Source organism: Salarias fasciatus, unplaced genomic scaffold (genome assembly GCF_902148845.1).
Source record: "Salarias fasciatus unplaced genomic scaffold, fSalaFa1.1, whole genome shotgun sequence".
NCBI classification, from domain to species: domain Eukaryota; kingdom Metazoa; phylum Chordata; class Actinopteri; order Blenniiformes; family Blenniidae; genus Salarias; species Salarias fasciatus.
The window spans coordinates 824283-1041782 of record NW_021941376.1 but is presented as its reverse complement, the minus strand read 5'-3'; the positions used below and the strand labels follow the sequence as shown (position 1 = coordinate 1041782).

The window sequence follows — 217500 nt, the reverse complement described above, 5'->3', positions numbered from 1 at the left end:
ACCCCAAACACACAACTGTTGGGGTGGTGACTGTCTGTTTTGGGTGTTTTTGGGCTGATCCAAACACTTTGAGCTTCAAAGATGCAATCTGGAAGGGGATTCCAGATTCCAGATTCCAGATTCCAGATTGGGATTCCAGATTCCAGATTCCAGATTCCAGATTCCAGATTGGGATTCCAGATTCCAGATTCCAGATTCCAGATTGGGATTCCAGATTCGGTCAAGCAATGATAACTCCTCTCAGGAAGGAGCTAGATGGCTGGGATTAGCATCAAATGAAAGCTTAGGACCTCAGCAGTGTAATGGTTGCAGTGTCAAGTCTCAAGTCACTTCTTAAAAATCGATGTCATTTTCTGGAAGGGGATTCCAGATTTAGACATCAAATGACCGATTCTGGAATCTGCTATAACTCCTCTCAGGAAGGAGCTAGATGCGTGGGACTGGCTTCAAATGAAAGCTGAGGGTCCTCCGAGTGTAATGGTGGTAATTTCAAGTGTGTAACTTCAATGTTAAGGGTTTTATGGTCAACCCTATGTGTAACCCTAACTCAGTAACCCTACTCCCTAACGGTAACCCTAACAATCCCAAACAATGAGGGCTAGGGTTATGAAAGTTGGATATGTGTCTCACTGGGGGGTGCCTGACAGGTGGGTTGTGGTGTCGTCTCTGTAACCCTAGCAGAAAAATTTGACCTCATGAATCACCCCATAATGTATATGGTTGGACCCGTGGGGATGAGCCTTGGGTGTCCTGAGGGTCGGTTCGGTCAATTTCCACCATGAAATTTGGAACCCTTCGGGGACTGGCAACGACCCCGCACACGTGTCTCTTGGGGCAGTGACTGTCTGTTTTGGGTGTTTTTGGGCTGATCCAAACACCCTGAGCTTCAGAAACGCAATCTGGAAGGGGATTCCAGATTTCGTCATTCAATGACCAATTCTGGAATCCTCTGTAACTCCTCTCAGGAAGGAGGTAGAAGTGTGGGCTTGGCTTCAAATGAAAGCTGAGGGCCTTGCGAGTGTAACGGTGGTACTTTCAAGTGTCTAACTCCACGTTTAAGTTTCAATGACACTTTCTGGAAGGGGATTCCAGAATGTGTCATCCAATGACCGATTCTGGAATCCTCTGCTATAACTCCTCTCAGGAAGGAGCTAGAGGGCTGGGATTAGAATCAAGTGAAAGCTTAGGACCTCAGCAGTGCAATGGTTGCAGTGTCAAGTCTCAAGTCACTTCTTAAAAATCAATGTCATTTTCTGGAAGGGGATTCCAGATTTAGACATCAAATGAACGATTCTGGAATCTGCTATAACTCCTCTCAGGAAGGAGCTAGAGGGCTGGGATTAGCATCAAATGAAAGCTTAGGACCTCAGCAGTGTAATGGTTGCAGTGTCAAGTCTCAAGTCACTTTTTAAAAATCGATGTCATTTTCTGGAAGGGGATTCCAGATTTAGACATCAAATGACACATTCTGGAATCTGCCTTAACTCCTCTCAGGAAGGAGCTAGAGGCGTGGGACTGGCTTCAAATGAAAGCTTAGGACCTCAGCAGTGTAATGGTGGTAGTTTCAAGTGTCTAACTTGAATGTTAAGGGTTTTATGGTCAACCCTATGTGTAACCCTAACACGGTAACCCTACTCCCTAACTGTAACCCTAACAATCCAAAACAATGAGGGCTAGGGTTATGAAAGTTTGATATGTGTCTCCCTCGGGGGTCCCTGACAGGTCTGTTGTGGTCTCGGTAAGATTCGGTCAAGCAATGATAACTCCTGTCAGGAAGGAGCTTGAAGGCTGAGATTGGCATCAAATGAAAGCTTAGGGCCTCAGCAATGCAATGGTTACAGTTTCAAGTGTCTACCTGCACTTTTTAAAAATCGATGTCATTTTCTGGAAGGGGATTCCAGATTTAGACATCAAATGACCGATTCTGGAATTATCAACCCTAACTCCTCTCAGGAAGGAGCTAGAGGGCTGGGATTAGCATCAAATGAAAGCTTAGGATCTCAGCAGTGTAATGGTTGCAGTGTCAAGTCTCAAGTCACTTTTTAAAAATCGATGTCATTTTCTGGAACGGGATTCCAGATTTAGACATCAAATGACCGATTCTGGAATCTGCTATAACTCCTCTCAGGAAGGAGCTAGATGGCTGGGATTAGCATCAAATGAAAGCTTAGGACCTCAGCAGTGCAATGGTTGCAGTGTCAAGTCTCAAGTCACTTTTTAAAAATCGATGTCATTTTCTGGAAGGGGATTCCAGATTTAGACATCAAATGACACATTCTGGAATCTGCCTTAACTCCTCTCAGGAAGGAGCTAGAGGCGTGGGACTGGCTTCAAATGAAAGCTGAGGGCCCTCCGAGTGTAATGGTGGTAGTTTCAAGTGTCTAACTTCAATGTTAAGGGTTTTATGGTCAACCCTATGTGTAACCCTAACTCGGTAACCCTACTCCCTAACTGTAACCCTAACAATCCCAAACAATGAGGGCTAGGGTTATGAAAGTTTGATATGTGTCTCCCTCGGGGGTCCCTGACAGGTGGGTTGTGGTGTCGTCTCTGTAACCCTAGCAGAAAAATTTGACCTCATGAATCACCCCATAATGTATATGGTTGGACCCGTGGGGATGAGCCTTTGGTGTCCTGAGGGTCGGTTCGGTCAATTTCCACCATGAAATTTGGAACCCTTCGGGGACTGGCAACGACCCCGCACACGTGTCTCTTGGGGCAGTGACTGTCTGTTTTGGGTGTTTTTGGGCTGATCCAAACACCCTGAGCTTCAGAAACGCAATCTGGAAGGGGATTCCAGATTTCGTCATTCAATGACCAATTCTGGAATCCTCTGTAACTCCTCTCAGGAAGGAGGTAGAAGTGTGGGCTTGGCTTCAAATGAAAGCTGAGGGCCTTGCGAGTGTAACGGTGGTACTTTCAAGTGTCTAACTCCACGTTTAAGTTTCAATGACACTTTCTGGAAGGGGATTCCAGAATGTGTCATCCAATGACCGATTCTGGAATTCTCAACCCTAACTCCTCTCAGGAAGGAGCTAGAGGGCTGGGATTAGCATCAAATGAAAGCTTAGGACCTCAGCAGTGTAATGGTTGCAGTGTCAAGTCTCAAGTCACTTTTTAAAAATCGATGTCATTTTCTGGAAGGGGATTCCAGATTTAGACATCAAATGACCGATTCTGGAATCTGCTATAACTCCTCTCAGGAAGGAGCTAGATGGCTGGGATTGGCATCAAATGAAAGCTTAGGACCTCAGCAGTGCAATGGTTGCAGTGTCAAGTCTCAAGTCACTTTTTAAAAATCGATGTCATTTTCTGGAAGGGGATTCCAGATTTAGACATCAAATGACACATTCTGGAATCTGCCTTAACTCCTCTCAGGAAGGAGCTAGAGGCGTGGGACTGGCTTCAAATGAAAGCTGAGGGCCCTCCGAGTGTAATGGTGGTAATTTCAAGTGTGTAACTTCAATGTTAAGGGTTTTATGGTCAACCCTATGTGTAACCCTAACTCGGTAACCCTACTCCCTAACTGTAACCCTAGCAATCTCAAACAATGAGGGCTAGGGTTATGAAAGTTTGATATGTGTCTCCCTCGGGGGTCCCTGACAGGTCTGTTGTGGTCTCGGTAAGATTCGGTCAAGCAATGATAACTCCTGTCAGGAAGGAGCTAGAAGGCTGAGATTGGCATCAAATGAAAGCTTAGGACCTCAGCAATGCAATGGTTATAGTTTCAAGTGTCTACCTGCACTTTTTAAAAATCGATGTCATTTTCTGGAAGGGGATTCCAGAATGTGTCATCCAATGACCGATTCTGGAATTCTCAACCCTAACTCCTCTCAGGAAGGAGCTAGAGGGCTGGGATTAGCATCAAATGAAAGCTTAGGACCTCAGCAGTGCAATGGTTGCAGTGTCAAGTCTCAAGTCACTTTTTAAAAATCGATGTCATTTTCTGGAAGGGGATTCCAGATTTAGACATCAAATGACACATTCTGGAATCTGCCTTAACTCCTCTCAGGAAGGAGCTAGATGGCTGGGATTGGCATCAAATGAAAGCTGAGGACCTCAGCAGTGCAATGGTTGCAGTGTCAAGTCTCAAGTCACTTTTTAAAAATCGATGTCATTTTCTGGAAGGGGATTCCAGATTTAGACATCAAATGACACATTCTGGAATCTGCCTTAACTCCTCTCAGGAAGGAGCTAGAGGCGTGGGACTGGCTTCAAATGAAAGCTGAGGGCCCTCCGAGTGTAATGGTGGTAATTTCAAGTGTCTAACTTGAATGTTAAGGGTTTTATGGTAAACCCTATGTGTAACCCTAACTCGGTAACCCTACTCCCTAACTAACCCTAACAATCTCAAACAATGAGGGCTAGGGTTATGAAAGTTTGATATGTGTCTCCCTCGGGGGTCCCTGACAGGTCTGTTGTGGTCTCGGTAAGATTCGGTCAAGCAATGATAACTCCTGTCAGGAAGGAGCTAGAAGGCTGAGATTGGCATCAAATGAAAGCTTAGGACCTCAGCAATGCAATGGTTATAGTTTCAAGTGTCTACCTGCACTTTTTAAAAATCGATGTCATTTTCTGGAAGGGGATTCCAGAATGTGTCATCCAATGACCGATTCTGGAATTCTCAACCCTAACTCCTCTCAGGAAGGAGCTAGAGGGCTGGGATTAGCATCAAATGAAAGCTTAGGGCCTCAGCAATGCAATGGTTGTAGTTTCAAGTGTCTACCTGCACTTTTTAAAAATCGATGTCATTTTCTGGAAGGGGATTCCAGATTTAGACATCAAATGACCGATTCTGGAATCTGCTATAACTCCTCTCAGGAAGGAGCTAGATGGCTGGGATTAGCATCAAATGAAAGCTGAGGGCCCTACGAGTGTAATGGTGGTAGTTTCAAGTGTCTTACTTCAATGTTAAGGGTTTTATGGTCAACCCTATGTGTAACCCTAACTCAGTAACCCTACTCCCTAACTGTAACCCTAACAATCCCAAACAATTAGGGCTAGGCTTATGAAAGTTTGATATGTGTCTCCCTCGGGGGTCCCTGACAGGTCTGTTGTGGTCTCGGTAAGATTCGGTCAAGCAATGATAACTCCTGTCAGGAAGGAGCTAGAAGGCTGAGATTGGCATCAAATGAAAGCTTAGGGCCTCAGCAATGCAATGGTTGTAGTTTCAAGTGTCTACCTGCACTTTTTAAAAATCGATGTCATTTTCTGGAAGGGGATTCCAGATTTAGACATCAAATGACACATTCTGGAATCTGCTATAACTCCTCTCAGGAAGGAGCAAGAGGCGTGGGACTGGCTTCAAATGAAAGCTGAGGGTCCTGTGAGTGTAATGGTGGTAGTTTCAAGTGTCTAACTTGAATGTTAAGGGTTTTATGGTCAACCCTATGTGTAACCCTAACTCGGTAACCCTACACCCTAACTGTAACCCTATACCCCAAAAAGCAGGTATGTTGTGATGACATCTCTCTGACCCCTAAAGAAAAACTTTGACGTTCACCACAATAAGCATGTTCCCTGTGGGATTTGATCCCACAAAAGTTGGGTTGAAAGCCATAGCGTAAGACCACTCAGCCACTCAGTGCCATGAATTTTTCGCGTTTGGAACTTGTACTTATTTTTTAAGCTTTGTGTGGAGGGGGGTTGGAATAATGACCCTCCTAACCCTAGGGGTCAGAGGTCATTTAACCCTAGTTTCCTGACACTTAGGGCTAGGGTTATGAAAGGTGGCTGTCGGTTTTGGGTGTTTTTGGGTGTTTTTGGGCTGATCCAAACACTTTGGGTTTCAATGTCTCTTTCTGGAATGCAATGCCAGCTTGCTTCATTCTGGTAACAATCTCTAACTTTGTCCAGGAAGGCCCTAGAAGTGTGGGATTTGCATCAAATGAAAGCTTAGGGCCTTGGCAGTACAATGGTAGTGGTTTCAAGTGTCTAACTTAAATGGTAAGGGGTCTTTGGTCAACCCTATTTGCAACCCTAAGCCCTAAGCCTTGACCCTAACTCCAGTCAGGGTTTTTATTGGCTTCCAATGACAGCTTAGGGCCTTAAGAGTGTAATGGTGTTCCTTTCAGGTGTCCACCTGCACTTTTTAAAAAACGATGTCACATTCTGGAAGGGGATTCCAGATTTAGTCATCCAATGACAGATTCTGGAATCTGAAAGGTTAGGCTAAGTTAGTTTAATAAAACACTTTGCCTCAGTAACACTAAGTCTCCACTGCTCAAGATGCACCACAATAAGCATGTCCCCCGTGGGGTTTGATCCCACAACTTACTGGTTGCAAGTCATAGCATTAGACCACTCGGCCACTCAGTGCTATGAATTTTTCGCGTTTGGAACTTGTACTTATTTTTTAAGCTTTGTGTGGAGGGGGGCTGGGATAATGACCCTGCAAACCCGAGGGGTTAGAGGTAATCTAACCCTAGTTCGCCTACGATTAGGGTTATGGTGATGAAAAATTGATATGTGTCTCCCTGGGGGGTGCCTGACAGGTGTGTTGTGGTGTCATTTCTCTAACCCTAGCAGAAAAATTTGACCTCGTGAATCAGCGTATAATCTATATGGTTGGATTGGGAGGCTGATGCCCCACTGAGTCTGGGGGATTTGCAAGCTCTCCCAGGGGTCAAAATTAAACGTTGACCGATCGACACGAGGCTCACGTATGTTCATCGGGGGTGCCAGGACATCCACTGTGAGAAGTTTCAGCCCTGTGCGACCCTCCTAACCCTAGGGGTCAAAGGTCAACGGGTGACCTTTCCCATAAGGCCTTGAGCCAGGGACCTGAGATTCGGTGTCATGCATCGGGGCTGGCAGCACATCCACGGTGTGCGATCTCAGCCCTCTAGGCCACCCGGAAGTCTTTCGGGAGAGCTGAAGGCACTCGTTTTCAAAAACGCCTTAACCGAACATATTTTGTGCGCCATTTTTGAAATACTGGAGCAAACGAGCTCAAAGTGGCATCAAAATGACCGTCTCTACACCCCGCTGATGTGTGCCGACAGTGGTGGTTGTAGCTGAAACGGAAATACCCGAAAAAAGCACGTTTCTGTATTTCGCCGTTTCACGTTTTTATTTTTTAAAAATCAACGGTGATAGCCAGGGGGCTGAGACTTTCAGGGTGTCCTCGGGGTCCCATCCCACACCTGTGATAAAATTTTCAGCCCTCCGGGACATGTAGAAGTATGTGAAATAGGCAAATGCTAACGTTTTGTGGCTAAAATAGGAGCTAATTTCGCTATTTACATTAATAGCTCCCAAACGATGACAGCTAGCCGGCTCAAACTCGCACACAAGGTGTGTGGTGACCTTAGGCACCCATCGATATGGGGCAGCCCCGCCCACCGCGTGGAATTACTGCACAAAGTGGGCGGGAGCTGAAATTAGCCGTTAGCTGCTAACTCTAACTTCCAGCTTGAATAACTCCTAAACGATTAGGGTTAGGAGGATGGGGGTTGGAGGCATGACTCCCGGGGGGGTCCCTGACAGTTGTGTGGAAGGGGATCCCTCCAGCGCATAAGGAAGCCGCGCGGTTGTTGCATTTAGCATTAGCCACCGCTAATGACTTCGGAGTTGAATAACTCTGGAAGGGGAGGGGCTAGGAGGGTGTGGCTTTAACAGCTGACTCCCTGGGGGGTCCCTGACCTGTCTGTGGGACCTCATCCCTCTGCTGCCCTCCTAGCCCCGCCCAATGACCTTTAACCACAGGAGCGCGTTTAATTGAATAACTCAGGAAGGGGAGGGGCTAGGAGGGTGTGGCTTGAACAGTTGACTTCCAGTGGGGTCTCCGACAGTTGTGTGCGATGGCATCCCGATCGGACCTTTGGATCTCCTTCAAATCATGTTTTTTCACTTTTTTCAGCGAAATCTCATTTCAGAGAGGATTGGGAGGCTGATGGCATAGTAACCCTAGAGGATCTGTAGTCTGTCATAGGGGGTGAAAATTAACGCTTTGCCCGATTGGCACGAAACTCGGGGAGGTTCATCGGGGGTGCTGGGAGAGCCGCTGTGTTGATTTTCAGCCCTCTGAGACCCTCCTAACCCTAGGGGTCAAAGGTCACCCAACCCTAGTTCGCCGACGATTAGGGTTACGGTTATGAAAATTTGATATGTGTCTCCCTGGGGGGTGCCTGACAGGTGTGTTGTGGTGTCATTTCTGTAACCCTAGCAGAAAAATTTGACCTCATGAATCAGCACATAATCTATATGGTTGCATCCGTGGGGATGAGCCCTGGGTGTCCTGAGGGTCGGTTGGGTCAATTTCCACCATGAAATTTGGGACCCTCGGGGACCGGCAGGACCCCCGCACACATACCTCATGTGAGGTCAGGGATCCCCTCATCACTCTAAGGGTGAAACTCAGAGGGTGAAAACAACGCATTTAGCTAGAGACAAAAAAACGCTAGATCCTGCATCGGGGCTTCCAGGGCATCCACCCTGTGAAGTTTCAGCTCTCTAGAATACTTTTTTCAAAAAAAATCCATCCGTTTTCACTTGCCCTGCAGAAGGCCCGAAATGAAGCCTGAATCATAGCAAAATCCCTCAACGCTTTGACCGATCGGCACGAAACTCGGGAACCTGCATCGGGGGAGCCAGGGTATCCATTGTGAGAAGTTTCAGCCCTGTGCGACCCTCCTGACCCTATCGGTCAAAGGTCAACGGGGTGACCTTTCCCATAATGCCTTGAGCCAGGGAGCTCAAATTCGGTGTCATGCATCGGGGCTGGCAGCACATCCAATCTGTGCGATTTCAGCCCTCTAGGCCACCCGGAAGTCTTTCGGGAGAGCTGAAGGCACTCGTTTTCAAAAACGCCTTAACCGAACATATTTTGTGCGCCATTTTTGAAATACTGGAGCAAACGAGGTCAAAGTGGCATCAAAATGACCGTCTCTACACCCCGCTGATGTGTGCCGACAGTGGTGGTTGTAGCTGAAACGGAAATACCCGAAAAAAGCTACTTTCTGCATTTCGTGTTTTCACGTTTTTATTTTTTAAAAATCAACGGTAATAGCTGGAGGGCTGAGACTTTCAGGGTCGCCTCAGGGTCCCCTTCTGCACCTGTGGTAAAATTTTCAGCCTCCCGGGACATGTAGAAGTATGTGAAATAGGCAAATGCTAACGTTTTGCGGCTAAAAAATGAGCTAATTTAGCTATTTTCGTTAATAGCTCCCAAACGGTGATAGCTAGCCGGCTCAAACTCGCACACAGGGTGCGTGGTGACCTTAGGCACCCTTTGATATGGGGCAGCCCCGCCCACCGCGTAGAATTACTGCGCAAATTGAGAAGGAGCTTAAATTAGCCGTTAGCTGCTAACCCTAACTTTGAGCTTTAATAACTCCTAAACGATTAGGGTTAGGAGGATGGGATTTGGATGCATGACTCCCGGGAGGGTCCCTGATGGGTGTGTAAAAGGATATCCCTCCAGCGCGTGCACAAGCCGCGTGGTTAACGCGTTTAGCATTAGCCGCCGCTAACGACTTCGGAGTTGAATAACTCTGGAAGGGGAGGGGCTAGGAGGGTGTGGCTTTGTCAGGTGACCCCCAGGGGGGTCCCTGACCTGTTTGTGGAAGGTCATCCCTCTGCTGCCCTCCTAGCCCCGCCCAGTGACCTTTAACCTCCAGAGCGCGTTTAATTGAATAACTCTGGAAGGGGAGGGGCTAGGAGGGTGTGGCTTTGACAGGTGAGGCCCAGGCGGGTCCCCGACACCTGTGTGGAATGGCATCCCGATCGGACCTTTGGATCTCCTTCAAATCGTGTTTTTTCACTTTTTTCAGCGAAATCTCATTTCAGAGAGGATTGGGAGGCTGATGGCATAGTAACTCTAGAGGATCTGTAGTCTGTCATAGGGGGTGAAAATTAACGAATTGACCGATTGGTACCAAACTCGGGGAGGTTGATCGGGGGGGCCAGGCCTTCCGCTGTGTGAAGTTTCAGCCCTCTGGGACCAACTTGACCCTAGGGGTCAAAGGTCATCGAGCCCTAGTTCGCAAACGATTAGGGTTAGGGTTATGCAAATTTGATATGCGTCTCCCCGGGGGGTCCCTGACAGGTCTGTTGAGGTTTCATATCTCTAACCCTAGCGGAAAAATTTGACCTCACGAATCAGCGCATAGTCTATATGGATGGATTGGGGGGCTGATGAGGAGCATTTTCAGCCCTCTGGGAACCTCGTAACCCTAGCGGTCAACGATAATCTAACCCTAATTCCATCAACATTAGGGTTAGGGTTATGGGAGTTGAATATGTGTTGATACGCGATGAGCCTTGGGTGTCCTGAGGGTCGGTTCGGTCAATTTCCACCGTGAAATTTCGGACCTCTCGGGGACCGGCAACAACCCCATACACGTATTTCTTGGGCTGCTGACTGTCTGTTTTGGGTGTTTTTGGGCTCATCCTAGCATGTGGAGCTAACATGGCTAAGGATTCCAGATTCGGTCAACCAATGACCGCTTCTGGAATCAGCTATAACTCAGCTCAGGAAGGAGCTACAGTGGTAAGATTGGTGTCAAATTAAAGCTTAGGACCTCAGCAATGCAATGGTGGTGGTTTCAAGTGTCTAAATGCAACTTTTTAAAATACGATGTCACATTCTGGAAGGCAATTCCAGATTTCGTCAACCAATGACCAAATCTGGAATCAGCTATAACTTTGCCCGGGAAGGAGCTAGAGGGCTGGGATTGACTTCAGATGATAGCTGAGAGCCTCAGCAGTGCAATGGTGGTTGTTTCAAGTGTTTAACTCCACATTTAAGGGTCAAGGACTTATTCTGGAAGGGGATTCCAGATTTGGTCAACCAATGACCGAATCTGGAATCTGCTCTAACTCTGCCCAGGAAGTAGCTAGAGGACTGGGATTGACTTCTACTGACAGCTGGGGAGGTCCCTGACAGGTGTGGTGGGGTGTCATCTCTCTACCCCCTGGATAAAAATTTGACCTCATGAATCAGCCCATAGTCTATGTGGTTGGATCGGTGGGGATGAGCCTTGGGTGTCCTGAGGGTCAGTTGGGTCAATTTCCACCATGAAATTTGGGACCCCTCGGGGACTGGCAACGACCCCGCACACGTGTCTCTCGGGGCGGTGACTGTCTGTATTGGGTGTTTTTGGGCTGATCCAAACACTTTGAGCTTCAAAGACCCAATCTGGAAGTGGATTCCAGATTCCAGATTGGGATTCCAGATTCCAGATTCCAGATTCCAGATTCGGTCAAGCAATGATAACTCCGCCCAGGAAGGAGCTAGAGGACTGGGCTGGGCTTCAGATGACAGCTGAGGGCCTCAGCAGTGCAATGGTGGTGGTTTCACGTGTCTACCTGCAATCCTAAGGGTCAAAAACGCAATCTGGAAGGGGATTCCAGATTCGGTCAAGCAATGATAACTCCTCTCAGGAAGGAGCTAGAGGGCTGAGATTGGCATCAAATGAAAGCTTAGGGCCTCAGCAGTGCAATGGTTGTAGTTTCAAGTGTCTACCTGCACTTTTTAAAAATCGATGTCACATTCTGGAAGGGGATTCCAGATTAGGTCAACCAATGACCAAATCTGGAATCTGCTCTAACTCTGCCCAGGAAGTAGCTAGAGGACTGGGATTGGCTTCTACTGACAGCTGGGGAGGTCCCTGACAGGTGTGGTGGGGTGTCATCTCTCTACCCCCTGGATAAAAATTTGACCTCATGAATCAGCCCATAGTCTATGTGGTTGGATCGGTGGGGATGAGCCTTGGGTGTCCTGAGGGTCAGTCGGGTCAATTTCCACCATGAAATTTGGGACCCCTCGGGGACTGGCAACGACCCCGCACACGTGTCTCTCGGGGCGGTGACTGTCTGTTTTGGGTGTTTTTGGGCTGATCCAAACACTTTGAGCTTCAAAGACGCAATCTGGAAGGGGATTCCAGATTCCAGATTGGGATTCCAGATTCCAGATTCCAGATTCCAGATTCCAGGTTGGGATTCCAGATTCCAGATTCCAGATTCCAGATTCCAGGTTGGGATTCCAGATTCCAGATTCCAGATTCCAGATTCCAGGTTGGGATTCCAGATTCCAGATTCCAGATTCCAGATTGGAATGGGATTCCAGATGCGGTCAAGCAATGATAACTCCGCCCAGGAAGTAGCTAGAGGACTGGGATTGGCTTCCACTGACAGCTGGGGAGGTCCCTGACAGGTGTGGTGGGGTGTCATCTCTCCAGGACCTCTAGAAATGTTTGACTTCACCAATCGGCCCCCGCTCTCTAGCGTTGATCCGGGCTGATGAGCTTTCTTTGTCCTCAGGGTCGGTCGGGTCAATTTCCAACGTGAAATTTTTGACCCCTCGGGGACCGGCGGGACCCCCACCCACGCGTTTGTGGGGGTGTGACTGTCTGTTTTGTGTGTTTTGGGGCTCGTCCCAACATTTTTGGCATTTCGGGTGAAAATCCCACATGGCCGGGTTCTCTGATTTATTTAGAGTCATTTTGGTGAAAAACATGGGTTAGCCACTTGAAAACTGAATTTTAAAATGGTTTTCTAACTTTTGATGGCTCTCTAGCGCTCAAAACATAGTGGTCAAAATCCGGAATTGAGATTCCGGAATTGAAAAAACCGGAAACGGAATTTTCAGTTCTGGATTCCAGATTCCAGATTCCAGATTCCAGAATTGCAAATTCCGGATCCGGATTCTTCCGTTCTGGAATTCCAGATTCCTATCAAATCGACGGTGTCCCCTAACCCTAAAACCTAACCCTATAACCTAACCTAACCTAACCATAACCCTAACCTAACCCTAACCCTAAACTAACCCTAACCCTACCTCCCGGACCGGCTCGTCACCCTCTACGCATGGCTCAAGTCTCAAGTCTCTCACACTTAGGGTTACAAAGTTATTAAAAGACTCATTTCAAAGTGCCTTTTTTTTGAATAACTCCTCCCCCTTACATCACACCAACATGGTTCATATATGTATGGATAGATCTCGTCCAGACCTATCCATAGATGTCTCAACCATTCATGTCAGTTGTTCCTATAAAAAGTTATTCAATCTCAAAACCAAAAAAAGGCACTTTGAGTGGTTTTTATCCCTATACCCTAGTTCAAGTTTTCTTTTTCCAATTATTTTATTGTGGACAAATCTTTGGGTCTGATTTTATTTTGTTTTTAGCTAAACCTTCAGCTGGTTTGTAGTTCCTTTAGGCTTCTTTTAGGCTTCTCATTAGGTGAAAAACCTTAAGGAAAACACAAAACATACCGATTACTCCTGGGAGTAGTATTCAGATCCTTACTTATCAGTTTAAGGTAGCAAATAAATGCAGAAATAAATCAGATGCTTTTCCTCCCAACACATTAACTTAGTTACTTTCCAGTGAATTTAACTTAAACTTTATCATGTCAAATATTAATGAAAAGGAAACATTAAACTTAAAGTCTCATTTGCAACTGTAGTCCCAGACGCTTCTGCATGCAAACATTTCTTCTTGACACAGTCACCGTTCTGCAGCTCTTACCGGCTGTCCATCCAGGTTGAAGAGTTGTTTTTGCACAAGGTGAAATCCAAGGAAGAACAACTTCTCTGATCATTCCCAGAGAGCTGTGTCCTCCCCTGGTCTGTGTCCTGCTCCATGCAGGAAGGCTGTGAAGCATGTCTTCTCTCCACCCAGCTGGCCAGGGGTATCAATCAGGTGATAGGAATCACCTGCTCCCTCTCCTTCCTGATGGGGGATGGGAGGCAGAGCCAGCTCGCAGCCAGTTTTGACAGAACATTGTATATTTGAGTCTACGCTTTCATAGTTCATTTAAAAGTGGTGAATTTTATTGTGTATTACAATTTTTAGTAGCCTTCCTGAGTTGTGTGTTTTCTTCAGGATACACAGAGGTATCCTTGTAGTACTGAGCTCTAAATTGTAGTAGCATGTGGCACAATTAAATTCAATCCAGCTTTATTTATATAGCATCAAGTACAACATAGTCATCTCTAGACACTTTTACAGAGGTTAGCCCATTAAACCCCATTAAAATCAATGATGTGGTTCACACCAGCCGCGGTCTGGCTCCGGTCCAGCTCCGGAGCCCTTGCGGAGGTCTTTCCACAAGGTTTCAATTTTTCCGCATGCCGGACCCCTACCGCGTCAATCCAGACAGAAGCAAGTCGCAGTGCCGGAAGGAAACACATTACTTGTTACAAAATAAGTGATTTCAAATTAAAACCTGTTTCATGTTTTTGCCTTAATATTCTATTTTTTTACTTCTTCTGGTAGAATACAGAACAAGCAACATGATGTAGTCATACACAGTAGAAAAATGAACGGTTTTGAACTTTGTCACTGCAGGAAAGTCAAATGACACCAAAAATGGCTCAAAACAGCTCTGTGACTGGAGCAGCTCTGTGTTGCCAGATTGGGTGGATTTCTGCCATATCAAGCATCTTTTTTGAACACATCGGACAGGTTAATGAAATGGTTGTGTTTATGACGTGTTTTTATTACTATTTTTATTAAGACAAACTTTTTGACATCTAACAGTACATTTTGCACGCTTGGTAAAGACATTGCAATTACTGTGTATGAACAGTATGATATGGCGGTCTCCTTTAGTCAGAATAATAATTGTGATAATGACAATCTCTTTCACCCTCAGTGGAAAAAAAAGACCAGGAAGGAGAGACAAAAGTGTGACATTGAGTAGAGCAACATGCTGTGGCCAATTGGTAAATCTAAAATCATTGAAATAAACATTTGTTCATCAAAATATAAAATTTTATATAAAAAATTCCATAAAAATAAACAATTTTAAGTGGCAATAATGGACATGTTCACTTAAGAATCCCTGAAATGATACAGAAACAAGCAGAACAGAAAGAAGAAATAAACAACAGTAAACATTGCAGAATAACTTTCAATAACCTGAAAGGTAAATTATCGTGAGTCTCTAAAAAACAGAGAACATGGTGGTCCAGACAATGAATAACTTATTTTAAAAGGCGTGGCAGAGTACAACATCTCATTTTAGTTTTCTGTAAAGTTTTCATATTCAGTTTGCAATGTTGAAAACTGTCTAACTGAACTCTAATCAACACCTTTAACTGATAACATTCAGCTACTTTTTTATTTTTTTTACTGCATTATTTTTTCTGTACAACCTGCTGAGGGATGCGAGTACTTTTGGTAAATGCAACTAAGTTGAAAGTTTATGTTTTCAAAACTGTCATATTTGCAAGCCTTTTTCCATCTTACCCCACAAACATACTTTCAGTCAGCCCATTGTCTTTGTCTTTAGCCAAGCTAACCGAGCTTGTCATTCCTCTGTGAGTGCATAGTACAACTGGCGCAGCAGAAGCTGGAGTAGTACGGGTTGGAGCAGAGTCGAGCATAAACGATCAGCTTGCAGTTGGCAAGTTCAGATTGGTCCACACATTCTGGAGGCATATAAACACCTGCAGACACAGAGAGGGAAGTTGTTATCTCATGAAAACAAGACTAGCAGAGAATCTTCAAATGGAAAATCTAAGCAAGGAAACACATATTGCAGGTCTGTACACTTATCAATGTGTTGCATACTTTTAGTATAAGTTGTTTTTATTTAATTTTTTCATTCAATTTTTGCTTTTTCACTTTAAAAAATCTGGAAATCACAAGAATATTTACAGTTCAGCTATAGCGATTCATACAAATATAATTAGCAATAGCATACAATTTTTATTCTAATGTAAGAAACCTCATTTTGACCTAATTATGTAAATAGGGACTTCCAGTCTCCCCCAAACTGTCACTTTATCATGTGGGGGAGTCTGAGTGCCGCATGATCCCAGGAGCTATGTTGTTGAGGGCTTGATGCCCCTGGTATGGTCTTCCATGGCAAACAGGTCCTGAGTGATGGGCCAGACAAACAGTAGTTCAGAAGGCCCTTATGATGAAAAATAAATTAAGGACTGTGATGTCACCTGGTATGGCGCTGTTATGGTGTGGGTGAGAGGCTCAGGTACAAAAAGCAAGTCAAAGCAGTGATGCAAGTTCTAATAATATTTTAAGGAAAATAGTCCTTCAACAAACAAATCACTAACGTACTGTGAGAAGAGTTGCTCCTCAAGAATGTACTGTATCTTCTGAACCAAAGATACCCTCCCTGGGCATAGATTTCAGATATGGAGCTGACTTCTGAGTCAGAAAGTGGACAGGTGGGCAAGCACAACTGGGAAGCAGAAGGAAGTCAAGAATGCTTTCTCTACATGTTGTCAGAAGTTGTCATGTTTACGGTATGCTGGGAACGTCTGGTGGAACCCTCTGCCAGCAAGGTTTTCAACTCCCACCCTCAGGACAACTTCTCCCAGACACCAAGGGAGGCTGGGGACATTGAATCTCAGTTGACTATGTTCTCCACCTCCATTGTTGAAGTAGCTGCTCAGATGTGGTTGTAAGGTCTCCGTTGCTGCCATGGCTGCAACCTCCGAACCCAGAGGTGGAGACTGGGAGTAAGGGCTGCTGTCAAGCTGAATAAGGAGTCCTATTGGGTCCTGTTGGATCGTGGAACTTCTGAAGCAGCTGACAGGTACCAGCAGGCCAAGAGAACTGTAGCCCAAGTGGCTGTGGAGGCATAAACTGGGTCTGGGATGAGTTCAGGAGGCCATGGAGGAGGACTATCAGTTGACCTCAAAGAAATTCTTAAAAAAAAAGTCCGGCACTTCAGGGGAGGAAAGCAGGTCTCCAACAACACTGTTTACAGTGGACGAGGGAAGCTGCTGACCTCCACTTGGGATATTAGCAGATGGTGGAAGTAATACTTCAAAGACCTCCTCAATCCCATCACAACATATTCCTGGAGAAAGCAGACACTGAAGTCTCAGAGGTGGACTGAGGTCTGAGGTGTCAGAGGAGGATTGAGGTCTGATGTCTCAGTGTTTGACTCATCCAGCAGCAAACCAAAGTCACCAAGGTGGTTGGCCAGCTCGTCAGTGGCAAGGCACCTGGTGTGGATTAGATTCACCCCGAGTCCCTTCAGTCTCTGGATAGGCTGGGACTTTATTGGTTGACATGTCTCTAACATCACGTGACGGTCGCGGACAGAACCTCTGGACTGGTAAACCGGGGTTGTGGTTCCCCTGGACTGGCAGACCAGGGTGATGGTTCACCTTTTTAAAAATGGGGACCGGAGAATGTGCTTCAACTATAGGGGATCACATTCCTCAGCCTTTCCGCAAAAGTATCTTGGGGTTTTGTTCACAAGAGGAGGAAGCATTGATGTGATGGCAGGCAGATCGGTGCAGTGCCTGCAGTGACGCAGTTGTGGTGAAGGGGGAGCTGAACTGAAAGGAGAAGCTCTCGATTTACCAGTCAGTCTTCACTCCTACCCTCACTTCTGGTCCTGAGCTTTGGCTCATGACTGAAACGACAACATCCTGGACACAAGCGGCTGAAATGTGCATCCTCCCTCGGTTGGCTGGGTGCTGCCTTAGACATGGGGGAGGAGCTCAATCACCAGGGAGGAGCTTGGAGTAGAGCTGCTACCCCTCCACATCCAGAGGAGGCAGCTGAGCAGGCTTGGGAACCTTTTTAAGATGTTTCCTGGATGCCTCCCTGGGGAAGAGTTCTGAGTAGGTCCCACCGGGAGGGAACCCCAGAGAAGACCAGGACACTCTCCCTCATCGGGATCTCTGGCAGGAGCATGTAAAAGGGTGAGGGTCTAAGGCGGTGGTTGCTTCGTTTTGTCTCGTTGCTGTGAATTTGACATTAACATTATGCTCACTTCACTGTTTTTATTTTTACCAACCAATGTAACATCTTGAAGCCCTCTGAGGCAACTGTTGTTGTGATACTGGGCTAAACAAAAATAAATTGATTGATTGAAAAGCTCCAGTATGTGCAGAACAGCGCTGCCAGAGTCCTGATGAAGGGTGGAAACATGAGCACATCACTCCCATCCTTTACACTTGCACTGGCTTCCCATTCAGGCCCGTATAGAGAACTAGATCCTCCTTCACCCCCATCACTGTCTGCATGGCACAGCCCCTACATACCTCACTGAACTGCTCACATCACACACCTCTGCCCGGACCTGGTCAGGCCAACAGCACCATCTGGTCCAGCCCAGGACACGGCTCAAGACCATGAGTGACAGGACCTTTGAAGCTGAAGCTCCCTGTCTGTGGAACACTCTCCCAGACCACCTTAGGGCCCCTCAGATGGTGGAAGCTTTTAAAAATGACTGAAGACTTTCCTTTTTAGAAAGACATACCAGTGCTAATGTTGCTTTTAAAGTATGCTTTGCAATTTATATCTTTATTGATTTTTCAACAATTATATAATCTCTTAAGGACATCAAGTTACTATATACTCATTTTGTCAAGAGACCGTATGTCTTTTAAAGGTGCATTAAGGAGTTTGTATGTTTTATGTGAAACAGTGCCCCCTGCAGGCCTTGGGCGTAATGCAGCTTCGTGAAACACTTGTGCCTGTGAAAGTCCTTATTTTGCAACTTATATGTATCCTTCATTTCCTGAAAACTCAAAACAGTTTTGGTCTTTGTAACTTCCCAAAGCATTTTTGGACCCATTTCCCACAATTTGAACATATTATCCATCTTATTAGGCGTAAAATCTTAATCATGAGCAATCCATCTCAAGAATCTACAGTAATTTTTCAAATTATACTTCCTAATGATCCCGTTTCAAATTTCCACAGATATCCTCAACCACGGATTGATATGTTTCAATAAAAAAACTTAAATTCCTATCAAATATAATTGCCTGTATTGGGGGCCCCTCCATAAGCCCTTCTTATATATCTTTCCATTTGCAGAGTTCTCTGGATTACACAGATTCAGCAAGACTCTCAATTCTGCTGCCTGAAAATAACTTTTTAAACATAGCAACGTGAGACCACCCTTCAGTTTTGACAATTGCAATGTTCTAAACTTTATTCTTGGTCTAGCACCTTGCCATATAAATCTAGATATCCTTTTATTCCACTCTCTGAACTCCTTTTCAGATATTAATATTGGAAGATTCTGAAAAAGGTACAGCAGTCGGGGAAGAACATTCATCTTGATCATTTCCACTCTTGTTGCCAAACTCAAATATGGCATTAAGTTCCATTTTTCCAGGTCTGTTTTTATTTTTTGTATTATTGAATCGTAATTTGGAGACTTTAATTGCCCCAAATCTCTTGTTAGAATATTACCCAAATATTTCATAGATGTCATATTCCAGTTAATAATGTAACTCTGTCTTATATTTTGATTTGGTTCGTAATTAAATGTCATGACTTGGATTTTTTGGACATTAATATTATACCCCGACAGCTTGCCATAATCTGTAAAGGAGTCCATTAGTGTGGGCAAAGATGGGTCAGGATTTTCCAAATAAATCAAAACGTCGTCTGCAAACATTGCTATTTTCTGTTACATGCCTCCCATCTTAATCCCTTTGATATTGTCATTTTGTTTGATCCACTGACTTAAAGCTCGTGTCCGGAGTTTCCGTTCGTTTCCAACGTATGTATCATTTTTTAACAGAGCTTAAATGTGTCAGTCTGGTTTGATACTACAATATAATATTAGCATAAAGCAATATAAAAATGTATTTATGAGCCCCGCCTTCGTCTCATAGACCCCCATGTTATCTGAAAAAGCACCGGTCAGCGTCAGCCAATAGATTTCGAGCTTCCTCATTCTCCTGCTGTCAATCAAAGTGTGCACGCAGCCAGAGAGCACGCGCACTCGCCCAGGCAGAGGTGAGTTAGCTACACAGCAGCCGCCCCGTTTACCTCAGATATATCCACTGTCTGCTGAACATCCACCGTAAACAGCTAAACATGTAGGATGCTGTAGGATTCGGAGGCTCTCGTTTTCACCCGACAGATAATTCGGATGCACAATTAAAGGGGCGTGGCTTGGTCGCTCATGAAAGTAGAGGGAGGGCAGAACCTGAGAGGTTGGATTAAAAAAAACCCCTCTCTCTTTCGAAACTCCGGACACGAGCTTTAAGGGCTCTACAAAAATTGCAAAAAACAAAGGGCTTACTGAACATCCTTGTCTGCAACCACTCGCTAGTTTGATGACACTGGATAGGCTACCATTAACTTCAATTCTTGTTATACGATTGGTATATAAGGTCTGAATGATCTTTATACATCTTTCATGAAAGTTAAACCTCTTCATTATTTTAAATAGGAACTCCCACTTTACAGAATCAAATGCTTTTTCTGCATCAATTACCATTACCGTATTTTCGGCACTATAAGGTTCACTGGATTAATAGGCGCACAGTCAATGAATGGCTTTCACTAAAAAAAAATTTTGTACATGGGGCGCACCACATTTTAAGGCGCATAGGATGTAGAATGGTATGAGCGAAATACATATTGGCAGTCTAGGTGGTTACATTCTCAGTTGAAATGTGAGAGTAAAGCGACATATCAGAGCGAGTTTGACTGAGGATCGCTCCTCTTCACAGATATGCAGCTCAGAGTGGCCACGACTGGTCTAACTCGCTTGGTCACCAGGGTTCAGCCAGCTGCAGTCTCCTGAGTGAAGTCCTCCACCGACAGCTCAGCCGCAGCCGGCCAGCCGCTCCCGCTTCCGTCTGCTGTCTCACGTCTGAACTCTCGTATTTCCTGCAGGATAGCTTTCATATCGGACATTTTTCCGTATACTTGCGAAGTTTCAGGTGTTAGCTCCATTAGCTCCTCTGTGTCCTCCGGCTCAGAGTATGCTAGCTCAGCTGTTAGCTTAGCTCTCTCTCCGTCCGTCTTTCTGCATTTTTTAGTATTTCCAGCAAGCCTCCTGGTTCTACTTCTTAACATGGTCCGTGCCCCTGTTGCTATCTTCAGTCTCTGCATTTTATTTACCTTCCGCTTGAAGTTTCTGGGGCATATTCTCAAATTTTATTGGGGAAGCCGCGCTGTTACACTGTTGCCATGTCTGACCCGGAACCGGAAATCAGAACCGCTTTTAAAGTATGCTGTATTGTAATGTTTTTAACCCTGTGCTTGTTTTCAACCCTGTGCCCATTGTGGCACTTTGAGATTTGGTTTTAAATGTAAAGTGTGTTATAAATGAAACCTATTATTATTATTATCCCTGGAGAGACTATGTCTCTCGGCTGACCTGGGAACGCCTTGGGATCCTCCCGGAAGAGCTGAAGGAAGAGTCTGGGGACAGGAAGTCTGGGGAGAGGAAGTCTAGGGACAGGAAGTCTGGGCATCTCTGCTTTGATTGCTCCCCTCACGACCCGGTCCCGCATGAGCAGTGGAAGATTGATGGATGGATGGACAAGGGTTAATATGTGCACATTCTTCTCGGAAATGCACAGTGTCTGATTTTTTTTCTTTTTTTGGGGGGGTCAGCATTGAGAGTTTTGCTTTGTTGTCGCAATCTTCACTTCATCGACAACTTCAACCTCTTCTGGAACAGCCCTGCTCTCTACTGTCATGATGGATTACATCCCAGCAGGCTGGGAAACTCCGTCCTGTCAGGTAACATCCAGCAGTCCAGACATCTGCAGCTGTCAGTCCAGCTGACTGACTAATGGTAAGCCCCGCCCACTCTTCACACACCCCTCTCTCTGTTATTATCTCCAGCAGACAGCACGTTCACCAGAGGAGAGGAGTTAATCTTAAAAACCTAATCAAAATTAAAACTAAACCTGCAGTAGAACAAAAACCCACAATATTCAAATGTGGACTGTTAAATATCCGATCCCTCTCCTCCAAATCTTGCTTATTGGCGACTTAATAACTGATCATAATTTAGATATATTAAACCTCACTGAAACCTGGCTAAGGAAGGATGGATATCTCAGTTTAAATGAAGCAACATGTCAACTATCATATTCCCTGAGAATCTGGCCGAGGCGGTGGAGTAGCGTCCATCTATAATTCTAAAATTCTAATCAGTCCTGGAACTGAAACTAAGCATAAAACCTTTGAAAGTCTTACTCTGAATCTCACTAACTCCAGCTGGAAAACACAGAAGCCAGTCCTGCTGGCTGGAGTGTACCCCCCCCCTGCTCCACACTCTGAATGTTCAGACTTTCTCTCCAGTTTAGTCTGAAGCTCAGATCAAATCATTGTAGTTTAGACTTTAATATTCATGTAGATGTTGACACTGACAGCCTTAACACTGCTTTCAGTTCATTACTTGTTACAACTGGTTTTTCTCAGAAGGTGAATAAACCTACTCATCACTTTAATCTCACCCTCCCCCTTGTTCTCACCGACAGTATTGACATTGACCAATTACAACCCTGTACTGTCTGATCACTTCCTGTTATCATTTGAGTTTACATTAGCTGGTTTTAAAGTACCTGGGAAAAAAACTTAAACTTAGAAGATGTCTATCAGATAATGTGGCCAAATTCAAGGAAATGATCCCATCAATATTAACTTCACTCCCATCTGTTGGCCCAGTGGACAGCAGTATTAGCATTAGCATTACCAGCACTATCAGCCCCACTCAGGTTGATTTAGTTGTAGATAAAGTGGCAGCCTCACTCTGCTCCACACTGGATTCAGTTGCTCCCCTGAAGTTAATCACATGAACCCTCAGGAGACAAGCTCCATGGTACAACCAACAGCTGCAAACATTAAAAAGATCAGCTGGAAAACTAGAGAGGGAATGGCATCTAACCCAACTAGAAGTATTTCGTACTGCCTGGCAAGATAGTCTGTTAACTTATAAAAAAAAACTTTACGTAAAACTGGAACTGCCTACTATTCATCCTGAATAGAAGAAAACCAGAATAGGTTCCTCTTTAATACCAGAGCCAAGCTGACAGGAAGTCCCAGCTCTGCTGAGCCTCAGATCCCCTCAGCCTGAAGCAGCAATGATTTATGAACTTCTTTAATGACAAAATCAGAACTATTAGAGATAAAATTGAAAGCACTCTCCCCAAAGTGGTCACAGGTCAACCAACCACATCCTCAGACCTGTCAGTAGAACCTGACTCACAACTACTGAGCTTCCATCCTAATGAGCTCTCATCATGAGTTCCTCATCTAAACCTACAACTTGTACATTAGATCCAATCCCAACCAGACTGTTTAAAGACATTTTCCCCCTGATCAGTACATCAATATTAGATCAGATCAACTTATCTTTAGCGACAGGCTATGTTCCACAGGCCTTTAAGGTTCTGTTATTAAACCTCTCCTCAAAAAGCCCACCCTTGATCCAGGTGTTCTAATGAGTTACAGACCAATATCCAACCTTCCCTTTATTTCTAAAATCCTAGAGACAGCTGTTGAAGTCAGCTCTGTGACCATTTATATAACAATGACCTATTTGAGTCTTTTCAATCAGGTTTCAGAGCTCATCACAGTACAGAGACAGCTCTGGTAAAAGTCACTAATGATCTTCTCACAGCCCCAGATAGAGGACTGGTCTCTGTTGTGGTCTCTGTTCTGGTCCTGTTAGATCTCAGTGCTGCATTCCACACTGTTGATCATGATATTCTACTACAGAGACTAGAATGTACTGTTGGGATTAAAGGTTCAGCATTAAACTGGTTCCAATCATATTTAACAGACAGGTTCCACTTTGTTAATGTTAATGATGACTCTTCAGCCTGGATCAAAGTTAAATATGGAGTCCACCAGGGTTCTGTTTTAGGACCTATACTCTTCACATTATACATGCTTCCTGTAGGAACATCATCAGGAAACACTCCATTAACTTCCACTGTTATGCAGATGATACACAGATCTACCTATCCCTGAAACCAGACGACACCGATCAGCTGGTCAAACTAGAAGCTTGTCTTAATGACATAAAAACCTGGATGAGTCATAATTTTCTCCTCCTAAATTCAGATAAAACAGAATTTATTTTATTTGGCCCAAAACACCTGAGACGAAAAATATCTAATCAAATACTGACTCTAAATGGTGTTGCTTTAACTCCCACTAACAGGAACCTGGAGTGACCTTTGACCTTTAACTCCCACATTAAACAGGTCTGCAGGGCCTCCTCCTTTCACCTGCGTAATATTTCTAAACTCAGGAACATGCTGACTCAAAGCGATGCTAAGAAATTAATCCATTTGTTCCTCCAGAGTAGACTACTGTAACTCCTTGTTATCAGGAACCAATACTTGCCTAAAAAGTCTCCAACTTGTTCAAAACGCTGCAGCAAGAGTTCTCACAAGAACCAGTAGGAGAGATCATATCACCCCAAAATTAGCTTCCCCTCACTGCTTCCTGTTAAATCTACAATATAATTCAAAATCCTCCTCTTAACCTATAAAGCCCTGAACAACCAGGAACCATCATATCTTAAACAGCTATTAGTCCCATACTGTCCCAGGAGAACGCTTCATTCTCAGAGTGCTGGTCTGCTGGAGGTTCCTGGTTCTCTAACAGTAGAACAGGAGGTAGAGCCTTTAGCTATCAGGCTCCTGTTCTGTGGAACCAGCTCCCAGAGTCTGTAAGGGAGGCTGACTCAGTCTCTGCTGTAAGACCAGGATGAATACCTTTCTATTCAATAAAGCTTACAGCTAGGGGTCGCGTCCTCTCTCTCTCTCTCTCTCTCTCTCTCTCTTACTCAACTATTATGTAACCGTTCTGTAAGGTGATGTTGGTAAAATGAGTTGTGGATTTATTGTATAAATCTGTGAACCTGTGTCCACTTCAATGGGAAATAAAATGATCTCTCCCCCTCTCTCTCTCTTTCCACTTTGGGAGACCAATAGTCAGAACACCAGAACCCTGGACCAAGAGGCTGTCTCTGAGGTGGATTAGAGCCGTGCTTGAGGGATCGCAGACAGAACATCAATCAGTTGATCCATTGAGACAGCCTGGATCCAGTGGGTGAATTCTAATTGGGCATCAAACAAAACAGCTGCTCCACTGATTAATGGAGGAACCCGGACCCAGTGGGTGTAAGGTTTACTGAACCCCGGGTTCTACCATGTGGAACCGGCTCCCAGTTCGGCTCCTTCTCTTGTTTCAATGTAATTTCATTGTACTACTGTAATTTAATTGTATTGCTACATGTCACTGATGATTGTTCCTCTTGTAGCCTCTGTACCCTGTGTTTATATATTACTTGTATGCTAGGGGTGTAACGATACACAAAAATCTCGGTTCAATACGTACCTCGGTTCTGAGGTCACGGTTTGGTTTGGTTTCGATACAGTAGGGAACAAAATGCAAAACCTAAATGTTCTTGTTGTTGTCCATGCTTCCCATGTCCGCCTGTCTGTGTCCGCTGTGCGGCACATCACAGACGCCAACGCTCTTCTCTCCTGCTGCATTTGGGCTCAGCTGTGGACGTTCCATGCAGGCGCACTGATCCACGCATCCTCCAGAAGCTTTTCCGGCTCTCTAGACTGTTTTTCTGCTCCTTTATTTCAGATTATTTATAGGAAATGAGACACATACATTGTCAGTATGTTATCATTTCGTATCAGACTTTATTTAGCCTTTTTTTTCTGTTTCTGAATCTCGGGGCGGCGCCCGAGAGATTAGATACTTTCACTCAGGGTGCGAACTATGGGCGGGCCCCTTGATGAGACATGAGCCCCCCTGAAAACATGATTTCTGAAATTTTGGGGGGGGCCCTAAATATTGAAAAATGCTGTTTCCCCCATGTATTTCCTTTAATTTATTATTATTGATTTTGTATGATCATAATCATGGATTATATGCAGAATTTGGCCAATTTTAATGAAAGATATGCGCATCACTATTTAACTTTAATAAAGATGCCGACCTGCATGCAGTACTTGTCCTCACCATTGAAGCGTGGGGGCGCTATGCCTTAAGCGTCACTTAAAGCAGACATATTCCCTCTGAGGCACGCGCATCCCCCCCAATAAGTGAGCCCCCCGACAGCCGCGGTATAGTTCCACACTGCTTCACTTCTGTGACAGACCTTCTCCTCCTCCTGACAGAGTCTGCTCTCTCCATCCTCCAGCTTTTCTCTAAGTTTCTTCAGACAGAGTTGCAGCCTGTTCACTTCACTTTCTCACTTTTCAAAGTTTGCGTCTGTCATGGTTTGTTTGCTGTGGCACTCTGGCGCATGCGTGTACCAGCGCGAGGTGCGCATACGCACAACGTGGTCACAAAATCTGTCCTGCGCGCGGACGTCCGTGGACAGAAATTCATGACATTACGTCCCAGGGGCCAATGCGCCACACGGACATGTGAAGCATGGACAAAGCTGCTAGCAGTAGCAATCATGGCTGCAGGTGTAGCTGCACATGCTAGCGGCAGGACGTAAACACACACACCATCCAGCCGTGAGCGGGAAATAAAAAAATAAAACTCTGGCCCATGAACTCACCCGTGCACAGTCCTGTACCGAACCAAACGGCCCGTACTGAAACGGTTCAATACAAATACATGTATTGTTACACCCCTACTGTATGTAGATACAAGAACCTGTCTGTCCTATCTCCTTCTCTTTCTGTCCCCTCACCCCAACCGGAACAGCAGAAAGTCGCTTCCTCTGACCCTGGTTCTGCAGGGTTCTCCTCTGAGCCTGGTTCTGCAAAGGTTTCTTCCTGTTAAAAGGGAGTTTTTCCTTTCCACAGTGGCTTATGCTGCTCATGTGGATCTGTTGGGTTTCTCTGTAAAAGTGTGTAGAAACGACCATGTTGTAATTGGCACTTCATAAATGACCATGTTGTAATTGGCACTTCATAAACAAAGCTGAATTTGAATTTTTAATTTGAATAGTTGTAGGTTAAAAATTTTCTTTTTGGGAAGACCAGAGAGCAAGGCATTACAGTAATCTAATCTACAGGAGATAAAAGCTGCATTAGCACCTCTGTACTGGCCTGAGAGAAACGGGTGACTCTGGCTATATTCTTAAGGTGGTAAAATCCAATCTTAGTTATGTTTTTAATGTGTGGAATAAAATTTAGCTCAGAGTCGAAAATCACACCCAGATTCTTAACCGATAGTGCTGGTTTAAAATCCCGTAATTTAGGTAAAATTTTCTCTCTCTGACCTTCGGGACCAATAACCAAAACCTCAGTCTTGTCCTGGTTGAGCTGTAGGAAATTCACTGCCATCCATGGCTTAATGTCTGAAATACAGTTAAAAAGGGTTTCTATTGGCCCTGAGTCATTAGGAGACACAGCGATGTACAGCTGAGTATTGTCAGCGTAGCTATGAAAACTGATGCCGTGTCTCCTGATGACGTCCCCAAGTGGAAGCATGTAGAGATTAAAAAGTATGAGACCTAAAATTGAATCTTGGGGAACCCCACACCTAATTTCATGGGTTCCTGAGGAACAAGTATCCAAACTTACATAAAAACATCAATATGTGAGATAAGAACTGAACCAGTTAAGAACAGTACCAGAGAGGCCAACCAGGTGACTCAGTCTGTTTATTAAAATGTGGTGGTCTACTGTGTCGAAGGTGGCACTTAGGTCCAGCAGAACCAACACTGTGAGTTTTTTCTTATCTAAATTCCACCTGATATTATTTAAAATATTTAAAAGGGCCGTCTCGGTACTGTGGTTCACTCTAAAACCAGACTGATGTCTTTCTAAAATGTTATTAACCATTAAAAAGTCATTGACTTGGTTAAAAACCAGTCTTTCTAAAACTTTATTTAAAAATTGTCAGTTGGATCCTGGTCTGTAGTTATCAAGAACATTGGGTCTAACTTGCTCTTCTTCAGAAGGGGCTTCACCACCACCGTTTTAAAGACAGCGGGGAAGACACCCGTCTGAAGAGACCAATTCAATGAAAGGCAAAAATTGTACATTTTCTTTTGATCCTATAGATCAGGATGAGGTGGAAATACTGTTGAAAACTGTCAAAAATAGCAAACAATTTGGGCTGGATTATTTAGATGGAAAAATGATTTCAATAATGGCAGAATATATTGCCAAGCCGGTTTGTCATATATTTAATCTGAGTTTAAAAGAATGTCTCTTCCCTAACACTTGGAAACTGGCTAAAGTCATCCCTCTACGAAAAGATAATAAGCTTGCTCTCAATGGCACTAACAGCAGACCCATTAGTATATTGCCTGTTCTGAGTAAGATTATGGAAAAGCTTATATTTGCACAGATTTCACAATATTTTATGAATTTTAATCTTGCCTCTGATTCTCAGCATGCTTTTAAAGACTGTCACTCTACTTCCACTGCACTTGTTCATATGACTGATGACTGGCTGTGTAAACTTGATGCAAGAAATTATGTTGGGGCGGTCTTCTTAGATTTTAGCGCAGCCTTTGATATGATCGATCACAACTTGTTGTTGGACAAACTATCCGCATATGGTTTTTCTGGTTGCTCTCTTAAGTGGTTTAAGAGTTATTTATCAAATCGATCTCAGTCAGTATACTTCAATGGTAGCTTTTCTTCTGTACTGGGGCTAGACTGTGGAGTTCCACAGGGTAGCTGCCTTGGTCCTCTGTGTTTCTCGATATTTACAAATGATCTTCCTTTTATCTTAAAGAAATCCTCTGTTGCCATGTATGCTGATGATTCTACTATATATTACGGGTCGGAGAACATGCGGATCCTAAATAATACGCTTCAAAGTGAGCTAGACCAGGTATCTGAATGGGTGGTATCTAACAAGTTAGCATTAAATATAAGTAAAACAAAGTGCATGACTCTAAATTATAGAAGGCAATCAATGAATAGTAATCTTTTGTCCCTCACCTTAAATAATATACACCTGGAGCAGGTGCATAAGGTTGATCTCTTGGGCTTAACCATAGATGAAAATTTGAGCTGGACTAGTCATGTTAATAAAATTGCGACAAAAATGGGAAGAGCTCTTTCGGCTATCAGACGATGCGCCTACTTCATGACAGACTCATCTGTCAAATATGTCACCCAGTCATTAGTTTTATCTCATTTAGATTACTGCTCAGTCTTATGGTCGGGAACCACTAAAAAAGATATTGAAAAGCTACAAGTACTACAGAATAAAGCTGCACGGCTGGTTCTTCGTTGCCCACTCCGAACACACATTGGATATATGCATCGCTGTCTCTCATGGCTACCTGTAGAGCGGAGGTTACAGAAGAATCTCGTCATTTTCCTTCAGAATATACAGATAAAAATGAAACCTAGGCCTCTTTTTGAGAGAATCATGTTCATTCATCAACGCCATAACCATTTCACCAGGTGTCATGCAGAGGATTACATTTCTCTCCCTAAGGCTCGGACAGGTGCTATGCAGAGTACAGTGATGTACAGGGCAGCTAATCGGTGGAATAATTTACCTGCAGCAGTAAGGAAAGAGAACAACATAAAAAGGTTTAAATCTGTGATCGCGGAAATTTTTAAATCTTGATTTAATTGTTGGTGCATTTTTAATGTTGGTTATGTTTTAATTGTATTAGGGTCTTGTTTCACTCTATATCATTTGTGAATATACATTCTTTTCACCTTTTTCTATATTATAACGGGTTTCTGCACTGCTTCTTATGATTATTTTATCTTGTGTATTCTGTTCACTATTTCTCTGTTTTAATCTTGTGTACTTTGATATGTGATGTTTGCTTTTGTTATGGACCCCAGGAAGACGAGTTGTCACCTAGGTGACAACTAATGGGGATCTAATCTCTAAATAAATAAATAAATAAATAAATTCATGATATTTAAAATCTGTTCCTCCAGGAATCCATGAAATGATTTAAAAAGTGGTGGGGATGGGATCTAAAAGGCAGATTGTTGATTTTACTTGGGGGAAAACTCAACCAAGAGTCCTTGCGTCAACCAGGTCAAAACTGTCCAGTGTTTCCTCAGGCATGGACAAAGGTTCATCTGTGTTCACTGATAAAACCTGTTGAGGTAAAAGACTAGACCTGATGTCCATGATTTTAGTTCTGAAGTGGTCTGCAAAGTCTTCACAGAGAGCGTCTGTTGGCTCCTTAAAAGCTTTATTAAAATTAGAGCCAGTTAAAATGTAGAAGGTGGAGAAGAGGAAGCGGGGGTTGTCTTTATTGTCTGAAATAAGTTGAGAGAAGTGGGAAGTTCAGCCTGTTTAACTGCATTATTGTAGATTTTGAGTTGTTGACGTAGAATCTGGTGATGAACAGTCAACTTGGATTTCCTCCACCTTCTTTCAGCTCTCCTGCAGTTTCTTTTCAGTTTGATGACTGTATCGTTTTCCATCCACGGGGGTTTGGGATGGCCCTTGATTGTTTTGGTTAAAAGTGGAGCTACTGAGTCCAGACTGGACTTCAGTTTACTGTTAAAATTGTCAACAATAAAATCACAGGGTACAGGTAAAATCACAGCAGGAGTGCTCTGTAAGATCTCTATAGAATCTGCAGCCACTTCAGAAGTAAGGTAGGTCTCCTCACTGTTCTCACCAGGGCTTCCTGCTGGTTAAAACTGGTGATGTTAAAAAACACACAGTAGTGGTCTGACACAACCAGGTCAACAACAGAGGACACACTGATGGACAGACCGTGGGTTAGAACCAGGTCCAGGGTGTGTCCTTTGTTGTGAGTTGGCTGTGTGACATTCTGTTTAAAATCTAAACAGTTTAAGGTTTAAAAATTCTCTGGACATAGAGTCCGAGATGTTGTCAACATGTACGTTAAAATCACCAGTTATTACAGTTCTGCTATATTTAGAATAAATTATTGATAAAAGTTCTGAAAATTCACTAATAAAATGACTAGAGTACTGAGGGGGTCTGTACACTGTTAAACACAGGATCAGGGGATTGCTAAAAACAAAGGTGTGGTGCTCAAAGGAGGTAAAACTATTAAAAGCCACTGCACACACGCTAAATGAGTTCTTTAAAATGGAAGCAGTCCCTCCACCCCTCTTACCCTGTCTGGTTGAAGATAAAAAGTTAAAACTCGGTGGGGAAGCCTCAGTGAGGATAACAGGTGCGTCAGTGTCAAGCCATGTCTCAGCTAAAAGCAGACTGTCTAAATTATTGTCTAAAATAAAATCATTAATAATAAAAGATTTGCTTAACAGAGAGCGCACATTCAGCAGGGCCATATTGATGGTGGTGGGTGGGCTGGATGTGTGCTCTCGGTTAAGTTTCATTGATAAGAGTCCTTTAGCGTTTAAGAACACTCCGGGGGATGTGGTGTCTGCACGAGGTGATAACTTGGATGTCGTCTACAGTGTGTGGTGTGTCCGCAGGCAGTGAGGGTGTGTGAGGGGTGTGTGCGACGTGTGGTGGATGGTGGGGGCTTCCAGGTAGTCAGTCAGCAGGGGATGTGTGGACTGTGTGCTGATTACCTGCTAAAATGGAGCTGCCCAGCGTGCTCGGGTGAAGTCCGTCTGGGTGATAAAAAGCTGTGCAGTTCCAGAAAATGTTAAAATTGTCAATGAAATAAAAAAGATTAGAGTAACAAGGGATGAGATAAAATAAAAACTATTTAGTGAGGGCAATTTCTTGTCTTTTAGAAATTAGTTAAAAAATATGATCTATCCACAAAGCATTTTTTCAAATACTTGCAAATATGAGATTTTGCAGATGCACCTATGAAGTCCACATTTGAGCCTTTTCCACAATTAAAACATTACAACAAACCATTTTCATAATAAAGGCCTTCCTCCCAAATTTTATGAAGCTCTGCTGGAAGCTTATAAGGAAAACAAAAGTTATGAATGTAACTGTGGTTCTATGAATCCCAGAAGGTGGTGCTGAAAGCACTGAATGTTCCCTTCACACATGCACACTTCAACTATACATACCAACAATGTCACCTGTGACCAATGGGTGACCCTACAAAGGTGTCTGGTGTCAGCTCAGGTTTGGTTCCTACAGAATCTTCTCGCATGGTCACGAGGATTCTGACTAACAGAGCTCACTGGTGGTCATCTGGAATTCATAAAACCATAGTAAATTCCTAACTCTCATCCTATTTCATCCCTCCTGACTTCCAGAAGGCGGTGCTGAGAGCACTGGATGACTAATACCAGCATAGTCAGGAGGAATCCCAGAGACCAACTTCACTGAGCATGGTTCACTGCGGGAGAGTCTGTGCAGCATAGGAACCATGCTCAAGTTGAACAGAAGGGGGCCACCAGCATCAGCATGTGATCCTCCTGAAGAACTCTCTGGGGTGTCTGTCAAATCAGAGGAAGTGGCAAAAAGGCAAAACCGAGACCCACTGGTCAAGGGTGCACCAGCATGTCTTGGCCCAGAGGCTGGTGTGTCCTCTCAGGGAAACCCAAGTGGACAGTAGGTCAGTTCGTCTGAGATGACCCCTACCCTGCCAAAAACAATCCAAATCATATACACCACCCCTGAGTAGAAGCACCACTCTCCCAGTGGAGGAGTCCAACGGGAGAGGGAGTCTGCTAGTGGGTTCAGGTCTCCCTGCAGATGCATGGCCCACAGGCTGGCTGGACAGAAATGCAGCCCTCCTGAGAAGTTGCTGAGAGACCTGCAACAACTGGGCAGACCTGTCGCCCCCCTGGTGGTTGATGTGGAAGATGACTGAGGTGTTGTCTGACCGTACTAATATGTGCCTTCCCCTCAGGTATGGCAAGAAATATTTCAGGGCAATGATAGATAGATAGATAGACAGATAGATAGATAGATAGATAGATAGATAGATAGATAGATAGATAGATAGATAAAAACTTTATTAATCTCCCAAGGGAGAAATTCCGGTGTCCAGCAGCACACAGATCATTCACATGCATCATTCAATAAATCATTCAATAAATAACAACAGTACAATAAATACAAGTGCTCGGATTGTACTTAGTTTGGCTCAGGCACATCTGTTATACAGCCTGATTATACAATGGGGTCTTTCTACACCCCTGTTTCCTGTTCCTTCTGGTATGGGGGGGGGGCAGATGTTGGTTGCTTCCCCACAAACCTGGGGTCCAGGCCAGCTGTGGGTTGGGGAACAGCTTTCTCCAGGAGGTGCACATCAGTTCACATCTGCATGATGTAGGGGTGGGGCTTTGGTAGTAGAAGAAGAGAGAGGGGAGGTAGCATGTGGGAGGTTGGGGGGGCGCCATCCCAAGCTGGGTAGCTCACCCATAGGTTGCCGGTTCTTCTGGGTGTGGTCATGGCCCACTACCTAAGCGGATGGGATGTGTGGCTGCCGGGGGTCACTATCAGACCCTTCCTCTGCCCCCTTCTGAACCGGTGCATGGACATATTTTCTGGGGGGTGGTTGTTGATCGCCTGGGTCCTGATGCCCTGCTTCCGATCATTTCAGAGGTCATGATCACATTCATCTTTAATCACTTTACACTCTTCAAATTCCACATGTGGTCTGAGTCACCGTGGTGTCTTATGGGGCATAATGGACATTTGTGTAAGGTCTGTGTTAAGTCTCCCGTGATGCTCTGGTTTGTAATTTGACACCTGAATCCTCAGCTTGCACGTCCCAGATAACAACCAGAAAGGTTCTTTGTCTGCAGGATGTTCTCTGTTCTATCTCTGTTCAGGTGTAGTAGCCAGTCATCTGGAGTGTTGGTTCCAATTGAAGCATTGTCTTATCTTTGCACTCTCTTCCTTGTTTGTACTCTTTTTGTTTGCTTGTTTGCTCACTTGTTTGTTTTCATAACACTGTCTCTCTCTTCTTGTCTTTCTGTCCCTGTCAGGTCCAGCAATATCATGTACCAGCATTCAATGTAAATAAAATAATGTAAAAAAATCATATTATCAAGAGGAGCTTTATTCCATTAAGCTCCTTTTGGAACATCCAGATCTCCATTCTGCTGCTTTGATGCTGGACAGGACATGACAGGTAAAAAAAAAATGCTTGAGGGCTGGGTGTACTGCTCACAACTCCGGCACTGATGTGATCAGAGGTGCCCTATGCAGACCACTCTCCCTGAACTGCCCTGTGCTGCCAGATGACACTCCACCTTGAGACTGGCATCCATAGTGACAGGTTTGAGGCAGAACGGGCCACTCCCAATAGGACGGGCCATGACAGGGAGTCCTGTCCCTCCATGGGGCCTGGGCCAAGAGGCACTACTATGAAATTAGTAGGAATAGCTGGGGGGAGATAGCACTTTGTTAAGGTCACTTTGCACCCCGACACGTTAATTTATGAAGAAAGAAAAGATTTAGTAACCTTACCATCTACCAGGGGAGATTAAGAACGAATCCTTAGACCTTGCTGGTCCCAAACTAAGGAAACTTAACATTGGCTGTCACCAACCTTAGAACCAAGGTGAAGGAAATAACTGCCTTTGCAGCCTTTGGAGGGTGAAACTTTGCTGCTCTGAACAACATGGTCACAAGACTACCAGCTACTGCTCATGAGATGAGGAGTAGAACCTGTGGTGACACTGGAACTTAATACCTTTCTAGGGTCACCCAGGGGTCACAGGTGTCATTGTTGATATGCATATTGAAACTGCACGTGTGAAGGTAACATTCCATGATGTAATCACTGCCTTCTTGAGGTCAGTAGGGATGAAATAGAACTCTCTTTCTTATTTGACTACATAGAAAAATTACCTGTCTGAGGAATGGAGGAATATCTGTCGTGTAGCCAAAAACTCAAACCATTAATACAAGGTTTAGGCTACTGCAGTACAAATGGCTGTTTAAGACATATCACACCTGTAAAATTACATATTTTTAATCCAAACACCCTTGATATCTATATTAACTGTAACAAAAAGAAGGGAACTCTATTTCATTGCATGTGGGAATGTGAGACACGCCAATCTTTTTGCAAAGAAAATCTTAAATGAAAGCCATCGCCATTAGTGCTTCATTCCCTGCTATTGCCGTCAACGTCTCACGCTCGCTAAATTGACATTAACACCACACACTGCGGCCTCCAGTCTTTGCACCCCTGATGGAAATGAATTGGAATTGGTCAAAGATATTATAGACATTTTTGGTCAGTGTCCTCTGCCAGGATTTCATACAGAGTTTGAAGTGTGTATGTCAAAGTCAGGAGATTGAGGATGGGTGTAAGAGGAGGGGGGTAAGAAGAGGGGTGGTGCAGTTCAAGCAGCCCAGAGTGGACTAGTGTGGCAGGAAAAGAAGGCATTTTTGAGGGCAACAGATCAAAAAAAGCTGGCTGATTATTGAAGGTCAATGTGTCTTAGATGCAGCATGCTGAGTTTGGGCTCATTTGGTCAAAACACCTAGGAGTTCAGTTCATTTGAATAATTGGAAGCCAAATGACATTTCCACACAGACAATGAATGGGTTTTAGAGAAGCCTCTAGAGTCAAAACCATGGAAGCTACAGGAAAGAGCTGATTCACTTTTCTGATCAGTAGGCCACAAGGGAATCTTCTGTCAAGTATGAAAAAGAGTGGTAAAAGTATTTTTTTAAATTGCATTGTAATATTTGCATACTCCCATAGGTGGCGCTGTAGGATCTATCACAGTCATTCATACATCAATATAATCAGCATCATGCTGTGTATAATTGATCAAAATTTCAAGACAGTAGGACAAAGTGTGTGCATGTAAGAAATTTTTATGTATTTTTTGGGGGGGTCTTTGCACCCCCGCTGGCCAACGGTTATAAATGCATCAAAATGGTAATATAGTTTTTTGCTTGTCTTCAGGAATAGAATTTTACTGCACAGTTTGGTTGCTGTGGAAGAATGTTAATGTTTTAGGTCTATGGTAGGGGGCACTATAGAGTTGAGTTGTATTAGACTTTATAATGCATTACATGAGGACCGTTATGGCACATAACTGACTGTAATCTGAGTGTTCTGGGACAATGCCTGAGCTCGTGAGGGGCTGTCAAAATAACAGGAAATGAAGGCGTTTTTCGATGGCGTGCTGTGAGGAGACCGAGCGATGTATCAAAAAAAGCTGGCTGATTATTGAAAGTCAATGAGTCTAGATGCAGTGTGCTCAGTTTGGGCTCATTTGGAAGAAAGGAACTAAGAGTTCAGTTCATTAGAAAAATGAAAAGCGAAATGATGGCGAATTTTGTATCCAAGATGGCCGCCTTCCTGTTGGTCCAACAGATTTGAGCCAAGAGAGTTTTCTGTTTGTCCCCTCATGCTCTGTCACTGGTGTGAATTTCGTGTTCTTTCATCAAAATATGCCCACTCTGTGGGCTATAGGGGTCTGATTGTAGGTGGCGCTGTTGAGCCAGTGTTGATCTGTCTCTGTGGAGGTATAAATTGTATCAAATTTTTCACCGGGCCGGTCACGTAGATACCAAAAAATGCCACATTCAGCTATGTTCAGGGGGTCAAAAATGCATTCTCATGGGACAAAGAAAAATAATACAGAATAAACTGAGCAAGAACAATACCCATCACCTTTACACTACCTGTTATGGTGATGGCGAATCACGTTACACTACCTGTTACTGTAATGGCTAATAATGAATCTCAAGGTTAGTAGAACATGTTGTCCCAGAAGATGCAAAATGGTATATTTTTCCATATTAACCCCAAACAATTCCAATGACATGGAAAGAAAAGAAAGTTGTTAAACACCTGCCTGTTGCAAGCCAAATGTATCATTATCTCACCTGTCCCCAGACTACCCTGTCTCCAGACTCACTGGTTCCCAGACTCACCTGGCCCCAGATTCCCCTGTCTCCAGATGCCCATGTCCCCAGACTCCCCTGCCTCCACACTCCCGTGTCCAGATTCACCTGTCCCAGACTGACTTTTCTCCAGATACTCGTCCCCACATTCCCATGCCACAAACTAAACCTGTCTCCAGACTGCCCTGTCTCCTGACTCCCCTGTCTCCAGACTCCTATGTCCCAGACAACCCTGTCTCCACACTCCCCAGTCTGCTGACTCTCATATCTCAGACTCACCCATCCTAGACTAACTTGTCTCCAGACTCCCACTATGACCCAAGTTGTGTGAGAAAGCTACTTCATTCAGTTGGGAAATCTGAGCTTCAAAGCTAATAAAAATTGTAGTTCCTCACCTTCGTCTTTGATGACCTTCACTTCAGCCGTGGCGCTCACAGAGTAGATCCCTGTATAAGCATTACAGGTGTACGTGCCCTCATCTGAAGGTTTAACATTGTTTATGATCAGGCTGCCATCAGATGACTTGAGAATGTTATGGCCGTCCGGGCGAACCAGTACACCATTTCTGTAGTAAAAAAAGGACACAAGAAAAAGTCTGAGGTTTCTCTCACATCCCCACATTGCACCCATCAAACCAAGAAAAAAAAAGAGGAGGCAGATGGCCCACCTAAGGAAATACACCTTTTTTAATCATCTTACAATGGAATAAAATGCCTCATCTTCACAATACTTCCAACCATTCATTGGAAGCAGGATTGTTTTGGAATGTGGATGAAAAGATGGGTAATTCATAGAGTCATCCATCCTTTCATTTCTTTCGGCTTAGACTTTTGTAACTCTCTGGGTCTGCATTGACCAATCTGAACACAGCCGTCTGCAGCTTGTCTAAAATACACTAGCTCATCTCCTAACCACAGCTAAGAACTGTGAGAATCCCAGCAAGCTCACTGGCTACCAGCCCTGTCAGTCAAACGTTTCTACCGACGTGATTGGCTCAAAATTCATTGATGACGAGTGATGATGACCGATGATGTGGGTCCATCAGTCTCGGCAGCGGTTGGCTGGTTAGCCATCGGAGGCAGGGATGAGTCACTTGATTGGTTGATATATGATGAATAAGCAACGGAAACCGCTCAGTCGCCATATTGGATATCCTCAGCGTGAGTGAGAGAGGTCTGGATGAAAATATCTGATAAAAAAAATAGGTTATTATTGGACGCGCACGCGGAGAGACACGCCGCGTGCGCGCGCGGTGGCGCGTCTAATCCTGGATTATTTGCTTATTTCAAGACATGTTTTGGACAAAAGGCTATACTTTCTAGCTTTGCCTGGATGCATACGTTTGTACTGTGGCAGTTTTTGCTGGATTATCTGGATTATGGACCATCTGTGATCAGCTATGAGCCTCCAAAGGTGAGTTGCGCTGTTTACTTAATTTGCTGTATGTTGGACAAATGTGTTTATATTACCCGCTGTGGTAATCACATCTGAAAGTGGTTTATACCAACAGATTCATGAGAATATCAGCTTTCTAACGGTACATAGTATGTCTGTGGAATTTGCAAAATGCGTCTGGATATTTGATAAATGCATCGGGAGAAGTTGACCGGCCTGTGGGCGGGCCGGTCTGAGCTTAAGGGGTTAACAATATCTATTGCTAATTAACACATCTAATCAAAACAGAACATTCAAACTTGCAAGCAGTGTGTGTGTGTGTGTGTGTGTGTGTGTGTGTGTGTGTGTGTGTGTGTGTGTTCTTTCTCGAAGGAAGAGGAGGGGTAGAACTCAGGTTCTGCCCTGGTGAGCGTATGTGAGCTGTGGGTGTGTATGTGGCGGGGGGCCACCCAGAAGCAGCAGGAGGAGTCGATGCTGAGACCAAGCAGGCGTGACTCGAGTGTTCTCGGGTGTTCATGAGTGGCGGGTCAGCACAAGGGTGTCCGCATGCGCAGTAGAGGGAGAGAGAGAGAGAGAGAGAGGATCGGCAGCGACGAGCGACGCACGCCTGTGTGCGGCTGCGTGGACCCCGCGATGGCCAGCCTGCGCAGAAGAGAAAGAAAGGGGGTCTCTTTCCTGGCTCCTCCCAAAGGGCGGAGAGCGGGAGGCGTGGGAGCAAAAGGGGGAGTCTGGCGATGCCGTGCCTGAGCAGGAGAGGAGAGGAAGAGAGGAAGAGAGAGAGGGAGAAGCGGGAGGCGTGGTAGCAACGCGCATGCATGCTCCCGACACGAGGTCTACCGAGCTGGTTCGAATTTACTAATCTCAGGTTTTCAAGAGAGGAGAGCATGAAGGGTATGAGGCGCTACTGCTTTCTCAAACGCAGGAGCAAGGCGACGCTGGCCCTATTGCTCTGCGGGTCTGATATGAGAGAGAAAGGCGCACTCACGAGCGAGAGGAGGGGAGGAGAAATGAAGCGATGCCGAGCGATGCCGGACAGTGCTGGGCAGTGCCGAGCAGTGCGGTGCGACGGAGCGCGCCGCAGAGCGGGGCGGTGCTCACACGGAGCGTGGGGGCGCCCCTTGTGCGGCCACGGCGCCCGCCCCCCCCTCGTACATTGTGTCCTAGGCCGCAGTCTAGTTCGCCTATGCCTGGGACCGGCCCTGGGTCCATTTATTAATGTCGGTCATGTTCAAGGCAGGTCAAAGGTGCTGTCCGTCCCGTCTTGCTAGCAGCATGCACGCTCTCTCAGTCAATCAGCGCATCGTTGTCATAGAGATGACAGCCCGTAATATCCTGTCACCCAGGCAACAGCCAATCAGCGCTGTCTCCCTCTTCTCTCAAACACACACACAGCACGCAGGGTGCTGATTGAATGAATACAACAGAAGTGGGAACATGAGAGATATTTGACTAAAAATGAAACAAAAAGTAGTGATTGAATAGTAGCGCATAGCGATAGATTGGTGAACAAATCCATTTGTTCCTCCAGAGTAGACTACTGTAACTCCTTGTTATCAGGAACCAATACTTGACTAAAAAGTCTCCAACTTGTTCAAAACGCTGCAGCAAGAGTTCTCACAAGAACCAGTAGGAGAGATCATATCACCCCAAAATTAGCTTCCCCTCACTGCTTCCTGTTAAATCTACAATATAATTCAAAATCCTCCTCTTAACCTATAAAGCCCTGAACAACCAGGAACCATCATATCTTAAACAGCTATTAGTCCCATACTGTCCCAGGAGAACGCTTCATTCTCAGAGTGCTGGTCTGCTGGAGGTTCCTGGTTCTCTAACAGTAGAACAGGAGGTAGAGCCTTTAGCTATCAGGCTCCTGTTCTGTGGAACCAGCTCCCAGAGTCTGTAAGGGAGGCTGACTCAGTCTCTGCTGTAAGACCAGGATGAATACCTTTCTATTCAATAAAGCTTACAGCTAGGGGTCGCGTCCTCTCTCTCTCTCTCTCTCTCTCTCTCTCTTACTCAACTATTATGTAACCGTTCTGTAAGGTGATGTTGGTAAAATGAGTTGTGGATTTATTGTATAAATCTGTGAACCTGTGTCCACTTCAATGGGAAATAAAATGATCTCTCCCCCTCTCTCTCTCTTTCCACTTTGGGAGACCAATAGTCAGAACACCAGAACCCTGGACCAAGAGGCTGTCTCTGAGGTGGATTAGAGCCGTGCTTGAGGGATCGCAGACAGAACATCAATCAGTTGATCCATTGAGACAGCCTTTTTCAAAATCCTTTTTCAAAATTCAAAATCCTCCGATTTAGCGACAGATTGGTGGAACGACACCCACGGAGCGACGTCGTTGAAGCTGAGAGTGTGTGTATCCACCACGCCACGGATTCTAATTGACTTTTAGTGGAGACTGTTTGCGTGGTGACAGCACGCAATTTCAGCACTGCGTGACAGGAGCACGCAATCTGGGACCCTCTGGTTCTAACAATGCGTGCTCATTTCACGCATTTCTGTGAGATCAGGTTGGGCTTATCACATTGGCCCACATGGTGTGTCAATCACCATGTGGGCCAATCACAGCTGAAGGATGAGGGCCGCAGCCCCTCTTCCCTCGGCCCCGCTTCCCTCTGCATGTGTCGATCAATCAGTCTGCAAACATGGATAAGAAAAGGAAAGGTGGAGCAGAGAGGAAGAGGGAGAAAAAGAGACAGGCGCTACAAACAGATGCTTCCAAGAGAATAAAATGGACCGATATATTCACCAGTACTGCTGCAGCAGGACCATCAACATTTACAGCAGCACCTGCAGCTCTCGAGGCGGCGGCATCACCGATGACGTTTGGAGGAGGAGGAGGAGGAGGAGGAGGACACCATGACCGGGGGATGTTAGTGAGGTAAGCTATATGCTAATGTGATAGCTTGTTAACTTTTAGCACAAGGCATGTTCAACTGTCAATATCTAAACACCAGAACATGCTATGGACTCACTTCTTTTTTATAGGGAAAAAATACCCTTTGTTCTTTCTTTTGGGTGATGTGGTGTCTTCATAGTCACAACAGAAAATATTCTGTGGGTCCTGAAAATGAGTGAAAATGCTCAAATTTCCTGGCAGTTGCTGCACAAGGTTGTGAAAAACCCTGGCAGGGAAAGAGTTAATTACTTTGCTAATTGATCAGCATTAAACTGATTGTCTGGTTTATTCTTTTTGTGTGGATATTGTTAGATAATATAGAAAGTGAGACAGCCTACATGCACAGTGAAGGGGAAATGTGTATTAATGTGTTGTTCTTAAAGTGTATTATTTAAACTTCAGCTGTACTTATACTTAAGATCATGTAATTGTGCTGATGAGGCACCATAGGTTAATGTGTTAAACATTTTTCTATATTGACTCTATATCAACACTTGTAACTGTCATATCAACAAATTGGTATTTATCTTTGTAAAAAAAACTCAGTAGAGAGTGTTAAAAAACATTTTCTATATAATATAAATGAAATTTAAATATTCAAACCGTAATCCAGCAAATTTAAAACAAATACCAAACAGTGCATTTTGACATTTCATGTGCATTTACTATAGGTTAACAGTTGGGTTACAGAATAATATATTCACTCACATGCAGCGTACATAAAATCAACTTAATGGTGACTCAGATGATGTGTACTGTTGGTGTTTACTTTTCAACATGTTCTCTTTTCACAACACTTGGATGTGTTGGATGAATTAAAACCTCAACTATTTGAAGCATTCAGACAAGACCATCACATCCTTTTACTAACTTTTACTAAACCTGATTTACAGAAGATTGTCTACTTGGGGATAAAACACATACTGTATAGTACATTACATAATACACTTTTTTCACCTGTGTTTACTTATCTATTAAACCATAATTTTCCATACTATATTGTTTATTGTAATGCAGCTTCTTGCCACCTAAACATCTGAGAATTCCCGAAGGCTTCAACTTAACGTCTCTCCTCATATCTCCTGCCAGGTTGAGCCACCACCGTCCTCTCAGAAGGAAAGTGCCTGCAGGGAGGAGAGCAGCCTGCACATACTAGTCCAGGTAAAGGCACATTCACAAATAGAATTTTCTTTTAAAATCATCTAGATTAATGAATGAACCAATCATTAAACTTCATGCAATGCTTAACACCATAACAGTGTACAACTATCAAATTCAACTATTTTGATATTTCACTGAGTGTTGTTTAAGTGCTTTACTAACATAAATAATACCACTCTCTTATCTAAAGTGAAGATGATCATAGTGAAGGTGAGGGCGAAACTGCACAGCAGCTGCCAGAACCCAGCACCAGTGACATGATGGTAAAGTTGATAATGATAATGTTTCTTTGACTAGCTTTATTTTTAGCTAAATGAAAAATGTGAGCTGTATTTCTCAACCTTCTGTAGCTACTATCTAGGTGTAATAAGCCCAATACTGTTTATGAGTCCTGCTATCACTAGTACTGCTAGGCCTGGTATACTAACAACATAACATTGTTTAACCATCTGAGCCTCATTGTCCAAAATGTTGATATTTTACTGATAGTGTGGCTTTAGTGGTTTACTAAAACAATACTAAGCATACTAATCTCTTATTTAGACTGAAGATCCAGCTACTGACAGGGGAAGCCAGTGCCCTCTCTAAAATAGTTTTTTTTTTTATTTGTCCAAAACCAGAGGCCTTGGACCACTTTTTCAGTTTCCATTCCCAGCAGAAGGCAGAGAAGCCCATAGTACAAAGAGCTTTTTTTGCAAAGATGGGACAAACAGGAAGTGGCTTTCCTACAATCAAGAACAACAAACTATTCTGCTTCCTCTGTATGGCGTTTGCCAAACCCACCGATAGCAGTTTATTCATCACCGGCATGGCAGACTTTAAACACATACAACAGAGTCGAAGAACACGAGAGGAGCAATTCACACAGAGGGTGTGCAGAGGCGTATCTCCTTAGGTCCTCAAAAGCCAATATTGAGCACCTTCTCATCGGACATCAGATGTCTCTTCATAAAGAGCAGGTGCGCAAGAGGAGGCAAGTGTTGGAGCGAATAATAGATGTGGTAAAGCTCATTGGAAAGAGGGGTTTGAGTTACAGAGGCTCACAGTTGGAGGCAGCATACATGCTTGATGATGATACAGTGGATCACGGCAACTTCTTGGAAATTATTGTGCTGCTTTCAAAATATGATGTTTGTCTCAAGGACCACCTCACTCTCTGCATAGAAAAGAGTAAGAAAATACACCAGTCTGGATCCAGAAGAGGTCGAGGTTCTCTTGTTACTTTCCTGTCCAAAACAACCATCAGTAACATCATTACAACCATCCAACACATAATGAAGGCCACCATCGCAACTCAAGTCCAGGAATCTGGAATGTTCTCTGTCCAAATTGATACCATGCAGGACATCACAGCCCAAGATCAGTGCTCTGTCGTCATAAGATATGTGACAGACATTGTTCATGAGAGACTTGTTGCTCTAATTAAATGTGAGGCATCCACTGGACAGTACTTTGTCAAAGTTGTGAGTGACGTGCTGGCAAACATGAACCTGGATGTGAAGCAGTGCATTGGAAACTCAACAGATGGAGCCTCCAACATGCAGGGCCAATATAAGGCTTTTCCGCACTGCTCTCACAAAAGTCCCCTCATCAAGTCCATGTGTGGTGTTATTCACACATCCTCAACCTTGTTTTAGCAGACACAAGTCTGTCTTGGCAAGTGGCTCTCTTTTTTCTCTGATTAATAACATTGCTGTCTTTATCACAGAGTCCTACCAGAGGATGACCATTTGGGAGAAGGAGAGGAAGCACCCTAAACACAGACGTCTTGCTCCAATTGGAGAGACACGCTGGTGGGCAAAAGACAGTGCTTTGACAAAGGTATTTGGAGCTTTTGGAAAGCCAGATGGAGCCCTGTATGTTGATGTCCTTCACACTCTTTCAGCCATTCAAGACGGACAGAACATCAACACCTCTACTCGGGTCAATGCACGTGTCTTCATTGCACAGCTGCTGAAGTATGAAACAGTGCTCACAGCTCAGCTCTTCCTCCAAATTTTTCAGGTCGCCTCACCAGTCTCAAAATATCTACAGATAAGTAGCATGTACATCTTGACAGCTCATTGGATGATTGTGTCTGCAGAAACACAGCTGAAAGGAATGGCCAGAGATTTTCAGAACGTGAAAACAGTGGCAGACACATTTGTCCAGTGGGCCAACAATGAGCTACTGGAAGAGAATGAAGAAACAGCTGGAGGTTGAGGCTGCTCTGCCACCAAAAAGGGGTAGAAGAAAGAAGTTCATGCCTGGAGAGATGTCCCAAGATGAGACTGTGTCAGACTCAGAAGCACTGTACAGAATTGATGTCCACAATTGCATTATGGATACAGTCATTGAGAGCATGGACCAGCGATTCCTCAAAAATGGCACCTTGTATGCTGGTTTGGCTCTTCTGGACCCAAAAACTTCAGCCAGGTAACATCATATAAAAGTGGTTTTCCAGAGACCACACTCAAAGATCTAAGCAAATGTTTGATGCCATTTGATCTGATTGATCCAGATCAATCAGATCAAATGGCTTGATCCAGCAGCGCTCTGGATCAGGAAATGGACTTGATCTGTATTTTGGACATGATGGACCAGCGGAAGTGGGGGAATGGTTCTGTCTGATTTTAAAGGGGTCATATTATGCAAACTTCACTTTAAAAAGGTGTCTTTACAATCATATCACCTCCCAGAGTCTCTGTATGAGCCCCCAGAAGTGAAACATTCAGTCATCTACACTTTTAAGGAAATATACACTCAAACACACGATTCTGAAATCTTACTTTTGTCTACGTCAACAAGAGGAACACCACTCCTCCCCAGAAGAGGATCCAGCCTTTGGCTGGCCCCCGGATAGGTGGTTATAGTAGTATGTGCTGCCGTAGCCTCATTAAGACGTTAAAATTTGAAAATTGTGTTTTTCCTCCTTGTTTCGCTACATCACATTTTTGAAAATGAAACTGAAACTTAAGCTGAAATGGTCGAGGAGACGTGCCTCTGACTGTGCCCCCATCGTGTGTGAGAGAGTGGGCGTGGCCAGATGCGTTCAAGGGCATCCCGGAAAGTAGGCTGTGAAAAACAGGCTGTTCTGAGGAGGGCTCCTCAGAGCCACTTTTTAGACTGCTCAAACTCTGAACATAGGATCAATTTGGGGCACACAAACTTATATACTATGTTTTTGGGCTTCTGTGACCTATATGATGTGAATGAAAAATACCATAATATAGACCCTCCAGAAAAATGAGAGCAAAAATTCTTAAATCCCAGATTATGCGAGATAAAATGCTTGATAATGCAAATGAATATGCAGGGTTTTTGTGCCATTTTATGCGGTAAAATTGAGGACGGTTGTGAAATATGCTGTGAAATATGCGAAAGGATGCCAGATATGTAGGTTACCCACACTCTCTCTCTCTCTCTCTCTCTCTCTCTCTCTCTCTCTCTGTCTTGCAGGCACACACACACGCACACACGCACACACACCACTAAATCACATTCATTTTATATTCGTTCGTTATTTATCTTATCTATTTATCTTAAATTGTTACTCATCAATGCTCATCAATGGAACACACACACACACACACTTTATCACAGGTTTTAGCAATTGTGTGTGTGTGTGTGTGTGTGTGTGTGTGTGCAATTGTTAAAACCTGTGAGAAAGCCGTCAATACTGTGTTTCAAATGAACTGGTTTTCTTGCTAACTGGTGACTGACTTCCTTTAGCACTTCCTGCTGCTGCTGCTAGTAGCAGCGGATGTTGATATCAGACTCATCAAAGGTCTGGACGGCTTTTTGTCTGGTTTTTAACATCTATCAGCAACAAGGGACGTAAAAGAAACTCAGTTGTCAATTATAAGGAAACCAGTTCTTCCAAAACACCGGCTCCTCTCCGGGTTCTGGACACTTCTCCTCCGCTACTTAGCTGCTGCGTTCAGGTGACGGGAGCGAGCTGCGGAAAACTGAAACTCCGTCATTCACATTAAGGCAGCGGAGACAGCTGGACTCAGGAGACACTCAGGAGACACTCAGGAGACACTCAGGAGACACTCAGGAGACACGTGAAGGAAACGTGGACTATTTGCACAAAGGAACGGCTGTCAGAAACCTGTGAACCGGCTCTCATCAATCACTTAAAAGAACGCGTTCGAACGAACGACTCGTTCATTGAACATCACAGCACTTCAAGCGAGAACATTTCGTTTAGTTTAGTTTAGTTTAGTTTAGTTTAGTTTAATTTAGTTTATTTGTTTCTTTCGTTTAAGATAACAATACAAAAACAAAAAAATGATGAAAATGCAACAATGTCAGTTTGGACACAAAACAAACGAAAGAAAAGGAGCAGAAAGAAGAACAATCTTATTATATCTGCCCCTTTGCATACAAATTATTCGAACTGATACAAATTTACAATACTCAAAACTGATACAAATTAACAATACTCAAAAATTCAATTTCACTCAATTTTTTTCACAGCAACAACTTAGTTTTCATTTTCATATTTATCCAACATGGATTTTTTTATATGTTTCTTAAATGTCATAATTGTTTTGCACTCTTTGATTTCCTGTTTCAGAGCATTCCATAAGTTCACTGCTTTAACCGCAATGCTTCTTTCTTTGATTTTGGTTCTGAATCTGGGTTCTTTGAACATGTCTATTCCTTTAAGACTGTATATACTAGTTCTTATTTCAAATATAATCTGAAGATTTGCAGGCAATAATTTCCACTTGGCCTTGTACATTATCTTTAGGATACTTATATCAACAATGTCTTGGAATTTCAATACTTTCAGTTTGATAAACAATGGATTAGATGGTTCTCGATAATGACTGTTTGTAATTATCCTTAAAGCCCTTTTTTTGTAAAATGACAATTGTCTGTAATGTCGTGCCCCATACTGCAACACATTAAGTGAGATATGGTAAAATCAATGTGTTATACAATGTTAATAAAGCACAACTGTTCAAAAAAACTTAACTCTGTGTAACACAGAAATGGCTTTCCCAATTTTCCATATGGTGTAATTAATGTGATATTTCCACTTTAGATCGTCATCAATCATCACTCCTAAGAATTTTGTTTCTGTTACACAATGAATTTCAACTCCATCTATTTTGAGTTTTACTTTCACTTTTTCCTTTTTATTATTAAACAACATAAAGTTTGTTTTTTGGGCATTTAGGATCAATCCATTTAGATCAAACCAGTGTTTTATTACTTTCAATTCTTCATTCACCACTTTTGTGACTTCTTGTATACTTTTACCTGAATAAAATAGTGTGGTTTTATCTGCAAATAGAATTTTCCCAAGGTTGGACACTTTAGCAAATCATTCATGTACAAAATGAATAATTTTGGCCCAAGTATTGAACCTTGGGGCACTCCACATTTAATTTTCCGTAATTCAGATTTAGTGTCATCAATATGTACATATTGGTTTCTGTTTTCCAAGTAACTTGAGAGCCAATGGTGAGCTACTCCTCGAATGCCAAAACTTACTCTTTTTTTTTTTTTATAATTTTGAATGATTGATGACGTCAAAAGCTTTTTGTAAATCGATAAAAATACTTCAAAAATAATTATTGTTATCGATGTCTGTTGCAATTTTTTCTGTGAATTCCATTATTGCCAGTGCTGTTGAATGATTAGCCTGAAAACCATGTTGACTATTACCAAAATACTTTGTTTCTGTAAGAAATTGGCAAGTCTTGTTGAAAATACCTTCTCCAATATTTTTGAAAACTGTGGAAGTAATGAGATTGGACAATAGTTAGAGAAGTTATGTTTATCACCGCTTTTATACAAGGGTATGACTTTGGCCAATTTCATTTTGTTGGGGAAAACGAGAGTTACGAATGTAACTATGGTTCTATGAATCCCGGATGACCGCCAGAGGCGTTGCTTAAAGCACTGGAATGTTCCCTTTGTGCATGCGCAGTTCGAGTATGTATACCAACAAATGTCACTCGTGACTCCCCGGGTAACCCTGGAACCGTATAAATACCAGTTCCCTGACCCGGAATCGACTCCTACAGAATCTTCTCGCGCAACCACGAGGCTTCCGAGTGACAGAGCGCTCTGGTGGTCATCCGGGATTCATAGAACCATAGTTACATTCATAACTCTCGTTCTATTTCATCCCTACTGACCGCCAGAGGTGGTGCTTAAAGCACTGGAATGACGAATGCCAACTCAGTCACGAGGAATCATAGAGACCAACCTCACTGAGAAGCCTCTGCAGGGCCCAGTACCACCCGCAGTGCATGCGGAGGCACAACGGCCAGCCTGGAGAACCTGGAAAAGGTGCCAGGCGTCGTCCAGATGGCGACAGCACATAGCTCGTCCAGGGGCACCCCCTTCAGGGTGACCCCAGACGTGGACACCTGGTGCCCTGGTGGAGCGGCAACGCACACCCTCGGGCAGAGGCCGGCCCATGGCCTGGAATGGCGAACAGTGTCCACAACCCAGTGGAATAGGTGCTGCCTGGAGAGAACAAAGCCCTTACTAGGGCTTCCGTAGAAGACCACTGGCTGGCCAGATGTCGGCGCATCTGCATAGCAGCCATGCAGTGTCCCAGAGTTCTAGCCGGGCACAGGAGCCCCGGTCGGCCCCCCAGGTTGTCTGACGGGGGGCCACATAGTGAGCGCCATAGGTCGGCTGTCCGCAGCCCCGACAGCGCTCTAGGAAGGAAGCGGCAGTCACAGCGTGACACCCGCCCCAGCCGGATACCACCGGAGACATGCGAGGAGAATAGACAGAGCGTGCTGCTCCCCCACACACTACGCCGTGGTAATGGTCAGCAGGAACGTCGTCCTGCGCAATACCCACTGCAGCCCCATTGCTGCCATGGGCTCACAGGGAGGCTGACACAGGTGGGCGCCTGTGGGGCTGTAGAGCGGCAAGCTTCAAAGACCCCCTGAGGGAACCGACACTGGAGTGTGGCCCCAAGTCACGCCGCCCGCAACCCATGTATGGCGGGCAGATACCACCGCCACATACACCCTCAGGGTGAATGGGGACCGGGCTTGGTCCAAAAGGACTGCAGAAGTCCAGGACCACAGGGACTGGGCAGTGCACCGGATCCTCCCCATGGCCGCTGCACCACCGTGCCACCAGCCTCCACCTACTACCATACAGCCGCATGGCAGATGGTGCCCTAGCACTCAAGGTGGTCCACCTCACAGGCTCCGAACAGCTGCTCAGCAGCGAGTCGGGCCCCTCAGATGCCAGGACAAGACAGCGATAGCGAGGGCGGGGGTGCCCCACCGGCCTCCGCGCTGAAACAGCAGAACCCTCCCACTGAGAAAGCGCCATGGCCCGCTGTGGAACAACCTATGGAGCAGAGGAAACCAAGCTCACACTGCAGAAAGTGGGTCACCTCTGTAAGCCACCGCAAACACCCAGCTCCCCCATGGAGGCACCACACCCCTGGCGGGGGAGTCCAACAGGTGAGGGCGCCGACCAGTGCTGTGAGGCCCCTGCAGGTAGACAATCTGCAGGCTGGCCAAACAGGTCGCCGACCACCACAGCCGGGTCCGTAGAAAGCCTGGGGAAGGGTCATCACCAGCTACAGGCTCCGGGCTGACACCAAGAACACGGCTCGGTAGGACAAGCCAGGCCAGTGCGAGAATCTGAGGGAAGGGGGCGTACGCCACCTGCACAGCCAATGCAACATCACCATGCCAGCAAAGTAGCAGAGCCACATCTGGGAGAGGGAGCGACTGCATGGCGACCCCAACTCCCTTCCGTCCTACAAGACACCACCTGCTGGAAGCCAACACTCACTGCGTGGGGACCACCACCGCGGGGTCCAATGCAGGGGAAGCAGCACATGTGGCTTACAACCCACGGCTAACCAACGCTAGTCATGCCGCCATAGCGAGGATTGTGAGGAGCGCACAAATAGTACACTGTCCAGAAGGGGAAATGGCTGCCCAACAGCCCCCACCTCCATCAGCCCCCATAGCAGTGCCACCCACCAGAGCGGGGGGTGCAACGCAAATCACCGGCTAGCAGCTCAGAGAGCCACTCCCAGGTGGAGTGCCCAGCGGCGTCCTGCTCTGTCCGCCACCCTCACGCCACATGCTACCACTCGCCCACCGCGTCTGCCTGCTAGCGACGGCGTAACCCGCAGGAGTGGCTGTATCCACCAGTAGCAGACCAGAGAGACACTCAGCGGCCGGTTGCAAGAGGCGGCTGGTCTCTTACATCGCAACACACATCAGAGGCTGGCTGCTTAGCCGAACTAGCGGCCGTACACCGCCACCCGCCGTGCTTCCTCACCAACCGCGGCCGCCGCGGTAGCACCTCGCACGGCGGGGAGCTCAAATTCAGCTTTACAACAGTCAGAAGCACAGTATCACACCAGCCAGACCGCCGCACACTTCCTGAAGCTGGGTGAAGGGCGCGAGTAGCGTCCCTGAGCCCCAGCAACACCAACCACGCTACAACGGCCGCGGTCGTCAAACAAACCCAGGGGGAGCGACCCGCAACCCCCCATCAGTCAGGAAGAGTAGTAGATTCAGCAACCTCACCTTCTGCCCGGAGATTATGAATGAATCTCTCACTGCAGAGCAGGTGAACGGGACCACAACACGTCACAGCCTTTGGAGGGCATCAGCAGCTCCAACCTACATGGTCACAAGGTTCCCAGCGTCGGTGCGTCATGATGCCGCACAGGCATGTCCCGCAATCCACAATGTGTACAAACTGTATGCAAGAAGAACTAGGAGCCGATTGCGGGTCAGGGAACCGGTATTTATACGGTTCCGGGGTTACCCGGGGAGTCAAGAGTGACGTTTCTTGGTATACATACTCGAACTGCGCATGTGCGAAGGGAACATTTCAGTGCTTTAAGCACCGCCTCTGGCGGTCAGTAAGGATGAAATAGAACTCCGGTGGTTAATGACTGGTTACAAATGTGAGTGAATGGCTCAATGACAAATTCGATTATATGTTTCACAATGATCATATCCAACCCCTCACCATCAGTTGATCTCTTATTTCCAAAATTTTGTACAATTTTCAAGATTTCCTCCTTTTCCATCTTTTCAAGAAAAATACTGTTTATTTGATTATTTATTAAATTTTCATTTGTATTAGGATTTTTTGGAATATTTGTTGTGAGATTTGGTGCCATATTAGCAAAGTATTCACAAAATTCATTTGTAATTTCTTTTTCATTATATATTTCAATGTTTTTTTTACAAAGTACTTTGGATAGTAGTGCTTTTTTTCTTTTGTGTTTATTACCTTGTTTAATACTCCCCAAGTTGACTTTATATTATTTCCATTTTCATTCAGTTGTTCACTGTAGTAATCCTTCCTCCTCTTTCTAATTATCCATACTAGTTTGTTTTTATATTTCTTATACTTGTTTTCAGCTCCTTTTGTTTGTTCTTTCAAAAAATCATCAACATAGACTGCATCCCAGTTTTGTTACATAAGATCTTCCTTTGATGCTCTTAGTGCTTTCACCGATCTGTTTCTTGACATTATTATACTCTTGCTTTGCTTTATGTTATGCTTGTACCTGCACACAGCAAGTATGGGTAAATGGTCACTTATGTCAGACTGCAGGATCCCACTCAGCACAATGTCTCCAGTAACATTAGTAAAAATGTTATCAATGATTGTTGCACTCTTGGCTGTAATTCTTGTTGGTTTATGTATCAGTTGAAAAAGTCCCATACTATTCATTGCACTTAAGAAATCCATTACTTTATGATCAAAAAGTCACCACATATAATCTGCTTTTTATTTCAATGTCTCTCAAACCGTTCCATTAAACTATCAGTAAATTGTTGTGCACAGTTGTCTGGTAGGCGATATACACAGCTTATCAAGATGTTTTTCTCAGTTGTAGATATAATTTCCACTGTTATAATTTCAATGCCATCATTTTCAATCAATGTTACGTCATTTACAGCTTTACATTTCAAATCCAAACTCACATATAAGGCCACACCCCCTCCTCTTTTACCGATTTGATTCACTGCAAAAAGCTCATAACCATTTAGTGTGACCTCTCTCATTATGTCATTCCTGAACCATGATTCCGTTACTGCAATGATATTGAATTTTTTCTTGAAATTATTCAGGTAATCATTCATTTCCGCTAATTTACTGTAGAGACTTCAACTGTTAACATGGATAATTGACAAGGGATTAGCTTCAGTGTGCTGGGTGTTGAATTTGTCCTCAGTATAGTATTCACAGTCCTTGGAGATTAAATGTTCATTTAGGTTTCTGTCTAATTCATGAATCTGTTACATGATTGTCTGTTGCTTTCTCCAGTTGTTTAAGATGTTTGAACACAAGTCAATTCATTTGAGTTATTTGTATTTCACCAGATCATCCATGTTCCTGATTTGTATTGCATTTGCTCCTTCTGTGACCCGTATCCAGACTCTACAATTCCAAACCCAAGTTGCCACTATTCTGTTGTGTTTTTTCAAGAATCTTGCTTCTCTTGCAATGTCTGCATTGTTTTTTGTCAAGTGCTCGTTAACATACATGTTTTTGCCTTTCAGTTTCTTTGCTTGTTTCAGGAGATCATTTTTTGTTTTCTGTTTTTAAATTTTATAATGATAGATGGTTTGTTTTTATTATTTCTGTTTGGAATTGTATGACAGGCAGATATTGTATTCTGGTGTATGTTAATACCTTTTTGGTGGAAAAAAAATCAGTGACTTGTTGTTCCAGTGTTCGAAGCTCCTCTGGTGGTGCATTTTCTCCTGAGGCTTCACCTGAATTCACAACTCTGGCATATGACCGATGTTTAGTTTGTAGTCCACTAATCAGCATATCTTCTTTTCTTGAGTACTGCTCCAGATCCTCCACACCTTGCTCAAGTTGTTTTATGATTTTGTCCTTTTCTTTCACAAGTTCTCTCAGGCTTTTAACCTCCTCCAAAACTTCATCGAAGCGTGACATCTTTGTGGACATACAGTTCAATTTTTTTTAATGTCTTCTAAGTCCTCTCCAAAATCCACATTTTTTCTCGGTGGCATATTGCCTCTTTTGGTGTGGATCAGAAGCCGATGTTAACTGCTTCGTTGTGGGTCCAACTGACCTGGAAGCGCCGTGTAACCCCGTGCGCTCCGGCGTGGAAACCAAGGCCGATGTTAGCCATGTTGCTGCAGGTCCAACTGCCCTGGATGCGTCGCGTAGCCCCGTGCGCTCCGGCGTGGATCAGAGGCTGATGTTAGCTGCTTTGTAGTGGGTCCAACTGGCCTGGAAGCGTCGTGCGGCCCCATGCGCCCCGGCGTGGACCAGAAGCCGATGTTAGGGGAGAGCAGCGTGGCGGCTCCCGGATCGCAGTGGAACCGAGCCCGGCGCTCGGGAACAAGGACGCGATGGTAGGATGTCTTTTTGTACGAGGTCTCTGTCTTCACCCTGGTTTACGGTCTGGTTTCGCGCTTTCGTCAACACCTCATTTTTTTCATGGTAAATGTGAAATTAGTGTGGGAATTATGTGCCCTTTTGGAAAATATGTGGCCCCTGCATAATCAGCGGCAAAAGGGTGATTTATGTGTGAATTCATGCAATCACATAATCGCGTTTTTTGGAGGGTCTAATAATAAGTCCGCTTTAAAAGCAACGTATTTTCGGCTGACAGTGGAGCGGAGTGGAGCAGTGACGCATTCAGTGGAATTTTCCCATAATGGTTCCCATTTTTAAGTTGCCAGATGTCCTTTGATAAGTATCATTACCTGACGAAGCACTCTGTAATGCTCACTTCTTTCCCTCACAAGAGCTAAGTGTAATGAGGGAAGTATTTCAGGTGTGTGTTTTTCCTCATTACCTGGACCAGCCGATGTTAATGTTGTCTCCTGACACCACACAGGGGAGCAGAGCCGTGCTGCCTTCAGACACTTGAATGTTATTGGGGGCTCTTGTGATCTTCAAATCTGCTGACAAGGAAACCGGAAAATGGTTAAACAATACTGTATCAGGCCAGAGTAGAAACTCTAAGACTGTCACTTTTTTATAATGGAAGAAAAAAGTGATTTCCTTAAATATGCAAAGGTAATGAGTTTTTGTCTTTTTTTTAATTACTTCAAAGGAGTACACAAACTAAAGGTATCATAATGGTGCAGAGAAGCTTAATTAAGTTGTACTATGGTCCTTAAACGAGTTACTGATAGCTCTGGCACTGTGTGCAAGCGCCAAGTCCTGTTGGAAAATGAAATCTGCATTGCCATAAAACTGCTCAGCAGCAAGAAGCATGAAGTCCTCTAAAACTTCCTGGTAGATGGCTGCGTTGACCTTGGACTTCAGGAAACACAAAAGACCCTAACCCTAACCAGCAGAGGACATGGCGCCCCAAACCATGACTGACTGTGGAAATTTGACTCTACACTTCAAGCAACATGGATTTTGTGACTCCCCTTGCTTCATCCAGTCTCTTGGACCCTGGTCTCCAAAGGAAATGCAAAATTTGCTTTCATCATCAAATTTGCTTTCATCGGAGAACATGACTTGGGACCAGGCAGCAGCAGTCCAGTCCTTGTCTTTAGCCCAAAAGAGACACTTCTGACATTGTTTGTTGGTCAAGAGTGGCTTAACACAAGGAATGGGACAGCTGAGATCCATGTGCATCTGATTGCAGCTGCAGTCTAATCTGTGAATCTCCCCCACATTTTTGAATGGGTTTTGGATCACAGACCTCTCCAGGGTGCAGGTGTCCCTAGTGCTTGTACACTTTTTTCTACTACATCTTTTCCTAACCCCTTTGCCTCTCGATGAATGTGTTTGAACACAGAGCTCTGTGAACAGCCAGCTTCTTTTGCAATTACCTTTAGTGCCCTGTCCTCCTTGTGTAAGGTGTCAATGATGGTCTCTTGGACAACTGTCAGGTCAGCAGCCTTCCCCATGATTGTGTCGCCTACAGAACTAGACTGAGAGACCATTTAAAGGCCTTTGCAGGTGTTTTTAGTTATTAGGCTGATGTAGTTTGGCACCAGGTGTCTTCAGTGCTGACCCTTTTCAGAATATTCTAATTTTCTGAGATAGTGAATTTGTTTTTGTTTTTTTAATTAGTTTTCAGTGCTAATCATCAAAAATAAAATAAACACTTGAAATATATCAGTCTGTGTGGAATGAATGGATACATTAGACAAGTTTCACTTTTTGAGTGGTGTTACTAGAATAAATGAACTTTCTCATGATATTCAAATTTTTTGATTTGCACCTGTAGAGCTGCAATACACATTGAAAAGCATTAATTTCCATTAGAAAATATCACAAGTACAGATGCTCTTTGTTACGACTAAGAGCACAAACTCACTACTGCCACTCAGTGCAGAAATGAGGCATTGCACAAATCATGCCTAGACACGAACATTTGCCAATATGTACATGAACTACCTGTGAGATTATGGTAGAAACTGAAAATGGCTGATAGTCTCTGCATTGCATTTGTATCATGAAATATAATTACTAGGGGTGAGCCGAATACTCGTTTTAAACGAGTACTTGTTACGGATAATGCATTTTTTCGAATCCGAGTATAACCCGAGCATTGTCAGTCATTATTCGTACTCGTGCTGATGGGAGATCCTCATTGGTCTTTCATTCTGCACCATGCTCGACTGAGACGACAGGATCCTTGTCAAAGGAGCCAATCAGTGCTGGTAAATTAAAAAATAGGTTTTTTTATTTCGTTGTAGCGTGCATTGTGCCTGAGGAAAACCTTTTCAAGTCGAAATGTCACGCGACTGTGCACGCTCGGGGTTTTTTTTTTTTTTTTTCGGGGGGTTTTAAGTTTCGTTTTCCCTCGCAGTTTTGTTTTTCCTTTTTTTCTCTCATTTTTCATATTAGTTTGGGCTTGTGCTCCACCGGGAGGCTGTGATCTGTGGGAGAGAGATGATAACTGGACCGAGGTCCACTACGATCGACACTGCAGCCGTGGACAGGACCAGGAAACTCAGCAGGGGCGGATCAGAGATTTTCCGGGACACCGGGGAGATTCTTGTGGGGACTGTGGGGGGAGGCAGTCCTAAACCAGGAAGGCCTGTTCCTTTCCTTGGACTCCAGCTGGAGTCCGGACAACAGTTATAGAGAAGCTGTAAATTCATTCATACACTTAAAAATATTCATGTTCTGCCTCAATAAAAACACTTGTTCTGTAAATAGTTGTTGTGTGAATGAATAATCATTTATATAACTTTAAAAATGTTCATGTTCTGACTAAAATTAAAAAAAACTTGTACATTGTATCATTGAAACGGTTCTGTAAATAGTTTTCAAATAAAGAACAAATATAGCAACTTCTGAGCAATCCATATCAATTTCAGACTTAAAATAGTGTGCCAGTTTCTCCCCCACCCCATTTCCGGTTAAACCACGCCCACTTCCCACTTGTGAGGGTCTAAGGCGGTGGTTGCTTCGTTTTGTCTCGTTACTGTAAATATTGACATATTACCATTATGCTTATTCACTGTTTTTACTTTTACCGACCAATGTAACATCTTGAAGCCCTCTGTGGCAACTGTTGTTGTGAGACTGGGCTATACAAAAATAAATTGATTGATTGATTGATTGACTTCCGTTTTAGGCCACGCCCCCTCCGAGTACAGATACAGATCATTTGGATGGGTAAACAGATACAGATACAGATACAGATACAGATAGTGGTGTACTCGCTCATCCCTAATAATTACCGTATTGGCCTGAATATAAGACAATATTTTTTCCAGAAACTGTATTCTCCAAAACCGGGTCATACTATAATCAAGGACTAGATTGTCATTACACATCCACGCCACTAGATGGAGCCAAAGTACCAGTGATCAGACAGCAAATGAAGCGTCACAGTCATATGACGTCTGTGATCACAGTGATCTGATGCAAAATGGAGGAACGAGTGACCATTTGGAACGAAAGGGCTGGAACGCAAGACAAGTGAGCAAACAACAGAGGCGAAGTTTTGATGCCAACTTTAAACTGAAGATGATCAACGCAGCAGAGTCAATAAACAACTGCCAAGCCACCAAGATATATTAGACTGAATTATAAATGCTCATGAAGTTGAATAGAACTTGAATTTGATGGTTATAAAGTTATTTACATCATTAATGCAGTTATTGAACCTTTGAGGTTCTTATTTCTTGCTTATTCATTGTAGCCTCGTAAACCAGACCCGCTCACTCCTCATCCACATTTGGATTTTGGAGTTGGGCTCAGTCTGGATAGGAGCCCATAGAAACTCCCTGCGGGGGGTGTCGGTTACTCCTTTGACTGACAGCGTACTTCAGCCAATCAGCGCTTCAAAACAAATACGTAATCAAAATGTGTTAGCGTCTCTAAGGGTTAGCATTAGCTAATTAGCTCTTGCTTCTCTACAGGCAAATACATGCAAAAACGTCTTTTCCTGTTAGAAACTCCATGTGCAGACTCTTGCTTGATTGTTGTAATACTTGCTATTTTGGCTCTAACTGTCCTTAGTGCAGCTTTCAGATGATGGTTAAAGTTAAAGTCCATAATCTGCGCTACGCACAGTGATAGTGTCACTTCCGATCTAGCCACCAGAATTCGTCAAAAACATTTGAAAACAAAAAGCGGCAACGCTGATTGGCTCGGCCGTTTCATGACTGAGTGAAATCCCCTTCTCTGGGCGCCTACCCAGACTGAGCCCAACTCCAAAATCCAAATGCGGATGAGGAGTGGGCGGAGCTGGTTTATGAGGCAATATTCATTAAGCCACAGCCTCAGATTTTGAGAAACAGAATATAGTTTTTTATTTAATACTGCAATATTTCTTGATCTTAAATCACATGAAATTTTATCTCTGTTTTGAGTTTTCCTACAATAATTGTACAATAACAAATTGTTTTATGAGTAACCTTATTGTCTTCAACATATTTTATTTTGACTTCCGGGTTACGCCATGTTGGGGTAGGATGCACTTTTGGTCTATCTTATTCAGTTTATACCCTCTGTTAGTTTATAACCTCTGTTAGTCACATAGAGCTCCAGTTCGGAATTGCCTCTTTATTTCTGCACGTTATTTGTGAGGCGAGATGAGTAGAGCAGGAAAAAACGACGGTAAAGCAGAAAAGTAGCAGTATGCTAAAGCTAGCAACGACATGGCGGAAAACTCAGCAGCACCGCTAACAACAGAGACGCTGGTCCTGGAACTTGAAAAACTGAGGAGGAATATGGCTGGCGAATTCACAGCTTTACTAAATAGCTCACTGGAACCTTTGCGCTCCTCGGTCGAGTCGTTTCAACCACCACCATCAGAGAGATGGAGACCAGCTTAACAGATCACAGCGACAGGATCACACAGCTAGAACAAGACATGAGCGGGCTCCAGTTTGACCTGGGATCAGTGCTGAAAGAAAATGCAGCACTTAAAATGAAGCTGGAGGACTTGGAGTCCCGCTCAAAACACCAAAATGTCCGGGTTTTGGGACTCCCAGAGGGCTTGGAGGGGAAGGATGCTAGAGCCTATATGAGGAAGAACCGGACACTGGTTATAACTTTTAATGTATTTAATTGTAACAACTTTTCAAAGCTGTTGCCTTCAAAGTAATTGCCGCTGGTTTGAATACACCGTTGCATCTGTGTTTCCCGGCTTTCAAAGACGTTTGAAAACTTGTGCGTATTGATCCTTTTCAGTGTGTCCTTCGATTTTTGTTTAACCTCCTCGACGTCCTCAAATCTCCGCCCCTTCAGCTCTTTCTTCATTCTTGGGAAGAGAAAAAAGTCACAGGGGCGGATGAGGCAGCAGGATCATCCCGTTTTTCTCCAGGAACTGCATTCCGCGCAGGGCCCGGTGCGCCGGCGCGTTATCGTGGTGCAGCCACCACTCGCCGTCCTGCCAAAGCTCCGGACGCTGCTGCCTCCCTGCTCCTCGGAGCCCCTCTGGACCTGGATGTAGTGGTCCTGGTGAACAGACTGCCAGGCGGCTCAGACTCGCTGTGTTTGGCTTCCAGAAAAAAGATCCTCACGGATCTTTTCCTGTGCGCGTGAGGATGCGGGTCGTCCGGAGCGGGTCTGGTCTTCAGTGGACATTTCTCCCCTTTTAAAGCGCCCATACCATTCAGAAACCTGCGTTCTCCCCAGGACACCATCTTTATATGCTTCCTGGACCATGGTGATTGTTTCTGACGCTGTTTTTCCAAGCAAAAAAAAAAATCGGATGCTTGCATGCTGATCGCGTTTAGTGATGTGTTTCGCCATTTTGTGCTTTTCCGAAGACGGGGGTCCTGCTGTGTTGACGTCGGCGCTGTGTGTGCTTTCCCTGTGTGACTTTGTGAGACGATACTTTGCAGAGATCTGCACAAGAACATGCTGTAGTGAGATTGAACAACCAGAAATCTGAAATCATTCTTGTTTTAATTTTATAAACACAGTCCAGTTTCTTTCTGGTCCCCCCTCGTATGACTGAGATGTTCACCTGCCTGCTGCGGGACCTGCTATTCGGACCTTCGGAGCTGAACCGCTCACACCGTAGCCTGCAGCCGAAGCCCCGACTGGGGAATCCTCCTCGCCCTATGATCGTCAGGTTTCATCGTTATGTGGAGAAGGAGGCCGTTCTGAGGTGGGCGAAGTCTCATAGGAATTCTTCATACAATGGCCATAAAATCAAGGTCTTTGAGGACCACAGCGCGGCGGTGGCCAGGAGCCGAGCAGCGTTCAACCCGGTAAAGGGACTACTCTACTGCCGGGGAGTGAGGTTCGGGATGCTGTATCCAGCTCGTCTTCGAGTCACCAATAACAATGTGGAGTACGTTTTCAACTCCCCCGAGGCTGCAGAAACTTTCTACAGGCAGACCTTCCCAGCCGAGGAGGCTCCAACAGCGGAGTAAAGCCATATCCAGGTGACGCTATTTTGATTACCACAGGATCATTATGTTATTGGACTCATGTTGCATTGCAGCAAAAGCCACGTTTACCTCGCTTAGTTATGCTGCAGCTCGTGTTACGGTCCTATTCATGTTTAATTCTGAGTTTAAAGCTGGCATATATTTAAAGCTCTGTTACCTGTTAATAGTTTTTTTCCTCTCTCTCTCCCTCTCCCTCTCTCTCTTTCTCTCTTTCTCATATTGCGCTCCGTGATGCCACTTGAAACTGCTTTAAAGCAATGCTTTACTCTCTTTTTCTTTCTTTTTTTTCTTTTCTTCTGAACTGTTTTCTCTCCCTTTTCATTAACTGCAATATTTAGGGTATAGTATGTGCTTCTATTTTTATGTTTTTATTTTATTTTTTATTTTTTTCTCTCTCTCTCTTTACTGCTAGGAGCTGATAACCTTACATGACTAACCGGTTGTATGTACACTTGTCAGTATAAATGGGTGGGATGCGGGAGGGGGGTTGTGAGAGGGGGGAGGTGGGGTGGGGGTTACAACTCACTCTGGGGTGGCTTCTCATTGTTTGGTTACTATGCTATTTTATTTTATTCACTTTTTTTCCTTGTCTCCTTTTCTTTCTTATCCCGTCAGGTATCTTTTTCTTCTCTCTCTTTCTTTTCTCTATTTTTTTCTTTCTTCTCCTCTGGGGCCCAAGTTTTGTTTTTGTTTTTTTTTTTGTTTCATTCTGCGACACCAACGGTAATTGTCGGGCACAAAATTAACATCATTACTTGGAATGTCAGGAGTTTGGGGGGACAGGTTAAGCACTCCAGGGTTTTTTCACATGTAAAACATCTCTATACAGACATTGCTTTTTTTACAAGAAACTCACTTACGTACTGATGACCATATTAGGCTCCGTAAGCCATGGGTTGGACAGGTTTTTCACTCTAATTTCAATAGTAAATCTAGAGGAGCAGCCATTTTAATGCATAAACGAATAAAGTTTGTCTCTGATCAGATTTTTTCTGACCCTGCTGGTCATTACATCGTGGTCTCAGGTATTCTTTTTCAAACCCTGGTTGTGCTAGTAAGCGTATATGCACCTAATTGGGATAGCCCAAGTTTTATCTCCACATTATTTTCCCATCTACCAAATTTAGATACTCATCATCTTAAACTAGGAGGAGATCTTAACTGTGTGGTTAATCCAAGCCTTGATCGTTCCCAGCCTAGATTAACCTCACTCACAACAATGTCTAAAACTTTACTAACATTAATGGATCAAGTGGGATGTGTTGACCCATGGCGTTTTTTTCCACCCGAATGCAAAAGATTTTTCTTTCTACTCTGCTGTACATCATGTCTATACACACATAGATTTTTTCTTTATTGATAAGGTCCTTTTACCTTGCGTTAGATCTACAGAGTATACTGCTATAGTAATTTCTGATCACGCCCCGCATGTACTTGAGCTATGTCTTCCCTCGGGTGCACCTAGACACTCTGGAGGCTGGAAGCTGAACACAGGCTTGTTGGCTGCTGCAGAGTTTTGCAACTATATTTCAGCGCAAATCAATTTCTTTTTAGAAACTAACAGATCTGATCACATCTCCCCGTCACTTCTATAGGAAACATTAAAGGCCTTTATACGTGGATGTATTATCTCTTTCAGTGTACGTTTATCTAGAACCAGAAGGATAAAACAGCAAGAACTTATGGAATCTATCTTAAATATAGATAGACAATATGCCTCTTCGTCAAATCCTGCCTTGACGACTAAACGACTGCAGCTACAAACGGAATTTGACCTTCTATCAACAAATAAAGCGGAATATCTCTTACGAAGTACAAGAGCAACATATTATGAGCACGGGGACAGGGCCAGTTGTCTTTTAGCCTCACAGCTTAAACATCAACATGCTTCCCATTTTATTTCACAAATATTAGATTCCAACCATAAATTGACTACAGACCCAACGAGTATAAACTCCGAGTTCTCCTTCTTCTATTCTAACCTTTACAAATCAGAACCAACCCCCGATTCCTCAGTTATTTAATCTTTTTTTTATCATTTAGACATTCCAGGTATAGGCAGAGAAACAGCAGAACGTTTAGATGAACCAATAAATCTATTAGAAATTACTTCCAGCATCACCATGATGCAGAACAACAAAAGCCCCGGCCCAGACGGCTTTCCAGCAGAGTTTTTGAGAAATTTTCTAATCAACTCGCTCCTTTGCTATTAGAGGTCTTCAACGACTCACTAGAACAAGGTATTTTGCCCCCAACTTTGAATGAGGCGTTAATTTCTGTTATATTAAAGAAAGGCAAGGATCCTACTTTGTGTGGTAGCTACAGACCAATTAGCTTGCTTAACCATGACGTCAAGTTATTGGCAAAAACTTTGGCACGCCGGCTGGAAACCTGCCTTCCAGACATCATATCGGATGACCAAACAGGTTTTATTCTGGGCCGCCAGTTATCATCAAGTGTACGTAGACTTTTGAATGTGATTCTAACGCCCTCTGCCTCTTTGAATCCTGAGATGGTTATTTCGCTTGATGCGGAGAAGGCATTTGATCGGGTGGCGTGGGGTTACCTGTTTTCAGTCCTCCAAAAATTTGGTTTTGGCCCTAAGTTTGTTTCTTGGATCCGTCTTTTATACTCTGCTCCAGTGGCTAGAGTTAAAACTCAGAAATTTCATCATCTTTTCCTCTTTCCCGCAGCACACGCCAGGGCTGCCCTCTTTCACCCCTGCTATTTGCACTCGCTATAGAGCTTTTAGGCCCTAACTTGGTAGACTCCGCCGAGTCCGCCCGCTGTCAGCAGAGGCGTAAAGTGCGCCGTCGGCGGATAAAGTCAACAGGGCGTGTCCAGAAAATTGTCCTAATTTCGTGAACCAGGCGCAGTCACGCCTCCTTCCCGCCCACCTGCGCAGGTGGTGCAAGAGGGAGGAGAGAAAGTGGGTTTAACCCAGCTGAGCGCAATTTCACCAATGAAATGAACACCTCCTTTTTTTCAAATGCACTGCAGCGAAGGACACTGCTATATTAACATGATGAAATATTTCCTGGCCTCAATACTAAACCATAGTGAAGCGACAATGTATATGACTGTATTTTGAAATAAATAATCTCTTGAGGAGTTTGGGGAGCCAGACAAATGAAATAAAAATGCAGACACCCTGCATTTAGCGGCTACATACAGACTTTGTAGGGAAAGGGAAAATCTGTTTTTATTTGTGTGCATCATAACTTTTAAAGATACATTTGGGAAAGCACAAAGAATTACAGGTGTCTGCGCGCCAATCACTCAGCGCAGCTGCACAGCGGAGCTGGGTGAGTCTACTTAGGACTGCTGGTTCTGCTGTCATCCAGATCAATGTCCTCTGAAATGATTCCCTATAATTCCTATCACACACATGGCATTCCAGCCATCCCAGATGAAGGATAATCAATTATGAGAGAATGGTGGCGACATCTGCTATCTGCTCCGTCCTCCGCTCTGCTTCACGTGTTGCCAGCATTCTTACCCCCCTCCAAAGGCCGCTATGGTCAGCCAGACTGTCATACATATGCAGTGTTTTTGCGCAGGAGCACAACAGGTTGCTTTTCTGTAATCTAATGTATTAGAAATTAAGATAAAGGAACAAAATATTAAATCAAGAGGATCAGCAAAACTTCTAATGCCTAATATCTGCTTTATTAATGCCTCAAATCAGGTTTTAAATGTATTGAACTTTTTACAGTGCGCATTTGCGCAGCGTCACCTCTCACTCATACTCCGCGCACTCGTTTCCCTGATAAACACGCACACACACACCAACACACACAAAATAGTTGTATTATTAACCGTCAATAATAATCAAGAACATATTAAAATTAGTAAAATAAGTCTCCCCAGCTGCGCACCAGGACGGACACCTTCCCACACCGACCCATCCTCACCCTGCTCATTTGATTCTGGGACTGCAGGCTCCACAGGACAAAAGTAATTATTCAGAAAATATGTTCGTTCTAAAATTAATTTTTGGAAACGAAATACATGGTTTGCTGTACTTTGATGGAGGATATAATATTTTACCTGAATCTGTAATTGGCACCTCTGGAGACGCTGCAGTGCTCGTGCTGTCAACTACTTGTTGTGTTGAATTTTATTACAGTAGTTTACTTATTATTTACACCATTTTATATTATTATTATTTAGTTTTAAACTGACAGCAGCCTACAGTAATTCTCTATACCTGGAGGTGACGCGTGAGCGCTTCCATTCGCCACTGCAGGTTCTGGACTGTACAGCAGCTGGACATCGGTCGGGTTTTTTTGGGGCAGCAGGATTACATTTGTTTCGCTGTTTGTCCCGCGGCTGTTCTGACTCTGATTCAGAACGTTCCTCCTCTTCACTCCAGTCAAGATCGCTGATGTCCGACACGTCTCCATCATCCGATTCCCCCTCATTGACCTCCTGTATCTTTGCTAAAGCTTCTTCCACCTTATATCTTATTTATACCTGTTTTTATTATCTTTCTTTGGGATTTGCTTGATATTTTTGGCCGTCTGTCTGATTGTCTGCTGTCAGAGCTAGCCCGATGCGCGCATGAACCAAAACAAATCAATCGCAGAAAAATAAATAATAATAGAGTCACGTGACTCTCTGAAGAAGACAGCTGACAGCTGCCGACACCGTCAGGTAAATAACAAAATACCTCCCTGGTCTTTGGAAAAGAACCTTTGTTTTGGATTATGACCTGATTGCGTTTGCTGCCCTCATAGCCAAGTGACGTATACTCCTGCATTGGAAGAGTCCTAATCCCCCTGACATGACCTCCTGGGTGAAAGACTTAATGTCTTTTCTTCATTTGGAAAAAAAAATAAACATACAGTCAGCGGATCAGTGAAAACATTCCACAGAACTTGGGACCCCTTTCTTTCTTATTTTAACTTTCTAACCTCATTAGACTCCTCAAGCTAATTGCGACTTCTCTCTCTCTCTCTCTTTTTTTTTTTAATATTTATTCATTTTTTTCCTTTTTCATTTAATCTTACTTTATGAATGTTCTGTTATTGTTTTATTTATGAAAATTACTTTTTTTAATTGCTCTAATTTTTGCTGTAACCATTATCACTTAATTATGTTTCTGTTATTAATTTAATTTTATTTAAAATTTTATTCTCTTTTTTTCTTTCTCTCTCTTCTTCTTCTCTGCTTATCCTGTACAGTGAGCATAGCACACCTGGATGGGTGGGAAGGCGGGTGGGTGGGGACGGATTGATATTCTGTGCTTTGTTTTTTCTGAGTCAAAGAGATATTTGCTTTATAATTGGGAGAATTTAAAACTTATTTACTGTTTTTTTAACATATTTAAAGCAACTATACGATTAAAGGCTCATATGTTTGACCTTTGTGTTTCCTACTTTTCACTTGTGAGCCACTTTTGATCATTCTCTCCTGATATTTTGTTTTCTGTCTTTCATTTGGGTTTTATTTTTTTCGATATTCTTTTGCATGTTGGGTAATTGTATTGAAATGAAAAAAAAAAAAGTTAGACTTCTCATTTGGACATGATTTTGTACACTATCCATGATGCCTTCTGAAGTCTGCACAATAAATACATTTTTAAAAAAAACATCACATTTTTATTTTCACAAAATGATATTTGAAAAGTAGGGGTCGTCTTATAATCAGAGTCATCTTATATTCGGGCCAATACGGTAAGTACACTAAACAAAGTAGCACTACCTTTAAGTTCTCATTTCAACTTTGGTAATGCCTCACTCAGATACTTTTTTTTTTTTTTTGCAGTTGATCTTTACTGACCTCTACTGTTGTCTTGTGGGATTACATCACATAAATTGCTCAAAATTATGTTAGCAGAAGTGAGACAGCGCACTGTGACAGTGAATTATATGAGGTTGAGTCAAGAGTCTTTTAGTAGGAGGCTTTGGTCACAAAATGATCAAAACACAGTCTATTTGAAAGGTACATCATAGTCAACACTTCTATTTCTCTGGTTATATGTGCTTTTATGTTGGCTCTTCTATCTCAAATACACTTTGACAAGCTCTTTTAAAGTGATTGCCTGTATACTAAGGTAAGAACAGGCGTTGCATTGCTGCAATATGAAATGCATTTTTTCCTCTCATGAAGGAAACAGGCTGTGGAGATACAGATTATAGTGTGTTTAAAGGGCTCATGACAACAAAGTAACATTTTATCACACGGATGTTCTGTGCCTAGTGCTGAACAGACTTTCACTTGCATTTGTGCACTACCAGGACTTGAGCAGGCTCAACACATAATACGCCTTCAAACATCAATCATTCACACTTCAACACCATTGTCTACCATACAAAGTGTTTGCACACCACTGGGGATTATCTGGGCCTAAGTGAACAGAAGATGACCAACTTTACCAATTTAGCCAAACTTGCCCTTACAAAAGTTTGCAAAATAGAAAAAGCAAGAAGAAACCCACCTTGGACTCGCAGCTGCAGCTGTCTCTGCTCTAGTTGTTGAGGACTGGAGGCTGAACATGTGTAGACACCAGAGTCATCAGACTTCAAAGGGCCAACAATCAAAGTGCCATCAGAATGATGGGTAATCCTGCAGCAGAGCAATGGGAAACAGTACAATTCTTTCAGTGGCATCTTTTCACTCAATCTTACCCTGGAGCAGGGGTCTCCAACCCTCTTCCTGGAGAGCCCCTATCCAGCATGTTTTAGTTCTCTCCCTGCTGCAACATACCTGCTGGCATTAACAGGCACATTATTGGGCTTTGCTCTGTGCCTGGTGAGGACAGAATCATTAGATTCAGGTGTGTTGAAGCAGGGAGAGAACTAAACCATCCTGGACAGGGGGTCTCCAGGAACAGGGTTGGAGACCCCTGCCCTGGAGTGTAAGAAATGAAAGCCATACACAGTATGGATTATATAACCCTTAGTTACTTTTACAGTTACTGCCAAAAATTAGCAACAAGTCACTTCCCACATAGCAGAGACACTTGGGCCACATCTGGCTGGAAGCTGGCACAGGTGGCATTCGGTCGGCACTGGCATACAGCATGTGAACCAAACGTGGCCCAGATGTGGCGGAGGTGGTGCCGTCTTTAAGGTGGCAAACCGAATGTGGGCCAGATGTTGAGTTTAATATGTGGCCCACGTGTCAAAAAAGAGCGGTGGGCCACAGGTGGCATTCAGTTGGTATCACTTTAAGGTGGAAAAAAAGATGTGGGCCAGATGTTAAGTTTAGTATGTGGCCCACATATCAAATTTGAACTGTGGGCCACATGTGGCCCGGGTCTGTTCTTCATGTAAAGATAAGCTCACAATGACCGATATTATTGTTTGTACCAAATGCAATAAAACTTAAATTTCAGGTGTGAAATACCATTAACTTTAATTGGCCTCTTTTAATGCACAATATTTTTGGCCTATTTCTAGAGGCTGATCAATTTATTTGTGCTCTCATTTATGTCGTTCATTCTGTGAAATCTGACAAAGATTTTAATTTTTTTTAATGTATGTTGACATTTCAATAACATCAGTAGACAAATAAAAATCACAGTTTTTCCTGGAGAAGATTTTGGGCCCATTTACTATCATTAAAACCACTCATTTTCATTCTAGCATATAGCATACATAATATATATAACTTCAAAATTACAGTTTTGTTACTGCTGTAGCCTACTATTTGCTTATAATACATTTTTTGCTATTCAAACTTAAATCCGAAAAAAAGTACAAAAGTCAGGACTATTTTATAAAATGAAGCATTAGCCACAGCATCATTGAAAATCAAGAATACTTAAATCAAAAGTAGAGGGAGTCTCTAGACTCACCTACGCAGTCGTTTTTATATATGTTGATAATAAAACCATCTAGTGCATGGATAAGATGCTTTTTAAATATTTTTGGAAAAAACCTGTTGTCGTGAATACATATGAGAATGAAGGACTCAACTTCATAGACTTCGATACTCTAAACAAAAAATTTAAGACTAAATGTGTCAAACTGTTGTGAAAAAATGTGGATTTTTATGTCTAGCCATGCTATCTGGTTGGAGGCCTAAAATTTCCTCTAGAGTGTAACTATAACATTGAAAAAACATCCTGTTCATCTTTCAAACTTCCATAAACAAGTTTTACTTGCTTGGTCCATATATAAATTTCTTCTTTTAAAATTGTACACCGTTAAAAATAATTCTACCAATTAGTCATGATAAATTAAGAATTTTAGTCAGCAGGACTTCAAATTATTGAAACAGTTGTGATAACTCAAGATGTTATGTTTATGTTGTGTTCACTAAAGGAAACTTTCCAAACTTATTAAAACGATTCCAGTGGAATTAGGAATTTGAACCGATGATACTTTTCCTCATTGGACATTTCTGATGACGTCAGCACGTTGAACGTGCATTCAAACAGCCCCGGCGGTTCGTCCGCCAGTTTCTGCAGCTGCACGCGACGTGTTTCTTCAGTCTGGGCTCAGTCACGCTCACATATTCAGAAAAGGTAAGTCACCGAGTGATATGAATACTACCCAGATGTTTTTTCTTGCCTTTAAATTGTTAAGTTATTAGAAGGCTAAACGTGAGACTTTTAGCTATGCTAACTGGATCGTCTCAAGACAACGAGCGGGACACTCTTTGCGTTTTTGAACATGTTAATTCACAACTTGTCCCAGTGAATGACATGAATCCAGCCTGCTCTGTGCAGACTGCACCATGAAAACGCCAGTTGAATTAAAGCAGACAACGTTTGACGACGTTTGTGGGTGCGGGGGGAGATGGCGTGGCAGACGGTCGGTTTGTGTGCTTGGGGTGTGCACGGAGAGGAGTGCGCGGATGGGGGGGTCACGTGGGGCACGCGGGTGGGGGTGCAGGAGCAGAGTGTGCAGGCGGGAGGATTAAATCTGTCAATCTGGTAAATCTGTCAGTACAGATTCCATGCATGTTTTTGACATTAAAAGGCTAATTCAAAATCAAGCATTTTTCAGAATGGTGTTCACTGTTTTTATTAAATTAAAGGTCCAAGTCTTCAATTTAGTTGAGGAATATACAGTACAATGCTGCTGCCCTCAGCCCACCTAAAATATTTTTCAGCTTTTAAATCCTGCAAATTGTTGAATTTGACACAAAAACTATATTATCAGTGCACTAGTATTAGTGTATGTGCATGCCTCTAGAAAATCAAAACAGTTATGATTGTTCAGTGTACTGTAACCATTGTCACTATACTAATATAGGATTTTATGTTGTAGCTCATCATATTTGCTCCACCTGGCTGCGTCTTGGATGAGATGGACAGGTAAGTTTTGCACTTCTGTCATGGGAAACCCAGAAGAACACTTGAACACTACAGAACCAGCCATGGTCATGATGGAAGAAGTTTAGCTCTCCTTTGCATTTACAGTGATTGTGTGTTTTTTCAAGTCTCAAAAGTCTCTCCAAGCCCATGTGAGACAACATGGATTTAGCAGAAGCAAACCAGTGGACTTTAGATTTAAATGTCTTTTTTGGAACTTGCAGACAATTAAAAACTCTAACAGTGCTTTTTTTGTTTTTCTTTTTATCTTTGAGGAGCCGCCCACAGATATGGAGGACGACGTGACGAGGGGACTGAACGTGGGAATCCTCAGAATACCAGAAGGGGAGGATCTGACGGACCTGGCTGTGGTGCAGGAGGATCAGATCATCCTGCATGGCATCAAGGACTACTCACTGCTATGCTGTTTGGACTTCTGTATGTGCTCAACATCCACTTTACTCTATACTACCACTATACATTATACTACATCGAATTGTTCTGTTGTATTCATTTCAGTAAGAGTAACTTCTGCTTTGTCCAGTCCTTCACAAGTTTTCCACTTACCCCAAACTTTATTCTGCTGCTTGATTACTGTTTTCAACTACATATCTCACTTTTGGGGGTTATTTGTATTCAGTGTGGAATATATGTTGTATAAAACTTTTGCTTTGCTTTTAAAAATGTATAGTATTAAACTTGTTAATTTTATATACTGTTTTAAGATGATATTGTAATTGTATCAATAAATAAATATTTGAAACTGTCATTGTTGGAGCATTTTGTTTTCTGGGCCAAATACGGCAAGTGAGTGTATTAAAGAAGTGGCCCGGTTACGGTTTAGTTGAGGCTGACATCTGGAACCAGTTCTGAAACTTGTCTGGTCCTACTTCGGGCCAGTTGTGGTCATACAGGTGGTTGACATCTGGGAGAAAAACTAAAACTTACCTCACCCAACACTGGGCCAGGACAGGGCCACATATGGCTAAATAGGTGTCTGAGACATGGCACAATCATGGGCAATATGTGGCAACCAGAGGTGGAACTCCCAAGTGCCGTAATTCATTGCGGTATGTGGGCCAAGTGTGAGTGAGAAGTGTGGGCCACTACTGGGCCAGACTAATTTTGCTATGTGGGTTGGTGTAGCGGTTAGCTCTCTTCCCTGAAAGTTGTGGGTTTAAATTGTATTTGGGCCTTTCTCTGGGAAGTTTGGATGTTCTCCTTGTGTGTGGGTTTTCACCCATAGTACAATAAAATCTCTGTGAGGCAAATGGTGACTCTAGGGGGGGGTTCCCTCCAGGTACGCTGGCTTCCTTCCTCCCATGGTCCAAAAACTCCAAAGCCTTTAGACCATAAAATTTCCCCCAGGTGGTAATGTGAGTGTGTGGGGCTTTCACCATGTGTTGGTCCTGTGGTGGACTGGTGAACTGTCCAGGGTGGACCCCAATCCCTGGGATTGGTTCCAGCACTCTGTAACTCTAAAAATGATGTGTCTAGAAAATGAATGGATCTAAGTTACTTTGGAAAGTGGCTCTTGCATTTTTATAAACTGCTTTAATTAGACCTAAGATAATAATGTGTAAGTGACTGGATTTTTATGGTGTTGCTGTGCTTATTAGCTGAACTGTCAGCACTGTGGGGTCAGTGTAATCCAGGGGTGTTGAAGTGAATCCCAAAAGAACCTGCATTCCATTATTTTTACATGTTTCTCTGCTTCAGCACACCTCAATCTCCTCAAGTTTGTAAGAAATCCAGTCATTTATTTTGACCTGGGTTGGATACTATTATGCACTTGAACACTTCTTTTACACTTCTTGGCACTGTTTTGGACCACTCATGGCAACGGAGCAGGCCACACAAAAGAATCACACTCATGTGACGCTGTTATGCTATCGAGAGATGCTGCTGGCTCATTGTAGACATGGAACACTTCCAAGCTATGCTGGACTCACTAAAAGGGGACATTTGCTGTAAAATAGACTCATCCTCTGGCTTGTGGGTTGAGACAGCTTCAGTACAGGCATAACTGAAGCAGTCAATTGAACCTATTCAACAAAAACTCAGCTTTTACAATCAAGCTATTGGTGACTTGGAGCAGGCGTGAACGGACCAGGCAATCTAATAACCACATTGGACTCAATAGTGGCTATGCTTAAAGCTCAGGTAAAGCAGCTGGTGCACGAATGAGAAGACTTGGAGTTCCAAACGAGGAGGAACAACTAAAGGCTGGTTGGAGGCACCCGATTTCTGAAGGATTCCCTCCGCCTGGATAAGGCGCCCCCTGCTCCACCTCGCTCACTGTGTTTTTCAGCCCGAATCCAAGGAGGGTGAGCAACCCTGGCCCGTTGTCATCAGCGCACACTTTTTTCATGTGAACAATGACATTTTACGTCGGGCCGGGGAAGCTTCTTGGACCTCGCCTCTCCTGTAAGAAGCTCTTCCTCTTTACTGAATACACTTCAGCTGTTGAAGTGAAGAAAAGTGCTCCGTTCTCTGACGCCAAGTGTCATCTGCACTCATGTCCTGGGGTGAAGTTCGGTCTAAAGTTCCCCACCATCCTCAGGATTACTCTGCTGGGTGAAGCCACACACACGTGAAGACCCGTTGTTGTGAAAGTTAACAAGACTGAAGTGTCATCTGGAGCTAGAGTTAGACATTTATTAGTTGTGCATGTGAACAGTTGGTTCGTTCATAGTTTTCCTGTATCCAGTTGGTTAGCTATTTTACTTTAAGTAGAATATTTCAGCTGAGGCTGAATTTCTTTCACTTTAAAAATGCTCTAAAACTGTGTCTGTTTCTGCATCCTTTTATTGCTTGTCACATGAGACTCGAGGAGGCAGGAGGTTTTAGTATTAATGCAGAGTGTTTTCGGATGTTTTCTGTGATTTTTGGGATTTGCTTGCATCTAATTTGGGGTGTGGGTGTGTTAAGCTGCATTTTGTAATAACGGTGCATTTTGTAATAAATTCCCAAAATGTAATAATTGTGTCACTTCATTTTGTAATAATCCGCTTTTTGTAATAAACTGCCGCAACGCATTTTGTAATAAATATTGCCCATTATGTAACAAGTTAATACATTTTGAGAAGATTATTACAAAATGCACTTGCAACTTTTTTTTCTGCAAAATGTAATAACATGGTGCATTATGTAATAATACCTCTTTTTATAGTAATTTAAAAAAATTGCATCTCAGTAGCAATACTTTCTACAATATAGTCTAATAAACCAAGCATGCTTCTGTAACCCAGTTTCCCTTTCAATGTATCATTTTACCTTTATGGAAACCAGTGTGGTGCCAGTTCATACTTAAAAAGAACTAGCTCAAAGTTCAGTTCACATTCACATCTAAAAATGAACTAGTTCAGGTTCATTTGTTACTTTTGTTAGTACTCAATAAAAACCTCTTCTTAACCATCCATCACAAGTCACTGCTTCTCCAAAACTAAACAAAATTCTTGAACCTGGGTGAAGCGGATGATACAGTGTCCTGTGACATTAGCACAAAGTCTCTCGAGGAACTTCCAGGTCTTTAGCTCTGCAGCAGCAGTCCTCTGCGCCGAGCAGAGTGTTTTTATCTGCTGATATCTGCTCAAATAACGTCCCAAAATCTCCATGATACCTGCTGAAGGAGCGGCTGCTCCCCTGACCGCAGCACCGCCACGCAGAGCAGCACGTCTCGGTGTGAGCTCTGCTCCACATGCCGATGTTTCGAATTAACTGGTGCCCGTGTTAACTTGTGACCAACAGACTGAAACATGTAGTCATTCTGGAGAACGTCGGTTATCGACAGTTCCAGTGAGTGTATACGTTTAAAGTCTTTTGTGAGTCTTACTTTAACAACTGTTGTTATCAGCATGTGTTTACACAGACCTCCGCCGTCATTCGTTAACACAGGAACCAGTTAATCCATAACACCAGCCAGACGATGCTCGTATTCTGCTATGGAGAGCTTTATACAACTCGCTGTTTCACAGTTTGCTTCCATCTCGCCTCTCCAGTGTTTGTTCTCTCGGGGTTTTGATCAAAAAAGTGTTTTTCAACCACCATCGTGTTTTTCTGCTTGTTTTTGACAGTCGTGCTTCCCGTTTACTGCACACGTCATTATATATGGGGATCGCTGCCCCGTCCCTGCTGCCCTCCACTGTGCTGTAAAACCGGACTTTTCAAATGAGTGTGAACCTGAACTGCGTGTGCCACTCATTCTTGTCAAAGTGAGCAGCGCTCTCGTTCATGTTCATGATATGAAAACTGAATCACTCAGTTCGCAGTTCACCATAAATATGAACGTGTTCAGTGAACACCGTTCATTGAACTCGTTCATGCACAACACTGATGAAAACTATGAACCCTGACCTGCGATCTTTAAGTGGTGGGGGAGTTTGAGCTCCCCGTGTGATCCAAGATGCTATATTGTTGGGGGTTTTATAGGGGTGTAACGATACACAAAAATCTCGGTTCGATACGTACTTTGGTTCTGAGGTCACGGTTCGGTTCAGTTCGGTTCGGTTTTGATATAGTAGGGAACAAAATGCAAAACCTAAATGTTCTTGTTGTTGTCCATGCTTCCCATGTCCATGTCTGTGTCTGCTGTGCGGCACATCACCAACGCTCTTCTCTCCTGCTACATTTGGGCTCAGCTGTGGACGTTCCATGCAGGCGCACTGATCCACGCATCCTCCAGAAGCTTCTCCGGCTCTCTAGACTGTTTATCTGCTCCTTTATTTCAGACTATTTATAGGAAATGAGGCACATACATTGTCACTATGTTATCATTTAGTATCAGAGTTTATTTAGCCTTTGTTTTCTGTTTCTGAATCTCGGGGCGGCGCCCGAGCAATTAGATACTTTCGCTCAGGGTGCAAACAATGGGGGGGGCCAGGGGGGTCTCAGCCCCCCCTTGATGAGACATGAGCCCCCCTGAAAACATGATTTCTGAAATTTTGGGGGGGCCCTAAATATTGGAAAAATGCTGTTTCCCCCATGTATTTCCTTTAATTTATTATTATTGATTTAGTATGATCATAATCATGGATTATATGCAGAATTTGGCCAATTTTAATGGATGATTTGTGCATCACTATTTCACTTTAATTAATAAAGATGCCGACCTGCATGCAGTACTTGTCCTCACCATTGAAGCGTGGGGGCGCTATGCCTTAAGCGTCACTTAAAGCAGACATATTCCCTCTGAGGCACGCGCACCCCCCAGTGAGCCCCCCGACAGCCGCGGTATAGTTCGCACACTGCTTCACTTCAGTGACAGAGCTTCTCCTCCTCCTGACAGTCTGCTCTCTCCGTCCTCCAGCTTTTCTCTGAGTTTCTTCAGACGGAGTTGCAGCCTGTTCGCTTCAGACTCACTTTTCAAAGTTAGCGTCTGTCACGGTTTGTTTGCTGTGGCGCTCTGGCGCATGCGTGTACCGGCGCGACGTGCGCATACATGCAACGCGGTCACAAAATCTGTCCTGCGTGCGGACGTTCGTGGACAGAAATTCATGACGTGATGTCCCAGGGACCATGGACGAAGCTGCTAGCAGTAGCAATCATGGCTGCAGGTGTAGCTGCACATGCTAGTGGCAGGACGTAAACACATGCACCACCCGGCCCGTGAGCTGGGGAAAAAAAATAACTTTGGCCTGTGAACTCACCCGTGCACAGTCCTGTACCGAAACGGTTCAATACAAATACATGTATTGTTACACCCCTAGGGCTTTATGCCCCTGGTAGCGTCTCCCATAGCAAACAGGTCCTGGATGACGGGCCAGACTGAGAGCAGGTCTAAAACCACCAATGAGAAATGTTAAATCAAGGACCATGACATCGCCCAGTATGGCACAGCCCCCCCCCCCCCCCCCCCCCCCCCCCGGAGCCAAGCCTGGGGTTGGGCCTCGCAACAGGCCCAGTGGGCAAAGGCCCGGCCAGGCTCAGCCCAAAGGGGCGATGTGGGCCCACCCTCCGGCAGACCCACCACCCGCCGAGGGTATGGGCCGGGTGCAGTGTGGATTGGGTGGCAGCCAACAGCAGGGTGCCCGGCAACCTGATCCCAGGACACAGAGCCTGGCTCTAGGGACATGGAATGTCGGGACGTTGGGGGAAACAGCACCTTCTCAAAATGTAATAATTTATACATAATACCGCAAAATTTATTACAAAATGCGCTGGGGCAGTTTATTACAAAATGCACCAGTTTATTACAAAATGCGGCTTTATTACGAAATGAAATAACAAAATTATTGGATTTTTGGCATTTATTACAAAATGCACCATTATTACAAAATGCGGCTCAACAGGGTGGGATTTGAAGAAGGCATATGAGTTGGTCACCACATGTTTTTGGTTGTATTTTTGCAAGTTTTCTATATTTCTTGCTATCCATATACATGTTCATTTTGTCATTGGCTTAGCATATGCATCATTTTAATGCACCACAACAATCAGGGGCTGAACTGAAGTTGACTAGCTGGAACTGTGAGGGTTTAAATCAACCTGTGAAATGAAGCAAAGTGCTGCATCATGTTCAGCAAATAGGGGGTATCAGCTTAGCTGATAGGTAGCCTAGCTCCTTTGCAAAGATGGCGCCACACAAGTGGCAGCCTGTTGTTGCAGTGGCAGCTCCTACTAGTTTGTGATCATTTCCTCTTTTTTCTGTATCTGTGTTTTTCACCACATTATCCCCAAAGGGAACTATTGCATGTTATTATGATCGCTACCTATATTGCTGTGAGTCAGCTGCAGGCACGGCATCCACAGGCCCTTCTCCTGATCTCTGGTGACTTCAATCATGCCACTCCGTCCTCCATGCTACCCACATTCAAACAATATGTCACCTGCTGCACCGGAGAAAACAAAAAACTGGATTTATTTTATGCAAACATCAAGGACGCTTACACCTCCTCACAACTGCCTCCTCTGGGGAAAGGAAATCACAACATGGTTCATCTCCAGCCTGTGTACACACCGCTTGTGCACAGTTGGATGAGTATCTCAGTTTAAATGAAGCAACATGTTCTTGATCATATTCCTGGAGAAACTGCCCACGGCAGTGGGGCGTTCATTTAGAACTCTAATCTTCTCATCAGTCCAGAAGTACAACTAAGAGGAAAACTTTTGAAAGTCTTACTCTGAACCTCATGAACTCCAGCTGGAAAAAACAAAAAACATTTCTATTTGTCCTCCAGCTCCAGATTCTGAATTTTGATCGGAATGTTCAGATTTTCTCTCCAGTTTTGTTCTGACTTTAGATAAAATCATTCTAGTTTAGACTTTAACATTCATGTAGATGTTGACACTGAGAACCAGACAGTCCTTTAGAGGAGTTCCAAAAGGTCACTAAACCATCTGAGGCCTTGCTGAGACATGAAGTCTGCAACATCTGACCAATCATAAACCCTTTAGAACAGCTTCCTTCACCATGGGAAATCAGACATTTATTCTGTAAATATATAAAGCAATACTGTTTATGAAACAAAAACTAGGAAGGAATGCTGGGAGAGACCTGCTATGGCAGGGCTTGTTCAACACAGCTGACTGTAATGAGGCTTTTTTGAGGATTTTCATTTGGATCAGAACTTCCTCAGTGTTCTTTAGTTCTGCCTTGGGGCGAAGGATTCTGTCACTGAATGAGCTCTCCAATGCAGTCAGGGGGCTTTCATGGAGTGGAAATCTTTCATTAGAGAAGACAGCTTAGCTATCATTATTCTGTTTCCCACCACCTCCACAAGGTGGACCGAGCTGGCCTCCTCTATGAGTCTGTCCAGTCTGTCCCTCTCTACTGTTGAGACGCTGCTTTCCCTGCTGACTATCTTGTAGAGCAGGGTCGGAAACTCGGTGAGAATAGACTCACAGGTTTTCTAAGGGGTAATGGAGGCAGTTTTGAAGAAAATGGATACTGACAAGTCAATGGGTGATGTTACAGCCTCCATGAAGCAGGTGCCTCAGCTTTTTAAAATCGTCTGGTGGGCCAGATATTTTTGTTTGCAGGCCACATTTGGCCCGTAGGCCACCACTTTCCAACCACTGCTGTAGAAGATGGCTGATGCCACCAGAGTGGGAACACTGAGGTAGTTCACAATTGATGAGATGCTGGTCTTCTCAAGTAAAGCTGTGCTGCATGTTTTTGACATTATCTCACCATCCACCCAGTTCAAATAAACAGCTTGGTATCAGACCTCTGATTAAAACTTTACTGAAGTTTGCACATTGGCATAGAGAGGCATGTGAAAGATGCAAGCCAGTGCAAACACTACCTAAAACTGAGAGCTTCATGACAGGTACCTGGGGTCTCTTAGAGCCTGTCCATCTTTCGTCCACTGGATTCTGACAGACTGCAGAGCTGAAGGGGGGACAATAGTGCAAGGCAGCCTGGCAGTTTGTCCTCCACGCATTTCCACCAAAGACGAGCTTGCCCGATCAATACTGAATCTGAGAGAAATGCACAAGGAACATCAAAAGAATCCCTTATTTTCATGGCCTCATTAATTCAACAAACAAAACAAAATGTTTTAAATGAGTTTTGCAATGCTGCCACATAGTTGTTATTGGTACCTTGGGAAAGGACCATCTCCAGGCAGTGATGTAGGACCTGGCTGTGACGATCCCTCTGTGTGCAAAGGAATACATGCACATATGATCAAGGACATACAGAGAGAGAGCACCTATCAGCTTATCAGCATGTCATGTGCAAAAACCAGTCAACCTTTTTGGGGTTCTTAATGTTCTGACACAACCTGTGACATCAGGGCATCACCCCAATGTACTCAAGGTTCCTGCATCACACAAACTGGGGTTAAACTCAGTCAACTGAGTGTTTTCACTGAATCTGGCCCCAATGAGCTGTTTGAACATCAGGTGGAAGTAGATTTGTCTGTGGTGCTATGAACTCTAACTGAATGGCTCTTTTAAGTGAACGACGAGAGCCGGTTCACAGCTGTCTGAGAGCCATTCCTTTGTGAAAATTGTCCACGCTTCCTTCATGTGTCTCCCGAGTGTCTCCTGAGTGTCTTCTGAGTGTCTCCTGAGTCCAGCTGTCACCGCTGCTTTCATGTGAACGACCGAGTTTCAGTTTTCTGCCGCTCACTCCAGTCACCTGAACGCAGCAGCTAACTAGAGGAGGAGGAGTGTCTCGAAATCGGAGCTGAGCCGGTGTTTTGGAATAACTGGTTTCCCTATTAATTAGCGACTGGGTTTCTTTCTCGTCCCTTGTTGCTGATAGATGCTAAAAACCAGACAAAAAGCCGTGTCGGACCTTTTATGAGTCTGATTTGAACATAGTGATAAAGGAAGTCAGTCACTAGTTAACAAGGAAACCAGTTAAATTGTAACACCGTATTTATCACTTTATCAGAGGTTTTAGCAATGGAACATGCACACACTTTCCTTCCCCGTACGTGAACTGGACGTACACAAACAGTTCACCAGGCTGAACCAGCACGGGCCCCCAGACCTGATGGTGTGTCTCCCTCCATTTCTGAGACACTGTGCAGTGGAGCTGACTCCCGTCTTCACGGACATCTTTAACACCTCCCTGGAGCTATGTCATGTGCCAGCCTGCTTCAAATTCTCCACCATCGTCCCTGTCCCCAAGAAGCCACGGATCACGGGTCTAAATGACTTCAGACCTGTGGCGCTCACCTCTGTAATCATGAAATCCTTTGAGCGCCTGGTCCTGCCCCACCTCAAGACCATCACCACGCCCCTTCTGGACCCGATGCAGTTCGCCTACAGAGCCAACAGGTCTGTAGACGACGCAGTTAACCTGGCCCTCCATTCCATTTTACAGCATCTGGACTCCCCAGGAACCTACGCTAGGATCCTGTGCGTGGACTTCAGCTCTGCCTTCAGTACAATCCGCCCAGCCCTGCACCAGGACAAGTTGTCCCAGCTCAACGTGCCCGACTCCCTCTGCAGGTGGATCACTGATTTCCTGACAGACCGGAGGCAGCGGGTGCGGCTGGGGAAGACCGTCTCGGATTGGGTGGCCATCAGCATCGGATCTCCTCAGGGCTGTGTACTTCCCCCCTTGCTCTTCTCCCTGTATACAAACTGCTGCACCTCCAGCCACCAGTCCGTTAAACTGCTGAAGTTTGTGGACGACACCACCCTCATTGGGTTCATCTCCAATGGCGACGAGTCGGCCTACAGGAGGGAGGTGGATCAGCTGGTGTACTGGTGCAGCCGCAACAACCTGGAGCTGAACACTTTGGTCAGCCACTACAGAAACTAATATCAATAAACTTCAGGTTGCACAAAATAAAGCAGCTCGGCTCGTCCTGAACTGTTCTTTTAGGACAAGCATTGAAGACATGCATAACCAGCTGGCGTGGCTGAGAGTAAAAAGTAGAATACATTATTCTCTTACAAAATTTATCAGAAATGTTATAATTACAAGAACACCAGCAATACTCTATAATAAGCTGACCTTTTTCAGTGATGTGCATCAGCATTCTACCCGTCAAACAGTTGAGGGACGTTTTCTGTTACCTGTCTGTCGATCCAGTCACATTCAAAGATCCGTGCACTATAGGGCAATGGTGGCCTGGAACCGTCTGCCGCAGTTTTTGATTTCACAGATGTACACAACTTATTTTTGTAAACAATTGAGACTATTTTTATTCACTCAGGAATAACATATGGAACTGGTCATTTATGATTGTTTAATGGTGAGCTATTTCGTCTGTTTTGATATTGTTTTGTTTTTGTTAATGTTGTCTTTGTTGAAAGTTTTGTTATTGTATTGTCTGTATGAATGTTGTCTGTACATCCTGTTGTTGACGCGTTGCTAAGTGTTGGTGCAGAAATATTTCTGATGAAGTTTAGACCCCAGGAAGAATAGCAACTGTTTTAACAGTAGCTAATGGGGATCTCAATAAAACAAACAAACAAACAAACCCGGAATACAGTGGAGATGATGGTGGACTTCAGGAAAGTCACAGCCCCACCGCCCCCCCCTGCCCTCACAGACACTCCAATCTCCACTGTGGACTCTTTCCATTTCCTGGCACCACCATCACCCAGGACCATCAGCTACCTCATCAAGAAGGCCCAGCAGAGGAGGTTTTTCCTGCGACCGCTGAGGAAACTCAAGCTGCCCACTAAGATGTTGGTGCAGTTCTACACGGCCATCATGGAGTCCATCCTCACCATCTCCATCACCGTGTGGAATACTGGAGCCACCAAAAAGGACAGAGGCAGATTACAGGGCATCATGCGAATGGCTGAGAAGGTGATCGCCTGCACGCTTCCACCTCTAAAGGACCTGTACGTCGCCGGGACTCGCAGACGTGCCGGTCGGATCACAGCCAATCCCTCTCATCCTGGACACAGCCTGTTTGTCCCTCTCCCCTCTGGCAGGAGGCTACGGTCCATCCGGACTAGAACCTCCTGCTTTAACAGCTTCTTCCCCTCTGCCGTCAGACTGATGAATACAAAATAACTACAATGACCAAAACACACGAACAGCCCTGTATCGACCTCACGAATGTAATCTTGTGCACTATTACATGGCACTATGTGTGGGTAACTCCTCTCCTGCTGTTGCTGTGATCCTCCACTCCAGCTGCTATGTTTTTGCTCTACAGTGTATATTACTCTATTTAATACTTACTACATGTCTTTATGGCATTTTTATGTTTATTTATTATCTCGTTTGTTATTCTTTGTTAGTTTAGGCTTAATGTCACAGCCCTTGCACCGGGAAAAAATCCTACGTTGTGAACTTGTTCATGGTCAATGGCAATAAAGCTCCTTCTGATTATCTGATTCACACACACACACACACACACACACACACACACACACACACACACACACACAATGCTCAGTTAAAGGACACATAGCAGCATTTTGAAGCTCTTTTCTGGGGACAACATGCAAGGTAAGCCACAATGTAATGTGTATCAGAAAAAAGCATCTCTTAAATCTGTGTCGTTAAACGAATTAAAGCACCAGATAACAACTCATAACTGACAGTAACTGTGTTAGTTGTCAGTAAATAACAGATTGACTCTACACTAATGAGGCCGATGTATCTAATAGAGTCACGTGACGTTCGTCAGGGAGCCAGTCGTTTGAACAGCTCTTTCAAATGAACGGCTCCTCAGGAGCCAGCTCCCTTCAAAGAGCCATAAATCCCAGTTCTAGGTCTTACTACCCTGCCACTGAGAGTAGACCTTAGCTGGATTGTTGGAGAACACCCTGTTTATTCTCCTGGTCTCCACTTCTCTGGTGTATCTCTTTAGGCGGGTAGCTAGGGCTGTGAGTTTTTGCTTAGCAGTCTCCAGTGCCTCAGTTACTGACAGTTTGCTGTATTTCTTGGGCAGTTCTTTCTTGAGATTCACCCCTCTGCTTAGTTCTGCGAGGAAGCTGACTTCTCTCTGTGTTTCCATGATTTTTGCCTCTCGCCTTCTTTTCCATGGAGGTTCTTGGTCACTCCGGCTACTCATGCTGTTCATCTTGTAGCCAAGCATCTTTAGGATGACTGTCACTGTTGCATATATCAGCTGACTGGTCTCAGTGATGGTGCTGGTAGGGATAGTTAGCAGTGCTGTGTTCACATCTTCCAGTAGAGATTCCAATGGTACTTTATCAGTACTTAGCCTTGGCAAGCAGGAGGTTGTTGAGTTAAACGGTCAATGGTAAACTACACTTATATAGTTTTTCACCCCTGCAGGGGTCCCAAAGCACTTTGCACTATATTATCTCATTCACCCATTCACACACCAGTGGAGGTGGCTGCCATGCAAGACACCCAATCCATCCACTGGGGGCAGTTCAGTGTCTTGCCCAAGGACACTTTGACATGCAGAGACAGGAATTAAATTAACAACCTCCCGATTGAGACACTACTGCTCTCCCCACTGAAGCACAGCTGCCCCCTGGTGGGTGTGGTGATGGACTTACTCTCTCGGCCTCAGGAGGGGGGCGAAGGGCAGCTGGCTAGGCTGGACGCCTCCCCGGCCTGAGTTGGGTGGTGGGGTTATGTGGTGGTGGGGCATGGTTTGAGCTCAGCTGTGGAGGAGAGGTGGTGAAGCAGACCTCAGGGGAGTCACAGGAGAAGTGAGAGGGGACAGCTGTGACTCAATCAGTGAAGATCTCTCCCTGGCTCCAGTAGCTGGCTGGCTTCAAAAGGGCCTGACTCCAGGAAGAGCAAGGTTTGTCAGAGACTATGGCGGTCGTCAGGTTGACGTGCTGCTTGAAGACTGACAGACTGCAGGAGTTAGACAGGCTGCAGTGGACTAACAGGCTGGTGTGTTGTGTAGTTTTCTAAACAACAAAAGGTTAAACTTATGATGGGCTGCGTCAGTTCTGTGCTGGAGGACTAATGTGGAGAGAAAGAGTTCTTAAAGGCGCTATCCGCGATTTTAATTTAACCACGACGAGAAAAATGCTTTTGACATCATGTACTAGGAAGTCCATGCTACATTTCTGCGAGAAAAAAAAATCACACATTGATCAGCGTGTTTTGGATATCTGGCCCCGCAAAGCGCTGCCTGAGGATTCAGCGTGACGACCTCTCTGCTCCAGTCACAGCGCAGCAGCGGGGGGGCGGGGCGGAGCGCCGTCTTCAGCGCGTGCACAACACCAGTAAACAGACCAGCATGGAAGCCGAAGGAGCAACAAGCTACTTTCTGCATTGAACATATAGTGACAAGGTAAAATATGGTTCACCTGAGACGAAGTGGCCATTTATTTTGAACAAAAAAGAGTCAAAGTGGCTTCTGCTGTGTTTCCTCCGGAGGATTGTGCACGTGTACGGGATGTGCCTGTAGCGTCGTGCACGCTGAGTGGGAGCAGAGCGGAGGGGGAGTGGGAGGGTTTTCTCAATGTGAGGAACCAGTCAGAGAGCTCGGGGGCGGAGCCAACATTTCAACCTGAAGTCAGGGCTCAAAATTGTGCAGAATCACGGAGAGCTCGTTTAATTGAGTATTTCTCTGATTATGTGCACATATTGCATACAAAATTTCTACACCCAACCTTTCAATTCCACTATTTTTCCCATTTCAATATACATCGTTTTTTTTTTTTAATATTTATTTTCTGCAGAAAGTCTCCTTTGAGTCTGGTTCTACAGAAAGTCCCCTCCTCTGACTCAGAGGTGTCTTCCTGTTAAAAGGGACTTGCTTCTTTCCATAATTTCCTCTACTTGCTCTTGTTGAATTTTTGGATTTTTCTCTGTAAATGTGCCTTGAGGTTATTTGGTTACATATAAATAAAATATCATTGATAGACAAGGAATGTGAGAGTGTGGGTGAATTCCAGTTCTCCCCTTCGCCCTCGCCCTCGCCCTCGCCCTCGCCCTCGGCCCGAACCCTTCATTTTGCGCGTTCAAGTGAAGTGGTAGCGGCGTCCCGATTCTACTTCCTCCCCCTTCAGACCGAGGGGGGGGGGCGGAGTGCGAGGGCTATCTGGCCCTTGAAACAGAGATTTTCCAAGGGCACACTAGAAAAATGAGGGCTATGTGAAATTTCCCACAATGCCCTGGGAAATGGTGAAGAAAACATCAGCAGCAGCCAAAGAAATCTACAAATGTATTTTTTGTTAAAAACAAAACAAAACGCTATTTTAAGGTCGCTGCAATGTTACGTGACAGCTAGTTGTGTAGCTGCTCATCTAACGTTAACAATTAACTTGTTTTAATTTCTGCACGACCATGACACGTTTTATTGATATTACCGCAGCCTGCTTTCTGCTTTGAGCGTATGAGACACCTGAAAAGATGCCGTTTGTGCTCCGCTAGTAAAGTAAACATTACCGGAGCATTATGAGGCATCACCGGTAACGTTAACGTCACTGAGCACCGCTGGGATCGTATGATTGATGAAGAATGAAGCGTGTGGGTTGTGAACGAATAATTCCTTCACAGCAGTGCTGCATATCAACCAGACTATTGTGAAAACATAATAAAATAACCCGCCCGGCAGCAGATCACAACAGCGTATTACTTGTACTTTTATTCACATATAACATCTGTAGCCCTCTTTTGTGTCATAACTTTTCACTCCTATTTCACTTTAATTTTTGTACAGGGCGTTTCTCAGAGACCTAGGACTTCAGGGGAAGGTCACTCCTCAGCAGGCTTCAAAAAGTGGGAAAATAAAAAAAATACAAGGTAATCAGAGGAATTTTAATGAGATGCATAACAGCTCATAATCCTGAAGTCCACTTAAAGGAGAACTATGCAAGATTTGCTTTAGCGCTCCCCCTACTGGTCTTCTGTGAAAGCTCACTGTCAGAAACGTTCTCCGCATCCCCCCTCCACCCCTGCCCCCGCGTGCAGAGAGCGTCCCACTCCTGTTTTCTTTTTTTCCGCTTGTCAGACAAAGTTTTTTTCTGTTTTTTGGTTCTGCCATCCGTGAGCACCTAAGGGTGGCGTTGCTAACGCCAGCGAGGGTTTCAATGCTTGTTTTACGCGCTTTTATACTTGTCCTCCCATATGAGTGCCGTAAAGCAGGTTTGTTCTCGCGAGATGTAATCGGGTCGGATCTTCTGAAAGCTGCAAGTACTGTCTTCAGGACACAGACCCCGGGGGGAGTGGAGGGACTGGCCAATCACTGTGACAAGTCTTTGTTTACCCCCACAGGGATTCTGAAAAACATTTATTGAGGTAAAAAAGTTGCATAGTTCTGCTTTAAAGGAATATAGCAGTTTTAAATATTAAATTATCAATTATTCACACCTACACACGTTTTCACCTTTGCCTGACGGGCAGCAAGAGCTATTTCTGCAAGATCGCAGTCGCTCCTATTTTCCTGTGCAGGGCACTGAAGGCACAGCAATATGAGTGATTCGGGTACGAATCGCTCTGAGCCTGACATAATGCACGCTCCCGCTGGCCTGATATCCTTAAGTTTCGTTTTGTCCACCATTACTCCGCCAGATGCTTAGCAGCAACAAGTGAGCAGTACTGAGGATGGAGCTTCTATAAAGTAAGAAAATACCAGCTTCTAGCACTGCCACAGCTCCAGCACAGACCCACCAGGCAAAAGAAACTTACATTTTACTCCAGTGCTACTAAAAGAGCGAGGAAGGAGTTCCCCTCTTCTGTGCACGTACATGGGCACAAGCCACAGGCACGAGTGTTTCACTAAGCTGCAGTTAAGCCCAAGGCCTGCAGGGGTCGGTGTTTTGTATAAAATGAGCAAACTGCATAATGCACCTTTAAGTCCACTATAAAATGGTCCTGAAAACATAACATAATGATTTGCAATTTGGGGTTTTATATGTGTTTGCTGCAGGACCGAAAAACTCCAAAAACTGGATCAGGGACTATTAGTGCGGCTGCCACCTGGCAGTTTTTTGAAGACATGCACAAGGTGCTGGGTGCCAGGCCTTCGATCGACCCTCCTCTGTTGGTTTCATCCTTTGTGGCTGATGAGGATCCTGTTCCAGTTCTTTTGGTGAGGCTGCTGAAAAGCATTACAAAAATTAAACAGTAAAATGCTGTTTATGTGGAATGATGTGATTGGTGAAGCTACAGTTTTATTTTTGTGGCCTTATCACCTAGTTCTGGCAGATACATCCCTCTCATTTGTTCCTTTTTTCTTTCTTTCAGGAAATGGTTGAGCCCAGAATGATTGGACCCCAGAGCCGAGCCCCTCTATCGCTTGCACTTCAGGTATCGCCTCTACCTCAGGCATCGCCTCTACCTCAGGGAGCTCCTCTACCTCAGGCATCACCTCTACCTCAGGGAGCGCCTCTACCTCAGGGAGCACCTTTACCTCAGGGAGCACCTTTACCTCAGGGAGCTCCTCTACCTCAGGGAGCTCCTCTACCTCAGGGAGCACCTTTACCTCAGGGAGCTCCTCCACCTCAGGGAGCACCTCTACCTCAGGGAGCTCCTCTACCTCAGGGAGCTCCTCTACCTCAGGGAGCACCTCTTCCTCAGGGAGCTCCTCTACCTCAGGGAGCACCTCTACCTCAGGGAGCTCCTCTACCTCAGGCATCACCTCTACCTCAGGGAGCGCCTCTACCTCAGGGAGCTCCTCTACCTTAGCGAGCTCCTCCACCTCAGGGAGCTCCTCTACCTCAGGGAGCTCCTCCACCTCAGGGAGCTCCTCTACCTCAGGGAGCTCCTCTACCTCAGGGAGCACCTTTACCTCAGGGAGCACCTTTACCTCAGGGAGCTTCTCTACCTCAGGGAGCTCCTCCACCTCAGGGAGCACCTCTACCTCAGGGAGCTCCTCTACCTCAGGGAGCTCCTCTTCCTCAGGGAGCTCCTCTTCCTCAGGGAGCTCCTCTACCTCAGGGAGCTCCTCTTCCTCAGGGAGCTCCTCTACCTCAGGGAGCTCCTCTACCTCAGGGAGCTCCTCTTCCTCAGGGAGCTCCTCTACCTCAGGGAGCTCCTCTTCCTCAGGGAGCTCCTCTACCTCAGGGAGCACCTCTACCTCAGGGAGCACCTCTACCTCAGGGAGCTCCTCCACCTCAGGGAGCTCCTCTACCTCAGGGAGCTCCTCTTCCTCAGGGAGCTCCTCTACCTCAGGGAGCTCCTCCACCTCAGAGAGCTCCTCTACCTCAGGGAGCTCCTCCACCTCAGGGAGCTCCTCTACCTCAGGGAGCTCCTCTACCTCAGGGAGCTCCTCTACCTCAGGGAGCATCTCTACCTCAGGGAGCTCCTCCACCTCAGGGAGCTCCTCCACCTCAGGGAGCTCCTCTACCTCAGGGAGCTCCTCTACCTCAGGGAGCATCTCTACCTCAGGGAGCTCCTCCACCTCAGGGAGCTCCTCTACCTCAGGGAGCACCTCTACCTCAGGGAGCTCCTCTACCTCAGGGAGCTCCTCTTCCTCAGGGAGCTCCTCTACCTCAGGGAGCACCTCTACCTCAGGGAGCACCTCTACCTCAGGGAGCTCCTCTACCTCAGGGAGCATCTCTACCTCAGGGAGCTCCTCCACCTCAGGGAGCTCCTCTACCTCAGGGAGCTCCTCCACCTCAGGGAGCTCCTCTACCTCAGGGAGCTCCTCTACCTCAGGGAGCTCCTCTTCCTCAGGGAGCTCCTCTACCTCAGGGAGCTCCTCTTCCTCAGGGAGCTCCTCTACCTCAGGGAGCACCTCTACCTCAGGGAGCTCCTCTACCTGAGGCGCATCCATGGAAACCTGCAGCTCACCTCCACCATGGCTACCTCCACCCCTCCACCCCCTTCCCCTAAGAAGAGGAAGAAGAGCAACAACCTGATTCACTGTTTGAAAGAGGAAAAAGCAAAGGAGCAGAAGTGCCACAAAGAGAGTGAGTCCAAAACTGAGCGTTTCTTGAGCATTTTTGCCACATGCTAATAATGAATCCTTGTCCATACCATGGTGTGTAGGACCCTTTTGCACATTTTATTATTGTTATGGTTAGTTAAATATATAAGAGAAAGCTTTCTTTGCTTTACAAAACTACTGGTTTGACCAAAATGTTTATTTTGGTTGTTGTGTAATTATTGATGGTGGATGTTTCCACACAGCTTAATCCTTTTACATGTTTATACTATTTTATTAATTTTGTAGCAAAAAAAAGTTAAAACTGTTGCTGGTAATGCCAATTGCATAATAAAATGCATTCTTTCTCATTTGAATGAATTATTAACATTTTATGCAGCACACAGAAAAAGCAGAAAAAACAATCCAATTGCCCAGGAGAGGGAGATTAGTGCAGCTGGAGAAGCAACGTAAACAATACCAGTGTCAGTTTACTACGTCACGGGCGACTACTGATGACGTATGATGATCTCCAAGGGTTGTTCCATTTCTTAGGGGGGAATTTCAGGCCCTACCCCTTGACACTCCGTTTCAAGTTGTAGGGCGAGGGGAAGGGTTAAGGGCTGGGGCTAGGGGGAGGGATGAAAAATAGAATTGGAATTGGGCCTGTGACTAAAGTTTAGAGTATGAGGATAAAAGTCGTAAAAACAAAACCTCACTGAAATTCAGATACCTTCAAAGGGTAAAAATACTCCGACTTCAGTTGACTTCAGTTCCGACTTCAACCACAAAGGAAAAACCATAGCAAGGGTGACAATTCAAGTTGGATAAAAGAATTACAGATTACCTGAGACAGACAGGTAAATGTAGCGGTGGTCTCTCTCCTGTTCACGCGTGGCAACACACAGAAACCAGCCAGAGTCCAGCTTTGTGAGAGGACCGACTAACAGGGAGCCATTGGGCTGGTAGTGATGCCTGGTGAAATGAAAACAAAGATTTGAAAAAAAAACAAAAAACATTCACACGGGATAGAAACACTAATTAAAAGTACATAAAACCACTGTGCGTACTGACCGATGTGTGGACAAAGGGATTCCCTCTCTCCTCCACTCCACAACAATGGTGGAGGACGGTGGAGGACTGACTCGGCAGGGCAGCACCACTGTCTGGCCAACCAAAGCCTCTACCGAGGAGGGGTCAGTCTTATCGATGGTCACTCCTCCCAGCGTCAAACTGACAAAACATGGACAGGTACCAGGAGAGACAACAGGGAGCTGTTAGGTATTATAAAAGGTTAAAAGTTAAAACAAACACACTCAGTTAGTTTGAGTCAAAGTAGGAGCTGTTGTCTCCCAACATTAAGAATGATCAGTGAGGAATTCAGGCTACAGAGAAAGAACAACTTGTTGCCAAAACCCAGGAAGAAGACCGGACCAGAGGAATGGAGCCTTCTTGAAGGAGGTGAGATGTTCTCTCAGACAATTTGGAGGCCTCAGAAATAAACTCAGCAACAACTGGCAATATTTAAATGGAGTTGTCTGTCAGAATAGTCCCGGCCTCAATTTTAAAATTTGAATAACAATACCATGAAGCAACATCAGCCCCGCCCTGTACACTAATCTCTTAGGGAGTTTCTCCAGATTTAGCAAGACGACTTAAGCCGGCCACACACTACAGGATTTTTTCAATCTTCCCCGATTCAGACACCACACACTACACGACAGCAGAGGACAGATCGTACCCGATCTTCCTCTCCTGATCGTCTAGTGTGCGGTGTCACTCCGCAGCAGACCACACACTAGCAGATTCTTCAGCCGAGAATCGGCTCCTCACTCCTCCAAATCTCACGTCGTCCGACGTGACTTTGTGCTGTTTCCCTTCATTGCTGTTTTTACATTCATCTCCACTTTCAATAATAAGTGGAGAACTCATTCATTCCCTCAGTTCATTCATTCACATTGGTATCGCTCCTTCAGTGCAGACCAACACCCGCCGTGCGCACGGAGCACGGACTGTCAGCACCTTGTTAGAAAATTTAAATGTTCCAGTACAGAAGAGGGAAACATAGTTTCAGATCATTTTATTATAATTTACATTTAATAATAATTCAGCTTATTAGCTAATCTGTTTGTGTGGGGTTTTTTTTTTTTGGTTTTTTTTACTTTTGAGTCCCGAGTGCAGCAGTAGAATAAAGTTATTAGCAGACCGTGTCAAATAAAAGCTGCTTTTTTAAATCATCAAATATCTTAAATCATTCTTTATGTCCACAGATTTGATAGATTAAATCAGAGTAAAAATACGTTGATTAGGAAAGTTTCATTATAGCCCGCTCTGTCTCTGAGGGCACGGAATCAGTGGAAAGTTTTTTTTTTCTTCTTTTATTATTATTTTTTTCTTCCCCATTCTTCCGTGATGGTTAATAACGGAGATTAATTAAAACATTGGGATTATTGCAGGACTGGCGGAGATGCAGATATTAGATCGGAGTTTGGGTCTGAATGGAGGATCCAGTTCATCCAGGAGCGACAGGATTAACCATCACTTTCTGTACAGCTGAGTTTAGCAGCTCTGGCTTTTCTGTTTCACTGTCATATATAGTGAATATATGTCACAGACATATATTCATCATCCAGCTCTGACAGCTGTGAGTGGATGTTTTTAATCAGCGGCACCTTGGTGAGACGGAGCTGTTCATCCAATCAGGAGGCTTTATTTCGAGGGTGTGGACAGCTCTACTCAGAGCTGATCGGCGCCTCTCGGAGCTCCACACACCACAGGATCTGCGATCGGAAATATTGAACATGTTCATTATCTCCGATCTCCCCTTCCGACGCCTCCCGAGAGGCTCCGACCGGAAAAAATCTCTCGGAACACACCGCACACTACACGAAGATCGGACCCGAACTCATTTGCATACTCCCGACAATCGGACCCTGTCGGCCTCGATCGGGAGGAGAGGATCGGGGAAAAATTCGGCCCGATTATCCTGTAGTGTGTGGAGGCCTTTAAATGCATGACCGTTTGGAGAGGTAATCATGACTCCTCATTGAGCAATAGCTTGGACTGAGTATAAAAAAGGAACATATGATAGTCAGTCTTGTCGGACCCATAAACTCAATTTGCACAGGGTAGTATTGAGAGTTCTGATGAGCGGAACAGCATCTGTGGGTCCCTGAAAGAGATGTACAGTCGCCATGAACAGCCTGACCGAGGTTCTTAAGTCGATAACTGAGATGCAGCTCAAACTAAGGGCCAGCGCCCACATACTGCGAAACGGCTCTGCTGCGCAGTTCACAGCACTCCCCAGCAATTACGCACCCATTGAAGTCAATGAAGTCGCAGGCAGAGCACACCCACTGCCTGCGAGAGTGCTGCGTTGAGCGTCCGCCCGCCGTCGTACTGCGGAGAGCTCTCCGCACTACTTCGGTCCAGGTCTATTTTTGCCGGAGGCGCAGCGGAGCCGGAGTCATTTTCCCATAAAGTCAAAGCAGCAACAGGAAACCAAAAGAGTGCAACATCCGTTTTATCAAAACAAATGACTACAAAAGTTAACTTTTTTTTATATTCCTGGGCATTTTATTTATATAAATATCTATATAGATTACTATTGAAGCTGTCACACATGTTTAAACATGTAAATAAAAGCGTAAATATACACTTTTATGGATGAGTGTTTTATTTTGAAACCTGAACATGCTCTGGCGTCGCAAAACAAAGGAGTAGTGGAAGTTTATAAACTCGAGCAAGCATGGTTGACGAAGAAAAACTGATCCTGGAGGAACAAGAGCACAAAATACTTTCTGACACCAGTAATCCTTTTTATAAAGACACCAGCAGGAAGGATAACACTCGGGCAACAATAGCTAAAGTTATTGGCGTGAGTGGTGAGTAAATTGTATCGATATAAAGTGTCTATTCAAACATGTTTACATGGAGATCGTCATGGAAACATAATCCCACACATGCGCTGAGCGCATGTCTGGTCAAAAGGCGGAGTGCGGAGACGCAGCCGTACCGCATCAGGTGGGCGCTCTAGTACGGCTCCGCTGCGCTGCGACCTGCGCGGCGCAGCGCAGCGGAGCCGTTCCGCAGTATGTGGGCGCTCGGCGTAAAAGTGACTCTCTGAATGAAAAATGGAATTGTGAGTGTGAATGTCTTGAGTGGAAAACCATTGATGTTTTCTGTATGAATCTAAGTGTCCGAGTGATCTGAAAGCCTTGCATACATGTTAAAGGGGGAATTTTTATTATGGATCATTTTGAGTGCTAAAGCTCTGATTTTGTACTCAGTTGACACCTGCTGCAACACTTTCAGTCTGTGGGGTTTAGTTTGGTGTTCAAGGAAAGGTGTGTTTCCACATCCAGGAAGTATCTTGGATGTGAGTGAGTACATGGCGAGGTCTGAAATATGTGTATGGTTTATGATGTGTGACAAATATTTAACAATGGCTCTTCTGCAAGACGTCATGACAACATGGTTGATGTGTTACTGAGAGACAGAGAAGAGAATGATGGAGACATGCAGAGGAGAAGGCTTACTGAATGTGTGGCTGCTTTGCAGCAAAGAGGAAAAGTTCCTATCTGTCAAAGCCTCTTTTCCCAAAGGAATAAAATGACTTTGGAAATATTGACGTGTAAAAAGTGCTGAATAAAGATTGGGAACATGTGGCGATTAGAGAGTGAGGAAAGGAAGGATTTGAAATCAGAAGCAGGAGGAGAAGAGGAGGTTACGAAAGAAGAAAAGAAGGTGAAGAGGAAGTGTGAAGAAAGAGTAAAGATGAGAAGAAATGCAGTGGACTGATGTTTTCATGGTGGACATTAATTACATTCTGTCACGAGTCAACTATTTTTTCACAAAGGAATAGAGGAGCAACATTTTATCAGATTTTATATAAGATTTGAAACTGGTGTTGCAGGATCAGGCAACACCAGTTAAGGGGAAGGAATTACCGTATTGGCCCGAATATAAGACGATGTTTTTTTCCAGAAATTGCATCCAAAAAGTGGGGTCGTGTTATATTCGCAGACTTATGGTAGATGGTCAATACACATCCGCGCCGCTAGATGGAGCCAAAGTATCACTGATCAGAGAGCGAGTGGAGTGATGAAATGAGATCAGATGATCTGATGAAACATGGCGGATCATCTGGAACAAAGGGGCTGAACGCTGGACAACTGAGCAACAACAGAGGAGAAGTTATGATACCAACTTTAAACTGATGGTGATCAACGCAGCAGAGTCATCAAACTACTGCCAAGCCGCCAGGAGGTCTGGTGGAGCAGAGCCTCGTTCTTATTGGAGAGCACAGAAAAAACACTCCAGATGCTAACGCTATGAGAAAAGCTTTCCGTGGTCCTGAGAGACGCTTCAGAGAGACTGATAGAAGGGGGAGTGAATACGTCTCTGAAAGACGGAAAGACGGAATGTCCACCACCAGAGCCTGATTCAGCTGAAGGCACTGGACAGTTATTTACATCATTTATGCAGTTTGGACCCCTTGAGGTTCTTATTTTTTCATTTTATATCTCGTGAAATGTTATCTCAGTAGTGAGTTTTTGAGTTTATAATAATTGTATAATAAACATTTCTATGATGGGTGACCTTATTGTCTTCAGCATTTTTGTTTTTTTCCCACAAAATGATCTTTGAAAAATAGGGTCGTGTTATAATCGGAGTCGTCTTATATTTGGACCAATACGGTAGGTATTCAAAGTTGTTAAACTTTCTGTGATGTGTAAATTTTTTTAGATCAACAATCTTACGCTTGTGTTTGTTTCATTGTCACAGACTTTCAGTTTTTGCCCAGTGGTGAGATTTTATGCAGACAGTTGTTGTACAACACATTCACCAGTGTTAAATTAATTTGGAGTTTTTAAACCTGCAGGGCTGTTTCACACATGGCATGAGATTAAAGGTGATGTTACAACAGCTTAGAATACTTATGACAATCAGGAGCTAGATTCATGACTTGAAAGGGGGACTAACATTTTCATTACTGATAGCTTTAATTTTACCACATCCACAAAAGGGCATGAGTCCGTGATCAGAACTTCACTTGATCAAGAGGAGCTTTTATTTTCTTAATGGAAATAGAAATTAAACTAAGGACCAGAGATTTTCAGATAACACAATGTTTAGTAGCTGCTGTGTTGTGATATAACTAGTCATGCACATTTTCCATCCTGTAAAATTAAAAATATTAGGATTTCTGGACATATTCCCATTCTGAATTGTTGCGCAAATAAACGCAAATAATGCAAATAAACGCACCAAATGTAGAGTGTGAAAACTTAGATTACATTATAATTATACATTACATTATACATTATACATACATTATAATTATACAAGAAGAAGAAAAAAGATCTGATCTGTGACTTCAGTAATCAAGCACTGAATCTTAGACTGCAGAAGTTAGAGCCAGCTTTGGTGAGTTTGAATTACTTATTGTGTTGTTGTTGCTGTGTCTGGGGGTGGTTAGGTGTTTGCACTGCAGTTTCGGTTTCTGTCTGCCCAGTAGAGAGGTCGTTGACGTGGGTCACACCTTCTATTGTCTGGCTCCAGTGACAACAGACAGGGGCGGGTCAGCCGGGCGCAATCAGTCAAGTTGGAAACAGCTGTGACTCCGTCAGGTACTTCACAGCACACAGAGGGTAAAGACCACAGAAGATAAAGACCTGCGAGTCTACCTGCGCGAGTCCACCGAGCGAGGACACCGGCTTCACTAAGGTCTGTCTGTCACAGTCTAACGCACAATGTGTTTCTTATGTATCCCAGTCATCGTCGGCAACTGGAAAAGACGCGTAGTCCTCCGCAAACGCAATCCACACAACCTGTCCGCTCTCTCTGGAAGTGGTCCAGCCCACACTCAGTTACCTTCGGTCTCTGGAACTGTCAGTCCGCAGTTAATAAGACAGAATTCATCAGTTCTCTGATGAAACTCTCAGATATTCAGGTCCTAGCCCTGACTGAGACCTGGATCCGCCCAGAAAACTCAGTTACACCAGCCGCACTCTCTGCGTCCGCTGCGCTAAGCCACACCCTCGCTCTACTGGCCGAGGAGGCGGTGCTACGTTGAGCCACGCCCCTCGCTCTACTGGCCGAGGAGGCGGTGCTGGCATTCTCATTCCAGACAACTGGTCCTTCTCCTCACTGCGCCCGTCGAACAACAACACAACGTTTGAATATCATGCTTTAATGGTCACTACTCCCATCAAAGCATATATTCTGGTTGTGTACCGTCCACCAGGGGGTAATCTGGACGGCTTTGTCTCTGAAATGGACATGTTACTCTCTGACATCCCTGATGATGGCACACCACTGATTGTCATGGGAGACATGAACATTCACGTTGACAAACCTCAGGCACAGGACTTTTTGGCACTGATGGCTTCCTTTGCACTTGTACTGGCTCCGTCTCCTCCCCCCCCACAGAGCTGGCAAAATCCTTGACTTGGTGCTGACTCGTAACTGCTCCATAGCAGAGGTGACGGTTACTCCACTACACCTATCTGACCATTTCTTGGTAAAATTTGCGGCTGCCTTTCTGCCATTGCAGACACCAACACAGATGGTCTCCTTCCGCAGAAACCTGAAGTCCCTCACAGCAGCTCAGCTCCGTCCTGCCGAACTACTCTCACTTCTCATCGCTTCCTGTTAATGAGGCTACAGAAACACTCTGGTCCTCTCTGGCGTCCTCTTTGGACAAACTCTGCCCCCGGGTGTCGAAACCAACCAAGAAAAAACAACCAAGTCCATGGCTCTCAGAAGTCCTGAGAGAACAAAGAGCTGGACTCAGGGCAGCAGAAAGAAAGTGGCGTAAATCCCAAGAGCCGCTGATTGGTCCTCATACAAACAGAAACTTGCTTCCTTTACCTCCCGCCTGCAGTCCGCAAAGAAAGCTTTTTATCAGAACCAGATCTGTGCAGCTTCTGATTCCAGAAAAATGTGTATGGCGTTCAACTCCCTGCTTCCTCCTCCAGCTGCTCAGCCGTCCACTGAGCTGATCCTGACATGTTCGCCTCCTTTTTCACTGAAAAGGAGGCTGCAATCAGAACCAGTTCTCTGAGCCGGACCGGCCCAGTCAGCTCAGACCCACCACTGCTCCTTCTCTCTGCTCGTTTGCTCCTCTGAGTGAGGATGAGGTCTCCAGACTTCTTCTGAGCTCAAAAGCGACAACATGTCCTCTCGATCCAATACCCACCAGCATTCTGCAGACCATCTTGCCCATAATCAAACCTGCAGTCACACATTGTCAACTCCTCCCTAGAAACTGGCATTTTTCCTGTTACTTTTAAACAAGCCCGCGTCACCCCACTGCTAAAAAAGCCTCACCTCAACCCAGCCCAGGTTGAAAACTACAGGCCAGTCTCACTTCTACCATTCCTGTCGAAAATACTGGAGCGCTCAGTATTTAACCAAGTCTCTGAACACCTGCGGAACCAGAACCTGCTGGACCCTTGTCAGTCAGGCTTCAGATGCGACCACTCCACCAAGACTGCTCTCCTTTCAGTCACAGAATCTCTGCGGCTGGAAAGAGCTGCTGGTCAGTCCTCTGTCCTCCTGCTGCTGGTCAGTCCTCTGTCCTCCTGCTGCTGGTCAGTCCTCTGTCCTCCTGCTGCTGGTCAGTCCTCTGTCCTCCTGCTGCTGATCAGTCCTCTGTCCTCCTGCTGCTGGACTTGTCTGCTGCCTTTGACACCGTGAACCATCAAATCCTCCTCTCCTCACTCTCTGACCTCGGCATCTCAGGTTCCGTCCTGTTGTGGTTCAAGTCCACCTCACAGGCAGATCTTTCAGAGTGTCATGGCGAGGGGAGGAGTCCAGGTCACATGGCCTATCAACAGGGGTCACTCAGGGGTCGGTGCTTGGCCCCTTACTCTTCTCTCTGTACACCACTTCACTTGGTGCAGTGATTCGCTCCCATGGCTTCTCCTACCACTGTATGCTGACGACACTCAGCTCTTCCTCTCTTTTCCACCTGACGACACGACAGTCTCAGCTCGGATATCAGCATGTCTGGCTGATATCTCCACCTGGATGAAGGAACGCCACCTTCAGCTACATCTGTCTAAGACTGAACTCATGGTCTTTCCAGCTTGTCCATCTGTCCAGCCTCAGATCAGTGTCCAACTTCACTTCAGCCTACTTGTGCCCACAAACTCAGCCAGAAACCTGGAGGTCATGATTGATGAACAGCTGACCTCTAAGGTTCATGTGGCCTCAGTTTCTCGGTCTTGTCGTTATGCCCTCTACAACATCAGGAAGATCAGACCCTTCCTGACCCAACAGACCACACAGCTTCTGGTTCAGGCTCTCGTGATATCACGCATTGACTACTGCAACTCTATTCTGGCGGGTCTCCCTGCATGATCCAGAATGCAGCAGCACGTCTGGTCTTCAACCAGCCCAAAAGAGCTCATGTCACTCCTCTGTTCATCTCCCTTCATTGGCTTCCAGTTGCAGCCAGGATCAAATTCAAATCTCTCCTCCTGGCTTACAAAACGCTTACAAGAACGGCTCCGGCTGACCTGGACTCCCTGATCCAGGTCTACTCTCCTTCACGCCCTCTTCGCTCTGCATGTGAGAGACGTCTGGAGCTTCCAGCCCAGCACGGCTCTAAACCTCCAGCCAGACTCTTCTCCTCTGTTGTTCCCAAATGGTGGAACGAACTTCTAAGTCTGTGCGTTCCGCCGAGTCTCTTTCTACTTTCAAGAGACAATTGAAGACTCAATTGTTCAGAGAACACCTAGGGTCTTAATCCAACCCCCATGTTCGGGGAAGAATAGGTCAGGTGTTCTAAAACACAGCACTTATGGACCACTGACTAAGTTGACACACACACAAAAAAAAGGAGGGGGTAGTGGCTCCTCTTCTGCAACTTGATGGCAACTCCCTTGACCAATCGCACTTGAAGCAATTGAAGCATTTACTAATGGTTTCTTTCTTTCTTATGTCTGTATTCTTGCTTGTGTTGTACGTCGCTTTGGACAAAAGCATTTGCTAAATGAAATTGTAGAATTGTAGAATCCCATCTATTATCTGCTCTATTCAGAGCAACAGTCTTCAATAATCTAGGGGTGTCAGGACCAGACCAAAGGTCGGTTATTTGGTTAAAATGTTAAATAATTGTCTAGTCTAGAGATATCCATTGTTGAGACACTCACAGTAAAGTTGGGAAGTTAAAATAACGGATGGATTGAGACAACTGCAGCAATCCTGAGCTCAAATTGCCGTCTGTCATCACTTCAGAAACCCCCTTCACCTTCTACACCAGGGGTGTCCAACCTTTTCTAACCCAAGAGCTACTTTTCAATAGCCAATCCCCAATCCCTCCAGGGTCTACCTTCATCCACGGGGGGGGGGCGGGGTCGCCGCCACCGCCTGGCATCCCTCAGTATAGGGCTCGAAAAGACATGTGATATCTCGCAATGCATTGTGGGCAAAACGGGACAGCACGTTCATGTTTACAGTGTTTACCGCGTATGATCACGTACCGTGCTGCGACAGACAGAATTAAACACGAGGAAAAATGGGCTGAAACAGAAAGGCGACGGACCGTACTGAGACAAGCTGGACCCTGTTCAGACCTGGTTCAGACCCGGTTCAGACCCGGTTGGGCTCACTTACTGGTCCTGTTGTGGAAAAGGCTGCCTGGAAGTGAAACGTCCATCAAAGCATGGCAGCAGCACAGCACTACAGGATGGTCAGGGCACAAACTTTGGTCTTGAAGAAAACACACAAACACTACAGCCAGACACACAAACACTACAGCCAGACACACAAACACTACAGCCAGACACACAAACACTACAGCCAGGCACAGACTCAAATCTTTGCGACAGCTGCAAAGTTTTGTGACTGTGTTGTGTAGATGCCGGTGGACTGCAAGGTGCACATTGTTTTCCTTAATTTTATTTGCAGTGTTATTCGTTTATGCAGCCTGATCGCACTTTATATAGTTGCAGTGATATTTGTTTGCACAAACACTTTTGCACCTTATTTGAACTGTGACTAACTTTAACAGTGTCGCTGCTACACAAGAAGGTTGGTAATAAACAGAAAAGACTTTGAAACAAGAAATGGTCTGACATTACTGCATGGGTTAATGGTTCAGTCTCACAGAGGATTTCCCATTAAAATGAAGTTTCATAAATAGCTACTGAGCTACAATATTTATTTTCACCATAGTCCTATTAACTTATTAAAGTAGAGGGTTGGTTTTTGTCACCATATGAACAGTAACAGCTGAGGAGATTTACCTGTCCTGACAGAATGAAATGTTCAGGACAAATATTAGAATGAAGCAGAGGACGACTGTTAGCCATCAATTTTATTTACAGAAAAACAGAAGTTGGTCACATATAATCAAGATAAAACATAACAAGTGGGTCATCTCAGCACACATGGACTTCATTTCACCATTCATACATTCACAACGGACACGCTGCTCATTCTCCACCATGTCGTTCTGTTGTGGAGCTTGATAACCATCAGTTGAAGCAGGAGCAGGTGTAGCAGGAGCAGGTGTAGCAGGTGTAGCAGGAGCAGATGTAGCAGGTGCAGCAGGTGTAGCAGGTGCAGCAGGTGTAGCAGGTTTAGCAGGTGTAGCAGGAGCTGGTGTAGCAGGAGCAGGTGTAGCAGGTGCAGCAGGTGTAGCAAGTGTAGCAGGTGTAGCAGGAGCTGGTGTAGCAGGTGCAGCAGGTGCAGCAGGTGTAGCAGGTTTAGCAGGTGTAGCAGGAGCTGGTGTAGCAGGAGCAGGTGCAGCAGGTGTAGCAGGTGTAGCAGGTGTAGCAGGAGCTGGTGTAGCAGGAGCAGGTGTAGCAGGTGTAGCAGATGCAGTAACTGTCGTCACAATCTCCTGTCTCCTTCTTCTCCAGTGGAATCTTGGGTAATCCGCAGCTTTCTCCTCCGTGTGTTGAGATGTGATGACAGGATGAGTTTCATTCACTTCATCAGCAGGTCTCCCTGAAAAACCGACATTATGACTGTAACATGAGGTCAGTTACAGTGTACTCTCAGAGCCAGTCTCCTATGAGGGAGGACGACTATGATATAAATTCTTTTCTTTTTTTTTCCCCCCTGTCCTGTTCGGCAGCTGGGGCGTGCAATATTGTATGATTGGAGCCTTGTACTGTCCGAACAGATTTTACTGTTAGCAGCAGGACGAGACTGAATCTCCTCCTGCTGCTGCCTTTATTTGAAACTGGCATCTGGCACGGCAGCCAGACAGGACCGGGACGGAAACGCTCAAAGAGCAAGAGAGAGAGAAAAAGAGAAAGATAAAGAGAGGGGGAAAGGGGAGTAGCATAACACACATATATATATATATATATATATATATTCCCAATACGACATATCACATGTGACAGAGAACAATCCATAACCACAGCACTTATAACTAACAGAGATACTGACTAAAAATCGATAGCTAACACCAGGACTGACAGAACCCCAACAGATTTTTATTATTTTTTTTATTTTAATTTTTTTGTAAAGTTAAACACAACACAATCAGCTACTACTACTACAAGGGTATGACAAAGGTCATCTTACTGTTTGTTTTTTTTCCCCCTTCCCTACAGCAGATCACTACTGGTCTAACCCACCACAGGAAAACAATTTAACTAATTCCACAAGTAGAATGTGAAGAGTGATTAAAGATCAAAGATCAGCGTGATCAAGCAAATGTAATAGTGATAATGACAGTGTTCATGCATATATGACCCCTGACCCCTACGAAGGCCGGAAGCAGGCCAGAGGGGTACCCAAAGCCCAGATAACCGGCGGCCACTCCAGAGCCCAGATCCAATCCCCTCCCCCAGGCAGACGCCCACGCTCTGGTCCAGAAGAGGGCAGAGGAACGCCCCGGCCTGGAGCCCCGGCGGCGAACTACGGCCGGCGGGAGTCAGAGCCGAGAGCCTAGGGCCCAAGAGCCGACCCCCCCCCCACCCAGAGAGAGGGCCATGACCATACCTAGAAATACCGGCCCACACGGGCGGCTACCCGCCCCAGGCCAGTACCCCCCCCAGCGCTCCAGCCACGTACCCCGAGATCCAGGGCACCACCCCCCCCCCCTCCCAAAGCCCACTCTCCTCCACCCCCCAACCCACCCCCCCCGGCCCCACCCAGCACACCCCCCTCCTCCCTCTCCCGCCCGGCCCTCCCCAGCACTCACATACTCTCACACACACACATACAGCCAGTCAGCCCTAACACACTCGCATTCTGACACACTTATACCCGTGCGCACGCGCGCGCACACACGCAGACACAGGCACACACAGACTCACAGACACACACACACACACACACACACACACACACACACACACACACACAGCCAGTCAAACCTAACCCAAACACACTCACATTCCCGCGTCATCCATCCGTCGTGTCCTGTGGGAGATCCCCCCGGAGGCAAGGGAAAACCAAGCACCCATGTCCGGGGCCCCCGCCACCCGCAACTGCCCCCCCCCTCGCCCCCCCCTTCCGACCCCCCACCCCCCCGCGCAGACAGGCATGCACCCCCTGGAGCCAGCAGCCCCCCAAACCACAGCCGGTCCAAACCCCAGGCATGTGGGGAAACAACAGCCCCCGTCTATGATATAAATTCTAAAGTAATTGATTAGGAAGTGGAGGAAAGAGAGAGAGAGTGTTTGCTTTACTACTACTGCCCTGAGCGCAACCAGCTAACATTGCTAACACCGCAACATGCTAGTAATGTAACAGAACTCACCAGTCTGAAGATGCCGTGAACACACCAGCATGTGTCGGGTGGCGGCGCTGAAAGTGATGTTTGGTCGTCTGACGACTGCTCTCCAGGCTGGTCGGCGTCTCTGTTACCTCACATATCGCTGCTTCCAGGTTGGGAACTAGAAAGATTCATCCCTTCTTTCTTTTTCTTACTGGAGCGACGGTGGGAACGACTGTGGCAGTTAACAACACAGCACGATGGTGCCGTGTTTCTAATTTCTAAAAACTTGCCAAACAAAAAACAAAAGAACAACATGAGCGCAGCGTCTTGTCTGTCGCTGGCGTAAACAGATGTTTCAGCATCCCCAGAAGCCCACAATGCATTGCAGTTTTTTCCACTGCTTACATCATCCTTTCGAGCCCTATATTTTAATGCAATATTCTTCCATGCACCCACTAGGGAGCAAATGATAATGACTGCCCACCTGTCAACCGTTCAATTGCGATCGGCTGGTTGGACACCCCTGTTCTAGAGCCTTCCTCCTAATTGGCCCATTCATTCCTACCATAGGCGTTACCTCATTCCCAGCCGCCTCTCGTGACAGCCAGATGCAGAAGACGTTCTCTATCAAATCGATCTTCCAGCATTACCATATGAACTGTGCATTGCCAACAGGGTGAGTTCAGTACATCTCCACACCCCTTTAAAAGACTTCTCTGCATTTATTTATTTGGATTATTGCAGCGGTAGGGTTAAGGCCCGTCCATGCTTCACATGTACGCGTTTCCACGTCCGCTTTGGAAGGTCCGCGCACCACCGATGCGGACGCGCTTCCTCCCATGCTACATTTGAGCTCAGCTGTGAGCGTCTCATGCAGGCGCGGTGATCCACGCAGCCTCGACAAGCTTTTCCGGCTCTACAGACTGTTAATCTGCTCCTTTATTACGGATTATTTAGAGAAAATTAAGCACATACATTGTCAGTACATTATCTTTAAGTATTAAAGTTTATTTAGCCTTTTTTTCCTGTTTCTGAATCGCGGGGCGGCACCGGAGCGATTAGTTACTTTTTCACTTCTGTCTGCAGACCTTCTCCTCCTCCAGACAGTCTCTCTCTCTTTCCACGAGTTTTTCACTCTTTCGGTGTCTTTAAGTGGAGCCATCAGGCTGGAGCTCCGTCTACTTTCACTTTTACCATCATGTTTTGTTTGCTATGGCGCTCTGGCGCAGGCGTACACTTCCGCGACCTGCGCGCAACGCGGTCTCAAAATCTGGCTGCTGCGCGGACGTCCGCGGATCGGTCCGCGGGACCCTAGCGGACAGGAATTCATGACGATTTTTACGTCACGCGGACCAACGCGCAACGCGCACCCACGCGGACATGTGAAGCATGGACGGGCCTTTAGCCCCACCCTCATGAACTCCTGCAGTCTCTGCCAGGTTTGTGGTGATGGTGGTGCTTTGCAGTGCCTCCAGTAGAGGGGGACAGCGTACCTGTTCACAGCAGTGTGCCTTCAGATCTAAATGTAGCCCTGGTCAGTGTGTAGTGGGGTCAGGGGTCACTGTAGTGGGGACTGTTAGCGGGGCGCAGTGGTTACTTCCCACCTTTTCTCCCTTTTATGTGCATCTTCTGCTTTAAGTTTGCTTATTAAAAGAGCTCCATGTATTGTTAATTGAACAGTGCTTGGGGTTATTTTCTAAGGGTCTCACAGATTGGCAGTAATTTCCTACCAGGTTGCACAAAGAACTTTATTTATTACAATAGTTTTATTAGATAAGGATTTAGCATTGAAAGCTACCTCTGCAGAGCTGACAATCTTGGTATTTCTACATTATACTCAATAATATAATCCAAATCAAATTATAAATTGGAAAATCAAAAATGAGTGAAAAGCTTGTGACTAGTGAAGACATTTGATTTCTGTCTGATCTCAAAAAATTTGTTAGGTTATTTTTGTTTTGTTTTTTGATTGACTGATTATAACAGGCATCGAAGTATAGATCCTGCATGTTTGATCCATCTTCTGAGAGTACCGATTAGACAGGCAGGCCTCTAAAATTTGTGATACTTTAGAATCGACACTTGTAGCTAAAATTACCAATTATTAAAATGAAATTATTGACAGATATTTAACTGTATTTATGAAATTGAAGTTTCTAATTTTGAATAGATGTATTGCAATGAGAGAAATTAAAGGGGCATATTTTTTTAACCTGTCCTGTCCAGCATGGAATAAGCACAATGGAGGTTCTGGCTGCTGTTATGTTCCAGACAGATTTAATTATGGCGACACTGCAGTGAATCCCACAGGTGGTATGTTTTTATTTTATTCAATTAGGGACCGAGCCCGAGGGCGAGGTGGCCTCAAAACTGAGGCCACCTTGTTGTATTTGTTTATTTATTTATTTATTTATTTGTTTGTTTGTTTGTGGTTTGTCTTCACTGTTGCAGTGTCCTGTAATTTGCAGACGGTCCCTGAACATAGCAGCACTCCCAGCTGCTCATAGAAATCAATATTGTTTCTGCTGTGTGATAGACAGATACTTTTAATAAAAATGAGCTTGTAGCACATCGTCCACCTCACAGCGATGGGATGGATGCTCCCTTTGTGTGTTACTGATGTTTTGTTAAAGAGTTATTGAGGCCGTAAGTCCGAATCTATAAATATGTTATCAACTTCACGGGACTTTCAGCCAATGGGTGAACCAGATTGGATGTTAGGTTCGTGTTCAGTCGGCACCTCAGTGGATACGACACAGTTCACCACTCGACACTCGGGAACAGGTCCGGAACACTCAGAATGTTCCTTGGTTCACACAAAGTCCACCAGAACAAAAAAAAAACCCTTCCAGCATGCCACTGATAAGCTTTCCTCAGGACTTCCTCGCCAACCCACCTTCTCTCCCTCAGCCCGCGCTCGCCATAAACAAAACAAGCGCTCTCCCCTTTCCCTTGAACAGTTCAAAACTATGGCAGACACAAAGCCCGCCCCCCAACCAATCACAAACACACAAACTTGGCCATGACCTTGACTGACAGCCAGGCATCCAATTACTCTTCAGATGATTTTAGGTTCTCTCTTTTTTTTCACTATATATTTTTCTTTTGGGCTGCAGAAATGCCATATGCCTGCATTTGATAAAATTGCATTTCCCCCGTAAATATGGCAAAACCATATCACTTGGTGGGAATGGAAATCAGTGACTGCAGGTTGAATGTAATGCTTCATGGATGGTGGGTATAATAAACGATGACTAAATCAGTACATTTTATATTCATAACGATGTGAGGACTGTCAGACATTTTATTAAGTGGGCTATTGATCGTTTTTATAATAAAGCAGTAATTGACTTCTACGTGTCCATGGGATTCTGAATGGTCGTGTTGTGATAGGAGACATTTGGTTATACAGTTGTTGTTTGTGTTTACATTTTGGTTAAAGGTACAAGTAAGATATTTGTGATAAAATCCATAAAAATGATTCTCATGTTTCACCTGTCATTGAAGAAACAATCAGTTTCAACAATGTCATCTCCATCAATAAATGTCTTGGCAAAGTTTCTTTCTTCTAAAATGAGAGGTCTGGAATGGAATAACTCCGAAGGGTGGGGCCAGACCGCCCCCCTTCTCATTCCGGAGTCAATCATATGTGAGTTCCCGAGGTTGCCAAACAAGCAATCTGTATTTTATGACTGTGCGGTGGGCCGGCCAGCTATGTGCACGAGACTCCGGTCGTGCACATGCCTGATGCATGTACGCACCCTGCAATGCACCTGAACTGTCTAAACTCAATTAAAGTCCCCAAACTGGCAACCTTACTGATGCTGTCTGGGGAGGGGTTGATTATGAGACATAGGATTACTCATTACAGCTAGCTGAGGGCGGTCCATCTCTCTCTGCTCTCTCTTCTTTTTCAGATGCCAGGGCTGCAGTTGGACAATGCTTCATTTCAACAAGGACAGATAGTAACAGGATGTGTTCCATGATGGTGATCTCATTCTGTCATATAGGTTTTTTTCTCCCTTTGGGCGAAGCAGCATTTATATCGGTATTGTCAATTTTTATTTTTCATCTATCCCAGAGTGGGCATTTAACCACTCGCTCAAGAAGCTTTCATCAATGCAGGAGGGGGGCATAAGGGAATTTGGCCTGGATATGATTAAAATGACAAGAACGAGAGTATGAAAATGAAAACAGGTTTTCGCCTTCATAACTTTGGTGGTAAGGTTATTTTGATTTTATTTTTCTAATTTTTTTGGACTTGATAGGGCATTTTCACTTTTGCATTAATAGTTACACATATTACATGCAAGATCCATTTTTAGGTTAAACAGGGGGAGTTATTTGGTATTGTTTAAGGTTAATTGCAATAGGAATTGCAAGATGGCGGCGCGCAATAGTGCAGCAGTCAGACAACTCTCCCAGTGCTTCCATTCATTACTACCTCTAGATTCACTTGCTGACTCTACTCCACGGGGCACAAAGAATTACAGCAGAGAGGAACTACTCCGGATCTGAACGTGTTATGGAGAGTCCAACTCCAGCCGGAGTTTAAATGACAACATTCCACCGGAGATCGCCCGACCAGCCAACAGCCCGTGGCTCACCATCCCCGGGGCCAAACAAAGGAGGTGGCGGCGCAGGAAGCGAGGCTGCCGAGCCGCGTCCAGGCCCGGCTACGGAGAGACCCACACAGACCAGTGCTACCCAGCATCCTCCTCACGAACGCCAGGTCACTGACCAACAAGTTCCACGAGCTATCGGCCACCGTCGACACGCAGGAAACTCTACAGGACTGCAGCATTATCGCTGTGACGGAGACCTGGCTTCACTCGGGGATAGCAGACGAAGCTATCATGCTAGCAGGCCACGCGGCGCACCGAGCCGACTGGACGAGCAACTTGGGGAAAAGCAGAGGACGAGGACTGGTCAGCTACTCCAACGACAGGTGGTTTACCAACACTGCAGTGACTGAAACACACTGTTCCCCTTCCTGGCCCGACAGCACACGGTTGTCATGGTTACAGCTGTGTATATACCACCCAGTGCTAATGCTAACGTAGCATTAGAGACCCTGCTAGCCACTGTTAGCAAGCAACAGTCTGCACCCTCGGATGGCATCTTCAATGTGGCCAGAGACTTTAATCATGCAGACCTGAGAACTGTGATCCTGCAGCTTTAGCAGCATGTTCCATGTGCAACGAGAAGTCACAACATGCTGGACAAGGTCTACAGCAGCATCAAGTCTCCCCCGTCCCCCACCTCAGACAATCAGACCATCTGTCCCTGTTTCTCATGCTGGCATACAGACCTCTCATACAAAGATCACTGCCTGAGGTGAGAACCGTACGGATTTGGCCTGAAAATGCCATCCCACAAGTACAAGACTGTTTCCACAGAACCAACAGGGACATTTTTGCACAGGGCAAGCTATCTGACTACACATCGCACCGTTCTGTCTTATATTGAAACGTGCATGGATAATGTCACGAAGTAAAAGGCGGTCAGGCGATATCTAAATGCAAAAAGTGGATGAACAGCGAGGTGAAACAGCTGCTGAAGGATCGGGACTCTGCTTTCAGGTCTGGAGACATGGATCTCTGCAGCTCAGCCAGATCCAACCTGAAGAGGGGCATCAAGCGTGTGACTGCGCCATATGCCAGGAAGATCGAGGGTCACTTCACAGAGGGGAACCCCCCAGCGTGTCTGGCAGGGCATCCGCAACCTGGTTAGCATGAATAGCTCCAGTGCTCCCACCACCAGCACCAGCACAGACCGAGCAGAGGAGCTAAATCAGTTTTTTGCTGGTTTGAAGTTGAAGCAGAGAAGGATGCCCCCATGCTGCTGCCCGCTGACACCCTGGTCTCACTGGCCCAGTTTACATGGATGATTTTTCAATCCAATTATAAACAATCATATTAAACGTGAAGTGTATTCATATACGTCAGGGGTCTGCAATTAGATTTCGTGTTGGGCCACTTTTTATGGGGCACTTCAATCGTGGGCTGAGGGGGTGGGGCTCACGCGTGTCCATCCACGGACCGGAGAGCGGTGGGGGGGATGTTCAGGTTGCGGTGACGGAGGCATGCACCATGCACTCGCAGACCGGGGCGGCAAACCATCAATTCGGGGTTATTAAATCTTCTGCAGCGGTAGTTCCTCTCACTGCCCGGGAACTTCCTCCAGTTGCTCCATCCGTCGTAGACATGTCTGCCTCCTACACTCAAACTTACTGGAGAATAAACACACAGGGAGACATGCTGCTTCAGCTCGCTGCAGCGCATTCACTTGCGCTCTCTGTTCACCAGACGAGGCGCCACTCCTCTATTTTTCAGTGACAAACCTGAAACCACAACTAAACAACACATCCTTCAAAGATTGTCTATTGCAACACAATGATAGATATCGCACTCCAACAGGGGTGCGTGTGTCCGCCTGGGGTAATGTGTGCGTTTGTGCGCACGCGTGTTGGAATCCTCTCGCGGGTCAGATCGGACGGTTCGGCGGGCCACATTTGGCCCGCGGGCCGCTAATTGCCGACCCCTGATGTACGGCAGACAAAGCGATCCACGGTGAATCCTGGTTCACCAGGGTCCTGGTGAAGCGGATTCTACAGCATCCTGGGACATGAGGACAGGGTCTCTGGAGGACCTTCCAGTCTTCCTCAGACCCAGCAGAGTTTTATCTGCTGACCTCTGCTCAGATAATGTCTCAACATCTCTATGATACCTGCTGAGGGAGTGGCTGCTCCCCCGGCCGGAGCGCCGCCGCCGAGCGCCACGTCTCGCTGTGAGCTCTGCTCCATGCCGATGTTTCGAATAAACTGGTGCCCGTGTTAACTGGTGACCAATACATGACTGAAACATGTAGTCGTTCTGGAGAACGTCGGTTATCTACAGTTACAGTGAGTGTATACATTTAGAGTCTTTTGTGAGTCTGACTTTAACATCTGCTGTTATCAGCAGGTGTTTACATCACTCGTTAACACGGGGAACCAGTTAGTCCATAACACTAGCCGGTGATCACCATCACTATCACCATCATATTTGCACGATCATGCTGATCTTTAAACGCTGATCTTTAATCACTCTTCACATACTTGGTTACCTTGTCTTCTTGTGGTGGTTAGACTAATGGTGATCTGTAGTAGACCTCTCTTGATGCACGCCCCAAGTTTACTACTAGTTACTACTAGCTATATTCTCAAAAAAAATAAAATAAATAAATATATATTCTGTCAGTTTTTGTGTTGGTTATAGGCTCTGTTTTGGTGTTGTCTAGATTTGGGGTTTGGTTGCGTGTGGTGTGTCGACAGCACTGTTTTGCATTTGTATATAGGTTGTGCCCCCCGTTCCCCCTCTCTTTATCTCTCTCTCTTTCTGTCTCTTGCTCTCTAAACGTCTCCGTCCCGGTCCTGTCCTCAGCCATGCCGGATGCCAGCTTTAAATAAAGGCAGCAGCAGGAGGAGACTCAGTCTCGTCCTGCTGCTAACATTAAAATCTGTTCGGAGAGTAAAAGGCTACAATCAGACAATATTGCACGCCCCAGCTGCCGAACAGGACAAGGGAAAAAAAGAAAAAAAAACACTAGCCGGTGATCGCTCGTATTCTGCTACGGAGCTCTTTATACAACTCGCTCTGGCGCAATTTGCTTCCATCTCGCCTCTCCAGTGTTTTTTCGGACGGGGTTTTTATTAAAAAAGTGTTTTTCAACCACCGTGGCGTTCTCTGCTGGTTTTTGACTGTGCTGCTTCCCGTTTACTGCGCATGTCACACGTCATTACGTACGAGGGAACACATGCACGGAACAAACACTCCCCCGTTTAATCCGCGCCGCTGTCAGGCGCGTTTAAGGGACACGGAGCGGATTGTGGATCGGTGTAGACCACCTCGTACAGTCGGCTCCGAAATACAATCGGCTCCAAGTGAAGCGGATCCTCTCTGTGTTTACATGACACATTTACAATCCGCTCCACGTATAATCAGCTTATACGTGGTCCATGTAAACGTGCCTACTGTGAGCACGGAGGAGGTGGGAGGGTGCTCTGGGATGTGAGCCCGTCGAAGACTGCTGGTCCCGATGGTGTCCAGGGAAGGGTACTGTCGGGCTGTGCAGACCAGCTAGCGGGAGTTTTTACATTCATCTTAAACCTCTCGCTGGCTGCCTGCTCGGTCCCCAGTTGTCTGAAATCTGCCACGTACCCATCCGCAAGAGGCAGTCAGTCAGCGGCCTGAATGACTACAGACCAGTGGCTCACACTTCCACTGTGATGAAGTGCTTTGCGAGACTGGTTCTGGTTCTGAGGTACTTAAAATATTTACTGCCTCCCAGTCTCCATCAGCACCAATCCACATACAGAACCACCAGGTCCACAGGTGATTCCATCAGCACAGCCTTCCACAGTGTATAAACACCTTGAACAGTTGTGCCAGGATGTTGTTTCTGGACTTCAGTTCTGCTTTTAACACACTTGTTCCGAGCAGACTGTTGTTCAAACTGCGCAGTTTGGATATTGACGAGAGCCCCTGCGGATGGATCGGAGATATTCTCACTGATGGTCGGCAGTCAGTCAGGCTGGGGGATCACCGGTCCTCAACCCTGGCCGTGAGCACTGGGGCACCCCAGGGCTGTGTGCTCGGCCCACTGCTGTACACCTCGTACACCCATGACTGCACAACCATTCACAGCAGCAACATCTTGGTAAAATTGGTGGATGACACCACTGTGGTGAGGCTGATCCATGACAACAATGAGACGGCCTACAAGGAGGAGGTCCTCTTCTCATCCGAGGGGACCTGGTGGAGCGGGTCAGTGACGTCAAGTTTCTGGGAACGTACATTTCACAGGACCTCACACGGGGCAACAACACCAATGTCCGCGTGAAAAAGGCACAACAGCGCCTGTGCTTTTTGAGGTCACTGAGAAAGGTCAAGGTGTCCAGGACCTGCTGCTGTCCTTCTATAGGTGTTGCAGAGAGCATCCTCACCCACAACATCTTGGTGTGGTTCATGAGCAGCTCTCAGGGTGGCAGGAAGCTCTGGATAGAGTCAGGAAGTCAGCACAGAGCTGTCCTCTCTGTCCAACATCTACAACACCAGGGCCACAAGCATCCCCGTTGACCTCGGAGAGCCTGTTCTCACTGCTGCCCTCAGGGAGGAGGTACAGCTCCATCCAGGCCCGCACCTCAGGATTCACCAGGTCCTCCTACCCCAGAGTAATCAGAGTGCTGAACACAGTACACTGTTCAACTGTCCACTGTCAATGTGAATATTTCTGCACAGATGTAAAAATATTGATTTCTCAACTGTAAGTCTACAATACATATATGTCTCTGTGCAATATATATGTTCATACATTGTCCTATTGCTGCTACCGGGCTCTCTGCTGCACATCAGCACATCTGTACATTTGTACTTTATATTCCTACACCCCCTTGGACTTTTGCTGCTCTGTGTGTATATATTTTATTATTTATTGCTATTCTTTCTTCTCCTATTTTATCTTTTTATTCACACCAAAGAGTGTTTTTTAAATTTCGTCGTACATGTATGATGACAATAAACGCATTCTATTCTATTCTATTCCATTCTATTCTATTCTATTCTGTTCTATTCTGTCAAAAGATAAAAACAGTTTGAGTTGAAGTAGGCTTAATTGGGAGATCTTGATTAGCAGAGAGTGTAAAGATAATGAAATGAAGGTTTTTTTTGTTTTGTTTTTTTTGAGTTCCTGCTTAGATGTTACTGTAAGGAGGACCACAAGGAACCATGGACATCATGAAGGCAGCCCCTGAAATAAGCTGGACCTGGGACCAAGAAAGACTGGATCAGACTGGTGTTAGGACGAGCCGAAGGCAGACTGTTCTGGAGAAGAGACAGTGAAACCATTTTATCTGTTGTTTCATGGCTGAATTAATGTGATGTTGAACGCTGATCAGCTGATCAACATTAAGAATGATCAGTGAGGAATTCAAGCTAAAGAGAAGTCTGACAAAGTAAAAAAAAAAAAAAAAAAAATCAAAGGACAGCACCAGGAGGGATATAGGAAAGAAGAAGAAGAAAAAATGTGTTGGGAAGGAGAGATTTCAAGTCACTTTATGCTAAAATTTTGGCGAAGTTAGCATAGAGTGCCCACAACCTGAGCAAAGGAAGCCCAGAGAGGACAGGAGAAAAAGTAACATGCAAAAGGCTTGTGCACCAAGAGTAACGAAACATTGACGTCCCCGGACTATCACACAGTACATACGGTGCTGACATTCACAGAAACAAAAGACAATGAAGCACTGTTATTCTGAAACCCTTCTCAAGCATTCACCCTCTGAAGTGCAAGTGTTCCTCCAATTTTTTTTGGGCAATGGAGTTGCTGTACCTGATACCTTAATCACTGGTATGTTGTCCTCAAGTTTTGAATGAGGCCTCTCCTACTTGACCAGCAATACTTGCATTTTGGTGCACTACTATTATGAAGCCTTCCTGCTGAATGAGGGAACAAACATCCACACTGAAGAGCTCAGGCACCAAAATTACTCTTGAGCTCTACACCACCTATTTAGGACCCCTTATTTGCATAAGGGGAATCAGTCTTGAAAATAGGGATTGCTACCAAATTTCCTGACCACATTTAAGACTAACACTTGCACTATGATCGGTTCTGAAATACACCACATGAAAGATGGAGCCCTAAGTCTTTTTCACCAGTTACAACCCCCAACACAAAACAAAAAAAAGGTTTTAGTGACGACACATATACGATGACATGAAGCATCACAGCAGAATCTTTATTAGGTGGATCTAATAGGTAGATGGAAAGACAAAGCCCAAAAGTGGTGGAGAATGGTGGTGAGGTAGCAGACAATAAAGCACAAAATTAAACTCAAGATGAACAGTGAAGAGTCCCAAAAGATTTCCACAGTAGGACTGTCCATGGAGGATGGCTGTGAGGTCGCTGACCTCTCCTGACAGTTTGTGGAGGGTAAAGAAAGAAGGTGATGCTGCATTAAACAAGTGTGATTGTCTGTGTGCCAAGAAGTAGCTGCAGTGTGTTCAGACAACGACAGATTAGCCTGACCAGGAAGAGTCTACATGAGAAGCAGGGGGCATATAACAAAGCAAGACACATTATACTTTTTGGTTGAGATAAGCAATTACTTTCAATATAAATGTCAATGAGAGAACCTAACATTGCTAAAAAAACAAACAAAAACAAAACAAACACTTCTGACCATAGTCACTTGAGTGAAACTGGGTGTGTATTTAGCCCTTACAGTCAGTCACATACTCCAGATCACACTAGAGCCTCACTGGACGGAGATCAGACGTTCACATACCAGAGATCAGCAAGAGCAAGACTTTAAGGACTGATTACTTTAAGCATTGCTGATGCTCAGATAGCGGGTATGTTTCCTTCATTTGGAAAAAAAAAAAGGACTATATGTAAGGAATATTGAATCCGGGCGCAATTAACTAAAAACAAGCCAACGTCAGCTTCATCCATCACATTTGAGGGAGCGTGAATGAGGCAGAGGTTTGGTCTTGCAGAGCAGAGCAGTTCAGGGTTCCTTCAGCAGGGACTATAAGGTTGTGAACAGCACCAAACAGCTTTTGGAGGTGATGCTGCAGTTGGAGATGGGGCTGAGCCTTGTGCTGTGCTCCCTGAGGCCTTCAGGCTGGTCTTACCTTGCAGCTGGACCAGAATGCTGTGCAGCAGTGGCAGGTGCCGGCCGGCGTGGCCGCAGGTAGATTCTACCTCTGTGGGCATGTGTAGCTGCACTGGTGGCCTGTCTGCCTGCTCCGCTGCTCGAACCACCCTGGACTGTGAAAGTCCTGCCCATATTACGTGACCTTGCATCTGTGGAGCCTCCAGCAGTGGATCCTCCAGCAGTGGATCCTCCAGCTGTGGAGCCTCCAGCAGTGGATCCTCCAGCAGTGGATCCTCCAGCAGTGGATCCTCCAGCTGTGGAGCCTCCTCCTGATGGCACCCGTCCAGCTGGAGTGTTCCTTGCCGGGGTGGTCACTCTTGTGGATGTGGGCCCTCTGGGTGGCGCCGGCAGGCCAAGCGAAGCCACGGGACATGCTCTCTGACACTCTGCCCTGGTCATGAAGTTGTTGTTGTTGCCATGGCAACCTCCATACCAGAAGTGTGCACACTTGGATGTAATGACATCAAAGTGGTAGCGTGACACCCAGCTGCTGCAGGACCCGGCAGCTCGAGGCAGAGAGCAGATGGACTGCTGAACTGCAACAAAGAAGACATTGGATGAGTCAAACTCAGTTCACGCTGAGTTTGATTTCTGTCACACCAAATACAACACAGCCACTTTTACAGAGAAAAACTCAACTATTTCCCATGATATTCATGAAAAACACTTATGTTTAACGGAAAGAACCCTGCAGAACCAGGCTCAGATGGGGAGACTTTCTAATGTTTCCTTTGGGGTGAGGGGACTGAAGGACGGCAAAGGAGAGAGCACAAAGCTACAAGCAGGGCTGCGCGGTAAACATAGTGTGATGGCGGAAACCATATAAGTTTGGCCACGGTGGAGATTTGCGCTCCACAGTCATACTGTTATCTCACCTGATACAGGTTAACTGCTACTACGTAAATAAAATGTGCGGAAACGATCATTCAATCCTTCTCTTTGACTGAAAAACGGAGCATCGCTTCATTGAACAGGTTCCAGCTTCTTCTGGTCATGTCTTCCCAACTAATGACACTCTTTTTCTATCAATATGCAGACAGCCTGGCTTCAGGAGCCATCCTTCTTCTGTGGTGTCTGTGTAAAAATAAGGTTGAACAAACAGGTGTGCAAACAGCACACCTAGTGGCATGAAGTGCAAGTGCAGGTGAATTAAACTACAAAACCCATTCAGAAACATTTCCACTACAGGTTTTACACCACAAAATGTATACCGCCATAGATATCGTTAGCGTGAAGGGATTTCATTTATACCGTGATATGAATTTTAGGTCATACTGCCCAGCCCTAGCTACAAGCAAAAATGTACAATTCCATTTGCTGCAGACTGTGGAAACACTGACTGTAGTCTGTCCTCTCACAACATGTCAGCTTGTGTCTGACATCAAAGCAGGGCCTGTGGTTGTGAGTCCATGCTGCAGATCACATGGGGCCGACACTGAAGACTGGGCCTGAAAGTGTCAGACTCCACTTCCTACGTCCTTACAATGTCAGGATTTAAATGAATGAACTTGAAGTGAGAATGAGGCCCTGGAGGACGGGGTGAGGGGGTGAGGGGGTGAGGTGGAGAACCAAACCAGATTCAAATCATACATTTCATGACTGATCAGACTTTCAATGTTTAATGAAGCTTTTCTAACCAGACAGCAGCAGGTTGATTTTTACTGAAGCTGCTTTTCTAGACAGAGGGCTCAGCAGGATTCTGCTGATCTGTGAGAGTCTGAGATCCACACACCTCATGTTCTCCATGTTCTCCACAGAACCGTGGAGTCAGGACTCAATCTGCTGTGTCATCTTAAAGAAGGCTCCTGATCTAAAGTGTTTCCTGTGCAGCGCTGTTTACCAAAATTTCTACCAAAATAAAAGCTTTTGTTAGATTCCACACTCCGTGTTGCTCTGGTTGTATGAATGTCTTTTCCTTCTCTTTATTTTGATGAATTGTCGTGCTGCTCAGCCATCAGCCTGCTGCTCTTATGTAACAAATATATTGCAGTATAACAACATGGAATATGGAAAATATGAAATTTTCAAGGAAATATTTTTCCACGCACAAGATTTAATATCTCTAAATGAGGCAGCTGTGTCTCGGTTGGTGGAGCAGTCATCTTACGGGAGGTTGTTGGTTCAATTCTCCACCTCCCCCACCCATATGCCGAGGTGTCCTTGGGCATGACAATGAATCTCAAACTGCCCCCAATGGATGGATTTTGAGTGCCTTGAGCCGCCTCCACTGGTGCGTGAATGAGATAATGCAGCGTGAAGTGCTTTCAGCTCTGCTGTAGCGGCGTAGAAAGCGCTATATAATTGTACAACATTTAACATTTTCATATTTTCTATTTTCCAGTATAGTACAATATACTGAAATCATCTAATCATGTAGTTGCTGCTGCACAGGTCCCTCTTGTAAATGAGCCCCTGGGTCTCATTGGGATAACCTGCATAAATAAAGGTTAAATAAAAAAAATGTCAAAAAATCAGCAATTATTAGTATATTTTGCATCTTGTGGAGGGGTCGCTCGCTGCCATGCACGGCGTGTTATGCCTGATTTTTCTTTTCCAAACTGCTTCTCCTTCTTCTTCTTTTGTTTCGTTGGATCACAAGCAGCTTTAAGGGGCATAGCGCCACCTACTGTACAGGAGTGTGAAGTGTCACATCACAAACTTCTTAGTTTCCTAAACTACAGTGCGAGACGAGGGTCACGAGAGTTAATCACGTCACATGAATTAGTGGCGTCAACAGGAATTTGAATTAACCCGTTAATGCCGCGCTAATTTTGTCAGCCCTAAAATACAAACTTTGTTCAAATTAGAGACTATTTAAACTTCCTAAATGGAGCAGGGAGCAGTGGGAGGATATCCCCTCCATTCTCTCATGGCGGTTGGGTGTGGAGGCTGTGGTGGAGGATGGTGATGGTGGCAGGATGACAGGATGGACTCCAGCTGAGCCGAGCCGTCGGCCCACAGACGGAGGGGACCGGTTTGTCTGTGAATCTTTTCAGATTCAGAGTTATGATGCAGTAAATTAAAATCTATCAATCCTGTCATTTAGAGCCTGCACTTCCCATCATTAATCCAGCTCCACCCGCTGTTAATCTGCTCCGTCACTACATGTAGAGAAAATGATCGACATGGCTGCTTTATTTAGAGTCTTTTTTTTTCTGTTTCTAAGTGTCTGTGTTTGAATGATGGTGGTAGTGGTGGTGTCTACAATAATTAGTCCACACACACACACACACACACACACACACACACACACACACACACACACACACACACACACACACACACACAGTCAAGTCTCCAGTCAGTGGTATTCTGAGTTTCAGGACAGTCTTTCATTGATGAGCATCAGAACTGTGAACCAGAGAGAACCAGAGAGGAGCTTCCTGTCCTGTGTGGCAGAGCAGCACGGAGGAAAAGGGATAAAGGGATGCAGGGTTACTGGTGACTCCTAGAGTCTCTAAATGGACACTAGGTGGAAGAGCCTTTAGCTATCAGGCACCGTTTTTATGGAACCAGCTTCCAAGTGGTGTCAAAGAGGCAGACACAGTCTCCACATTTAAGGTTAGGCTCAAGACGTTTCTCTTCGATGCAGCCTATGATCAGGTCAGCTAGGGATTCTAAACTAAACTAAACCAAACTAAACTAAACTAAACTAAACTAAAACAAACCAAACTACAGTAAACCAAACTAAACTAAACTAAACTAAAACAAACCAAACTACAGTAAACCAAACTACAGTAAACCAAACTAAACCAAACTAAACCAAACCAAACCAAACTAAACTAAACTAAACTAAATTAAATTAAACTAAACCAAACCAAATTACACTAAACAAAATTAAACTAAACCAAACTAAATTAAACTAAACTAAACTATACTAACTAAATACTAGTTTAAACAGTTAAGTATCCACAAAGCTGCCCTAGGAGCTAGAATGCTGTGGGAAGTACGGTGCACTGAGCCCTGTCCTCTAATGTCTGAATGTTCTTCCCTTTAGTCCCTTCATTGCTTTTCCCCTGCTGTCCCCCCCTTCGAAGGGGAGGTCTTCTCCAGTTTCAGTTGCTGACTCCACTATTACGAAGGCCTATGAACAAGCTCCGTCCGGACCGGGAGGACACCCCTGTCGGTCCTGCCCGTGGACTGGCTTCGGTTCTACTTCTGGGATCCGTGGTTCTTGTGCTGGACCGTCCAACGAACTGTCCTCAACATAGTCCTAGGCTTTACTTCTTATTGTCTCATGCTAGCTGTTGCCAAAGCTGTCCGTCCCTGGGAGAGGGATCCCTCCATACTGTGGTTCTCCCCAAGATTTCTTCTTCTCCCACTGGGTTTCTGGAGTTTTTTCTTGCTGGATGTGAGGGTCTAAGGCGGTGGTTGCTTCGTTCTGTCTCGTTACTGTAAATATTGACATATTACCATTATGCTTATTCACTGTTTTTACTTTTACCGACAAATGTAACATCTTGAAGCCTCTGAGGCAGCTGTTGTTGTGATACTGGGCTATACAAAAATAAATTGATTGATTGATTGATTGAAAAACTGTAATACAACAATATTTCGATCAGAATTTGTCCTGAAATTCATCTTCTACAAATGGACCCATCCCAGATGGATGCACAGATCACTGGTGATCACGGAGGAAAGGAGGAAGAACAAAAAGTGTTTTTAGAGCTTCCGAGTACTGAGTCTCAAATCCAACAAGTCCGCAGAATCAATGCATAACAGAACAGTTTTTTGAGCAGAATGGACTAAGGATAGAACAATTATCGGCCAGGCCGATATTATCGGCCGATATTGGGCATTTTTCTAATAATCAGCATCGGCCTTTTTTTTCCACCAATAGCCGATAAAATAAATTTACCGTATTTTCCGCACTAAAAGCCTCTAATTTTCTCAAAACCCGCCTTATATTTCGGTGCGCCTTTTTTGCGGAAAATACAGTAATAAAGACCACCTGGTTGTCAGTCCGTTGTCTTGACTACGGTTCCCATAATCCTTTGCGACGTGATCACATGAGCAAACAACTTCTGTTTGCTTGTAGCTAAGCTAGCCAGTTCAAACAGAACGGCAAACATGAAGCTTGAGGCAGATTCTCCACCTCTGACCCGTCAGTCTGTCCTGCAGTCTCCCGACCGGAGAGCACGGCGCGCGGCTGCACAGCCGTCCGATGCCGGCTGGAGAGCGGCCGGTCACCGGCCGACAACCCGCTCGCGGGGACGCCGGAAGCGGTCGGCCGGCGGCCGGCAGCGGATTACAGTCAAGTCGGCCCCAAGCCAGGTCGACCCCGACCAACTCGGCCCCACGCCTCTTCTGTCACGCTCTCACGCCACACATTGAAAACTGAAAAAAATTACTGGTAATTTGTCTGGTGCATCGCTGCTGTGCAACCGGGAGGAATCAAACACAAGCCTGTCACATACCTACCGGTAATATATATATATGTATATATATGTATATACATATATATAAATTTTTTTTTTTTCAGTGGCATGAGTGCGTGACAATAGACGCGTGGGGCCGAGTTGGTCGGGGTGACTTGACTGGTTACCGTGTCGAAAACAGACTGTCTGCCGAAAAATGACTGCCCTCGACGGGGGCGCGCATCGATTAGTGATAACATTGATTTAAAGGGTTTTTTTTAGCGTTACAGTAGCCTACAACTTTAGTTCAACCAGGATTCTCCATTATTTTGTTTTATTTTCTTTTTCCTACAGTACACGGACATACAGGGGACAAAATACAAGAAAATGAAGGACAGAGTTGTGTCATCAGCAGCGACAGATAGTTAAATATTGGAGTTTTGGGGAAGTTATGGATGAGATATGACTGAATTATTGTGAGTGAGTGTGTGTGTGTGTGTATGTGTGTGTGCATGTGAGTGTGTGATAAATATAATATATAATAACAATATTAATAAAATAATCACAAAATTACAAACTGAACATAAACAAAAGGCCTGAGTATAATGAATGTAGAAGTGTTTTCCACTGAACACATCACATCTCTCTTCGCCTGAAGTCACTACTCTGGGCTGTGGAACAAAGCCCCGCCCACAGCTAAATTTTGATGGCAAAATGTTCATTTTTACTGCAAATGAATATCGGTTCGACATACCAGTTATCAGTTTCCATAAGTACCAATAATCGGCATCGGCCCTAAAAAAGCCATATCGGTCGATCCTTAGAATGGACGCATTCCTCTGGATCATATCTGGCTGACATGGCTGCAAATTCCAGTAAAACCTAGAGTTCTTTTGTTCCGAGCCAATGCACTGAAAGAAACACAGACGTCAGGGTCATTCACTAATTTGCCAGAGGTCACAGGTCATTCTAGTCCCATGAAAATGGTATATCATATAAAAATCCATAGCTGAGACGCACCGTTGTATTATTTGCAGGGTGAAAAGCATGGGGAACAGCAGCGGCTTACAATCTGGAAATTACAACACTTAGATTAAACTTAAGGTCATGAAAATGATTTGTAAGCAGGTCTTTTAAGTTGATTACTCAGGCGAAGTGAAGGGGCGGGACTTCCTTCCTCCCACTCCATTTTTTTACTGAACATGGAAAAAATAAACTAATTTTGATTCTCTCATTACTGTTGTTGTTTTGTTGTTCTACGTTTATGTCTTTAGTTTATAGTCTGGTACTATGTTTAAATGCTGTTCGTTTTTAAAAAAAATAAATAAATAAAAAGTTGGTTAACAAACTAAAGAGACTGACTTTGGGTTGAAAGGGTACAACAATTATGAAGTGGACTGGAGTAAGAGAAGAGGAAGTGATGAGGCATTTTATGTGCAGAGTGGTTTAAGATGCAATTGAGCTGACAAAATAAAGGAAAGCATCACAGCTGAAATACATTCCATTAACTTTGAGAGGATATCTCTGATTGCATCTGAAGGATCTGTCTCTGAGTCATTTCTGGATACTGCCCGTAGTCTTTCTGGAAAGTCTGTGGTAAGAAGGCACTATTTGTTTGTGATGATTTTAATATTGATTTAATAAAATGGAATTAACACAAACTGATGTCAGATTTTAGTAACAATGTCTAACAGAGACTCAGAAACTGAGTAGGACAAGTCCAGAAAGTGCAACACTTACTATTGGCAATGTTATCAATGGTCACAATCAGGAAGGCCACAACAGGAGGCCACAGCAGGGGGCCACAGCAGGGGGCCACAGCAGGGGGCCACAACACAGCAGGAGGCCACAGCACAGCAGGAGGCTACAACAGGAGGCCACAGCACAGCAGGAGGCCACAGCAGGAGACCACAGCAGGGGGCCACAGCAGAAGGCCACAGCACAGCAGGAGGCTACAACAGGAGGCCACAGCAGGGGGCCACAGCACAGCAGGAGGCCACAACACAGCAGGAGGCCACAGCAGGGGGCCACAGCACAGCAGGAGGCCACAGCAGGGGGTCACAGCACAGCAGGAGACCATAGCAGGGGGCCACAGCAGGGGGCCACAACACAGCAGGAGGCCACAACAGGAGGCCACAGCAGGAGACCACAGCAGGGGGCCACAGCAGAAGGCCACAGCACAGCAGGAGGCCACAGAAGGGGGCCACAGCAGGGGGCCACAACACAGCAGGAGGCCACAGCAGGGGGCCACAGCACAGCAGGAGGCTACAACAGGAGGCCACAGCACAGCAGGAGGCCACAGCAGGAGACCACAGCAGGGGGCCACAGCAGAAGGCCACAGCACAGCAGGAGGCTACAACAGGAGGCCACAGCAGGGGGCCACAGCACAGCAGGAGGCCCAACACAGCAGGAGGCCACAGCAGGGGCCACAGCACGCAGGAGGCCACAGCAGGGGGTCACAGCACAGCAGGAGACCATAGCAGGGGGCCACAGCAGGGGGCCACAACACAGCAGGAGGCCACAACAGGAGGCCACAGCAGGAGACCACAGCAGGGGGCCACAGCAGAAGGCCACAGCACAGCAGGAGGCCACAGAAGGGGGCCGCAGCAGGGGGCCACAACACAGCAGGAGGCCACAGCAGGGGGCCACAGCACAGCAGGAGGCCACAGCAGGGGGTCACAGCACAGCAGGAGACCATAGCAGGGGGCCACAGCAGGGGGCCACAACACAGCAGGAGGCCACAACAGGAGGCCACAGCAGGGGGCCACAGCAGAAGGCCACAGCACAGCAGGAGGCCACAGAAGGGGGCCACAGCAGGGGGCCACAACACAGCAGGAGGCCACAACACAGCAGGAGGCCACAGCAGGGGGCCACCGGCCTCTTCTTGTCCAGCACGGCCACCACCAGGGTTAGTGCAGCGCTGCTAGCCACGGCTGCACCAAGCTGCTAGCTTAGGCTATCCCTAATTGCTGGACATAAATGCATTGCAATATTTTGGAGAAAAAAAAAAAAGAAAAAAAAAGAAGGGAGCCACACGGTGATGCAGTGGTTAACGCTCGTGCCTCACAGCAAGAAGGTCCTGGGTTCAAACACCTGCCAGGGCTCGGGTGGAGTTTGCATGTTCTCCTCGTGTGTGCGTGGGTTCTCTCCGGGTACTCCGGCTTCCTCCCACGGTCCAAAAACATGCACGTCAGGTTAATTGGTCACCCTAAATTGCCCCTAGGTATGAATGTGTGAGTGAATTTCCTTTAAAGCACACATCAACCTGGCTTGTAAAACAGCATATTTCCACTTGCGCAACATAGCTAAAATAAGAAACATTCTACCGAGAAGCGATGCAGAAAAACTCATCCATGCATTTGTTTCTACTAGACTGGACTACTGCAACTCCCTTCTCGCAGCCTGCCCAAAAAGTGCATTAAAAAACTTTCAGTTGGTTCAAAATGCGGCCGCCAGATTATTAACCGGAACTAGAAGACGTGAACACATTACTCCCGTTCTAAAATCTCTTCACTGGCTTCCTGTCGAGTTTAGAGTTAGATTTAAAATCCTTCTCCTCACTTACAAAATCCTAAATGGGATGGCTCCGACCTATCTCCAAGATGCTTTAACGCCTTATCAACCAATCAGAGCACTTCGCTCTCAAAATGCAGGGTTACTGGTGACTCCTAGAGTCTCTAAATGGACACTAGGTGGAAGAGCCTTTAGCTATCAGGCACCGTTTTTATGGAACCAGCTTCCAAGTGGTGTCAAAGAGGCAGACACAGTCTCCACATTTAAGGTGAGGCTCAAGACGTTTCTCTTCGATGCAGCCTATGGCCCTGTCCACACAGAGCCAAGCTCAGACAAATCCGCACAAATATTTGTACTAAGTCACCCATCGTCCACACGGAGCCAGCGTCTCAGGGCTCTGAAAACGACAAAGTTTGAAGCCGGGTCCCAGAGTGGAAAAATCTGAAGACGCGCCTGAGACGTCTCCGCTGTGACGCCTTTGCCGCACATATATATTGAAACGATTGCGTCATCGCCCCGCTTCTACAACAGGACACATGCGCGGAAGTCCGACAGAACCACAACAACAATGGCGCTTCAAAATGTCTTTTAAATATCTGTGTAAAATAGTAATTGTACCTCGTCGTCCGTCCACACCAAACTTTCCTTAACTTTCGCTCCGGAGGTCGCCGTCTTTGCGTTTGTTTGCAATACAACGTGAATACAACGCATTTTTATATGCATGCACACTACCCAACTATTACTGCACTGCAGTGCCGCCAGTGGGCGTGGTTATGTATTACAGCGTTTACATGCATCTTCAGTTCACTAATGTGGACGCGTTTGTTTTTTTTGCTGACTCCCGTCTTTATGCAATTCGTTTTGTAAAATATGACCGTTTTGGCTCCGTGTGGACAGGGCCTATGATCAGGTCAGCTAGGGATTCTAAACTAAACTAAACTATCAAAACTACACTAACTAAATACTAGTTTAAATACTAAACTATCCACAAAGCTGCCCTAGGAGCTAGAATGCTGTGGGAAGTACGGTGCACTGAGCCCTGTCCTCTAATGTCTGAATGTTCTTCCCTTTAGTCCCTTCATTGCTTTTCCCCTGCTGTCCCCCCCTTCGAGGGGGAGTCTTCTCCAGTTTCAGTAGCTGACTCCACTATCACGAGGGCCTACGAACAAGCTCCGTCCGGACCGGGAGGACACTCCTGTCGGTGCTGCCCGTGGACTGGCTTCAGTTCTACTTCTGGGATCCGTGGTTCCTGTGCTGGACCGTCCAACGGACTGTCCTCAACATAGTCCTAGGCTTTACTTCTTATTGTCTCATGCTAGCTGTTGCCAAAGCTGTCCGTCCCTGGGAGAGGGATCCCTCCATACTGTGGTTCTCCCCAAGATCTCTTCTTCTCCCACTGGGTTTCTGGAGTTTGTTCTTGCCGGATGTGAGGGTCGAAGGCGGTGGTTGCTTCGTTCTGTCTCCTTACTGTGAATATTGACATATTAACATTATGCTTATTCACTGTTTTTATTTTTACCAACCAATGTAACATCTTGAAGCCTCTGAGGCAGCTGTTGTTGTGATACTGGGCTGTACAAAAATACATTGATTGATTGAATGGTTGTCTGTCTGTTAGGGGTGTAACGATACACAAAAATCTTGGTTCGATACGTACCTCGGTTCTGAGGTCACGGTTCGGTTCGGATTCGATACAGTAGGGAACAAAATGCAAAACCTAAATGTTCTTGTTGTTGTCCATGCTTCCCATGTCTGCGTGTCTGTGTCCGCTTTGTGGCACATCACCGATGCAAACGCTCTTCTCTCCTGCTGCATTTGGGCTCAGCTGTGCACGTTCCATGCAGGCGCACTGAAAACATGATTTGTGAAATTTTGGGGGGGCCCTAAATATTGGAAAAATGCTGTTTCCCCCCAAGTATTTCCTTTAATTCATTATTATTGATTTAGTATGATCATAATCATGGATTATATGCAGAATTCGACCAATTTTAATGGATGATTTGCGCATCACTATTTCACTTTAATAAAGATGCCGACCTGCATGCAGTACTGGTCCTCACCATTGAAGCGTGGGGGCGCTATGCCTTAAGCGTCACTGAAAGCAGACATATTCCCTCCGAGGCACGCGCATCCCCCCCAGTAAGTGAGCCCCCCCGACAGCCGGTATGGTTCCACACTGCTTCTCTTCAGTGGCAGCCCTCCTCCTCCTCCTGACAGAGTCTGCTCTCTCCGTCCAGCTTTTCTCTGAGTTTCTTCAGACGGAGTTGCAGCCTGTTCGCTTCACAGACTCACTTTTCAAAGTCAGCGTCTGTCATGGTTTGTTGCTGTGGCGCTCTGGCGCATGCGTGTACCGGCACGGTCACAAAATCTGTCCTGCGCGCGGACGTCCGTGGACAGAAATTCATGACATTACGTCCCAGAGACCAAGGCGCCACGCGGACATGTGAAGCATGGACGAAGCTGCTAGCAGTAGCAACCATGGCACACCTGCAGCCATCCGGCCCGTGAGCCAGGGAAAAAAAATAACTTTGGCCCGTGAACTCACCCGGGGACAGTCCTGTACCGAACCGAACGGCCCGTACCGAAATACAAATACATGTATTGTTACAGCCCTACTGTCTGTATATGTCAGCCCTGCGACAGACTGGCGACCTGTCCAGGGTGACCCCGCCCTCACCCACAGCAGCTGGGATCGGCTCCAGCCACCCACGACCCCGAAAGGGAGCAGCGGTAGAAAATGAATGAATGAATAAATGAATTATGGGAAAGTGAAAACCCACCCACTGCTTCAATGTGGCTGAAGGAAACTGCATCATACATGGCCTCTGAAAAAATTATGTTCAATATGAAGAAAAAACCTCATCTTTTTGAAAAATGTTGGGGTGACTTTAAAGGGTACCTTCATAACCGCTCACAGGGAGCTGGCTGAGCGCCGCTGCTGCTGTGGCAAGCCAATAGTCCTGGTTCTGCTCCTCTACAGCCAACCGTTGACCCTTGCTAGGCTTTGAGGCTCTCTCGGGTCACTCACGGTCCGGTGTTACTATTACTATTATTACTATTATCACTTATCTCATTTATTCGTTATCCATATTATTATGGCTTGCCTACGCATATATGAAAATAGGTGTGTAGACACACTAGATTATACTTATGGAAATATACTGCTTTGCTTCCTTTTTTTCTCTCTAATTTATTTTCTGTTTTATTTTTGTTTTATTTTAATTTGTTTTGTTAGGGTTAGAGTTGGCTTAGAGGGTTTGATTTGGGTGGGGGTTGGATGTGGGTTTATGTACTAGCTCCATTATTGTTAATGATTCTTTGATTTGTATTTGCAGAAACACTAATAAATACATTGTTAAAAAAAAAAAAAAAAAAAGAAATGTCATTTGAGGTGATTCAGACAGTGTTTCTGCCAAAGATTTCTGGGTGTAATATCAACGAACAGGATATCTTTAAAGGACCTGTATCCTGTTTTTTTAGCTCATCCAAACCCCATTATTGGCATTAACATGGTAAGAGTTTCTTTTTGGCGCTAAGGAAAAGTCATTTTGTGTGAAATAAAAGATTTTCTGGGGCTAATTCTGAAACCCGGAAGAGAAAACGCTCCGTTTCACTGAAAATCCCGCCTCTCCCCCTGTGGACTTTGACTGACAGCGAACTTCAACCAATCAGAGCTTCAAAACAAATACGTCATGCGTTAGCGTCTCTAAGGGTTAGCTTTAGCTCTTTAGCTCTAGCTTCTCTACACGCGAAAACGTCTTTTCCTGTTAGAAGCTCACCAAGCGCAGACCCTTCAGACTCTTGCTCCTACTTGATTGTTGCTTTCAGACGATGGTTAAAGTTTATCTCCGTAATCGGAGTTACAAAAAGAAGAGTGGTGGGAGGAGTTCAGCTTTGTGTCGTACTCAGGTTTGAAGAGTTTCAAACGAGCTGTTTTCTACCCGAAGGGAGGGGCTGCTGTAGAGAGCAGCAGACTGAAAGAGATTACTCAGACATGCGTGGATGAAATCAAATAACATTTTACGGGTGGTTTTAAAGGGAAATCAACTTTGTGGCATGCTGAAAACCTTAAAAAAGTGGATTTTGCATGATATAGGTCCTTTAACATCTGCATGACGTCAAACAGCCACCTGGTCCGTGGACACCGACAGTGGCTACAGGTCGCTCCAGTGTCGGTGCAGCTGTGGACACTCAGCCCAAACCCTCTGAGGAACGCAAAAACAAGATTCTCACTGTGGTTGGGTGGGCTGGGGCACCCCTCTCCGCTGGGGCCCTCTGCAGGCGTGCTGCGGTCATAGCAGCAGCCATAGGTGGTGGTCCGGCACCGCACAGCATTCTCAGTGGGGAGAGAGGGAGCAACCTGAGGAGACATGATTCAGCAAACTGAAAAACATGATAGAGGTGGGAGAGAGGAGCAGCATGGCCACACACATCACACTGTTGACTTTTCATAAGAATCATGTCAGATCTGATATTCTTTTACTGCTACTGTTGCTGTTTTTCATTTACTGGTCATATTATTTCTTTATACTAAGCTTCTATTGGCTTCAGAGAAAATTTCCAGTAAAGTAATATCAGCTCAAAGCTGAACTATGATGCTCTTCTAAAGGTCGGGTTTTTGCTTACAGTGGGTGCTGGCGCCACATATTCCTCACAGCCCTCCCTGCTGGGCCCCTGAGCTGCAGTCGATCCATCTCTGCAGCAGCCATAACTAGGCACAAAAGAGACCGAATGAAGATGAGCCGACAGTCAAACCAAATGGACTGGACATTTAGGCAAAAAATAAATGTGCAACTCAGACAATTGAAATAAAACAAAAAACTTGGCACCAGTGTGGTGACTTGAGGAAATGGTTCTGGTTAAGGATAACCCCCAGCAGTGACTGTGGTCCCACAGCTGGGGCACCCCACTGTGATGGCAGGCTGCAGACCTGGTCTGGACGCAGGATGGCTGCACGGCAGTGGGAGCTGGAACATGGGGCAGCCAGCCCTCGGGGCCCTCCTGCTGCAGTGTGGCCGTCTGGGCAGCAGCCATAATGAGACTGGCTACAGTGGAGAGCCGGGGCGGAGCCGTGAGGGTCCTGGACTGTGTTGGTCTGGGCTGGATCCCTCAGCTCTGGCCTGCGTGCTGCGAGAGAACCGGGTGACGGAGAATTCAAACATTGCAAACTGACAAATTATTTTGAAAGGATATGCTTCCAATGAAGCCCCATGCTCTGCAGAGTCATGACAGACAGCACAAGTGTCACAAGATCACCAAACAACAGAAGAAAAATAATACAAGAAAACAAACTTACACATGGAAAGCAAAAGCATTTTCAGCTTTTCGAAAGTAATTCATAAAGCATATTCCTATTTGGAATTGTGACCATTGTGGAGGCACATGGGGCTGGAAATGCGGGCAGATTCCAGAAGCACCACAGCCAGCATCGGCACACTTCAGTGCTTCCAAAATATTTTAATCAGGTCAACAATGACAATGACGCCCTGAAAGCATGTCAGCCAGGCCTGGATAATGAGTGCAAGGACAGATTGGGGGGGCGGGCAGAGGGGCAGGAATGTAGCTGGAGCAATCACACCTACAGTAAACACTCACTGCTGCAAAGCACCAGGAGGAAGGTGGTCATGTTCCAGTTTTAACTGCTCTGAAACTGCCCCTGTGTTTACATGGGACTTTTCATTCTGATTAAAATGACCATGTAAACACCTGGAAACTGCATTCTGAATTAAGTCTAAATCTGAATGGACTCTATGGTGTGTCTGGCCTCAGTAAATGGCCAGACACACCTGCAGTCACCGGCTTCAGACCGTTTCTCACTTCATCATATTATCTTCATGGAAGTTTGCAGCTTGTGCTTTACATGTACTTATTTTTCATGTATTTTCATATACATTACACTTGAAATATTAATGTTTTTTATATGAATACTTTACGCATTCACTCGTTTTCAATACAATTTACATAAGATTGAGAGCATTCATCCTTATTTGGTCGAGAAGCTGAATGAAATGAAACAGAAATTAAATTCCAACCTGCTGGAGCATCTTCCACAATGGCCGGAAGCCAGTATGCGAGTTATCATGCCCACGTGGGTCCTGGACGCTGGGAACAACTGCACCAAGATCAGACAGAATAACCATTAAAAAGTGAAAGAACAGCTTATAATTCAGCCTCTTCAGTCCAAAATTCCACTGAAAGGGCACAGAAAGCATTCATGTCACTGCTGTCCATCAGAGCTTGGACTTCGGCCTGACTATCGGCCCCAAATGAGAGAAAGGTAAGCACGGTTTTTTCTAACCCTTTTTTCATTTGGGGGCTGCACTCAAAATAAAGGTTGATTCATCTTACAGTGGGTGCAGCACTACAACATGTGAGCACCTGCGGCCTGCTCAGTAGGCTTTTACAGACTGAATAGTATTTCCAGGCAAAATCACTCTGGTCCAAAAAATGCTTGGCCTCTGCCTTTACCCAGCAGTAGATCTACTGCATCGTTATGAATGAATCCAAGCTGTAAGTCTGCAAAGCTGTCCGGGCCATGTGCTTTACTTTCAGCCATGCAGCCTGTGGCTCGATAGCCAATCGTCACATCGGACAGACCACTTTTACTCATTGTCATTTTAACCTGTTAGGCATCTACTTTAATTAGCACTACTAGCACTACTACTATCAGGCACATCAGGCCGTTGTGATACTTGTTCCTGAGACAAGTACACCAAGGTTACAGACCCACATGTTCTGGAGATATCAACACTCACACAATAGTGTTCCAAACATCCTCGATAAGGATGTCAGCTCTTGGTTGGCAGCTGACATCAACACCAAATTGTCCAATAGTGACCAAAGTCCAGCCTCTCTGTCGGGGCCCAGCCCAGAAGAACATGGAATAAAAGCTCTGTCTCATCAACCATCAGGATCCTTTCGGGGCGAAATACTGCGTATCTTACCCTGTAAAGGTCCAGCTGAACATTACATCTGGCTGTACTTAAATAAATGGTAATAATCTGAAGTCAGTCGTTTTGGCGTTCTTTATACCAAGTATAGAATAAAAGAACTGGGTGGAGTCAGCTGGACGGAAGTCCGGGCTCCAACAAACCTCTGAAAAACAAAAGTATTGTACATTACTATCTTTCAACTCTTTCACTACTCTCATATTGCAGACACTGAAACCTTCTCAATGCAAAGCTGTAGCAACATAGACATCTTCCCAGCATAGGGCAGCCTGTCCCCACTACCAGCAGTCTGTCCTCTGGTGTCGTCCCTGTACATTCTAAACACGCAGTAGTTCAACCCCTGGTGAAGAAACCTGGCCTGGATCGGGCTGTCCTGGATCATTTTAGGCTCATCTCCAAGCTGCTCTTCATTTCTAAAATCCTGAAGAAGGTTGTCTCTCTGCAGCTGAAGAACCACCTGGACAAACAGGACCCTGGGGGTTTTCCGGTCCAGTTTTGAACCCCTGCACAGCACAGAGTCAGCTTTACTCAGGGTTTTTGACCACATCCTCCCGGTAAATGATTCTGGTGACTATAGGATTCTGGTTCTGCTGGACCTGACTGCTGCATTTCACACTCTGGACCACAACATCGTAATATCCTAACTGCAGCACTTGGGCAGCATCAGTGGTCCTGCACTCCTGTGGCTCAGGTAGACCTGGTAGACATTGGCCTTGCTGGCTCAGAATCCTCCACTCCACATCTTGTGGGGTTCCACAAGGCTCAATCTTTGAGCCTCTGCTTTTTTCACTTGGTTTGCTAAAACCAGGGTCCACCCTTAGAAGACATGATATCTCATTACACTAGTGTGTTGATGACAGCCAAGTTTAAAAGGTCAGCAATGCAGCCTGGATGGCATTAAACTGTCTTCAGATACAGTTCATGGGAACCAAACAAAAGCGATAGCATTTAAAAGCTGACCTTGGCGAAATGTACACACACACACACACACACACACCACTGAAAAAAAAGGTCCAACTTTGCTCAGAGGTGACAACCAGGATTTCTAGGTCCACAAGCCACAATAACTGCAGACTGCCTTCACGCGACTCTCCATTCTCACGATCGGCCTTCTCATATAAAGGGATTGAACAACGGAATAAAAACTGTCAAAAGACTTAAGAAACTTCTCTTGCAGCATCAGAGCAAAACTTATTGAGAACCAGTGGTGTTGCCATTGAAATGTGATTGTAATTTATTGTTTTAATGTTGAATGTCTTTTTTATTGGGGTGTAATTGTATGACTGATTGGGATTGAGTGATGTGCAAGTGTGATGGTAGAGCTCTGCGAATGTAGCGCTTTGTATATTTATAATTACCTGCTCAGAGACTACAGATGGAAATTAGCCAAGGCTAAATCTGGTGTGAAGCATCTTTGTTTTTCACACATTGTCCTTGTGAAATAAACCAATAAACTAAACTAAACACACACACAGCTCACGCTCATGTCAACAGGCCGTTTTAAAGCGATACTTCAACATTTTGGCAAATTGGCCCATTTAAGGCAATTCCCTCGTCATTTAGAACAGCCTACTTACTTGTTTTGTGAGGACGATCTGTTGTTTATTCAGCGGTGGGTCTGAGGAGAGCTTCACGGCGGACACAATGGAAGTGGATGGTACAGTTGCTTCTCTCGTCAAACTCATCAAATACACAATCCAACAACCCCAAAACACTTTGGTGGACACGTTATAATCCACACATTCACTACACTGTGGAACACCAACAAATAATACTGTAGCGTTACGACGCTGAAGCAAATACTGGGAACTACTTTTTCTTTTGAAATCACTTCGGCATTTTCAACATTTATGCTTCAATAACATCAACTGAAATAACTCCAACATAGAACTTGAGAAAAATGTGTGGGGATAAAGTAAAAAACATAAATAAATAACAATAATAAATAACATAATAAAAATAGACTCAAAATAAATAGCTGTATGAAATGTTTCACATTTGCACCTCCTGCCTGTACAGTAACAAACAACTTTCAGAATAAATGACTGTATAAAATGTTTCACATTAGCAGCACCAGGCCCCTCGACAGTAAACAAACACTCAAAGGTTTACTGGAGGATCAGAATTGTATGGTTCCAACTCGTAATTGGGCAGTCATAATGCCAATCAAAAGCCACGTCGGACCGCTTTTGCGTGATGACATATCATGTCGAGTCGCCGCCTCGATGCGCGCCTGTGTTTCGAGCCGCGCATGCGCAGAGCATTGTTTAGGAAGTGACATGCAGCGGGAGCGACCATCGCAGAAGCAGAAGCTGCAGAAGCGGCTTGTTCCTCCCGCGAACACCTCCGAACAGGGGCGGGGTGGCCCATATGTCTATGGGGTGGCCATCGGGAGGTTTCCCGAACGGCCGGTGTGTTCCAGGCCAGTGGAGTCTATTCCAGCCGGCAGCCACAAGCCCCCCCCCCCCCCCCCCCCCCCCCCCCCCCCCCCCCCCCCATTCGGTACCCATCCCTAAGCTCGCCCTCACAAAAAAAGTAAGTAGGCTGTTCTAAATGACGAGGGAATTGCCCTAAATGGGCCAATTTGCCAAAATGTTGAAGTATCGCTTTAACGGCCAGCTGCTGCGGGTGGAGGCTCGGGGAACAGGTGAGGGAGGTGGAGGGAGGTGGAGGACAGGACCGAGCGGCCAGCGCGGTGGGGTCGGCAGACTGGTTATTCTCTGCTACTCCATGATGACTGGTGGAAACGGCACCACCGCTGCCCCCTGTTGTCAACATGAGTAGCCTATTGCACATCCACATTTCTAACAGCGCTCACAGACGTGTGCAGCGTTTTGCGTAGTTTAGCGAAGCGGAGCGGACCAGCGTATTTTGATGTCAAACTGCGTACCTGCTACACAAAATGTGTACAGGTTTTCAGGTCTGCTAACTGGAGGACATAACACCTGTCACACATTGCACATACATTCAGGCTCCTGTTGATTGTTTTGTTCACATTTCAGCGTCCATAAACAGTGAAAACAAGTGAAAGATTTCATTTCTCACCAAATTCAAAGAAGCTATGCGAGAGAGCTGGGGGGGGCACGGGGTTTGGAGATCCTTCTCTGAGAAATTTTTAAGGATTTAGATGCAATTTCCTGCATTCTGGTGGATTTTAAACGATGAAAAAATGTTTAACTGATCCGTCTCTTGTCCAAGATGGGTAAAAGAGGAAGAAGCTCTGGCTGCAGCGCTCTGCATAAAATGATATCTTGATAATTAAAACTGGAGGCCATGAGGACGCTTCACTACAATTTGACATAATTTGCCAATAGAACTGTGTAAAGGTAGGTTCCTCGGTATTTTTATGAAAGGTGCAGAATGTTTTTCCATCAGGTACAAAACTGAAAACGCTTAAGAAGCAGAAGTCACTGGTCAATTCTATGACAGCTGAGATTTCAGGTAAATCATTGTTGAGTAAACAGGATCTGATCATGATAAAGTGAAGGGAATGATAAGAACGGTGAGTAAAAGAATAAAAGGCCATCAGCTGACAAGCTTCCTTTCTGAGACGCTGTCCTTCTCACCTTGTGGGCTGTAGCACGGCTGATTGTTGCAGCGCTCCACTGCAGAGGGCTTTGGGTGAGCATTACACTGCTCCACGGGGTGCAGGTTCCTCTGGCTGTCTGAGCAGATCACCTGACGCTCTCGAGAGCCGGAGCTGCAGCTCCTGGAGCACTGCCAGAGAAAAGAGAGATAAGCACTGAATAACTGGCCGTTTGGCACTGGCGGGCTGGTAACTGGCTACTATGAAGAAATTAAATATTTAATTAGTTTTAAGTTGGCATAAAAAAATAAATAGCTTGATTTGCGAGAAAAACAAAAAACATTCTTCTTGGTTCTAAATGTCAGATTAGACAGGGTGCTTGGAGCCCTGATGTGAGGGGAAGTTGGGGGGGGGGGGGGGGGGGGGGGGCATGTGTCTGGAAGTCCTGTCCACCGAAGATGTGCAAGACGGCAGATTGGGAATTGTGATGAAGGTCTGATGCTGATCAGATTATGTCCTGGACTGTGCTTCTGGAAAATGAAAACCAGCTAATAGTGTCGTCCAACAGCTGGAGGCCTTGATCAACAAGTGGCTCAAAGGAGAGACTAACCGCCACACAAAGGCTGAATCTCATTTCCCCCCTGAGCCCTCCCCCTTGGCCCTCCCCCTTGTTTTGCGCGTTCACGTGGAGGGTAGGAGTGTCCCAGTCGTCATTATGACGTAGGGGTAGGGCCAAGAAGAAGGGCCAGTCCCCCCTCCAAAAGGAGATTCTCCCGAGGCATACTTCAAACGGAGGGGTATGATCCAGTGGCGGCCAATGGCGAGGGGCGCTTGTTCTGTCAGCCCAGACCATGACTTGCGGGCGGGGTAAATTCACTTCTGCATTGGCGGGAGCGATCGATTCCACACCCGCACATTCCAGGCGCATTCCAGACACAACAGATAGACGATTATTTTCAATAAACTGGTTTCTTCAACACCGCCCGCCTGGAATGCGTGGGTGGGAAACGAGCGCGGAAGTGAATTAACCCCGCCCACCACTGACGGTGTAGGCGGTCAAAACAAGCGCCACAACAGCCGCCACAGATTTCACAGAAAGCCTTCCAAGATCGGCAACATGGCAGCGTCCGCAACGAAAGAAGTTCATAAATGTAAGTATTTTGTCAATTAATAAGTATTAAAATGTAAGAAAAACATTCTTCTTCGGCAAACAATTATCGCATCTGCCGCATCAGCAGCGGTGACTACTGATGACGCACGCGATTTTCGAAGGGGTGTTCCAATTCAGTCTGCAGAGAAATTTCTTGAATACATGCTTCCGTTTAATTACCATGTTAATACATGGTAATTACGTACTGTAAAAGGAAGTGTTACCAGAAAAGGTGCGGAAACGATGATTCAGTTCTTCTCTTTTATTGAAAAAACGGTGCATTGCATCAACGAACATTTTACCACGTCTTGCCGGCTCACACTCTAACAACAAGCAGAGAGAGCCTGCAGCGGCTGCAGCCCTTCTTCCTCTGTGGTGTCTGTGTAAAATAAGGTTGAACATGCAAACAGCACACCCAGTGGCATGAAGTGCAAATGCAGTCATGGCGTCGTTTGTGCGCCGCGGTTTGAATGTGAATAGGCGAACTAGGCGACCGCCTAGGGCGCAGTGTACAGCGGAGGGCGCCGTGGCCGGACAAGGGGCGCCCCGACCCGACACTCCGTGCTCCGACGCTGCATGTGAGTACCGCGCTGCTCCCCACAGCTCAGCACCAACCCCCCCCCGGTCTCGTCTCGTCTCGATCTCGTGGACTCAATCTCGTCTCGTGGAATTTGTGTGTCGTCCCACCCCTAGCATCCGGTGGAAACACACCGTAAGGCTGTTTACTGCGTTAACCTGACTATGTGCTGTAGTGTCATTTCTGCATGCATGCTGCCTTCATGACAACAGCTATGGCACATGTGTCTAGTGCACCCCACTCACCAGCCCCCACTCTCCAACATGCCAGCTGATCTGTCTGGAGCAGGCGCCCATCGTACAGGGCTGGACAGCGGCGGGCCGGAGCAGGCCGCCGCAGGACGCCTCCTCCAGCATCCTCCCACCTGAACCCGTGCAGGTCACGTCTCTGCTCTGTTCTCCGGGGCCACAGGTCACCGAGCACTGCAAACACACAGACCACAACGGGAACAACAGGTCACAGGTCAACTCACTGCACATTTCCTCACTACATAGTTAAGATATAATGAAAAACGGAACTGTGATACATTAACGTCTTAAAGAATTCACATAACTGTGTCTAAATAGCCTCAACTAAATTAGATAGTTTTCCACAGTACATAGCTTTTAAGCGATGAGACACGGAAACAGTTTCAAATACTGCAAACATACTGACTCATTTCATTCAGGTCAAAAATGTTATAAAATGAGGAAATACATGTAGTTAGTCATAATAATCATTAAAAGTCAGTGTACTTCTACCAGTGGGCTAGTTTCACATAGGTTGTTGCAGTCAAGTACAACCTCAAAATATTCTTTAAGGTAGTAACTAAAGGGTTACATCAATCCAAGCCACCTTTCTTAAATAATATAAAACCAACCTGTTTTTTTCACAACAGCTACAAAAAATACAGGTCAGAAGGTATGAACATGGATAAAAACCATTGATAAAGGATTTCTGGACTTAAAGAGCAACTTCGGTTTTTTTGACATCTGGACCTTATTTCTAGGTGTGTGCATGCTCATATACTCACTCAGACAAAAATTGTGCAGCACGGAGTCCTTCAGAAGCTATTTAGATCCAACCGATTCAGCCGCACTTAGCGCGGGCCACGGCAAGGCGGCTTCAGCGCGGGACATCATCTCTGCAAAGTCGCTCATTTCAGCTATATTTTTTCATCCATCGCCAGTGTTATCATAAAGTCAGCTCGTCTACCGTCTTCAGGTGGGCCGATTTGGTCCGAGTCGGGGCCGAAGTGGGTAAACGGCCCGGAGCATGCTCCACGGAGTCTCCGGAGGTCTCCAGGCCGGCCTGCTGGGTCTCTCCCCTCGCCGGGAGGACCCGGAGGTCTCCAAGCTGGCCTGGGCGCACTGTGCGCCCAGGCCAGCTTGGAGACCTCTGGAGACCCTCGGTGAGGAGAGACATCCAGGCGGAACGCGGCGGGTCCCCGTGCACGGTCCGGCGCGGCGCAGCCAGGCCGGCCTGGAGACCTCCGGAGACTCCGTGGAGCAAGCTCCGGGCCGTTTACCCACTTCGGCCCCGACTCGGACCAACTCGGCCCTGGAAGTCAGACGCCCGCGCGACGTGACAGCTGAGGCCCAGCCAAAGTGCCTCTCTGCTGGGGAGAGGAGCTCCGCGACGTTCCCATCCGAGCTAATTGTGTTTAAGTTAGTGAAAACTGTCAGCTCGTCAGCTGAGCTGACCCACCTGAAGACGGTAGACGAGCTGACTTTATGATAACACTGGCGATGGATGAAAAAATATAGCTGAAATGAGCGACTTTGCAGAGATGATGTCCCGCGCTGAAGCCGCCTTGCTGTGGCCCGCGCTAAGTGCGGCTGAATGGGTTGGATCTAAATAGTTTCTGAAGGACTCCGAGATGCACAATGTTTGTCTGATTGAGTATATGAGCATGCACACACCTAGAAATAAGGTCCAGATGTCAAAAAACCGAAGTTGCCCTTTAAAGCTGGTGTCCGGAGTTTCCGTTCGTTTCCAATGTATGAATCATTTTTCAACAGAGCTTCAGTGTGTCAGTCTGGTTCCATACTATAATATAATATCAGCATAAAGCAATATAAACATTTATTTATGAGCCCCGCCTTCGTCTCATAGACCCCAGTGTTATCCGAAAAAGCGCCGGTCAGCTTCAGCCAATAGATTTCGAGCTTCCGCCTTGTCGCGCTGTCAATCAACGTGGAGCAGCCAGAGAGCACGTCGCTCGCCCAGCAGAGGAGAGTTAGCTCTGCAGCAGATATATCCACCGTCTGCTGAACATCCACCGTAAACAGCTCAACATGGAGGATGCTGCAGGACTGGAGGCTCTCATTTTCACCCGACGGATAATAGCGTGCACAATTAAAGGGGCGTGACTTGGTCGCTCATGAAAGCAGAGGGAGGGTGGAAAAAACCTCTCTTTCAAAACTCCGGACACGAGCTTTAAGTATGTTTACACTTGTCCGACTGAAAAAATTCATATTTAACTAGAAACATGAAGCATAACTTGACTCCAAAAAGTGAGCATTAGTATGTGTTGATTTCCAGCTGCGAGCAGAGTGGATGAGGAGTCTGTGGACTCACGGCGCTCCAGGCGGTCACGTGGTACTCTGCACAGGCGTGCATGTTGCAGGTCTGCAGCGGGGGGGGGGCTTCGGCGTACGCAGCACAAACGGCGTCCTCCACCACGCGGGGTCCCGAGGCATCATGGGAGATGCACTGCACGCTGCGCACTTGAGAGCCGCCACCACAGGTGACCGAGCAGGGGTTCCACGCCCCAGTTTTCCAGCTGAGAGGCGAGACGTGCAAAAAACCACAACCGACAACAGCATGAAAAAAACATGCCTGCAAATCACAGTACATTTGATTTTCACATATTTTAAGCTCAATCATCAAGAATGAAACGAAAGAATTAAATCAGTTCAGTTACTGCACAATACATTGAAAATAATTAGACCTGACTGGGAAAAAAATGTACTTTTAACTTGTATTTTGGATTTGTTGAGATGTCCCTGTAACTGAAGTCAAAAGTTGACAAAAAAATGAGGAAAAACAAAGTTAAACGTGACGATTAAGCAAACTCAAAATATGTAAAAGACCATCCTACTCACTGAACTGACCAAGAAAATCTGTTTGCAGTGTAAAAGCATTAAATCTCTGATTTGCAGCTCTCTCGTCATACTTATGATTTGTCAGCAGGTGCACAAACACTAGGGATGGGACGGGATCTTGTGAAAAATGCCGCGAGATTTCTCGTCCATGTGTTGAACGATACTGAGTACATTTACATGCAGGCAATAACCCCTTCTTAACTGGAATATTGACGGAATAATACATTACATGGCGCACAGCCATGGAAACACGTTCAAAAACCCAAATATGCTCACATTCATATTTACAGTTTGTACCCATTGCTTGAACACTGTAGACTCATGCTTAAACCAAAGTAACATAACTTGAAGTTGTTGTTCCTGTACCTTAAACAAAGTGTAACCACACCCTAAACAAAGCGCTGCTTTGCACTTTAGTTGCAATTCTGTAACACACTTGCTCCTGCGCACTACACACTATGCCATATGTAAGACACTTAGCTCAAAATGAAATCTCAAGGTACCACTGGGAAAACACATCTATTCCAAATACAACTCACATCTCCTAACTGAAAACACTGAGGCGTGTGCCTGAAAACACTGACTTGCAAAACTGAACACCAATCAGCCGCTACAAAAAGGCCTCAGTTAAGCCATTTGGAGAACTTTGCAAGCATGGAGGCAGGGAGAGCGAGAGGCAGAGGAAGAGGAGGACAGAGAGAGAGAGCAGGACGTGGTCGAAGAGGCCGAGCGAGGGACATTACTTCCAATGACATGAGAGCAGCGTTGGTGGACCAGGTCCTAGACATGGTCTGACTGTGAGGGAAGCTGGCAGAGAGTCCAGCCTGATCTGAGCCGTTTCACACTTTCATCCATAATCAGAACATTCCGACTGGACAACAGGTATGTCTTCTACTCTCTACTCTACTCAGACTGTATCTAGAGTATTTACAGTACTGTACCGTATCACGTTACCGTGTCACATGTGCTGCACTGCAGGGTGGCTAACGCTCTCTTTCAAACTAAAGTGGTTGCTTTGTGAAACATGCGGTGACAACGTGTGGAGGTGTTTCAGTACTGTGGATGGTAAATACAGTTCAGGACAGTATACACAGTACTGTAAAAAAGAAGCAAACAGTAACTATTTGTTGTTACATTTTTCTCCAGAATGGCTAGAAGACCTCCTGGGGGGGCGCCAGCGCCTGTCCACCCAACAGCAGGACCTGTCCATAGTGAACCAGTCAGAGCAAACGATGCAGTGTGTCTCCACCAGCTACAGCAACACATTCCTGCAGATCGGCACGTATTCAACAACACAGATCGAAGAAGTGTTTCCGCCGTCGGACGCATCTTGGTAAAGCACAACATGACCATGAAGCGACTGTACAGACTCCCATCTGAGAGGAACAGTGTCAGGGTGAAAGAACTTCCACATGAATAAGTACAGCTGACTGTTACAGTCCTTCACATTTACAGGACAGAATGGGTGCAATTGTGAAAATTGTGCCAAATTCTTGCTTTTTGTGTTTTAGCAATCAAAAAAAAACTGTAAGCAGCGGGACAGAAGGGGGCAGAAGGGGGCAGCAGCAGGGCAGCAGCAGGGCAGCAGCGGGACAGAAGGGGGCAGCAGCAGGGCAGCAGCGGGGCAGAAGGGGGCAGCAGGGCAGCAGCGGGACAGAAGGGGGCAGCAGGGCAGCAGCGGGACAGAAGGGGGCAGAAGGGGGCAGCAGCAGGGCAGCAGCGGGACAGAAGGGGGCAGCAGCAGGGCAGCAGTGGGGCAGAAGGGGGCAGCAGCAGGGCAGCAGCGGGGCAGAAGGGGGCAGCAGCAGGGCAGCAGCGGGGCAGAAGGGGGCAGCAGCAGGGCAGAAGGGGGGCAGCTCGGGGCTCTTGTCTCAGCCTATCCAGCTAAAGGCAGGAAAACTCGGACATCCAATCTCCATGAAATGTGTCTGAGACAAATGAGGCCTGAAAAGTGGCTGAGAAGAGATTCCTGAGCTGAAGAGTTGCCCCACACTGTGGTTCTAAACTACATGGAGGAACAGGCGTCGCACTATCATCACATGCTACAGTCAAACCACTGCAGGGGAGAGACCATGATTCCATCGTCCTCTTTCACATCTTCTGCGATGAGCTGAAGATAAGCGTTTTTGCAGGTGTTGGTGTGAAAGCTCATCTAAATTCTCTCCAAGTTGGGATGCTTTTACAGCGGTTGGTACACACCAATATGAAGGTGACACACTGGACTTACTCCACTTCCTTGTTCAGCTCTGGCCCAACCTCCACAGCCTCAGTGAAAGCATGAGTATCATGGTCTAGCTCTCCCCACAGTCTCCTAAAAGTCCACTACAGACACAGATCCTGGGTTACCTGAACACCTCTGAGGATCTCCACAGCTGTGGTGGATACAGGTACGCCATCCTTTCAGACAGTTGAACACACCATTAACAGAACCTTTGAAATTTATTCATTAGAACAAAGCAGCTGCTGGGGAATTCTTGGAAGACGTATCTTAATATCAGATGTGATCTGAGTGTGGCTCACCTGCGGACCTGGGGGCATGGGTGGGGGTTACATGTACGGTTGGCCTGTGGCCTCGGCAGAGACGCACAGAGGTAATCGGGATAGGCCTCGTTGTCAATGGTGCAGAAGACTAAGCGGGACTGGTAGCCTGATAAAGGAGGAGACGGCGCTGAACTGACTGAAACCAGGAGCAGAGAGGTCACACAGAGTGCTTCTGTATCAAGTCTGCAGTCTCACCTGATCCACATTCCCTACTGCAAGCAGACCAGGACCCGAAGCTCCAGTAGTACCCTTCTCTGGATCGTCCGTTAGGAAGGTAAAATTCGTACTCCACCCCCTGGTTAGGCTCCTGGCTGATGAGCTGATGGGAGAAGAGCAAACTGTTTTATTCCCATAATTGAGAATCAAGGTTGTCAAGCGCTGATGAGCCATGACACAACTTGATCCAGAAAGTCTTTGGTAGCTTCTCTACTTCCTGTTTTTACTCAACTAATGACTAAGACTTTAAAGGATAAGTACGGTTTAAACACCTTTCACGCTTTTTATAGAACGAAGTACAACAATATCCTCACCCAGAAGGCTTTTCTGATCTGAACAGAGCTTCGTGAGAAATTTAGATCCAGAATGGAGCGGCGGACATCCGTATAGGTCTAGCAGACGGGGCATCGGTAACGCCGCTCCTAAAACGGCTTTAATTGTCTAAAAACTTATTAATTTCAATAATATTTCATCATGGTCTGCTCACGCCACTCCTCCACGACAGATATTCGTCCATTTTGCACTAAACTGGAAGAAGAAAGTTGTTGTGTAGCCTCCGGTAGCCCCTGAAGCAAAGAGCCGTACTGCGCATGGCGCGGCGCCGTAAACAAAGCTTTAGTTCAGGTCAGCAAAACCACAACAACATGTATCTTGCAATGAGTTCGAATGAAGTCCAGAGGCGTTTGGCAGCGTGACGATGTCAGGTATCAGACACATGCGTTAGCATCAGCTGGCAAACACACAACAACGCCGCCTCCGTAGCTCTGGCTTACCTGGACATAGACATCTAGACACAGACATCGACAGACAGACATTGAGAGACAGACATCGAGAGACAGACATCGACAGACAGACATTGAGAGACAGACATCTAGACACAGACATCGAGAGACAGACATTGAGAGACAGACATCTAGACACAGACATCGAGAGACAGACATCTAGACACAGACATCGAGAGACAGACATCTAGACACAGACATCGAGAGAAAGACATCTAGACACAGACATCGAGAGACAGACATCGAGACACAGACATCGAGAGACAGACATCGAGACACAGACATCGAGAGACAGACATCGAGAGACAGACATCGAGAGACAGACATCTAGACACAGACATCGAGAGACAGACATCGAGAGACAGACATCGAGAGACAGACATCGAGACACAGACATCGAGAGACAGACATCGAGAGACAGACATCTAGACACAGACATCGAGAGACAGACATCGAGAGACAGACATCTAGACACAGACATCGAGAGACAGACATCGAGAGACAGACATCTAGACACAGACATCGAGAGACAGACATCGAGAGACAGACATCGAGAGACAGACATCTAGACACGTGTGCTCTTCTTACCGAACATATATCTGCATATATGACATATCTGTTGAGAAACTAATGAGGTTTTGGACGATTAAAGTCGTTTTAGGAGCGGTGTTCCCGATGCCCCGTCTGCCAGACCTATATGGATGTCTGCCGCTCCATTTTGGATTTAAATTTCTCACGAAGCTCTGTTCGGATCGGAAAAGCCTTCTAGGAGAGGATATTGTTCTACTTCATTCTATAAACAACGTGAAAGCTGTGTAAACCGTACTTATCTTTTAAAGGGGACATATTCTGCTTTTCCCACTTTGTGAAGAGTGTCTTATAGTAGCATGTGTTGCTGTAGCCTCATTATGACGTTCAAATTTGAAAACTGTCTGTTTCCTGCCTGTCTTGCACCACGTTTTGTGAAAGTGCCTGCTGAAACGGTCGAGTTTGGTCCGCTTATCCTGAAATAAGTGGTTTAACTCCTCCCCCTGACTGTGCCTCTACCGTGCGTGTGTGTGTGTGTGTGTGTGTGTGTGTGTGTGTGTGTGTGTGTGTGAGAGAGAGAGAGAGAGAGAGTGGGCGTGGCCACACCAGAAGCAGGCTCAGAACCAGCCTGGTCAGAGGGGGCTCCTCAGAGCCACTTTTTAGACCCTGAAACTCCAAAGAAAGGAGGAATTTGGGGCGGACAAACTTAAATTCTATGTTTTTGGGCTTCTGAGACCGAAATGACGTGACCGACAAATAGCGCAATATGTCCCCTTTAAGACGATTGTGGAAAATGTGATTAAATAGTTGTGCAAATACTCTCTTGCTACATGTCTGTTCCACCCTACAGATGCATTGATCAGTAAACATGAAAAGCATCTCCAGTGTGATCCGGCATTTCAGCTGACAGCATGGCACTGCCTGGAGTGTTTTGAAAAGTCACATGATGAGGAGACTTTAAAACGACCTCAACTGAACAACACGTCGACTCAGTCTCGTCTCAGAATGTGACATGATTGCATAACTGGCATCTTATCTGGAAAGCAATGCCTTCCGTCCTGGAAGAAGTGTGATGTTTAGCTAATTTTACACTTTAGAAACAAATTTCATTCATTCATTTCATAGATGGTCCTGAAAGAACAAATAAACAAGTGTAATAAAATAAAAATGAGACGTAATCATGGGTTTTGTTCTGAGTCTAAGCTGCTAAACAAAGATCATCACAGACTGACCCAGAGGAATGTCAGTGTTACAGGATCTCACCTCAACCACCAGTGGCTCGGTCGTGGGACCTCGGCCGATGATGCTTTCAGGGACGTTGTCCCCCTCTGCACCTCGCTGGTAGTACAGCACAGTGCCAGCAACAGGCGTCGCTCTGGAAAACTCAATCACCCAGTGGCCATTGAGGTAGTACTCCCCACGAAGGTTCTTGATAGCTTACATAAAGTCATTCAGACAGAGAGTCATACAGAGAAGCACTGGTTTTGTCAGGTATAGTTCAACAAACTCAGGCTGTGATTTGTGACAGAAGCATGAGAGTGCTGTGATCATTTAGAAGAAATTACTCTGACCACATCATCAATTCACTTGAAAACTGTTAGAGCCCAATGAAAACAAAACTTTACAATTGTAAAATGAGACAAAATTACTGAAAAAAAACGTACTGGAACAGATCCAGACGTCACTGGTTTACGTGGCCATGACTGAAGCAGAGAGGAATGTTTCTGGTAACGTACTGAACGTTAGTTTCAAAGTCAACATTTGTGACTGGCACCCATCAACAAATACAGTTCATTGTCTCCCACAACATCTTTTAGTTTGAAAACACAGAAAGTCTGAGTTTCATCCAAAATGTAACACAGAATGAGTTTAGAGTTAACGAGTGAGTTGTGAGAGTCGTGAGGTCCACGCCTCAGACTGTAAAACACCTCAGAGTGTCATGGTAGAAAACAGCCTAAGAAGGCCGACCACCACGACTCTTGCACCTCAGACTGACGCGCTCCAGTGTAGTCCTGTCGTCAGACTAGCATGTGGGGATTTTTGTGGCACTCGCTACAAATCAAAGCTCACCAAGGTAGTTCCGTGTGGCCACAGTCTCCCTGATGCTGATGGTGGTGGCTCCAACAGGGATGATGAACATCTGGTTGTAGCCTGCAGGGATAGTTCAAATTAAAGACCTTTCTTGTGATGATGAAGCTGCAGAAGAAGCTGTTTTTCATTTTAGCATTAAACAAAAGCTAAAACATTTGTAAAGATGCCACTGGCACAGATCTGTCCCACTGGTGTCCGGGTGTTCTCTGGGTTCCACTGCCTACCAGTCGTCAGGTCGCGTACAGCGAAGGAGTTCTTGACGCGGTAGCAGGATTGCCCATTGCCCCCACACTGCAGACAGGGGTCGTCCTGCTGGACTGACTCCAGCATGTTGTCGCAGCCCAGACGCTAGGACACACAAATCAAACATTCCATTCAGCAGAGCTCAAAATTTCAAGAAATATTGTGCAAGCTACTTACAGTCAGTGGCGAAAAGTGCAAATACTTTGTTACAGTGCATATTTAAAATATATCAGTACTTTTCTTACATATGAAAGTATAGAGAGCACACTTTGACTCTTATTCCAATTCATTTTGCAGCTGTTACCTGTACTTACTACTCCACGAAGCGAAGCACACCTGTGTTTCACCAGAGGCCTCTGGCTTTGAACTGGAAATGGGACCACAGAGGGCCAAGGCTTCTCTACGTGGCACTGGCTCAACAAAATGTGGGAGGAGCTACTCAGCACAGGAAACACTATCCACCATAGATATCTAATGGAACGCTAGACGCCTCACGGCAGACTCCACGACGTCCGCAGAGGGCGGCCATCTTAGTACGGGAAAGCTGTAGAGTTTCTGTGGATCAAGGTGAGGCTGGAGATCTGTGCAGCATTTAAACTCTGATTTTACTGAAATGTGTCAGTGGAACATCTTAAAGCACTAAAAGGCAGCTGCTGCTGTGACTCTGTTATATAAAAACTGATCAAGAGATTCACTCAGTTGCCTTTTACTCGTTTACTTAATTACACTGGGACTGTAATTCCATTACTTGACTTGAGACTTTCTGAGCTCCTTTATACATTTTTACAAAGCCTGATTCAATATATTTTAACAATGTGCTTTCTGGTGCACGATTTCATGTTGAAATAATCTATGGGGGACATTATACATTCACAATAGATTTAATAATGAGGAAGGTTACTGTTTAATGTTATATATTAATAAATCTAATATAATATACTCAATATAATGAGGTTCATGAAATTTAAGTATTTCTGAAGGTACAGGTGGGTAAATAGTTTATCTTCAGCCTCCACTGCAGCCCTGCCACGTCTTAAAATATTTTCATACAAAACCAAAAATAGGGACATGTATGGCTTGTCTGAATTATTCATAAGAGCTATAAATATATCTCAGTGTCAGGATTTGAACATGGAGCCTAATATGAAGAATATTATGAATATTCAGGACATGATATATATTTATTATATATATTTAGGACACGCCATGCTCATCAAACATCTGTCATGTCATTAACAGAGATTTGATGTTTATTACAAACCAAACGGTTGAAAATCGGTTGAAATTTGAGCGAGTTATAGCTTGCATACAGCGACGATCAGGGGTCGCGCAGTATGGCGGCGCGCACAGACGCAGCGGCTCACGGGTCTGTCTTTCAGTGCCTGTTTGTGTACTGTGTATTTGTTTGTGGACTCTGTCCACGTATACGTTGGCGTTACACCGCTACACCCGCCAGGATCTTTTGGACATCGGCCACCGACACAAACTGGTAGTTTGCAAGGACTTTCACCACCGACACAACATCCCTGACGAACTGGCGAGACCACCGGGTGCTCCGTGGATTGTTGTCGGGTCTGGGAGGAGACGCAGGCGGCGTCGGGAGAGGAAGCAAAAGCGGGGCTGCAGGTCCATGTTTTCATGCCAAACAAAACAGACCTGTGATTCAAAGACGCTCTGTAAACTTGTCAACAGCAGAGCGCTTTTCTGCTGCCTTTGTTGCCAAAGAGGATGAACTTTTGAATATTAATTGCTCACTTGATGAACTCATCAGCCTGTTTGATGCCACCTGCACTAATATTCTTGACTCTGTTGCGCCTTTTAAAGCCAGTCACCAAAATACCGCTGGGGAACCCTGGCTAAACAACAACACTCGGTCACTCCGACGCAAATGCCGTTAGGCTGAGAGGAAGTGGAAAAAAGACAAGCTTCACATCTCTCTGGAAATACTGAGAAATTGTCTTGCAGAATACCAGCGAGCTGTGAAAGCGGCTAAATCGGAATTCATGTGTAATATTGTATCAAACAATTTACACAGGCCTCAAGTGCTGTTTGATGTTTTAAAGCGGCTTGTTAACCCTGCTGTGACAAATGGGATTGTTCCAAGCACTATGTTGTGCGAAAAGTTCTGCTCATTCTTTACTGAAAAGATTGTCAGCATCCGGTCTCAATGTATGTTTACTGGTTCTGTTGCCGTTACTGTTGGGTGCTGCAGTGACCTTGTGAATTTCAGTCATTTTGAGCCAGTTTCCTTGCCTGAAATTATCAAAGTGGTCCAAAGCCTAAAAGCTTCGGCGTGTCTTTTTGATAGCCTCCCATCAAAACTTTTAAAATCTGTTGTTGATTCCATTGGTACGTACATCTTGATGTTGATCAACACTTCACTGAACTCAGGCTGTGTTCCTGAGGCTTTCAAGCATGCTGTTGTTCAGCCCCTTTTAAAAAAGCACGGCTTGGATCCTGCAGAGCTTTCAAACTATAGGCCAATTTCTAAGCTGCCTTTTCTATCAAAAGTTCTAGAAAAAGTTGTCTTGTCCCAACTTCAGAGTCACTTGGATCTAAACAACATAGCTGAGAAATTTCAATCTGGTTTTAAATCTTGTCACAGCACTGAAACTGCACTGTTAAAATTTTTTAATGATTTACTTTTAACAATTGGTCACCCTGCTGTTTTGATGCTTTTAGATCTCACTGCAGCATTTGATACTGTGGATCATGAGATTTTATTATCACGTCGAGATTCTTTAGTTGGCATCAAAGACACTGCGTTAAAATGGTTCAAGTCATATCTTTCCGGGAGACATTTTTCTGTGAATATTGGATCCTTTTTATCATCCAAAGCATGCCTTACATGTGGAGTGCCCCAGGGCTCCATATTAGGCCCAACTCTGTTTTCTTTATATATGTTGCCTCTTGGCTCAATTTTCAGGAAATATCAGGTTTCCTTTCATTGCTTTGCGGATGATATTCAGATATACATACCACTGACGTCCAAAGCCTCGCTCCAGTCCTTACAAAATTGTATAAATGAAGTTAAAGTTTGGCTGAAATCCAATTTTCTGAACCTAAATGAGAATAAAACCGAGGTAATCGTGTTTGGAAAACCTGACCCCACAGTCACATTGGACATTCCTCATAGCTCTTGTGTGAAAAATCTTGGTGTCATGATTGACAGCTCTTTTAACTTAGACAACCAAATCAGTTCGGTGGTTAAAGCAAGTTTCTTTCAGCTGCGTCTGATTGCAAAAGTAAAATCTTACATACCCTCAGAGCAGCTGGAAAAACTATTTCACACACTAATCACGACACGTCTAGACGATTGTAACTCATTGTACTATGGTCTAGACGCTTCTTCCATTCGTCGCTTACAGCTGGTCCAGAACGCGGCTGCTCGCCTCCTGACAGGGAAAAGGCGCTTTGATCACATCACTCCTGTGCTGAAATCACTTCATTGGCTCCCTGTGTCTTCTAGAGGTCATTTTAAGATTTTATTGTATGTGTTTAAATGTTTGAATGGACTGGCTCCTGAATATTTGTCAGAAGTTCTGTGTTTGTACGCTCCTGTGAGAGCTCTGCGGTCATGTGACCAGCTGTTGTTAGCTTGCCCTCGTTCAAGACTAAAAACCAGAGGTGACAGAGCTTTTGCAGTTGCTGCACCTAAACTTTGGAACAAGCTCCCACTGAGCATTCGTTCAGCTCCAACCATTGAGTGTTTTAAATCGCTTTTAAAAACTCATTTATTTGCACTGGCTTTCACCACGAGCTGAGCTAGGCATTCTTCGCACCTTAATTTCTGAAATGTACTTTTTATTGTTCGTTTTTATTTTAGTGGTTTTTTATTATGTACAGCACTCCGGGCAGTGTTTACTGTATTTTAATGTGCTTTATAAATAAACCTTGACCTTGACAACAACCTGGTACTGAACACACAAAAAAACCAAGGAGATCATGGTGGACTTCAGGAGGAACAGGAGCGACCCGCCCCCCCTCTACATCAACGGCGAATATGTGGAAAGGGTCCACACATTCAGGTTCCTGGGAGTCCAGATCTCCAATGACCTCTCCTGGACGGCCAGCGTCACAGAGGTCATCAAGAAGGCCCAGCAGCGCCTCCACTTCCTGAGAGTCCTCAGAGGACCAGGCTGGACCGGGAGCTGCTGCTGGCCTTCTACCGCTGGTCCATCCAGAGCCTGCTGACCGGCTGCCTCCCCACCCGGTCCGGGACAGAAGGAGGCTTCAGAGGACAGTCCAGGCTGCCCTCTCCCCTCCCTGATGGACGTCTCCTCCCCCCGGGTCCTCAGCAGAGCTCGTAACATCATCAGGACAGGTCCCCCCCCCCCCCCCCGGGGCCAGCTGTTTGCCCTGCTGCCCTCTGGCAGGCGCTACAGGAGCACTAACACTAAAACAGACTGAAGAACAGCTTCTTCCCAGAGCCGTCACCATCCTGAACCCGGGTTTACAACGACCTGGTCCCTGGTGCTGTGACATTTATGCCTGCCACTGCGGCTGCTGCTACTTTTTATGTATTATTGATGCTCTTTTTTAATTTATTATATTTGCACTGAAGGAGAAGCTCTCCAGTTTCGTTGTACTTTTGTATGATGACAATAAATGCTATTCTGATTCTGATTCTTGTTAAACAGTTCATGTCTCATTAATACAATGTAATGAGCCAGATTCCCAGACAAAGATGGCTGACCTCTGTGTGGTGTCGGTCACATGGTGGTGACGTCAGCACGCGTCAGGTATTTGCAGGCGCTGTTCACGCCATGGGATCATGGGAAATGTATGCCAGAATAAAGCCTCATTCATTTGAAGTCACGCCGTTGTCTGGACCATCTTTTGGGATATAATATTGGCGACGAGGATGGAGCTTCCACTTCCACCTCTTCCTCAGTTCCTCGCTCTGCCGGGCGAGCCGCCGATCCCCTGGGCCCGATGGTACGAGTCCTTTCAGACTTTTATTGCCGCCGCCGGGCTAGCCGACGCTAGCGAAGCGCGGCTACAGGTGCTGCTAATTCACAGCCTGGGAACCGAGGGACAGCGCATCTTCCGCACACTCGGACCGGCTAAGAAGTACAAGACTGTGTGGCTTTACTGGCAGGACATTTCGCGGCTCCACAGAGCGTGATCGTCCGGAGGATCGCTTTCCGGCAGCGCAGACAGAGACCAGGTGAGCCGGTACACCAGTACGTCACGGATCTCCGGTGTTTGGCTAGCCTCTGCAAATTCGATCATCTGGAAGATGAGTTCATTCGCGATCAGCTGGCGGAGATACATCTGATCCGAAGCTACGTGAGAGACTGCTTATGGCACCGGATGATCTGTCTTTGTCCAAGGCGGTGAGATGGCGTTTCAGTTGGAGTCGGCGGCGCAGTTAGCATCACGGCTAATGTGTGCGAACCCAACTTCATCACACTGGGCTTCACTCGCACAGACCGTGACCCCGGGGGTCAGCTTCCCGACCCCACTTACCCCCCTGACGAGCTGGAGGTTAACGTCGCGGGTTACCGGGGCCCCTCGGCGCGCCGATCCTGCGGGAACTGCGGCTCAACGTCTCACCGGTCTGTCCAGCCATAGGACAGAGGTGTCAACGCTGTAGGAAACCCAATCACTTTGCCAGAGTGTGCCGCTCAGTCCCCGCAGCTACAAGACCTCAGCTCGCCGCTCATCGCCCGTCCAGCCCGACCACCATCCACACCGTGGGCTCAGCCTCCAAGCCGTTCACCTGGTGCACCGTGGAGCTGGATGGGGGGTATTTACCCCTGCTCCTGGACACAGCTGCCTCCAGGTCCCTCCTCAGTGAGTCCACAGTCCGCCAGCTCTTCCCAAAAAACACCATTAAAGCAGGAGCAGATGAACTGTCTGGGTACGGTCATTCTAAAATCAACATGATCGGCACCGCCACCTTTTCTGTGAGTTATGGTTCGAGAGTCCTCCCAGCCTTCACATTCCAGGTGTCCCGCCACGGCGCCAACCTCCTGGGGTTTGATCTCTTCTGTGCCCTGGGGTTCTCCATCACTGACAACCGAGGTGCCACCATCCTGACTGTAACGACACCGTGGCAGCAGCGCTGGCCGTCGCTTTTCATCAGGCTTGGTTGCCTCACCGCCTTCAACCACCAGCCGCTCATCGACCCGGCTACACGCCCTGTCATCCAGCCTCTGCGCTGGCGACCCCTCACCCTGCGTGATGATGTCACCGCCGAGCTGCAGAAACTGCTGGATGCTGGCATCATCGAGCGGATCGACGTGTCGCCCTGGATCTCCAACCTGGTGGTGGCTAAGAAGAAGACGGGCGGTCTGCGCCCCTGCGTTGATCTCAGGCAGGTGAACAAAGCTGTGGTCCCAGATAAGTACCCGTTACCGACAGTGGAGGAGCTCTCTGCACAGTTCCATGGCTCAACAGTCTTCTGTAACTCTTACTCTGACTTTTTAACTGAGTTCTCAGAGTTTTTAAGCAATACAGTATTGACTCATAACAAGATTCTTATCATAGGTGACTTTAACATCCATGTGGATGATTCTGGTGACAGTTTGAGTAATGTGTTTATTGCAGTATTAGATAGTATCGGTTTCTCTCATAATGTTGATGAATCCACTCATAGTCACAAGCACACCCTGGATCTGGTCTTAACATATGGGATAGAGGTCAGGGACCTAAATGTTCTCCCTCAGAACCCCATACTCTCAGACCATTTTTAATTACTTTTCAGGTTTTGATTGAAGACTACTCTGCTCAAAAAGATCAAATTCAGCTGATACGGACATTATCTGAAAAATCTGTGGCTCGGTACAAAGAATTGATCCAGCCTGCATTTGCTGCATTATCTTGTGAACTCACAGAAATGAGCTTATTGGCCAGTGGTGATAATAGTGATCAGTTTGTTGACAGTGCTATGCACTCACTAAAATCTGCCCTTGACGTAGTGGCCCCGTTGCAGCTGAAAACCAATCGACCCAGGCGCGTTGCTCCATGGTTTAATTCTGAAACCCGTGTTCTCAAACAAAAAACTCGGCAATTAGAAAGACTGTGGCGTAAATCTAAATCAGAACAATCTCTGAAGGCCTGGAAATGTAGCTTGCTAAGCTATAAACAAACTCTTTTTAAAGCCAAGACATTATATTACTCTTGTTTAATAGAAATAAACAAAAATAACCCTCGGTTTCTGTTCAACACTGTAGCCAGACTGACAAACAGTCATACTGTAGTGGAACCAGTAATCCCAGAATCTTTAAACTGCCATGACTTTCTTAAATTCTTTAATGATAAAATCATAACCATTAGAGGTAAAATCAGTGAAGCGCTTTCCTCAGATCAAGCTCAGGGAATCCAGCCACTGCCTCCACCTGAAATACCTGAAATACTAGATAGTTTCTCATCAGTAGATGGGGCTGAGATTACTTCGATTGTAATGTCTTCTAAAACTTCAACCTGTCTCCTAGATCCAATTCCAACTAAGCTTTTCAAAGATATTCTTCCAGTTATTTTAAATACGATCATAACTATAATAAATACCTCTCTAGAAAATGGCTATGTGCCACAGTCATTTAAATTCGCAGTAATCAAACCACTGCTGAAAAAACCTGATCTTGATCCTGATATTCTAGCTAACTACAGACCGATATCAAATCTGCCTTTTATTTCAAAAGTCCTGGAAAAAGTCGTGGTTAAAGAGCTTTGCCGCCACCTACAGGACAATAGTTTATTTGAGAAATGTCAGTCAGGATATAGAGCTTATCACAGCACTGAGACTGCGTTAGTTAAAGTCACTAATGACTTGCTATTGGCGGCTGACGCAGGTCTAGTCTCAGTCCTGGTTCTCTTAGACCTCAGTGCAGCTTTTGATACAATCGACCACAATATTCTCCTGCAGAGGTTAGAATGTGAGGTCGGCATCAGAGGAAAAGCCCTCTGCTGGTTCAAATCCTATTTATCTAATAGGTACCAATTTGTTCACGTTAACCAACAGCCCTCACCGTGCTCCCAGGTCAGTTATGGGGTTCCTCAAGGGTCCGTGCTCGGGCCAATTTTATTTCTGTTATATATGCTTCCTTTAGGGAACATAATTAGAAGTCACAATATCAATTTTCATTGCTATGCAGATGACACACAACTGTATTTATCTATGAAACCTGATCAAACTAATCAAATAGACAGACTCAGTGACTGTATCAGAGAAATTAAAACCTGGATGACTACGAACTATCTCCGTCTGAATCCTGGCAAAACAGAGGTCATTATACTAGGCCCCCATAAACTGAGAGAGTGTCTATCTGAACAGATTATCACCTTAGATAACGTCAGTGTATCCTCCTCCTCTACTGTCAGGAACCTCGGGGTCTTATTTGATCAGGATATCTCATTTAAAGCACACATCAACCTGGCTTGTAAAACAGCATATTTCCACTTAAGCAACATAGCTAAAATAAGAAACATTCTACCTAGAAGCGATGCAGAAAAACTCATCCATGCATTTGTTTCTACTAGACTGGACTACTGCAACTCCCTTCTCGCAGCCTGCCCAAAAAGTGCATTAAAAAACTTTCAGTTGGTTCAAAATGCGGCCGCCAGATTATTAACTGGAACTAGAAGACGTGAACACATTACTCCCGTTCTAAAATCTCTTCACTGGCTTCCTGTCGAGTTTAGAGTTAGATTTAAAATCCTTCTCCTCACTTACAAAATCCTAAATGGGATGGCTCCAACCTATCTCCAAGATGCTTTAACGCCTTATCAACCAATCAGAGCACTCCGCTCTCAAAATGCAGGGTTACTGGTGACTCCTAGAGTCTCTAAATGGACACTAGGTGGAAGAGCCTTTAGCTATCAGGCACCATTTTTATGAACCAGCTTCCAAGTGGTGTCAAAGAGGCAGACACAGTCTCCACATTTAAGGTTAGGCTCAAGACGTTTCTCTTCGATGCAGCCTATGATCAGGTCAGCTAGGGATTCTAAACCATCATTATTAAAAGCTGCCCTAGGAGCTAGAATGCTGTGGGAAGTACGGTGCACTGAGCCCTGTCCTCTAATGTCTGAATGTTCTTCCCTTTAGTCCCTTCATTGCTTTTCCCCTGCTGTCCCCCCCTTCGAGGGGGAGTCTTCTCCAGTTTCAGTTGCTGACTCCACTATTACGAGGGCCTACGAACAAGCTCCGTCCGGACCGGGAGGACACTCCTGTCGGTGCTGCCCGCGGACTGGCGTCAGTTCTACTTCTGGGATCCGTGGTTCTTGTGCTGGACCGTCCAACGGACTGTCCTCAACATAGTCCTAGGCTTTACTTCTTATTGTCTCATGCTAGCTGTTGCCAAAGCTGTCCGTCCCTGGGAGAGGGATCCCTCCATACTGTGGTTCTCCCCAAGATCTCTTCTTCTCCCACTGGGTTTCTGGAGTTTTTTCTTGCCGGATGTGAGGGTCTAAGGCGGTGGTTGCTTCGTTTTGTCTCGTTACTGAGAATTTGACATATTAACATGATGCTTATTCACTGTTTTTATTTTTACCAACCAATGTAACATCTTGAAGCCTCTGAGGCAGCTGTTGTGATACTGGGCTGTACAAAAATACATTGATTGATTGATTGATTGATTGATAAAGCCTCATTTATTTGAAGTCACGCCGTTGTCTGGACCATCTTTTGGGATATAATACTCTGCGGACGTCCAACTTCATTGGCCGGCAGCGGTGACGAGGTGTCTAGTGTTCTATTAGATATCTATGCTGTCCACTACCAATCAGACAAGCTTTAAAGGAGCAATGTCATGCAGAAGCCCAAAACACTCGACTTCACTTCACCACGCCCCTCCCCACACTGGCAACCCTCATGTTATCATCGGCCCCGGAACCAGCATAAAACTATGTTCATGAGGACCATATTTACAATACAAAGACCTGCGCTGCCCAAAGAGCCAGAGCTCCGCGGGCGGCGTCCTGGCAGGGCAGAGACCAGCCACACAGCTCGCTGTGTGCCGATTACACTGCCGACTGCTTCAACACTGTTCACAACTTTGGGTTGTTTTTTCGTTCCTATGAAAAGTGCCATATAAATAAAGTTTGATTTGATTTGACGCTGAGTGGAGCACTGCATCCCCTAGATGGGTGGAGGGGGGGGATGGAGTGCTGTGGGGGGCAGGGAGGGACCCGGACCCTCAGTTAGTCCGGGGCAGGGACGGGTGGAGGATCCAGGCCTTGCCTACCTTGCAGACTCCGTCCACACAGACGTCCCTGCGCCCGGGGTGGCAGGGCGTCCCGTCCACCACGGCACTGCGATGTCGGTAGAAGAAGTTCTCTCCTCTCGGCATGCAGTTCAGCTCACAGGGATTCTCCGCTGTCAGACAAGTTTCATCTATTTAGAACCAGAAGCACTGAAAGCAACCATTAAAAAATCAAACAACTGTCGTGAAGAGTGGCGAATGGTCCCAAGCTGCAGCGCTGGTCTTCACAGAGCTGACGGAATGCACCCTGGGTCAGAGAGCTCGGTGGGGTCAGGCCTTTTCCAAACCATTTCTCTCAATTCATGAGCAAAAGAACACTTTTAAACGAGAAATACTATTTAAAATGTAAACCGTGAACACAGTGGCGTTAAAGCCATGCACATGAGTCTCTGACCTCCATAATAAGGCAGCCACTTGTAGCGTTTTCCCTGGAAGTCAGTCCCATCAAACTGGGAACACTGCTCTTCACGGAAATCCCTCGATCCCTCCGGACAATCCTGAAAGGACGCAGGGAAGAGGTCAGAGGTCAGCAGAGCAGAAACGCTCATAGGTTCAACAGAGCCAAGCATCGACATAACGGATGACTAAAGTGCAACTGGGCTCAGGATGAGGATGTAAAACGGCCAAACGGCCACAGCAAGACAAGAGCCTGTCAATGGAAGGAAGGGGAAGAGTTTCACATCTGTGTTCACCTGAATGTTACAGGAACGGGAGGACTTCTCTGGTCCCACACAGTTGTGTCCTCCATCTGTTCTGTTAACAAAAATATACATACACATATGTATAACACACACACACATAATATACACACACACACACACACACACACACACACACACACACACACACACACACACGCGGTGTATAAAAAAGACAAGTTCCCGCCTGATACTGAAATATTCCAGTTTGATTTAAGTACCAATGAAAAATCCCCTCTTCTGCTGAATTAATTTCATAGGAGATAAGCTTCATTTCCTCTCCTCGGTGATTGAAACCACATGAAGGCGTAGTCACACATCGTGAGTGCATGTCAGTCTAAAATCACCAAAATCACCAAACACCGAAAAACAAAACACTCTTCCAACTGACCACCTCCGGATCCAAAAGAGGTTTCCTGGTTAGAAAGTCTTCAGGTCCTGGTAAACCAGCCTGGCTGGAGCGGCTGTCCTTCTCATTTCGCAATACTCACATTACATTCAGCTCTAGTGTGAATCGGAATATTTGTATTACTTTTAAACACTAATATTTATTTTTACTTTTTATGATTAATAAAGATTAGATGAAAAGCAAAACACCCAATACTGGTGATTTTATTTGAGATTCCATGTGAATGTGTGTAGAAAAAAAGCTGAACAGAGGGCCAGGTGCAGGCTTTGCTCTGGACCTGAGATTTTCCTGTTGGCTCAGTTGGGATCAGTTGGGATCAGTTGGGATCAGTTGGGATCAGCCGGGATCAGCCGGGAACGAGCAACTGGTTCAAGGCCTCCCTCTCTCCTGCACGTCACTGGGAAGAGCTGTTCTTCCACCTTTTTAGGGATGTCCCCTATACCACGTGTTTGCTAACCAAGTACATGCACTCATATGTGAGTACTTGCTGATGCCAAGTAAATAATAAAACCACAACAATTTAATTTACCATTTTTTTCAGCACGTTCCCTTAACACAAACATGTCAAGTTTAGTCTGGACGACCTATACAAGTACTGACATCAGATAAATAAAATATTTTCACAACATGCCATCACTACTGAAATGAAGCCCTGGTGGTATGTTCAAGAGGAAAACCAAAACGTTAGACACCGTCTTATATCGACAGTCAATATTACATGCAGCAGGGGATAATATAAAATTGTATTTTAATAACACTGAGCGTTAGTCACAGGTACATTAGTGTGTCCTCACCAAAACTTAATGGATTCTAAGTTAGCCCAAGACCCACCTTTCCACTAAGTTTCATTGCAATCCGTCCATTACTTTTTTCGTGATCTTGCTAACAAACCAACCAACCAACCAACAAACCCACATGATTACATAACCTCCTGGCAGAGGTAAAAATGAATACTGGATTTTCCGGATTTCAAGTCACACTTTTCCTCATGGTGAGGCTGGTCCCGCAACTTGTCCTCCAGAGCGACTTATATACGGTATGTTTTTTCCCCACACACTCAGCCAGCAGAGGGCGCTATCGGCTTGTGTGTCAATATCTGCTTCTCCTATCACTCTGGAACCTCTCAAAATACATAAAGTAACCATTAGCTTATTTGGACAACTGGGAAAGACAGAACACAAATGCCCCCAAAAGAAAATCAGATTCTGCAGACTTTAAACTGCAAGCAGTTAAATATGAATCCGTGTATCATTCGTTCAATTGATATTCAATTAAGAATCAAAAAACAAAATATTGAAAAATGAGTCGTTTTTCCTTTTTTCGTTTTTAAAATGAAAACAAATAAATGAAAATTGGTTTGTTTTTCAATATCCCGTTTGTTAAGATAGATCAAATAAAGGAAAGTTGAAATACGGCCACAGAGCAGACTTTAATGTGATTTTTCAATTTCTTCGATCTCCGTGACCCGGAAGTTCTATCGTCTGTGTTTTGGTTTTTGCCGGCGGGAAGGTGGGCGGGTCACGGGACCCTGTCGGTCAGTTTAAGGCCAGCATACACTACTATACACTACTACAGAAGGATCAGGCCGAATTTTGCCCCGATCTTCTCCTCCCGACCGAAGCCGACAAGGTCCGACTGTCGGGAGTAAGATAATGATCTCGGGTCCGATCTTCGTGTAGTGTTCGGGGGGTTCAGAGAGATGTTTTCCGGCCGGAGCCTCTCGGGAGGCGTCGGAAGGGGAGATCGTAAATAATGAACATGTTTAATATTTCTGATCGCAAATCCTGTGGAGTGTGGAGCTCTGAGAGGCGCTGATCAGCTCCGAGTAGAGCTGTCCACTCCCTCGAAATAAAGCTTCCTGATTGGCTGGTGCTGCTGCTTTAAAAAAAATCCCCTCTCAGCTGCCAGAGATGGAGACATATTATGACAGTGAAAGAGAAAAGTCAGAACTCCTAAACTCAGCAGTGCAGAAAGTGAGAGATTAATCCTCAATACCTGGATCGCTCCAGGATAAACTGTATTTCCTCCATTCAGACCCAAACTCCGATCTGCTCATTCATCTGCATCGCCAGTCCTGCAATAATCCCGATGTTTGAATTCATGTCCACTATTAACCATCATGGAAAAAAAAAACAACTTTCCCTGCCTTCAGAGAGACGAGCGACGCATAATGAAATTTACCTAATCGCTTAAGAGCAGTAGCAGACTCTGACAAAGCTACTTTTTTAAATCACCACATATCTTAAATCATTCTTTTTGTCCCCAGATTGGATAGTTTACACCAGAATAAAATCTCGTTGAGCTTTGATTAGGTAAATTTCATCATGCGTCGCTCTTCTCTCTGAAGGCACGGAGTCAGGATATTAAAGTTGTTTTTTTTTTTTTCATTTTTTTTTTTCCTCATTCTTCCGTGATGGTTAATGTCGGACTTGCGATGCAGATCGGAGTTTGGGTCTGAATGGAGGGAATACAGTTTATCCAGGAGCGATCCAGTTATTGAGGATTAACTTTCTTCACTGCTGAGTTTAGGAGTTCTGACTTTTCTCTTTCACTGTCATATAGTCAATATATATCACATATGTCTCCATCTCTGACAGCTGAGAGGGAATTTTTTTTTTTTAAGCAGCAGCACCAGCCAATCAGGAAGCTTTATTTCGAGGGAGTGGACAGCTCTACTCGGAGCTGATCAGCGCCTCTCAGAGCTCCACACTCCACAGGATTTGCAATCAGAAATATTAAACATGCTCATTATCGATGATCTCCCCTTCCGACGCCTCCCGAGAGGCTCCGACTGGAAAAAATCTCTCTGAACACACCGCACACTACACGAAGATCGGACCGAACTCCCGACAGTCGGACCTTGTCGGCTTCGGCCGGGAAGAGAAGATCGGGATTCTGTAGTGTGTGCTGGCCTTAAACTGACCCACAGGTTGACGTGACCCGCCCACCTTCCCGCCGACAGAAACGAAAACACAGACGATAGAACTTCCGGGTCACGGAGATCGAAGAAATTGAAAAATCACATTAAAGTCTGTTCTGTGGCCGCATTTCAACTTTCCTTTATTTGATCTGTCTTAACAAACGGGATATTGAAAAACAAACCAATTTTCATTTGTTTGTTTTCATTTTAAAAACAAAAAAAGGAAAAACGACTCATTTTTCAATATTTTGTTTTTCGATTCTTAATTGAATATCAATTGAACGAATGATACACGGATTAATATGCAGCCGAAAATTGCAATCGAGCAGCAGAGAGAAAGTTTGGAGTGTGAGAGAAACTTGTGAGGGACTGGCGAAAAGTGGAGGATACGCCGAGTGCAAGGAAGAAAACAAAAAAGCTAGATGGCCACAACTGGAGGAACGACCTGAACAACGTGCTGCCGGGAGACGCCTGTCCACAGTGCAGTTACGTCTCCACGGCCAGGTAGTTGCCATGGCAATGAATATGAACGGTTTTACGGGAGGACCTTCTTGGTGTTTCCGCTTCACGCCACGCCACCGCCTCTCTATCAGAGCACGGACAACCGTGTCGCAAAAACTGTAAGCAGACTTCGAAGCCAAGATCAACAGTTTCCGTGAGTTTCTTAAAAAGGAAGTGACGGAGCACAACGCGACGCCGGATCACATTGTTCACATGGACGAAGTCCGCCTCACGTTTGACATCCCGATGGGCCGAAGTGTCGCGGAGAAAGGCGAAAAGAGCGTGAGCATCATAACAACCGGTCATGAGAAATCACACTTCACAGTAGTGCTGGCATGTTGTGGAGATGGATCGAACTGCCACCAATGGTCATCTTGAAACCAGGCCACAAATCCAATCGCCGCAGCTGTCGTGGCCGTGAATGAGAAAGGGCGGATGGATCAAGTTATGATGAACTTTTGGCTAACAAAGTGCTATGCTAAGCATCCGGATGGCTTCTTCAAAACACGCAAAGCCTTGCTTGTGATGGACAGAATGCATGCACACATCCCTCCACAGCTGAAAGAGACATGAAAGGTTCTCAGCACCATCCCCGCCGTCCTCCCTGGAGGCTGAACTAAAGCACTGCAGCCACTCCACATCTCGGTGAACCGGTGTTTTCAGGCAGTTTGGCGTCAGCTGTGGGAGCAGTGGATGACAGACGGAGAACACAGCTTCACGGCAACCGGGAGGACGAGCCATGCAACTTTCATGGAAGTCATTGAATCAATCGACCAACCATGAACTTCAGTGACAGCCGAAACCGTACTGTCAGGATTCAGAAAGAGCGGAATAATACCTGGAACCGATGCCGAGTCTGGTGACGGCCACGCAGAAGGAAGTGCCGCGCACGTTACTTCCAGAGTTGGCGGAGTTGTTCAGAAGTGACACGGAGGATAAAGAATTAAATGGATTTGGTGAGGATTTTGAGTGAGGTCAAGAGTTTTGTGAACTACTAATGTACTTGTTTGAGTCCTGTTGTGTAGTTATCTGAATAACTGCTAACACGTTATGCTAACGTCCCACCTGTACCTGCCCACGTCACCTTAACAGACGTTTGTTTAGCCTGTTGTTCAAGTTTATTATTACCTTCGCCAAGGAGGTTATGTAATCACGTCGGTTTGTTGGTTGGTTGGTTGGTTTGTTAGCAACATTACGGAAAAAGTAATGGACGGAATCCAATGAAACTTAGTGGAAAGGCGGGTCTCGGGCTAAATTAGCATCAATTAAATTTTGGTGATGATCCGGATCACTGTCTGGATCCAGGAATTTTTTAAAGGATTCTTTATCATTGAGAGATAGGGAGTCTTTCACATAGTTGGGCACGGCTGCCGACAGTGGGTCTGTGCGGCACGTGTGCACCACACGCCGCATGCCGCGCCGCGCCGCGCCGCTCCGTGCTGCGCACCACACACTGCAGCGCGCTGCACGCCGCGCCGCACCGCTCCGTGCTGCGCACCACACACTGCAGCGCGCTGCACGCCGTGCCGCACTGCACCGCGCTGCGCACCACATGCTGCAGCGCTCCGCACGCCGTGCCGCACTGCACCGCGCTGCGCACCACACGCCACGCCGCTCCGCACGCCGCGCTGTACGCCGCGCCGCACCGCACCGCGCTGCGCACCACACGCTGCAGCGCTCCGCAGCACTCGGCTCCGATCACAATGTTGTTTTATTTTTAGGGCTGCCACAAACGATTATTTTGGTAGTCGACTAATCACCGATTATTTTTTCGATTAGTCGACTAATCGCATCATATATAAATGAAAGTAAAACAGTTTATGGCACCACCATGAAGCTGCTCTTATATAGCCACAATTAGATTTCAGCTTTAAGTGTTTAAGGTATATACTAACTAAAAATAAAGATAATTCAGATGAGAGTTCATTAAACCTTTATTGAAATATGCAACAAACACTTGTTTAACTGTGTACCATAAAGCGCAAATACTTGAGTAAAATAAGGAAAAGGCACTTGCCTAAACAACACATAAATAAATCCATCATGTTAATTTTTTATTCCTTAATTTGTGTTTAGCATCAAGCATCAACATTGAGGCAGGCTCCTGTAACTACGGAATTATTGAAGTTTTCGTCTCACTGACTCAAATTAAACAAAAGTGCATTTTGTGTTCAGTGCTCAACTGTATCCAACTTTATTCCACTCTGACTCTACATAACCCCAAACTCCACAGGGCTCTGGTTCACCGCCAGGACAGTCAGCATTTCTACATGTTGGAGACAGGCTGCTCTCTCTGGGAGCAGATGTTCTGCTGCAGAGAGAATCTGCTCCGACGGGGTGAAGCTCTGAAACATAACGGTAGAAAACATCAGCAACATCACTTCTTATTAAAACACATCACTGTTAGAACGTTACAGAAAACATGAAATATGTGCAAAAGGCAGCTGATGAATCAAACCGTCACCGCTAATGTTAACAGCTATGAGTAAATAGCAAGTTAGCCCTCTATGCTAATAGTATTATTGTTATTAGCTTACCGAGACGACGGTCAATCATGGTTGTCCCGAGCCACGACGTGCTTCCATTTCGGCTGCTCATCCATCGCAGCTGTGCTGCCGTGGAAGGCCGGTTCTGTCCTGCAGATGCTGCACTGCACTTTTCTCTGAGGTTTTCTTGTCATGCTCCCACACTTCGGAGCTCCGCTGCCGCCGGGCGGCCATGACACCAGTCTGGTGTCGTCGCGGCTGACACGGCTGCGCATGTGTCAAATACAGAAAGGCAGACGCGGCAGTGGAAGGTGCCACGGCAGTTTTGAGACAGAAACAATAATAAAAAAAAAACCGACTCGTCGACTATTAAATTAGATGTCGATTTTAATAGTCGACATAATCGTGATTAATCGACCAATCGTGGCAGCCCTGTTTATTATATATGGTGTTCTTATTGTTGTTGGAGACTGATTTCACCTGTGGCGGAGGTCTGTGCCAAATTCTAGTTATTGCTATTTTCAATTCAATTCAATTCAGCTTTATTTATGAAGTGCCAGTTACAACATGGTGGTTTCAGACACTTTTACAGAGAAACCCAACAGATCCACATGAGCAGCGTCAGGACTGTGGAAAGGAACAACTCCCTTTTAACAGGAAGAAACCTTTGCAGAACCAGGCTCAGAGGAGGAGAACCCTGCAGAACCAGGCTCAGAGGAGGACCCTGCAGAACCAGGCTCAGAGGAGGAGAACCCTGCAGAACCAGGCTCAGAGGAGGACCCTGCAGAACCAGGCTCAGAGGAGGAGAACCCTGCAGAACCAGGCTCAGAGGAGGACCCTGCAGAACCAGGCTCAGAGGAGAACCCTGCAGAACCAGGCTCAGAGGAGAACCCTGCAGAACCAGGCTCAGAGGAGAACCCTGTAGAACCAGGCTCAGTGGAGAACCCTGTAGAACCAGGCTCAGAGGAGAACCCTGCAGAACCAGGCTCAGAGGAGAACCCTGCAGAACCAGGCTCAGAGGAGGACCCTGCAGAACCAGGCTCAGAGGAGAACCCTGCAGAACCAGGCTCAGTGGAGAACCCTGTAGAACCAGGCTCAGAGGAGAACCCTGCAGAACCAGGCTCAGAGGAGAACCCTGCAGAACCAGGCTCAGAGGAGAACCCTGCAGAACCAGGCTCAGAGGAGAACCCTGCAGAACCAGGCTCAGAGGAGAACCCTGCAGAACCAGGCTCAGAGGAGAACCCTGCAGAACCAGGCTCAGAGGAGGACCCTGCAGAACCAGGCTCAGAGGAGAACCCTGCAGAACCAGGCTCAGAGGAGAACCCTGCAGAACCAGGCTCAGAGGAGGAGAACCCTGTAGAACCAGGCTCAGAGGAGAACCCTGCAGAACCAGGCTCAGAGGAGAACCCTGCAGAACCAGGCTCAGAGGAGAACCCTGCAGAACCAGGCTCAGAGGAGGACCCTGCAGAACCAGGCTCAGAGGTGGTCTTCCTGCTGTCCCGGTTGGGGTGAGGGGACAGACAGGTTCTTGTCTCTACATACAGTTCATATATAAACTCAGGGTCCAGAGGCCACAGGAGGAACCATCATCAGTGACATGTAGCAATACAATGAAATCACACTGAAACGAGAGAAGGAGCAGAGCTGGGAGCCGGTTCCACAGGGTAGAACCCGGGGTTCAGTAAACCTTCCACCCACTGGGTCCGGGTTACTACACTTTATATGTTCAAGATAAAATGTCTGTTTTTGCTGTCTGATAAGAAAACATTTCTCCTGAAAAATGTGACTTATACCTGGGTTTCCGTTATCCGGTAATTACCCGACTTTGACCAGTAAAATCTGCCGAAGTCCGACATATTTTAACACCACTGGTCAAAATGTCTGGTGAAAAACATTCCATCCAAGCCCAATTTTTGTTTGAATATTCCCTCCAAGCAAAAATTGAAATCAAAAAGGCAATTTCCAGGTCATTTTATTAAAAAAACAACAACAATAAAACCCCGAATTTTATCTTTTATGAATAAGCCTGGTCTACCGTGTGTGGAAATAAGCTTTTTTTTTTTTCCAGGCGGAACTAAGCTTGTAACAGTGTTTCATTACTCCGACAAAGTGCGCAGCACAACAACAATACAGGGAGACACGTGGAAACAGGCGAAACTTAATGACTTTTTCAATAAACAAAATAGTTGAGAGGAGAAAGGGTCAGAGCCCTGTGGAGCCAGATTTCAGAGTCGCTGTCCAGGTGCGGATCCTGACTGTCGTTATTCGGGAGCTGTCTGGGACGCCGCTAGCCTCGTAAACCAGACCCGCTCACTCCTCATCCACATTTGGATTTGGAGTGAAGCTCAGTCTGGATAGGAGCCCATAGAAACTTCCAGCAGGGGGCGTCGGTTACTCCTTTGACTGACAACGCACTTCAGCCAATCAGCGCTTCAAAACAAATACGTCATCAAAATGCGTTCGCTTCTCTAAGGATTAGCGTTAGCTCATTAGCTCTAGCTTCCTTACACGCAAAGACATGCGAAAACACCTTTTCCTGTTAGAAACTCACCAGGCGCAGACTCTTGCTTGATTGTTGTAATTCTTGGTATTTTGGCTGTAACTTTACTGATTGCAGCTTTCAGACGATGGTTAAAGTCCGTCATCTCCAATACGCGCAGCGATAGCGTCACTTCCGGTTTAGCCACCGGAATTCGCCAAAAAAATTTGAAAACAAAATGGATGGGACAGCTAAAGTCAAGAACAGTGACAAACACAACTGAACAAACTAACACCTGCTACTCTTCTCCCACAATCCTCTATGACAGATCAGATGAATTAATAGCCATCAACTTACGTCGTGTTTCCACTGGACACGTTTAACGCAACTGTATTCACGCAACAAATGACACCGCGCCGCACTAGACGGCAAGTTTTATCGCTGGTGTGTGAATTCATTCGTGTGACCAAATCGTGCTGTGCTAGACGCTCGAGTTTCATTGCTGGTACAAATATGCAAAACAAAACATCCTGCAGAAACACGACACCCGTCCTCATCGCTGTTGGCGGTTTTTGCTCTTTTTTGTTTTTATGACTGTTTTTACTGTTCACCCCTTTTATGAATATTAAAAGTGCTTTTACACACGAAGATTGACATTGAAATGGCTCCGACTGCCACCATCACTGCTCTGTATTTGGCATGGGGAAGTCAGCTGCAGCTGGAGGCGCCGGCATCGCTTCTGGATGGCTGCTGCCCTCCGGAGGCGGTCTGAGCTCGGTGAGTTCCACCGTCTGCAGGAGCTGCGCCTGGACGGCCGGTTCCAGCGCTGCTTCAGGCCGACGTTGATTCCGCCTGAAGCGGTGAACAAATGAAATCGCGCACGCCGCTCGCCTTGGCATCGCGCCGACTGTTTTGCGTGGTCGGAGCCCTGCTGCCCTCCGTCAGCACGTCCGTGAAGACCTCCACGCTGACAGGCTGTCCTGGCGCCAATTAATTGAATTGAATAAATTGAAAAGTTCAACTATTTCAACTCCAGCGACGAGCGTCCAACAATGAAGCGGTGTTTTTGCTGGAAACGCTCGCCGTCAGCTGCATTGTCGGTTGCCGTCTGCTGCCCGCCACTCAAGATTGAGCGACAATCGCCTCATTACATTTACTTTGTATGTAATGTCATTGAGCGAAACATTCGCGTTCCGTCCGGTGGAATCATGGCGTTACTCTCAGGCAGTCAGTATGGATTCAGAACTAACCGATCAGCTTCACAGGCTTGTCACTGCAACTTTTTTTTTATCATTTTAGATTATGGAGATTTGTTTTATAAGGATGCTACCACTCAATGTCTTTGCAAGATAGACAGTCTTTATCATGCTTCCCTAAGATTCATAACAAACTGTAAAGCCGAAACCCATCATCGTGACTTATGTTCTTGTAGGGCTGGACGATATGGCCAAAAATGTTATCATGATAAAGTTCATAATTTCGGTTGAAACAATATCATTCCGATATCGATATAAATAATACAAAAGCCTCAGAAAAACTGTTAAAGGTGCATTAAAGAGTTTTACAACCTTAAAAATACTTATTTTCCACCATAAATATGTTCCACATTTTGAATGCTGTGTCCAATGAGCCCTGACAGATTCATCACCAGAACCTCTAACAGGCTAAACTGTCTCTTGAAAGTCACAGTGCCGGTCCGGCTCCACAGTTTTTGGGGGAGAATTTGAAAGCAATGACGTAATGCGCGCTCCGGCTGGATAAGTTTCATTTTGTCCGCCGTTACTCCGCCAGATGCTTAGTGAGCAACAGCTGAGCAGGATCTTCCAGGAAGTCAGAACAGACTGGCTTCTAGCACTGCAGCTCCACACAGACTCCACCAGGGAGAGACACTGACATTTTTACCTGAGCACTACTAAAAGAGCGAGGAAGGAGTTCCTCTCCTCCGTGCACGCGAGCCACAGGCACGAGTTTTTCACTAAGCTGCATTACGCCCAAGGCCTGCAGGGGGCGCTGTTTCGCATAAAACGTGCAAACTCCTTAATGCACCTTTAAGAATCATGTACATGATGTACTACCTGTTAAACTAGAAATTATCTATCCAGGAAGCTCCTCCAGTATAAAATTTTAGAAATAAAAACTACAATAAATTAAATGTTTACCTTTTATTTAAGAAATATGAAATCACTGTCAAATAAACGTAAGTTTCACCTTTTTCAATATAAATAGCTTTAACTTCACACTTAAATACAGTTATGTTGTTGTTATAGATTCAAACAAAGGTGCTTCAACCAGGAAGAAAAATAAAAGTGCTCAGAAATACTAAGGTTAAGTACAGAATTACGTAAGGTTGTGGTGATTATGGTGACACTGCAGCGAATCCCTGTACTGTTTTTTTTTTCTTTTTAAATGGTATTTGTCTTCACTGTTGCAGCATCTTGTAAATTGTAGGCGGTCCCTGAACCCCGCAGCACCACAGCTGCTCATATAAATCAATATTGTTTCTGCTGCTTGATAGACAGACACTTAATAAAAATGAGCTTGTAGCATATCGTCCAGCTCACAGCGATGGGATGGAGGCGCCCTTTGTATGTTACTGACGTTTTGTCAAAGAGTTATTGAGACTGAAAGTCCACATCTGTCAACATGCTGCTAACTTCACTGGACTGTTCAGTGAATGATATAATTCATAGCCACAAATTAATATTTCATGCGCACGATTTATTATTTCGTGGCCATATATTCTCCAAAATGCGGTCGTCAGTGCTTAATTTGTAAATCATAAGGTACCGGAACGCATGGTGCACATGACAGCGTGGGGATGTCAAGACAGTTACAGGTACCGGAACGCATACAGAAAACAGTGCTGGAAAAAAAAAACAGTACTGAGAACAACACATGATGATGACTCAAAACGAGTCCGAACAACACCAGCAAGTGACACCGAGCCGAAACAGGGAGGAGGAGGAGGATCCGGACATGGTCGAGGTGCCGGGTGTTTTGGACTGTTAAATATGGTGAGAACACTGTTATCAGCCCGCTGTGTCGGATTTTCAATGATAACAATAGAAGATTTTTGTGATCCATTGTAAGATCCGTGCAGCTCCTGCTGCTTTCAGGGACACTTCGTAAAAGTAGCCTGTTGATAGACACCACCAGCGTCTCAGTCAGCTGTTAGCTTAGCTGCTGGTTTTGAGCGATTCCCTTTGTGCTCCAACATCAGTTGATGGGACGCATCTCAGCTTCTGAGACGGTGGAAAGAAGAATTAAACGCTGAGTGTCTTTGCTGGAAGGGGTTCTGAATGAGGAAGTGCGGCTCGGGTAGGAAGCTTATGCAACGTGTGGCTCAGGGCGCACCGTGGTGGCGTCAGCCGTTTACGACGGGCTTGGTGACTTGATACTTTGCGATTAATGCCGATGCAGCCGCTCTCTGAGTGAAACGCTCATCATCACGCACTGTGGACTGATCTTTGATTGTGTTTGATGCTGTTGAGACTGACAGTTGACAAAAGAAGTGAAAATGAGTCATTCAGGTGGTTCCTCCTGTGCTGAGATTGAGTCTGCAAAAAGAGTCAGCAAACTCACTGAGAGGGCTTTGATGTATCAGGTGGAAAAGCTGCAGAACGAGCGCAAAGGGGTTGTGAATAAAATGAAAGGAATGATACCGGAAATTAAAGCGCTTATGAAGCAAAAGGGAAAACGTGCCTCAAATAAAAGAATTTCTGGGAAGTTTGAACAAACTCTGTGTGTGTGCTGGAAAAGCTGATGATGAACTGATGCCATTGCTGCCACAAGAGGAGGCTGATAAACAGACTGAATGGTTTTCAAGCATCATGAAATACACTGAAACGTTCCAAAATGATGCAAGACGGTGGATACAGGAAACCGAACAACAGTTAATTCAAGTAAATGAGAACGTTTGTCTGGTGGAAACTGAAACGAATGAACCTTTATTGAATGCTTGTGATGAGAACGAAGAGGACGAAATAAAGCCAAGTGACAGTATTTCTAATGTTGGATCTCACAAAGCCTCTCAAACCATGCGCTCCACATCTTCATCTGCACGCTTGGTAGCTGAAGCTGAGCTGGCTGCTTCAGCTGCAAGACAAAGATCCCTGGACGAGAGACATGCTCTCCAGGAAGAAGAGCTGTGCAAAAGGAAAGCAAGACTGCAACTGGAAGAAGAAGAGGAGCAGCTGCACAAGAGGAAAGAGAAAATACAACTGGAAAGTGAGATCGCAGAGAAAATGGCAGAATTGAACATTGTCAGGGCACAAAGCAGGTCAAGTGGGAAAAGATCATCGAAGGATTCAGATGGAATGAATTCTTATCTGGAGAAAGGAAAGGCACAACAGCAGCTCAGCGTGATGGCAGAAGCATTCCATCCCTCAGCAGCTATGAAACCAAAAATTATAATGGACGGAAATCAGTCAGTTAAACGCACAGCGGTGGAAAATGTAACATCCTCACAAAATAAAGTCCCACAATGCTCAGTGTTTGAAAATGTGGCAGCCCACACACAGGACGGTCACCAGCAACTCAACTCAGACTCGAATGCAAATGCACCTGATGGGGGAAACCATGATGCTCTCAGCATTATGAGTTAGCAAAATGAAATAACAACTTTGCTTGTTCAACAACAACGCCTCACGGCCCTGCCAAAGCGAGAGATCCCAATATTTGATGGCGATCCATTAAAATATCACACATTCATCAGAGCATTTGAAAACGGAGTTGAGAGAAACACCATAAACAACTCAGACCGGCTGTACTTCCTGGAGCAGCATACTAGAGGACGAGCCAGAGAACTGGTGAGCAGCTGTCCACACATGAACCCAGACGGCGGACATTTAGACTTTACTGAAGGAGCAGTTTGGTGACGAGCACAAGGTTGCCTGTTGTTACGTGGAGAAAGCCCTTTCATGGCCTGTGATAAAACCGGAGGACGGGAGGCACTGCTGGACTACAGTCTATTCCTCAGAGGCTGCTGGAACGCCACGGAGGACGTGCTGTGTCTCCATGACCTGGACATGCCTTCCAGCATGCTGAACATCGTGAGGAAGCTGCCGTACGAGCTCAGGCAGGAGGAGAGAGGAGAGCGGGGTCGCCATAATTTTTGTTGACCATTTGTCGTGGTTTTGGCCCGTTTTCGTTGATGCACGTGGATGCAAAGAGGTCACTGGAGGGGCAGCCGACAGTGTGTGCAATCGAATGTTAATTAAACGTTTTGAATCGCATTCACGTGCTTTCTGGAGGACGCGGCAGCGCGTCGGACAAACACAACCCTCGCCTTTCCTCTCAAGGGCGACAAGGTTGGCTTGGAGTCGCCGCTACAATCTTCATCTTGTTGTTCAGGGTCACTGTGTTGCTCTCAGGAATGAGGAAGCTGTAGCTGACAGTCGCAGAAAAACCCAAACAGAAATTGGCCCAACGCCAAATCAAGTTTCCGCCCCCTGCCCTATAATGAAAACATGGTAAATAATCATCAGAACATTTATACCATGGTTGCTATTTCAAATTTAGGCTTGTAAGTCCCACAGCATGGTACATGGGCATTCTCTACGCTGTGAAACACCAACAAATAATACTGTAGCGTTACGACATTGAAGCAAATACTGGGAACTACTTTTTCTTTTGAGATCACTACGCCCAGACGCCATGTTTAGTAAGTAGTTCTGTCTTAGCAATCTTCGCAAAAACCACTCAATCTCGTAATTTTGCATTAATATTCCACAGCATAGTGAATGTGTGGATTATAACGTGTCACCAAAGTGTTTTGGGGTTGTTGGATTGTGTATTTGATGAGTTTGACGAGGGGGAACAAAAATACCGTCCACTTCCATTGTGTCCGCCGTGAAGCTCTCCTCAGACCCACCGCTGAATAAACAACAGCTCGCCTCACAGAAAAAGTAAGTAGGCTGTTCTAAATGACGAGGGAACTGCCCTAAATGGGCCAATTTGCCAAAATGTTGAAGTATCGCTTTAACTGTCCTTTGCTGACTCTCTTCATCAAAATTCTCAGATGCAACAATTTTCTGTCGGAGGCGGGTTTGATTCAGAGTCAGCAGATCAGCGGCTCTTTTACTTTTCTTTTTTTTTAACTTTTAATTGTATTAAACAACATTAAATTAGCAACATTTATTCTGTGAATTAATGTGTTAACATATTTATTATTTTATGCAATTAACGTGATTTTTGCTTTTGTTTTTTTTTTCCTGTGACGGAGGAATCGGATCCGCCCACAGAGGTCCTAGAACACAGACAGATCAAAATCAAGAGGAGCAAGATCCCGTTCCGGCAGGATCCGGCACAAATTAACTCCTGGGGGTCGTACTGTAATCGAGGACTAGATTGTCGTTACACATCCGCGTTGCTAGATGGAGCCAAACTGCCGGTGGAGCGTAGCAGTGATCTGATGAAAACTGGAGGAATGTGAGCATCTGGAAGGAAGGAGCTGGACTCTGGACCAGTGAGCAAACGGCAGAGGCAAAGTTCAAACTGATGGTTCAACACCGCAGAGTCAACAAACTGCTGCCAAGCAGCCAAGATATATTAGACTGAATTATTAATGTTCATGAAGCTGAATAGAACTTGAATTTGATGGTTCTAAAGTTATTTACATCATTGATGCAGTTATTGAACCTTTGAGCTTCTTAATTGTTGCTTATGCACCGAGTCAGCCTCAGATTTTGAGAAAGAGAATAAAGTTTATTTAATACTGCAGTAATATTTCTGGATCTTAAATCACATGAAATGATATCTCTGTTGTGAAATTTCCTAGAATAATTGTACAATAATAAATTGTTTTATGAGGAACCTTATTGTTTTCAACATGTTTTTATTTTCACAAAATGATTTTGAGAAACAGTCGTCCTATAATCAGAGTCAGGTCAGTACAGTGTGTCCAGTGAAAGTGAGCACAGAGACAGCAGCACCGCTGCTTTGTGCACATTTGGAAGCAAGATGGCGCCTGCGTCTGTTCGGGCTGCTCGCCTGCTCCTGTGCCGACTCCCTGGGTTGTTTTTGGTCGTTCTCGCTGTCATAGCGACTTTGACGGACAGTGATTGTGTCTGTGCTGTGAGGTCTTATGATCGCAGCTCTCTCAGAGTTAAGGAGTCTCCGGAATGCCTCTGTCGTGACTGGGACGGCTCCAAGCAGGCGTTCCCTCCACCGTTTGTTTGCCCCCCCACCTCGCAGGATTACCTGCTGCCTCTTCGTCGCCCTCCGGGTGATCGAAAGAGGAGGAAAAGAGGCTGCCGAGCCGGTGTCCAGGTCCGGGTTAAGCGTGTAATGAAGCACGCTGCTCGTGGAGGACTTCACCGAGGCTACAGGCGGCTGCGCCCGGTTCCTCTCCTGCGGGACACGACCGACGCCGCCGACGTCCTTCCGCCTCTCGCAGCCTCTCTGCACGGCCGTGCTCCTCTTCCGCAGCGCTGGATCCCCGCTGAATGCGCTATGTGGTCGTCGGTTTTTCGCCGATTCCCAGTGTTTACATCCCCGGAGCAGCGTGGGTCCTGCCGCCGGGCCAGCTGGTCGTCACGTGACCGTGGGAGATGCCTGCAGCCAATCCCGCTGCGCACAGCGAGCCGCACGGACTCGCCATCCCTCTCATCGTGCAGGATCGGATTATTTAATTCACGCTCGATAGCAAACAAAGCCTTCTCCCTTCATGAGTTTTTCATCAGGGAGAAACTCCAATTCTTTTGCCTTGCTGAAACGTGGCAGAAGGAGGATGAGTTCATTCTTTAAATGAACTGTGTCCTGAGGCTGCCTGGCTCTGGGAGGCCCCGCCCCTGCCGCCGTGGAGGAGGTCTGGCCGTGGTGCACCGGGACCGGGACACCTGTGGTCTTATGAACACTGAGCACTTCTCATCCTTTGAAGCACTTGTGATCAAAGTTGGCACTTCAGACATGTTTTATTGTATTTTAATCTATCGCCCTCCGGGCCCTGCTGGGGGCTTTTTAAGGGATTTCTCTGACTTTTTATCATCAATAATCCGCCTGGTAAGAGTGGTGCTTATGGGTGATTTCAACTTACATATTGATGATAACACATGCAGCCCAGCAACTGAACTTTATCCATGACTGAGGCTTTTAACTTTAAACATGTGTCAGGCCCCACCCACACCAAACATCACACTCTGGACCTCGTTTTTTCTTTGGGTCTGCATGTTGACACTGTCTGTGTGGAAGATGTGCATCTGAGTGACCATCACTGTGTCTTCTTTGAACCAAGTGCCCCACCTGAGTCCAGGTGTGTTCCATCTCAGTCAGAGAGGAGGATTACCACAGAGGCAACAGCCACGCATCTCTGTGAGAGGTTCGACCCTTCTCTCTTTAATGACTGCACTGACATTGATGATTTTATGCACTGTTTTAACAGTCACTGTGGGTCTATTCTGGATCAAGTAGCACCACTTAAAACTAATATTATGTGCCGCAAACAGTCCTGTCCCTGGATCAATGATGCAATTTTGAGTCTAAGGAGAACATGTTGCCAAACTGAACGTTTGTGGAAATCTACGAAACTGGAGGTCCACAGGCTTCATTGAAGGGACCTCATAGCTTCCTTAAATAAGAAGTTAGAGGAGGCTCGGGCGACCTGTTTTCATCAGCTGATTTCCTCCAACAAAAAGAATCCCAAGGTGCTTTTTGATACAGTCAGTTCTGTTGTATCACCTGTTGTCCCTGCCACCTCGGCTCACTGTAATATCAGAAGTGATGAGTTCCTGAACTTTTTTATTGAGAAGGTCAGAGCTATAAAAGATGGTTTGCCTTTGTCATTGGCCCCATGCCAAGGACCTCAGCATTTGGGACCTCAGCATTTGGGACCCCCCCCCCCCCAGATCAACATTACGCTCCATCAGAACTGTTTAAAAATCGGATTTCAGAAGCTAAAACTTTATTTAGGAAATTAATCAGAACACACAAAGAAATCACCGGCGCGCTCGCTCTCCACATAATTTAAAAAAAACAACAGGAGACGATTGAAGCCTACAGTGCTGTTAATTATATCTAAATCTTGTAGCTTTTTTTACATTTCAGATGAGAATTTGCTGTTATTGTAAATCTGCAGTTCAGCACCGGACTGTGCCGAGTCAGTCACTCAGCTGAGCGCACATTTCCGTGTCGGAATGGTGAGACGTTTGCGTGTCGGAATAGCAGTAATTCGGAATGGTGATCTGTCTAAATGGTGGTGTGTTGGAATGTCGGAGCGGCAGCATGGAGCCGCTCAGCAGGGCGTTTAAAGGTCGTCCTGCTTCGAGTCGCTTTGGAGCCTCGGCGCTCCACCGATGCTCTTTCTGTGCACGTTCAGGCGCAGTGTTCCACACATCCTCCAGAAGCTTTTCCGGCTCTACAGACTGTTTCTCTGCTCCTTTATTACAGATTATTTAGAGAAAATTAAGCACATACATTGTCAGTATGTTATCATTTAATATTAAAGTTACTTTAGCCTTTTTTTTTTTCTTTTATCTGAATTGCGGGGGCGGCGCCGGAGCGATTTTGTCGGCAGACCTTCTCCCTCCGGACAGTCTGCTGTCTCGTCCACGAGATTTTCCCTCTGGTTAGGGACGGATCGGGCTGGAGCTCCGGCTGCCGTCACTTTTACCGTCACGTTTTGTTTTCTGTGGCGTTCTGGCGATGCGTATACCGGCGCGACCTGCGCGCAACGCGGTCACAAATTCTGGCTGCTGCGCGGACGTCCGCGGATCGGTCCGTGCAGACCAATGCACAACGCACACCCCGCAGACATGTGAAGCAGGACGGGCCTTAAATCTGATCGGTTACCGGTTATTAACCGGTTAAAGGGCGTCGGTTATCAGTCATAGAAAAAATATAAAATGTGCATCCCTAGTGAGGACCTACACTGGCTCCCGGTTTCATTCAGGATACATTTTAAAATCCTGGTCTTGACGTGTCGGGCTCTACACGGGCAGGCGTCGGACGACATCAGGGGCCTGATCCAGCCCTATGCTTCCCCTCGCTGCTTGAGGTCCTCCAACCAAAACTTGTTAATGGTTCCCCGCACATGTTTCAAAACTCGTGGGGATAGATCCTTTAAGGCAGCGGCACCGCGGCTCTGGAACGAGCTTCCCTGCTCGCTCAGGGCTCTGGACAATTTCGATTCTTTTTAAAAGCAGCTGAAGACCTTTTTCTTTGAACAAGCCTTTTAGCCTGTATGGTACTGTTTTTATCTTGTATATTTATTTGTGTTCTGGCCTGCATGGTACTGCTTTATCTTGCATATTTGTTATTTTATTGATTGTATTTTGTATTTTGTACAGATTATTTTTATGTGAAGCACTTTGTGACCCTGGTCGGGGAAAAGTGCTATACAAATAAAGCTTACTTACCTACTTACTTACTTACATTAGTAGCCTGCATCCATCCAGCAGAAAATAATCCCCAGTGTGAACTTTACAGATCCATCTTTACAGTTGTTCAAGTTATAATTTTAATGAAACTTTACCGTTTTCATTTATTGGGCATACACATTTGAAGAAAGTAACTAATCCAAACACAGCATGGGACTGAAATGAGCTTCAGCTGTGACACTGAGCAGCATTCCTCTTGAACACAGCAGTGAGCCTCAGTGTCGACACTCTTCAAATACCGGCGTTCTCGCCGCTGAGCTGCGAGACAGCAGCCTGCATGGTCGCCTCAGCTGCAAACAGCTGCTCCAAACAACTTCTCACTCAGGAAAAGAGACTTTTTTTCCCTATTTAGGACAGTGTGAAAGTGACAAAGTGAAAAAGTGACAGTCATGGAAATAAATTACAGGTCTTGACTGACAAAATAACCTGGAGCCTGCTTCTACGTGTCCTTGATGGACGTCCAGTAACTTATGTGAAGTGAACTAAGAGTGAAAGGGGAGTTCCTGGAAAAGTACACCGTGATTCAGCCTGTCAAAATCACAGGGTTTAAAGGTGTGATTCAGGGAAATCTCACAGACAAGATATGGCAAAGTTCATTTGAGTGAGAAGCAGCCGGGAGGAAGGCTCACTGAATGAAACAACACAACACAACCCATCCCAGCTCCACCGAAGAGAAACCAGCAGCCTGGAGGCCAAGACCACCGGAACAACAACTCCGTGCCAACCGATCATCAATCAACACTTTCTGAGGCGCTCAAAAAAACACTGCAAGAAAATAAAACCAGTGGAGGAAAAAATGTTGAACAGATGTGTTTGGAGTGATTTCTTGACTGTGGACATAGGAGGAGGAGGACCCCCCCCCCCCGGGCTGTTGGGGGGGCTTTGGCTTCACGGACTGTGGGCCGGTAGGGTGGGGCCAGGTCGTTTCAGGATTAGTGGGAGGGTTTTCAGGTGGAGTCTCTGGAGTATGAATGATGTGGGGCCAAGTGTGGAGTGAAGTACATCAGGCCAACAAAAACAGACTCATGAACACTAGAGGCTACAACGTGACACTCGTCTACAGTTTTTTTTTCCTTCCCATTTCCAAACTAACTGTCATCTGAACTCACTGCAGTCTCTCAGCTGGAATTCACCGTTAAGCTGATCAGAAAAAGCATCTGGAGACGCCAACAATAAATATTCAACGATTCCCATCACTCAGCTCCTGCTGCTTCTCATACCATCCAGAACAAACTGAATTTCCGACAGTTTGCCGTCACTCAAATGCACCACAATATGAAAGACACGGAAAGAGAAAGGTTTGGACATGTTAAAGAGACATGTTCTGCCTGGTTGGCGTCTGCCTTCAAACAAGACAATCCCACTGGTTTGGAAGTTCACTCCGAGGTGCTGCTGGGACGGACACGCCCACACTAACCCGAACCCTGGATTCACAAACACATCCACATGTATCAGGGGCAGAAGGAAGCACGTGACCTTTGACCTGGAGTGCTTGTGTGTGAGCCAGGGCTCTTCATGGTGAAGCAGAGTTTCTCAGTAGCTTGAGGGGATGCAGGATGCCTCCTTCGTGTTAACCTAACATCACCTTTAAAGAACACTCACATTCCAGCAGGAAACGCTCCTCAGCTTCAAGGCCACTGGCCAGGATTATCCGAGAAGTTTGACAACAAACTGAAGCCATTTCCTGCAGAGTTGAGGCTTGTCAATACCACGTTCAGCAGATTGTGAGTTTTGACTGGCATGGGGTTAGGGTTAGAATCCCTCCATCATTACTCCAGTGTGACGAGACAAAGATTCCTCAAACACTCCTGCATAAGGGGCGAGAACGACTCCGCAAGTACAGAAAATACTAATACAGAAAGTTATGCACCTGACAAAAAATACTTGTGAATAGTTGAGAGTGTGTGTGTGTGTGTGTGGGATGGGGGGGTCAGGTGGCGTTAATGCCCTGTGCACTTCCTACCTGGGTGCCACAGAGCAGCTGAAGAACCACAGGAACACTGAATGGAGCGAAAGCAGACCAGTCAACAGCTCTGAGGACTGATTCTTCCCAGGACTGTGAGAAAGTGGAGATGCTTGTGGGCCTGGTGCTACAGCTCCACTGGACGTCTACATCAACGTGCACATCCACCTTCTGCACGCCGAATGACATCTGGAAGACACGGCGAGCTCTGCATCCGTTCACAGTCATTTGGATTATTCCTGTGACCTCTGGAAAAGCCCGAACACGCTGCTGCTGCCAGGCAGGGCATGCTCCCATGGGCGGGCATCGAGAACAGCGGGGTGGTCATTAAGGGCAGGAGGGGCAGGAGGGCAGGAGGGGCAGGAGGGCAGGAGGGGCAGGAGGGGCAGGAGGGGCAGGAGGGCAGGAGGGGCAGGAGGGCAGGAGGGGCAGGAGGGGCAGGAGGGCAGGAGGGGCAGGAGGGCAGGAGGGGCAGGAGGGCAGGAGGGGCAGGAGGGGCAGGAGGGCAGGAGGGGCAGGAGGGGCAGGAGGGGCAGGAGGCCCCCCCCCCCCCCCCCCCCCCCCCCCCGGTGTCACCAGAAAGAACTGCAGCCAAACTATATTGTACATTTTTTAAGCTTATTGCCTGAGATTACAGCTCGTCCTCCTGAAGAGCTTCTACCGTGAGTCAGGATGGGTGGCTGTTGGTCTCTGATCCACACCACACTCCCAGAGTAGTGCGTACTGCAAACAGAAAAAACCAGGAGCTGAGACCAACCAGACTGAGCAGGAGGGGCTCCAGTTCGCAGTCGCACTACGACATCATTTAAAAACTGAGCGCTGATTGGCCACTGCCCATGTTGGTGGGAACTGAGAGGCTGACAGACCGAGTGAGCCGACAGTGGCGCTGCTGCAGCTGACAGTCAGACAACCGATGAAAGTAACGCCGGGCGTACAGCGAGTGAAGCAGATTCAGTCCACAAGGTATTGCAAGCACGCACACACGCACGCACGCACATACACACACATGCACGCACGCACATACACATACACACACATGCACGCACGCACATACACATACACACACACGCACACACACACGCACACACACACACACGCACATACACACGCACACGCACACACGCACACACACACACACGCACACACATATACACACACATACACACACACACTGCCCCACCAGTTACTCGGAGCACGGGGGATCCGGGTTTGAATCCCGGCTGCAGGATGTCCAACGTGAACACAGCCTACATCTACACGGCCCACTCACACACCAGTGGAGGCATTAGGAGCTCAGTGTCTTGCTCAAGGACACTTCAACATATGGCCAGTGCGAGATGGGAAACCAACCACCCCCCAGCTGAGGGACGATCTGCTCTACCAACCCAGAGAACACTGGGACAGAAAGACCAGGAGACACCGTCCCACACTATCCCAGATCTCAAACAACTGAAAGAACGATCAGACAAATCTTCAGACTAGTTCAGACGCTAAAACCTGACGCTGCTTTTCAAAGCTCCTTGAAGCTTTTAAGCGTGTGGATTTTCAGACTAGGATACTGCCTTCAGTGGAGTATTTGTCTGTGAAAGTCCTTAAAGAACGGCTTAGTTCTTCCAGCACCGACTGGAGGAGCTGAATGAGACACACACCACTTCACACCTCATGAATGCAGGTCGCTTTATGTGCTGCGTGAGGCAACATGCCAGCTGAATTCCAGCAATCACACAGCATTCACAATAAAAGCTGTGTGTCATCTTGTTTCAGGCAAACATGAGAAAGGACAGCTTCACAAACCCGCAGGTTTTTTTTCTAAATCCCAAAGAACAGTGAAGGAAAGCCATGAGTCGGTGCCGATAGTCGAAAACTACCTCTGAAGCCATTCCAGCTAGAACAGTGAAGGCCGTCCTGCTGGAGCCCTCCCTGCAGTGTGAAGCCAGTCCATGTCCTCCAGACTTCAAGGCATTCTTCTACAACCAAAATAATAGTCTGCCCCCCCACCACCCTCCCCTCCTCACAATTAGCTGTATTCATACAGCATGTGTGCACATGCTGGTGCCTACAAATACCCCATCAGCCTCAACACCACACTGTGCAGGTCTCTCTTCATCTTTCCAGACACACTCGAGCGCTGCAGATTCCAAAACCAGCAGTTCCAGCAGCTGGCAGAGGCCAGTGTACACTCCTCACACACACCGCCGGGCCTCAGCGAGCCGGCTGCAGCCTGGGACCTGTACAGGGGGCTGCAGGTCTGGAGAGGCCCGGCGGTCAGATCCGGTGTGTGTGTGTGTGTGTGTGTGTGTGGCACAAACCTTTGCACATACATGCCCAGCACCCCGCTAGACCCAAGGGGGTCAGCAAAAACATTCCCAAGAGAGGGCTGCACCCCCAACCCCCCAGCCCAGGAGGCACAGGGAAGACCCCCCCCAGCCAGGAGGAACCTGAGGGAGGGCACAGGAAGACCCCCCCAGCCAGGAGGAACCTGAGGGAGGGCACAGGAAGACCCCCCCCAGCCAGGAGGAACCTGAGGGAGGGCACAGGAAGACCCCCCCAGCCAGGAGGAACCTGAGGGAGGGCACAGGAAGACCCCCCCCAGCCAGGAGGAACCTGAGGGAGGGCACAGGAAGACCCCCCCAGCCAGGAGGAACCTGAGGGAGGGCACAGGAAGACCCCCCCCAGCCAGGAGGAACCTGAGGGAGGGCACAGGAAGACCCCCCCAGCCAGGAGGAACCTGAGGGAGGGCACAGGAAGACCCCCCCCAGCCAGGAGGAACCTGAGGGAGGGCACAGGAAGACCCCCCCCAGCCAGGAGGAACCTGAGGGAGGGCACAGGAAGACCCCCCCCAGCCAGGAGGAACCTGAGGGAGGGCACAGGAAGACCCCCCCCCCCCAGCACAAGAAGCAATCCCCCAGCCTCCTGGCTCCAGCCACCACATCATGGCCCAGCCCCTGGATTGGCAAGACCAGAGGCCCAATCAGAGCCAACCAATCATCACCCCCCAACCCCACCAATGACTCTCCCAAATATACACACTTTCACACACACACCCATCCCCCGCCCACAGCCTCAGCTACATCCTCTCTCCCAATCTCTTCTTTTGGGAGTGGAGAGGATGCTGTCCTGCTGTTGTGCAGCTGGAGCTCTACCCACTGCCCTTGGGCAACGGGCGGGAACCCCGTACAGCCAACCCCACCCTGAGCCGAGTCCAGGGGTAGGCGCCCCATCCCAAGCCCATCAAGCACGCCCCCATCACTCGAGTCACACCCCTCCTGGCCAACACAGGATCCAAACAGGGTGCTGGGAGGACCCCCCCCCCCCCCAGGAACCCTTCTAATCTGGGAGTTCCTGGTTCAGGCTGAGTAGTGACCAGCCTCAGAGCTACAGCGACCACCCCTGCATTCGGCACCGTTAGCGCGCTAGCATCCGTTAGCGACTTGTTGTCTGCTGCCAGCAACAAGTGAACATTTATTACCACGTAAACAAAAGTACTGACAGCTGGTACCGCTGAGTACCGGCATCGATTCCCAGGTACCGTACCGGGTATCAATTCCAAAGTGAACCGTACCCTTCCACAGAGATCTAGCACTTTTCACAAAAATAGTTAGTCAAAGTATGTTTGCACCACATGTAATTGTTAGCAGCAGCGTCTCGTCACGGAGATGTGAACCAAACCACGACACGGTGTTCCCACCTGGGACAATATCTCAACCACATTCACAACGTCCGTCTCCATTTCCATCATTAGAAAAGTATTCTGGATACTTACAAACGCCCCGGCTGCGACTGACCTGTGAGTGATGCAGCGTCTGCTCCTCGTGGTCACTCCACCGCCACAGCTGCGACTGCACTCCCCATAAGGACCCCAGGCATCCCAGTGGTCCCCACCAGGCGCCTGAACACAAACCACCACAGCAGCTCACTGGACAGTCCTCACGCCAGGACAGGGGAGGACAGGGGGGGACGGGGGGGGACAGGGGGGGACGGGGGAGGACGGGGGAGGACGGGGGGGACGGGGGGGGACGGGGGGGGACGGGGGAGGTCAGGGGGGGACAGGGGGGGACGGGGGGGGACGGGGGGGGGACGGGGGAGGTCAGGGGAGGACGGGGGAGGACAGGGGGGGGACAGGGGGGGACGGGGGAGGTCAGGGGGGGACAGGGGGGGACGGGGGGGACGGGGGAGGTCAGGGGGGGGACAGGGGAGGACAGGGGGGGGACAGGGGGGGACGGGGGAGGACGGGGGGGACAGGGGGGGACGGGGGGGACAGGGGAGGTCAGGGGAGGACAGGGGAGGACGGGGGGGACGGGGGGGACGGGGGAGGTCAGGGGAGGACAGGGGAGGACGGGGGGGACGGGGGGGACGGGGGAGGACGGGGGGGACAGGGGAGGACAGGGGAGGACGGGGGGGGACGGGGGGGACGGGGGAGGACGGGGGGGACAGGGGAGGACAGGGGAGGACAGGGGGGACGGGGGGGGACGGGGGAGGTTGGGGGAGGACAGGGGAGGACAGGGGGGGGACGGGGGAGGTCAGGGGAGGACAGGGGGGGACGGGGGGGGACGGGGGAGGTCAGGGGAGGACAGGGGAGGACAGGGGGGGACGGGGGGGACGGGGGAGGACGGGGGGGGACAGGGGAGGACAGGGGAGGACAGGGGAGGACAGGGGGGGGACAGGGGGGGACGGGGGAGGTCAGGGGAGGACAGGGGAGGACAGGGGGGGACAGGGGGGGACGGGGGGGACGGGGGGGACGGGGGAGGTCAGGGGGGGACAGGGGGGGACGGGGGGGACGGGGGAGGTCAGGGGGGGACAGGAGGGGACAGGGGGGGGACAGGGGGGGACAGGGGGGGACGGGGGGGGACGGGGGAGGTCAGGGGGGGACAGGGGGGGACGGGGGGGACGGGGGGGACGGGGGGGGGACGGGGGAGGTCAGGGGAGGACGGGGGAGGACAGGGGGGGGACAGGGGGGGACGGGGGAGGTCAGGGGGGGACAGGGGGGGACGGGGGGGACGGGGGAGGTCAGGGGGGGGACAGGGGAGGACAGGGGGGGGACAGGGGGGGACGGGGGAGGACGGGGGGGACAGGGGGGACGGGGGGACAGGGGAGGTCAGGGGAGGACAGGGGAGGACGGGGGGGGACGGGGGGGGACGGGGAGGACGGGGGGGGACAGGGGAGGACAGGGGAGGACGGGGGGGGACGGGGGGGACGGGGGAGGACGGGGGGGGACAGGGGAGGACAGGGGAGGACAGGGGGGACGGGGGGGGACGGGGGAGGTTGGGGGAGGACAGGGGAGGACAGGGGGGGGACGGGGGAGGTCAGGGGAGGACAGGGGGGGACGGGGGGGGACGGGGGAGGTCAGGGGAGGACAGGGGAGGACAGGGGGGGACGGGGGGGACGGGGGAGGACGGGGGGGGACAGGGGAGGACAGGGGAGGACAGGGGGGGGACAGGGGGGGACGGGGGAGGTCAGGGGAGGACAGGGGAGGACAGGGGGGGACAGGGGGGGACGGGGGGGACGGGGGAGGTCAGGGGGGGACAGGGGGGGACGGGGGGGACGGGGGAGGTCAGGGGGGGACAGGAGGGGACAGGGGGGGGACAGGGGGGGACGGGGGAGGTCAGGGGAGGACAGGGGAGGACAGGGGGGGGACGGGGGGGACAGGGGGGGACGGGGGGGGACAGGGGGGGGACAGGGGAAGTCAGGGGAGGACAGGGGAGGTCGGGGGGGGGTCAGGGGAGGACAGGGGAGGTCAGGGGAGGACAGGGGAGGACGGGGGGACGGGGGGGGACGGGGGGGGACAGGGGGGGACGGGGGGGACAGGGGGGGGACAGGGGAGGACAGGGGAGGTCGGGGGGGGTCAGGGGAGGACAGGGGAGGTCGGGGGAGGGTCAGGGGAGGACAGGGGAGGTCAGGGGAGGACAGGGGAGGTCGGGGGGGGTCAGGGGGGGACAGGGGAGGTCGGGGGGGTCAGGGGAAGTGCAGCTATTGTTTCACTAGAAGCAGGCCTTCATACATGCACACTTATTTATGTTCAGATGAAGCCGTTGGCCTGTTCCTCTCAGAATTTTCATGAATTGTTCTATACAGTCTTTCAGTGATGTCCACCTGAGCACAACAGGGTACACACACACACACACACACACACACACACACACACACTTTTTGAAGTTGACTGGAAGGTCTGAGGTCTTCTATGTTCTATGATAAATTCCATGTGGATTTCTGAAGTCAATAGAGAGATGTGGTAAACGGTGTAGAAAAGCTTTGGTCTGGACCAGGTGGTGGCTTGAGCCGTTGTAAGTGTGTGTTACGTACCATGAGAGCTGGAGCGAGCAGCAGCTGCAGGATCACCACAGGCAGAAGTGTCTTCATTGTTCCCTAGAAAATGATAAAGAGTTCATCACTGCGACTAATGAAGATGATTACACCTCGTTTTGGGAAAGCACCAGAGAGAAACAGTAATTGGCGAGGTCTGGGACTGGAGGCCAACGCCTACAAACCTGGAAAGCTAGAGGCAAAAGGCAGACGCATGCAAAGTTGCCCTGCAGCAATTCCTGAAATTTTTTTGCAAAAGCCGTAGAATCGGTGTGTGGAGTGACTATGACGTTATGGGAGCTCGTCAAGCACAGATCAAACTAAACATCATAAATTAGGATTTTCTGTGGTTTGGTTTGCAATCACCAACCAACCACAGCAAAAGTTCCCGTTTCTTAATGTTGCTTATAGATGCTTTGACCAGAAATAACGTGGATCGCCTCATACTGGTCCAGCAGAGCGCTGGGGGAACATCTGAACCCATCCTATTCTTGACTAACAATAATAATCCCCAAGATCTCTTCTTCTCCCACTGGGTTTCTGGAGTTTGTTCTTGCCGGATGTGAGGGTCTAAGGCGGTGGTTGCTTCGTTTTGTCTCGTTACTGTGAATTTGACATATTAACATGATGCTTATTCACAGTTTTTATTGTTTTAACATTCTAACATGACTCAGTTCGGTCACTGACGAGCTGCTGTGGACTGTTCATGCCACCATGTTTATTGGTCTGATGTCAACGTTCTCACTCTGTTCTGTCTGTGACTGTTTATATGGACACTACACTGTGATTCATTGTTATTATCAGAGTCTTTATCAAGCTTTGACATTTTTACCAACCAATGTAGCATCTTGAAGCCTCTGAGGCAGCTGTTGCAGCTGTTGCTGTGATACTGGGCTATACAAAAATACATTGATTGATTGATTGATTGATAATAATAATAATGGATTTTATTTGTCGCGCACATTACATTTGTAGGCAAATCTCTACGTGCACAATCAGGAAGACATTGAAGACAATGAAAAAGACAATAAAAAGTATAAATGGCGAATACACAGCAGTAAAATCAATCAGGGAAGGACGTACGAAATAAAAAGGGTTTAAGCCGTCTTTTGAAAGAGTCCACCGTCTGTGGCGCCCTGGGTTGGTCGGGGACGGCGTTCCACAGACGGGGAGCAGCAGCCTCAAAGGCCCTGTCGCCCAATTCTTGACTGACCTACAACTACCAAGAACAGTGCAGTGTTGCAACGGGCGGAAGGGGGTGAAGCACCTTGCTCAGCGAGCCACAGTCGAATCCTGGCTGAGTGGGATTTGAACTAGCAGTCATCCATTCGCTCTGACCTCCTGACCCCCACAGCAGGAAGTGACCATTTAGCAAATCTTCCCACAATAAACTTCAGTGAATTCCTGGATTAATGAGACTTTTCTTCAGCCAGATCATCATGAAGTGGCTTTGAAAACGTCCTGGAGTTTAAAGCCACACTTCAACATTTTGGCAAATTGGCCCATTGAGCTCAACTCCTCAGTCATCAGAGCAGCAGACTGACTGTTTCTGTGAGGCGAGCTGTTGTTTATCCAGAGGTGAGTCAGGAAGGTTTTCAGGACGGACACAATGGAAGTGGACGGTATTTTTGTTCCCCCTCGTCAAACTCATCAAATACACAATCCAACAACCCCACAACACTTTGGTGGACACGTTATAATCCACACATTCACTACGCTGTGGAACACCAACAAATAATATTGTAGCGTTACGACACTGAAGCAAATACAGGGAACTACTTTTTCTGTTGAAATCACTACGCCCAGACGCCATGTTTAGTAAGTAGTTCCGTCTCAGCAATCTTCACAGAAACAACTCAATCTGGTCATTTTGCATTAATATTCCACAGCGTAGTGAATGTGTGGATTATAACCTGTCCACCAAAGTGTTTTGGGGTTGTTCAAAATCAACGAGAGACAAATGGTCCTAGTGCACAAAGTGGCGTGTTAAAATCCTGTTTCCTGACCTGCACTGGTCACAGAAAAACTGAAAATCTAGAATCCAGAGCAGGCCTGTGCAGAACTGTTCAACTGGACTGTAAACTTCTGGAAGATCAGTGATGGATCGGGGGTCGCAGCTTCAGATAGAGTCAATCTGGGGGGATTCCACAGAATGAAGGCTGGAAGGCAGTCAGTGGACTGAGCTTTGTGGAAAAGCTTCATAAGCTCCTTCTGAGAGCTCATTACTCTTTCCTGTGCCTCATATAGTGTGGGTGTTACTTTCAAGCAGGCTGAACCCCCCCGCTGGAGCCACCTCTGACCTGTCAGCCATGACCATCCACTGCCCCCCCCCCCCCCCCCCGGGACTGGGCGAGCGCTCACCGTCCAGTCCGCCTCAAACACACGTGCACAAACAGTGATTGTGCAAAAAGACCCAAATTGCGCAACCCTGATGGCGTCATGTGTCTGGGTGGGAATCTGAGGAGTGTTTCTCCTGCGGGTCCAGACAGACTTCCTGGCCTCACTGACACTTCAACACCGTGGCAGTTCCACCAGGGGCCAATCCAGGGGGCCCAGAGTCTCCCCCGACACTCTGCCTGTCCTCTACCTGTCTTTTCTTAGCTAAATTATGTCTTTCTTATTGCAAACAGCATTTCTGCAGTTTCGACTATCAGCTTTATTTTAGGACAAAAAGGTTTGGAAGATCCTAATCAGCTTAAACGGTGCAAACAAAGTACTGGCATTTTAGCTATCATATAGAGTAACACTGCAGTTGTGTGTGGGAGAGAGCTGACCACGTGTATCCTGCTTCGACCTGGAATCAGGTCTCAGTCCCTGAACCAGATCAAGCACGGTTCACGATGCTGCTGCGACACCTACATTTCTCACTGGAGGGCCGAAACAAGTGATGATGGGCCTGCGTCCTGCGTCCCAGACGCACCGACATCTGAAAGGATGCAGTAAAGCCACTACCACAGCAAGAGAGATGGGCCCAGGAAGCAACGTGCACCTACATGCTGCTGGAGCTGCTCCCATCCTGTCACAGCAGTAAAATGGCTATTTGGACAAGAAACATGGCAGAGGGTCTGGATGCTGGTGAAACGGGCCGTGGCCAGTCGCACTGAGAGTGAATGTCGTTATCTGCTACTGAATATGCTCAGATGGTCACCCTACACTGTTAACCCTTGGCTACTACCACACCACACACCGGCAGCACAGGTTTGATGCCCCACAACTGGCCAAAATCAAGTAAACTCTCCCAAACTGGCAACCTGCACGGCACTCTGTTACTGATTGACAGGGTTGGGGAGTAACAGATTACATGTTACAGCGTTACGTAATCAGGATACAAAAAAATTGCAACTGTAATCCGTTACAGTACACACAAAAAATATGTAATCTCGTTACAGGTATAGCTGATAAACACCTATTACTGAGCGGGATTACTTTTGAAAATCAGACGGAATATACCAGCAACTACAGACATCTGCGCCGTATACAGACACTGTGACACTTTACAGCACTTTACGGCACTTTACGGCACTTTACGGCACAAACCGCCACGTCACAGATCTATAAACAGTAGACACTGTAGATACATAAATGATGGACGCCGCATCGACTGCTGTCTCGGAGCAGCCTCCCGCTCTGCTGATATGTTTAACCGTGAATAAAACAACCGGCGATGCCGTGGATTTTACCCCCTGCTGCTGGAGTCACGGCTGCTCCAGAGAGAAACTCTTTCTCTGGCTGGAAACGCCGACATTTTGTATTTCAGTCAGATGAGGCCAGAACTTCTCTGTAGGATGTAAACTCTGCCTCCAGCTGTGAAAATACTCTCAACATCCAGGAACTCATCAAACCTGAAGACACATCTACAGGTAAGAAACACACCTGAACCCACAGTGAAGCTAAAGTGTTGTTAGCCTGCTGACCTGTCAGTAACCTGCTAACCTGTCAGTAACCTGCTAACCTGTCAGTAACCTGCTGACCTGTCAGTAACCTGCTGACCTGTCAGTAACCTGCTAACCTGTCAGTAACCTGTCAGTAACCTGTCAGTAACCTGTTGACCTGTCAGTAACCAGTCAGTAACCTGCTAACCTGTCAGTAACCTGTCAGTAACCAGTCAGTAACCTGCTAACCAGCCTCACCAGGCTGAACTCAGAAGAATCTGATGGAGGCAGTAATCTCTTCATCCTGGATGGAAGATTTACTGGAGACTGAAAGTTTCCTTCTGTCACTGAGGAATGAATGACCTCTGACCTCTGGAACAAACAGTGTTCATGTCCGACCTGAAGACACCCTGCTCCTCCCTGCAGCAGAGCAGCTACACAGCAGACTGAGGACAGAGGAGAAGTGTGTGTTAACACTGTCAGCCCGGCTGCTGGTTCTGCTGGACTGTAGAGCTACTAGAGGAACACAGTCTGGACTGATGGTTCTGATCCTGAGTCAGAAAGAAAGAAAGTCAGATTCTCAGTAGGTCAGAGGTTAAAGGTCATGTTGGTATTAAAGGTAGGGTAGGCGATGTTGTCCAAAAGCACTTCTTGTCATCCTGAGTGAAATGCTCCTCCCCCCTGGGAGAAGTCAGTACATCATGTGGACGGAAAAAGGTGCGGAAAAAATCTGACCACTGTCGCGGCCACAGGACAGTAAAAACTCCGACCAATCGGAAGGCGCGGACCGCTCTTCTGGAACCAATTAAATCCCTTCGCCGTTCTACCAGCCCCCTGCGTACATTTCAATGGCGTGCACTGGGCCTGGTTCAGAGCGCGTTGCCAAGGCGCTCTCGGCGCTCGCGGCTCGCGTGAAAAATAGAAGGAAGGGAGCGGCGCGCTGCGCTGCTGTGGGCGTTGTGTGTCATGGAGTCAGGAAGGTTCATAACATTGGAGGCGATCACAAACTCCGTGCGCACAGCGCTTCCGCGTCCAGTGCGTTCGCTCCCAACGGGAGCTCCTCCAATGGGGTGGGAGCTGGGCGGAGCCTTGGGGAGACGCTACTTTCGTGCTACATGCTAGTTTTCCAGGATCGTCGACCCGAGCTTTCATTGGGGCTGAACAGAGTTCAGCAGAGTTCAGAGCGTAGAGTGTTTACCGTGTAGAGCTGCCACACTGAGGACCACACATTGTCTTTATTTTTTATGTTTGCTGGTGAAGTAATCTAAAAGTAACTAAAAGTAATGTGGTGCGTTACTTTTTAATTGTAGCAATTAGAGTAAGTTACTGATTACATTTTTTGAAAAGTAACTTGTAATTGCAGCGGATTACAATTTTAAAGTAACCCTCCCAGCCCTGCTGACTGAATTGTGTGTAATCACTCTGAAAGAGTCAAGAATCAAACTGCTGCCTCCTGATCCCCGGTGATTCCTGCTGCTGGGGGGGGGGGGGGGGGGCTCTAGCCCCCAGGAGATGCACAGGATGTGAGTAAATGGAGTGCACAAGCACAAATCTTTACAGCTAACAACCACACAAACTATTTCAATGTTGGATTTTAATAAAAGTACAGCAGCATAAATTGGTTTGCACAGTGACAGCATGTTTACAGCAACAGTTCTCAAACTGGGGTTCCCAGACCCCCAGGAGTCCACAAGCCACAGCTTGGAGTTCCATGAAAAATGTAGAAATACATGAATAAAAAAATGAATATCATGCTGCATCAGTTAAAGAAAAGTGCATCTCTACATGTTATTCCATCCAGGATAAGATCTGCGAGCTGAATCCGTATCTTGGTTTAGTGCATCCTGGAGACTGACTGCTATAAAAACCTGTCCACATCACTGAATTAACCTGGATTGACATGACTTCCCCAGTTTCCCCAAAACCACAAAACGTTATGAAAATCTTACATTTATCAGTTATTACTAAAAAAAAAAAAAACTTAAGGAAAAAAACTTGTCTATTTAATGTAAAAAACAGTGAAAATGCCAGTAATGAGGCTGGATTTGTCTTTAAAAAATACAATCAGGTAGAATGTGAAGAAGGTGAGGCTTTTACGTTTTATATCGTAACTTTAAGGGACAAACTATTACAGGAACTGGTCAAATGTTTCTTGCAATAGATGAAATGTTGGTGACAACCTGGCATCTACTGTCACGTTGGGCTTCTTTAAATCTCATCAAGCCACTTCAATTTCCCACAAAAAACACTCCAACAGAAACGTCCACTTCATGTCTTGTCAGAAGACAGAAGCTGCGATGTGTTGGAGACGCTCGGTCTGAATATCAGACATCGATCGCGCCGGAGGCAGCAGTGTGAGGCTGCAGGTGATCACACGCTTTAATCCACCTCATTAACTCACAGCAGCCAGGACGGGCAAGCCCGGGCCCGACTCCGTGCGTTCGTCCCTCCGGATTATTGAGGCTTTTTAAGGTTTTATCTCCGAAACGAGCAGTTTTCCCCACAGCAGAGGAGTCTGACTGCAGCGGCCGCTTCCGCTCTCTACATCTCCAGCTCTGCCACTTCACACGTCCATCGTCGGTCGGCAGAAAGTGAGACGAAACGCACCTTTTCTGTCACACCTGGACTCTCTCACACCTGGAAGAGCTAATGAGAGACGGACTCACCTGTTCAGCGGCGCTGCGGGAGGAAGCGGCGGAGCTCCGGATGAAGGACACGGTCTGGAGGCACGACGGCGGTCCCGGGTTTAAGAGGAGGCTGCCGGCCTGCCTGACCCTCCCTCTGGGGGGGGGGGGGGGGGGACGGAGAGGGACAGACAGAGAGAAGGGGGAGGAGGAGGAGAGAGAGAGGAGGAGAGAGAGAGGAGGAGGAGAGAGAAGAGAGGAGGAGAGAGAGAGAGGAGGGGAGGAGAGAGAGAGGAGGAGAGAGAGGAGGGGAGGAGAGAGAGGATGAGAGAGAGAGGAGGGGAGGAGAGAGAGAAGAGAGGAGGAGAGAGAGAGGAGGGGAGGAGGAGGAGAGAGAGAGAGGTGGGGAGGAGAGAGAGGAGGACAGAGAGGAGGGGTGGAGAGAGAGGAGGAGAGAGAGAGGAGGGGAGGAGAGAGAGGAGGAGAGAGAGGAGGGGAGGAGAGAGAGAGGAGGAGAGAGAGGAGGGGAGGAGAGAGAGAGGAGGAGAGAGAGGAGAAGAGAGAGGAGGGGAGGAGAGAGAGAGGAGGAGAGAGAGAGGAGGAGAGAGAGGAGGAGGAGAAAGAGGAGGAGACAGGAGGAGCAGAGAGAGAGAGAAGAGGGAATGAGAAGAGGAGGAGAGAGAAGGGAAGATGAGGAGGAGGAGAGAGATCGGGATGAGGAGAGGAGGAGGAGGAGAGGAGGAGTAGGGAAGAGGAGAGGGGGATGAGAAGAGGAGGAGGAGAGGAGGAGGATGGAGGGGAGGAGGTTCTGAACCTTCATTTAAAGGAGAATGTAGTGTTTTTTAATGTGTCCTTTTAAAATAAGTCTCTAAGTGAGAAGAATTAAAGGCTCTGTCCACTGAAAACGAAGTTTGATCACAGAATTCATCACGTTCTACAGAACTGAGAGTCACTTTCATGAAGCGGTGGATCACTTTCAGACAGATTTAAACCATCTGGATCACTTTCAGACAGATTTAAACCATCTGGATCACTTTCAGACAGATTTAAACCATCTGGATCACTTTCAGACAGATTTAAACCATCTGGATCACCCTCAGAGATCACAATTTACTCTGGTAGGATCTCCTACCACCAGATCTTAGAACACTTCTAATGGTTCCTGGTCATCTTTGGATTTACAGGTACAAACCAGATCGGGGTGGACTCTCCTTGTCCCGAAGGTCCCTCTTGGTCTCTCCTGCACCCCCCTCTCACTGGTCTCTCAAGTCGCTCCTGGTCCTTCTTGGTCTCCCATGGTCTCCATCTGGTGCATCTCAGGTCTCTCCTGGTCCCCCTTTGTCCCCCCTAATCCACGCTAGACTCTCCAAGTCTCCTGGACTGGACCCTCTGTCCAGGGGGGACCCTGTGACAGACTGGACCCTCTGTCCAGGGGGGACCCTGTGACAGACTGGACCCTCTGTCCAGGGGGGACCCTGTGACAGACTGGACCCTCTGTCCAGGGGGGACCCTGTGACAGACTGGACCCTTTGTCCAGGGGGGACCCTCTGTCCAGGGGGGACCCTGTGACAGACTGGACCCTTTGTCCAGGGGGGACCCTTTCGGCTGCAGAGTTCAGAAGGACTTGTTCTTTTCCTAAAAGTGACGGTTTCTGCAACTGGCCTGAAATGAAAGCAGTGGATGAGGAAGGAGTGGACGCGTCTCAGTGACATTCACAACCGGAGGACGACCCAAACTCCGGGAAACGTAGTTTCTGCTTTTTCAACTGCAGACACGGGACGTGATGCTGATGCGGGTCTTGATGCAGCTTTTGAGAGTTTCCACAGCTTGACTTGTTTGGTGCCTCCACTCAGTCAGAGTCCAGAGTCTCGCCTCACTTGACAACAAAGAAAACCTGTGAGGTTTTCAACAGAAACACAGATTAGAGCCACAGGTGTGTTTACTCTCATCGAACATTTTGACATGCTAGAGAAAGACCAACTGGCTCACAGGTCTGGATACTTAAATTCGAGCATATCAGAGAGAACCCGAAGCAGAGAGGAGCCTCACCGAAGTTCAGTGGACCATCAGACACTGGTCAACCTCTCACACTCCCATAAAGCCCTGAATAGAAAAGATATCAACAGAACCAAGACGTTCTTCAGCAGCAGAATTTAATGAAGACAGAATGCTTTCTGCATACAGACCTGTTTTTATTGCATTGCCACTGTGGTAGACTGAATACTTTGGTGATAATAAAACCAATGGTCTGAATGTTACACTCTCTCCATGAAGGGTAACTGTCCAACCACCTCTCTTTTCCACTGGTTCCTTCTGACCCTGTTCGGCCTGGTTCTGTGTCAGACAGTACCAGGCACTTTCATGGTACCTGCTGGGCCTCGCTTGTTTCCGAGCGGGCTGAGCGTGGTTGAGATCGCGATGTTGGCAGATGGGCTGCAGACTTGAGGGAACAGGGTTGGAGAGGCTTGAAGAGGTGACGTCTCCTGCACAGAACAGATGCAGCTCATTGCAGTCCGAACATTTCATTGGTTGTCCCTTCCAGGAAATCCCAGCAGAGCCTGTCCAGGCCTTCTCCAGTCAGCCTGCTGCTGAGCCCCCCCCCCCCCCCCTCCTGGAGCATCCACCTCTCTCCAGTCAGCCTGCTGCTGAGCCCCCCCCCCCCCCCTCCTGGAGCATCCACCTCTCTCCAGTCAGCCTGCTGCTGAGCCCCCCCCCCTCCTGGAGCATCCACCTCTCTCCAGTCAGTCTGCTGCTGAGCCCCCCCCCCCTCCTGGAGCATCCACCTCTGTCCAGTCAGCCTGCTGCTGCCCCCCCCCCCCCCCTCCTGGAGCATCCACCTCTCTCCAGTCAGTCTGCTGCTGCCCCCCCCCCCCCCCCCCCCCCCCCCCCCTCCTGGAGCATCCACCTCTCTCCAGTCAGTCTGCTGCTGAGCCCCCCCCCTCCTGGAGCATCCACCTCTCTCCAGTCAGTCTGCTGCTGAGCCCCCCCCCTCCTGGAGCATCCACCTCTCTCCAGTCAGCCTGCTGCTGCCCCCCCCCCCCCCCCCCCTCCTGGAGCATCCACCTCTCTCCAGTCAGTCTGCTGCTGAGCCCCCCCCCCCCCTCCTGGAGCATCCACCTCTCTCCAGTCAGTCTGCTGCTGCCCCCCCCCCCCCCCCCCCCCCCCCCTCCTGGAGCATCCACCTCTCTCCAGTCAGCCTGCTGCTGAGCCCCCCCCCCCCCTCCTGGAGCATCCACCTCTCTCCAGTCAGTCTGCTGCTGAGCCCCCCCCCCCCTCCTGGAGCATCCACCTCTCTCCAGTCAGTCTGCTGCTGCCCCCCCCCCCCCCCCCCCCCCTCCTGGAGCATCCACCTCTCTCCCGTCAGTCTGCTGCTGAGCCCCCCCCCTCCTGGAGCATCCACCTCTCTCCAGTCAGTCTGCTGCTGAGCCCCCCCCCCCCTCCTGGAGCATCCACCTCTCTCCAGTCAGTCTGCTGCTGCCCCCCCCCCCCCCCCCCCCCCCCCCCCCCCCCCTCCTGGAGCATCCACCTCTCTCCAGTCAGTCTGCTGCTGAGCCCCCCCCCCTCCTGGAGCATCCACCTCTCTCCAGTCAGTCTGCTGCTGAGCCCCCCCCCTCCTGGAGCATCCACCTCTCTCCAGTCAGCCTGCTGCTGAGCCCCCCCCCCTCCTGGAGCATCCACCTCTCTCCAGTCAGCCTGCTGCTGAGCCCCCCCCCCTCCTGGAGCATCCACCTCTCTCCAGTCAGTCTGCTGCTGAGCCCCCCCCCCCTCCTGGAGCATCCACCTCTCTCCAGTCAGTCTGCTGCTGAGCCCCCCCCCCCCCTCCTGGAGCATCCACCTCTCTCCAGTCAGCCTGCTGCTGAGCCCCCCCCCCCCCTCCTGGAGCATCCACCTCTCTCCAGTCAGTCTGCTGCTGAGCCCCCCCCCCCCTCCTGGAGCATTCACCTCTCTCCAGTCAGTCTGCTGCTGAGCCCCCCCCCCCCCCCTCCTGGAGCATCCACCTCTCTCCAGTCAGTCTGCTGCTGAGCCCCCCCCCCCCTCCTGGAGCATCCACTTCTCTCCAGTCAGTCTGCTGCTGAGCCCCCCCGCCCCCCCCCCCCCCCCCCTCCGTGGAGCATCCACCTGTTAAACCCAGCCAGTGACTGGGACGAAGGGCAGGAGGGAGAGCAGGGCCATGCCCCACCCCACCCCCACTCTAGCTTCTGCCTCAGTCTCTCTCAGAGAGTAGTCTGCAGACCACTGGTGGTCCTCCAGGGACCCCTAGTGGCCTGTGAGTTTATTGGTGAAATATATTTTATAGATCAAAACCTTTTTATTTTTTAATTATCATTAAAAGTGTGTTGTGTGGATAAGGTTTAGTTTGCAAGTTAATCTTGGTGCTGAACTGTAAAGCTTCAGCCTCCAGCATCACCTGGTTAATCCAACGTCTTCACCCGGTCCGAGGTGATGGCTCAGACAGCAACATTCTTTTGGCCCATACCTGACATGCGAATACGGCCCGCATACCGCATGGAATGATGGCACTTGGGAGGTCCGCTCCTGTTTGCCAAAAGTGGGCCACAACCAGGCCTTCACAATGCCAGACTTCAACCAGAAACAGGCCAAACAAACCACCACTCAACCGAAAGTGGGCCACTAGCAAATTCTTTTGTGCATTGTGGCTCAAATTTGGGTGAGTGCTGGTTGACGTTTTTCTTGGCTGACGTTTGGAGCTGTGCTGGTTTGGTTGTGGCCCACTTCACACCAAGTGCTCACAACTCTGCTGCCCACAGGATCTCCACAAACGCTGCTGTCAATGTGGTGAAGAGTTCAGTGACTTTAGAGGAGGAAGACAATCCATAATCTGACGTTAGAGGAGGAAGACAATCCGTCATTATTTATTTTATTTTTTTCCTTGTCCTGTTCGGCAGCTGGGGCGTGCAGGATTGTCTGACTGTAGCCTTTTACTCTCCGAACAGATTTTAATGTCAGCAGCAGGACGAGACTGAGTCTCCTCCTGCTGCTGCCTTTTTTTAAAGCTGGCATCCGGCATGGCTGAGGACAGGACCGGGACGGAGACGCTCAGAGAGCGAGGGACAGAAAGAGAGAGAGATAGAGAGAGGGAGAACGGGGGGGGGGCACAACCTATGTACAAAGTCACAATACAAAACAGTGTTGTCGACGCACCACACGCAACCTAGAACAATCCCAAACCCCCGATCTAGACAACACCAAAACAGAGCCGACAACCAACACAGAAAATTACAGAACCATACATATTTTTTTTTTCTTTTTTTCCGAACCATATTAGTGAACAGACCAGGCCACAGAAATAAAAGGAGGTGTAGGGGAGGAAGGAAATGCAAGGACACCACAAACCCTTTTTTTTTTTTTTGAATATAGCTAGTCGTAACTAGTAGTAACTAGTAGTAACTAGTAGTAAACTCGGGGCGTGCATCAAGAGAGGTCTGCTACAGATCACCATTAGTCTAACCACCACAAGAAGACAAGGTAACCCAGTATGTGAAGAGTGATTAAAGATCAACGTGATCATGTGAATATGATGGTGACAGTGATGGTGATAGTGATCATGCATATATGACCTCTGACCTCTGAGAAGGCCAGAAGCAGGCCAGAGAGGCCCTCAGAGCCCAGACAGCCGGCGGACATCCCAGAGCCCGGATCCAAGCTGCCCCCCCAGGCAGACGCCCACGCTCCGGTCCAGAAACGGGGCAGAGGAAAGCCCCGGCCGGGGACCCCGGCAGTCCCGGGGCCCGGGCCCCGCGGAGCCACGACTGGCAGGAGCCGGCAGGGCCGAGAGCCCAAGGCCCAAGAGCCCAGGAGCCAACCCCCCACCCAGGCGGAGTGCCATGACCCCCCCGGGAGAACCAGCCCACACGGGCGGCTACCCACCCCAGGCCAGCACACCCCCCAGCGCTCCGGCCACGCACCCCGAGATCCAGGGCACCCCCCCCCCCCCACCCCACGACCCCCCCACCCCACGACCCCCACCCGGAACCCACCCCCCCGTCCACCGCCCGGCCCACCCCTCCCACCCCCTGTCCTCTCCCGCCTCACTCCCCCCGCCCCAACCCAACACTCATACCCACTCACTCACACTGACACACACACATGCACACACACACATGCACACACACACACTCACATTCCAACACACTCACACACTCTCACACTCTCACGCACACGCTAACAAGCACGCACGCACGCACGCACGCACACACACACACACACACAGTCCATCCTACCCCAAACACACTCACATTCCCGCGTCATCCAACTGTCATATCCTGTGGGAGACCCCCCCCGGAAGGCAAGGGAACACCGAACCCCACATCCAGGACCCCCCGTCACCCACAACTGCCGCCCCCACCCCCCCACCCCACCGCCGCAGACAGATATGCACCCCCCAGAGCCAGCAGCCCCCCCAAACCACAGCCGCTCCAAACCCCAGGCCTGTGGGGAAACAACAGCCCCCCCCGCCCCCCACCAGAAGGAATCCGGAAACGGGGGCGCAGAAGACCCCATTGCCCCCCCCGTCTCGTGAGTGTTGATGGAGTATATGTTGTTTGCGATTAAAATTGAGGGGCAGTAACCACACCGTGTAGCGAGTGAGGCCAAACGAGCAGTCTCATCCACCTGAACAGCCCCCCCCCCCCCCCCCCCCCCCCCCCGACACGGCGCACCAAGACCCCCCGATGTGTGTGTTTGTATGTATTTGGTCGTGTTAGATGACTAAGTGCAATTAAGACTGAGAGGCGAGCCACTGAAGCATGCAGTGATTGAGGCCACTTAGATGGCCCCCTCCACCCTCCACCCCCCCTCCACCCTCCACCACACCCTACCTGATCAGCCCGCCTCCCAAAGCCCTACGTGTGTGTGCATGAGAGCGGGGGGAGAGGGGGGTCCGGGGATGCCGCAGCACCCCCGTCACCCAGGAGCCCCCCGATGAAGGACAGGGCCAGGAGCGCCACCCCCCCCCCCCCCCCCCAGGACCAGGGCGGACAGCGACCATGGCCAGAGAGCCACCGACCCAAGAAGCACACACCCATCATGCATCAGGAGGAGTGGAGGTGAGGACAGACAGGGGGCAGCAGAAGGACCCAGACCCAGGGCCCACCGCCCCCAGGCCCACCGGGGCCCCCCCCCACAGGACACCGCACTCTCTCATACATAGCTCCAATCGCCCACACATATACACACACGTACAGAGATACATACATACTTACAGATACACACCCACACACACATACATACACGCTCACAGATACATACCCACACACACATACACACTTACACATACATAGTCACACACATACACATACATATCCAGATACACACCCACACACTCACATACACATACATAAATACCCACACATACAAAAACATATATACATACTCACACATACACACCCACACACACATACACGTACACGTACACGCACCTTCCCCAACCCCCTAACCCCCACAGCCCACCACCCCCCTATCTACCCCCCCATCCACCCCGCCCCGTCCCCCACCACCCACCCATCTCCCCCGCCACCCCCAGCCCCCCCCCATCCACCCCACCCCCCTGTCCCCCACCACCACAACCCCCCACCCCGATGCCCTGGATTCCGGGGCAGCAACCAGACACCAGGGCGTGCACCGACCCAGGCCGCGGCAGCACGCCCGAGCCGACCGGCCCCCCCAGCCAGGTCGACCCCCTCACCCTCATGGAAGGAGAGAGCCCCCAGGCACCAGGGCCCAGGGCCCCCAGCCACACCCGCCCCAGGACACCCCGGCCGCCTGGAGAAGAGGAGGAAGACGCTCCGTAATCTGACGTTAGAGGGGGAAGGCACTTTGTAATCTGACGTTAGAGGAGGAAGACGCTACGTAATCTGACGTTAGAGGGGGAAGACGCTCTGTAATCTGACGTTAGAGGGGGAAGGCACTCTGTAATCTGACGTTAGAGGGGGAAGGCACTCTGTAATCTGACGTTAGAGGAGGAAGACGCTCCGTAATCTGACGTTAGAGGAGGAAGACGCTCTGTAATCTGACGTTAGAGGGGGAAGGCACTCTGTAATCTGACGTTAGAGGAGGAAGAGAATCAGTAGTCTGACGTTAGAGGAGGAAGACGCTCTGTAATCTGACGTTAGAGGAGGAAGACGCTCTGTAATCTGACGTTAGAGGAGGAAGACGCTCTGCAATCTGACGTTAGAGGAGGAAGACGCTCTGCAATCTGACATTAGAGGAGGAAGACGCTCTGTAATCTGACGTTAGAGGAGGAAGGCACTCTGTAATCTGACGTTAGAGGAGGAAGAGAATCAGTAGTCTGACGTTAGAGGAGGAAGACGCTCTGTAATCTGACGTTAGAGGAGGAAGACGCTCTGTAATCTGACGTTAGAGGAGGAAGACGCTCTGTAATCTGACGTTAGAGGAGGAAGACGCTCTGCAATCTGACATTAGAGGAGGAAGACGCTCTGTAATCTGACGTTAGAGGAGGAAGACAATCCGTAATCTGACGTTAGAGGAGGAACACTCTCTGCAATCTGACGTTAGAGGAAGACAATCCGTAATCTGACGTTAGAGGGTTAAGATGCTCTATAATCTGATGTTAAAGGGGGAAGATGCTCCGTAATCTGACATTAGAGGAGGAAGACGCTCCGTAATGTGATGTTAGAGGAGGAAGACGCTCTATAATCTGACGTTAGAGGAGGAAGAAGCTCTGCAATCTGACGTTAGAGGAGGAAGACGCTCTGTAATCTGACGTTAGAGGAGGAAGACACTCTGTAATCTGATGTTAGAGGAGGAAGACGCTCTGTAATCTGACGTTAGAGGAGGAAGACAATCAGTAGTCTGACGTTAGAGGAGGAAGACACTCTGTAATCTGACGTTAGAGGGGGAAGACACTCTGTAATCTGACGTTAGAGGAGGAAGACGCTCTGTAATCTGACGTTAGAGGAGGAAGACGCTCTGCAATCTGACGTTAGAGGAGGAAGACGCTCTGCAATCTGACATTAGAGGAGGAAGACGCTCTGTAATCTGACGTTAGAGGAGGAAGATGCTCTGTAATCTGACGTTAGAGGAGGAACACTCTCTGCAATCTGACGTTAGAGGAAGACAATCCGTAATCTGACGTTAGAGGGTTAAGATGCTCTATAATCTGATGTTAAAGGGGGAAGATGCTCCGTAATCTGACATTAGAGGAGGAAGACGCTCCGTAATGTGATGTTAGAGGAGGAAGACGCTCTATAATCTGACGTTAGAGGAGGAAGAAGCTCTGCAATCTGACGTTAGAGGAGGAAGACGCTCTGTAATCTGACGTTAGAGGAGGAAGACACTCTGTAATCTGATGTTAGAGGAGGAAGACGCTCTGTAATCTGACATTAGAGGAGGAAGACACTCCGTAATCTCACGTTAGAGGAGGAAGACGCTCTGTAATCTGACGTTAGTGCAGGAAAACGCTCCGTAATCTGACGTTAGAAGAGGAAGACACTCCGTAATCTGACGTGAGAGGAGGAAGACGCTCCGTAATCTGACGTTAGAGAAGGAGGATGCTCTATAATCTGACGTTAGAGAAGGAAGATGTTCTACGCTCTCCCTCTGCTTCACCACACCCGATCTCCTGTTTCTGTCATTAAGCTTCTAACAAACTGCAGTGATGAGATCCATGGATGAGTGAAGCTTTCCATTTCCTTTTCTTGCCTTTATCAGGAAGAGTAACTTCATGGAAGAGTAACCATGCAGAGTAACTTCCACTTTTGGCTTTTTAACCAGCTTGTAATTTGACGCCAGTCATCCAGAAGACATTGCTTCACAACATAAAACATCTTTTGTGAAGTGCATAAAATATGAGGACAGGACTGTGAAAACTGTTGAAGAATCCAGTCTGATTTCACTTCCGTTTTGACATTTTCTCACAATAATTTGTGAAATGTGTTCTGGTTGTTTCAATGCTCGTCAGTTTTTTTTTATACAAATAACCTCCATGTGTTGTAAGTTAATAATGGGGTTCCACATCTCTGCCGCCTGATACTGGCATCATTATCAATCCAAAGACAAAACAAATGTTTTCTGTGAATCAACCTGTGGTACACCAGCAACAAATGCAGTCACCAAGCTGTGTTTATTGTTGATGAGGAATCCAGTCTGCAGAGGGAAGACATCGCCCGGACCTGCTGTCCCACACAGGAGCTTCACCAACCTGTCTCTTCCAGATCATTTCACCTGGAAGGTTTTATTTGATCAATCAACCCATTGAGAGCTCATTGCCGGTCCTCCCAGGGCTGTGCATTATAAACGGTATAAACCATATGTGATATAAATGTGGCCCATGGTAGGGATTTTGGTGAAACCACCCAACCGCAACATCACATTACGTCCTCTAGATGGCAGTAATGCAGCTTTCTAGATGGCCGGTTCCCCGAAGAAGAAGAGCACGACAGCGATGGCGGCGAGCAGAGAACAGAGAGGAAGAGCTCCTGAAAAAGATTGGTGCAACGTCTATAACAGCGATTTGTAACTGGCGGCCCACCCCAGAACAATAATATCTGGGCCGCCATATGATTTAGGGAATTTGAAGCAGCTGCTTCACGGAGGCAGTGACTCCGCCCATCAACCTGTCAGCGTCCAGCTCCTCCTGAACCTTCTTTACCTGTGAAACACCTGAAACCCTCTGATTCAGAGAACAACCTGCAGCTCCTGCTGCCTTCAGGGACGCTTCGTAAAAGTAGCTGCTGACAGCGGTGCCTCAGTCAGCCGTTAGCTTAGCTGTTAGCCACCGACGAACGGGGATCAGTCAAAAAAAAAAAAAGGCCCTATGCCAAATCAAGTTGCCGACCCCTGATCTATAATCTGGACCTGGTTTGGATTCAAAGTAACTTCTGTTATTTAATAGTTTAAAAACTACTTCCTGCTTCCTTGTTTCACCATGGGCGGTGGTAGCCAGGACAAGACTGTTATGCTGACATTTATATATCAAATTATACTGTGATATATACCGTCTACCATGTAAGTTTCAAATTATACCGTGACATAAATTTTAGGCCATATCGCCCACCCCTAGGTCGTCCATCTGCCAGTTTAAGTCTAAACACCACGAGGAGCCGAGCTGCGATCCAACATACAGACTCCATACGTTTCATCAGTGCAGATGGTTTTATTGAGACGTGACCAAATCATGGAAGATTCACACTGGGGGGTTTCTTGGCTTGGGTCCAGCGTGAATGGAGGCGCCTTCAAGTCTCGATTCTCACCAGGCTGAGGCCAGAGAGGGATAATCAGGTATTTTTAGCTTTGAGTGTCCAAGTGTCAAACATAGCCGGCCAGCCACTTCAAAATAATCTGCAGAGACGGTACAATCCTCACGGTACATGGCATCCTGCTCCCAGGACACTGCAGCCGCTTATAGAAATCTAATGAGTACAATGTCAACAGAAAACAACCTTCTTCTTTTCCACATCCACATTTCTTGCAGACCTTTATTTTGGCTCCTGGTCATTAAGTCTAGCCGTGTCTTTAAAAGGAGCTCAAAGCCACAGGATTTAAGTTAACACTCAAATTACCCAGCTTTACATTCACCCTGCCATAAATGTGCACATATGTTCTCTGAGGAAAAAAAAAGCTCTGTTCCCGGTTTAGCCTGCTCGCCCGCCCACCCAGTCTGGAGGAACCCCCACCCCCCCACCCCCCACCATGTCCGGCTGCCTCGGTTGGTGTCGGTTCTCCTCCTCCGTGTGGTTCTCCGTGCGGTTCTCCGTCAGGTCCTCAGAGCTGGCGGCTCAGCTTCTGGGCCTGCCTCTCCTTGGCGTTGAAGGCGTACTTTGTGTCCTGGAGCTGTTCTATAATCTCCTTGGCCTCCTTCATCTCCACGGCCAGCTGCTGGTACTTCTGCAGCAGCTCCTGGTTCTCTCTGCGGAGCTCCACCACCAGCTGGCTCAGCTCCTCGCTCTGCTTCCCACAGTGCAGCTTCAGCTGCTCCATCTCCGCCAGCGTCTCCTCCATACGCCTCACCAGGCTCTCCAGCTTGTCCTTAGACATGCTTTCCACTGCTGGATTCGGTCCGACGGGCTTCCAGAGGCTCGGTGTGGTCTGCTGCGGCGCTCGGTGATTAATGAAGCCTAATCCGCCACCTGGTGCATGTCTCACATGGAGCACACACCCCTCCCTGGACAGTAATCGGATTACTGAGCTATCCTGGGAAACCTGCAGCTCTCAGCCTGCAGGTGAGACACAGCACCTAAGTCAGCCTCCATGAGCCTCCACCAGCCTCCATCACCCTCCATCACCCTCCAGCAGCCTCCACCAGCCTCCATCAGCTTCCATCAGCCTCCATCAGCCTCCATGAGCCTCCACCAGCCTCCATCACCCTCCAGCAGCCTCCATCAGCTTCCATCAGCCTCCGTGAGGCTCCATCAGCTTCCATCAGCCTCCATCAGCCTCCGTGAGGCTCCATCACCCTCCAGCAGCTTCATCAGCTTCCAGCAGCCTCCGTCAGCCTCCGTCAGCTTCCTGTGAAGCTTCAGTCACCTGCTATCCAACAGTGAACTCAGTAAAATGCCTGCATGGGAGATTTTCACCCTGAGCTTTGGCTGAAGGACATGTCTGTGCTTCCAACTTCAAACATGAGAAAGAAAATGCAAAGAAAAGGAGGTAATTTACTCAGCGGTCCACCAGCAGACCGGTGCAGACCGGTGCAGACCGGCGGTCCAGTGCAGACCCCTCGTCCAGGGGAGACTGGTGGTCCGGTGCAGACCCCTGGTCCAGGGGAGACCGGTGGTCCGGTGCAGACCGGCGGTCCAGTGCAGACCCCTCGTCCAGGGGAGACTGGTGGTCCGGTGCAGACCCCTGGTCCAGGGGAGACCGGCGGTCCAGTGCAGACCCCTGGTCCAGGGCAGACCGGCGGTCCGGTGCAGACCCCTGGTCCGGGGTAGACCGGCAGTCCGGTACAGACCCCTCGTCCAGGGGAGACCGGCGGTCCGATGCAGACCCCTGATGTGGTTGGTTCTTCCACTTTATTTGGAATGTATTGTTGTCTTTAAATGGTCATTTCTAGCTGTGTTCTGTTTGTTGTGTTGCTGTTTGTCAGACTGTCACTTGATGCTGGGATGTAAATTCACCTGGTGGGACTAATAAAGGGTTTTCAAGTTCAGGTTGGACGAGTAGATACAGAGAAGTGTGACTTGTGCTCAACAAAAGGAGAAAAGACAGGAAAACATTTTCGGTTTTGTTTATAAAAAAAGAACAAAATCTCCATCAGGACAGCCTTGCATAACAGGTGTGTGTGTGTGTGTGTGTGTGTGTGTGTGTGTGTGTACAGGACAGTCCAGTCAGTCCCACCAAACAACCAGGATGGCTGGAAGCTTCCCTATTGGATTCATCTTCAGGCTTCGAAGCAGAGTTCAGTGTGAAGAGGAGCCGTCAGAGCAGCAGTGTGTTCTTCTACGCAGTACAGTACACTGTACTGTACTGTACTGCACTGTACTGTACTGCACTGTACTGTACTGCACTGTACTGCACTGCACTGTACTGTACTGCACTGTACTGCCCTAGAGTGTACTGCACTGTACTGTACTGTACTGCACTGTACTGTACTGCACTGTACTGCACTGCACTGTACTGTACTGCACTGTACTGTACTGCACTGTACTGCACTGTACTGCCCTAGAGTGTACTGCACTGTACTGTACTGTACTGTACTGCACTGTACTGTACTGCACTGTACTGTACTGCACTGTACTGTACTGTACTGCACTGTACTGCCCTAGAGTGTACTGCACTGTACTGTACTGTACTGCACTGTACTGTACTGCACTGCCCTGTACTGTACTACACTGCAGTGTACTGTACTGTACTACACTGTACTGTACTGCAGTGTACTGTACTGTACTGTACTGTACTGTACTGTACTGCAGTGTACTGTACTACACTGTACTGTACTGCAGTGTACTGTACTGTACTACACTGTACTGTACTGCACTGTTTGAGCACCAGCGGCTCAGTGCAGGTTTTCTAGCGATGCTCGCCGCCTCCACATCGTCTCCTTCACCACCAGGACCGAACAAGCTGGACACGCCTGAGCTCCGACTGCTGTGTGTGTGTGTGTGTGTGCACGTGCACTGTGGTGTGTTCTGTTGAGCTGTGCAGCTCTCCTCTTGTAGATCTGAATGTTGGACTCGGCGGCTCCGCCCGCCTGGCCAGTGTGTGTACACACACATTTTATTTTGCATTCTATCAGCGTCTCCTCTCAGGTTGTGAGCACAAAACCCTGTGGCAGGCGTCACAACCACAGAGCAGACCCTCCGCTGTGCACGTGAGAAATATTCAGTCACACACAATCACAACGACACACCTGTGTGTATTCTCCATGTCGTGCTGGTCACAGTTCTGACTGAACCCTCGGCGGTCCCATGGAGCTCCAGGTGATGGAGAAAGAGGAGCGATCCAAGCCTCTGAAATGGTCCAGAACCCCGGAGACCAGGCCTGGTCCAGAACCCCGGAGACCAGGCCTGGTCCAGAACCCCGGAGAGCAGGCCTGGTCCAGAACCCCGGAGAGCAGGCCTGGTCCAGAACCCCGGAGACCAGGCCTGGTCCAGAACCCCGGAGACCAGGCCTGGTCCAGAACCATGGAGACCAGGCCTGGTCCAGAACCCCGGAGACCAGGCCTGGTCCGACACACACAGAGTCCATGTCATCTTGGTTTGAAAAACCGAAATAAAATGTTCAACAGCTGCCGGGGGGGGGGGGGGGGGGGGGGGGGCAGAAAGAAAGGCAGAGTAAAGGGCAATGGGAATTCTCAGGAAGGTGATGGTGTGTGTGTGTGTGTGTGTGTGTGTCTGTCTGTGTATGTGTGTGTGTGTGTGTGTGTGTGGGGGGGGGGTTGGAGCTGGTGGTGGATGGGGGAGGGGGGCAGTTCCCCTCAGTGCAGCGGGCGCTGTCCGGTCCTGCTAAATGTAGAACTGATGCAGCGCCAGTTCGTCCATGAAGGGCTGCACCAGGTTGTCGGTGGCGAAGTAGAAGACCAGGCCGAAGAAGATGGAGATGGGCAGAGCGGGCAGAGCCTTCTTGAAGATGGCGAGGAGGAGCAGGGTCAGACACAGGCCCTGCAGGGGCAAAACAGCCACAGTGAGCGACTACGTACCAAAACAGACGTCTTCTGAGGGAGGGGGGACGGCTTGGTATAGCGCCTCGCGGTCGGCCCGGAGCGAGGCGGCACGCTGTGCCGACAGACACTGGAGGTCTCAACCTGACACACAAATAAGCAGCTGCTGACTCACAATGAGGATGGCGACGAAGCAGGCCAGCGTGGTATTCCAGTCTCCGCTGGCCGTGGCCGAGGCCTTCCCCACCAGCATGCTGTAGAAGATGAAGTCTCCCAGGCCCAGCTTCACGCCCCCTGAGAAAACAGGACACCGCATTCAGGGTGGAGGCCGCTTTCCCTCCAGCCACACGCCCTTCCAGCCCAGAGAAACCTCCGCTGGGCTGTAATTACCGCCGCGACCTGTACTTACCGGGGCTTTCAGGCACACATATAGTTCAGACACCAAACCTAGCAATTTCCATCAATAAGAACTTCCTAATTTTCTGGGACTGAAAACATTTTGCCGGGGGTGGGGGGGTGGGGGGCAGTCAGTGCAGTTACAATCTGACAATTCATTACTTCAAAACAGTATCTTGGCACGGAGGAGAGATTTGAATGTTCTTTTTCCCCAAATCATCATCATCCAGCAGCTAACATCCAGCAGCTAACACCCAGAAACTAACATCCAGCAGCTAACATCCAGCGGCTAACATTCAGCAGCTAACATCCAGCAGCTAACATCCAGCGGCTAACATCCAGCAGCTAACATCCAGCAGCTAACATCCAGCAGCTAACACCCAGAAACTAACATCCAGCAGCTAACATCCAGCGGCTAACATCCAGCAGCTAACATCCAGCAGCTAACATCCAGCAGCTAACATCCAGCGGCTAACATCCAGCAGCTAACATCCAGCAGCTAACATCCAGCGGCTAACATCCAGCAGCTAACATCCAGCGGCTAACATCCAGCAGCTAACATCCAGCAGCTAACACCCAGAAACTAACATCCAGCAGCTAACATCCAGCGGCTAACATCCAGCAGCTAACATCCAGCAGCTAACATCCAGCGGCTAACATCCAGCAGCTAACATCCAGCAGCTAACATCCAGCAGCTAACATCCAGCGGCTAACATCCAGCAGCTAACATCCAGCAGCTAACATCCAGCGGCTAACATCCAGCAGCTAACATCCAGCAGCTAACATCCAGTGGCTAACACCCAGCGGCTAATGGGAGGTGAATAACGGGAAGTGGCTAATGACCAGCAGCTAACAGGAAGTGGCTAGCTGTCAGTGGATAAGGAGAAGCGGCTAACGGCCAGTGCAGGAAAAAAGCAAAAAAAATTCACTTGATCGAAATGTTCTCTGTGTTGAACTGACCACAGATCTTCATTCTGAAGACCCGGGCTCAGACATCCTTCTCTGAGAACCGTTTCAGGATCTAGATGTGCATTCTGTGGGTTTTAAACGATGTTAAATGTGTCTGACTGATCCTTTTGCTTTTGTTGTCCAAAATGTTTAAAGAGGAAGCAGCTGTGGCTGCAGCGCTCTGCATCAAATCACTCCTGGATCCCTAAACTGGAGGCCACGAGGACGCTTCGCTGCACTTTGACAGAATTTGCCAACAGAACTGTATAAAGCCGGGTTCCTCAATTAGCGGACCGCGATCCACGACCGGACCGCGGCACACCTCGCTGCGTGCGGACCCAGGGCCAATGGCACTTTAACACACAAAAAATCTTTCTTTAAACATATATTATTTTTATTAATCACCAATCTATCGCTATGCGCCACTATTCTGTCACTACTTTTTGTTTCATTTTCAGTCAGATATCTCTCATGTTCCCACTGCTGCTGTATTCAATCACTCAGCGCCCTGCCTGCTGTGTGTGTGTGTGTGTGTGTGTGTGTGTGTGAGAGACGAGGGAGACAGCGCTGATTGGCTGTTGCCTGGGTGACAGGATATTATGGGCTTTCATCTCTATGACAACGATGCGCTGATTGGCTGAGAGAGCGTGCATGCTGCTAGCAAGACGGGACGGACAGCACCTTCGACTGCCTCGAACATGCCTGACATTAAGAAATGGTCCCAGGGCCGGTCCCAGGGCCGGTCCCAGGCCGGTCCCAGGCCGGTCCCGGGGCCGGTCCCGGGGCCGGTCCCAGGCTGGTCCGGGGGGGGGGGGGGGGGGGGGGGGGCGACCAAGGGGCGCCCCCACACTCCGTGTTCCATGTGAGCACCACTCTGCACCGTCCTGCTCTGCGGCACGCTCCGTCGCACCGCACTGCCCGGCTAACCCCCCGCCCCCCCCCCCCCCCCCGGCATCCCTCCCAGCTACCCCCCGGCTACCCCCCCGCCCCCGCTCCCACAGGGCGCTGAAGCCCGGACCCGTGCTTGTATGTAAAAAACAAATGTGGACCTTCAGGATTGGTGCTGCAGGACCCCTGGTGTGAAGGAAAGTTCCTCAGTATGACTGAAAGGTGCAGAACGTTTTTCATCAGGTACAAAGACAAAAGGTGTTTTAGTGCACTACAGAGCTGTTATTTATTTATTGACCTGTCCTGTCCAGCATGGACGCAGCAGAGTGGAGGTTCTGGTTCTGGTTCTGGTTCTGGTTCTGATTCTGGTGTGTTCCAGACAGATTTGCTTTTCCAAGAGGAGATTATAAGTATGAAGCTCCTGTTGTTAACATGGTTTCCTAATTTATTTTATTTATTTTAAGTACGGATACATGATCTTGCTGGACCTGACAGGGGGACAGGAAGACAGGTGAAGAGACAGGAAGTGGAAGAAACAAACCTGTAAACAAACAAGCAAATGCCAAAAAAAAAACACACACACCAAAGAGAAGGAAGAGAGAGCCAAGATATGGCGGTCTTTTAAATAACACCGACACTCCAGACGAACAGCTACTGCACCTGAACGAAGACATGACAGAGGGCGTCCTGCTGGGGGCGGGGTCCTTAAGAACGTCGTTATTCCATCATCGACGCCATTCCGTATCGATTCGCTTTGAGTGACAAATTAACTAATACAACGGTGTTTGCATGAACTCTCTAATATCTTACTCCTGAACAGAAGAAAAAGTATCCACGCCATGACGGAAAGCGCTGCAGGAAGCCCGGGGCGTCTCCAACTCTGGAGCTTCTTGCAGCGCCGCATGATGTAATGATGTAATAAATGTTCACATCATTATGTAATAACGCCGCATTATGTAATGATGTAATAAATGTTCACATCATTATGTAATAACGCCGCATTATGTAATGATGTAATAAATGTTCACATCATTGTGTAATAACGCCGCATTATGTAATGATGTAGTAAATGTTCACATCATTATGTAATAACGCCGCATTTTGTAATGATGTAATAAATGTTCACATCATTATGTAATAACGCCGCATTATGTAATGATGTAATAAATGTTCACATCATTATGTAATAACGCCGCATTATGTAATAATGTAATAAATGTTCACATCATTATGTAATAACGCCGCATTATGTAATGATGTAATAAATGTTCACATCATTATGTAATAACGCCGCATTATGTAATGATGTAATAAATGTTCACATCATTATGTAATAACGCCGCATTTTGTAATAAAATTCTTGAACGCAGTATGTAATAAAGTTTGCGGCATTTTGTAATAAGTTGTTCCATATTGCACCGGTTATTACAAAATGCGAGTGTTAAAATTTTTTTGGAAGAAAATGTTATAACTTGGTGCATTATGTAATAAACCACCAAAATGAATGTCTTAATTTAAAAAATAAACATGAGAACGTCAGAACAACATTGATTTTAAGCATTCTAGCACGACTCAGAACTAACAATTACTTTTACAAAGCAGTACGATGTTTCATTCGTCAAAACTTATTTACATTTGTGTTCACTGTAATCATAGAGAATGTTTGAAAGTTCAGAGACAAAAACCGCATTAAACGCATCAATCATTTTCTGACTGATCATCTTTAATCTTACTAAGTGGTGGTTGTTTTAAGAGAAGTTTATGTTGGAGGAAAAAGTATTTCTACTGTTGCTACTAGGAATTTCTTTTTTCAAGTCTTCAGTAAATGTCTTGGACATTGGATATCTTGCTAATCTTTTTGTAAATAGGAAATTGTGGATAGCCCTCTTTTTTATTTTAATAACAGATTAGAAATATCTCGTTTTTAAAGATTGTTTTGACTGTTTTTAGTCAGCAGAATTACTACTGCAACAACAGATGATCAGCAGGGTAAAACTAACCTGTCTCACCACGGTCTAATCCCAGCTCTCGTTCCTATTAGTGGGAGAACAACCCGACGCCTGGTGGATGATAGGCAGAGCCACATCCAAGGATCAAACAGCCACGTCGCTATGAACTTGGCCGCCACAAGCCGGTTCTCCCTGTGGTCACTTTTCTGACGCCTTGCTCCCACTGTGGAAAAGGACATCTGAGTTGCATTAGCACAAATGGAACTGGAGTAAAGTTTTTTCTATTCTATATTAGTTTTTGTCTTTTGTCTGCTTTCTATCACGTATATAAATGCATAACATAATCCAGATGTGTGTCTTCTGACATTTCAGTGCATTGATAATGTTTCTGTCTGTAACATGCATTTAATGCGGTTTTTGTCTCTGAACTTTCAAACATTCTCTAGGATTACAGTGAACACAAATGTAAATAAGTTTTGACGAATGAAACATCGTACTGCTTTGTAAAAGTAATTGTTAGTTCTGAGTCGTGCTAGAATGCTTAAAATCAATGTTGTTCTGACGTTCTCATGTTTATTTTTTAAATTAAGACATTCATTTTGGTGGTTTATTACATAATGCATCAACTTATAACATTTTCTTCCAAAAAAATTTTAACACTCGCATTTTGTAATAACCGGTGCAGTATGGAACAACTTATTACAAAATGCCGCAAACTTTATTACATACTGCGTTCAAGAAATTTATTACAAAATGCGGCAAGTTATTACATAATGATGTGAACATTTATTACATCATTACATAATGCGGCGCTACACTTCTTCCTGGCGCCGGGCTCACCCTGGATGCCCGTGTACCTGCCCGGCCCGGAATCACAGCAGCATTTCACTCTGCTGTCATTGCTGTCATTGCTGAAGGAGGTTGCCAGATCCGTCGCTCTTCCAGCCCAGAGTCTGGACCCCAGACATCATGTCAAGCTGTCCAACAACGGAAAGCAGAACAAACCTCATCTCTGTAGGAAACGCAAGATCAAACCGTAAAAACCGGACTGGCACAATAACAAACACGTCAAGAGCACAAAGCCATGTCTTCAACCCGGCCGACGCGTCCCAAAGAACCTCGAGTGAGCAGAAACCCACCCAATCTGGCAACACAGAGCCGCTCCGGTCGTACAGCTGTTTGTGCCATTTTAAACTACGGTGACTGAACAACCCGTCCATCCGGCCACAGCGAACGAAGACCAGATCGCTGCTGGTTCTGTTTCCACCGGGATAAAAGAAACACGTTAAGGCAAAAACACGACAGACTTGAATGTGAACAGTTGTTCTGGAACACGTATCGGCTTCCAGCGTCCGCCTTGCTTCCCTTCAGACCGATGCGGCACGCGGCGGCAGCGCCCCGGAGCGCGGGAAAATAGGATCCTTGCTGAAAGTTTCCGGACCGCCGAGCGGGCTCCGTAGCGGCGCCGAAGCCGGACCGCGGCGTGACGGTCCGGGCACGGTACTGGAAACCGGCTCTGCAAAAGAACCCGGTCTCCATTCTCATCCCTACATGCTACACACTGCTGCTGCAGAACACAGCTGGTGGAGCTGGGGATCCAGGTGTGAAATTACAGCAGAGCATCAGGAGAGGGCCACTCCAGACCCCCCAGAGGGCATCACAACCCCCAACACACACACACACACACCAGAAGGGGGGGTCGATCCCCCATTGGGCTGCTTTACCAAGACTGGGATCCAGATGTCCCACATTTAAGGTCAACATGTACCATATTGGCCCGAATATAAGACCATGTTTTTTTCCAGAAACTGCATCCTCAAAAGTGGGGTGGTGTTATAATCGCAGACTTACGGTAGATGGTCAATACACATCCGCGCCGCTAGATGGAGCCAAAGTATCACTGATCAGAGAGCGAGTGGAGCGATGAAATGAGATCAGATGATCTGATGAAAAATGGCGGATCATCTGGAACAAAGGGGCTGAACGCTGGACAACTGAGCAACAACAGAGGAGAAGTTATGATACCAACTTTAAACTGATGGTGATCAACGCAGCAGAGTCATCAAACTACTGCCAAGCCGCCAGGAGGTCTGGTGGAGCAGAGCCTCGTTCTGACTGGAGAGCACAGAAAAAACACTCCAGATGCTAACGCTATGAGAAAAGCTTTCCGTGGTCCTGAGAGACGCTTCAGAGAGACTGATAGAAGGGAGAGAGAATACGTCTCTGAAAGACGGACAGACGGAATGTCCACCACCAGAGCCTGATTCAGCTGAAGGACCTGGACAGTTATTTACATCATGATGCAGTTTGGACCCTTGAGGTTCTTATTTGTTGCTTATTGTTTTGAGAAAGAGAATATATTTTTACTCAATACTGTAGTAATATTTTTTCATTTTATATCTCGTGAAATGTTATCTCAGTTGTGAGTTTTTGAGTTTATAATAATTGTATAATAAAAAGTAGTTTATGAGTGACCTTACTGTCTAAAGCATTTTTTTTTTTTTTTCACAAAATGATCTTTGAAAAATAGGGTGGTGTTATAATCGGAGTCGTCTTGTATTCGGGCCAATACGGTAATTCACTTCCAATGTGGAGCAGTGGAGAAGTGGTAAGGCCCTCACCTCACGGTGAGAACGTGTTGGGTTCAAGCCCGGGTCGGGACTTTGTGTGGGGTTTGCATGTTGTTCCTCAGCATGTGTGGGCTTCTTACCACAGTGTGTGTGTGTGTGTGTGTGTGTGTGTGTGTGTGTGTGTGTGTGTGTGTGTGTGTGGGTCCTGCGTCTCTCCACTCACGTTCCTCGTCGTCGTCTTCCGGGGGAGGCCGGGCGGACGGCATCTGCTGGACCTCCCTGCGGCTGTCCTGGGTGGACTGGAGCGGTCCCAGCTGGTGCTGCTGCTGAGTGACCCAGCCGGGGCTGAAGCCGCCGTCGTCCTGGGACGGACTGGAGGGGTCTGGAGACGCTGCTGCTGCTGCAGGTGAGACCAGACAGGCTCAGTTCAGAAGACGTGAACGAGGGTTTGTTCGTTCGGATTCACTCAGTCACCTTCTAGCGTCTCCGGCTGGGGCGGAGCCGCTTCTGCGGAGTTCCTCTGCTGCCGGTCGCTGTCGGCCATGTTGACGAGCCACACCATCGTAGCTGAGAAAAGAACCATAACGTCAACCTTCAAGAAGGAAGAGGGTCTATTTAGGACTCCCTGTCTCTGGAACTCCTCCCCAGGAGGTTCCATCCTGAAGAGGAGCTGAGCCTCCCAGCTCCTCCCCCTGGTGACGTAGCTCCTCCCCCTGGTGACGTAGCTCCTCCCCTGGTGACGTAGCTCCTCCCCCTGGTGATGTAGCTCCTCCCCCGGTGGTGTAGCTCCTCCCCCTGGTGACGTAGCTCCTCCCCCTGGTGACGTAGCTCCTCCCCCTGGTGACGTAGCTCCTCCACGGTGATGTAGCTCCTCCCCTGGTGACGTAGCTCCTCCCCCTGGTGACGTAGCTCCTCCCCCTGCTGACATAGCTCCTCCCCCTGCTGACGTAGCTCCTCCCCCTGCTGACGTAGCTCCTCCCCCTGCTGACGTAGCTCCTCCCCCTGCTGACGTAGCTCCTCCCCGGTGGTGTAGCTCCTCCCCCGGTGGTGTAGCTCCTCCCCTGGTGATGTAGCTCCTCCCCCTGGTGACGTAGCTCCTCCCCCTGGTGATGTAGCTCCTCCCCTGGTGACGTAGCTCCTCCCCCTGGTGACGTAGCTCCTCCCCCTGCTGACGTAGCTCCTCCCCCTGCTGATGTAGCTCCTCCCCGGTGGTGTAGCTCCTCCCCCTGCTGACATAGCTCCTCCCCCTGCTGACATAGCTCCTCCCCCTGCTGACGTAGCTCCTCCCCTGTCTCCCAGGGAGCCCAGCCCCCCTGCGGAGTGCAGACTGCCCGGTGACCCGAGAGCTTCTCCTCTCAGCTCAGCTCTTCCTTCAGCACCACTGCTCCGCCCGGCAGCCTCATCTCCACCCGTCCTCCACTCCTGAACACGAACTCCTCCACTCGGGCCAGGGTCTCTCCACCAACCCAGAGGGGGCAGACCACCTTCTTCTGGTCCAGGACCACGGCCTCGGATTTGGACGTGCTGATCCTCATCCCCATCGGCTGCAAACCACCCCAGTGCATGATGGTCCAGGTTCCATGGAGCCAACAGGACAACATCATCTGCAAAATGCAGAGATGAAATCCTGTGGCGATCAAACCAGACCCCCTCCAGCTCCTGGTCCCTGAACCAGACCCCCTCCAGCTCCTGGTCCCTGAACCAGACCCCCTCCAGCTCCTGGTCCCTGAACCAGACCCCCTCCAGCTCCTGACTGTGCCTCAAAATTCTGTCCATAAAGATTCTGAGCAGAACCAGTACCAAGTTCAGCCCTGCTGGAGCCCAACATGCACCGGGAACAGGTCCGATTTACTGCTGACAATGTGGACCAGAGTCCTACTTCGGTCCTACAGAGACCAGGCGGCCCTGAACAAGGGGCCCTGGACTCTGTACTCCCGGACCCCCCAACAAGACACCACGAGGAACGCGGTCGAACGTCTTCTTCAAGTCCACAAAACACCAGTGCACTGGTCTGGCGAACTCCCACGAGCCCTGGGGCCCCTATGGAGGGTCTAGAGCTAGGTCCAGGGGTTCCAGAGCAGGACGAAAACCACATTGATCCTCGAAAAGAAGTCCCGAAGCTCTGTGAAGAGTCCAGGACTAGGGCTGTACAGGTCCCGAAAGACGCAGAAAGCAAGACCTTAAAGGGGAACGGTCGTTTTTACAATCTGGACCTTATTTCACATTCGTCACAACAACATTTACTCACCCGTTTGACTTTCGTGTGATTTGCAGTTGGTTCGGAGATAATTAGCTCCTCCCATATCCATATAACGGCAGCGGGCGGGGCGCCGACGTGCAGCCGTTACAGACGCTCTTTTCTCTTATGTTTGTTGTGGGGTGGTAGATACATGTAAATTTATTAAGTCAGCATCACTTAGCGCTACTGGGAAGTCTGTAAACCGACTAGATTGAGCAACTCTCCGGGAACTCTGAAGCGATGATGTCATCACCCTGCGCCGTGGCGCACATTCATTCTGTTTGTTTACATGGAAGCAGCGTCTCTGCTCTGCAGTCAAACCACGGCATCTCCATCGGCTTTTTAGGCAGTCAGAGTTTATTTTCAGCTGGTTGTAACTTTGGTACAATGGTTCCAGTGTGCATATATCCTGGCTGTGAAAGTAAAATGACCAGCTGGACGTCACTGAGCTCACAGGCTCCCACTGCGTGACGGGATTTATTGAAGCTGTGGCTAATAGCGCTCAACACGGACCCCAGCATCAAAGTTCCAACTTTACCACGTTTGGATTATCGGGTGTGTAGTGCCCACTTCACATCGGAGGACTTCTTCCCAGTTCAGGAAAGAAATGAAGGCCAGAAGATCCAGAGAATGAACCTCAAAAAGAATGCCATTCCAGCGGCCGCAGGAGGAGGACAGGTCGAGGTAACGTGATGCTAATAATATTCATTTTTTCTTTACTAACGTCTAGAGGCTGGATGTTTACTGTTTAGTTCATTTGAGCAACAACAAAGGATGATACAAGTATATCTGTCAATGACAAGAGTTGTACATAAACAGTAAAATATTCTGTACACTGTTGCTCAAAAGGAGTAGGAACAAGTTTATAAAACTCTAGCCAACTCCAGACATTAGTAAAGGAAAAAATTAATATTATTAGCATCACGTTACCTCGACCTGTCCTCCTCCTGCGGCCGCTGGATGGCATTCTTTTTGAGGTTCTCTGGATCTTCTGGCCTTCATTTCTTTCCTGAACTGGGAAGAAGTGCTCAGATGTGAAGTGGGCACTACACACCCGATAATCCAAATGTGGTAAAGTTTGAACTTTGATGCTGGGGTCCGTGTTGAGCGCTATTAGCCACAGCTTCAATAAATCCCGGTCACGCAGTGGGAGCCTGTGAGCTCAGTGACGTCCAGCTGGTCATTTCACTTTCACAGCAGGATATATGCACACTGGAACCATTGTACCAAAGTTACAACCAGCTGAAAATAAACTCTGACTGCCTAAAAAAGCCGATGGAGATGCCGTGGTCTGACTGCAGAGCAGAGACGCTGCTTCCATGTAAACAAACAGAATGAATGTGCGCCACGGCGCAGGGTGATGACATCATCGCTTCAGAGCTCCCGGAGAGTTGCTCAATCTAGTCGGTTTACAGACTTCCCAATAGCGCTAAGTGATGCTGACTTAATAAATTTACATGTATCTACCACCCCACAACAAACATAAGAGAAAAGAGCGTCTGTAACGGCTGCACGTCGGTGCCCCGCCCACTGCCTTATATGGATATGGGAGGAGCTAATTATCTCCGAACCAACTGCAAATCACACGAAAGTCAAACGGGTGAGTAAATGTTGTTGTGACGAATGTGAAATAAGGTCCAGATTGTAAAAACGACTGTTCCGCTTTAACAAAGAGCCGGTCCGGACATCGAGAGGCCCCCAAATCTGGATCACAAAACTGAATGGAACACTCCTCTCCAGGTGAAGAAGAGGTGAACTCTGGGAAGGTTTTCACCATGGGGGTGATGGACGGTGCTGCAGACTCAGAACTGCTGGCCCTGAGTCCGGGTCCACAACCTCCTCCACTCCCCTGCAGAGAATCCTTCAGGAAGGTCTCGTGGAGGACCTGGTCCTTGAGGCACCGTTCCTTTCTCCACCACCACGAACTCGTGTCGCAGTGCAGCCTGAGCCAGACCAGACCTGGCTGAGGAGGCGGTCGGTCCCCCTTTCAAAGCAACACATCATTTAAAGAAGCATAATGCTGTTTCCTGGAAACCATGCTGGCGAATCGTGAGCGTTCTTCATCCCAGCAGACGGAACGATAGATCCTCTGTGTGCTACCATCCTGTCCTACCTGCAGCCTGGAGCTGCAGAGACCACCCCGGTTCTGTGTAGGACAACAAAGTCCAGTCCTACATGAGTAGATGAGAGCTGGGAAGATGGGCTCGTTCCTCTCCTGAGCCGTTTCCACCAGGATCCTCAGAGGCCCTTTGGGACAGAGCACAGCCAGCAGGTCTGGAAGGAGAACAGAAAGCAGAGCGGACATCCGTGGTGAGAGGCTGGAGGTTTCAGTGGACCTCCTCAGACTGGACGGAACCGAGAACCACAAGACACTGCAAGGACGGCATTTATGACCCCTTAAAGGACCAAGAAGGAAACTAAAGCACAGAACCTTCCTGATCTATGAACATGGTGCAAAACTAGACTTCAAACCATAGACTGCAAATTAAGAAGTGGACGGACCCATGGGCTGAAAACACGAGGCCGACCCGAAGTGTCAAAAACTTGCAATATCACAGTGTCCACCAGGGGGGGCTCCAAAAAGGCTGTGACTCATTAGACTCCCATTCAAAATGAAACAATAAACTGAGCGGCTGAGTTTCTGTAGCTCACAGTTGTTTTTTTCACTGCATTTTCACCGTACGGAAGAGAGACCAGGTGGTCCATCTGAAAATATATAATACTGACTTTTTGACAGAGCGTTTAAGTTTTCATAATGAGGGGGCGTGGCTACTTGATTGACAGATCCTTCTAGCAGCTTCAGCAGGTTTACATTAAGGAGTCTGACATTAAGATCAAGTTCTCCTCTAATTGTTATTTTCCACAGTGAACTCAGTTTGACTAGTTTTAGTTAGTTGTTGGTTCATTGTAACCAGGACTAGTTCCTGGATTAACTACTCAAAAGGACGCTCAAAGGATTCTGTTATCCAGTTTTTTCTGTAATTTCTGCCTTTATGTATAGTTTTAACAGTAAATATGTGTTGTGTTCACCGTAACAAATCATTTTTCCTGAGGTGTTGTGTTTTGAACATGAAGTCTGCTTCGTTTGGATCAGGCTGTAGTTCCAGCTGTTAATGCAGCCTCAGGCTCGGGGCTTCAGCGTCACGGCTCGGTTCAGGATCCACCGGCTGGAGGGGCGGAGACAAACCCAGATGGAGGGGGGCTCCGCCGCTGGCCGTGCCTGGCGCCGCCGCCGGCTAGCGGGTAGCTAGCAGGTAGCTAGCGGGGACAAAACACCACCAGCAGCCGAGGAGAAAGTGCTGCTACCCAGGAGAAAACAGAGCGAGCGGCCGGGGGGGGGGGGGGGGAGCACCATGGGGCTGACTGGGGGGGGGGGGGAAAGCACCATGGGGGGGGGGGGGGGGGAGCACCATGGGGCTGACTGGGGGGGGGGAGGGGGGGGGGGCTGTTGGACAGAGCGCCGCTGTTGGCGCGGAGCGGCGGCCCGGCGGCGCTTCCCTCCCGAACCCTCCAGCCTGTGAATCCCGGAGGAGAGAGAGTATATTTCTGTCCATTCAGAGGCTAAACTGTGACTTGGTTACTCTGCCTTGTGGCTGCTTGTGTGCCCTGTGACAGCGTAGGTGAAAGGTCACCATAGCTAAACCTTGATCTCTTGTGGTAACGTAAGAACCACGGCCCTGAGGGACATCAGGGCTGCACCAGCCAGAATAAGGAGCTGAGCCCGGTCAGGAGCCCAGGAGGCAGTTCAACTCCAGGTCAGGCTTCCAGGTGTACCATGTGTCAGTCTATTGCACCGGTCACATGCTCAGATGAGCTGGACTGGTGGAAACAGGCCCAGGCCAGCAGGAAGAGTGTTGTAACTGTCTGCAGGACCGCAAAGCTTAAGCATGATTGCTAATTCTGAAGAAGAGAAGTGTCATGTGGTCACCCTTAATTATGCGAAAACCAAGTATCAGGTTGGCCCTCTCCCTTCGATCGGGGCCATTCAGCCTGGGGTTAGGACTGAGATCGGTTCTCGCCGGGCTGATGGACCGAGACGTTCCGTATTTTTATTTTATTGTTAGTATAGACCTTCTTCGCTGTCTGATCATCTTCTTCAATCAAATAAAAGAACCTGTGCTGAGACTTCAAGCTTCCTTTTTTCATTTTGAATTTAGTCTCAACAAGAGCCAGGATCCTGCGGCACGGCGCGGCGGCGGACGTTCCCGGAGTTGCTTGGGTTCTGGTCAAATGCATAAACACGGTAACGTTATTATTGACAAGAAAATGATCAGAAACACCATGGAAGCAGTTCACAGCAGAACGCCACAGTGCTGGGCTGTCAGCCCCGCCCCTTGTCGCTCTCCGGCCCCGCCCCCTCACCTGGTCTTTTTCATCTCTGGCTCCAAATTTCCAACATGTCCGCCTCCGAGGAGCCTCGTTTGATGGTAACGGAAAGAAACGGTGACGTCACGACTGGTACCACTTTAAACTGCAAAGCGTCTCACGTGAGGAGAACTCGGGAGGACAGAACGGTTCTGGAGAACCGTGGGGCACCGAGACACTGACTGACAGAGTGCAGCATGTTCAGACCGTACAACCCGGGAACCATGTCAGACCAGCCCTGGTTCCTCCCGACAGGGGGTCCAGCAAGTCTCGACCAAAGACAGGAGGGAACAGGCCCCAGTACGGACCCATGCACGTTCCCCCAGAACAATCCCTGAGGAGGTCCAGCCCGGCCCACTTCCTGAGGTGGTGCAGTCTGGTCCACTTCCTGAGGTGGTCCAGTCCGGCCCGGTCCATTTCCTGAGGTGGTGCAGTCTGGTCCACTTCCTGAGGTGGTCTGGCCTGGTCCACTTCCTGAGGTGGTCTGGCCTGGTCCACTTCCTGAGGTGGTCTGGCCCGGTCCACTTCCTGAGGTGGTGCAGTCTGGTCCACTTCCTGAGGTGGTCTGGCCTGGTCCACTTCCTGAGGTGGTCTGGCCTGGTCCCACTTCCTGAGGTGGTCTGGCCTGGTCCACTTCCTGAGGTGGTCTGGCCCGGTCCACTTCTGAGGTGGTGCAGTCTGGTCCACTTCCTGAGGTGGTCTGGCCTGGTCCCACTTCCTGAGGTGGTCTGGCCTGGTCCACTTCCTGAGGTGGTCTGGCCTGGTCCACTTCTGAGGTGGTCCGGCCCGGTCCATTCTGAGGTGGTGCAGTCTGGTCCACTTCCTGAGGTGGTGCAGTTCTGGTCCACTTCCTGAGGTGGTCCGGCCCGGTCCACTTCCTGAGGTGGGTCTGGCCTGGTCCACTTCCTGAGGTGGTCTGGCCTGGTCCACTTCCTGAGGTGGTCCGGCCCGGTCCATTTCCTGAGGTGGTGCAGTCTGGTCCACTTCCTGAGGTGGTGCAGTCTGGTCCACTTCCTGATGGTGGTCTGGCCTGGTCCACTTCCTGAGGTGGTCTGGCCCTAGTCCACTTCCTGAGGTGGTCCGGCCCAGTCCACTTCCTGAGGTGGTGCAGTCTGGTCCCATTCCTGAGGTGGTCTGGCCTGGTCCATTTCCTGAGGTGGACCGGCTTGGTCCACTTCCTGAGGTGGTGCAG

At 47.1% G+C, this 217500-nt stretch overlaps 2 protein-coding genes across 2 annotated transcripts in view; both read right to left on the bottom strand.

Annotated features, from left to right (window-relative positions):
- Positions 1–13885: 13885 nt before the first annotated feature.
- Positions 13886–188010, bottom strand: paplna (papilin a, proteoglycan-like sulfated glycoprotein). Its single transcript, XM_030087215.1, is given in 30 exon segments — positions 13886–15397; positions 31142–31198; positions 36758–36927; positions 53625–53730; positions 66098–66225; positions 77198–77344; positions 77468–77522; positions 87941–88068; positions 88168–88326; positions 112462–113020; positions 125588–125714; positions 125981–126065; positions 126285–126341; positions 126343–126469; positions 126933–126974; positions 127407–127466; positions 131871–132021; positions 133803–133979; positions 136117–136321; positions 139164–139290; positions 139380–139503; positions 141974–142146; positions 142781–142861; positions 143026–143149; positions 153235–153365; positions 153647–153749; positions 153945–154005; positions 178867–178970; positions 181382–181444; positions 187920–188010. Coding segments are annotated over 29 exon segments (3777 nt in total). The 5' UTR covers positions 181439–181444; positions 187920–188010; the 3' UTR covers positions 13886–15245.
- Positions 188011–201926: 13916 nt separating this feature from the next.
- psen1 (presenilin 1) overlaps positions 201927–217500 on the bottom strand; it is a 54895-nt gene continuing 39321 nt past the window's right edge. Inside the window, exons 9-11 of the mRNA XM_030087226.1 lie at positions 209928–210104; positions 203129–203247; positions 201927–202954 (exon numbers count right to left, since the gene is read on the bottom strand). Of these exons, the coding sequence (XP_029943086.1) occupies positions 202799–202954; positions 203129–203247; positions 209928–210104 (452 nt within the window). The 3' untranslated portion in view covers positions 201927–202798. The remainder of the gene's footprint in view (positions 202955–203128; positions 203248–209927; positions 210105–217500) is intronic.